Below are 268,553 nucleotides of genomic sequence, written 5' to 3' on the forward strand. Positions count from 1 at the left end.
AATACCTACTATGTGTCAGTCACTGTGTTATGTGTTGGGGACACAAAGAAAGGCAAAAACAGGATCTCGTCCCTCAAAGAGCTCTTATTCGAATGGGAGAGATAACACACAAAAAACTGTGTACATACTGCATATATAGATATGTGTGTATGTATATATATATATATACATATACATATGCATACATGCATTATATATATATACACACACACATATATACGTGTATTTGTATACAGTGTAAATGGGAGGTAATCTCAAACACACTAATATTAAAGTGGGATTTTAGCTGAAACTTGAAGAAGGCCAGGGTATGTAGCAGGCACAGATGAGGAGGAAGATAGTTCCAGGCATGGGGGAAAGCAAATGAAAATGTCATTACTTTTGTCTATTTCCATTTTATGGGGGCCATAGTTCACTTAAACATATTGCGTTGGAGGAGCTGCAATAGTAATATACAGCATCTTTTTTCTTCTTTCTCTTAATTTCTGTTGATTGTGACCTTTAATGAAGCCAAAGTTTTAACTGGGAACTTTCCCCCTTCCCCTTCTATTTTCTGTTTAAAACTTATTTGATTAGATTGGCAAGTGTCTATGTAAAGAGATTTTTTTCCCTAGGCCTCGTGAATATTTCATCACTTGCCAAAAACCTATTGTTAGCTTTCAGAAAAACAGATCCTATTCTTTACCACATTTTCTGTAACCAGATGTTCTCTACCTATATCCTCCTCCTCCTTCTAATTTTTCAAACTTCAGGTGAAAAAGATGAAAACTCACATGCGTGTACCCCCCAAGACCTTTCAGTTACCTTCCTAGTACTTCATATTCACTTTTCAGCTTTCTTTTGAAGGTATCATTAATCTCCATGTAAATTGCCAGAAAGGGGTGGTGATTGGTGATTTTGATGCTCTCCATCACAACTCAGATACGTGTCCCATAAATATTGCATGCCTCCCACACGGTTATGTCAAGTTTATATATGGCCAGCTCCATACCTCTCAACAAATTGTCACCATCTACCAACATCTGTCTTCTTGACAGCTGATGTCTTTTATTATTTTGTTCAATTCAGTATAATGCTTCTTCAGAAAGGTTGAGGACTGAACTCTCAATTTTTGGTTTAATAATAACTCCACCTCCCAATTTCATGAATTTACATTAGACGTCCCTCATGGCTAGAATGTACTTTCCCTTCACCTATGTCTCCTAGCCTCCCTGGCTTCCTTCAAGACTCAGCTCATATCCTACATCCTGCAGGTTCCTCTCACTCCCCAGTCTTTTTCCTACAAGATTGCTTTCCATTTACCATATACTCAATAAATATTGGTGGACTCCTCTTACCTCTAAGATCAAGTATAAAATGCTCTGTTTGGTCTTTAAAGACAGAGAGACAGGAGATCTAATGTTGTGGATGGAGAGCAATTGGTAGGTCACTTTGGTCGGAATAGAGAGTACATGAGGGGGAATAATAATCAGTCTGGAAAGATAGAATAAAGTCAGATTATAAAGAGATTTAAAAACCAAACAGCTTTTATTTTATCCTAGAGGCAACAAGGAGCCACCAAAATTTCTTGAACAGGGGAGTGACATGATCAGATCTGTGTTTAGTTAGACTGTATCTATATGAATTAATTAATCTTACCATGTCCCAAACAACATGAATTCACATATAATAAATATATCATGAAAGACAGAGTAATGCGCTGGGTAAAGAGCAAGACCTAGATGTGGAAACATGGGTCATTCACTTAATGTCTCTGAATTTTAGGTCCTTTGTGTATAAAATAGAGATAATAATGCTTGTACTACCCATCTCCCAAGGTTATTTTGAAAACAAATCCCTTCGTGAATCTTAAAGTACTGCACAAATGTAAGTTATCATTATGTTTACTGAAAGTGTCCATTGGATTTAATGTATCTGTTATATCCCTCTGAGATCTTTGACAAAGAAGGACCTTTAAGGATTCAAGCCAAGGAAGACTCATTGTCAGACTAGTGGAAACAAATTTGTTGATTTCTTCTTGGCTTAATGCAACCATGGAAAGGACTGAAATAGTAGGTGCTCAATAAATAATTGCAGGCTTGTCTCCCTACCCCACCACCTTCCATTATGAACATTTAAAAACAAACGGACCCAGCCTGAAGGCACTGCATTAGGGCAAGGGAAACTTTTATGACACAATGATAAGAGAGAAAGTTGATATAATATGATAGAATCAAGATTCAAAATAATCTCAACAGGCTAGAGCATTAGGCCATAACCAACAAGATGAATTTATAGGGATAAATGTAAAGTTCTTGACTTAGGTTCAAGATAGAAATTGCCCAAGTAAAGTCAGGGCACTTGAGAGCAACGTATTCATAAAATAGCAAGGGGTTTTGTCTGACCAAAAGCCCAGCTTGAGCCACCATCCTGACATGGATGCTAAGCCAGTTAATACAATCTCGTGCTGCAGTAATAAAAGTGTAGTATGTAGACAAAGGAACATAATAGTTCTATTGTACACAGGGTTGGTCATACTAAATGTAATGTTCAGTTCTGGGAACCATATTTTAAGAGTGAAATTGACAAGTTAGTATATGTTCAGAGAAGAATGACCAGTGTGTTTAGGGATCTAAAAATATAAGGAATATTTTAAGGAACTGGGGGTTTTTAGTTTAGAGAAGATTAAGGATCAGTGGCTGAGTAAAATTTAGTCATCTTCAAACATTTTACAGATCGGTGCGTAGAAGAGGACACAGAAATACTCTCTGTTGCTTCAGAGGACAGAAGTCCATCAATAGGTGGTAGTTACAAAAAAACATTGTTTGGCTTAATATGAGGAAGAGCTTTCTAACAATTTGGTGTGTTCAACAATGGAATGAGTTCCCACGCAACAAAGTCAGATCTCTGTCACTGGAATTTCTCATTGGAGGATGTGGAACTGTCAGAGATATTGTAGAAAAGAATCATGTAGAGGGTGGGAAGTTGAACTGTCTGATTTCTAAGGACCATTAAATCTAGGGAGTTATTAATCTAGGAAATATGTAGTCACAGTAATGACTGTTCATTCAAGAAAAAAAATCAACAATCTTGTATCTTTTTATTGCATTCTTTTTACTTGTATCTTTTAAGGGAAAATTGGACTACATTAAAGCATTCATACCTTTAGCCTGTGAAATGGCCTACAAGCCCAAAGAGTTTGTAGATCACTGATGTAGAGAAAGTATACTTTGCTGCTTTCTTTATTCAGGCACACATAGACTACTGCATTCTGCGTAACTTGTAACTTTCTGTAAGCCTTCTTTATTAAGACTTAAGAAAATAACACATTTATGTGCCACTTAGAGAGGCGGTAATAGTATTCACTTTGGTGCCTAAGCAGTAGTGAAGTAATTGAAGATGTATTTGCCCTCCCTACACTCCTATACAAAGTTGAGAAGAAAAAAACTTTAAGGAATTTGGACTGCCTCCTACACAATGCCTATCCTGATCTCCACTGTTGCTAATACCCTCCTTGTTGGAAATTACTTTGTATTTTTAGATAGATAGATAGATAGATAGATAGATAGATAGATAGATAGATAGATAGATAGATAGATAGATAGATAGATAGATAGATAGATAGATAGATAGATAGGAAGGAAGGGAGGAAGGAAGGGAGGAAGGAAGGAAGGAAGGAAGGAAGGAAAGAAGGAAGGAAGGAGAGAAGAAAGAAAGAAAGTATTATACATACATATATACACACACAAAGTATGCATATTGCTGAGATGATGACATGTAGTTAGATGGAGTTACCTGATGTAATACATACACATACAACAGTCTGGAAAAAATTCTAGCATATACACATACATACATATACATATGTGTGTATGTCTATTCATATATAGGATATATATATATACACACACGTATATGTATATATGTGTGTATGTATATATATAGTCATTCAAAAAAGTTTTTTTCCAAATCGATATACTAATATATGTGTGTATATGTTATATATATATATATATATATATATATATTACATTAGTTAGCCCCAACTAACTACATGTCATCATCTGGCCAATATACATTCTTCATATACTATTTTTTACATTATATGAATGTGTGCATATATATGTATAGGTATTATTAAATTCAAAGTAATTCTAGAGTTCTAGGAGCAGCTAACTCTGAGCAGCTGAAGTTTTAATACTGCTGCTCCTGACCCCCACTAGTGTGTTCTCCAACAACCATCACCCAGTTGACTCCATTAGCTTTTAGGAAAGGCATTAACTGAGTAAGTACAGCAAAAATCTGGCCTCAGCCACTTGACACTTACTAGCTGTGTGACCTTGGGCAAGTCACTTAACCCTGATTGCCTTGCCTTCCCCCCTCCAAAAAGAAAATACCTACAACATCTTTAAGATGAAGGAGAAAAGTGGTCACAAGCTTACAACACAAAGATTGTGAAGCTGATGTGCAGAGAACACCTATGGCAAATGGGCATCTCAGGCTCTTTGTGCCGGGTGTGGGGTATACTGACCCATAAATATATATACACAGGATTCAATGGAGTACTAGGTTTAAAGTATGATGGCAGTGATACATACATGTAGAGAATGTGTGTTGCAGAGAATACCTCCTGGAAGTCCTTCCTTACCTTCACTGAGCTGTCATGGAACTCCCCTTAGTTGTAGCGTAGCTCACACCTGGGCTCTGAGGCTCAGTGCATTTCTAGAGCCCACAGTCAGCACTTTGCTCTTCCATGAGAGGCCATACCCTTTGAAGCTGTTGTCATCCTTGAGTGGGACTATCTTTGACATCCCTCTGCATCTGTCACCCTGCTGGGTACTAATACCTCTCATAGGACCTTTGAATCTCTCCAAATCATAAGGTCAGTAGCTGATCTGTTTAGTCACTTACTCAGGGAAGCAAAAACACAGAGACAGAGGAGGCCATGTGCTCACAGCTGCCATTAGCCAAGTGGGTGACAGGGAAATAACTCATCCCCACTGGGCTCTTGGGAAGCTACTCACACTAGTGCTCCCTCAACTTGTAGCTTCTCTTGTTTACCTACTCAGTTTCTGCTTAGCAGCACCTGAGTGACCTGTTCTTCCATCTCCATAGCTAATTAGACAGCTTTTTGTCATCACACAGCATAAGGCTCTCAGTCATGCATGGCCAAAAATCAGTTCCCCAAAGTTTCTACAGGGTCATTTGGACTGAAACCAGGCAGGGAATATCTGTACATGTTCCAAAGACTGGCCCCACTATAGACTACAAATGAATGCAGAATGCAGAATGCAGAATGCGTGTTTCTGCTAGTGGCTGACTTGCTTTTCAGTCTGAGGTTGACGGAAGCGCCCTTATTGACTTATCAAAATGCCTGACCTGAAGGAGACACCATCTATGTGCTGCTGTTCAGGCAGAGGCAGTTCAAATTTTAATGGCAAGAGGGCATGCTGACTCCTGTGATCTTCTAGGCATAGTAAAAGATGATTATAACTCCTGAGGTTGTGTGGGTGTCATGAAGCAATGAGAAGATTATAGCTTCCTTTGACAGGTGGCCATCATATTTCATTAGTCAAAAAAGAGATTCTTGCTGAATCATCAAAATAGTTCTCCTTTGGGTTAAAATCATACCTATGTTTGAGGTCAAGTCTTAGGATAGTAGCATCATAGATTTAGAGATGGAATGGTCCTTTGAAGTTATTGACTCTTGCCTCCTCATTTTCAGATAAAGAAACAGAGGCCCAGGGAGGTTAAATAATTTGCCTGGGGTCACATAGCTAGTAAACATCTGGAATGGGATTTGAACCCAGATATTCCTGACTCTAACTCCAGTGCGCTATCCACTACACCATGCTGTCTCTCATAATGTCTTCCCCAACTGAAGATACAGATTTAGTCTCACAATTCTAAAATGAGATACTTTTTCTAAAGAGGAAACAGCTAGAAATCACCCATACACATTGTTTTTGTATGTTTGTTCTTTCTTATCCTCTGCTCCCTTCTCCCCCCACATTTTCATATAAATATTATGAGACATAATAAATAATAATAAATATATCTCAGGAAATTTAGACCTAGTTGGTCTGTCAAAACGTATTTACAAGTCAGTCCTTAAACATTTATTAAGCACTTACGATGTGCCAAGAACTGTGCTAAGCACTGGGGATACAACTACACATAAAAACATAGTCCCCGCCCTCAAAGAGATTACAATATAATGAGGGAGAACAACACACCAAAGGAAGCTAAAGAGGGATGGGAAGTAATGAAGAGTTCTAACATAGCTGGTGAAACTGTGCTGAGCCCCCTCTTTAAATCGAAGCCCTGGAGCCTTGTGGACATACTCTCCAATCAGAAAATCCAGTCAGAGGGACTGAGGGTACTGATGAGCTGAGAATGAGATACTAGTAAAGAAACATTTCTCCCCCTTCATTGCAGGTATTTTACTTACATGACTTCCTATTGCCTAGAAGAGGTTTTAAAAAAAATATCGTTGAAGGCTTAACTCTTACCTCTGGGGTCCATCTTGTAATATTCATCAAACATTTGCTGTGCTACTAATTAGTAATGGAGATTAGCATGTAATTGAGTTTCGGGTTAAAGGACTATGTTAAATCAAACGCTTTTCTTTAGTTGCCCTCAGATTTCCTGTACAAAAGCGAGCAGTAGAGTACATGTAGGCCTTCCTATTATAATTAATTACATTCCTTGAAACTACATCATCAGGTGGCATATCAAAAACTGGACTGAGGATGTGTCGAGATGTTCTGTGCAAATATATCATATCACGGGTGGAATCAATTAAATGAGCAGAGGAAGGTGGCAAGAAATGAGGCGAAGGATTTCATTAGTCCAATATTCCAATGATCTATGACCGCACTGATGTCAGTTTTCCCCTCAGTGCCATATGGAGATAGCATCCTATATGATTCCTGTCTATATTCCCCACTTTCACAATCATCATTCAGCAAGAATTTATGAAATGCCCAATATGTGCAGGAGATACAAAGTCCTGGGGATACAAAGAGAGGCAAAAACCATTCCTTCTCTCAAAGTGTTCACAGTCTGATGGAGGAGACCATACGCAACAGCCATGTGTAAACAGGATAAATACAGGATAGTTGGGGATAATCTCAGGGGGGAGGTATTGGCACCAAAGGAGAAAAGCTTCTTTCCGAAGGTGGAACTTCAGAAGAGACTTGACAAGCCAGGAGGTGGAGGTGAGGAGAGGGAGCATTCTAGGAATGCGGGACAGCCAATGAAAATGAATGGAATCAATGGATGGAGTGTTGGTGTGAGGAACATTGAGGAGGTGCAGATAGGCAGTGCAGGGAATACAACACCAGCCTTGGAGTCAGGAGGACCTAAGTTCAAATCTGACCTCAGACACTTACTAGCTGTGTGACCCTGGGCAAGTCACTTAACCCCAACTGCCTAAAAAAAAATTAAAGAACAGTAAGGAGACCAGTGTCACCGAATTAGAGTGTGTTGAGAGGAATAAAGTATAAGGAGATTGGAAAGGTAGAATACAGAGGGTCCAGTCAATCTGTATAGGGCTTTCTTTGCTTTCTCTTCCAGTCATATGGATACCAAAAAAGCATGCTGGCTGTCTACCGGTTATCCCTTGCTCTCGTTATATAACCATCCCAACTTCTTTTTACCCAGTCACACATTTATTTATCCTTTACATTATGTCAAGTGGACAAAGTAGCAAACTGCATGACTCTAACAGAGATGCTAAATGAATATTGTCACTGTCAACAACCTTATTTCCATGGTGATTAATTTATAGATAATAATCTCTCCAGGTTTTTGGACCCTCACACTTAAACATCCAAAACATTCTTTTTGAAACACTGCTCTATTTGGTATTTAAGTAAAGATGTGTTCCTCCCTTGTCACTCTTATTGACCTTTTTTTAAACAGCTATGCCTTAAAGAGCAATGGTCCACAATACATGGAGTTTTCCATGAGACATTACTTATGGGTTCCTTGAAAGACAGATCAGTCCCACTGGACAGGAGCCATTTTTGTCTGTTATATAGACTCTACCCCCAAACTGCCTACAGATCTGGGTTTCAAGGCTTGGATGGAAACCATGCAAAAAGATGTCTGTCACCCTAAAAAGCATGAAAACCATTGTTAAAGAATCTCAAGTACAGAATTCAATGAGTTGTTTCTGCTAAAAAAAAAAAGTAAATCTTCTAGAAGAACAAGATCTCTTTAAACAATTGTTAATATGACACTGACCAAAATGAAGTGGTTCTTTCAATCCAATCTGATAATCATTTATTAAGCTCTTCAAATATACAAGGCACAATTGCTCTAGGTGCTCAGGATAAAAAGACAAGTGAAAATTTCTGTCCTCAAGGACTTTACATTGTATTGGAGAATACAATAGATAAGTACATGACATGCCATATAATTTAAAGAGGAAGGAAAAAGTATTAATAAATTCAATGGAAGACCTCCAGAAGAGCCCTCAAGAAAACTGAGAGAAATCCAGTTGTTTCCAGACAGAGTTGATATCATGGCCAAATTCTGAGGAAATATACTTCTACTTGGAAATAAGGTAATAGAAAGGAAATTAAAGGCAAAAAAATATGTTATTATTTTTGTCTTCATGGAAGGAAATAAATAACAAAGTTTAATAGCAGATACTTAAAAAAAAGAAAGAAAAAGTGATTCAAGAAAACATAATGTCAGAGGCTGATACTGGCTAGGATCTTGGATTTGGAATCCAGAAGGCCTAGGTTCAAAAATCCTGCCTCAGACACTTACTAGCTGTGTGACCTTTGGCAAGTCATTTAGCCTGTCTGTGCTTTGGCTTCCTTATCTGTAGAATGAGGGGGTTGGACTCAGTGGCTTCTAAGGTCCCTTCCAGCTCAAAACCTATATCCAGTGACATAGAGGTCCATATTGTAAATGTCACTCTGACTCTTTATGACCCCTTTTGGGGTTTTCTTGGCAAAGATACTGGAATGGTTTGCTATTTCCTTCTTTAGCTCATTTTACAGACAAGGACTGAGGCAAATAGGGTTAAGTGACTTGCCCAGGGTCACACAGCTAGTAAGTGTCTGAGCCAAATTTGAACTCAGGTCTTCCTGAGTCTAGCCCTGACACTTTATATACTATACCATCTAGTTGTTCTAATGTTGCTAATACACTATTCAAAGATTCCCGTTAGCTTAAAAAAAAAGACAGGGCAAGAACAAGGTTCTAAGTCAAGCAAAAGCATTTTTTAAATGTCTACTGTGTGCCTAGCACTATGTTAAGTGTGGGGGAGCCAAGCAAAAACCTGTTCTGAATGTCATGCTCAGTGCCAATTGGCCAGCATGCTACCGGCTGTTTGCTCAAATCTGCATATAATCCTATTGGTTGACAAACTGAAGACCATTACTTACCAAGGAAAAGTGATGGAATCAAAATTGGGTTTAACCAGCTAAAATATTTCTCGTGTTTTTTTTTTCCCATTTTCCTCATTTGTCAGACCATTCTTTAGGTGTTACTAATTTCTCCTATTAAATGTGGACCAACAAATGCCTACAAAACATTATTCGGATTTCACTTTCAAGGGCTGTGTTTTCCTTTTTACATGGTAAAAAAGATAGTATGATTCTCGTCAGGTGATAAGCTATGGATGAGACAGTTTAGGCCAGTGATTTACTCATTTTGAAAGTAAGCGTTCCCACTTACTATAATGGGCTAATTTCTTTAGGAATTACTTTATTTCAAAAAGCTAACTGGCATTTTAGCTCTGTGGCATCCCAGACTGCCTCCCGATGATCACCTGCCATTTACGTGGATTCGACTGTAAAAAGTACATATGGTATTGTCATTACAGCCTGCTAGGAGAGACTCCTCTTTAGTTTGGCAAATACATTTGCTGCCTTCAGCAGAGAGCATAGCAATAAAACCAGGGAAATTCTCTTAATCAGCTAATTCGACTTACAGCTGGGATGCCTGATAATATGACTGGGTAGCAAATACCCAGTGTGTAAAGAAAGTGGTTCATGTTTGCTAAAAATTACCTCCACACTCTTCAGGAACAGCAGCTTTTGCAATTTTCATTTTGGCAGGCCCTCCTGGACGCTGCGTCTGGATTCAAACTTCGAAAACTTCAAGCCTTCCCATGCCAGTCTAACATGTTATTCGCTGTGTGGTAGAACTGGAATGACAACGTCTATTCTAACATTTCCCGTATGTAAATGCAGTAATATAATATACGTTAACTTGATTTTATTATTTGATATAATTATGGCCTCCCGGGGTGTTTATTATTCTTAAACATTAATAAAACTGAGCTCAGCTGAGTTGACAGCATCGAGCTTTATAAGGCCAGTTTATAAAGCAAACCAAGGGACTACTTCCTTATAGCACCATGCTGACCTTTTACTCTTACCATGGATTTCCACTAAAATGATCATGCGCCAAGTTTATTTATAATCTATCTGCATGTGTGTGTGTGAGTGTGCATCTGTGTATGCGTCTATGACTACAGAGTCCATCCCAGCTAAGTAGACAGGCTAATCTGTCTGCTTCAGGATCACAGGTTTCAGAGCCAGAAGGGACCTGAGGCACCATCTACTCCAACCCTCTCATTTTACACATGAGGTAACTGAAGTCCAGTGAGGGAAAGTAACTTAACTTGTTCAGCTTTCCAGTAAACATCAATGAAAACCCCAAAGACAAATATGTCTATGTAAATAATATATACAATATATAAATACACATAAATATATAAATAATAAACAAATTTATTATAAACAAACAATTCCATATCCATTGCCTTTGCAAGTGACGTGTAAAATGCAAGTAAACAGCATTTAAAATAACATCTGATTTGTAGGTGGTTTCTCTGGTACAGTAAGTAGGCAGCATAACAGGGTAGGAAGAGTCTTTGTCTTAGAGTGAAAAGACCTGGGTTCAAATCCTAGCTATGGAATTTATTAATTTTGTGAACCTGGACAAATGACTTATTCTCTCTGTTCAATCACATCCGACTCTTCATGACCCTATTTGGGGTTTTTGTGGCAAAGATACTGGAGTGGTTTGCCATTTCCTTCTTCAGCTCATTTGACAGATGAGGCAAACAGTGAAGTGACTTACCCAGGGTCACATAGTATCTAAGGCCAGATTTAAACTCTTCCTGACTCCAGGCCTGGCATTCTATCCACTGAGCCATCTAGCTGCCCTGTCCTCCACTATAAAATGACAGCGATAATATTCGTAAATAACTCAGTTTCATTGTGAGGAGACCATTTTTTTGATCTTAAAGCATTATTGGGACTTTTGAAAGATCTTAGACGAGCCCGGCTCCTCTATACAAACACACCAGCAACAACTACAAAGGTGCAGATGAGATGATGAATGGTCAAGTAAACCAAAGAGAAAGAACAGTAAGTGCTTCCATCTCAGTTCGGGGCCAAGAGGGCCAGAAGCTGGGGGACCCTTAGAGAAGGGTCATGTCAGAGAAGGCAGAAGCCATTACAAGTTCCAGTAAATATGGACTGCAGCATGTGGGAATTGCAACAAAGATGTCCTCAGACAGTCATAAGTCAGCCTAATGTCAGGTAAACAGGACCTGAAGACTGCAGGAATTCTGAGAGGGATGTATCAGAGGGCTGTGGAACCAACTGAATCAAGTAGGATCTTCACCCTGACCCTGCTGGTCAGAGTGGGGCTGGGGGTTTGAGTCAATTACTGATAGGTCAATGAAGGGGGAGACCAGGCCAGGAAGTGCATGCTCTTTGAGATCCCAGACTTCTTTTTTTTTTGGCTTTTCTTTATATCCCAGTGCTTAGCACAATTCACACAATGAATGCTAGTTGACTAGGGCAGGGAAAAGGGACAATTCAACATCTAAGAAAATGTTGGGGTCTTGCAGGAAGGAGTTCTGAGATCAGTTTGATGGTCAACATTTGATTTCGATTAAGCAGGGCCACCAGAAGGGATGGACCTTTCTATGGTTCCCCTAGGAACTCCTTAGGTGGGGGTTGTGCAAGGAGAGTTTAATGGAGACAGGGTCAAGGGCAATACTCCCAATGGGCCATTGGAAGGAGACAGAAACTAGGGGTTATAGCAGGTGGTTGGACCTTGTACTAGCTGCCTCATCCTGAATGGGAGGACATATGCATTGAGACTACCCAGGGGAAAAGTCTAACTAAACAAACTCTGTCTACCCCACCCAAGTGTGAGGGAGGCAGTGGAGCCTGTCCTAGTCACAAAATCCCAAGGACTTAGGCTGGAGTAAACAGAAAAAAAATAGTTTGAACACAAAGTAAAAATGCTCAGGAGATGTCTAAGGGGATAAATCCAGAAGGAGAGTAATTCCTTACCAAGTACAAATAGAATTTCAGAAAAATGAATGTTTTGGACACAGGTACTCCAAGAGTGACTCGAATTAATGAAGGAATAAAAAAAATTACAAATGAAATTAGAGCTCTGGAGGAAAAAAAAATTAGAAGGAAAATAAGTAGCTTAGAAAGGGAGGGGGAAAACACATTCCCAAGTAGTGGATTCCCCGGGGAGAAAAGAAAGAAGAGACCAAACAGAACTCAATGATTCCAATGACTTCAGGAAATACTAGAACAAAGACAAAAATCTGAAAAAAAATGAAGAAGATGTAAGGTATATCCTACCAAAAACAACTGACCTAGAAAACAGATTGAGGAGAGATCATGAAGCATAAGACTCTCTGAAAACCATGAACAAAACAAAAAGCTTAATATAACTGATTCCATTTCATTTTAAACTTCTACTTAAGATAGATTGAGTTGTCTTGAGTAAGCTGTTAAAGAGCTTTTCAAAACCTTAAAGTATTATATGAATGCTAGCTATTATTATAATAAGGCCTAGATCTTTGTAGACTGTAAGTCAGTTGAGGGTGCATTCTTTTATTTTTTTGGAGGATGGAAAGGGAAGCCAATTGGGGTTAAGTGACTTGCTCAAGGTCACACAGCTAGTAAGTGTATCAAGTGTCTGAGGCTGGATTTGAACTTAGGTCTTCCTGACTCCAGGGCTGGTGCTCTACTCACTGTGCCTCCTACCTGCCCCAGGAATGCATTCTTAAAAACATTGAATTCAATTCAATCAAAATTAACTAAAAACTTCTTATGTTTAAGACACCATGCACTGTGTTAAGTTCTGGGAATAAAAAAAAAAACAGTCCATTTACTCAAAGAGCTTACATGGGGAGGTAGGGGTGGGGTGGGTAGGGAGAGAATAGGGAGAGAATTGAATCTAAAATTTATACAGATAAATAAATACTAGCTTATATAAGGAATGAGAAAGCCCTAACCATTTCCTTTCTTTTCTTCTTTCTTTTTTCTTCATTCATTCATTCTTTCCTTCCTTCCTTCTTTCCTTTCTTTCTTTCTTTCTTTTTTCTTTCTTTGTTTCTTCCTTCCTTCCTTCCTTCCTTCCTTCCTTTCTTTCTTTCTTTCTTTCTTTCTTTCTTTCTTTCTTTCTTTCTTTCTTTCTTTCTTTCTTTCTTTCTTTCTTTCTTTCTTTCTTTCTTTCTTTCTTTCTTCCTTTCTTCCTTCCTTCCTTCCCTTCTTTTCTTTCTTTCTTTCTTTCCTTCCTTCCTCCTTCCTTCCTTCTTTCCTTCCTTCCTTTCTTCTTTCCTTCCTTCCTTCCTTCCTTCCTTCCTTCCTTCCTTCCTTCCTTCCTTCCTTCCTTCCTTCCTTCCTTTCTTTCTTTCTTTCTTTCTTTCTTTCTTTCTTTCTTTCTTTCTTTCTTTCTTTCTTGTCTTCAACATTCATTTGTATAAAATTTTGAGTTCTAAATTTTCCCCTTCCTTCCCCTCCCCTCCCCTCCCCCCTCCCCAGGATCCCCTGCAATCTGATATAGGCTATACATGTACAATTATATTACACATATTTCCACATCAGTCATGTTGTGAAAGAAGCATCAGAACAAAAGGGAAAAGCCATGAGGAAGAAAAAAAAGAGAAACTAGTATGCTTCAATCTGCAGTCAGACTCCATAGTTCTTTCTCTGGATGTGCGTATCATTTTCTGTTATGAGTCTTTTGAAATTGTCTTAGATCATTGCATTGCTGAGAAGAGCTAAGCCTATCAAAGCTGGTCATCTCGCAGTGTTGTGGTTACTGTGGACAGTGTTCTCCTGTTTCTGCTCACTTTACTCAGCATCAATTCATGTAAGTGAAAACCCTAACAATTAAGAGAGATCTGGGAAGGCTTTTGTGTAAGACCTAGCACCTAAACTGAGCCTTGATAGAAGCTACACATTCTAAGGAGGGACTTCATTCCAGGCATGGGAAATAGCTTCTGTAGACGCATGGACATGAGAATGATGAGTTCAGGGAAACAGTTAATAGGGCAATTTGTTTGGAACATAGAGTACACAAAGGAAAGTGATGTGAAACAAGTACGGGAAGGTGGGTGGGAGCCAGATTTTGGAAGGCTTTGAACGCCATTAGTGCAGCTATCGGGCAGTCTTCCTTATAGCCAGAATATGTCTTTCTGATCTTAGGTCACCTGGCATTTTGATTTTTTGAGTTTATGAACACTATAACATGATTTGCAGCAACTGCTGGTGATGCTATATAGTTGTACATCTTGGAGCATCACATTTTCAGAAGAAACAAAACCACAGGTGACCCGAACAGCAACAGAAAGACATAACAAAGTATAAATAGATGATGGTACATTACCAATGACAATTTGCACGCAAGTTTCCTTTTGTATGATTGCACAGGTGTCAGGAGCTCCTGGGGAGGAATTTTCTCTACCAAAGTAGATTAGCACCTTCTCTGCAATTGATAGTCCTAGAGAACAACCTGGACACCGAAGGCAAATGACTTGCCCAAAGTGACTCAGCCGATACGTATCTGAGATGGGACTTTGAATCAATGCATCTCTGATTCCAAAGTCAGCTCTTCAGCCATTACTCTGCACGGTCTCCCAGTTGAAGGGGTAAACCTTTAAAAAAAAGTTTATGTGTTATTTTCAGGGAAAAGGAAAAATGACAATGTAATTTCCTATAACCTAAATTTGGTGACAGGGGATGTGGAAAATAGGAGAGATGATGGTAGCAGGGGAAACAGAGCCAGGCACTATAAATCCTGATTGGTTGATAGTTGGTTGATCGATAAATCCTACATTAGCTTTGCCCAGGGGGCTGCTTTGAAGTAGAAATGGGCAAATGGTGAATACGATCCCTTGATTTTATTGGTTGCTTATATTTTGTTGTATTGATAGTGTTTCTGGCTCATACCCGACCCTGTGTCGGCTAATGTCAGACTGTGTGGTTGACTTGCAAGGGTCTTCTGGTGTTCTGTAATTCTGATTCTGTGACCCCTGGAAATCCTGGCTAGTAATCTGCCATCATGAGAATTTGCCTAGTTGCCTTCTTGAATGTAGCTCAACCCTGCCTGCAGACACTTTTTTCTTGGGGTGGTTGGGGGAGGGGATGGAAAATTCTTTCCAAGAACAGCTCCAGTTGCTTCCTCTTCCCTCCCCTCCCCACCCCCTTTTGCACTCATCCCTTCCCAGTTTAGTCTAGCTACTTCCAAGATAAACAAAAGTCCAACTGGGGTAGGTACATTTGCTTGTTTTTGTTGTGTTTTGGTAGCCTACAGTTATAGCTTATAATGTCAGTTATTCAAAACACGCAGCCTGGGGAAATAAATACCACTTTCTAGAATGCTGCAGGAGTCAGTATTTCATGTCACAGAGACCTTTACTGGTGCCAATGTAGGTTATTATTTAGACTAGCTAAAACATAAGTTTGGGGATTATTGTACCCTTCCTATCATATCATTAATACTGACCAAGTATGTGGTAATGCACTTGGACAGCGAGTCTTTTGTTCACTGGTGACTGTTGTTAGACAGGATTTTTATTTACTCCAGATGTCATGATTCTAACAGGTCATTTCCCCTTGTTGTAACCACAAAGAGGTTCTTGAAATGAGGCGATTCCTCTGCATTTCCAGTACCTGACTGATATTTTCCTGGCCTCTACTCTTGGGTTCTTGGCAGCAGTGTGAACTATGGTAGAAATAGCCACTGAATGTGCCTTTTGGCATATAGACCTGTCCCAATGTTACAGGATGCTTTTCCCTTCTCTAACAGTTGGTAAGAGTGGAGGATCTGAAAATGTCTGTTATACAAAGTTTATTCTCCAAGTTTTCATCACCAATCCCTGTTTGGACCGCTGCTTGAGTCTTTAGATGCTGAAGGGAACTGACTCTGGCAATTTAGAATTGACATCTTTAGATGGATGGACCATGTGAAATTGACTCTTGTGACCTGGTATTTTGGTTATGAGTCTCACACTTTCAGACCTAAATATTTGCCTTGCATTCTAGCATAAGAAAACTTTAATTGTCCTTCTCTCGCAAGGTCTAATGGATTTCTTATTTGTGTGTGTATGTGTGTGTGTGTGTGTGTGTGCGCGAGTGTATGTTATACCTAAAATTCTAAGATCCCCTTTTCTTCCCTCACACACTCCATGTCATAGCCTACTTTGAAGATGATGAAGTTGACTCATTGCTGGAATAGCATGAATTTTGGACAGCCTTGATGGTTTTGCATTTACCCATTCGTACTCTTTCACTCAGGTCCTCTTGTGACTCACAGTGTGCATTTATTCATTTATTTGCAAGTTGGTTGGCCAGCATTCAGGTACGGCTTGGACTAGAGGTGCCTTCCAACTTGGAGAGTCTATGATTTTGTGATTAGAGGCTTAATCTATTTTTTATGAAAGCAACAAATCTCCAGGATGGACATCATAGGATTTCATGCTAATGGGACTGTGGAGGCCAGCTTGTCCAACCCTTCCATCATGAAACTGAGGCCCAGAGAGGAGATGCAGCCAGGGCCACATAAGTAGAACATAACAGAGCCAGTACACCAAATCAGTACTCACATACTCATCACATCTGCCTGGTTAACACTACTCTCCAGCAAACTGAGTTAACAAAAATATTCACTATAGGAATGCTAAGGGGGTGGAGCCAAGATGGCAGCTGAAAAGCAGGGACTAGCATGAGCTCCCCACCGAGTCCCTCCAAAAACCTACAAAAAAAGGCTCTGACAACAGTCATAGAGCCTACAACAAAAGCCTAAAAAAGGAGGAAGAAGAAGATAAAAAAAGGGGGGATGATAGAAGGGAGGGAAGATGGGGGTGGAGGTAATCAAAAACAAACACTTTCGAAAAGGGACAGGGTCAAGGGAGAAAATTCACTAAAGGGGGATAGGTTAGGAAGGAGCAAAATATAGTGAGTCTTTCACAACATGAGTATTGTGGAAGGGTTATACATAATGATACGCATGTGGCCTATGTTGAATTGCTTGACTTCTCAGGGAGGGTGGGTGGGAAGGGAAGAGGGGAGAGAATTTGGAACTCAAAGTTTTGAAAACAGATGTTCAAAAACAAAAAAAAAAGTTTTTGCATGCAACTAGAAAATAAGATACACAGGCAATGGGGTGTAGAAATTTATCTTGCCCTACTGGAAAGAAAGGGAAGGGGGGATGGGATGGGAGTGGGGTGACAGAAGGGAGGGCTGACTGGGGAACAGGGCAACCAGAATATATGCCATCTTGGAATGGGGGGGAGGGTAGAAATGGGGAGAAAATTTGTAATTCAAACTCTTGTGAAAATCAATGCTGAAAACTAAATATATTAAATAAAAAAAAAGGAATGCTAAGATTTAGAGCAGTGGGAACCTTAGAGATCACTTAGAATCACGGAATTATATCCAGTAGAATTTAAACCCCTTAAGGACAATTTTGCAATTTTTGTGCTTGAATCCCTAGCATCTAGCATTTAATAGATTTTTCTTGAGTGAATGAATAGAACTGAAGAGTTGGAAGAAGCCTCAGAGGTTGCCTAAACTATCTTTGACCTGTTTATTATTTGGCCTAATGTGGTCATCTAAACCATACTATTTCTGAAAATAATGAACCAGAAGAAGGTCTTTGAACGGCAACAAAATAAATATAATGGACGATGAACTCAGCTAGTAAGCGGCAAGAATAGAAATGTGGTATTGTGACTAGGCTTTGGGATGGAATAGGCTTGCATGCTGACCACTACTGAGGAATCAATCAGTCAGTCAGCAAGTGTTTGTGAATGCAGGCTCTGGACCTGGTATTATGCCAGATGTTAGAGGACAGCCCCTGCCTTCAGAGAGATTACATTCTATAGACAGTATATACATATATATGTATGTATGTATGTATATATATATATGTATGCACACATATATACAATATATATGTATATTCTTGTAGGAAACAGGGTATTTTAAGGGGTGGAGGTGAGGAGGAGAGACATTTCAAACAGGAGGGATAGCCAAGGTAATGGCTCAAAGGTGGGAGATGAGAGATGGAGTGTTGTAACTGAGAAAGGGTAGGTATCCATTTTGACTGGACCATCCTAATGCACAATGAAGCAGGAAATATAGTTTGGGGATGGGTCATTAAGGTCTTGGAAAACCAAACAGAGGAGTTAATAATATGATCCTAGAGGCAATGGGGAGCCACTAGAGTTTATTGAGGAGGGGAATGACACAGTCAGACCTGTGTTTTAGGAACATCACTTTGGGACTTAATTCTGATGAATATAACCACACTTCCAGAGGACTGATAATGAAACACACTCTCCATTTACTGAGGAAGAGGCGATAGATCCAATAAATAAAACATGTTTTTGAATGTGGCCAATGCAGGAATTTGTTTTGCTTGATTATAATTATTTGTAACAGATTTTTTTCTTTTTTTTCCAATGGGAAGGGAGGGTAGGAGGAAGAGGGAAATAGGGATACGCTGAAATGACTAAACAACAACAAATGGGCAGCGAGGTGGCACAATGGACAGAATGCAAGCCCTGGACCTAGGAGGACATAAGTTCAAATCTGGCCTCAGACACTTACTAGCTATGTGAACCTGGGCAAGTCACTTAACTCTGTTTGCCTCAGTTTCCTCATCTGTCAAATGAGCTAGAGAAGGAAATGGCAAACCACTGCAGTATCTTTGCCGAGAAAGCCCCAAATAAATGGGGGTCACCAAGAGTCAGACAGGACTGAAATGACTAAAAAACAACAAATAGCAAAGAAAAAAAAAGAAAAGAGGGTCATTGATATATCTTTTTTTTTTTTAAATACCCAGAAGAAAACAGAAGGAAGAAGGCTGGAAAAAATCATAGACGAGTTTGGCAGCTTTCAAAATTACATGAACTTATACACATTTAAAAGAAAAGCAAACTATACAAAGTAGAGATCTGCAGTTTCATGGAGAGCTCTCTCCTAATATTCTATGTATATGGAAAAGCCCTAATTTAAAAAATAAAGTGGTGGGGGGAAGAGGATGTCACGATGTCACTTTGGCAGATGGATTAGAGAAGAAAGACACTAGATTCAGGGAGACCAGTTAGGAGGCTGTTGCAACTGTCCAGGCAGAGTGACAAGGGCCTGACCTAGAATGGTGGCTGTGTCTGTGGAGAGGAGTAGAGAGGAAGTCTCGAAAGCTCATGCAAAGACTCCAACTGGTTTCAGGTTTAGGTTTCCACTGTGCCAATGCAGAACACTAAGAGACTGTTTGTATTCTAAGTATTCTTAGCAAGAGCCAGCTTCAGCAAAGAGCACCAGGGAGTTATTTTCAGTGGAGCAGAGGAAGTTAGAGACACCTGCCAACCGAGTGATGACTGTCTGGGAGGGAGGAGGGGCTGAAGGCCTGGTCTCTGGGTACCCTCTCAGGCATGGGAAATGAAGTAAAGCCCAGAAAAGAGCCTCAGGTTCTTAAGCATTATGTTCCATCAACTGAGGAGTGTGAAAAAGTTAACCCTTGCCTTGTCTTTTTCTGGTTCCAAAATGAGGCTGGGCTGTGTCATTACTAACTAGAACAGGGGTGGGGAACCTTTAGCCTCAGCCTCAAGGCCACTTGTGACCCTCTTGGTCCTCAAGTGTGGCCCTTTGAAAACTTGGATTCCATCAAAGGGCTGCACTTGAGGACCTAGAGGGTCACAAGTGGCCTTGAGGCTGCAGGTTCCCCACCCCTGAGCTGGAAACTGGCAATCAATCCTTCAGGGTAAACTGGCAACCTTAAATTTCAGATACTGACCATTTTGTCAATTGACCATTTGCCAATATTGCAAACCTAATACAACTTTAGTACAAATTAGGGTCTCTATTTACCTTTTAGTGAGCCTGGCACACTTCCCAAGAGCCCACTGCCCCAAACTGGGTGATGGTGGTGGTATAGGATTCAAGAATGAATTCCTTTTCTTGCTTGACTATGGAGAGAAGCTCCTAGGAAATGTACCTACTATGAGTTAGGCTGGGAGTGGGGGGATAGAGCTGGGGAGACAGAGCATTTTCATTTAATTTCCTAACTCTCACTTTAAAACTTTTGGAATTTATTATTTTTATTTTAAAACAATTTATTTAACATTTACGGAATTTATTCACAAGAAAATGAGGCAGTTGGTGGCTCAGTGGATAAAGCACTGAGCCTGGAACAAAGAAGACCTGAGTTTAAATCTGGCCCCAGACACCTACTGGCTCTGTGATCCATGTCACTTAACCTCTGAATGCCTCCGTTTCCTAAACTCTAAAATGTGGATAGTAACAGCACCTACCTCAAAGGATTATCATGAGTATCAAATGAGATAACGTTTGCAAAAAACGCTTAGTACAGTGCCTGGCACACATAGTAGGTGCTATATTAATACTTGTTCCCTTCCCTTCCCTTCCCCATTGTAGAGGGGAAAGAACACTAGATATCGAGATGGGAGAGGTAAGTTCATGGCCCAACTATGATACTGACTAGTTATGTGACCATGGGCAAATCATTTAGTTTCTCTGAGCTAAAGTCAACCATCTGTAAAATGGAGGTAGAAATATTTTTACTGCCTACATAAGAATTTTTTCTGATGAAAGCATTTTGGAAAACTTAGAGTACTAAGGCATGTGTCATAACAGTTATTGGTTTTCTCTCCTGTTTCTGTCACTCATGATTCACAATTTATTCCTTTTAATGAATCCTTGAGAGACAATGTGGTCTAAGGGATAGAGAGCCATCCTCAGAGTTGGGAAGACCTTGACTCAAGTGCTTTCCCTTCTAATAAATGAAAATCTTGAGAGACAGAGTTCCTGGGTAATTAATTTATTAATTAAGCTAGTTAATAATCAATAAATTGATGATCATTGGTCTCTGTCAATAACCAAAGACAAAGACCATAGAGATCATCAAATGCTTAAATGTCTTTGGAAAAGTGGGTGCCCCTGCAGGAGGAGATCAGCCTTGATTGGTGAGCAATCAATGAAAGGTTGGACACGGAGGTGGGCTGAAAGCCTTCAGCTCCTCCTGCTGAGAACACGTCTGGATCCTGAGACTCAGTTGCCTCCAGCTCTCTGGAGCTATCTCCACCCAGACCACTCACATAGAACAGTGGGTGGTAGTGGTGGTGGTAGTTCAGGGGTGTGAGTCTAATGCTTTTAGGGCTAGAATTCACCTAGATTAGATTCTATTTATACTCCAATCAAAAGTAAGCTCTCTTGGTTGGGTGAGGTCCCACCCAAGATTGAGGAGAATGTCTCAGAGGGTTTGTCCAGTCTCATCATCAGTCCTGTCCTTCAGAGACTGTCTATCCTACTAGGACTCTTCTTTGAAAGAGGAAGTAAAATGAGAAAAACTCTGCATCCCAATACCAATAATTAGTTATTAATAAAATAGGAAAATAATCACCTCTCTCACCCTGACACATACTGACTGTGTGATAGCGGGCAAGTCATTTGACTTCTCAGCGTGCTGGACAATTCTCTAAGATGAAAGTTTCAGAGCACTTTCTAAGTGCCTTGATAGAGGCAATTTCCTTATTCTCTATATCAGTGAAATTATAGGTCTGGTCTAAAAACAAAAGACAACAACAAGATCCTTAGCAGAGGGTATTAAGAATCAATTGAAATGGTTTGCATTATTTAAGAATCAGGAATCTGTGTGTAGTCAGGTTATTGACTAGTTAAAGCAGAGGTAAAAATATATACAAAATGAGAAGAAACAATAAAAACAAGAATATATACAATACAAAGCTATAAGCCAGCCTATTTAAACAAGCTCTTGATTCTGAAAAATGGCAAGCAGGTAAAATTAAAGACATTGGCTCTTATTATGGTTATTTCTTGAAGAAGCTGAACTGATATAAAGTAATAGTGTTTACAATAAAGCCAAAGGAATTCAGAAATGACGTAATTTGGCAAACTCCTCATCTCCTTGTGGTCAAGGACTTGTGACATAAAGCTGGATAGGTGCACCATTGAGTTAGTTCATTGCTTTGTATCTTGGATGGACAATGAACTGGTTCCAGAATTGAATATGAGGAAGGGACCAGGTTGCAATTCATCTGGGAGATAAGCTGCAGCCAAGGACAATATACATTAATTTGTAAAACATTATATTAGTTGAAGGTTATTTGCAGTATTATCTTATGGAACAAAGAAAATCTTCTACTTATCTACTTATCCAGCCATAACCTCCCTTCTAACTTTCAGACTCTCATCACCAACTGTCTATTGAACATTTCAAAGTGGATGTTCTATAGACATTTTAAACACAATATTTACAAAATTGAAGTCATTATCTTTCCCCCAAACCTTCCTCTCTTCCAAACTTCCTTGTTATTGTTGGTAACACCATCCTGCCAGTGACCCAGATGTCATCTTCAACTCCTCACTCTCTAACCATCCATATGCTATGTGTGGCCAAGGTCTGTTGACTTAACCTTTGTAACATCTCTCATATTTGCTCGCTCACTCCTCTCCCACTGCTGCCGTATGGGTACAAGTCCTCATTGCTTCATGCCTGGTTTACTGTAATAGCCTGCTGGTTGGTCTCCCAATCTCAAGGGTCTCACTGTTTCAGTCCATCATCCACTCAGCAGTCAAATTAATCTTCCTAAAGTGCAGTTCTCACAATGTTAACTCCCCTATTCAATAGCTTCCAGTGGCTCCCCAACACTCCCACATTCAAATATTAAATTCTCTTGTTTGGCTTTCAAAGCCCCTCATAACCTGTTCCCCCTTTCCATTCTTCTTGGACCTTATTCATCCTCACATATTCTGTGATCCAGGGATACTGGCCACCTTCTTGTTCTGAGTGCAAGACAATGCATATGTCAATCCTGGACATTTTCACTGGCAATCTTGCCTAGAATTCCCTCCCTCCCTATCTCTACTTTCAGATTTCCCTGACTTCCTTCAAATTCTACCGAAATCACTACTGATTAAAGAAATGCAAATCAAAACAACTCTTAGATACCACATCTCTCCTGTCAGATTGGCTAAAATAACAAAACAGGAAAATGATAAATGCTGGAGAGGATGTGGGAAAATTGGAACATTGTTGCATTGCTGGTGGAGTTGTGAGATGATCCAGCCATTTTGGAGAGCAATTTTGAACTATGCCCAAAGGGCTATAAAAATGTTCATACCCTTTGACCCAGCAATACCACTTCTAGGGTTGTATCCAAAAGAAATCACACAAGTGGGAAAAGGACCCATATGTACAAGGATATTTATAGCGGCTCTCTTTGTGGTAGCCAAGAATTGGAAATCAAAGAGATGCCCATCAATTGAGGAATGGCTGAACAAGCTGTGGTATATGAAGGTAATGGAATACTATTGTGCCATAAGAAATGGGGATGATACGGACTTCGTAACAACCTGGAAAAACCTACACGACATAATGCTGAGTGAGCGGAGCAGAGCCAGGAGAACATTATACACAACCACAGATATATGGATTCCGTGAGGACCAACCCTGACAGACTTCGCTCTTCTCAGCAACACAAGGTGCAGGCACAACTCCAAAGGACTCACGATGGAGAACGCTATCTACATCCAGAGAAAGAACTATGAAGTTTGAATGCAGATTGAGGCCCACTTCATGCTCGCCTTTTTCTCTTCCCTTTTGTTTTTGTTTTTGTATTGTTCTTTTTTTTTTTGGTTCTATTTCTTCTTTCTCATTATTCATTCCATTGGTCGTAATTCTTCTCCGCAACTTGACTAGTGTATAAATTAATTCAATGCAAAGTCATTCGTGGTAGTTCTATGAGATTCCATGCCGTCTTGGGGAGGGAGGGGAGAAAATCTGGAACTCAAATTGTGTAGAACCGTCTGTTGTAAACTAAAAATAAAAATAAATTTTAAAAAAATTCTACCTAAAATTCTACTTTTTACAAGAAGTTTTTCCTGATCTTCCTTAATGCTAGTGTGTACCCTCTATGATTATCTCTAATTTATCCTGTATATATTTTTGCTCGTACATAGTTGTTTTCATCTTGTTTCCCCCATTAGACTGTGGGTTTCTTTAGAGAACTGACTTCTTTTTGCATTTCTTTGTATCCCATAGTAGGCGCTTAATAAATTCTTGTTGACGGACTTACTGACAAACCTTCAAAAAGCTTGAGATTGGACCCAAGTAAACCAGATCATCTCAAAACTCATCTCAAATCATACTGGAAGGAGGACAATAAATATGTGTAAAGAGGAACAGATCTGCCATCATCTCTACAGCAATCTTCTCATCATCAACGTCAACGCAGTCAGCACTTTTGGAATCTAACACCTCACTATTGATTGAAATCAATGATGAGTTAGATCCAGAACCAGACTAACTTATATGACCATTCAAAAGAGACTAGCCTAGAAATGCATACCGAAAAACTCCAAAGTGCATATTGCATGGTTCATGATGATATACAGGTGGGTAGGCAATAAATTAAGTTTGCTTAGTAGTACATATACGTGTCTTGGGCAGGCACAGCAGATGGACAGTGAACTGAGCTCTAGGAGGAAGCAGAAATAATAGTCAAAAAACGAAGTCTGGAACAGCAGCCAGACCTGACCAAATGTTTACTGAGGAAATCTGTGTTGGAAGTGATACAATTTTAAAGAAACTCAGCGATAAATTTTTAAGATACCTGAAAGAGAGGATATTTTTCAAAGGAATTTTTAAAAATCACCAATTTTTTAAGTGATTATGAAGACATTAGTAATTACTGAACTTTTCTGTGTCATGGACCCCTTTGCATTCTCATAAAGCCTAATACTGCTGTGATTTGTTGCCTACATTTATAATTGAAAAGCAGCTTGGTGGCACAGTAGATAGAACACTGGGCTTGAAATCAGGAAAAAAAATCATCTTCCTGAGTTCAAATCTGGCCTCAGCCACCTACTCGCTATGTGACTCTGGGTAAGTCACTTAACTCTGCCTTAGTTCCTCATCTGTATAATGAGCTGGAGAAGGAAATGGCAAATCACTCCAGTATCTTTGCCAAGAAAACCTTAATTGGGGTTGTGAAGAGTCAGACACGATTGAACAACAACAACATAATTAAAGGAAATGACAAATTTGAGTTAGAGGTTTATGACATACCAATGCATTTTTTTTTCCTACCCAAGTTCACCCATGGACACACAGTTCCCAAGTTAGTGTCCCCTGCTATAGAATATGATCTATGCACATATCAAAAAATGTAGAATAGAGATTGCTTCATTAATTGTATTTATATTCCCAATAAATAGTATAGTACCTGGCACATAGTAGGTGTTTAATAAATACTTATTGACTGATTGAAAACAGACTGAGTTTCACAAATGACTCTCTATAGCTAGTCACATCTTCACGGTTACACAATTGACTGAGAAGTGTAGAAAATACAAGGTCCTACTATATTTATTGTGTGCTGAGTATGAAAAAGAAATTTGATTCAATAGAACAAGGCTCTCCTCCAACAAGTATATTCAATGTATATGTTATGGTTTTATAAGATGGCTATACAGATGCAAAGAGATAATTCTCTTCAAGGATCTTCTGATTATCAATTTTGTTTTTTTGGGGGGGCAGGGCAATTGGGGTTAAGTGACTTGCCCAAGGTCACACAGCTAGTACATGTGTCAACTGTCTGAGGCTGGATTTGAATTCAAGTCCTCCTGACTCCAGGGCCTGTGCTCTATTCACTGTGCCACTTAGCTGCCCCTGATTATCAGTTTCAACCAAGCATAAAACATGCAATCATCAAAGGTGTTCATCACTATTATGGTGGTGACAGTCTTACACAAAATGGAAGAGGGATGAGGTCCTCCAGATGTTATAATGAGCTGATTGCATGGAGCTCTGGAGCAAGATAGATCTTATTAATATCATTAATGTTGAGTTAGATCTGGATCTGGACTAACTCATATGACCATTCAAAAGAGACTAGCCTAGAAATTCGTAGGAAAAAACTCAAAAATTCATGCTACATTATTCATGATGATATACAGATGGGTGGGCAATAAATTAAGTTAGCTTAGTAGTACACATAAGTACCTTAGACGGGCACAGGAGATGGACAGTGAGTTGGGCTCTAGGATAAGGAGAGTGGATTGAATCACTTTTGGGGAGATTGTACAGTGCTTATAGACAAGGAGATCCGAAGCCCAGAGTTAAGCAACTTGCTGAGAGTCAGAGAACTGGGAAATATCTAAAGCAGAATTGGAAACTTTGTTTTCCTGCTTCTAAGGCCTGCTCTGTATTCATTTCATCACACTGACTTTAATTGTCTATTTACACAAACCTATATAATACCAAATGTTAGACACAGAAAATATTGTCATTTTCATAATATTTGTGAAGTATTGGAGTGCTTTTGGACTCCCATTGCTCTTCTTTGGTATCTTTATATTCTCAGCTGTTTCCTTGTCATTCTATGATGGGGGTGGAGATGTTGATGTGATAACCCAAAGACAGCCTCAATCTGGTAAATTGAGTGATTAGTGTCGGGTAATCTGTTTTACAGATAGGGTATATTTTTGTTTGTTTTCACATGAAGTCGGGGACTGGTTTTGTTTATTCCTATTTGTTGCATGTCCTCATGACTAATGAGTGAATTCTAAGAATGAGGGGTCAAAATGATATAAGGGAATTTGGAATCAGGAAATCAAGAGACCTTGGTTTTGCCATGTATTAGTCATGAGACCCTGGGCAAGTCACTGAACATGTCTAGGCCTCAGTTACCTTCCAGAAATACTTTCTCCCCATGGCCACTTCCAGACTATTCCTCTATCACTATCAATCACTTAATCTCTCCTCTTTCAGATTCCACTCTATTCAGATTTATCACTCAATCCAGATTCTCTTGGTTTTATCTATCACCCCCCAGGACATTTTCTTTCTTTACTCAATGAGTTCAGAGCATGTCTCAAGAATCTCTCTCCACCACAACTCCTCTATCTATCTGTACTGGTGACTTCAATGTACACATTAAAGCTCCTTCAAATATCCTAACCTAACAGGTCATTAATCTACTCAATTCTCATGACCTGCTACTCTCCCAATCCTCCTCAGTTATACACAAATAGTGATACTCTAGATCTTGCCATCATCTACAAGTGCTCCACTTAGATATATATGAACTCTGAAATACCCTTATCTAATCATAGCCTTTTTTTTCATTCTTTTAAAAATTTTATTTCCCAATTACATGTAACATTTTAAAACAATCTTTTTTTTTTTAAATTTTGAGTTCTAAATTCTTTCCTTCCTTGCTGCACCTCACACCTCAAACCTCGCTGAAAGGGCAACCAATTTTATTTCTTTTTTTTTTAATTTTATTTTTTTAAAATTTTAGTTAATTTATTTAATATATTTAGTTTTCAGCATTGATTTTCACAAGAGTTTGAATTACAAATTTTCTCCCCATTTCTACCCTCCCGCCTACTCCAAGATGGCATATATTCTGGTTGCCCTGTTCCCCAGTCAGTCCTCCCTTCTGTCATCCCACTCCCCTCCCATCCCCCCTTCCCTTCTTCTCTTGTAGGGCAAGATAAATTTCTATGCCTCATTGCCCGTGTGTCTTATTTCCTAGTTGCATGCAAAAACTTCTTTTTTTTGTTTTTGAACGTCTGTTTTTAAAACTTTGAGTTCCAAATTCTCTCCCCTCTTCCCTCCCCAACCACCCTCCCTAAGAAAGCAAGCAATTCAACATAGGCCACATGCATATCATTAAGTAAAACCCTTCCTCAATACTCATGTTGTGAAAGATTGACTATGTTTTGCTCCTTCCTAACCTATCCCCCTTTATTGAATTTGCTCCCTTGACCCTGTCCCTTTTCGAAAGTGTTTGTTTTTGATTACCTTCTCCCCCGTCTGCCCTCCCTTCTATCGTCCCCTCTTTTTCATCTTCTTCCTCCTTCTTTCCTGTGGGGTAATATACCCAATTGAGTGTGTATGGTATTCCCTCCTCAGGTCAAATCCAATGAGAGCAAGATTTACTCATTCTTCCTCACCTGCCCCCTCTTCCTTTCCTACAGAACCATTTTTTCTTGCCACTTTTATGCGAGATAATTTACCCCATTCTATCTCTCCCTTTCTCCCTCTCTCAATATATTCCTCTTATTCCTTAATTTGATTTTATTTTTTTTTAGATATCATCCCTTCATATTCAACTCACCCTGTGCCCTCTGTCTGTCTGTCTGTGTCTCTCCCTCTCCCTCTCTCTCTCTCTCTCTCTCTCTCTCTCTCTCTCTCTCTATATATATATATATGTATATATATATACACATATATATACACCTACATATATACATACATAGACATACACATATGCATATATATAATACACATATATATGCATATTCCTTTCAGCTACTATGATACTGAGGTCTCGTGAATCATATACATCATCTTTCCATGTAGGAATGTAAACAAAACAGTTCAACTTTAGTAAGTCCCTTATGATTTCTCTTTCTTGTTTACCTTTTCATGCTTCTCTTGATTCTTGTGTTTGAAAGTAAAATTTTCTATTCAGCTCTGGTCTTTTCACTGAGAAAGCTTGAAAGTCCTCTATTTTGTTGAAAATCCATATTTTGTCATGGAGCACGATACTCAGTATTGCTGGGTAGGTGATTCTTGGTTTTAATCTAACTCCATTAACCTCCAGAATATCGTATCCCAAGCCCTTTGGTCCCTTAATGTGGAAGCTGCTAGATCCTGTATTATCCTGATTGTTTTTCCACAATACACAAATTGATTCTGGCTGCTTGCTGTATTTTCTCCTTGACCTGGGAGCTCTGGAATTTGGCGACAATATTCCTAGGAGTTTTCTTTTTGGGATCTTTTTGAGGAGGTGATCTGTGGATTCTTTCAATTTCTATTTTACCCTCTGGCTGTAGAATATCAGGGCAGTTCTCCTTGATAATTTCCTGAAAGATGATATCTAGGCTCTTTTTTTGATCATGGCTTTCAGGTAGTCCAATAATTTTTACATTATCTCTCCTGGACCTATTTTCTGGGTCAGTGGTTTTTCCAATGAGATATTTCACATTGTCTTCCACTTTTTCATTCCTTTGGTTCTGTTTGATAATATCTTGATTTCTCATAAAGTCACTAGCTTCCACTTGCTCCAATCTCATTTTTAAGGTAGTATTTTCTTCAGTGGTCTTTTGGACCTCCTTTTCCATTTGGCTAATTCTGCCTTTCAAGGCATTCTTCTCCTCATTGGCTTTTTGGAGCTCTTTTTCCATTTGAGTTAGTCTTTCTTTTAAGGTGTTGTTTTCTTCAATATATTTTTCAGTATTTTTTGGGTCTCCTTTAGCAAGTCCTTGACTTGTTTTTCATGGTTTTCTCGCATCCTTCTCATTTCTCTTCCCAATTTTTCCTCTAATTCTCTAACTTCCAAATCCTTTTTGAGCTTTCCATGACCTGAGACCAATTCATGTTTTTCTTGGAGGCTTTTGCTGTAGGCTCTTTGACTTTGTTGACTTCTTCTGGCTGTATGTTTTGGTCTTCTTTGTCACCAAAGAAAGATTCCAAAGTCTGAGACTGAATCTGAGTACATTTTCGCTGCCTAGCCATGTTCCCAGACAACTTACTTGACCCTTGAGTTTTTCAGCAGGGTATGACTACTTGTAGAGTAAAGAGTACTTTGTTCCAAGTTTCAGGGATGCACCATTGATTTCAGAGCTATTTCTATACAGCCAGCTCTGCCACACCAGCACTCCTCCTTCCTCAAGAACCCCCAACCTGGACCTGATGCAAATCTTAAGCAGGCTCTGCACTCCTGCTCTGATCCACCACTTAATTCCTCCCACCAGGTGGGCCTGGGGCCAGAAGCAACTGCAGCTCTAGTTCTGTAGCTGCACACCCCCCCCCCCCCCAGCTGGTGCCTGAACTGCAAACTCTTTTCACTCTGTTCCCCACAGCTTTTCCCACTAACCTTCTCTGTTGTCTTTGGTGTTTGTGGGTTGAGAAGTCTGGTAACTGCCATAGCTCACTGATTCAGGGCGCTAGGGCCTGTTTCCCCTGGCTCCTGGTCTGGTTGGTCCTGCCGCCGCCCATGTTGGGCTCCACCCCCCCCCTCCACTCTGTGCGCAATAGACCTCATCCAGCCACCATCCAGGCTGTCCTGGGCTGGATCTCTGCTTCCCTCTGCTATTTTGTGGGTTCTGCAGTTCTAGAATTTGTTCAGAGCCATTTTTTATAGGTTTTTGGAGGGACCTGGCAGGGATCTCGCACAAGTCCCTGCTTTCCAGGTGCCATCTTGGCTCACTTTTCCTAATCATAACCTTTTATCATTTCACCATTTCCACTGCCTTACAACCCCTTATCCTGTTCTTGGTCCTCAGCATGACTTCCAATCCTTATTTCTCATGCCATCACCTCTGCACTGGCCTCCCTTCTTAGGTTTAATTAGCGTTTATGTGCAGATAACTCCCAGATCTATATATGCAACCTTCATATCACTCCTGAGTTTCAGCTGTACAACAGCAATTACCTTTTAGGCATCTCAAACCGAGTGTCTTGAAGACATTTGGAACTCAACATGTCCAAATCAGAACTCATTATCTTTTCCCCCAAACCTTTCCCCTTCTCAACTTTCCTTTACTTTCAAAAGGACACCACTGTCCTCCCACTCAGGCTCTCAGTCACTTTTCACTCACTCCCTAAATATCCAGTCTATTGGCAAGTTTTGTAATTTCTGTCTCCACAACATCTCTTGTGTCTCTTGCTTTCCACTCACAAAGCTGCAATCTTGATATAGACCCTCATCACCTCATGCCTGGATTATGGAAATCCTACAGCCTTCTGGTTAGTCTCTTTGCTTCAAACTCCCCAAACTCTGCTTCTTTCTCTACTCAGCTGCTAAAGTGATTTTCCTAAAGCACAAGTCTGACCATGTTGACCTCTATTCAGTAAATTCTAAAGGGTCCCAATAACTTGAGGATCAAATATAAAATGATCTCTTTGGCATTTAAAGCTCTGCACAACCTGATCCCTTCCTATTTTTCCAGTCTTCTTACACTTTACTCCCTCCCACAATTCAGCTACATTGCATATTTGCTACTCCTTACATGCCACACTCCATCTGTCTCCTGACTCGGTGTTATCTCCCAGCCCCAAGCCTTTTCATGTCCATCTCTCGTTCCTGGCATGTTTTCCCTCCTCACCAGTGCTTTCTGGCTTCTCTGACCTCTTTCAAGACACAGCTCAAATCCTACCTTCTTCAAAAGGCCTTTTCTGGTCATTCCTCCCCTCTTCTCTAAGCTTTCACCTGAGATGACCTTCCATTCATACTGTACAGATCTTGCATGTACATAATCATCTGCATGTGTGTCCCCCATTAGAATGTTGTTGTTTCTTCCTTTCTTTATACTCTGTAGTCTCCAGTGCTCAGTACACTAGCTGGCACATAGAAAGTTTTTATTAAATACTTGTTGACTAACTGACTCATACCCTAAAGAGATCAAAGAAAGAGGAAAAGGGACCCCTATGTACAAAAATATTTCTAGCGGCTCTTTTTGTTATAGAAAAGAACTGGCAACTAAGGGACAGCCCATCAGTTGGGAAATGACTAAACAAAATGTGGTTTATGAATGTAATGTCATGTCTTAAGAAATGACAAAAGGGACCATTTCAGAGAAACCTAGGAAGACTTGTATGAAGTGATGCAGAGTAAAATGAATAGACCAAGAAGAAAAATTTGTACAACACTATAAAGAAAACCTTGAAAGATCAATGCATGATCCATCATGATTTTAAAAGACTGATGATGAAGCATGTTTACCTGAAAACAAGGTGATGGACTCAAGGTACAGAATGAGACATAAATTTTGTTTTCACGACCAACGTGGAAATTTATTTTGCTCGATTATGTGTAAAGGTTGATTGTTGTAAGGGTTTTCTTTTTTCAATTTGGGGGGTAAGAAGTAGAAGGGAGAAGTAGACTAACAGTAGGCTTGCAAAACAATAAAGAAATTTGGAGAGTCTTTAAAGCATTTATTTTTTTAACGTACAAAAAATAACAGGCAGAAGACCAAGAAAAAAAAAAACAACAAAACAGGCAAACAAGACAGATTTGAAAGTTATGTGTTGAATTGATTTCCATCAAAAGGAGAGCAAACGATACATAATAATCACAGTTTTATGTGCTATCTTCTTTTTCTGACTACTTTGTATATGGAAATGCTCTTTTTATTTTGTGTTTGTCTTCAGGATAAAAAAAAAATTAGATGAAAACAGTTGACTTCTGTCCATGTGACCGTTTTATTTTAAACTACATATTATTTGGCATTTCACTAGTTGCCCACCTAGACCCCAGTAAACCTGACAGGTTTTCATGATTCTAACCAACAAAACTCTACTTTCCCCCTCCCAAAAAGTAGTGATAATTGTGGAAAGAGCTGCCAGGTAAAGCTGTAGGAACAACTTTATTAAGGTTGCCTGTATCTTCTCATGATTTCCAAGACGTGTGCTATCTTTTAGGATAACATAAACTGCCAACAGAGTGTTCTTGGCAAGGTCCAGCTGTTAGAGCTCGCTGTCTGTCTCTGAAGGGAATGTTCTACTATTGTACAAACCCAGCAACTCACCAGCTGAGCATATTCAAATGTACTAATACCTGTGTCTTGCAATTTTCCCCTAGGATCTTTCCCTTTTCTTTTTCTTTGGCACCTCACCCACCCCATCCCCACTAACAAAACAGGCTCTTGCTCTCCATGGCAGTTACAACTCCTAAAGATTACATATTAAACCATTATGTATAATTAGCTTGCAATAACTCACTTCTCTTAATTGCTCTAGAGCATCTGAGGAATTTAAGGGTGCCAATGGTAAAGTTAGCATTTTGCTTTATCTGAATACACTATTAGCCAGATGAAGTAAGCCTAAACTGAATGTATTAGAAATGCCAAGGTTCAAACATGAAGTCATCATAAGAGGCCTTTTCATTTGCATTTTAAAGCTATGACTCTTGGCTGTCCCTACCGGAGATTTAAAATAAATAAATTTTAAAAAAACAGTCCTTCGCCTTGGGCTAGGGCATGGTTAAGATGAAAATTGAAGTTATATTATCTTGGCTTCTCTTGGGAATTCAACCAGGTTCATATGTCACCCTTGACTCCTCACTTTTTCTCACCATCCCCCATCCAGTCTGTTGTCAAGTCCTATCACATACATTTGTGACATCTCTTATATGTGTCCTCTTTTCTCGTCTTACCCTGGTGAGGGCCCCCATCACCTCATGCCTGGACTATCATAATAATCTGATTGGTCTCCCTGCCTCAAGGCTCTCCCTACTCCACTCCAACTTTCATTCAGGTTATCAAAGTCATCTTCCTAAGGTGCTAATCTTACTATGTCACTCCCTATCCCATTCCCATTCTATAAATTCCAGTGGCTCCCTATTACCTCTAAGATAAAATTAAAAATGCATAATTCCGTTTGGCTTTTAAAGCCCTTCATAAACTGGCCCCTTTCTACCTTTCCAGTTTTCTTATACTTTATTGACCATTACAGATTCTGGTCCTCACACAAGACCCTCCATCTCCTCACTGGGCATGTTCACTGACTATCATCCCCCATACCTGAAATGTTCTTTCTTCTCATCTCCACCTCCTCACCTCCTTCAAGTCTTGGCTAAAGCCCCAGCTCCGGCAAGCCATCCTCAGTGCCCCTTCTGCTAGAATTTTCCCTGTGATTATCTCCAATTCATCCTGTATATATTTCATTAGTATATAGTTGTTTGTTTACTGTCTCTCCCACTAGACTGTAAGTTTTCTGAGGGCAGGGGCTGTCTTTTTCCTTTCTTTGTATCCCCAGAGCTTAGCACAGTTCTTAGTACATAGTAAGTGACTAATAAATGTCTTTGACTTGATTTGACTTGTATATGTTGCATCCTTGTAGGCTCATGAGGGTCATCCCATTCCTTTAATAGTATGGAGAAAAAAAACCAAAAATTTTACATAGAATCACCCAGTAATAATTTAAAACGTTCTGACCTGAGAGCTAGCTGGCAGAGGCAACTGCTTATCAATTAATCATAAGCATTTATTAAATTCCCACTCTGTGGCAAGTCTTGGAAAACAACCTCTATTCTCAAGATGCTAACATTCTATCAGATATTAAAAATGCATCTGGGAAGGAAGGGAGGAAATAATCACTTATTAAGCACCTACTATATGCCAGGGCAGCTAGGTGGCACAGTAGATAGAGTGCTAGGCCTAGAGTTAGGAAGACTCATCTTCCTAAATTCAAATTTGGCCTCAGACACATAATAGCTGTGTCACTCTGGGCAAGTCACTTCACCCTGTTTGCCTCAGTTTCCTCATCTGTAAAATAAGCTGGAGAAGGAAATGGCAAACCACTCCAGTATCTTTGCCAAGAAAACCCCAAATGGAGTCACAAAGAGTCAGACATGGGGCAGCTAGGTGGCACAGTGAGTAGAGCACTGGCCCTGGAGTCAGGAGGAGCTGAGTTCAAATCCGGCCTCAGACACTTGACATACTTATTAGCTGGGTGACCTTGGGCAAATCACTTAACCCCAATTGCCCTGCCTTTCCCACTCCAAAAACAACCCTAAAAAACCAAAAAGTCAGACATGACTGAAAATGAAACTACAACAACAACAATACATGCCCGGCTCTATGCTAAGCACTTAATCCTCATAAAACCCCCCAGAACGTAAGTGTTATTATTATCCCCATTTTATGGACTTGCCCAGGGTCACACAGCCGGTAAATGTCTGAGGTCAAATATGGATTGAGGAAGACGAGTCTTCCTGACTCTAGGAGAGGCGCTCTATCCTCTGTGCCACCTAGGTGCCTAAAATCAAAATCCTGGCTCTATCACTTAGTACCTTTTTGTAACCTTGGGGCTGTCACTCTATTTCTCTGTGCTTCGGTATCCTCAACTGTAAAATGAGAAGTTTGGACTACGTGACCTCTTAATGTCTCTTTCAGCTCTTAATTCTCTGATCCTGTGATCTGGATTGTAATTCTAGGTCTGACACCACTTTAGAAGTTACGAGGTCTGAATTATCTATGTTGATTGAAATATTCTATAGGGATGTCTCAGAAGCAAAAGACCTCAGTAACATGAAGCCTGATTGAAATCTCATGAGATTTTCCTCTTCCATAGACAGGATGAGAACCTCAAATCCCTGGAGAATTTCTAGAGACATTCCCTTCATTTTTTGAGATGTGATGCAGACAGCGTATATCACATAACATCTTCTATACAAACAAACAACTATAGAGTTTAAACATTCCTGCTGCTGGCGCCAGGTAGAAAGTTATTCTGTAGCTCTGTAATGTCTTTCGGCCCTGATGAACCAATGCAAACATGCTAGAACCTCACGTAATACTATTTACTGAATGACAGGATTTGGTATGACAGGCCTACCTTGGATTTCATCCAAAGAGCTAAGTCACTGAGGTATCCAAAGAACCTTGAAGAATCTCACCTGTATAGCCACCCCACTGCACAAATTCCAAGAAGCGTTGTAGAAATGCTTTTTAGAGGCATTTCTTTAGAGGCAATTTAAAGTAATTCGATTCAGAGGCAGTTGGTGTAAAATGGAGGGAGAGTGCTGGGCCTGGAGTCAGGAGACCTGAGCTCAAACCTGGCCTTGGACACTTATTAATTGTGATGCTGGGCAAATCACGTGATCCCCGACTGCCTTAGTTTCCTCAATTACAAACTTGAGCTCATAATAGCACCTACCTCCCAGGGGGGTTCTAAGGATAAAATGAGATAGTACTTGTAAAATGCTTAGCACAGTGCCTGGCGTGTGTTGGACACAATAGATGTTTCTCTGTCTTTTTCACCATCTGCAAACCATATCTACCCAGGACAGTAGAAATGATGTACAGCCTAGACCAGGAAGAGAGTTGCCCAGTGCTGAAAAACCTTTGGCTGCCTATCTCCCCTTTCACTCTCCCTTCACCTAACTAGATTAATTTGGGTCTTGAATGAGGGCTTTGATCAGAAAAAAGGGCCATGAGACCACTTGACCTAAAAGGACTCTGGAGGACCAGTTTGGTTTCAGGTCTAATCTTAAAAATGGTCCCTATGGCCTAATTGTCTCAGAGTGGTTCTAAATCCTTGGATAGACTCCTTGGATAGCTCTGACTTCCCAAGGGAGCCTCCAGACTAATTCAATTTCCTAAACTGAACAAGGCACGATATGTGATGCTTTGCTGAATACCTATTCCATATTGCATTAAAGTGTGATAAATTATCACTCTGTTGAACCAAGCTATGTCTACATATATGTAAACAACACACACACATATATGCGCATATACATGTATATGTGTATATCTCTGTGTATGTCTGTCTATCTATCTAGCTAGCTAGCTAATCTGTCTGTAAACTCTAGGTAATGCCGTGTATCTTTTTGTTTTCTAACACCCATGCTGTTTAAATTAAACCTTTAGATCAGGGCTTCTTAAACTTTTTCTGCTCAAGACCCCTTTTTGGGTTTTTTGGCAGCATTCATTGATGTTGCATGGCCTGAGAGCACACACAGTGCAAAGTACCTATGCTTTGTGTTCTGAACCAAGGCTACGGTGAAATTGCTCACCTGCGTAAGCACTGCCAGAAACACCTCAGATTCATTAGGCATTTGGTTTTGAATTAATTTTTGGTTGTTGCACATTCAGAAACATTTTACTGTTGCCAAATTTTTCACAACCCCATATGGGGTCACAACTCATAGTCTAAGAAGCACTGCTCCATATGATTTTTGAAAAGAAATCCCTCCTTCTCATGTTTGTGTAAGATAGTAAATATAGTAACACATTATTTCCAAGTACCCATTAAGGAGAGCAGCAATACAGACCTGCCTTTGTGGTATGGTCTTCTTAGCCTTATTCTCCTGTAAACTTCTGAAGTCTATTTTAATAGAACAAGTTGAGAAATTTCCTTAGGGACGGTTATTTTCCCTCCCTCCCCTTTTGGTTCCCCACTTCCAAATTTAATTACAGAGGCTGGAGACATCCTTGATTTACTTCTGAATCTGCCTGTCAAGACTCTTGTTTCCTGAAAAATCCTGTTCTCATCAGCATTTAAAATCTGGAATTAATTTGTGGTTTTACTCTTGGAGGCTTCAGTGAGGAAGCAGTCTTTGTTAGCAATGGGTGGGGAAAAGGTCTCCTTCAAATCAAAGCACATTGGTCCTTCTTTAGTCCATGAATTGTTCCTTTTTTTTTTTTTTCAAAAAAAAGGCCTCTCCTAGGAAAGTCAGAAGAAATGATGGAGGGACCTTACATGTATTTATATATAGCATTTTATTGATGACTCCATCTGACTGATTTAAGGTTTCAAGTAATAGAGCTGCTTGAATTCACTCCAGATGTTGGTCTTTTCCCAGTTCTTGTCATTTGTTTGAAAATATATTCACAAAGAGCAAAGATCCTTTGTAAATGCAATTCTCCTAATATAAATTTCACTATGACCCTACCAATACAGTGCTCTTCCCCCATCCTTTTTCTGGCATTCATTGAACTTCCTCTATCTGGCAAACCACTTCAGTTTAAATGGCATTCTGAATCACATGCACACAAATATACATGTGTATGTATGTATATATATATATATATATATATATATATATTTATATGGATGTAATTTATGCACCAGACAGCGTGGTATAGTAGATAGAGTTTTGCACTTGGAGTCAGGCAGGCATTGGTTTTGTATCCCACTTCAGACACATTAGCTGTGTGACTTTGGGGTAATTTTGTCGTTGTTCAGTCATTTTTCAGTTGTGTCTGACTCTTCATGACCCCATTTGGTCATGGTCTTGGTAAAGATAATGGAGTGGTAAAGATAATTCACCGGCTCAATTGACAGATGAGGAAACTGAGGCAAACAGGGTTAAGTCACTTGCTCAGGGTCACACAACTAGTAAGTGTCTGAGGCTGGATTTGAATGCAGGTCTTCCTGACTTCAGGTCTGATACTCTTATCTACTGCCCTTTAGGGAAATTACTTAAGCTCTACAAGACTGAGTTTTCTCCTCCAGAAAATACAAGCAATAATATCCTTTGCAAGTTGATAACAAGATCAAATGAGATAATGTGAATGAAGTCTTTTGTAAAGCTTAAATATGTATATAATATAAATATATGTATATTTATATATAAATATATAAATGGCAGCTATTATGCTGTCTCTACAAACAAAAACTATCCGCAAAAGTTGTCTTCAAAGCAAAACTGAGCAGCTGCTGATTCTCAGAGCTGACTTTAGCACCCCCTCCACATTTCATGTAAGTTGTAAGACTATTTGCTCAAATTAGTTCTTTTAATTTGTTGGCTTTTTTTGGAGTGTGTCAAATCTGCCAAGTCAGCAACGGGAAATTTAGTACAGGTTGACTTCCAAAGTAGGACAAAACAGCTCCAGGGAAGTTTCAATATTCAGTCATTTTGCCAGTCTTTGGAGTGATTTTTCTCCCGTCCAGCTTTCTGACAAATGTTTTCAATGCTTTTTAAAAATAACGCTCATTTTCCTGTTTAACCTGTGAATGATCATAAAGCACTGAGGCAAAAAGGGTTAAGTGACTTGCCCAGGGTCACACAGCTAGTTTCTGAAGTCGGATTTGAACTCAGAAACCTGAGTCTTCCTGACTTCAGGCCTAGCACTCTGTCCGCTGGGACATCTAGCAGGCCAGAAATGAGCAAACAAATCAGGACTTGATTTATTGCTATGCAGATAATCTAGGCTTAAGAAAGTGTGGGAGAAAACGTTAACAATGCTGATTAAACTTAAAAGAGTACATTTTTTTCCCCAGCAGAGTTTGTAGTTAAACATTTACCAATATCCCTCCCCCCCCACCTTTATTTTATAAATGAATAGATTGAGACACAGGAAGGTAAAGGTCTTGCTGCAAGTTAGAAGGACAGAGGAGAGGAGGACTCAAGTCTCCTGCCATTCAAATCCAGGGCTCTTTCCAGTATAACGTAGGGAGGAGAGGGAAGAGATAGAAAATGAATATAATCTATTTCGCAATTTTCCCATGTGCCAACCGGAAAGGTAAAGCCAGGTAAACATAATAATTTAATTCAATTCAAAGCTAGGTGGTGGTAGTGGATAGAGAGAGTGCTTGCTGGGCCTAGAGTCTGGAAGACCTGAATTCAAATCCAGCTTCACACACTTACTAGCTGGGTAATCCTGGACAAGTCACTTAATATCTGTGTGCCTCAGTTTCCTTATCTGTACCTAGCTGTCAGGGTTGTTGCAAAGATAAAATGAGATAATGCCTGTTAAGTGGTTGACACATAGTAAGTTCTGTATAATGCTAGCTATTATTATTATGAAATGCGTACTATCTGCCAGGCATTGTGCTAAGCACTGGGAATCCGAAGAGAAGCAAAAAGAAAGCTAGTTCTTGAGAAGTTTAAATTCTAATGGCCTAAAACAACATATAAAAAGAAGCTGAAAGGATGGAGGGAAGAGGGATGTATATCCCAGGGTGAAAAGAAAGGAGGAGAGAGCTGTCCAGAGGGGAGTCTGGAGTGGGCTGCAGACCAATGTAGGGCTAATGGAGGGAGGGGTATGGAGGAACCCTCCAGCATGAGAAGACTGAAGTTCTAGAATGAGAACGTGGCTTGGAACGTGATGGAGAAGATCTTAGCTTCCATGGTGAGAAGGTTGCTGGAGCATTGGTGTTAGCAGTAAAAGAAAGTAAGGTTTGCATTGTTAGGTATCAGACTTGCCAAACCTGCAAACTTGAGTTGATGCAGCTAAGACTTTTTAATCGAGGATTTTTTTTTTGTTTTTTGCTTAGAACATAAAGATCATTCAATTCAATAAACAGTGTTTATTAAGCACCCCCCACGTGCCAGTCACAGTCATAGGTGCTGAGAATACAGAAAAACAATAATCCTGCCCTGAAGGAATTCACTTTCTATTGGAGAGATGGACAATATAAACAGATAAATAAATTCATAGGATATACAAAATAATTTCCAAATGTAAGCTGAATTAATAGCTGGAGATCTGGAAAGACTTTGTGTAAGAGTGGGCATCTCAGCTGTGTTTTGAAGGAAGCTAGGAATTCTGAGTGGAAGCAGGGAGGATGTGCATTCTAAACCTGGCAGATCACTTGTACAAGGGCATATGAGTGAGAGATAGAATGTCATAAACAAGAAAAAACAAGGAGGTCAGTTTGAATGGAATGGAGAGTGCGTGGAGGGAAGTAATACAAAACAAAGCTAGAAGTAATATGCAATAAGCCTGCAAGGATAAGCGATAGCCAGACTGTAGAAGGCCCTAAATGCCAAGCTAAAGATTTCACATTTTCGCCCAGTGGCAATAGTGGGGGGAAGGAGGAAGGGGTCCCTGAACATTCTTAGGCATGTAAATAACATGGTCAGATGAATGTTTTAAGAATATCATTTTGGCAGTAGTGTGGATGATGAATTGGGGAAGAGAGAGACTAAAATCTGGGAGAAGAATTAATAATCCAGATTCATAGGATCAAGAGATGGAAGGACACGCAGACATCATTTAGTTTTAAACTGCTTTGCAATGAAGAAGCTGAAATCTAGAGGAGGAAGTGACTTGGACAGGGTCATGCAGAACTGGGATGTGACTTCAGACCTTCTGACTCCAAATTTGATTATCTTTTTCATTGCTCCATGCTGCTTTATTGAACCACTTTTTTGAAGTGAAACCTAGAAATTATTTTTAATGTTAATTGAAAATTCTGTATCGCTAAAAGTTGCAGGAACATCTGGACCAATTTTTAATTTCTCTAAATTGTTTTGGCTCTTCATTAGTAGAGCATTGGGGTTGGAAGAGCAGAATGAAACTAAGGTTCTTGACATTACCTCTGGTTGGCCAGTTGGAAGACTGAGTAAATGATTTAACCTTCACTCTCCATGGAGATTACTGCTTCACTGACTTCATAGGTTTTGGAAGAGAGAACTACTGATGACAAAACTCTTTGAGATCTTCAGATGAAAGACAACCAGAGTTATTCCAAGTGTTATTATTACCATTAACAAAGGCCACATATGTTGTTGGAAGATGGATACAAGAGATTCTCCATATCTGGAAAAATGAGAACCTGGAAGAACTGGACCTTGTGTTTTATGAGCTTTGCTCTGCTGCCTTCTCATGGAAGCCAATCTCAAAATAAATCTTATTTATTTAAATCGAAATCAGTGGGAGTTCCCCTCGAGGGGAAAAAAAAGAATCAAGATCAAAGCCCTGGGTAGAAAGACATGAAACCAGGATTTTATGTAACCAGCATCTAAAGAATTCTCTAGCTAAGAATTTGTCAGCTAGGTTTTATTGATGTTCATTTTGAGTTAAGATGGAAGGAAGCCATAGTTTTATTCCCACATTATTATGGTCTTGATTCTCCAACACAGAAGCATTTGATGGCTTTACTTGTGTTAACAGCAATGCCTTAATTATTGCAAACCAACCCACAAAAACCCAAACAACACTCTATAAAGAAGACTAAATTGCTATTTCTGGTTCTATTTCAAATCCATGTCTTTCAGGGTGACAACATGTGTTTGGTGGTATTCATTGGCATGGATATTTATGGTAATATGATCTATATTATAAATCAGCCACATTATCAAAGAAGATAACACTTAAGAAAATGATTCTAAACTGTAAAATGAGGCAGCCAGGTACAGGGGCTCAAGTCACCCTCATAGCCCAGGAATAAATGGGTTCAAATCCACTTATTTATATATATATATGTATATATATTTATATATACATATTTACACAAACTGGCCTGAAACCTTGAGCAAGTTGCTAAGCCTCTCAGTATCCCCAGGGAATTCTCTAAGAGGAATTCTTAACCCCTTTGGGTGTCACAGACCCCTTTGGCAGTCTGATGAAGCTTTTAGACTCCATCTAGGAATGTTTTAATATGCATAAAATAAAATTCACAGGATTACAAAGGAAACCAATTACGTTGAAAATTAATTATCAAAAAAATTTTAAACCTCCAGTTTATGTATCCAGGTTAAGAACTCTAATGTAGAACCACAAATTTCCAAACAGTCAGACATATTTTGAAGGGGCATGGTGGAGAACATTTCATTCTTTGTTAGAGGGAGTTTTCTCTAAGGAGGGGACAGCTAGGTGGCACTGTGGATAGAGTAGCAGACCTGGAGTCAGGAAGACTCATCTTCCTGAGTTCAAATCTGGCTTCAGACACTTATTAGCTGTGTGACCCTGGGCAAGTCACTTAACCCTGTTTGCCTCAGTTTCCTCATCTGTCAAATGAGCTAGAGAAGGAAATGGCAAGCCACTCCAGCATCTTTGCCAAGAAAACCCCAAATGGGGTCACAAAAAGTTGGACACAACTGAAATAACGGAACAACAACTCTAAGGAGAGTTCCTTATACTAATGAAATCACAGGTCCAGACCTCCCCCTGCAAAATAGGGGTAGGGTGTTAGAGGACATGCAAATCTAAGATATCATTATTACAATAACACATAACTGCTAAATGTCTTTTAAGGAAAGGTGATTATTGCATGGACACAATTATTGCTTACCACAGGCTATTTGTGCTATTTCACATTTTAAAATCAATATTCCAGGAGCTTGAAAATGTGTCTTTTAAGGCTTAAAAGTAGTTTTTAAGCTCAAGAAGTCTCAGAAAGAATAAATTCCATCAATCTCTGAGGATATAGCTAGTGTCAATTTTCTTCTTGCCAATATTTTAAAATAATCAATTAAAATAGGAAATGTCTGACTATTTAGATTATATTAGTGTACTCTTGAAAAAAAAAAGGTACCACAAGGAAAGAAAGTGAAACTTCATTCCTAAATTATCCAAGTTTTTTTTTTAAATAAATTTTCAAGGCCTATTCATATTACAACCTCTATAAATTATACCTGCTGGCCAAAGGATTTAGTGTTTTCTCTTGTTTTTCACTGAAACAGCATGGAGGAAGACATATGATGAAGGAGCTTGCAATGAAAAATAGCCTAATTGATCATCTAAAGACCATCTGGAAAACTTGCCTCCAACCAAATTGCTAAAGAATATCTGGGGCTTTAAATACTTGGACACAATTCAATTCATTTCAAGACACAATGCCACACCATTGTCCATGGAATCCCAGGGAAAGGAGCACAGTGGTCTGATCATGTGTCTTGTATTACTGCTTAACCAAGGACCTATTAATTAGGATTCATTTTTTAAACTTCTGCTAATTAACTTGAATTAGAATGGAAAATATTAAGAAATTAACAAAATAGTCAAGGCTTTTTTGTGTTACTTTTGTTAGATGCTTTTTCTCCCATTTGGAGAAGAAAACAGAATAATGAAGAAAAGAAATGTTCCTATAATGGAGCTAAACAGGTTAGGAAAGCATTAAAAAAAGATAAAAGCCATACAGTAAATATGAATGGGATGATAACTACTAAAATAAATTATATTTTCTAGATAATTGTTAGCAGCTAGCTACAGATCATAACTCTTTTTAAAAACCTACCATCACATCTTATCTCTCATTCATCAATCAGTTATTTTATATGGCACTCAAACACACTTGCAGACTCATTGATTACTAACTTATCTAAACTGAAACATGAATTGTTTCTACACAGCACTAAAACTTGAATGATAACACAGCTATTTTGGCAATTTTCCAGTATAATAGGAGCTGAAGCAAGATCTTTGGACTTTCAATGGAAACCGTTCTTGGCTGTCCTAGCTTCCTTAGGTGGAGGTTAACAGAGCAATAATATTATTATCAGATCTTATTCTCTAAGAAACACATAAACAATATAGTAAATAAACAGAACTTAGCTATGGCATCATTCTTAATAATACGTAATGCTTATTGTATCCTCATTAAAAATGCCTTGTGATATTGAAACTAGTAAGAAAAAAGATACTTTTAAAAATGTTATTACTCTTTGGCTGCTATTAAAACACTCAATTTATTCTTCAAAATGTAATTATCGTGTGTGAGAAGTTATTTAAACTTGGTCTACTTTTAGTTCCCTTCTAAAGACAATATACTTTAATAGAGGGGACAGAGGGAAGAAATAAGGATAAGAAAATCAAACCACATTTTAAAAAATTAGTAAGGTCATGACCATGCAACTTGACAACATGCTCAGTTGGGATTGTGGTTTTTTTTTAATGACTTCCATTGATCGACCTAAATTATCAGTCTTTTGGACAAGGACCCTACGTTTTGATGTATATTTTGTGATATTCCATATGGTTGTGCTACAAAGTAGGTAGAGAATCAGTACTGGTTAACAATATCCCCATGAATTTCTTTTAATTGTGAACCAGTGAATATACTATAGGAACAACAAAGTATGAAACCTGAACCCAAGTATAATGCTTACTATTGGAATCAAAACCTGGAACAAATTTACTCTTGTCCAGTTAAGTAAAAGCTTCTTGTTTGATTTGGGGTTTTGTGTCCACAGTATCTGTCACAGTATCTGGCAGAGAGTAAGCACTTAATCAATGCTTATTGAATTTGAGTACATAAAATAATTATTGAGGTAAGTGATTATTAGGAATGCAGTTTAAATAATTTATCATAACTGTGATTACTTTTTCACAATCGGAAATAATGGAACCAACCAAAAAAACTAAGTTTTTTTTCTTGTTTTGTTAGTTCTTCAGTATCTAAAATCAATATATCAAAAGTTTGCTAGGATATTCTCCACAACTAAATCGTCATCACCATCATCATCTTGTATATTTTTAGTGTCATTATCAGCTGTTCCTCTTGTTGTACTTATCCTAGTAGAGTGGGGTTCTCTGAAGACTGAGAGCCAAGCCCTAGTGGATTTACTGACTTGCTAGTTCCTTTGCTCAAGGAAGATAGCATCCCAAGGGCATCCCAAGCCTGCCAACCAGCATGGATTAGCAGGGTTCCACAACTGGACCCAATTCTTTAGGGAACACAGACAACTTGGACTTGAACTAACAGCTGAGACCCCTGACTAGTACCTGAGACTCACAAAATGAGGTGAAGAGGATTTGGTCAGTAGAGATGCAGAAATGGTCTCCTTTCAGATGCTATAGTCTTACTAGATAATCAGGCTGCAAGGGCAGTCTAGATTTAATTCTTATATACTTAGCAACATTAATAAGTTGAGGCAACCAGGTATGCAAAGATGGTCAACAGCAACAGGTGGAACTCATACTCTGGTTTAGTATCTGCTGTCCTAGAATGTGCCGATAGAAGAGCTACCCTGCCCTGAGATTTCCCTTCCTTGGCATTTAACACCAAAAGCTACAACTACTCTCATGGCAGTGGCACATCTAGCTCTCTCTTCTCTCTAGATTTTTGGGACATCACTCCTTCCTTGTTCTCCTTCTACCTAACTATTCCTTCTCATTCTCTTGCTGGATCTTCATCTAGGTCATAACCATGGTGTCTCATAAGACTCTATCCTGGGCCCTCTTCCCTTCTCACTCACTACTTCACTTGGGGATCTCATTAGGTCCCATGGGTGTAATTATTATCTCTTAGTTGATGATTCTGTAGCCCTAACTTTTATGCTGACCTCCAGTTTTGTACCTCCAACTACCTTTCAGACATCTTGAACTAGATATTTTAAATTGACCATGTCAAAAACTGAATTCATATTCTTTCCCCCTAAAACATACCTCTCTTTCAAAATTCTCTGTTACTGTCAAAGGCAGTACCATCAAAAAAAATAAAAAATAAAAAAAAATTTTAAAAAAATTTAAAAAAACTTAAAAGGCAGTACCATCATCTTCCCAGTCCCCAAGGCTCACAACTTATCTTTCTTCCTCAATTTCTCACTATCGCTCACTCCCATATCCAATCTGTTGCCTAACCCTGTTGATTTCACCTTTGCAGTATCTCTCAAATACACCTTCTTCTCTCTTCTGATAGTACCACCACCCTGGTTCACTCCCTCATTACCTCAGCCTGGACTACTACAAAATAGTCCTTTCTACTGGCAGGTCAGTCTGCCACAAGTCTCTCTCCACTCTAATCTACTCTGTATTCAAATACCATAGTGATTTTCTTAAAGTACTGGTATGCCACCCTCCTACTTAATAAACTACACTGGCTCCCTATCTCCTCTAGGATCAAATTCAAAATTTTTCTGTTTGGCATTCAAAGCCCTTTATAATCTAGCCAATCCATAGCCTTTCCAATCTTCTTAGATCTTACTCCGCAACACGCACTCTTCTACTCAGTGACACTGAACGCTTTGCTGTTTCAAGAACAAGACACTCTCCCCATCTCCTGACTTTGGGCATATTCTTTGGCTGTTCCCCCATGGCTAGAATGTTTTCCCTCCTCATCTGTGCCTCTCAGCTGCTGGCTTCCTTCAAGTCCAACTAAAATCTTACATTCTACAGGAAGTCTTTCCCAATCCCTCTTAATTCTTCCCTCTGTTAATAATCTCTTTATCCTATATATAGCTTGTATATATTTGTTTGCTTGGTGCCACTCCCATTGGAGCAGCTAGGTGACACAGTGGCTAGAGCACTGGGCCTGGAGGCACAAAAACTCATCTTCCTGAGTTCAAATCCAGCTTCAGAAACATACTAGCTGTGTGACCCTGGGCAAGTCACTTACCCCGTTTGTCTCAGTTCTTCATCTGTAAAATGAGCTGGAGAAGGAAATGACAACCTATTCTAGTATCTTTGCCAAGAAAATCCCAAATGGGTCACAGATACAACTGAAAAATGACTTAACAACAACTCCCATTAGATTGTGAGCCCCTTGAGAGCAGAAACTGTGTCTTTTGCCTTAATTCATATCCCCAGGGTTTAGCACAGGGCCTGACACGTAGTTGGTGCTAATAAGTGCTTATTGACTCAACTGACAAAATAGGCATACACGGATGCCTGTGGCACAAAATACAGGAAGATTCATATTTGTAACTTGTGGTTCACTGTGCCAAGTTCTGGGCTTATAAGTATTAGGCTCAGTCATGAGGACTATTCTGGACCAGTCCCAATTCAGGCCATTCAGATTTCATTCAGGTGATTCAGATTTTGGCTTAGAAGGTAAGGAGGCTTTCCTGGACTTAAAAAAAATCAAATAAAAACAACAATAAGACTGAAAAGGATATAATTCAGATAAAACGTTATTCCCAATCACCTCCGCATTCCCCACAGCCATGGCATACAAAGGTATTGCTTCAGGGTAGTGGGAATCCTACTAAAGTTCCTATAGCAATTCCTCATGTTCTGGATCTTTTATGTCTCAAGTGGCAAGAAAACCAAATAAATGGTAATCTGAGAATGGCCTCCCTGCCTCCTTAAAGGGAACTCATACCAGTTTACATTAAACAGTTACCGCTTCTATCACAGGGCCTCATGCCCTAAAAGCATTCTTTCTTTGGCTCATTTTATGTCCATTCAACAAGGTCTCTGGGCCTAAATTGATATTTGAGGTGAAAGTGAGACCCCTGAGTGGGATCCTAAAAGTGGGACACAATGTCATGGAGTTATCTCTCTAGAAACCCCAACTTCATTTTCCTTTCCCTTGGAGTATAAACTACAGGGTAGTACTATGAGTCTGGGAGACTGGATGGGCCCTGGGGAAAGGTGGGACTAACCAGAGAAAAACTGTATTGATTGCTTATGGGATACTATGAATGCTTTATATTTTCTGCATTTTCTTGGAGGTGGAATAAAGGGAGCTTTATTTGAATTCATCCTGTATTATTAGCATTGCTACCTTGAGAACCAGGGGTCATATTAGAGCTAGGAGTCCTTTTACCCAGATCTTTCAGGACCTCCCAGGTGCTCATGCTTCCCCTAAGAAATTACATTATATTTATTTGATATATATTTCTATTTCCTCTGACAGACTATAAGTTCCTTGAGGGCAGGAACTATTTCATTTTTTTTCACTTTGTATCACAGCATCTCCTACAATGTCTGGCAAATAGTAGACACTTAAAAAATGCCAGTTGATTGATTAGTTGATCTGGAGAGTCCTAGGTATGAGCTATATTCAAACTATAGCTATATTTCTCAGACGCCATGATGAATGGAGATAAATGGAGATAATAAAGTATATATATATATATATATATATATATATATATATATACATATATATTTTAAGAACAAAAGAAAAAGACAAGGAAAAAATCAATATAACTGATCAATAAACTGAAAAATTCTGAAAACAATATGCAATGTGCAACACTTGTGTACAGACCTCCCACCTCCTTGAAGGGTTGGTTTGGGAGGGTCTTCTCATATCTTTTCTTTCAAGCCATGCTTGTTCTTTTTTTTTTAATAAAGTGTATTTTTAAAAAAAGATAAAATGAGTTACTTTGAGAGCCTAATCTCTGCCTAGAAGGAAAGTGAATGTAGTGTGGTAATAGTAGAGATGACTCCCTCATATCATGGCTTTAGTCCCTTGCTGTTCTTCGAACTCTTGACTGGGACACAAATATAGTACAATCTTCTTGTCCCCATGAGGTATCACCCAGGAACTCCCCATTCTCTCAGCAAAAGGCTGAATTATGGAACCTTCAGTCTGGTAATTCTCTTTTCTGGCCTCATAGATAAAAGAATTCCCATATGGCCACTCCAAGGCAGCCATAAATAGATACCAGGTCTGCTCCTAGCTTTACTAACTCTTTGGTTCTTTCTGAAAAGGGTGAAAAGGGCAACTCTGTAGTTGACCCCCTTTTTTATAGGCCTGCACAAAAGGGTAGCTTATTCCACAATAGTCAATTCATCTTCTAAAAGAAGAGATACAATTAAAGTCCCAAACAAAGGCTCACCATCCTGTAAGGTCATCAAGTCTATCAGGAAGTCTCTTGATCTACTCTCTATACTTGTAAGAAGGCCTCTAGAGGCCACCAATCTGCCCCAGGGCTTAGGTTCCTAGGTCTCTAACCAAGAACTCCTTTTCCATGTTTCATTTCAATCTGAGAGGACCCTGTTCCCATTCTGGATATCATAGATACTGGGGAACTTGAGGCAGTAGAAAATTTTGACTTCAAGGTTGAAAATTAATTTTCTGTAGGATGACAGAATAATTACTGTGCTGTAAGAGGAAGGCAGGGAAATGTGAGTGAGAGATGGATAATTGGAAATATTTACATAGATCACATAACAAATAGATAAATACAAAAGTATTCATTTCATTTCTCACTTGGGTGTACATGAGTAGGAACTGTGGGGATAAGTTACTTATCTTGAAAAGAATACTGAATTTGGAAAAAACCCAAAGAGAATTCCATTTTCCTTAATCTACATCCCCAAGTCTTGATTTGGATCTAAATTCGCTAAACAATTTCAAAGGACCATCTGCATGTTTTGGTTGCATGGGCTGTCAAATATTTCTCCAGTAAAGGGACCATCACTTGTAATCTTTTTGTTATATGGATCGGAGTTTTGATGATATTTCTTATGTTTGTTCTTTACCTCTTGATAACCTGCCATAGAAAAAATTATTTGTATTTCTTGCTACTTCAGTTTTATCTTCTAACATTATGAAAAAGGAAAATAATCCACTCAATATTTTAGTGATAATAATAGCTAGCATTTTTAGAGTGCTTTAAGGTTCACAAAGCACTTGACAAAGTTTATCTCATTGAAACCCACAACAACCCTGTCAGGTGGGTCCTATTATTATCCTCATTTTACAGATGAGGAAGCTGAGCTGAGATATAAGTGACTTGCCCAGGGTCACACAGCTGATAAAGTAGTGAAGGCAGGATTCAAACTCAGGTTTTGCTGATTCCAGTCCAACAGTTGATCCACTGCACCACCTACCAGCCTGTTGTATGTTTCTTTTTTTAAAGAATTTAACTTAATGTGGAATGGTAAATCTTATAGTTATAGAAAATAAAATCCTTCTGGCTCTTTCTTGACCAGAGATAAGAGTATGTATTGCTTCTTGAGGGTCTTCCATAGCCTATCAATCTTGGTCTGTGCTTTCCACACAGCCTCTTTTTCCGTTAAGAGCCTGGATTTTGTTATTTATTATGCAGCAAGGTGGACTATTGAACTTTACAGATAAGCCTGAAACTGGCCCATCTGGAAGTCATCTGCCATAGGCAAGACTCAATGTAAAGCGGTCCAGAACATACACATGAACAACAAGTGTATTAATTGACTATATACACTGTCTGTGTTGCTGAATAGATACATTCAAACAAATTGTTATACTTTCAATCATATTTCAAATACACCACGGGAGTTTACTACCTTTAAAAAAATCTTATGATACTTTGTGACATTCCTATGCATTTATCATATTCTAATCTTTCTTAAAACCATTTACATACTTTCTTTATCTCTCATACTAAAGGGTAAGTTCTTTGGGTCTTACTCATCTTGAACACCCAGTGCCTAGCACAGTTCCTTGAAGGTACTAGTTATTTAATAAATTTTTATAGAACTGAATTCAATGAAACATTCTGTAAGAGAAATATTCCCTTGGTAAACTGAATAATCATCCTATATATAGATTTTTAATCTAGCTTTTCATATATTGGTTTTGTTTAAATGGTTTTATTTAATTAAAATGGTTTTATTTAAATATTGATTTATTTCAATGGTGTGCAACTGTTTTCTATTCCTTTTTCCCTTTATAAAATCTCAGATCTTGATTTAGAAGGAAACATGGAGGCCATTTAGTTCAACTCATTCACTTTTATGGATGAGGAAACTGAGGCCCAGAGACTTTAAGTAATTTGGCAAGGTCATATAGGCAGTAAGCGGCAAAGCAAGGTCTTGAACCTAGGTCTTCTCCCTCTAAATTTAGTGAATATCCCATCATACAACACTGCTAACAATTGTTTTCCTTTGTCATCATACCTGCTATTAGCACTGTTTTGTAACACACTGAGGTACTTATGTAATAGGAGCATTATATTTGCTTGTGCTTATCTTATTATTATCATCTCTCTAGTAGGCTAAAACTTCCTTAGTGTCCTATTATCCAAACTTGAAGTCTTTTCCATTCCCATGGCATTTTGTAATTGCTTGTAGCATTTTATGGCATTGATTCTTTAAGGTCATTAAAGAATCTTACACATTCTACCAGTTCTCTCCCTGTTAGGGTCTTCTTCATCCCCTAGCCTTGGTCCTTGTCTAGGCTTCTTGCTCTCTGCTGTCCCTCTGGCTCCCTCTCTGGGGCACGTGGATGTCGAGTCAAGGCCTCCTATGACAGATAGCAAAAGCCCCGAAGACCTCACTGGCTCAATATCAGCCTATATATTGGTATTGTGTGTGGTCTCATGATGCTAATTGTGGCCTTTTGTCTCTTTCCCCTGCCATCTTTCCTTCTTACAGCTGGAAAAGTGATATTCCTAAAGCACAAGCCTGGTCGGGTCACTCCTCTGCTCAGTCAACTCTAATGACTCCCTACTATCTCTAGGATAAAATGAAAATTCCTCTCTTTGGTATTTAAAGCTCTTTGTAATCTAACTCCTAGCTATCTATCCAGGCTTATTGTACATTCTTCTTCTTCACACGATGAGTATATGGTTCAGCCAAGTGGAATATTTATTGTTGTTCACCCTTGACGTTGCCTCTTTGAGCCTCTGTGCTTATGTATTTCCTGGCCTCCCTGCCTCAAGTGCACGCCCTCTTTACCTTCACCTCTTAGACTCTGTAGGAAGCAATGTGGTACAATGGCAAGAGCTTTGAATTTAGATTCAGAGAATGTGAGTTCAAATCCTGTCTTGACTCTGCCTCCAACTCTAACCCTAACCCTAAATGTGTCTCTGACTCTAACCCTAAATGCCTACCACTTATGATGCGTGTGGCCCTCAGCAAATTACTTAATCTTTCTGAGCATATAGTAAGGGCTTAATAAATACTTGTTTATGCATTGGTCGGCTGATTAGCTCTGAGTCTCCTGGTCTTGACCCTGGTCATACTCTTCAATAGTATTAATCACCCAGATCAACTTTACCTTTTATTTTGCTACTGGCTCTTCCCTTTGACCACGTGAAGAAGTAACATAAAATAAATTTGGAAAGGTTGGTTAGAGTCAAATTATGGAGGGCCTTCTATCCCAGGTCAAAGTGTTTGGATTTTATCTGGTAGCCAGTAGTAAGCCACTAAGCAAAAGAGTGACACAATCACAGCTATTCTTTGCCTTCAACAAAATTCAGACGCAGAAATCCTTTACTGAATGCCTACTATGCTTAAAACACTATATGAAAATAAGTAAGGCACAGACTTTGTCTGCCTTTGAAAAGTTTACAATAGGGATAGTAAAATATGTACATATAAAATGTAACATAGCAAAGGGCACACTACAAAGTGTTACAGCAATTTTAAAGATGAAGAGGTCATTTTTTTACTGGAAGGAAAAAGGAAGGTGGTACAATGGACTTAGTGTTAAACCAGGGTTGATGAGCTATTATGAGTGAGGGTGGAGCTGAACAAGACCCAAAGATGTAAAAATCTGATACATACCGGAAGGATATGGGGAAGTTATGGGGATTGTTCTGACTAATAGAACTTGAGACGTAATTTTAGGACTAGAGGGGACTTTAAGGCATGTGCAGTTATCTCTTCCACATTGCAGAGTTTAGGGACCCAACACACCCAAGACCTGGAAAATCCTCATAAAATTTTTGGCCCTCATACCAGAGAAGAAGTCTGAATTATAATGGTATTAAAAGATAAAATATGCTGATATTATATAATACTATACATATATTTTATATGTATATTTTATATTATATATTTACATATATTTCTGAGTTTCTAAACCTTTTCTGTCATCTGTTGGCCTTTGTGCATTGTCTGAGGCTTCCACAAAATTCCTAAATAATTCCCATTTAATTTCTTATGCCAACCCCACAATATATTGAAAACACGATGAGGAAAGTCAAGATAGGAAGGGGTAGCTATCGTCAAATGCCCTCATTTTACAAATAGAGAAACTGAGGCCTAGAGAGGTTTAAGTAAAGTGCTCAAGGTTATACATTAAGTAAATAGCATAGCCAGGATTTGGACGTAGGTCATACAATTCCAAATCTAGCTCTTTTTCCATTGTACCAGATGGCTTCTGCTCCCTTTTGTCTCTCATCACTTTACTGCTAAGTCCTACAACCATTTCACAGACCTCATCATCCTAACAACCTCCCTTCAGCTTTTGACAATGCTGACCAAATCCTCCTCCTGGATAAGCTCTCCTCCCTTGGCTTCCAATACACTATTGTCTCCTGATTCCTCTCCAACTTGTCTAGCTACTCCTTAGTCACCTTTGCCGAATCATCATAAATTTCCCATCAGGGCCCTACCCACTTCTTTATACAAGGGAAAGCACTAAGTGAGGATGGGAAAGGCTTTTGGGGGATTCTAGCTCAGTCCTGACAGAAGTCAGGGAAACTAGGAGGTAGAGATGAGGAGGGGGAGCATTCCAGACTTAGTAAGACAGCCAACAAAAATGCACAGATTTGGGAGATGGAGCATTTTGTGTCAGGAAGGTGAAAGAGACCGATGTACAGCGGGCAGTAAAGTATAAGAAGATTGGAGAGGTAGAGAGGGGCCAGGTTGGGAAAGGCTTTACAGGCCAAGCAGAAGATTTTATATTCTATCTTGGAGGTAATAGGAACCACTGGAATTTATGGAGTGAGGGTGAGGGTGGGGAGAGGCTGACATGATGAGATGTAAGCTTTAGAAAGATGAACTTAACATCTGATTGGAGGATGGATTAGAGACCTGAGGCAAAGAGCCCAATGAAGACTGTTACAATAGTCTATTGTTCAACCATTTCTGACCCTTTGTGACCCTGTGGACCATAGCATGCCAATACTGTCCATGGGGTTTTCTTGGCAAAGACACTGTAAGGATTTGCCATTTCCTTCTCTGGAGGATTAAAGGCAAACAGAGGTTAAGGCAAACAGACTTGCCCAGGGTCCCACAGCTAGTCAGTGTCTGAGGCCAGATTTGAACTCAGGACTTTTTGACTCCAGACCCAGTGCTCTATCCATTGAGCTATCTAGATGCTTCCATTATAATAGTTTAGATGTGAGGTAATAAGAACCTGCCAGGGTTGTGACAGTGTCTAAGAAGAGAATGGGGCACCGATGAAAAAATGTTATGGATTGACAGGATTTGCCAACTAATTAGCTATATGGGAGTGAGAGGGAAAAGTCAGGAATGACACTTGGATTATGAGCCTGGTAATTGGGAGGATAGTGGTACCCTTAACAGTAATAGGAAAGTTAGGAAGAGGGAAAGGTTTGGGGGAAAGAGAATAAGTATATTGGTATTCAATTCCCTCCTATTAGATTATCTGACATTCTAGGCTGTCAATATCTTTTTTTTTGTCAATATCTTTTTGATACTTGCTTCTCTCATCAGACTTGTAGTCACTATGTGCTATAAAGGGAAGTTAGGCTCCAGAGGATGGGGAGCCACAGTATAATCCCTACTTCACACAGGGCAGTTATTAAACAATCCACAGGTATAGTAGGTTTCTGGGAAGAGATTCAAGCATAGTAAAGTAGAACTAACCCAATGCTCTCCACATGAAATTTAAACTCATTTCCACTTTTCCAAGTTCTCTGAAGTAAAGAATAATTGATCACAGTTATCCTAGTAAAAATCTTTTATGTAGAATGTATTGTAATGACAAGCAAAGTGGGACTTTTTGCTGAAATGACTTGCCCAGGGTCACACAGCTAGTAAATGTCTGAGGCCAGATTTGAACTCAGGAAGATTCCTGACTCCAGGCCTGGTGCTCTATGCACTACGGCGCCAGCTAGCTGCCCTAAGGGTAGCATTCAAAGTAAGAACATGTACTACATTTGCTACAGAGTGAGCCCTCTCATCCCTCATCCCCATTCTTTTGCCCTTGCCATGCTAGAGCCCAAAGTTCCCAAACTCTGGAAAGCAGAATAGCAAAAATATCTGTGAAACATTCACCAAATGGAAATAGGTCAGCGTTATTTCAGGATTAATGATCCTAACTCAGGAGGATACCAGGAATGACTGTAGGGACAACCTTTTTACAGAGTTAGTGGCATGAGTCGACTAAAATCCCATGAGTTTCCAGATCTATACTAGTGAAAATCTACACAAGTACGAACATTGATGATAATGTAGATTCATCAAAATATGAACTGATGACCATCATAGAGCTTGAAATGCCTTCTAAATATGGAATTATTAACTTAATTAACTAATTGGCTCGGAATATCTTTAATGCGAAATTCATTTTGTTATATTCCAATTCTCAAAAAAAGGAATCCATATTTTAGAAGCAGCATGGCATAATGGATGTCTGGTAGAAGGTCTAGTAGTCCCAAAGACCATGGTTCCAGTCGTGCTTCCTTTGACATTTACTGGATCTTACCTTAACATCTCAATGCCCTCAGGTGACTTTCTGGGACTAAAAGTCAAAGAGAAGGCACCATTCTACATCGGTAGAAGAAAGTCCTCATAGGGAACTAATTCCCTACACTGTTGAAATCACAGGTCTTTTCCAAAAAGAAAATCCACATATGATATATTCCATATGATAACCTGATATTAAGGAGAGTATGTGATTAATCTCAATACTCTAATCACCACTTGTATAAGATAGCATTTTCCCCTGTATTATGGTGAAATGGTGTGAGCATTTAATAAATACTCTTATTCATTGTGTCATTCAATTACTCCAACAACCTGAATGAAAGCTCCTATCTCAACTGGTTAGACACCGAGCATATCTTAGAATTGTGCAATTAGTATCAGTGAGTAGTGGTGATGATGACACATTTTGGGAAGACTAACAAAGAAATCAACAAAGACAGGGGTGGTGATGAGAAAGAGAATACATCTATATTCAGTAAGAAAGAAATATGAAAGAAACTTCACAGGAAAAAATATAATTTATATATTTTTATATTTATGATTTATATTTTATAATTTATATAATTATTTTTAAATATTAAATTGTTACATATTTTTGTTTCTTTTTAAAGAGTTCAAATTTTAAGAGTACAGACTATATTTTAGGTGTGGTCTATGTTTATACCAATAAAGACTTTTTTTTAAAGTGAATTTACTACTGGTGAAAGCATAGTCAGGAAGAAAGTATGGACATTACCACAGGCTGAGGCCCCTAGGGGGCTGGGTTTGATTGAGTTTCCTGGTATTGTGTGGCCTGGAGCCAGGGAAAAACCAATGTGGTACATTAAAGAGAGCAGTCCTACACAACCTTAGGGGAAAGTTATAAGGGACTACTGTGACAAAGATATTTCTATTTGCATGCAACTAATTTAAGCTGGTTTAAGATTTTGCCAAGTGCTTTCTGTAGCATGATCTCATCTTAGTGTCATAACCGTCCTGTGAGGTAGATGCTAAAGATTTTATCCTGATTTTATACATGTTGAAACAAAGGCTCAGGGAGATTAAGTAACTTCTTCATGATCACCCAGCTTGGGTCAGAAATAGGATTCAAACTCAGTTCTTCCTGACTCCCAGGCCAGGACTCTCTCATTTGACCATGTTTCTTCTCAGTATCTTACAAGAGGCATGGAAAAAACTGTGCAATCACAATAATAAAGCATTAGATCGAAATGGTTAGAAAAGAGAACTTGGTCAGAAAGTTGAAAAAAATTGAGGTTAGTCTAGAGAAGAGTCAGCTATTTAATTATATAAAGAGAGGTCCTCCAAAGGTTAATGCAGGGCAGGAAATGTTTCTCTCTCCTTTGACGAGAGCAGCTGAAATAAAGTTTTCTGCCTTCTGTAGTTCATGAAGGAGAGCTATGTGGTGCAGTAAGCAGAGTGCTGGGCCTGCAGTTGGGAAGACTCATCTTCCTGAGTTCAAATATGGCCTCAGACACTTATTAGCTGCATGACCCTGGGCAAGTCACGTAACTGTTTGCCTCAGTTTCTCCATCTGTAAAATGAGCCGGAGAAGGAAATGGCAAACCCCTCCAGCATCTTTGTTATGACAACCACCAAAGGGCTGAAACAACTGGACAGCAATGGTTCATGAGGATGAACCATTGCACCGTTGAGGGATCCAAAGGACATGGGCAACATGGCTTCTGAGGCTGAGGTAATTTGCTTTTTTTTAAAAATAGCAATTTGTTTTTTCTCTGACATGTAAAGACAAATTTTAACATTCATTTGAAAATTTCAAGTTCCAAATTTTCTCCCTTTCTCCCTCTTTCTCTAAGACAGAAAACAATATGATATAGGTTATATATGTGCAATTGTGTGAAACATTTCCATATTAGTCATGTTGCAAAAGAAGAAACAGACAAAAGAAAAAAAAACATGAAAAAAATAGGGTGATTGATCTGTTTTCGGACTCCATCAGTTCTTTATTTGGATGTGAATAGCAATTTTCCTCATGAGAGTTTTGGAATTTTCTTGGATCGCTGTATTGCTGGGAATAGCTAAGTCATTCAGAGATGATCATTGTACAACGTTGCTGTTATTATGTACAATGTTCTCCAGGTTCTGCTCACGTCACTTGCTATCAGTTCATGTAAGTCTTTCCAGATTTTTTGGAATTCACCTGCTCATCAATAGTATTGCATTACATTCATATACCACAACTTGTTCAGCCACTCCCCAATGTTATTTACTTTTGACAAACCATCGCTTTCATAACCCTGACCTATCCTGTGCCTACCCGCAATTTGAATCTTTCAGTGTTTATCCTGTGCACAAATTATAGTGTTCAATTACTCTGTTACAACTGACCAAGTCTTAATTATTACCTAAGATTTGTTGCATTGCAGTGTCTGATTCCTATTGGACATTCTTTAATGCTATAGGTTGATTGGGTCTATCCGGTGTGCTAGAGACCTTCCTCTGGTTCAGGGCCTCTTAAACTGTTTTGTGTCCTGGACCTCCTTTGGGAGTCTGGGGAAGCCTCTATTTCAGAATAATATTTTAAGTAATTGAAGGAAAAGCTAAATTTTTTTGTGAAGAATTAGTGAAAATAAAGATGTAATTTTTTTTCCCATCTAAGTTCACAGACTCCTTAAAATCTTAACTCCCCAAGTTAAGAAACTTTCCTTCCTCTAGACTTCTTGATCAAGCTTGAGTGGAGTGCATGAGCTGTCCATCTTATCCTTTGTCTCTCAGCGTTCCGTGGGTAGATTTCAGGGAGTTTGTAAACTTGGATGGGGAATCTATCTGTCTGTCTATCTATCTATCTATCTATCTATCTATCTATCTATCTATCTATATCTACATATATGTTTGTATGCATATTTATCTTTATTTTCACAACTTCTAACTGAAACTTGCCCTTCATTGAATTATGAATTTAGGCAACAACCCATTATTCTGAGGAATCCATAGGCTTCACCAGATTGACAAAGGGGTCCAAAACACACAAAAAGGTTAAAAACTGTCCTAAATCATGCCCCGATATCACTTTTGTCAGTTGGTCAATAAACATTTATTAAGTACCAGGCACTGGACTATGATACAGATATAAATAAAAAGCAAGGGTAGTCCCCACCCTGAAGGAATTGCCAGCCCGAGGGGGGTGGGAAGGGAAGAGAGAGAAAGTACCTGAATGGGGGCATTCTGGAGAGTTCAAAAGAAGTCCCAAAAGAGTGTAGCTGATGGGAAACGGAGAAAAAAAAAACCGTGCTGAACCCAGCACTTTGGGCCTTTTAATTGAAAGACAAAGCTTTTTTTGTCTTTTGTGTGAAGCTTACTTTTTCTATAAGGAAACTCTTTTAAGTTGCTACTGTTTAATTAGTAACTAGAGATGTAACTGTGTCCTGAATTGGTGCCATGCTTAATTCAAGTAAGATGGTAGTGAGGAGTATAAAAATGAATAAGAACAGTAACATAAAAAAACTAGTCATTAACTATACATTAGGGTTTTAAAGTTGCTGAATTCTCATATGTTTATTTCTGGAACCTGATCTATTAGGAGTATATCTGATTTGCCAACAAGAGTAACACCTCTTTGTCAGCTATGTGAAGAATTTCCACACCTAAAGCCCTTAATGGAAAAAGCTGGTGGTGCCATAGAATTATCCAGGAGAAAGGGAGAAGTGATGGGTCATTCTGATAGGGTGTTATGGGAGAGACCTGGCTGTAGGCCTTGGCAGATTGAGGAACAGGAAGGCTGGTAAATGAAGAATGACAGTAGCTACTCGAGGTTGAAGGTGCCTTTAGATTGGAGGCTGATAAGTCTAACTATATAAATATCAAATATTGACTCAGAAGAAGTTAAAGAGAAGGTCATTGTTAATGTGGAACCCAGAAATAGATTTTTCATGAGGGCAGATTTTTTCCTGGGAGAAAATCTGCTGCAGCTAAGGATTGGGGTCCAGAGAAACTAATTGACTTGTTTGGGACCCTTAAAATATATTATTTCTTACATTATAATATTCACATGTTTTGATTTGTCATGTTCTTTTGGAAGACCTATGATCCCAATTTTGGGTTTCTTTTTTTTTTTTTGGTGAATTCCATCAGCTGCGGCTTGTTTAGAATTCACATGTTCTTTTAATATTGTTACCTTTTGTTTCTGTTCTACAAAATTTTCCTTCATTCAGCGTTTTTGTTTTCGAAACCTGTTATTCTCTCTCTCAATTTTCTACTTCTTTAGAGAAGATTCTTGCCACATCCACTAATGCAAAGACTCCTCAGACTGGGCTGCTTAGTGGCCTCAGTCTCCTTGAATTGGGGGAATGTGAGGACTGGTTGGGCCACGGTCCCTTCCCTGAGTAACTTCCAGGAAGAAGAGTACTGGCCCCATATATGTTGCCATTCCCCTTTCCCTTAGGCCTGATGCTGTATTCCATCTAGTATGTGGCTCTGAGGGTTATGCCCAGAGTATCTTCTGTCCTGTTCAAGTCTTTTGTCTTCCCTCTTTTTTTCCTTCCAGTTGCTGGAGAGTAATGTCTTCCATTTCTAGTAAGGCTGAGGGAGGTGGGATGGGGATGGGCCATTTCATGAACAGTCAAAGACTTGGGGTAGGTAGAGGGCTATAACTACACTCTTGGGTTATAGGCCTAGGTACTTGTTTGTACTCACTGCAGTGGGCCTGTAGAGCTGGTTAGGGTTGTAACCCTGAGTGATACCTCTAAGTTTTAAAGTTATCTGGCATTAATTGATGAGGTTTCTATCTTCTGTGGGGATTCTGTCTTATCTTGTGGACTGAGCTGTAATTACTCCCTATCTAGCTCATAATTCCTATCTTTGGCTTTTTTCTAAGGATGGAGAAATTTGTAGAAATCAACTCTCCAGCAATCTTGTTGATTTTTTTTCGGTTGTTTTTCAGTCATGTCTGACTCTGTGATCCCCTTTGGGGTTTTCTTGGCAAAGACACTGGTGTGATTTGCCATTTCCTTCTCCAGCTCATTTTACAGATGAGCAAACTGAGGCAAACTGAGGGTTAAGTGACTTGCCCAGGGTCATATAACGTCTGAGGCCAAATTTGAACTCAGGAAGATGAGTCTTCCTGACTAAAAAGGCCCAGCACTCTATCCACTACACCCCCTACATGCCCTATTTTGCTGATTGTGTGATCCTAATTTTAAAGAATTGGAATACACTACAATATACTTAGTATTTAAAATATTCTGATCCTATTTTCATCATTCTTTGATTCAGAGGGCACTTTAGGATTTATTATCTCATCCTCTGGATAAGCTGCCAAAGAGCCATTAAGTGACTTACGTAATGAAAAGAATTTCTTATGAAGATTCTACTAAGATAACTTTCAGCAATGACAGCTTGGAAGAGAAGCCACCCAAGGAAACAAGGAAATTCAGGAAATAACAAATTTAGGTTAGATATCTAGACCAAATTGTCTCCAAAACAACTGGATTCAGAAAGAGTTACAAACTTTTGAAAGAGACCCAGGAATACTTGTCGAGCTGATGATGAGGGTAATCACATGTTTATTAGAGCCCCTTTTGGCTTGATTGATAAGCTACATCAGAGCAGTTTAACAAACCCTTATTGAGTGCCTCCTAAGCACATATCCCAGTACCAGGCACTAGGGGAGGAAACAAAGAAAGAAAAAGACTTTCTTCCTACCCTCCAAGAAAGGAGCTCAGAGGAAGAGGCATGGCGTGAATAAGGGGCAATTCAATGGTAAGTGGGTCAGCTGCGTTTGGATTGAAAAATGACCAGTCTAATTGAACAAGAAGAAAATAGCTAAAACAAGGTCTGTCTGGCTCCATCATCTATATGAAGAAATTCAGAACTTTTTCAAGCTATAAGAGTGAAATACTACAGTTGTTTTGATACTTGGAAGTCATCCTGCCTTGCTCAATTTGCAGTCATAAGATCATAGATTGGGAGGACATCTGATCCAACCCTTTCATTTTACAAATGAGGTAATTAAAGCCCAAAGGTGAAGTGATTTGCTCAAGGTAGTCCCTCAACTTCCAGGTTATACACACAAACACACACACACACACACACACACACAAACACGTACATATATACATGCGTATATATGTGTATGTATGTATGTGTATATTTACATATATATGTGTATATATATGTACACACACACACATATATATATATATACATATATATATGTATAAATACACACATACATATGCCTTTTCAATTAATCTTCACCTACCAGATCTGGTACTTTCGATCAAAGTGTACTTTTTGCCTCATACTTTAGCAAATGTGTTTCATTTATGGGTAGAATATCTAGCTATAAAAGAATTATTTTAATATGACTTTCGTCATATACTCTTAAGCATTTAACCCTGTTTTCTAAAGCCAGTTAGTTTGGCTTACAGCTGATGAAATGGTTTATTGAAATGTCAGCCACAAATGATGATGATGGTGGTGTCGACACACCAATAACAAATATAATTCTTATTTTTTCTGATTGTCTGAAATCTGGAGAGAAAACTTCGTAATTTTTTCCATTTCTGAAAAGTACTCTGTTATATCTCAAAATCTGTCAAATATTGCTTCAAATGTCCTCTGCTTTTCCCTTAACTACCCTTATGTCTTACATTTTCATCTCTCCAAAGACCAGACTATCACAGGTTTAGAGCAGGATCCTTGAGACCATTTAGTTCTGGTCCAACTCACTTCATTTTACAAATGAGGAAACTCAGGTCTCAAGAGGTTCTGTCACTTTTAAGATGGCCATAGATTCTGGGAAATTTTCCTTCCCCTTTCCCCTTCCCCCTTCCCCTTTCTTCTTTCCCTTCCCCCTTCCCCTTTTTTCTTTCCCTTCCCCCTTCCCCCTTCCCCTCCCTTCTCTCCCCTCCCCTCCCTTCTCTCCTTTCCCCTTTCCTCTCCCTTTCCCCCTTCATTATTTTCTTCTTGTTTTGGTTGCTTCTCAACTAGGTTGCCATTGCTTAAAGTTACCTTAACAGAAACTTGTAAGGAATGTGTTTCATCAGGAAGCTCACTTAAATGGCCTTTCGAAGCTGAAAAGGATTTCATGAATGGGCAGGATAGTTATTTTCCAAGATGGCTAAACTATGGCAGCAGAACGAAATGCCTGCTTATAAAATACAGTGGCTTCTGGTCACTGAGTAGATTATCCTGTTTATAAAACTATTCTTCTGGAAATATTTTGTTCCCAACCTCCACCTTTAGATCACACATATGATTGTTTGTTTTTCTTTAAAGAAACAATGTCCTAAGGCTGAACTCAACCAGGATTCCTTGTGCTTAAAGGCTTCAAGATCAGGATGCGTGGCATTTTTACCTAGTAATCAGAGTAATTGTTCACAGTTAATTTGATTTCCATCCCTTTGGAAATCAAGCGTGCCTTCCATGTTTAAGGCAGGCCTTCTTTCAAAGTTAAAGGGAACTCAGCATATAGGGTACAGGGAGGCCTGGCTTACATGGGGGATAAGAAACAAGGCATCTTATATAGTATATGTGTATATTATATATAATGTATATAATAGGGGTGTATGGATTGTTCAGGGAGGACTAACATTTCTGGTGTGAGGGCTTGCCTAGTCCTTCTCCTGGCTGCTCATCCACCTTTGGTGTCCACCTAGCACTCAGCTCTTACCTCTGGCTCCAAGAAGCAGTAGCATGCTGAACCATGGTAAACTGTCTCAGCAGATGAGCTAACCCAGGTCGAAGGTAAGCAACAGGCCTCAGCCCCCTCAGTGAGTTAGGTGGGTATCTACCCTAAACATGTGAAGACTTTCCCCAGTTTAATGGGCAAATGAGAACAATTTGTTCCAACCGTCATGAAGGTGGCTGAAGTAGGTGCTATGGAGTGCTTAGAGCTTGGTCAGACATCAAAGAAGCCAAGGTCCTCCACATCATTCCCAGTCGTCGCCAGTCATCCTGACTTTTGTCTTGCCACTGGACTTCAACGATTCAGGAAGAGAGAATGAGGCTGATGACCCTGTGTAACTCAGCCTCACTTAAATCCAATTCACAGGAACCCCATGATGTCATTGGTCCTCTTCCAATACCGAGGACAAACGACAACACAATAACGTATGCCTACGTATACGTATATGTGTATATATGGAAATGTGTATGTGTGTGAACCACCTGTCTGTGTTTGAAACAAGCCACTTCTTTCTCCTCTGTGGCCCTACAACAGTATTGGCAGGTAGCTGAGACACTGTAAGGTTTATCTCCTTGCTTGAAATGGCAAATTTAGAATTCTGCATGCTCTATTTTCTTTCCTTCTGTTGGGAATCTCTTCTTGGATCATTCTACCACATGGAGACTTCAAGGAGTCTCTCAAGTATAGAAAATCTACTGGTGACTGACATAGGTTTAGCCTCTGGCCTTTGGAAGACAAAGATCTCTTGTCTTCTTTGTGAAGAGTCCTTTTTCCATAAGGCAACTCTTTTAAGTTTTTTAACTACTTAATTAGTAAGTGAAGATGTAACCATGTTCCAATCTGGTACCCTCCTCACATTTGTAAGATAGTAGTAAGGAGTACAAGAACCAATAATAATAGAAATAATCGTAAACAAAGGCTAATCACCAGCCAAATATCAGGAGCTATAAAGTTGTTGAATTCTCACACAGTTTATGTACTATTAGTATGTCTGACTTGCCAATAACATACAAGCCCTTTGCTAGCTACATGTAGAAGAGTTCCTTCAACCCTAAACTCTGTCCCACTTGAACGGGAGAAGCTGGTGAAGCTGCTGGATTTTCTGAAGGAAAGGGAGAGGGGAAGAGCTCATTTTGCCTCCAGTTGAGGGGTATTATGCACTGAACTTTTGAGAGAGATGTGGGGGTAGGTTGTGGCAGGCTGAGAAAGAGGAAAACTGGTAGGCTCAAAAAGGAAATCACAGTAGTTACACAAGGTCCAGCTGCCTTGTCCAGTGGAAATCCATAAAATTAGTATTTCAACATCAAAGGGAAAGAAGGTTCTTGTTACTCTGGACCTAAGAATTAGCTTTCTATGAGGAGGAAATCCTCAAATGTATTTCTATAGGTTTAAAAAAGGCCATCAGAGTTCATAGAGGTGAAAGTCTATCAGTCAGTAAGCTAAATAAATTAAATGACCTGGGTTTAAATCTGGCTTTAGATACTTATTAGCTGTGTGACCTTGGACAAGTCACTTAACCTCAGTTTCCTCAACTGTAAAATGGGGATAATCATAGCACCCACCTCATGGAGTTGTTAGGATCAAATGAGATGATATTTGTAAAGTGTCTGGCACATAGTAGGTGCTTAATAAGTGCTTGTTAAACATTTTTTCTTTACTCCTTTTATAACACTTTCACATTGTGTTTTGTACTGCATTGTATTTGTGACTCTCTTTCCCTTCCTATTAAACTGAGTTGGACCACATCTTACTCCTCATTATTTTCCCATACCTCCCAGTCCAGTGCTTTGCAAAGAGAAGGTGCTCAGTACACATTTGTGGAATCAAACTGAACTCTACTTACAGTGTGCCTGGAATTCAGTAGATATCACCTCTTCTGTTCTAGACTCTAAGAATTGGAAGGGAGCTCAGAAGTCATCTAGTCCCTTCTAGAACATCCCTGACCAGTGGTCAGTCGTCCAGTCTCCACTTAGTAAGCACTTAATAAATGTGTTGCTTCTTTGTCTATCCATCTACCTACACATCTATGTGTCTCTTTCTTTCATCTTTAAAATATTTAAAAACTGGGATCTTGTTCCCTCAACTTTTTTTTCTAGAAGCCAAACATCCCCAGTTTCTTCAATCAATTAGTGGCACATCCTGGATCACTGTGGAGGTAGGCCTAAGGACCTACTTCCTCAATACTAGGTCTTAACCCCTTCCATCTACTTGGAGGCAGCTTGTGATGAAGCGGAGAGAGTGTTGGGGTCTGGAGTCAAGCAACCGGAGTTCAAATGTGACCTTGGAAACTTAGTGACCTAAGTGAGTCACTTAACCTCTGTCTGACTCAGTTTCCCAAACTGTAAAATGTGACATAATAATAGCACCTATCTCCCAGGGTTGTTGTGAGGATCAAATGATATAACGGTTGTAAAAGATACTTAACATGGTACCTGGCAAACAGTAAGTGCCATAGAAATGCTTATTCCCTCCCTGTCTCCCCTGTGGTAGGGATAAACAATAGGTACATTTAGAAGGGGGGTTTTCTACCAGTTTCCAGGTCAAACATCAAGGAGATCTCTGGAATGCAGACTGCTTGTTTGCCAGGCTTAATCCTAGGGAAACACGGCGGAAGAACATGGAGAGAGGATGCCGTCTTTCACTAGACCTCTGTAGTGTGAGTTTTCTAATATGGAAGCAGAAACATGAATTGGAAGCTTCTTCCAATAGTAAAAATACACTGTATAACAATTACTGTTACTATGAAGGTAAAATATTTGTGAACTAGTTGAGGTTTTTAACTTCTACCTTGTTGGCTTTTTCTGGGCAGAAAGTGTGAATTGTCCTGTTCATTTTTACCCTTGAGGTTACTCTTAAAATCACATGGAGCCTGGTTACAGGAAAACATTGATTCATATATTTTGTTCTTTTCCTTTTTTTTTAAGGTTTACATAGACTAAAAACTTCCTGCCCTTGTAGTGTACTTCTGTTTCTTCCCACCTTTCCATGGCCTAAATGATTCTTGTTATTTGCACGTTTCCTTTTGCAGGTAGGGAAGACTCAGGACTCTAATCTTGCCACTGGCTCATGTACTTAGGTGCTCCCACCTTTGCAGGATGGGAATGTTTTTCAGGTAGATCTGGTTATATTTCTGACTAGTTATGACTTGTAGATTTAAATATCTCTTATGGCGTACGACTACATGGACCAATTTCTCCCCTTTTGTCTTTATAGCTACACGTGTTTGGTTATATAAACCTGAAGCTTCTGAAAATGATCTCTGACTCATAGGATTATAGATTGAGAGTATACAGGAAACTCTGAAGTCATCTAATTCATCTCTTTAATTTTACAGATGAAGAAAGAAAGCTCAGAGAGATTAGGTGACTTAGATCACACAGGTGGTAAGTGGAAGAATAAGGATTTGAACTCAGATCTTTTGACTCCAAATCCAAATCTTTCTACTGACTGTGATATGTCAGAGTTCTGTGGAATAACATATTGCATTTATAACTTTTTTCTTATTTTATTTGAAGTGTGACACTGAAGAATTAATGCTGATTAGCCAGAATCAAAATGCTGTTGTTGTTCAATTGTGTCTGACTCTTTGTGACCCCATTGGAGGTTTTCTTGGCAAAGATGCTGGAGTGGTTTGCCATTTCCTTCTCCAGCTCATTTGACAGATGAGGAAACTGAGGCAAACAAGGGTAAGTGACTTTCTCTGGGTAATATAGCTGGTAAGTATCTGAGGCCAGATTTGAAACCAGATATTCCTAACTGTAGGCCTGGTGCTTTACCACTTTACCACCTTTGGATCAAAATAGATAAACCTAAAAGATTAATAAAAATTCATTTTAATTCTTGCTTTTTAAAGTCCCTAATATTTAGCTATTTTAAGGGAAAACCGATTTTAGAGTTTTGTTTATATTTTCTTTTCAATTATAAGGTTTGGTTCTCATTTTAAGAGTTCAGTTGGTCAAATTAAAATACACACATCTGTGTGTGTGTGTGTGTGTGTGTGTGTGTGTGTGTGTGTGCGTGTGTATAACTTCTTGTGGGGCTTTCAGATAATGATCTCAAGGAGTTTTGTGTCTAATAATTAAATCACCCTACAATGTGCGATGTGTGCCTGTTATTTATCAATACGGAATTTCTGTTTGAAGCAAAAGGGAATGTCTTAGGAACTTGGAAATACACTTATGCATCGAGATGATATTCCAGAAAGTTAAGTTGAAACTGCAAAAGCAAGTGGCAAGAAATATATCTGGTTCTGTTTGAACACTTAGGAACTTGATAGTAGAGAAGAGAACAACCAGCATAAATCAGAGGAGAAAACCATGGCCCTCTTTGTCTATGGGAAGTCCTTTTATTAGCTGATTCAGCTGTCAAGGGCAAGGCTGTTCAGGTCTTTTGTGGGTATTTTTTCTGCACACTACCCTTTAAAAAAATGTAACTTGAATTTCTTGGGAAAAGGATTTGAGTGTCAATGGCCTTTTTTTTTTTAAAGTAATAAGTGTTTTAAAAGGTTTAATTTGATCAACTTGTTCCAGGAACTATAAAAATAGAGAAGATTTCCAGGAGCCCACCTATAGAACACAGCCTTTGAGACCCACAGACAAGGCTCAGTGAAAGCAAGCTAGACACCAGCTTCCCCCAGTAAGGATGGCTTCACTAACACACCTGCCTGCAGAGATCAAAGGAAGGTGAATTTGTTGGGCCTTACTTACTTCTATGATAAGAACCCTTTGAGACCTTGTTGCTCTGATAGGGAGGTAAGTACTTTTTGTCTGACAGATGGGGAAGGGCTGACCCGAGAACTGGCCCTTCTGCAGCCTGAGGTCTTTAACTAATCAATTTCTTTATAATGAAATAGTATCATAGATAAACATGGTATACCTGACTTCAAGAAATTTGTTTATTAGCCTTGCATGGTCCCCACCCCACCCCACCCCCACCCCATTATTGATAATACTGCTTTGAATTGAGGAACAGGCAAGGAGTTTAAATTGGGATCTTTGGTTTGGAGATGAAAAATAGTTTTATTCAACAAGATCTTGGCCAGGTTCAAGTGCACACAATGAATTCTGTTTTGAGAACTGATTTTTTTTCTTTAAATAGCAAAGAAAGAACCTCCTTCCCTGCAACCTGGCAAAAACAGGATAAATAGGAGGGGGGTAATCTCAGAGGGAAGGCACTAAGATTATGGAGGACTGGGAAGGCTTCTTGTAGAAGTCAAGACTTTCTTGAGATTTGAAGGAAGTCAGGGAAATCAGGAGGCAAGGAGGAGGATGGAGAGAGTTCCAGGTGTGGGCATGGTCAGTGAAAATGTCCAGAGTCAGGAAGTGAAGTGTTCTGTTCAAAGAACAGCAAGGAGGCCAGTGTCACTGGATGATAGAGGACATGGACAGGAGTAAGATGTAAGAAGACTGGAAAAGGTAGAAAGGGGCTAGGTTATAAAGGACTCACGCCCTGGCAAGCCAACAGTAGTCCTTGGGGATGACTGGATCGGAGTGGCAGCTTCTGGAGCTCAGCCCACAGATGGTAAGGAGGTAAAACAACTGGTCAGGAAGAGATTACAGGGAACCCTTTGCTGGCACGGGGTGCAAGATTCTGCTGCATTGCCCATGCAAGGTTCTTGGTTGCAGTTCCAGGGTGAGGAAGAGCACTAGCATACTAGAGCATGTGGTCTCTCACAGACCAGAGCACAGGCCAGGAGAGCAGTGACTATACCTCTCCTCAGATTACACCACTTTGGAGGAACTGAAAACTTATAGACCCCAGAACTAGCTCTGAAAATATCAGCACGAAAAACCTGAAGCTTGAGACAGTGGCCTCTCTACTCAGGGAGTACAGCCCAACTTTAGCATAAAGAAGTTAAAAGTCAAGAAATAGGCTGGAACAATGAGCAAACGACAACAAAAGAACCAGACCATAGAAAGTTGCTGTGGTGATAGGGAGGGTTAAAACATAAACTCAGAAGACAACAAAGTCAAAACAGCTACATGCAAAGCCTCAAGGAAAATGTGAATTGGTTTCAGGAGGGAAAATGGATATTTAAAGACATAGAGGACTTTCAAGAATTTTTTTGTTTTTGGAGGGGGAAGGCAAGGCAATTGGGGTTAAGTGACTTGCCCAAGGTTACACAGCTAGTAAGTGTCAAGTGTCTGAGATCAAATTTGAACTCAGGTCCTCCTGACTCCAGGGCCGGTGCTGTATCTATTGCACCACCTAGCTGTCCCTACTTTCAAATATCCTTGATGAAAAGATCAGAGCTGAATAGAAAATTTGACTTTCAAACATAAGACTCAAGAGAAGCATGAAAAGGTAAATAGGAAAGAGAAATAATAAGAGACTCAGTAAGGTTAAATTGTTTATATTCCTACATAGGAAGATGATACTTCTAAGTTTCGTGAGAACTTTCTCATTATTAGGGCAATTGGAAGGAGTGTACATAGACCAAGGGTGTGATTGTGAGTCAACTATGATGGGATATAAAAAAAATTAAGGGTGAGAAAGAGGGATGCATTGGGAGAAGGGAGAATGGGGCACACTGTCTCACATAAAAGATGCACAAAAGAATTTCTTCAGTGCGGGGAAGATGGGTGGGGTGTGGCAGACAGTGTTTGAACCTTATTTTCATTAGAACTGGCTCAAATAGAGTGTAACATACACATTTGGTTGGGTATAGAAGTTTATCTTACCCTACAGAAAAGTAGGAGGGGAATGGGATTAAGAGAAGGTAGGGGAGGGGCTGATAGAATGGAGGACACATTGGGGGAGGCAGAGGTCAAAAGCAAAACACTGTTGAGGAGGGACAGGGTGAAAGGAGGGAGGGAGGGAGGGAGGGAGAGAGGGAGAGAGAGAGAGGGAGAGAGAGAGAGAAAGAGAGAGAGAGAAAGAGAGAGAGAGAGAGAGAGAGAGAGAGAGAGAGAGAGAGAGAGAGAGAGAGAGGGAAGGATAAATGGGGAAAATAGGATGGAGGGAATATACAGTAATCATAACTGTGAAAAAATTTTATAGCAAGTTTCTCTGATAAAGGCATAATTTCTCAAATATACAGAGGACTGAGTCAAATTTATAAGAATACAAGTCATTCCTCAATTGATATGTAGTCAAAAGATATAAACAGGCAGTTTCGAAACAAAGAAATCAAAGCTGTCTATAGTCATATAAAAATACTATAAATCACTATTGATTAGAGAAATACAAACTAAAACAACACTGAGGCAGTACCCCACACCTAATAGATTGCCTAATATGACAGAAAATGAAAATGACAAATTTTGGAGGGCATGTGGAAAAATTGGGACACTAAAGCAGAGTTGGTATAGTTGTGAACTGATCCAACCATTCTGGGGAGCAATTTGGAACTATGCCCAAAGGCCTATAAAATCGTGCATACACTTTGACCCCAGCAATAACATTACTAGGTCTGTATCCCAAAGAGATTTTTTTTTAAAAGGAAAAGGACCTATATATACGAAAATATTTATAGCTGATATTTTTGTGGTGGCAAGGAGTTGGAAATTGAGGGGATGCTCATCAATTGAGGAATGGCTGAACAAGTTGTGGTATATGATTGAGATGGAATACTAATGTGGTATAAGAAATGATGAGCAGGACATTTTCAGAAAAAAAGCCTGCAAAGATGTAAATGAACTGACGCAAAGTGAAGTAAGCAGCACCAGGAGAACACTGCACACACTAACAGAAATATTGTATGATCAACGACTGTGAATGACTTAGCTGTTCTCAGCAATACAGTGATCCAAGGCAGTTCCAAAGGACTCACAATGAAAAATGCTATCCATCACCAGAGAAGGAACTGATGAAGTCTGAATGTAGATTGAAGCATACTTTTTTACTTTATTTTTTTTCTTTTTAGTCTGTGTTTTTTTCAAAATACGACTAAGATGAAAAATGTTTTGTATGACTGCACGTGTATCAAATTGCTTGCCTTCTCAATGAGGGGGGAGAGGAAAGAGAGAGGATCTGGAACTCAAAATTTTAAAAAATGAATGTTAAAAGTTGTTTTATATATTAAAAAAAGAAAAAAAGAGAGATGTGACACTCCCTCCCACCCCTCCCTCCAAACCCTCAAGCAGGGAGTATTTTGGGACAATAAACAAAGATGTGCTGACGGTGGGGCAGTTTGATTATGTCTATGTTGCATACTCAGAGAAGCCAAAAGATAAAACTCTGGAACTACAGCCCCTGAAGATTGCAGAGAGAACTGGAGGGCAGAGTATTCAAGGTCTTGGCTTGAATTCACTGTGCAAGGGCTTGGGGGAATACAGTAAGTTTCAGTACCTTAGGACTTGGAGATTACAGTAGGGAAGATAAGATTCTATTCACAAATAATAATAATGCAAAGTTGAAGGTGAAAGGACACAAAAGACATGCTAACAAAGTGTTAGAAGCTTTTAGTTGGGGGGAGGGGAAGGATTTTTTTTTTTTAATGCCTAACGATGCAACCCAGACTAGTGTCCTAGGAAAAGAGAATTAGCAAATTCACGAATTATCCTTTTGTTTATACTTCAATTAAAAAAAAAACCCAACCACACGTTTACCTAAGAGGTTCTGATTTGATTAAAAGCTATTAGTATCCATTAAGAAGTGAAACTGTGTTTGGATTTCACAAGTCTGCATTTTCCACCAGGAAGTCAGGTTTAGTTATCTTTCCTACCAACAAACACCTGCAATTAAAGGCAGAAAGGCTTATATTTACATAACAATTAGCTTTCTGGGCAGGAAGTATAAACAGAAAAAAATAATTCATTAATTGTCTAATTATTCTGAGCTGTTGCAGACAATAACTTGACTTTTATAATAACAACTGACATTTTTGTAGCCTTTAAAGTTTGGAAAGAGGTCTGTATTCATTATCTCATTTGAGCCTCACAACCTCTTGGTCAGATAAATACTACAGGCATTTTTACACAAATAAAACAGCTGAGGAAAACTGAAGCTCAGAGAGGTTGTGACTTGTACAGCGGCTCACAGTAAGTGTCTGAAGCTGGATTTGAACCCAAGTCTTCAAGACTCCAGGCCTAGAGCTTTAACCATTAGCTCTGGCTTCCTCTTTTTTTTTTTAAATTTAAATTTTTATCCAAGACAAAATTGTAGTTTGGCATAGGATGCATATAATATTAATAATGATAATTAGCATTCATGCAGAGATTAAAGGCTTGCAAAGTACTTTACCTATGTTATCTCATTTGACCTTGTAAAGTTGTTACTATTATTAATCCCATTTTAAGATGACAAAAATGAGGCTGAGAGGTTAAGTGACTTGCTCAGGGTAACATAGCTTCAAGGCTGGATTTGAGTCTTGGTTAAAAATTTAATGATATTTCTAAGAAAATAAATTATTTTGTTGTTGTTTTCATTTTGTAAAAGCAATATGCATTGCCAAGCCATATAGTCTGACTGGGTACATGAACTGGGGACTACAAACAAAAGACCAGCAGCCTTTATCAAGGCTTGCATAGGCTGCAACTGAAATTTGCAACTGACAGATAAAATTTCAATTTGCCCGTAAATCTCATCGTTTACTCAGCATTTTTATTTTTAAAATCTCCATCTGATTCCTCCAAATTACTCCATCTTATTCCTTCATAGAAGGCAGAAGTCTGTGTATATGCTGCTTGCTCAATTTTATAGCTAGATTACATTCATGTCCAAATTGTATCTGCACCTCACCGTACAAATACTTTGGTGTGGGTCCCTCTGCTGTGCCCAGTTGAGCAGAGCTGTATAACTGCCTTGATGCAGGTTTGTTTGAATTCTGAAATTTCCACTTAGGACTGTATATTCTGAAGCACCTGGAAGAATGATTCGCTTCTTCATATTAAGTGGCCAGGGCAACGTTTAGAGGCTCAAAGAATTAAGAGAGGGTCCTCCATGAGTACATGCGAACAATGGACTCTTGCTGTTCAGTCATGTCTGACTCTTGGTGACCCCATTTGGGATTTTCTTGGCAAAGATGCTGGAGTGGTTTGCCTATTTCCTTCTCCAGCTCATTTGACAGACGAGGAAACTGAGGCCTACATGGTTGGTCACACAGCTAAGGAAGTACCTGAGGCCATATGGGAACTCATGAAAATAAGTCTTCCTGACTCCAGGCTCAGTACTCCAACCACTGCACCACCTAGCTGCCCTAACAATGGGTTAAAACTGCAAAATCTTGTTTGGTGATTTTAGATTTTCAGCTCCTTATATTAATGACCAAACCAGGAGGCAGGGGGAGACTTTACTGAGAACTTACTGCTACTTAGGATGATTGCTCCAGGACTGGAAGGGACCTCAGAGGCCATCTAGTCTATCCCTCATATTTTACAAGAGAGGAAATTGAGGCCCAGAGAGGTTATGTCACCTGCCCAAGGTTGTTCGGGCTGCAAGCATCAGAGGCAGGAAGTGAATTCAGATTCTTTGACTGAAAATTCCTCTTTCCACTGACTCTTGGTTGGGGAAAGGTGTACAGAGCAGATTGCCTTTACAAAACTTCTGTTCCAATTGTTCTTTAAAAACTTTTGCTAATTTAAATATCTAAATACTGCTGTATTGCTTGGAGTCCCCTAGGGTTTCCATAGCTGGTCGCTCAAAGGTCAGTGGAGAGGTGCACGGATGGGAGGAGGATGCAAATTGTTCAGGGAAGCTGCCGTAAGATAGCTGGAATGGGTGGAATCATCTCTAGGAAGAGCTAGAGATAGCCTGTGTCCAATCCCTGCTCTCTTTTCTCAAGTTTACAATTTAGTGTGGGTCTAGAACACTTAGAAGTAACTATGATCTAAATTAACAATAGTTCATTGTGTTGTTTGCTTGTATTTACATACCCTGTGCTTAGCCCAGGGCTTGGCATATAGTAGGTGCTTAATAAATGCTTTGGCTTGACAGTTTGGACCCTTGGTCGCCTGACTTCCAATCCAACGCTATTTTCAGCAACTTTAGGTCTCCTGTTTATAAAAGGTACAAAATGAGAGAGAGAGAGAAAGAGAGGGAGGAGGAGGACACAGAGACAGGCAAGATCTTAGTTGAGCCATTCAATTAAGCCTTCGTGGAAGAGGTGGCATATGATCTCGGCGGAGAAAGAAGGCTAAGATTTCAGCCAGGAAAGATGAGGTGGTGGAGGTGGCTAAGGAATGGGAGGCACGGGCAGCACGTGAACCAAGGTACAGGGGTGGAAATATTTCATGGAACGACTTGAAAGCCAAGAAGTCCATTTTGGCTGGAATACTTTTAAATTAAGAAAATATCCATCACAACGCAATGGTTTCTAAGTGACCTGAAAAAAAAGCAGCGCGTGTGTATACGTGTAGGTGGTTTGTTTCTCAAACCCTGATAGGCAAGCGCTGTTCTACTTTTCCAAGGCCATTAAAACAAGGACACACGGACCTAGCATAACCGAGCATACTGTCCTGGATGTATGCACATTGTACAAAAAGCCAGCCCGGGATGGAGCTGGGTTTTTTTTTTTTTTGAAAGTTTGAAAGTAAAGGGACGGCCACTTGGGGTGTGAGAAAGACTTAAAAGGGGGAAAGTAAGTAGAGAGCTGGGTGGTTTAAGACCCGCCCTCCCCCCTCTCACGGGTTTCACTCAAACCACCCCCTCCCCCGCCCCCGCTCCCTTATCCTGTTGGCAACTGAAAGAGTAGAAGCTGTGTAACCCGAGAACAGCCGTTCTCCCCTCCTCCTCTTTTCCATGTGCGCACCGGGGAGATTAAGGGGTTGGAACCTGCTGGCGGGAAGGCTACGGAGAGATCTCCTCCTCTCACCCGGGCTCAGGAGAGCAGGAATAAATGCCCTACACACACATACACACTAGAGCGCAGTGGCAGCAGGAATAATCTTCCACTTTATAAAGCCGAGCCGCAGGGGCCGGGGGAAGTGCGCGTCGTGACAACTTCGGAAACAAGCGGTGCTGGACGGTGGGGCACGGGCGTGGAAAGGAGGGTCAGGGGCTGCCGCAGGAAGGCTTGCGGGCGAGCTGTGGCCGGAGCTGTAAGCAGCGGATCGGCTCGGGCAGCCGGGGAGGAGGAGGAGGAGGAGGAGGAGAAGAGGAAAAGGAGGAGGAGGAGGAGGAGGAGTTGCCGCAGCTGGCTTGTTGGCAGCTGGAGGAGGAGCTCCACAGCTGTGTCTGTGTGTGTTGGGGAAGAGGCCGGGCTTGCCAGCCCTGGGAGTCGGAGGAACGTTGCTAAGAGGGTTGGTTGTGCGGTACAGGACGGTACCTGCTGATACTGTATCTTCTAGCCACTGCTATGGACGGTCGGGAGCGAGGTCTTTAGTCCGGAAAAAAAAGAATCAGAGGGTTCAACCCTGCCTGAAGGAGGGTGGTATTAGCGGGACTCGGGCACCGGGCGCCTTCGAGCGGACCTTTTAACCTAGTCGGGTACTGAGTGGCTGTCTCACCATGGAACCCGTGACCAAATGGAGCCCCAAGCAAGTGGTGGATTGGACTAAAGGTGAGAACAACTTTTGGGGGGCGCTAGCGTTGTGTCGGAAGCGGGATTGGGGAGGCGATGGAATGCAATGCATGGTAAGAAGCAGGCTCCCCTTTTCCTTTTTGGAGGGGCTGGGGGAAGGCTCCCACCTCAGCCTGAGAGGCAGAAGGGACACAGCTGCCCAGAGCTGAAAAGCAAAAGTTGGCTTCAGGCTACTTGGTTCGCCAAACCTCTCCCAAGTCCCTTCCCCCTCTTCCCAGCTGCTTTTTTTTGGGGGGGGGGGTGGGGGGGTTGGGGACTGGACAGGAGTGGTGGCAAGCCTTGTAGCTTCGGGTGCATTTAGCAACAGAAAGTTTGCCGAGTGCTTGGGAACCCTTGTTTTGCAATTTGGGGGGCGGCCAGTGGTAGGACGTGCGCCCAGGTCCAGAGTTCGGCAAAACTTTTTTTGTGTGCCGGCCTTCCTTGGCTGGCCAGGGCTCGGGCTGGCTGCTCTTAGACTCGGCAGCCCTCCGCTGAGCAGCCCCTGTTGGTTTAGTCCTGGCCTTTAGAGGCACAACGCACCTTTTGTGTGGGTGGCTCGGGTCGCTCCTCTTAACAGGCATCCTGTCTAGAACAACCCAGAGGAACGAGAAGAGGTTGTGTTTACAAAGGTAAAGAAAGCATGATTCTGGCCAGCTGCTTTATTCACTTTTCTCGGCGAAAACTTGTGAGCTGCGCTACGTAACTTTGTAACATTTCGCCTCGCTAGTAACCCTGACCCCAGGAATTCGGAGCACTAGCTGTCTTTTGTCTTTTGCTTTGGGAGGGTGTTGTTGCCGGGAGAAAGTTGCATTCCTAGGCTGTGGTTGCGAATTGAAAATGAAAAGAAAGAACTTTCCATCTCTTTTAAGACCGGGGGAAAAATCTATTTGTCGCCTATTGAAACCGCCTTAGAGGGTAGGAGTGTGTGTCTGTTTGGCTAGGACCTCGGCAATTCATCTGGAGCCCGTGTTAGTCACTTTCACTCTGGGTTGACCTGCCGCCTATTCTGCATCTCCCTGGGGTTCCTAGGGAGACGAGAATGAAGGCTACTTTAAGCCTCTTTGGTAGAGTGGGCGGGCTCTATCCGAAAGAACTGGGCTGCTCCCTTTACCCCAAGGATGCTTCGCTCTGGTCTCCCGGGTGTCCTTTCTCATGACAGGATCAAACTTTGCATAAGCTTTTAAGACTCTGTCTCTCCCGTGGGTGTGACCACAATTAAAACTATTAACCTCTTCTTGTAATTGCTGTGAATGCATCCATTGGTATACCTAAGTAAGGCTTGGAACCATAGATTATTAGAACTGGGATTGGAAATCCCTCCCTCCTGTTTTACAGATGAAGAAACCGAGACTGCCACCACGAGAAGCCTTCCTTGGTTGTTTCCATAGAATGTAGTAAGCTTCTTGAAGATAGACAGGTTTTAGTTCAGTTTGTTTTAGTTTGTTGTTGTTGATTTTTAACTTTAGAGGAGGCAGCCAAGGGCAGGGGAATGAGTGTTGTTGGATTTCAAATCTAAGGGCCAGCGTTCAAATCCGATAGCTCACCCAGAACTGGTGACTCAGAACTGGAACCCAGTAAGACTTTGGTTCAAATCTCAGTTCACATTATTTACTAGCTTCATAACCCTGGGCACGTCACTTAGCCTTATGCAGCCTTAGTTTATTAATCTGTAAAATGGGGGTAAGAATAGTCCTTACTTGTGGTTGTGATGGTTAAATGAGATAATATATGTAGAGTGCTGTACAAATCTTAAAGCCTCTATAAAGGTTAGCTATTAGGATTGACTCATTTGTAAAAGGAGGTGGTTGGATTAGTTCCAAATCTGTAATCCTATGACTATCCACAGTAGCTCCTTAATAAATAAATAGCTGTTATTAACATACATAGTGTAGGATTAGTTTTAGGGTTAAGACGTGGGTTCAGGTTCTAAGTGCGTGATTCATGCTGGCGCTTAGGCTCTCAGTGTCCATAGGCAACTTTCTAAGACTGTGTTAAAAAGTTTGCATTAGTGGAGGGAGTTTCCACCTCAGGAAATTCCCTCCATAGATGGAATTGTAGATCTAAGGGAAAATGTACAAGGTGATAGGGGTACAAAGGCAAAAATGAAGCAATGTTTATCCTCAAGAAGCTTATTATCTACTGGAGGAGTGTCTTCAAAACTCTAACTGGATTCCATATCTCTTTAATCCAGATTTGTAGGATATGAAACACTAAAAATACTATTTTTTTAACAGTTTCAGAAGCTGTATTGCTATAGATAGTTTTTGCAATTCTTGGTTTTGTAGTTATTACTAACATTCTGTCCACTTAGAAGGAAATTGCCTTATATAAACACCAGTTAAAGGGTTAGGGCAATTAGGTGGTGAAGTGGATAGAGCACTTGACCCTGGAGCCAGAAAGACCTGAGTTCAAATTTGGCCTCAGACACTTACTAGCTGTGTGACCCTGGGCAAGTAACTTCACTCCTTTTGCCTTAGTTTCCTTATCTGTAAAACAAGCTAGAGAAAGAAATGGCAAACCACTCCAGTATTTTTGCCAAGAAAACCCCTCAGTGGGGTCACAAAGAGTCAGACACAACTGAACAACAAATTAAAGGAGTGACTCTCATTGAGTAGCCACTGACTTTACTCTTTCTAGTTGCATGTCCCATCACCAGGTACAGGCATGAAGTGAGATAATCCTCTATTACAGGAATGTACCACAATTTGTTTAGCCAATCGATGGACATCTACTTTGTTTCCAGCTGTGCTAAAACAAAAAGTGCTATTTTGGAATATATGGAGCCTTTCTTTTTGTTAGTGACCTCCTTAGGGGATATGCCTAACCGTGTAGTACCCAGGTCAAAGGCGATGTACATTTTAACCACTTTGTTTGCATAATTCCAAATTGCTTGCCAGGCTGGTTCTACTATTTCATAGCCCCACCAACAATATACTGGTGTCCCCTATCTTTCCCATAACGCCTCCAGCATTGATCATTCCCATCTTTTCTGACCCTTGGTCTTGACTTTAACCGGGGAAATTTATCACGTCCTGTAGGACATGTGTATGTGTATGTTTGTTTTCCCCTTGGGACTGGGGTGGTGTTGGTGGGTGTGGGTGTTGTGACGTGGGATGTGTGTGTAAATTTGCATCCTGTTATGTTTGTTCAGTGTGATCAGTTAAAAAGGAAGAGCAGATTAAAATATTTTTGGCATCAGGTTGCCTTGACATTATGACAAACCAAGATTTCCCTCTGAAGAAAGTTCCTTGCTGACCTGAAAGAGCATTTATTTGTAGCACAATACTTCTGTGTCATGAGGCCTGAGCGCTGATTAGGTTGCATACCTGTGGTCAGCACTTGGCAACTTTTCAAAATAATACCGCTTCTTTGGACTACAAGTACAGTGACACAGAGTGACCTGGATTATTTCAGTGTTTAAGCCTAGAAGGCCATAGAAGAGCAGCTCCTCTTTTTCACCTACCCTCTGCAGCTTTCATGTCCTTTCTTTGTCTCCTTTCCCCCAATATAACTTTAAACTTCCTTTTGTCATCCCTAGATTTTTATTTTATTATTATCATTATTAGTCTCAACCCCTTCTAAATTTTAGCATTCTTAGCAAATCTTGCAGGGCTTTACCAAGCTCTTATATTTATAGTCCGTTACTAGCTTGTACATCTACTTTCTGTACAAGTCCTTTTGAAGTCCAAGCTTTGCTTACACACTCTTTAAAAAATATGTATATATGTATACATATATGTACATATATAAACATATACATATTTATTCTGAGCTCACAAACAGCAGAAAAAGAACACTTCCAAAGCATACAAAGCAAAACAGATTATATGTGAAATTATGATACTCTGCTATGTATAGCTTGCATACAATAAATTCAACATTCTGTTTTCAAAGCTGACCTGTTTTGTGTTCCCTTCTGTGAATTTAAAAAAAAAGCTTCAATGACCCTTTTCTTTCCTCTTAGCAATGCTATCACTAGTTCTCTTTCCCCTCCAAATCATCTCTCAATAGAAAAAAAAGTAAAACACACCTTGTGATAAATATGCATAGTTAAGCAAAACAGACCCACACTTTCGCCATGTCTAAAAATGTATGTCTCATTCTGCACTTCAGTTCCATCTATTTATCTCCAAAGAACTAGGTAGCATGGGGCATACTCCTTGGGGAATTCCCCACCTTTTTTTCCACATGGAAATTTTCCCTTTGAACTTCAGAATTTTCTTGAGAACTTCTCATATATTTCCTCTCTTGAGTTTCAGACCATTGGCTCCTTCCTCTGACCTTTTGAAAGCTGCCGATTCCAAATTTAAGGTGCATGTCAGACAAGCCTGGCTTTCTTCTCTCTTTCTAACACATTTTGAGATGCAGTGTTCAGCTCCCACTAGGAAGTCCCATCACTTCTAACCCCAATAGTCAGCTCCTCCTTGTTGATAAGAATCAGATCCAGAATAGCACTTCCCATAACGGGAACTTCACATTTTGAAGGATGATCTGACTATGCTCATTAAGGCCAGTCAGGAATATTAGGTGCTCTGCTTTTCGCAGTGAGAACTCCGGCCAATGACTAGATAATTGAAGTGTATTATGATGTGATTCCATGTCAGGCTTGAAACTTGTTTCCTAAACTCCTTGTTTATCTCTTCTGTCTATTTAGGTGGTCTGTAGTTTATTTCCATGACTGTTTTTGCCTTTGGTTTTCAACTAAATACCCTCTACCAGTGCTTTTTGAGATTTTTCTTAAAATACAATGCCATTGACCACTCCCAACCCCCTTTCACCTCCATTCCCCTTCCCTACCTGTTTAGAGGTAACTGGAGGTGCAGTAGAATATAGTCTGGAGCCCGATTGCCCTGCCAAAAAAAGCAAAAAAAAAAAAAAAAAGAATATAGTCTGGAAGACTTGAGATCAAATCTGGCTTCAGGCACATATTAGTTGTGTGACCCTGGACTAGTCACTTAACTTCTATTTACCTCAGTTTCCTCAGTTGTAGTTTTTTGTGGTCAAATGAGATAATATTTGTTTTTTTTAAAAGTTTCATAGCTCAGTGCCTGATACATAGTAAGAATTATATAAATGCTTCTTCCCCCTTCTTGTTCCTTTTGAATAAGTATTACCATTCCTAGCATCATATTTGCACAAAATGGGTTTCACCCCACCAGTATAATGATGCCTATGATGTCAGATTTGCCTCTTGCATTTGTCTCGAGCTCTCCATGGTTTTTATTACTCGTTTCTTTCTTGGATTTTTGTTTCCTGTGACGCTCTTCTTAAATTATGGTTACTCTGGAGAAGGTGGGGTGGGGTAACAATACTAGCTGACATTCAACTAGCATTGTGAATTTTGTAAAGCTTTTTAGATACATTCTTTTTTCACCCTCACAAAAACTCCATGAAGTAGGTGATGTTACTATCCCCATTTCTAGATTTATGTATGTGTGTTGCCGTTTCTTCCCTTTCTTTCTTTTGTTTAAAGCCTCTTTGACTCAGTTTGTATGATTCCAGGCAAATACATCCTCATCAATCTTTGTTAGTTTTTATTCTCTCAATGGGGAGAGAACTGGTTATTCTCAGAGTTCCAAACTGTAGTCCACAAATCCAAATCCCATTCTCAGATGCCCTCATCTTAGCCAGCTGTTCTCTTAAAAAGCTACCTTTGTTCTTCTGAAGTCCTTGTTTTTAAAAGGCCACTTGTATCCCCAAGTTCTTCTATTTCTTGTCCCAGACTTCATAATGTCCCAGACTTAAAAGCTTTCTAGATTCCTACTGGCAATATCCTTGGTGCCCAAAGTGAATCACCAGAAGTAGGTAATATTCATCTGGTTTGACAAGAATCTCTATCAAGCCTTGGATACATGCCCTGGGAAAACAGCAGATTTCTCTATTGTTCTGAGAGTCACCAGCCTTCACTCCTAAGATGGCACTACAAATCCTTTTCTTCCCTCGAATTAAGCCTCCTGTTTGTTAATTAGTTCCACCTTTCCAGTGGTGGTGCTTTCCTTGCTCATCTTTGGTATTATTCTGTCTTCCACAGGTCAGGATTCTCTTCCTACTCTTTCTGTGCCTTTCCCTCTGGGTTTTCACATTGAAATCCTTTAATTTTTTTTTCCTCCCTCAAAGATGACTTCGTTTTCTCTGATGGGTTGGAGATGCTTTCCTTGAGTCCGTTCCCCAGATTTTCTAGGAGGAAGCCCAGCTTTGGAGGCTAGATAGCAGTAACTTGGCCCATTGTAGAAATACAACCATGGTGCCCTCTGTGCAAGTCACTTCAAAAATCATTCTGCTTTTCATACTTGCTGGAAGTGAGATTCTCAGTCTTTCTTACTGTTGTTGGTTTTGGCGAATAGAACCCTTGGAGAATTACTGTGGCAAATTGCTTGCTTGGTGGGGAAGTGGGGTAGAGTAGGTTTCTATGGAGTTACGTTCTTCTCCTCTTCTAAGGGCCTTGACAATCCCAACCTCTCCCTCCTCTTTCTAACCTTATTTTACCAACAACTTCCTTTCCCCCTCTTCTTCCTCTTAACCTTTTTCTTTTTCTTTTTTATCCTCTTTTCCCAGACTTTCTGCTTGAGTTCCTCTTGGATTTTCCTCCATCAGCTTCTCCATAAATCTTGCCAAATTTCCCCTGCCCAATTTAAATTTCTATTTTTTTCATAATTAATTTGATAAGCATTTAAGTACCTTCCATATTCCAGAGCAAAGACAACAAACCTGCAAGGTGGGTACTTTTATTATACCCGTTTTACAGTTGGGGAAACTGAGGTAAACAGGTTAAGTGACTTTCTCAGTGTCACAAGGTAGCAAATATCCACATTCCCATCTGAACTCCAGTCTGGCTGACTCCAGGCCCAGCACTCTGTCCACTGCATCTGCTAGCTGTTGAGGTATCAGGCTATGAGGGGAGTTAAAGATAGGATGAAAAGTTTCTGCTGTCAAGGTTATTGCCATTTAAAGGGAGAAGGTGGGGGCACAGTGGAGTAACAATACTAACTGACATTCATGTAGCACTTTAAAGTTGGTAAGTTTTTTTTAGATCCATTATTTTTTGACCTTCACAATAACTCTCTGTAGTAGGTACTGCTATTATCTTCATTTTACAGATGAGGAAACCGAGTGACTTGCTGTTAAATGTTTGAGGTAGGATGGGAACCCAGGCCTTTCTGACCCCCCCAAACCCGCACTCTGTTAATTATACCATACTGCTTTTTACTAGCATTGTAATGAGGTTCTGATACATTTAGAAGTGGTACTTATACCCTGGGTTCTGGAATGTCTTTAAAAACTCATCTGGGGGTTTTGATCTTGAACTTGGGAGAGATTTTTTTTTTCAGACCTTTCTTTGATTTTAAAGTTGAAGTTCAAAGTGGACTGATACATTGGTATGGGCTTCAAAGTTTTGTTAGACCTGTGGGTTTTTTTTTTTTTTTTGCCTTTAAAGAGGTTTTTTGTATTCACGCGCTTCGTTTGGGTCATCATTCTTTTCTGGAGCTTTCTGCTCTGTGCTGTGCTTTCTGAAGCTGCTCTCATCTGCCTGTGAATGGGGCTTTTGTGAAAGTGGGACAGAACCCAGTTTGTTTGCTTTTGACATCGAGTAGCTGATGAAATAATTTTTGCTCTGCAATCAGAAGGTCAAACGTGTTCTTAAAACTAAAGTTTTCTTTTAAATGTTAATTAGCCAGTTTTCAAAATTAGAATATGGGGCCAGCCCCCCCAAATTCTTCCAAATCCTAATGCAGAAATGTTCTGGCTGTGTAGGATTTGAACCTTTGTCTAATGGAATCACATTGTTTTCATTACTGTTTGAGGGAAACCCCTCTGTGTTACGCAACGGAAAAACGTGCAAATTGTGGATCTGAATCATACTTTCCTGAGGAAAAACCTCTTGAAAGAAAACATTCCATTTCCTTATTTTCAGTGGCTTGGAGGTGGGGAGGTATCTATTTCTGTGTCCTTTTAAGGAAAGAGGGCTTAAATTTCTTCAGATATGCATTAATTGAACTCTTTATTTTTTTACTTGGCTTAGCATAAAGTACTTAATAAATGCTTTTTACATTCATTTCATTTGTTCCTGGACTTGGTCATTTTACATTACTGTGATTTGAGACAATCAAGCATATATGACTTTCTGGGATTTGCTTTCCAACAGACTTTTAATGTACAGTGGCCCAAACTTCATGAAACACCTGTTAAAAGTTGTCAGCACCATGTTAATATAGATTCCAAATGGAGCCTTAGACTAACCGTTAGCAGATGACACTCGTATTGGTAACATTTCTAAAAGAAATGCTTAAAATTGCCAGGGACAAGTATTAAGGATAAATATTAGTTACTATTAAGACTTTCAGGCATGTAATTATAAAATAGCTTGATGTTATCTCTTTTTAGGCCTGGTTGGAGTCTATTTTCTCTAGGAAAAAAGCTCATTTATTGAAGGGGAAAGCTATTAAAGAATGGTCTTTTAGAGGTAAGGAGATCATTATCTCTGCTGCAGAGACCTGAATCAAGATACTGGCAACATATAAGAGAGGGACCTCAACTTAAATATTGGACTTTTTAAAAACTGGACCTGTGTATAGATCTAGAAATGCCCTCTACTGAGAGAATGTATCTTCAGTGCAACTTAATGTATCTCCTGGTGTCGTTGAGAGTTTAAGTGACTTACCCAGGGTCACACAGCCAGTATGTGTCAGAGGCTGGATTTGAACCCGTGTTTTTTGACTCCCAAGGCCAGCATGATGCTTCTCATTATCATTTTACTTAGCTTTACACGCTTTTTTAAAATTTGGAATTAAAACCATTTTTTGATAAGTGGACACATCTATAGGAAGGGAGATTTTTTTCTCAGTTGAAGTTTTCTGGGGTGATTTTGATTACCGTTTTCTCTAAGAATATAAATTTTGTTCTCTTTCTGGGTTCATTTGTGGGGTCTTGCCTGGAGAAAGGGCTTTGATCATCTGCTCAGTACTGAAGGTCTATTCTAGGTGTATGTTTTTTTTTTTCAAAGAAAAGTCACTCTTTATCAAGCCTTTTTACCTATCCCCAAAACCCAAAATGCAAAAGACCCATCCAACCAACCTATCCAACCAAATAAACCTACCGAACCCCCAAACCCCAAACCGAACCAAAGAACCCTCAAACCCAGCAAACAAAAAGTGTGAACCAGTTTTCTTGAAGTAAATCAGTTGATTTTGCATAAATGAGCCATATGCTAGAAGTATTCATTAAAGCCCTTCTATACTTCAACTTAAATTTTTTTATCTTTTCCCTCCCTGTCTATTAATTCCTTTCAGTAAGTTTAGCAAGAAAGAGAAACCACAGGTAAATGAAAAAAATTTGAAAGTAAAGTCAGATTTATTTAATTGTTCAACATTACTAACCTTTGATTATACTAAATTCCTCCCCCAATTAAAATTTTTTTTGTTATAGGGATCAGGCAGGTGAAAGGAATCTGGAGCTTTACTTTTTAAGCTTTCCAGGGCACTTAGAACAGAAATGCAATATTTTTTTCTTAATATTAATCTTTTGCAATTTGATCTTTATAGTGGAGGGGCATACATGCAGCTCAGCTCTTTTATTCATACCCCTTTTCAGATTTGGATTTACTATACAAGTCACTCAGGAATAATATTGGTTTTGGGTACTTGAAGATTACAAGAAAAAAAGAGAAAGAAATCCAGCATGTATTTAGATTTTTTGGAGCCATAACACCCTGGGCTAATATCTCCATTAAAAATTTTCAGAAGGAATGTGAAGCACTTAACACCTAGTATTATTTTCATTCATAATATATATACATATGCATAGATATACACACATATGCACATATGTGTGTATATATATGCATACATACATACATTCATATGTTTATTATATATACATAGAGGTATATATGTATGTGTGTATATCTATATATTTATATGTATATATATCTATATCTTGAGTTATATTTTGTGAGCCATATAAGACTTCAAGAATGATAAGAGAAACTGAAGAATGGATTTCTAGAGCAAATGAAACATTCTGTTCTAGAGTCTTAAAACTCTTCACTTTAATTGTATTGCCAAAATCTTTTTCCAGTTTGTCCCAACAGCACCGTGAGCACGTATTCTTGTATGTTTATCATGGGGTTAGGCTCATGAGAATAGATTTTCTCATATTGTTTATTTTTATATTTATAGATTATATATATTTTAATATATGTTTATGTTATTTATTTGTCTTAGTTGATGACCCTAAATCAACTTTTCTTGAAACACACTTTAAAAAATTTCTCTCAGATCTAGGTAATAGAGGGCCTTGAAAGGTTAACAGAGCACTTTGTTGACAGCAATTTTGTGATGTTGGAGAAATACTGTTTTTTCCTTGTTTTACAGATGATGGCACTGAAACTCAGAAAGGTTAAATCATTTGCCCACAGTCAGCTAGCATAAGATTCAAGGACTTGTATGCCAGTGTGACCAATGGGAAGTTATGTTTGTAATCACAATTGATGAGCAGGGGGGGAAGACATCCAAAACATATAACCATAGTTCCCTATAGTACCTAGTTTTAGGCTGACATTTAGTTCCAGAAATTTCATGAGACCATTGGCTTGGGACTCAGGATACATGTCATTAAAAACAAAACAGAAAATCCCACCATGCTCTTGTGCAGGGGGCTATGCTAGAAGATGGGGGAGAAGCAGAGAGAAGTGAAGGACTCAGTACTTGATTTTAAGGAGTTTGTAATAGGGATTAAAAGAGAAAAACATAAATAACCGTAAGAAAGGGTAAAACATGATAAACGAAAGCTCTGAGAGTTCAGAGGAAGGCAGGATCAGCAGGTGGCAGGGAGAAGTAGTAACATTTGAACTGGACCTTGAAGGATGGACAAAATTTTCTTCCTTTTGTACAATCAAAATGGGAAAATATTAGGTCAGTTGATCTCTAATTTGTTCTTTGATATCCTCAGTTTTTCTGTTTCCCTGGGGAAGATGAGCAGGGTCTTAGCCCAGCTGGAATAGGCTGATTTCTGGGTGCTGTTGGTTAATCCTCTGGTTTCCTTGATCTCCTAGAACTATACTGCCCTAGCCCAGATCTTTCTGGGAGCCCTAATTCCTCCCAGCCCTCATGTATTTCTTTCCTTTTTTTTCCTGCTTATTGCTTTATATTGATTATCACAAACTTAAATCCAACTCTTTCCTCTGTTCCAAGACTTTCAGATGCATATTTTGCTTTCTAGCTTATTTTTAAGGTGTTTATTCTCAAATTAGAAATAGTTTATTCTGATATTGGAAAAGTATTTGATATTTGTGCAAACTTCAGTTGAGAGGTTGTTAAGATTTACAAATTGTGTGAAAAGTTTCTGTACTCAGTTCCCTCAAAGTTATCCCAACGAGGAAGCAGAATGTAGAGATAACTAGGTCACTGCTTCCAGCACACAGAGTAAGCTTGTGGTTATATGTAGGATAGTGTAGCGAGAGGTCACTGGAAGGCATCCAAGAACTAAGGGCAGGTACAGAAGACAGAATGGAGGCCATCCAGAATGGCTCACCTGGCCACGGTTGTGGTTCAGGTTGGGATGTGGTTTCTAGAAGTTAAGGTACTTAATTTAGAGGGACTGAGTAAAGTTAACACTATTTGAAGACCTCTGAGCAAGTGCATGGAGAGTAACATTCATGAGCCCCCAGGGTCTTAGAAATTAGAGCTGGAAGGTACCTCAGTCATCTCTTCTAACCCCATTCACTTTACAGATTGGGAAACTGAGGCCTAGAGAGTTTAAATGACTTGCCCAAAGTCACACAGATAATGAGTTTTAAAGGTTTTCAAACCAAGTCTTTTGTCCTGAAAGTCAGCAATCTTTCCATTGCATTTTCTTGCTTTGTCTCCAGTTCAGTAAGTTGAAAAAGAAATCAGCATTTTCTTAGTACTTGCTTTGTGCAGAGCACTGTGCTAAGGGAGATGCAAAATTGAGGTTCCTTATAGAAGGAGCTAAAGCCAGATCCTGGGGCAATGTCCAAAGGTTAGGATATCAGAGTCAAATAACAGGGAAGGGAACATCCATGCTGCTGTATTGTTACAGTAAGCTGTCAAATGCCATGACATTGCCCCCCATTTCGTCCCCCCTCCTTTTTTGTGGTGGCCAGGAATTAAAAGTCCCTTCCCTTAAAGAATTGTCTGGTGAATTAAAAACTCAATACAAAAGGTTTCCTTTAGGATCAAGCCTGTCCTAAAGTCAAGTTAACAAATTCTTAAAAGAGGTCATGGTTAAATTTTGAGATCTGACAACCAACTTTAACTAATCAGTCCTCAATAGTGATAGCTGGTCTTCAGTGTTTTAAGATTTTCAAAATGCTTTATGTTCTCATTTGTTCCTCTGCAACAGTTGTGGAGGTAGGTAGTACAAGTAACAACATCCCTGTTTTTGCAGATGAGGAAATTGGGGCTCAGAGGTCATACAGCCAGTAAATATTGAAGGCAGGATTCAAACCTAGGCTTTTTCTGACCCCAAATCTAGCATTCTATTAATACACCAAGCTACCTTGCTCTTAAAAGGGACCAGCCAGAAGGTGACAGCTTCCTTGTGATTTGTACAATCCCCAAATACTCTGGCTTATAATTTCTGTTAAGAATTCCAAGTCAGCAATGATATTTAGACATCACACTTGTTTCTAATAATCTTCTCTGTGGTCCTAGAATGTACCTCTTTATCTTATCATTTTGGCTTCAGGTCGTGGACGTGAGGACAATGAAGCATGCCATTGAAATATTCTCTTCATTAATGGAGGTCTTACAATAATAATTCTTAGCTATGAGTTTTATTTTTAAATATTTAAAAGAGAATATTAAAGTGTTTTAAACAGAATATACTATGAACCTGCAGTTCTTTGCATTGGTAGAACAATGATGTTTATAATGGCATTATCTTCATGTGCCCTCTGAATTCTTTAAAGAAGATTGTTGTATATTTATTACAATTTTGTTATTTATTGTGTATTGTATTTCAGTTATTTCTCCCGGAAAACAGTTAGCTAGTTATGTTGTTTTGTTGTCGTTCGGTTGTTTCAGTTGTATCTGACTCTTCATGACCCCTTTTCGGGGTTTCTTGGCGAAGATACTAGAGTGGTTTGCCATTTCCTCCTCCAGCTCATTTGACAGATGGAGTAACTAAGACAGACAGGGTTAAGTGACTTGCCCAGGGTAACACAGCCAGTAAGTATCTGAGGCCAGATTTGATCTCAGGAATGTAAGTCTTCCTGATGCTGGGCCCAGTGCTCTATTCACTGTGCCACCAAGCTGCTCTGGGGAAACAGCGTGTATGTATAAAAGGAGCTTGAGTAAAGGGCTGGAGAGTCATCCCTATAATTTGTGGTGGAAAAGAGTACAAGGTTTCAAGCACTATCACATAATAAGACAATAATGATGTATAAAACTAGTTTAAAGAAAGTTTAGGGAAAAATCTAAATAGTCAACTTTGGGGCAATTAAGGATGAAGTTAGGAGCAAAAATTTTTATAACAAACTATTCATCATCAGTAAAAAGAGAGGCACATTTGAGTTTGAATATAACATTGCCAGATGTGCTTTCAGAAATGGTATATGGGGAGTCACTGTTGTACTTGCCCTTGCCTCCTATATACCAGATTTTCTGGAAGACTCTAAGAAAGCAAACTATAATTTTAATGGGGTTTTGTAAAAGGAATGCTTTAATTTGTTGGTGATGGGTGGTAGAAAATATGGGAAATAAAATAAATTTTTAAAAAATATGGGTCTGGGAAGATTGATGACAAGTATGGGATCTGATTTTTTTTTCCTTTAAAGACCACAGGAAAAATCCATTAGGAAATAAGTATAAGACTTGTTAAATGTACTTATTTTACGTGTTCTTATGCATATGAAACACTTGTTTTGGGGTATCCTTTTTGTCCTTTGAGAAACGGACGACAATAACCTCACGTCCATTGTTGTTAAGAACAGTAAACATTAATTATAGTCAGTAACTGCAAATATTTAAAAATATGCTCTAGTTCAATATTATAGCCAACTCTTAGGAGATAAGGGGAGATTGAGGCTAGTGGAGGAAGACAGAAGGAAAAGGAGAGAGGGAGCAAATAGCATAGGAGAATGAACTTTAGCCTGAAAGTGGGATCTAGGCTCTGCCCTGCTTCTTAGCATGTGGGCTTGGCTAAATTGCTTCTCTGGTCATTAGTTTCCTCTTCTCTAAAATGAAGAGGTTGGACTTGGGTGGGGAGGCCATATGTGGCCCTTAAGCTTCAACTTTGGATTTAGTGAAAGGGCCACACTTGAGGACCTAGAGGGTGGCCTCAAGGCCAAAAAGTTCCCATCCCTGGACTGGGTGACATTTTCAAGTTTTAACATGATGAGCTTACGAAATAAGGAAAAGGGGAAAGAGTATTGAACTTGGAGCCTGTGGCCTTAGGTTTAAATCCTGACTCTTCACTCTATTGGTACCAGGGCGACTTTGTCATTCAGTTTCTGGAGGCTTCCCTTTCTTTACCCATTAAATGAGAGCGTTTGATGAGATGACCTATAAGGATTTTTCAGCCCCTAAATCTGCAGCCCTATGAGAGGAAGAGGGAGAGAGGAGATCGATGGGTGTTGAGATCTTTCATTGTGTTATTCCAGTGGAATGTAAGCTTCTCAAGGACTGTCACTCTTGTTTGTCTTACTGCCCCCTTGCCAAGGCCTAGGATGGTACTTAGCACAGAGAAGATGCTTCATCACCGCTTGTTGAGTTGAAATGGTCTTTTGGACTTTGTAAACATAGGTTCTCATAGTCTTGAGTTTCTTTAGTCCTTAGATCTTTGGAGAGTGTTCTGAATGCAGTAATCAAAGATACCAACAGGGGTTGGGGAGAAGAAGGTTATTCTGCACAGTAGATCCTTGTTTTTATTTTTTTAAATAAAAACTTTATTTTTTAAAAAAAAGATAGCCCAACTTTAGTGGCTTTTCTTTTTTCTTCTGGCTATCGAAGCTTTAGATTGGTGGGTTACTTGTCAACCAAACCTCAAAATCATCTTGTCTGAGAATCTCATCACCTTTACCGAGAGATATATGAGTCACATACCTGATATACTGGCTACAGAAACCTTTCCCATTTGTATTCCCTTGTCTGGTGTTGAGTATCTGCTAAGAGCATACAGGTTACATATACTTAAAAACTAATAAGGCTTGGTTATGACCTGGGAAAAAAAAGACACCAAAAAATTTAATGGGCATGTCTCTCTCTCTCTCTCTCTCTCTCTCTCTCTCTCTCTAAAGCACCTCTTTGTTTTGCTAGGATTTCCCATATTATAAGGGGATGCTATCATTACCAGGACTAAACAGATAGACAGGTTATGAAGACTCAATAGTTTTATCTGATAAAGACAAAGCTGTAGGATAGTGGGTTGTGGTTTAAAAAAAATCCCAGCCCTCTCATATAATGTGTTAGCACCTAACATTCATCTTTGAAAACTAGCATTTTCTCATGCATGTTTTCTCAGTGATATTTAGTGGAGGGAAAGGGATGGGAACAAGCATTTATTAAGTTTGCCAGACACCATGCTAAGCACTTTACCAATATCCTCTCATCTGGTCCTCACAACAGCCCTGGGAGGTAGGTGCTAATATTATCTCCATTTTACGGTTGAGGACACTGAGTCAGCAGTTAAGTGATTTGCTCAAGATCACGCAGCTAGTAAATGTCTTAGCCTGGTTTTGAACTCAGGTCTTCCTGGTTCTGGGTGAGGCACTCTATTCACTTTACTCCCCAACTGCTACTTTTTGAAGAATTTGATATCTTGGAAAACACTAATTTTGATGCAGATTCTCATACTTTTGGAGGTTACTTCAAGCCATCTAATGCCTTTGAGTGTCTGTATACTTTAGCAACTAGAGAGCTGTTTTTTTTTTATTTTTAAAATCTAGCTCTGTGTGTGTGTGTGTGTGTGTGTGTGTGTGTGTGTGTGTGTGTGAGAGAGAGAGAGAGTATGTGAGAATGTGCTTGTCTCGCAAACCTTGAGGCTGTGTTCTGCTAGATGAGAAGTGGCTTTTGCAAAGCATTTTATTCCAGCAATGTTGATGTTAGGTGATTTTTGTAATCTTGTAACATGTGCAAGTTGGTAATTTTCTCACATTTTTTGAATTTTTCCCTTATTTTAAAAGTTCTGAACTTAACAAGTTAAATAAAACAAGCACTAACGTATACATAGTAGAACAAATAGTCCAGTTATACGTGAAACTGTGAATCTCTGTTAGGTGGAGCTTGCTTTTCTTTGTAAATAATAATAAATTCAGCGTGTTGCTTTCTACATTGCCCTGTTTATAGTGACTACATTTTCCGAATTTTAGGTTTAGTTGAACTTGATGGGAGAGACATCGTGGCAACGTGGATAGAGAGTTGTTCTTGAAGTCAGAATGACCTGGGTTCAAATTTGGCCTCTGACACATACTGGCTGGGTAATCCTGGGCAAAGCACTAGGCCATAGGTATCAAAATCAAGTAGAAATGGGGCCACTAAACCATATATAAATTTCCCCTCATATTGACTTAGAAAACCACATATTAATATTATGTTTTATTGTATTTTTATTCATTTTGTTAAATATTTTCAATTCTATTTTAATTTGGTTCAGGCCGCCCCCTAGAGTGTTGTGGGCCACATCTGGTGTGTGACAACCTTTGCTCCGGTCAACTCTAAGATGATAAATTGCAGGGAAAAGGCTAACCTGCCTTGGTGGAGGGTGTTTCCTTACCTGGGAGTTCCCCATACCAGGGAAATCACAGGTACAGTCCCTATTCCTATCTTTGATAAGGTAGAACACTTAGAGAATGCTAGACTAGGAAACCTGGCCTTTAAAAATCAGTCTATCAAGAGGATGTTAAGTATTTTTTAAACCACTAAAAAAAAAAACCCGAGCGTTGAAAGAGTAAATACCATTAGAATTCAGGGAGAACACTTGAGAAGAAACAGTTATCTCCTTACATTTTAATTTGTGCAGACTTCTTGGAAAGGGTAAGTTTGAGATGAATGATACATTAAGTAAATTTAATTTATGATCTCTTAGAGTTGGGGCACTCATAGGGTCTTTTTCATCAAAGGATCTCAGCATTTTTATGAGTTAAACAGGAAATGAGGGTTAACTGAGAGTGTAGCTAAAAGTCCTTCTCCAAACCTTAAAAATGCTGTAAAATGTCTGGAGGTTTGTTTTTTCTCCGTACAGTATCATGTTAACATTTATTAATTGCCCACTATATACAAGGCACTGTGCTAAATGCTGGAGATGCCAAAAGAGGACAAAGACAACTCTTGCCCTCAAGGAGCCCACAATCTAATGGGAAAGACTATGAGGAAACAAACAGGTACAAATGAGCTATATCTAGGATAAGCAGGAGATTGCTGCTGCTGCTTTCTGCTGTTTGTTCTTTGTTCTCGAAGAGGACCATGACATCAAGGAGGTGATGCCATGGCATGCAAGTGAATTGGATTTAAGTGAGGGAGGGTTGTGCAAAGTCCCAGGTCTCACTTTCTCCTCCAGAGTCTAGGATAAATAGGAGATCATCAAAAGAGGGAAGGTACTAAAATTAAGAGCAGGTAGGGAAGGCTTCCTGCAGAAGGTGGGATTTTTGTTGGGACTTAAGAGAAGCCAGGAAAGGTAGTAGGTAGAGTGGAGGAGGGAGAAAGAGTGTTCCAGGCATGGAGGACAGCCAGAGAGAGTGTTTGGAGCCAAGAGATGAAGTGTCTTGTTCCCTGAATGGCCAGGAAGAGAGCTGGTAAGGTAGGGACAGGCTAGGTTATGTAGGGCTTCCAGCGCCTAACAGGATTTTGTATTTGGTGGTATTGGGGCTTTTAACAAAGGATTGATAATGATGAAGGTTAAAACTGATGATCATTTTTACCATTGGATGAAATGAGCCTTTTAAGTCACTTCATTTATTGGAGTGTAGATGAAGATATACATGCTTGCTGTATAATGGGAGGATGTGGTTTTTTTTTCTTTTTGCATGAAGGAAGAATATAAAATTTTGGGGGGAGAGGGAACCATATTCATTGTTTGGTAAACAGGCTTATAACTGTTAACAGATTCTAAGAGTTCTGGGCACAGAGATTCACATTTCCAAGGACATAACTTTTAATGTCAAATGGAATCCAAATACATTTAGCCTTGTTTTATTTGATAAGTTTCAGATGTCTCCCATCCCCCAGTTGCTAATACTTTCTTCTTCCTCAGTTGATCTTACATTATACTTTCTTTTACCCATGTCATCTCCTTCCCTGGCCCCTTCCCCCAATAACCTCTAAGCCTTAGCAGGGCAGGGCTGTCTTCACCCACCACCTCATATTTTCTTCTGTGTAGCAAATGCTTAATAAATGTTTGTTGAAATTGAGTTTGAAATCTGAGCAAGAATGTTCGGGGCAGGGGGTGGTGGTGGATATAGCTTCTTTAAGGTGTCTGTTTTTAAGGAAATGGCAGCCTTAGTCTTAGAAAACAACTTACAGAGAACATGTTGTGTTTACTGAGCATGCTGACCTTGACCTGCTTGAGGCTAGATGATGGGGTGCTATTAATAATAGCAGTAGCAATAGGTAGCAGGTATATAGCACTTTGAGGTTTATAAAGCACTTTTCATATTTTAGGTTATTTAGTATTCACAACAGCCCTGCGAAGTAAGGTTACTATCATGCCTCCTTTACAGATGATGAAACTGGATATTAAATGAATTTCACTTCCTTGAAGTTTCACTGTGTCACCAGGCTAGACAGCTGCTGGTGGTGATTTCTGGTACAACAACTAAATTGAACTAGGGGCAGGTGCTCCGAGTCTATTTTTTGCTTGTTTTATTACAACTCAAAAGGTTTATTCCATTTACTCCTTTACTATGAATTGTTTCTTTTGACTAGGCCAATGGGTGTGACAGTTCGCGGGTACCTACATGCACACACCGGTGAGTAATAGTCCTAGTCATCATCTGGCCCCAACAGTTGCACATGGCAGGATCCGGAGTCCAGCCAAGCCCCATTAAGGAAATCAGCCGGTTTTGCCAAGAAGTGTTGTTTCACAAGACCTGCTGTTGCTAGAAGCCCTGTGGGAAATAGGTATCAATGTTAAGTATCGACTTTCGTTAGTCACCAGAACCACTTCCCTCTTATTTCCAAGCCACAGAAATCCACAGGCTTCTGAATGGAGGGGTACTCTTAGATACTTATCAAGAAGAAAGGATGGTGGCTCACACTTAACCACAGTTATGAGCTCCATAAAACCTCCCACGTGAGAAACATAAACAAGTAATAGGCAGCATGCTATTACTGTTTTAAAAATAAACTGAGGTTTGAGATGGGTAATCCTTCTACTTCTCATTTTTGTGTGTGAGGGAGAGTTGGTGGGTTTATATATTAAATAAAAAGCTTAAAGTATTACCTGATAAGCCTGTCTATAGATAAAGTGAGCTTCTAGTAAGATATCCTACTACAAAAGGGAATGGTGTTTTCCTTTTCTGTTTAGTGTGTTTATGCTTACGGGATATGCTTTCTGCCAAGATGAACATTTTACTATTTCTATGATCACAGACCTCCTCAACCAAGGCACCACTTACATGCAGTAAACCAATCCTGCATATAGCTATTTGCATGTTATCTTTTCCATTAGATTGTTAGCTCCTTGAAGATACAGAATGTCTTTTGCCTTTTTTTTTTGTATCCTTACCTCTTAGCAAAGTGCCTGGCACATAGTAGATGCTTAATAAATGTTTATTCACTGATATGTAAATTTTTATTGATTTAAACAAATAGCCCTGGAGACAGCAGTTAAGTTTTATTTATTAAACAGTCCTTTTTTTTCTTAATTTCTATAAAGCGTACTCTATTGAGCTTTGTGTAGCCAGATGACCTTGGGGAGTAGTAGGATCTCTGTTAATCTAGGGTAGATCTTCATCTTTGGATTTGAAGGTCCTGTTAGATCTTCATTTTCAGACTTGAAGTTGAGACAAATCAAAGGAAACTACAGAATTCTTTCTCTCTCAACTTTTTGAAATGGCCAGTTGAAATCTAAGCTAACGAATGGGTCGTGATCATTGAATCTTGATACTTATTGAGTATCAGAAATTTTTGTTGTTGTTCAATCATGTCTGACTCTTCATGACCCCGTGGACCATAGCATACAATACTGGCCATGGGGTTTTCTTGGAGTGGTTTGCCCTTTCATTCCCCAGTAGATTAAGGCTAACATAAGTTGTGAGTTGCCACGGTCACGAAGCTAGTAAGTATCTTGAAGCCGGATTTGAACTTGGGTTTTCCTGACTCCAGGCCCAACACTCTATCCACTGAGCCACCTAGCTTCCTATCAGAAATTTTAGTTCTCTCTAATAATTTATGAGTCTCAGTCTTGAGGAAAGCAGGAATTTGAGTCACTAGGCTAAAGGAGAACCTCTAACTTGATGAAATAATAATAATTATATATAAATATATCATTCAGCATGGTATAGTGGATAGAGGGCCAGAATCAGGGAGGTCTTGGATTCAAGTTCTGCCTCCAGTATACTGGGGGGGAAGCCCTTTGTCTGTGTTAGAGTCAAGACTTAAACATGCTCTTCCTGACGCTGGGCTGCCCCCAGTCACTCTGCTCCTATGCCTCTCAAAAGTAATAGTTAATATAATTGCATTATTATATTATAATTACATAAATGCTAATAATATCTGGCGCTTGCCATGCTGAGTAGAAATCATCTCGTTTGATATGTAGAGTCAGAAGAAGTGGCTAGACCTGTATATCTAGGCTCATACTTGGATATCTGGGAGAGAACGGGTAATTTCTTAATATGAAAAAAACGAGTGCTTGGGAGACTGAAGTCTCAATCTGGTGTCTCACTTTCTCTGGAGGTGAGCTGGGAGCAAGGTTATATTTTGAGAGAACTGGGAGTTGAGTGATTCCTGTTGGTTATTGGTGAGGGAGCGATAGGGAGAGGTTCATTTTAAGGTTTTGAAGTGTGTTTGGTTTTTAACATCACATTCCCACATGATGCCGGTGTTGTTCATGGCATTATCCATCTAGATATGAAAGGGACGTTACAGATCATCCTGCATAGTCTCTACATTTTATGGATGAGGAAATCAGTGAAGCCTGGGGAGGCTGTGATTTTCCCAAGGTCACACAGTAATTGTCAGAGGAGGGATTTGAATCTAGGTCCTCTGACTCCTTAGCCAATGAATGTTCTTTCCATTCATTCATTGGTCCATCCTTCCTCCTAGCTGATGTTTGTGTAATCTTTAAGTTTCGCAAAGTGCATTATATATATATTTGAGCCTCAGAACAACCCTGTGAGGCTATTATTACCACATTTTACAGATTAAGAAATTGAGCTCAGATAATTTAAATGTCTTCCTTGGGGTCATATAGCTAGGAGGTATTTGAGTCCAGGTTTTCCTGATTCTGAGTTAGGGGTTATTGCATTTGATCCTCATCAAGTGGTCTCACTTCCTCCCTTTATCTGAGGTTTTATTAGCAAGTTCACATTGCAACTGTTTTCATTTTAAAGATGTGGGAATTGAGGCAAAGAGGGGGTGAAGTGACTTACCCATAGTGGAAGAGCCTGGACCAGAAATCAGGTTTCCTGGCTTGCATTTCAGTGCATTTTCTTTTCTTTTTTTTTTTTTTTTGGAGGGGGGAAGGCAGGGCAATTGGGGTTAAATGAAGTGCATTTTCTACTGTATTAATCTGATTGTTTTGCTACCACAAAAACCCAAAATACTGCAAATACACCAAAACAAAACCAACCAAACAACAACAACAAACACCCCTGACCAACCAACGAAACAGGAAGGTGGCTTGACCACTGAATTATTTTGGAGTTGGCCCCAGTCTGATTTCCCTTTTGGCAACTCAGCAGGTAATAAAACCTCAGATGGAAGGAAAATAGAAGCTATAGGAATGAAGGCAACAACTCTAGCCTTACTTTTAAGTAGGTTTTTTTTTAAGTTTCCTAGAGTCAACCAACACTGTGGATAGGTCTTATTAATATTTGGTTTCCCAAGTTTATATGGGTATATTTTTCCTGTGTAAACTGACCTTAAATCTAGGAGTACAATGCCTTTGCCCGATCAGGGTTAATTGGGATTTGGAATCAGGCCTTTGTTTGAATCTCAATTCTGTCCTTGCAACCTGTGTGACCTCGGAGAAAGTGATTCCACCTCTCCAGGTCTTATTTCCCACATTTGTGTTGTGATGAGGTTGGACTAAATGATCTCCACTGCCCTTTCCGGTTCTAAAACTATGATCCCTGTAAAATTTTGGGCTCCTTGCTTTTCTGTTGTAGCTTGGAAGGAGACATATAGACCTTAATATTTCTTGGAATTTCTTTCCTCAAACATCATGGGGAGTTCTAGGGGTTCTCAGACACTACATCAAGAAGGTTGTCATCTGTAAACTTCCAAAAAGGTGTTTGGCAATGGTAGCTGGAAACAGTGGAGCGTGTAAAAATGGCTTACCAGTCTCTTTCACTTCTTGCATTTCCATCATCGGAGGCTTTGTTAGTACATGTGAAACAACTCATTTGATGGTAGTTAATATACAAGACTGTGTTTTAGTAGCATGGTGAGGCAGGAGCTGTGTTGTAGGGTTACAAGGTAGCAGAAATGAAGGGGATGGAGGGTCATGGTAGGCCAGAAGAACGTAGTGGGATAGAGTAGGGAGTTGGAAAAGAATTGGGCCATGCTGAGAGATATTTGCATTTAGCAGTGCTGGGTTGAGTGCTAAAGGAATATGGAGAAGGGCATGTCACGAGGAGCAGCTGAAGAAACATTGGGTTCTCTAGCCAGAAGAACAGAAGACTCTGTGTATGTATGGAGGGCAGTGCTCAGAGGTGGGGCTACAACAGCTCTCTTCAAGTATCCGAAGTGCTCTCATGAGGGAAGAATGAGCAGCAAAGGGGTGAAGTTGCAAAGAGGCAAATTTAGGTTTGATGTGAGGAAAAACTAAGAACTATCTAAAAGTGGAAGAGGGTGCCCAAAGGTGACAGATTCTAATAGGTCAAAAGAGATCAAAGACAGAAATGATTCATATGTGTGTGTACCCACCCACACACCCACCCCACCTCCACCCTCCCCACAACCACACCCACACCCCAAACCCCCCCATTTATAACAGCATTTTTTGGTAGCAAAGAATTAGAAACTGCTGAAAGGGTGACCATCAATTAGTGGATGCCAGAACAAATCATGGTATATGTATGTAATGGATTAGATTGTGCCATAAGAAATAATAAAAGACATTCAGAGAAACCTTGGAAGATTTATATAAGCTAATGCATAGTGAAGTGAATACTACCAGGAAAACAATTTATAGAATGATGACAACATTGCAAAGGAAAGCAGCTGAGAAAGACCTAAGAACTCTGATCAATGCACTAACTGGTCATGACTCCAAAGAAACTCTGGACAGAGAGGTGACAGACGATAGGTTCACAATGAGACCTACCTTTTTCAGGCATGACATGTGTACGGAATTATTTTGCTTGATCATTTTGATTATAAGGGAAGGCTTTTATTTTAAAGGCATCGAGTAGAGTAACGGAGGATGTTGGGGAGGTAGCATTGGTGATACAAAAAAGAGAAAAATGTCCATGAAACATTAAAAAAATACATAGGGGCAGCTAGGTGGTGCAGTGAGTACAGCACCAGCCCTGGAGTCAGGAGGACCTGAGTTCAAATCTGGCCTCAGATACTTGACACACTAGGTGTGTGACCTTGGGCAAGTCACTTAACCCCAATTGTCTTGCCTTCCCCCCTCCAAAAAAAAACAACTTAAAAAAATACATGGAAAAGAACAAAAAGATGTTAATAAGGGACCCTTAGAAGCAGCGTGGTTTTTGATACTTCTTCTGATATATTACTAGAAAAAAAAAAACACTTTAAAAAACACAGAGATTCATGGTTTTATATACATTACTTTTTTCTGTTCTTTGTATGTGGGAATGTTCATGTTGTTGTTTGTCAGTTTCGTATTTTAAAAAATAAAGAAGCGATAGATTCCCCTCTCTTGGAAGTCTTAAAGCCAAAGGCTGGATGGCCCCCCTCAGGTATTTTATAGTGGGATTGCCTTTTGGGGCAGGTGGCTGATCAGGTCCCTTTCAACTTTACAATCCTGAGGTTCTACAGAGGGTCCTGTCACTCTCCAAAATATCCATTCAGAAGGTTTGGACACATTAGCTGCCTTTAATTTGTCATACAGTTTTGAACAAATGCTAAAGGTGCGCCTGAACGCCCACTGTGTCACATGTGATCTTTAGGAATGCTTGCCTTTCAATTTTTGTTGCCATGGAGGAAACTTGCAATGAATGATAGGAAACAGCTGTTTATAACTTAGAAAGGAATCCAACCTCATGGAGAAATTGAACATTCAAAAGAACCGTTAGTGGGGAAATCCTTTCAGATGCAACACGTCAGAGATGTGGAATGTAGTCCCTGTGGCTCCCCCATCCTTTCCCTTCTCTTACGTAGCTGTGTTTTCTTTCACAGGTCCATTTTAAGTAACTTACCAAGGTTTTCATAGTGAGTTTTGTTGTATAGACCTCAAGAAACACTTGTGAGACAGCTAGCTTCTGTTGTTGGTCTTAGAGTTAGGGAGATAGGAGTTCAAATCCTGTCTTTACTTTAAATATCTACCAGCTCTGTGACCCTAGACCGAGTCGAATAAATTTGCTGAGACTCAGTCTCAGTGAGAAAATATTTGTAAAATGTTCAATGAAATAATATTTATTAAAGTGATTATGTAGTAAGACATTATATAAATTTTAGCTATTACTCTCATTGATGTCTTATGCCATCATTTTATTGGAAAGATAACTTGTATCCAGTTGTACAAGGTATATACAAAAAGAAACATATAGACGTAGTTCTTGTCTGTCTGAGGAACCTATGGACTGAGTGAAAGGCTCAGTAAATAATAGAGCTGCGAGGGAGAGATTTTGGTCATTCAATTAAACCCCTTTATTTTGTGGATAAGGAACCCCAAACTCAGAGAGATGAAGTGACTTACATGCTAAATGTCAAATGATAGTCAAGTGGAAGGTCAGATATGTTTAAATGTATTTTAGGAATAGGGAGAAGTATACATGCAGAGATAGAAAGAGAGAGTCACTACACCCCCCCCAATATTAATATATATCCTACTGGATTTGGTGCACTTTATTCTGGTAATATTCAGTCTGTTCCTAAAATGATTTGGCCATTTCCTGCCTATCCTCCTTCTCAAACATTTTTGGATTAAGAGGAGAAGTGTTATTTCCTTAGCTGATGTTTATATTTATTTCATGAGAACTAACATGAATATACTTTTTTTTTTTTAAAAATAAGGATTCAGAATTTCCAGTATCACACTTAATAAAAGACATAAGAACAACACTATGGGAAGAATGTTATTTATCTTTGCCTTGTAGTGTCTTAAAATGTTAGCAAAATTTCATTAAAAAAACTTTTAGGTATTTCATGGAGACAGAGAGACTATGCCATCAATAGTCATATCTGTTGGCATTTGCCTCTGTCCTATTTTAGATGTTCTTACCAAAAGCTGTCCTTCTGTGCCCCTTCTAGCCAATATGTAAGAAGCAGGGGAATCTTTCAAAATTAGGCTGGTACCGAGCCAGGGTTTGCTTCATCACTTTTGCCAGAACCTGTACAAAAGGATTTGAACAATTAAGGGGCTGGAGAGTTGCGGGGAGCCGCAGGGTACCTTTGGATTTTAATGGTTGGCAGTGGTACACAGAACTCCTAATGGGAACTGTGATCCTTATCACCAGCTGTCATAGGTAGTCACCCAATGGGTGGGAGAACTATGGCCCAATTCGTTGTTTTTGTAAACTCCAGTTGGATGACAGGAAGAAAGACCATTTGACGGCCTTCTGAGCTGAAGTTTTGGCAAGCTCCAGTTCAAAACAAAAATACATCAGCATGCTGCAATCTGCATTTAGGCCCGCTCCCTGTGGTGCATTAGCGATGGTCTGTGCAGGGTGATTGCAGATGGGATGCTCTCACTATGACCTCAGAGTACATTATTTGGGCAAATGGTAAAGTGCTTTAGTCATTTGAAAATTTGCCAGCCACTTGTTGTCTTTCTTTGCTATATTGAAGGTGACTAGGGATTGGTCTTCAAGTCTATTTTTAAAGAAAACAATCTGATGTAATGGGGAAGATGCTCTGGGCTTGTAATTTCCCAACTCCTCTCTACTACTACTATGCACCATAATTACTTATATTGCTGTTAAAGATTTTATAGTGTTTTATACTGAAAGCTTTACATGCATTGTTATCTCATTGGATCCATACTTGTGAGGAAGCTGAGGGGCAAGAATTATAGCCATTTTACTGATGGGGAAACTGAGGATCTTTGGTCACTGGAGCTATGACTTAAAATTGAGATCTTTTGATTCTAATTTCAGTGCCCTTTCTATTGAAATGTGAGAACTCTAAGTAGATAGATGCTAAATATCACAAGGTGGGGCTGACCATTATGATTTGTTATTGTGATGGTTCCCTTTGCTAACCCTTTAATAATATTTTGGATTTCAGACCTTTTTTAGGAAGGTAGTAAGACTCATTTTAAATAGATTGGGCCCCCAAATTCCAACCTTTGATGTAATATAGTATGGGGGTGCAGACCTGGAGTTGATCAGACAAAAATCAACAATTTCTGCTCTAAGTGTGCTTTCATTAAGTCTTAGGGTTTTTCTTTTTAAATGCAGTAAACTGGGTCTCTAAGGAGATGTGCCTGGACTTGTCAGGAGGCCGAGGCTTAATTCTTGGCTTCACCCCTGACCAGCTGTGACTGTGGGCACATTATTTAACCTTTTTGAGCCCTAGTCTCTTTTTCTGTAAAATGAAGTCTCTTGTGAGGAAGGTTATTGCCCAACCTTTAAGGGATCTCTAAATATGAAGTTAGGGGAGAGTCCAGCCATGGGAGAATAGTTATATTTGGTGGTGGGCTGGTAAATGTTTAATAGTTAGCTCTCTGGGGAAAAACAAAACAAAACCAAAAAACCAGCGTATGCATGGCACACTTTTAAGTTTAATCTTTATTATTAACATTTTCTCCATTATTTTCTTAAGTGTAGCATTCAAAAACACAATGAATCAAACCTTGATTTGTAGCATTTGCCAATTTCCCACGTGTAAATGCTCACATTGGAAATTTATTTATTTTTTTGGATTAATTTATTTATTTTTAGTTTTCAACATTCATTTCCACAAGATTTTGAGTTACAAATTTTCTCCCCATTTCTCCCCCCGCCCTACCCCAAGATGGCATGTATTCTGCTTGCCCTTTTCCCCAGTCTGCCCTCCCTTCTATCACCCCACTCCTCTGCACCCCCTTATCTCTTTTCCTCTTACTTTCTTGTAGGGCAAGATAGATTTCTATACCACATTGCCTGTATATCTTATTTCCCAGTTACATCACATTTGAAATTTAACAATAGGGAGCTGGTGTGAGCTAGCTTCAGCACACTCTTGGTTGACTGTTTCCTTTGAGGACAGGGGACCATGTCTTAGAGAGGAGATAGGTCATTGTGTAGTGAAAGAGTGCTGGATTTGGAGTCAGGACCTTGGTTTGAATCTTAGCTCTGCTTCTTAATATTTCTGACCTGGGACAAGGCATTTAACACCTCTGGGTCGCAGTTCTTCATCTCTAAAATGAGAATGTTGGAATTGCTGACTTCTAAAGTGTCTAAGTCTATGATGCTCTGATTGTCTTCTTTTGTATCTCCTCGTAAGGAGAAAGAGCAGCCTTGAAAGGAAAGCTGGTTCAGAGAAAATCCCCCTCCCAAGATTAGGCTCCTGGAATCATAGCTTTCCCTCTATTCTGTCATTTCTGCTCCAGTGCAATACAAGAGACTCATGGCTCTTTAGGTGCTCAACTAATTGTGGGAGGGATCTTCAGGCAGCTAGGTGACCCAGTGGATAGAGCACTGAATCTGGAGTTAGAAACACTTGAATTCACATCCAGTCTCAGGTACTGTGTGACCCTGGGAAGTCATTTAACCTCTGTTTGCCTCATCTGTAAAATGGAGATGATAGTAGCACCTACCTCAAAGGGTTGTTGTAAGGATTAAATGAGATAATATTTATAAGGAGCTTTGCAAGCCTTAAAGTGTTATATTTATTATTATGGACCCAAACTATTATACATCTACCAGAAGGAAAAGGTATGCCGTGTCATGTACCAGGTGGGTACCATTTGGCACCAAGTTGTGTATTTTAGAGACTTGCTGCTAATGGTGCCCATCATTAAGTCTAAAATTCAGAAATTCCACTAATGAACTCATTATTCACAACTATCTGGAAAGACATTACATATATATATATATATATATATATATATGTATGTATGCACTTGAAAAATATGGACAGCTGTACTTTTAGTTTCATGTTGCTTATTTTCATTGGGGAATTTTTAGCAAAGGGCTCTATTTGTGTGGAGTTATCGGTCAACCATTCCTTTGACTCATACATTCCTAAATTGTAGCAGGAAGATCTATGTTTACGTGAAATATGGGGAAGACTCCTGCCCCCCCCCTTTCTTCTTTGTTAACTAAAGATGAACAGCTGAGCTATTTTTCATTCTCTTGTTTTTAAGGGGACTTCCGATTCAAAAGGAGCTCTGGCCTGAAGCAAAGCAAGAAGTTGGACCTAAAGCTCTGTTAGTAATGTGTGTTTACTTACTCACATTTGAGCAGTCACACCCTGGCTTGGAATGCAACTGTCTTCTGCAGTGAATGAAAACCCGAGGTTTTCCCGGGTTTTAATTGTTTTTAAATAATTGCCCTAACTGTAGCGCCCCTGTCAGGGGAATTTCCCTTTCAAAGCTCTGGCTCCAGGAGTCACAGCTTTCTTCACTTTATCTTTTCTGATGGCCAGTCTTGCCTTGATATCTAGGGCAATACCAGAACATTCAGTATGGAACACCAAAGGTATGGGGGTTCAGTTTCATTTGAAGGCAAAAGTTGTCCTTTGAATGAGTTTCCATTATCATTGCCTATCTCTCTTGGTTTAAAAAAGTCACAGTATTTTCCCTCTTTTTTTCCCCTTTATCCTCCTATTCCATACCCTTCAACCCTTTCGAGTGCACTGTTTTCTTGGGTATCATGAGAACAAGAGATGTTAGGTACTGAGCTGTCCAAAATGTTCCACTGAATACAAGTGGCGGATGGGAGGGACAGAAAGCTTCTTTCTCTAACACTGACCAAAAATATGAGATGCATTTTAAATGCATTTGGGACACTTGACTGTCTGAATAAATCAAGTTTAAGTCTGGCAGGCTGCAGGAAATGTACATTAAAGATGATTGCAGGCTTTTTTTTTTTCTTAAATTCATTATTAGAGTCTCATTCTGTGATATCTTTAGTTTTTTTTTTTTTAATTGCTTAGCAGGGAGCTTTTTCTTACAGCATACTTTTCAGTTCAAGAAATACTTACTAAGACTTAAGATCCTTGTTCTTCTGGAGCTTTTATCTTCTCAATCAAAACGCACTTAGTAAGTACCTCCTATGTGTCCAGGGACACGAAAACAAAATTGAAAGCAGTGTCCCTGCCCTTAAGGTGGTTACAATCTAACCACAGGAGACAGTATGTACATATCTCCAGTTAGATGGACGCTGCAGATCAACTGCTGTTCAAAGAGACTGCAGTGAGGGCGATGGTGATAAATACAGCTTCTTGGCTTTGGGGGAATCAGAGAAGACTCCCCAAGAGGTGGCATTTTAGTTAGGTTTTAAGGAGGATTGAGGATTCAGCAGTCAAAGAAATAGAGGGATGATATTCTAGGCAAGTACCCAACACTGAGGTGAAGCATGGCTGGGGTCCTTCCTATAAATGGTGATGCTGGATGCCCCAAAAGGAGAAGAGATTCCCTCCCCCTCCCTTTGGAGGTTCCCAGGGTAATTGTTGTTTTTTTATCTCAAAGAGAACCATGACATCAGGGAGATGATGCCCTGACATGTGAGTGAATGGGATTTAAGTGAGGCAGATCTGTGCAAAGTCACCAGCCTCACTTTTACTTCTGGAGCCATTGAGGTCCAGTGGCCAGATGTAGATCAGGATGACTGGAGATGGCCCCTTTAACAGGTCTCAGTTTGACTAGGGGAGAAGGAAGTGAGATTTAGTGCTGAAAGGAGATGGAGTAGAGAAGGAAGAGAGGTTTAGTCCTGGAAAGGACTTGAAAGATCATATAGTCCAAGGGTCCTTTACCAGTTTTGTGTCATGGATGCCTTCTCAGAATAGTATTTTTAAGTGCATGCAATAAAAATACATTGGGTTACAAAATATATTAGTTATTATAATAGTTACCAGCATATTTAGAACAAAACAAAACAAGTTCATAGACCTCCAGGTTAAGGCCCCTGGACCTTCTATTTTACAGAAGAAGAAACTGGGGGGTAGAGGGTTAAGGTGAATTTTTCATTCCTGAGGTTTTTCAACCATAGCATCAAAGAAGGTCAGGAGTTGTGGATGCTTCTGGATCATAACATCCCTTGGAATTTTCAGACAGTGGTTTGGATGATTTGCTGTAAGCACAGAGAAGTCCATTTAGGTTACGACTGGAGTTGGCCTACTTGGCTTATCAGGGAGGAAGATTTAAAAAGGCTTGAAGTTCTTTGGAAAGATCCCTAGGTCTGGCTTATGTATTGATGAAGAAAACATGCATATTGGCAGTAAGATAGTTATAGAGTGGGAGCCTGGTGTTTGGTTTTGCTTAATTGGTAAATATTTATCAAACATTTGTTGCATGCCAGATACTGCTAGGCAGTATCTGGAATACAAAATAGTGGAATACAAAATAGCAGTTCCTGCCCTCAGGGAGGTTATATTCTATTGATGGAGAATCTATTTCTTTTTGTTACTAGAGGGTGGGGTGGAGGTGATTATTAGAAAATGACATGTTTAAAAAACAAAACCAATGTATAAATAAATCATCACTCCCTCTCCTCCACCCCGAGTACAAGTTCCAGTCAACCATGGAATGGTAAATAAGGATGTTGATTCCTTTTGTGAGGTTGAATTACCTAATATAATGTTAAAAGATATTTAGTACACAAACCCACATAAGGCTGTCCATTTAGGAGCACAGGGACCCTTCTACCCCTTAACGCACCCCCACCCTTAACGAAAGCTACTGTCCTTTTCTTACTTTCCAGACCAGTTACTGGCATTGGCATATGCCTGATTTTCCCCATTGGAATTTATTTCCAGTTCTCCCTTTGCCTTGTCTTTTGTATCCACTTCTAAAGGCCTATTAGTTTTTCCTGGACAATATGTTTTGCACCATTCTCTTAGGCACCTGAGGCTGTCTACTTCAAATTTTCCTTGTTTTATAGTACAGTGTGGTAGAATAGGGAGAACTCTGATTGTAGAGTCAGAGGATCTGGATTCAAATCCTACCTCACTCAACTTCTTTGGGACTCAGTTTCCTTACCAACAACAGGAGTGGGGTTGGACTAGATGAACTTTAAGGTCTCCTCCATCTCTAAATTTGATGATCCTATTTAATCTCACAATTCCACAGACGTGCATGTGATGTGACTTTTCCCCCCCTTTTCCTTGTCTTCTGGTCAGTTGTTTGGCCTAACAGCAGTGCACAGCTCCCAGTGTTTAGTGTTTGTTTGGCGCTTTAGGCCCTGATAATGGAATTGCATTAGGAGTGAAAGAGGGCGGTCAGCTTGGTATGTGCTATGAATATTGTCATATATGGAAGAGGAGGAGCACACACACACATACACACATGTGTACATGTACATAGATACATACACGTGCAGATGTACACATACACGTGCATACATGCACACATATGCATATACACGTGTCTACATGTACACACATATATACACGTATGTATATACACATATACATACATATGTACACAATATACATACACACATACACACATACATACATATGTGCACACATATATATGATGGTCCTCCAAAATACTGCTAAGGTTGCCACATTCTGGAAAACAAGTGATAACTGATAACTCTGTGTAACTGATGACTGTGTCGTTCATCTGAATTGTTTTGAGGGCATGCTTGCAGATGACAAGAAAGCCTTGAGCGTATTATTGGCTGCGCTGGTATGAATTGCCTAATTAGGCCAATAGAAATGCAGCTACTGTGCTTCAATCCCACAGATGTAAGAACCTGAAGAATGGTAATGTTATCTTTTGGTGAAGTTTAAGTGCATATAGTGGCATAAAGAAAGCCCTTGGTCCATTTTATACAAATATATGTAATGTTGGTTTGTGCCACATGGGTCTAAATGAGATTGGCAGGAGGCATTGATAATTATCTCTGGAATCTTGCCAGCCTTTTTTTCCAGGAAGACTGGGATTCCTATCTTGAGGGAAACCGGAAAAGGGCCATGAGGCTGGGCACTCTGTTCTCTAGTCTCTGAGAAGAGTACTGGACTAGAATTATATCTGTCTCTCTCTTTAAATATTGATGGTGTAGGGGCACAATTTTGTTTAAGAAAAAAAAGTCAGTATCTGATCACTCTTATTACACCTGCAACCTTGACTCCTTCCCACCAAATGCTGGTTAGAGAAAAGATCATCACAAATAGTGAATAAAACTATTTATCCAAGCAAATAATAAACAGAAATTGGAGGAGTTCTGCAGTTTAGAACATACTGCAGAATACATAGGAATAATTGAGTTTTTTAAATGAGAGCATGATGAGATGTCACTCATGGAGAGACAGAGAGGCCTAGATCTCACCCAAGGGGAAATCCCACAAAGTCTTATCTCTAGGGAGGAAAGCGAAAAAATTAAGGATATGTTGCATACTTCAGCTACTTGTTTGTAGCTTCCAAACTTTCTCTCTTGCTCTTCAGTCTTCCCCCCTCCACCCATGCACTGGGCCTCAGTTTCCTCATTTGTAAAATGAGGGGTTTGGACTAGATGGCCTTTGAGGTCCCTTCCAAATATAATTTCTGATCCTATTCTTGAAGTCATGATCATAAATTATTTAACTCCGGTGGAAAACAGGAAAGCTTTGGTGACTATTGTGGTGTGCAGAACTGTTTGTCCATAGAGAAAATGTCACTAGACATCTGTGTCTGCTTTTTATCTAGTATTCCCCTCTTTTCTCTTGCAATCAGGTGCCTCTTCTTGCTGCTGTTAGTGCCCTGTCCCTAGCAGATATCTGATCTGCTTCTGATCTGTGACATCTATTCCCTTGTAGATTGGGTAATCAAACCAATATTTGTAGATTTTTAAGAATAAAAAGGTTCTAAGTAAGGGCCTGAACCTTTTACTGAGAGGTAAAACCTTTTACATCTTCTTACTGTAAACCAGCGCAGTTGGTAATTGTAAACGAGTTTCTCAGAACTCCTCTAATAGGATTGACTGGGTTCATATTGTAGGGACTCCCCCAATGATTAGTAAAGGATACAAAGAACCAAAGACACAAGTGCCTTTCTTTGCGGGGTGGGGGTGGGGGAAAGAGGGGGTGGTAGGAATGGGGGTGGTGAGGGGGTTGGAGGGTTGCAATTAATTTAATTGGGTAGTCAATCACCAAGCATTTGTTAAATGCCTACAGTATGCCAGGTACTATGCTAAGTGCTGGGGAAACTAAGAGAAACCCCTCCCACCAACAATCTATTCTCAATGAGCTCATGATCGAATGGGGGAATAACATGAAACAACTGCGTACAAACAGGGGGAGATACATACATATATATGTATATATATATCCACACACATGTATATACACACAGTATATAGACATACATATGTATATATGTCAAGCATATATATATATAACATATATATGCATACATACGTGTGTGTGTGTGTGTGTGTGTGTGTGTATACACACACACATATGCCAAGCATTCAAACTCTGCTTCAGAGAGCTCAACTCTGATGGGCTGGCCATGTTGTTTGAATGCAAAACGTACACTTGCCAAAAAGACTATTTTATGGAGAACTCACCCAGGGCAAGTGCTCACATGGTGGTCAGAAGAAGCAATACAAGGACACTTTCAAGGTCTCTCTTAAGAACTTTGGAATTGATTGTGTGATATGGGAGACACTGGCACAGGACCACTCAGCACAGGGTGCCCACATCAGAGAAGGTGCTGTGCTCTATGAGCAAAGCGGAATTGAAACAGCTCAAAGGAAACGCAGGATGCATACGTTTGGAGTATCCACCCCAAATGTTCACCTGGACTATTTGTGCTCTCCCAAGTTCATATTGGCCTGATCAGCCACAGTAGGACACTGAGGCATAGTGATGCCATTTTGGTCCTCTTGAAGGAAAACAACCAACCTATACATATATACGTGTGTGTGTGTGTGTGTGTGTGTGTATACGTATATATGTGTATATATCCATTCAATCCATATATATGTATATATAAAATATCTCAAAGGGAAGGCCCTCAGATTAAGGAGGGCTGGCAAAGATTACTTACAGAAAGGAAACTTTGGATAAGATTTGAAGAAATGTAGGAGTCAGAAGAAGGGAGGCAGTGGGGGTCAGCCTGTGAAAATGCCTAAAGTCTGGAGTTGGAGTGTCTTGTCATTTTCTCTCTAGAAACCTCTTCATATACTGAAAGTCCCCTCTGCCTCTGCAGCCTTTCCTTCTAATTGGCTGGTTATTCCAGGAGCCTCCGTTTCGTGTAGAACACCCAGATCAGTCAGGACTTACTCTTTTCCAGGCTGCCCTTCTGCTACTGGTAACCTTTTTCTACAGTACTCTTTTGTTGCATACCTTCCTCTCTTCTGTCCCCTCCCACCCCTTTTTTTAGAATGTAAGCTCCTGCTTTGATTAACTGCCTACTATGGGCGAAGCACTGGGGATATGAAAAGAGACAAAAGACCATCCCTGCCTTCAAAGAGCTTACACTCTAATGGGAGAGACAGAATGCAAACGAATATGTACAAAGCAAGCTCTATACAGGATAAATAGGAAATAATTAAAAGAGAGCAGTAACTGTCCATCTTTCTAATTTTATTTTTATTCCCAGGACTTAGTTGATTCTGTTTGACTCTTGTTGGGAGGAACAACAAGGAGACTGGTGTCACCGAATCATAGAGTACCTGGTGGGAGTGGGCTAGAGTGTAAGGTATAAAGTCTAAAAGGAAATAAGTTAAAAGGGAGTACATACAAAAAATGCCTGTGATAACAAGGGGTCTTTCATAAGTGCCAAATGAATGACTGGGGAAACTCAAAGGAAAGAGCACTTTGAGTATTAGTTGCCATTAAATAGGTGGGATGTTATCTGGGCTAAAGGATGGAGGAGGATTTTGGCAGGTGGAGAAAGTAAGTGAAGGCATTCTGAAAAGGAGAGCTGGATGGTTAGCACAGTGTCTTGGACATAATAGACCTTAATAAATGCTTATTGGATTGGATGGAGGTGGGATAAAGTCAAGATATCTGAGATGAAGTGTTGAATCATAACATGTTATGGGCCCCTGGAGAGCTCAACCATTTTCCTGGCTTTAACTGTAACCTTTATACTCAGAACTTCCAAATATGTATTCCTCTTTGCCTTTCAGACATGTCCACTTGACTGTCCCATCACTTCCTGTGTCTCCTATGTTCCCACATCAGCTAATCCACTCCTCAGTTTTCTTATCTCTTTCAGTGTTCATTTTCTCAATTATTCACACTAATCCTTGGAGTAATTTTTGGACACCTTGTCTACCTTTTCTATTCAGTGAACAGATTCTTTTAATTTGTTCTGTCTGTCTCCATGTCTTTCTGCATGTCTGTCTCTTGCCTAAGCATTCTTTTATTTCTACCTCCACAGAGACCACCCAAGTCCAGGCTTTCTTTTCCTTACTCCTCAACCGCTGTGACAGCTTCCTGTTAGCAGTTCTTTCTGATTCCCCCTTTCAGTCCATGCATGCGTACTTAATCTTCTTTAAACACCTCTTTCATCAAATCATTCTTGCTCAAGCTCCAGTTTAGCTTTTAAAACCCCCTGTAATCTACTCCAGTCAATGGATCTGATGTTATTTTCCTCTGCACTGCAAGATGAATTCCCCATTTCAGTCGAGATGTCTGCTTAATGGCCTCTGTATGCACCATACTCAATCCTTCCTACCTGTATGACCTTTGCTTCGGGTTTTATTCTTAGGAGAATGTTTCTCTACATATTCAGGTTGTAACATCCTCTGATTCAAGTCTTACACCCTCTATGAAGCCTGCCTTGACTATTCCATTTTATAGTGATCTTCCATTGCCTTCTTGAGCTTAGAGGGAACCAGGTGGTACAGTGGATAGCGTGCTGAGCCTGGGGTCAAGAAGGCAGGAGTTCCTATTTGGCCTCACTCTTACTATCTATGTGACCCTGGGCAAGTGACTTAACACTTGTCCACCTCACTTTCTTCATTGGTAAAATAGAAATAATAATAACAGGGTTGTTTTGAGGCTCAAATGAGATAATATTTGGAAAGCATTTCTCGATCAACAAGCATTTATTAAGTGCTTAATATGTGACGGGCATTGGCACAGATGATAGACCAAAATCAAATGATCCCTGTTCATAAGAAGTTTATATTCTATTGGAAGAGATAACTATTGATCGATTAATTTGATACATGTAAAAATTGTGTGTATACATTTTTGTGTATGTATATTTTTATATGTATTATATGTGTGTGTTTGTGTGTGCGCACGTGCGTGCATGCATATAGAAAGCTGTGTGCACATGTAGTTTGTGTACACCCACAGAATGAATACAAGGTGACTTATGGAGGAAGAGCACTAGCAGTTGAAGGGCTGGGGGCTGGGTCAGGAAGGGCTTCATTTAAAAGGTGGTGCTTGAGTTGAGTCTTGAAGAAAGTAAGGGATTCTGTATGTGGAGATTGGGATGGAAAGGTTCATTCTAGTGCAAAGATTCAGAGATGAGAGATGGAGTCCCAGGTATGAGAAAAAGTAAGAAGGCCAGTTTGACTGGACTATGGAGGATGGGGAAGGGAGTAACATATGATAAATCTGGAGAGGTTGGTAGAAGTTAAGCCAGCCACAGCAGCTGGTATTATATCGTAAGGTATAGTAGAAAGATCATTGTCTCTGAAGTCAGTAGACCTGGGTTCAAATCCCACTTCTGCTCATTTATTGGTTGCGACCTTGGGTCACTTAACCTCCCTCTGACCCAGTTTTCTCATCTGTTAAAATGAGGGCATTGAAATAGACCTGACATCCCTTCCAGATGTAGCCAACAGTAAGCCGCTGGAGTCCATTGAACAAAGATGCTGTCAGACCTGTGCATTTTGACAGATGTCTAGAGAGACTTGAGGCAGGGAGATTCAAATTTAGAATACATTTGCACAGAGTTATATGTGGGCTTTGGCTTCTAAAAGAAGAAGGTGGGTTTTATTGGATTCAAGGAGAAGAGAGCAGCTTACCTGTACAAGTTATATAGTCAAAGTGATGTCATGCTTTTTTGATTTGTAACGTGTTCTTCGTGTTGGCGTTATTCGTGCTATGCTTTGCTATAAAATGCAGTTTGGATGGCCCCTTATCTCCAGAGGTAAGACTCACCTATATTTTAAAATGTAGTATAGGGCTTAATGTTTTATTAAGCTTAGATGATGTAAGCCAGATAATAACTATCCTTAAAATCTAGAAATGCCTAACTATGCTGTCACTGACTTTTTAATCTATCTTGTTAATAATAGATGTTTTGGATTGGGTAGGGGATGCTGAGTTGCATTTAAGCACAAATAGATGATTTTGTTTTTACTACAGTTGGGGCCACTGCTTTCACCAATGCCCATCTAGGCACTTTGTCCCATTAGGGATCGAGCTGTCTGTACTTGCCCAGGCTGTGCAGGTGCTCTTTATTTTAATGTGCATCACATCTATTTGCTCAGGGAAATTGGCCTTTGAAAGTGTTTTTCGTTGAAACTTGAAGAGCCAGGTGCCTCCAGCAAGAACGAGGACAGGCTCTGGTTTTAGTAGGCTTCATTGGAAATTTGCTAAACACAATTTGTTAACATGAAGATGGGCTATGTCCCGGCCAAGTGCAGTAGATTATTAGGTTATTCAAGCTGTTCCATGAGCTGCCTTTTGAATGTTTCAGTACAGAGTAAGCCTGAGTATAGCCCTAGTATTATTGCTGTACACCTGACTTGGAGCATCTCCCTTTCAGGAGATGTCTTTATTCTTTTGCAGATTAGCATGGTTTGTGGCCTAGTATTTGGCATCTGCTTCTTCTGACTCAAACTGTAGTCAACTGATCATAACTTAAGAAGCCAATGATGTTAACAAGCCATTAGAAAAGAACTTCTCCTAGAATGTAAGCTCTTTAAAGGGGCGGAGGGCAGGGAAGAGACTAATGCATAATAAATCTGGAAAGGTTGGTAGAGGGAGGGACTGCTTCACTTTGGGGTCTGTATCCACAGATCTTAGCACATGCCTGACAGGCAGTCATTATACATTTGTTAAGCATCTACTAAGTGCTAGGCACTGTACTAAGTAGTGGGGATACAAAAAGAAGCAAAAGATAGTCTCTCTCCTGAAAGAGCTCAAATTTAATGCGGGAGACAACAAGGAGATATGCACAAACAAGCTATATACAGGACACATAGTAAACATTTAATAAATGCTATTTTGGGAATAGCCCCCCTGAAACTAGTCAAGGAAGAAGATCTCATAATGGCTGTCTCAGGAGATGATTTTAATACAAAAGTGATGCTATGATATACTACATAGACTTGGTCATTCACTCAGCGACTATTAAATGCTTCCCCTCTGCCAACTGCTTTTTAGTGAAAATTTAAAGTACTACAAAAAAGTTAGCCATTTGTTACTGACTCACCATCAAAAAGATACATGTTTTGAGTATTTTTCCAATAATATGTCCATGGTTTTCGCTGAGTCATCCACACCATTGTGGTCAATACCTCCTTATAACCATTGGCACATAATTGTGAGCCTGTTGACTGATGGTGAAACGAATTTCATTTTCTCCAAAACCAACTGACTCATTTAGGGATTCAAGCTCTGAACTACGGCCTTGTTATCATTAACTCTGTGCTTAGCCCAAACCCACCACCCTTGGCAACGTCTTGAGTTGGAATTCAGTAAGTCATGTTTTTCTATAGGAAACTTGTTTTCCATATGTGTGAATTGGTTATTTTAACAAGACAAAATACCCTTTCCCACGGCCCCTTAACTATTAGTATGGCTAGCTGAATGCATTTCAGGGGTCAAGGCTTAGGAATCTGACCTATGGGTTTTAAGCAAGTTGTCTTGTGGTGGGAAGAACAGGGTAATTTCTCTAGTTGTGTACTCTCTTCTAGAAACACCTGTTGAACATTTTCTTTTTGAATCCCAAAGCATATTCTTTTTCTTTTTTGGGGTGGGGGAGACTCCCCTTTTGCCAAGATTAGAGTACTGCAGCCACTCATAGGTATGATCCTACTCCGGATTTGCACACAAGGTTTGGCCTGTTTCATTTTGACCTGGGCCTATTTGCCTTTTGTTCCAAGGGATCCACCATAATGGTATTGAATTTAGTGTGGATGTTCAATCAGCCTGACATACTGTAGCTCAGAACTCCTGAGCCCAAGTGCCCCACCACTCTCAGCTTCCCTAATAGCAGTGACGATAGGTATGTGCCACCATTCCTGGCCCATAGCATACTCTTAACAGGTCTATACAATGACATGGATGTAGTTGACGTTTATATTTTTAGAAATGCTTCCTTTTCTCCAAAGTATGAGAGAGATGTTTTGCTTTTGGTAGCAAATTATTAAATGTGTTACTAGGTTCTAGAGCAGCCACGGGCAGAAATGGAGAAGGTAATAAGCATTACATGGAGAAGGGATCCATAAGCTTCACCAGACTTCCCAGAGGGGGCCAACACACAAAGAAAGGAGACGAATCCTTGCCCTTGACTGTACTCCATCACATACCAGCACCAGTCAGATTTGGGAAGAGTAGTTTAATGTTACTTGTTCTGTGCCTTAAGACTCACCACCCCTCATTACACTTATTTACAGCATTTACATTTCAGTCCACTTTATTACTTTTGCATGTGTGTGTCTCTACTGCAATACAGGTGTTTCCTTTGTTTTTATGCTAAGAAGCAGGCCAGTACATGACAGAGTGAACAGGGATGTTCTATGTGCAGTAAATATACCACAGACAGATATTTTTGTTTCTGAAGCCCTGGGGGCATGCGGGTCTGTACTGACCTGCATTGAAGACTTACCTATCATTTTCCTTCTCAAGTTGTATTGTTTCTTTGTCTGTCTCATTTTTCAGGTTCTTATTGACACACAGGAAACTTGGAATGCCTTAATTAACTTTAGGTGTGGTTTGTAGAAACTCTAAGTTTACTTAATCTAAGAAAGTGAAAGCTTAGATTTCCCTGAAAGTATTATTTTCTTCCTAAATATTTCGATTTAAAAAGGAAGTAAGTTGGAATTCAGTGCGGAGATCCCTGTGAATGACATAAATCTTTAAAACCCGTTTAAAAAGGTTCCAGTGTCTTTGCTCCCTGACCCACCATCTACTCCTCACCCCATCAGCGATCTAGAGCTGGAAGTGACCTTAGGCTATCTAGCTTAACTCTCCTCAGTTTATAGTTGAGGAAACTGAGGCCCAGAGAGGTTAAGTGATTTGCCCAGGGCTACAAAGAGTCGGGAAGAGTTCAAACCTAGGTTCTGTGACCCACAACCAGTGATCTTCCCATTGTACGTCACTTCTTCTTATCATTAGAGCCTAATGGGGATAGATTAATTTTGTTCATAAGGGCAAGATGAAAGAGTTAAAGGAAACTTAAAGCCTAGCCCAGGGGTGGGGAACCTGTGTCCTCGAGGCCACATGTGGCCCTCTAGGTCCTCAAGTGAGACCCTTTGACTGAATCCAAACTTCACAGAACAAATCCCTTTAATTAAAAGGGTTTATTCTGTAAAACTTAGACTCAGTCAAAAGGCAGTACCTAAGGACCTAGAAGGCCACATGTGGCCTCAAGGCCAAGGACTCCCCACCTCTGGGCCTACCAGAGAATGTTTTTAGACCCAATCTCTAGCTTGGGGTCAGAGTGAAACCAGGATAGGAATTCAGCTATATAACATATTGTTTTGGATTTTGCTATCTTATAAACCTGGAAGGCACCTCAGATATCATATAGGCTAGCCTCACTTTGTTTGAAGCCCAGAATGTGCTAATTGAGTTGTCCCAGGACTCAATCAGTTCTAGGTATTTGCTGGTTTTATTCGGGTGGGGGATGGTTTTTGTCTTTTTGCTGATACCTCATTTATAATTTTAACACGAAAACAAAGTAGGAAGGGACATCAGAGATGGTTTAATTCAAGTCAGACCTGAACAATAACCTCCTTTACAACAGCCCAAGAAGCGCTTGTCCAGATTTTCCTTGTAATCTTCTAGTGAGGCTGTTCCACTACCTCCTGAGGCAGCTAATTTTACTTTTGGACAGGTTTTGCAGGAAGTTTTTCCATATGTCATATGCACAAATGGCTCTCTGACTTTTACACCATTGTTCTTAGCTCTTCCCTTTGTTACTGATCCTAACAAGCGCGATCTCTCTTCTCTCATGTCCTCTTTAAGCTTCCTCTTCTGCAAGTTAAACATTCTCAGTTCCCTTGATCTTTCCTTGAAGGGCCCAGCCTTTAGCCTTTTTACCATCTTCTTCATCCTCCTCAGAACACATTGCACGTTATCGGTGTCTTTTTGAAAACAGGACATTCAGATGACCAGGCAAAGGTCCACTATGATTACCTCATGTTCAGTATACAGTGCCTCTTATTTCAGACTAAGAACATGTTAGCATGTGGGGGGTTGTCACATTACACTTGCTGAGCTTGGAGTTCACTAAAACTATGTGTTTTTCAGACGTACTGTTGTCTAGTCACACCTCTTTCATCTTGTACTTGTGAAGTTAGGTTTTTTATTTTGGAATGCAAATATAAACTTGAGATTTAATGGATATGTAGCATAATAGAAGCTGTAGCTGTAGCAGCAGCCATACCCCAGGAAAACTGTCTCGGCTAAACCAAGTTGAGGGTAACCAACAGACTCCAAATCTGTAGGTGAGTTAGGAGGATGTCTACACCAAACATGTGAAGACATCCCCAGGTAGAATGGGTGGATGAGAATGATTTGTTCCAGTGGCCAGAAAGGCGGCTGGAACAGGCACTGTGGAGTTCTTAGAGCTTGGTCAGATGTCGAAGACACCAAAGTCATCCGCTGCATCCCGGGCCATCGCCAGTCATCTTGACTTTTGTCCTGCCACTGGACTTTGATGACTCTAGAAGAGAGAGTGAGGCTGATGACCTCGTGCAACTCTGCCTCATTTAAATCCAATTCATACGCAAGTCAAGATACTTGATTCAGGCTGTCATTCTAGTTTAAGGTTTCTTAACTTTTTTGTGTGTCACGGACACCACTCCATTGTCAATTTGATGAAACCTGTGGAGCCCTTCTCAGAATAATGTTTTTAAATGCATGAATGAAATACATACTATTACAAAAGTATTTATGTGCCTGTATAAAACATGCACACACGTACACACACACAATTGAAATAAAAAAACAAAACAAAAAACTAAGAGTTCACAGACTCCAGGTAATGGACAGCTATTTCTAGCTGGTCACAGTCTTTTTGTCTTCACTCAACTGTTCAATGTGCTAACTGCCCCTCCCAGCCTTCTATACCTCAATCATAATAATTAAAATATTGGTCATCACAGGGCCAACAACAGATCCCAGGAGCACTCCCTTGGAGAACGCCTTCTAACTCAGCATGGAGCTATTAGTGACTGTCTCTAAGAAGTTTGTTATGTTTTTGGGTGCATATTTGAAAATATGAAATAGTAAAAGTCATTGTAAGTATTATTGCTTGTGTATTTCTTGTCTTGCAAGTAGCTCTTCATTCACCAATCATTTATTGAACTCCTTTTTTATGCAAGGCAATGTACTAGGAACTGGGGTCACAACGACGAAACATAGCCCCTGCCTTCAAAGAGCTTCCTTTCTACTGGAATGCAGTTCTAGGTTTCCTTAAGGATTAGGTAGATAGGAAGGTATGCTTGCTTACTTCATAGATGGGGGAAATAAACCATAAGGAAAATGATTTGGTCTGAGTCAGGATGAGAAGCTGGTAGCTGAGCCAAGCATAGGATCCAGATTTCTTGAATTTCCACTCTAGCCATACTGAAGACACAGTGTTCACTTCTCTACAATGGATCTTTTGATATTTTCCAAGTTATACCCTATTGTCACACTTTGCTAATTGTTACCATTTGTATGTCAGTTGATTGGGAGGTCAAACTTTATACTGATATCCATTGAACCATTAAAAAAAAACAGTTTTCTAAATACCTCATCAATCAAGAAAGCATGAAAAAACAGAATTTCAAATACTTTGCCTGATACTGGAGCTAATGTCCACAGTCAGCCAGAGTTGATAATGAAGCTTTGAAAGACTTACGCCTCCCTTTCTGGCTGTTGGTGAAGAACCCAGTGGAGTCTCAATTGCCCATGGATGCTGTGCTTCCGTGAGGCACAGTTCAAGTGGAAACACCTGAGCATTTTGTTCTTTTTTTTCATCACTTCTACCATTGTGGCTCTTGTGATGTCTTTTCAGGTAGAGGAGAAACAAGTCTTTTCTTAAAGAGGTTCAAGCCATACAGAAGGGTGCAAAAAGTAAAAAAGCGCAACCACTTTGGCAGCCACAGCTTCCTGGTTGAAGTTTCAGCTGGGATGCATTACTTAGAAATTCAGAAACTTCTTGGGAGGGCCAAACTTCATCTGATTTTTATTTTTTATTTTTTTGGTTATTTGAGTCCTTGAGCTGTTTGTAGTATCTCTACTATTTTTACTTCCTTGAGTTAAATTATCCCGGCCGGAGAACATCTTGCAGATCTGCTGTTTTGAAGTATATTTCAAGTTATGTGTGGTTCACTAATGCAGTGCTAGAAAAAAAACTATACAAACAATAAACCAGCTTGGAAGATGGCGTCCAACAAGGAATTGTCCCTTTTTAGAGGATACCTCCCCAGAAGTTGAATATTGGCTAATTTCTGAAGTCCAGTATAGTTCAGGTCACAGAAACCATTGATGATAAGAGGAATACTAGCTGACATTTGTGGGCAAATCATGTAACTCCTGTTTGCCTCAGTTCCTCATCTGTAAAGTGGGAACACACTGGAGAAGGAAATGGCAAACCACTCCAGTATCTTTGCCGAGAAAACCTCATGGACTTGTCAGTGGAGTCACATTGATTCGGACACGACCAAATGACAGAAAAGCAATGATTGTTCTGAGGAAAGAGGAAACCTTTCTGGTTTTTGCTCACTGTCATGCCACTACTAAGAAATTTTAACCTTAAATCTGTTGTTTATGATTTTGTTAGCCATTCAAGACTAGATCTGTTTCTTTAAGCATGTGAGCTTCAGTTCAGTTTCCATTTACTGTAGCCTCTTCTACAGTATTTAAAAGAGCATCTCCCCTCACTGTACTGTAGTTGGGTTAACTTCTTATAGAGAAGCAAGATTAAAGTTTTTCTATAATGGTTTATTTTTTTTGTTTGTTTGTTTGTTGGTTTGTTTTTTTGGTCTTGATCTGGAAATTCTATCCCCAGAATGTTGGGAGGCCCTGAATCCAAGGATGAATGAATAAGTTTGATAATTATCAATTATCTTGCTTTTGCCCCAATGTGGTTAGATATAGTCTTGTCTCACAGGCACAGTTGTGTTAGGTACCCTGGGAATATTGACACCTCACTTTTTGCATTCTTGATTGGAGAAGTGTTCTGTGTGCCCAGATCTCTTTGACTTTGGGATTCATATTAGAAATATTAAAATAGTCAATGGTTATGTAATTTTGGTTGTGTGGGTGTGAGGGGAAGGAGCAGTGAAGATAGCAGCGAGCTAAGTGTATATAAGCAATTTCTGAATTTCTGGTATGGGGATTATTTGTATTTTGGGGGAGATACTATGGCAGAAAGTACTTCAACATCTGGTTTTGTGGCCATGGCTATACTTTCTGTTTACTTGGGAAAATAACTAGAAAGAAATGGAGTAACATAAAACCAACTGGAACACCAGAAACCTTGCCCCAGGAAACAGTAAGAATACATTCATTTATGTTCCGTATCTTTGTTGATTTGGAATATTTCTGTACCTTATCAGAAGCATTCTGAATAGCTGTGATCATTGTATGGCACTGTAGAGGAAGGTGTAGGCGGTTGGAGTGAAAGCTACCTCTCCTAGGACATGCCCTAGAAGGACATTGTTCTTAATCCAAATACAGATTTGGTTTCTTGGCTGTTGCCTATTAGAGAAAAATCTCGGTAAACCGAGATGAAGTTAATGGGTTATAAAAATTCAAACATAGTAAAATTGCAAGGAATTAGCCTTTACTTCCTATAAGGGAGTATCAGGTTCAGCCAACATCCTCACCTGTTCACAGCTGTAATCAAGAAAGGTCTTACTTTGATATATAATGAGCCTTGAAACTATAAATGTCAGTGAAGTCACAGCTAATTAATTTCATAATTGTTCTTACCTGTGTGATCTGTCCAAGGGTGAGCTTTTTAGGTAAGATATAAGATAGTAGGTTGTTGCTTTGTTTTTACATCCAATAGTTGACATGAAAAGATTGGTTATACTGCATTCATGTGGGGGTTAAACTGTCTTTGGCCTCAAAAAAGCTAGAGAAGATAGGATTCTATAGTCAACTCAGCAGTGCTACTTTTAGAAGGTCAAAAAAGGAATTAATTAAATTTACTTTTAAAAGGTAAACTGAACATTACCATAATAAAAACAAAGTGTGTGTAGAAAATAAAGATTACTGTTGCCCAGCCAGTTCACTCTTAGCAATTAAGTATTATAAGTTAGCAGGTATTGAATACCACTTTGACCTTTCCTTGGTACTCACTGGAATCACACCCGGCTCAATTCATCTTTTGTCTCTTGTCTTCCACAATGATAATCAGGTTCTGTGAAGTTTTCGGGTCTCACTGAGTTCTTCTCTATCTTCAAAACAAGCTTCTTGACCACTTTTTACGTTGTAGGCATGCAGTGTCACTGTATTTGCTCAGAGACATTCCTAATGTTCTTTCTGAGTAAATGATACAATATTCTTTTGTAACCTGCGTTCTCAACCGAAGTAGGCATTTTACAAGCAAAACATAAATTTATCATGGCATACGATCACTTAACACAATGCCTGACACATAGTAAGTGATTAATAAGTTTCTTGACTGACTGATCCAATAGGTACCATACTAAGTTAGAGCTCAAGCCATTTTAGCATTGCGTACCCAACATATAGCATGGTCGGTTAGAGCGTAAGCTATTTTTTTCATAGCTACAAGTTGTATATAAAATAAAATATATGTTTTATATATAAATAAAATATATAAGTTGTACATAAAATAAAAAGTGTACGGGTTAGAGTCCACAACCACCCTCCCATGTAGGAAAGAAAAGCAGCATTATGTACTTTTTCCAGATGGAGAAGAAAATTGAGGCTTAAAGAGTTGAAATGATTTTTCCACAGTCATTCACACACCTCGGATATCCCAGCTGGAAGGCAGGCTTGCTCATTTCAAGTCTAGCCAATGTTCACTTTTTTGTTACATCAAACTTATTTTGAGATAAACAAAATTAAAACTCAATAATCAAGGGAAATGCCCTGATTGGAATAAATCTTGTTTTCCTTTTCTTAAATTAGCTTCTACTCTGAATAATTGAGCTCCTTAATATACATATCCAGTTACTTCTATTTATTTTTACTTACGCATATAGATTGCTATGGATTGCTAAGGGAAGAGTCTCAATATCAGAGATAATCCTGTTCATTCCAAGCGTGGAGGGGGTCACAGGGAGCTTATGGGAGGTGAGGGGAAGAGTTGGCAAAGCTTTCTTCTTCCGTTATCTCTTTACAATGTGGCTTGATTATATGGTTCTAAATATTATGATTTTCCATAACAACTGATATGTTTGAGCAATAATGAAATAAAACACACCCAAAAGGCAAATATCACTGAATTTTGAGTTTTATCTCCGCCTTTGCAGGCCACGCTTTGGCATAGAGAATCAAGAATTGACTTTACTTGTGTGACTGTCAGAGGCTTCTAAAAATAGAAAACAATGCTCTAAAGTCTTAAAAATTCAAAGGGATTCAATGAGACAGATGTCTAGAGGGAGTCATTTACTTCTATTTGTTGTTGCCACATTGGTTTGTCAAATATCTAAGTTGGGCAGGAGGAGTACTCTCAGTTAAAAAACATTCAGTCAAAAGTTTTCTATGGAGTGGTGGGAAAATAGATAAGGCTTTGACATTCAGGTACAAGATGTGAAACAGGATCCCAAGGCTGTGTGCCTCCTCTGTGGGTAATAGAAGAATAGACTTTAAAGAACATCTGATAGGCTGAGGCTTAGCTATGTCATCGTTCTATGCACTTCACATACCAGACAATTGAAGGTTGAAGAAGTGGAGTCTAGATACTAGTTTCCAGTTAGTTAAGGGGCAGATCTGTTGTCTGGTTGTAGCCTAGTTAGTTATCTGATGTCAGCCTTATATTTGAGGGAATAAGAAAAACTCCAGGTATTTCACATTCGTACATTTACGGTGACTTCCTCCTAATTTTCCTGTAAGCTAGCCTTTTATTTTTTGTTTGCTTATTAATAACCAATTTGAAACTGGATTTCAATAAAGGGTAAGAATGCCAGAGAGCTGTTTGAAAAAAAAAACAAACACAACTACTCACATTTTTGCTTATCATTTAACTTGAGTTTCACTTTGTGTGGAAATGACCTGCTTTAATCTTGAGACTGGAAAGTAACTGAACATCAAAGGGTTGATATCACCATCTTTTGTTAGCTCGTTTTGTCGCTGGCCACTCAAGTGGGAAACCATATCAGGTGATTTGTCCAGAGGTGTATAATTTATAAACTACACAGAGCCCTTTTCCTGAGTCATGTAAGTTTTACTAAAGAAGTTTGTGTGGGTGATATTGCAGGCCCCCGCATATGTCATTCCACTGGGTTGGAAATTATGTATGATTACAGGGATGTGATGATTTGTTGTGTCCTTCAGTCGAGTATGCTTCCCAAGGGTGAGCGCTAAGACCTTGCAAGTGCATCATGACCCTGGAGCCATTAAACTGTCCCGAGTGCCAATTTTGTACCATGCATTGTACCAACATATCTACTATGCCTGACAAGGTATACAGCAAAGAGAAGGGTGTGTGTGTGTGTGTGTGTGTGTGTGTGTGTGTGTTTTCAAGTCTTTTCTGAGGCCAAATTTGGTCGTTATACTTAACACAACATTCAGATTCAGTTTCATTTTCCCTTGTTTTTCTTTACATTGTTGTAGTCATTGCGCATATTGTTTTCCTGGTTCTGCTTTTTAAACTGCATTTGTTAGCTGGTATAAGTCTTCCCACGCTTTTCTGAGTTCTTCCTTTCCATTGTTATTATGAGGCAGAAATATTCCATTATGTTCATGTGCCACAATTTGTCTTGCCATTACTCAGTGAATGGGGAATGCAAGATTGGGAATGTGGTTGGTTTTAATTCACTAGTTTTCAGACTTAGCTGACTCGTGTAAATTGTAGCCAAATTGATTTTTTTCCTCCAAAAAATTTTAAAGGTATTTCCATTTTGGTGTAAAACTGACCCTGTATCTTTAGCTAAAGAACTATAAGGATTAAGTCATTTCCTCTCATTTAGTAAAATTTTATGTTTTAAAATAACACTATATACTATTAAAATTAACCAGACCCTTTAAAAGTAAGCACTTACAAAATGCTTATTGGTTTTGTACCTCTATGATGCATAAAGTTCACGCTGATTTTTTTGTTGGTTGGTTTGTTTTTTTAAAAAGAGGCTGTGCAGTACCATTATAAAGGCATTGAACAAGATAGTAATTTGGAAACTTTGATTCTTTTGTCTGTCATTAACTAACCTATGTGATTTTGGGCAAAACAGCGCCCCTCCTTATAACTTGGTTTTTTCTTCTACAAAATCGTTGTCGTTGGGTTATTTCTGACCCTTCGTGACCCCATTTGGAGTTTTCTTGGCAGAGATGCTGGAGTGGTTTGCCATTTCCTTTTCCATTCTACAAAATTAGGCAGTTGGAATTGATCTTCTCCAAGGTTACTTCAAACTGATTCTAATCACATCTGATAATGTAGGTATAAGAGAAACCTGTATTGTTTCTATTACCAATTAGTTAATCCATATGCTTGTTCTGAACTAATCAAAAAATTTATCATGTGACATTTCTTGTCATAGGAAAATTTCTTTAACTCCAGACTCAATTCCTCGTCTGTCATAGAAGTTAGAGCATATAACTCTCTAAGGGTTTCTGCTAAAGTTACACTTTATAATTCTCCTTTGACATCTATTTTTCTTGGAAAGAATTATATAAGTGACGGGCTACTTAGGAAGATAATACAAGACTTTTTATAGATTCCTTCCACGTTGGTGATAAGCTTATAAGACCCAGTGCTATTGAGGACATATTTATTTTGTACGTACAATATTTTGCCTTGTTTAAGTCAAGTGATTCTTGGTCAAAACTTATTTCAACGAGTATATTTGGAGACCATCCAACACATCTTGTCTAACAAGAAGATTCCTAAGTCATCCTAGTCAGGTTATGTGTTGCAAGAAATACATGAGTTGTAATATTCTTGTACAACAAGGAAAACGGACAGTTCCTTGGGATTTTTTTTTCTTCTTCTTAAGGACTGTTATAGGAGTTAGACCTAGAAATAATTTGAGAGATTATCTACTCCACCCCCACCCCCAACCTTTATTTTTCAGTTGAGGAAAGAGGGCCAAATAATCACATTTCACATTTATATTGTTAACTGGACGGAACCAGCCTCTAACCTGTAGGTCGCCAGAGCTGAACATAGAGACAGGAGTGTAAGGAATCAAACAGAAGTTTAATTTCAAAGTGAGGAAAATGACTTGCAAGCAAGAAGGCTGATTAGATAAATGTGCCAGAACCCCACCCCTAGTGGGGGGGACCCGAGACAGCATGGGGAGATCTTAATACTTATACCAATGGCTCCACAGTGAGCTGTAGCCCCGACAGTGAGGGGTATTAGTAACAGTGGGACAAGTTTGATTCATAGCAGGACTTCATGACCAGAACATGGGTGCTTATCTGAGCTCAGAACACCTGGTGCTGGTTAAAGCACTACAGTAATTATATGATTTTGCTGGGGCTGAGGTTATCCAGAGGGTGAGAGCAAAGGATTGTTGTTATGCCCAGCTCAGTGCACAGCTTGCTTCCTGGGCCTTAGCTCCTAATATCTTGATAATACTGTGCTTGCTTTGAAGTTTGTAAAGTACTTTCTTCACAAACACGAGAGGAGGGTTTGGGAAGCAAAGTGTCTTTTTTCTGCTTATAACACTAGTCGGTGACTCAAGTAGGATTTGAAATCAGGTCTTTTGACTCCAAGGACAGATCCCTATTCACTGTGCTGCTCTGTCTTGTGCTAGAGTTAAAATTCCCCTTAAGTTAATAATATTAACTTAAATAATGCTGCTTTATAAGCAGCTGGTGCTGGGAATATGCTTGTTGTTATTACCTCTGGGAGGCTTATACTTTGCTTTTTCAGATTTTACCAAGATTCTACCTTCTACAAGAAACCTTTCTTGATCTCTCTGAATGCCAGTGCCTTCCCTCTGTGATCATCTCTGATTTATGAAATATATATCTTGTTTGTATATAACTGCCTGTTATCTCCCCCATTAGATGGCAAGTTCCTTGAGAACAGGGTCTTTTGCCTTTCTTTGTATCACATTGTAGGTACTTAATAAATTCTTGGTGACTTGTTCCTTACTATCGATGTCTTATTTAGCATGAGATTGTGGGAGAGGGAAAGAGTTACTGATTGGGGTTAGGGGACCTGGATTCAAATCCTCTCCTTAATAAGGATAATAATAATAGTTAGCAATGACGTAGAGTAGATTTGCAAAATCCTTTCCAAATATTATTATAATATAATTATAATAATATTATTTGATCTCTACAGCCACCCTGGGAAGTAGGTGCTATTATTATTCGCATTTTACATCCGAGGAAGCTGAAGCAGCAGGTTAAGTGACCTGCCCAGGGTAACACAACCAGTAAGTGTGAGAAGGTGGATTTGAACTCAGGTCCTCCTGACCCTGGGTCCAGTGCTTTTTCCACTGTACTACCTAGCTGCCTCTGCCATTTACTACCTAGAGATGACCCTTGGACAGGTCTCCTAATCTCCCTGACCCCCAGCTTCATTTTCTATTGAAAACAGGAGTTGGTGGGATGAGCTGGGAATTTATTTAGATAATCTTTGAGGTCCTTTTCCTGCTCTATAGCTAAGATTCAAATGATCTGTCTCAGCTCTGCGGGGCTTAGAATTCTTAAAATCGATTTTAAAAAGCCAAATTCCGGGGCAGCTAGGTGGCACAGTGCATAAAGCATCAGCCTTGGAGTCAGGAGGGCCTCAGTTCAAATCCGGCCTCAGACACTTGACGCTTACTAGCCGTGTGACCTCGGGTGAGTCACTTGATCCTGATTGCCTCTCCTCCCCCCTCCATCCCCCCCCAAAAGAAGCCAACTTCCAAATCCCTGCTCTTGAACAAGATGTTTTTCAAAAAATTCCAGAGAGTGAGTATGGCAAACAGGTAAAAATTTAGAATGGCACCGATGTGATTAGTGGTCATTGGCTTGACTTGTAGTATGGAAAAGTGAATGAAGACACCTCTAATGACTCTCTGTTTCTTTTGATAGGGTTGGATGATTGCCTCCAGCAGTATGTCCATAAATTTGAACGGGAGAAAATAAATGGTGAACAGCTCTTGCAGATTTCCCACCAGGATCTCGAGGAACTGGGTGTCACCCGAATTGGGCACCAGGAACTCGTATTGGAGGCTGTGGATCTTCTGTGTGCATTGGTTAGTGATGTTGTTTAACACACACACACACACACACACACACACACACATCTACAAATAGAAATATTCTGGGGAAAAAAAACCTTAGGATTCTAATTTTTTTTTTCCATTCAAAACCAAATCTGCCATCTTTTCCCTATTTGAAGCTTGGCTTATGCCAAGGAAACCATTTATAAAGGGAGCAGGGGAAGGGAGAGAAGGGAATAAGAATTTATATAGTGCCTACTATGTGCCAGGCCCTGTGCTAAGTGCTTTTTACAAATATTTCATTTGATCCTCATGGCAACTTGGGGAGGGAGATGCTGTTATAATATCTATTTTTCCAGTTGAGGAAACTGAAATCGAGACTCACCTAGGGTCACATAGCTGGTAAATGTCTGAGGCTAGATTTGAACCCAGGACTTTGAGACTGCAGTCCCAGTTCTCTGTCCACTGCAAATGAATTGTTTTTCGGTGTTAAGTTCATATTTTCTAGACCAACATATAATAGAGTAGAAAAGTTATCCTGAATGGAAATAGAAGCTGGGGTTTAAATTAATAGTAACAGTGGGTCTTTATTTTTGTGTAGGCATCTCTGTTGTGTGGATATTTAATGGAATAGCAGATAATAGTTGCTGTTTGATATTTTATAGTTTCCTACTGGAAAGGGACCATGGAAATCACTCCCTTCCTGTCCCCCCATTTTATAAATGTAGAAATTGGGGCCGAAAAATATGTAAGTCACCTCACGCCAGTCACCAAGGTTGGTAGTTAGTCAGAGCTGAGACTTGAGCCCTTTTCTTCTGACTTCAACTCCAGTGATCTATGAAGAGCCCCAAACTTAAGCTCTTTGAAGTGGCCATATTTTTAATGTGTCGTATGGGGAATCCTTGAGACTTGGACTTCATTAGTCTGGGGAGACTACCACCACTGTTACTAATGGACAGTTTATAATCTTAGTTACCTGGGGCAAGATTAAATGATCTGGTCACACAGCTAGCATGTGTCAGAGGTAACGTTCGATCTCAGGTCTAACTGACTCTATGGCTGGCTTTCAATCAGTCAACCAGCATTTATTAAGCATCTGCTATGTGTCAGGCACTGTGCTAAGAGCTGGGGATACAAAAAGAGGCAAAAGATAGTCCCTGCCTTCAAGGAGCTTACAGTCTAACGGGAGAAACGACACGTCAACAAATATGTACAAAGCAAGGTGTATACAGGATAAATAGGAAATAATTAAGAGAGGGAAGGCACTGGAATTAAGATGGATTAGGGAAGGCTTCCTGTGGAAGGTGGGATTTTAGTTGGAACTTAAAGGAAGCCAGGGAAGTCAGTGGTTGGAGTGGAGGAAAGTGAGCATTGGGGACAGCCAGAGAAAATGCTGAGAGCCAGAAGATGGAGTATCTTGTTGGTAGAATAGCCAGGAGGCCAGTGTCACTATGTCATGCTGCTTTTTGAAGATGAGACAATAGCATCAAAAACTTTATATAATCTGCAAAAATGCTCAGAATAGTGAATTTAGAAATACCTAACACTACAAACATCAAAGTAATTTACTTTTTAAAAAGATTTTCTTTTTGATATTAACAGAAATTTAACAATAATATTAGGCAGCTTGGTGACTCAATGGATAAGATGCTGGGCCTGGAGTCAAGAAGACCCGAGTTCAGTTCTTACCTCAGATGCTTCCTAGCTGTGCGACCTTGGGCAAGTCACTTAAATCTGTTTGCCTCAGTTTCCTCATCTGTAAAATGAGCTGGAGAAGGAAATGGCAAACCACTCCAGTATCATTGCCAAGAAAACCCCACATGGGGTCATGAAGAGGCAGACCAACAAAAAGAATAATATTATAGGCACTTAATAATAATTTCTTGTTACTCGATTTGCTTTTGCATCTCTTAATCACTGAAGTGGTAGAAAGTGAAGAACTATCAACCTTACCTTCATATGACCTGATTTTGTCCAGTCCTAAAGCTAGTGAATTAAAACTAACTACATTCTTGTTCTCACACTAAATTTGTAGCTACATCTGTGAGGGGGCATTTAAATTTTTTTTTATTACCAGCTTCAAAAAACACAATCAAATAAACATGTCAAAAAAAAGACTCCTTGGCCTTTAAGAGGATAGAGTCAAATGAATTTATAAGCAAAGAAAGTACTTTTTGACCCTTCCTGTCCTGATTGAAATTCCATCTTTGTCTCTGCTTTTCCTTCCTTCGAAGACAAGTCAGCAAGCGGTTTTAGACACCTACTACATGCCAGGCACTGTGCTAAACATTGGGAAAGGAAACGAGCATTTAGTAAGCTCCTAATGTGTGCCAGGTACTCCACTAAGTGGTTTATATATCTTAATTAACTCATCTGATCCTTACAAGGACCTTGGGAGGTAGGTACTATTATCACTTCCATTTTACAGTTTAAGAAACTGAGGCAGATGAAGTTTAAGTGATGTACTAACCCAAAGTCACACAGCTAGTAAGTGTCAGAGGCCAGATTTAATTCTGGTCATCTTGACTCCAGGTCTAGCACTCCATCCTCTGTGCCACCTAGCTTCCCTCCTAGATAGCCAAGGATGCAAAGAAAAGCAAAAGGAGTCTGCTCCTGAGGAGTTCACAATCAGGTATTTTAAGAGATAGCTGGTGTTCATTTGATACAAACTACAGCTCTGATTCTTTGGATTTTTGCCCAGCATCACCTTGTGCATGTTCCTGCATTTCCTTGTATACTTCACAGCTGTGAAATCAAATATTCCATTACATTAATAGACTTAGGAGTATTTTACTTTATAAATGGTTCTGCTGAGTGCGGAATCAAAGTTGCCTTTGACAGTGTCATATCATGGATGCGATTTCTTTAAAAGTCCGGGTTTGGACACATTTGAGGGCATTCAGACTGTGTTTGTAATGCTAGGAAATGGTGCCAGAAGTGTATACGGTTACATCGCGGAGAATGGTGGGAAAGAGTGCTCTCTCGATTATTTTGCCATGGCTAGTCTAAGTTCCATTGATTATATAACACTTGCTGCATTGTCTGTATTCTTAAAATGGACAGAGCCCTGTCTTCCTCTCTGCAACGCACTGCCCTTGTTTAGAAGAAAAAAATGGGGAATTTATTTGTAGTTGATAAATGAGATGCCATGGGGGAGAGACTGTAGCCAAGTGGTCTAAGTGTTGGCTTGGGAGTCAAAATCTTTGAATTTTAATCCTGACTGCCAATGATTCACTTTGTGACCTTCGGGGGATGTTATGGGGGTCTGTTTTCTCTATCTATACTGTAACACTCACCTTAGGCATGGTTGTGTGTCTGAATGTTTAAATGCTTTGCACTCCTGGGTGGGGGTGAGGGTGAGGGTGAGGGTAGTATAGGAATTCTGCCAGTTATCACACATTCAAATCAGATGCTATCATTTCAAAGAAGGGATTTTACTTTAGCTGGGGTATGGGAAGGATTAAAAAAAATACATACTGGAAAAATTACCTTGTAATGTAATTTACTAAAATTTTAATTTTAATTTCTTAAATTTCCGTTATCTTTTTAATTTGTGGTGTTAATTGAAGGACAGATAAATTAGCCTGGAATATACCATTTGTCTGATGCACCAAGAAATGAAGGGAAGGAGTGGGCAATCACGTGAGCACGCAGTATGTACATTAAGTGAAATAATGGACATGACAGCTACCTCAGGGCATTCCTTTTTCTTCTCCTTTTTCCTGCCTCTTAAAATATTAGAATAGAGTGAACAACGCTGGAGACATGCCAGATCCCAAAGCTATGCTTTATCTCCTACAATTTCCTCCTAATTTCCTTAGTAGACAAAGTTTTGACCTCAGACCCATTTCTGGAAATGCTTTCTGCAGCAGAGTTCCAGTTAATGCATTAGACAGAAACTTCATGTGAAGTAGTTGGAATGAAGTGCTTGGAGGGGTGGGGGTGGGCTGGTCTAAGGGGGTGGTGAGACTGTTTGGTGTCTTTGGTTTCAAATTAAATTGGACTTTTGTAAGAATAATTGTTCCATTTTTAATCTGTGATGCAGTGCCTTTTTTTTGTCATGGCATTCATCTTTTTTTTTTTTTAATATTCTTAATTCAGTCCCAACTTGAATAGCATTTCCTCCCTTTTGTGTTAGGAGCCCTTTTAGCTCTGTTGGTACATCAATGGCAACATGGTGTAGCGGAGAGTGGGCAGAACATGGGTGGAACTCAGGAAGGCTTAGGTTTGAATCCTGCCCCAGATGCTTAGGAGCTTTGCAACTCTAGGCTAGTCACTTAACCTGCTCTGGGCCTCAGTTTCCTCATCTATAAAATACGAAAGCTGGACTCACTGGCCTCTTCACTCCCTTCCATCTCTAAGATTATGTCGTGATTCAGTAAATTGCGACTCATATATCTTATTTAATGCTTCTTGAAACTCTGAATTCTTGAGGGTTATGCCGGCTAACCAGAAAGACTTCCAGGATATGGGTCTGCTGAGGACCAGCTTAGCTAAATTTGCAGAATCACTTCATTATTCAAAGGCTGTTTTCTGGGTGATGAATGTTTTTTGTCCACCAGGAATTCATGAACTGTCTTTTAGTGTGTGGAAGATTTGTTGTTTCTGTTGATGAGGGAATAACCACACAGAAATCCTTCTGCCTCTCTCCCTCTCTTTTTCCCTCTCTCCCTCTCTCTCTCCCTCCCTTTCCTCCTCTCTCCCTCCCTCTCCTCCTCTCTCCCTCCCTCTTTTTCTTCTTCCTTCTTCTTTCTCTTTCCCTCCTCCTTCTCTTTCCCTCCCCCCCTCTCTCTTTCTCCCATATCTCCCTTCCCCATCTCCCCCTTTCTCCTTCCCTCCCCCTCTCTCTTTTCCCCTCCCCCCCCAGCTGACCGTTACTGACTCTTGGCCACCACATATCCTTTCAGGGGTTTAGCTATCATCTTTATGTAGATGACTCATAGATATGTATATCTCCAGCACCAACTACTCCCCTGAGCTTTGTCCCATATTACTGATTGCCTATTGGACATTTCAAAACTGGATGTCTTGGAAACATTTCGAACTTCACAAGTTGAAAACTGAAGGTAATATTCTCCCTCCCCACCTTCCCACCCCCAACCTTCCACCTTCCCAGTTGTATTGAAGGCACTACTTACATTATCCACGACTCCTTTCTCTCTCATACCTCACGTAGCCAATCAGTTGCCAGGCCTTTTTGGTTTCCCTAGTACAACTTCTCTTGTATCCGACCCCTTCCCTTTATTCCTACAGCTGCCACCTTAGTTCAGGCCCTCATCACTTCCTACCTAGACTATTTCAGGTTTCCTAGTTCATCACCCTGCCTCAAGTCTTCCCAACAATCTCTTCTACACATTGCTGCGAAAGCCGTGCAGATCAGACCTTGGGACTCTTCTATTCAGCCAACTTCAGTGTTTCTCTGTTACCTCTAGGATCGAATGCAAATGTCTCTTTAGCTCTTAAAGCCCAACACACCTGGAATCCAACCTTTCTTTACAATCTCGATGTACATTTCTCTCCTCCCAGCATTCTGTTCTTTGTTCCTCACACCCAAAACGCCATTCCCCATCCCTGGGTCCCCCATGCCTGGAATCCACTCGCTCCTTACCTCTTTCTCATAGAATCACTTTCTTCCTTAAATATATAGCCCAAGCACCATTTTCTGCATGAATACCTTTCTTGATCTACGTAAATGCTAGTGGCTTCCATCCCCCAGCTACCTTATGTTTAACTACTTTGTATATGTTTGCATTTATTCACTTTATTCATTTATCCACTTTCGTTGTATGTATATATTTTTATCTGTAATTATTGTCTTTCTCATTAGAACGTAAGCACATTGTGAATAGAGATGGTTTCAGTCTTTGTACTTTAGGCAGCTGGGTGGTGAAATGGATGGAACGCCAGGCCTGGGATCAGGAAGACCTTTGTTTACCTCAGTTTCCTCATCTGTGAAATGGAGATGATAATAGCACCCGCCTCCCAGGATGAGTGTGAGGATCAGATGAAATAACCATTGTAAAGTACTTAGCACAGTGCTGGGCACATAGTAAGTGCTATATAAATGTTACCTATTATTATTATTATTATTATCATTATTATTATTAGTGGTAGTAGTAATAATGGTGGTGGTGGTGGTACTCTCTCCAGCACCTAACTCAGTGCCTGGCGCATAATAAATAATAAACACTGGACTGAGTCTTCTCGATCTTTAAAATGAAGCCTTTCTTGAGCCAGCCAATGGTTAGCGCTCTCCCTCCCAAACTATTTTTCATTTGTATTCACTTTATGCTTTCTGTGTTTTCATGCGTACTTGTTGTCTTCCTCGTTAGAAAGCAAAATCTTTTTGAGTAGGGAATGTTTTTTTTTCCCCTCAAAAAACTTGCTGGCACATAGTAGACACTTAATAAAGGCTTGTTGATCAATTGATTTGGCTCTGTGATTCCATTCACGTAGAGACTTGCTCGATGAGGAAACTTATTCCTCTAATACAGAGGAGCCTCTCCTCTGCAACTTAAAGTTTTAGGAGAGTCCCTCAGAGCATTTCTTGACCCTTGGCACACAAGCAGTATATGTCAGAGGTGCCACTTGTCCCAGGTGTTAACCTGGTGCTGAGGCCGGTTCTCCGTTTTGCCGTATCTGCCTCTGTAGTACACTGAAGTAACATAGACTGGTCATTTTATGGCTGTTATACACACTTAGAAGTTTTATGGACGTGAATTTTATAATTCCTTGGAAATGTTTAGGGTTAAAACAAGTAACTAATTGGATGGCCAGTGAAGAAAAGAAGTTTTATGGTGGGTTGCCAAGAGTAAAATCATTTATAGAGACTTTAGAAAGGGAGATTAAAGGAGCCCTTAAAAATCTGTTGAAACTCAAGAAAGGCTGGAGAAAAAGGAAAGGTGAAATCTCTTGTGATCTAGCCAGGAAAGATCTACAAAAAGGGCCTTGATGAAGGGTTGTTAGGGCAGAATCCAGGGGGACGCAGATTCAAAAGCTCACGTTTGACTTAAAAATGCAGTTTTGATTTGTTATTAGATGCTGTGCCTGAAGCTCCCCTAGGAAGGTTTCCTTAGGACTTGGGCTAAGAGGTAGCTGGTTAATCTGGGAACGAAACATATTAGAACTGATGAAGACAGACTTAACCCTGTTTATTGAACTGCGGGATTCCTGTAATTTATCATCTTGTACTTTGAAATTCCTTACACTGTACTAAGGTAAATTTATGTTCATCAACTTAATTACTAAGAAAAGCTTGTCTTGAGGAGGGGACTTTGATAGGTGCTGGGAATACAAAGACCCAAACAAGATGGCCCTTGCACTCAAGGAGCTTAGTTGCTATTAAGGAGATACAATATGCGCCCATAATCATAAGTAAATGGCGATATGAGTAGGGAGAGTAAGCTGAAATAAGATCAGGAAAAGCTTTATGGAGACTGTAGCAGGTGAGCTAAGCTTTCAACATAAGGGTTTCTTAGGAGGCGGAACATTCCAGGCATGAGGATTTATCCTATGCAAATGCACAGAGGCAGAAGAGGAAATTTGAGTTTGGAGGAGTACTTCGGAGTTGTTCACTCTATCTGGAATATAGTACATGGGGCAGGGGTTGGGTAGTGTGTAATAAATCTAGAAAGGTATATTGGAGTTGGATTTTAGAAACTTTTAAGCCAATCTGACAAGTTTGTATTTTATTATAGAATCAATAGGCATTGAAGGATTTTTTTTTTTTAGGGGACAAAGGACATGGACAGCCATGTGCCTTATTTTGTCAGATGCATAGAGGGTGTATGGGAGATGGCAGAGATTAGGAGCAAGGATATTAGTTCAGATGCAACTGTAACACTAATGGGGCAGCTTGGTGGCACAGTGCTTCAAACACTTGGCTTGGAATCAAGAGGGCTCAACTTTATGAGTTCAAATCTAGCTGTGTGACCCTGGGCAAGTCACTTAACCTTGTTTGCCTCAGTTCCTCATCTGTAAAATGAGCTGGATAAGGAAATGGCAAACCACTCCAGTATCTTTACCAAGAAAACCCCACATGAGGTCATGAGTAGTCAGACACGATGAACAACAACGTAATACTAATAGTAATATAATACCAATATAGACAAAGGAGATGCTGAAGACCCATGCTAAGGTATTGGCTTTGTGAGTAGAGAAGGGTCAAAACTGAGATAAATAATGGGAGGTAGAATTGATAAGACTTAACAATCAATGTAAGAGGTGAAGGAAAAAGTCAAAGATGACTGAGGCAGAAAACCTGGGTGAAAGGGAAGATGACTCTTTGTATAAATAGAGAAGAATTAGATGGGCTTTAGTAGGGATAGGATGGGATGTGTGGGGGGTGGAGGAGGGAGGAGTTAAGGGAGAAAATGTAAGAGAGAGATGAAGAAAATGTGAGCGGGACAGGGAGAGAAAAACAAGTATTGGATTCAGAGGGAGCGTATCAACTCAGCAAGGGAGCAGGCATAGAAAAGAAGGTAGACATGTACCCTAAAAGTAAAACACATGAATAATCCCCCAAAGGATACTAAAAAGGAACATTTGGTTGGGAGAAGAATCAGGAGAGAACGGTTTCACAGATATAGAAAAGAAAGAGTAGGGAGAAGAAGAGATGATAGTATCTTCAGCAGAGAAATCAGAGGGGTTGAGGACAGAGAAAGAAGGTCATTTGACTTAGAAGTTAAGAAATCAATGTGTTCAGTAGAGTGGTGCCTTCTGAAGTCAGATTCTAGGGAGTTTAGGAGTGGAAGATGAAGAAGTGAGTAGGAGAAGAGTATATATATATATATATATATATATATTTTTTTTTTTAAAGAAACTTAGAAATCAAAGGAAGGGAAGACACAAGTTTATAGCTTGAGAGGATTACAGAGCCAGGCTAAGGCTTTTTTTTAATCTTAATTTTTAAAGAATGGGGAGAGTTGGGCAGTGAGTTTAGGAGCTTGTAGATAAAGTGAGATTGAGATTGATTAGACAGGTGATGATTGATGGGACAAGCTCCTGGAGATTAAAGTGGAAGGCAGAAGTTGTTTGGCAAAGTGGAGGACCAACCCTTCCTCAGACACTGGAGCCAAGGCCAGGGTGAGTAATTATCGGGGTGTGGAATGGGAAGAGGACAGAGTTAAGTAAAGTAGGAGGCAAACTCATCTCCTGAAAGAGGTGTGAAGGTGCTTTAAAAGGGGGGAATAGCATGATAGAGAATAAGTAGAGGATTGCCGGTTAAGGTTTGTGTTAGGGGTAGGCTGGCGCGCTGTTGTGATGAATTCAACATGGGGACCAGATGAGGCACTCATAGGTCATTAATTAACAAAAGGAGGATACAGCAGCACAGCTTTTATAGACTGAGGACCTCTCATCTCTACATGGAAATCGGTTTGGTCAGCAGGGTGAGATGACTCCGGTGGCCTTCATCTCTTCACCCAGTCAGAATGGCCCCAACCCATGTGGATCAGACCTTTGATAACTCTAAGTGACTAGGAAGCCATGTCAGTACAACCACAGGCCACCAAGGCACAGATTGAGCCTTGCCGCAGCCTGGACCAGTCAAATCTTGGTGTTGTCATCTTTTCCTAACCCGTGTTGGGGGTGGTCCTATGACAGCTAGGTAATACAGATTTATAATGAGATGACTGGGCTTTCCATGTGTCTGCCTACTGTGGAATGTGTCTGACTATGGCACAGCTGAAGTTCCGACTTCAAAATTCAAAGAAGATAATTTCCCAAGTCTGTTTGCATAGTGATAATAGAAGTGGGCCATCTCAAATGAGCAGGCCCTTCTGTTGGAGGGAATAATATGTGGTCTTAGAGTTATCCTGCTATTAAATTTGCTTTATGTTTAAAAGGAAAGGTATCTTTTGTCTTAAGGAATTAACTTTCAAGCTGAGTGATGTTAGAATAAGAGATGATAATGTAAACTTACTTCAAAAAATGAAAAACTGTGGAAATGCAAATTTAAAAAAAAATAAGGCTCCTTTAAGCAAGCCTGTTTCAATCTCTTTAATTTTTGTGCTCCAGATTTTTCTCTACCTCACCTTTATAGTAGAATTTAATTAGGGTAAGATAAAATTGGGGATAGAGATTATAGTGTTCTCCCAACAGGGTGATTTAAATTTTTTTAAACAATTTGCCTAAATAGACAAGTCATTAGCCTTCCTTTCAAGAGTTCTTGATCCCATTAAATAAGGGCCTTATTGGACCCATAGGATGATGGATTTCAAGCTGGAAAGGACTTGAGGGTTCATCTAGTCCAGCCTCTTTGTGTTATAGATATGGAGACCAGGGTCCAAGAAGATTAAGTTATTTGGCTAAGGTCACACAAGTAGATAGATGTTCGAAGTAGGATTTAATTCTAGGTCCTCTGAGTCCAGTATCAATGCCTTTTCTCCACTATTTTAGATTTTTTTTTCATTCAAGTACAATGTAAGACTCCAGGCTTTTGTATTTTTTACTTTGGTGTCACTTTACACCTTATTCTGGTCCACAGTTCACTTATAGTTTAACGTTCATTTATTGTTTACGGAATAGGAAAAAAAACCATGAAAGTCATTCACCCACTCAAGAAAAAGATTCTGCCCTTCAGTTTAGGGGGAAGTGAAAAGCATTTGTTAAATACCTTCCGTGTTCTAGGAAGGTTGCTTTACAGATACCTCATTTGATCTCACAACAATCCTGAGAGGTAGATGCTATCATTATCCCCATTTCACAGTTGAAGAAACTGAGGCAGATAGGGGCTAAATGACTTGTCCAAGGTTGCAGAGCTAGACAGTGTCTGAGTCTGGATTTGAACTCAGGTCATCCTGACTCCAGACCCAACACTCTATCCATTGAGCCACCTACCTGTTTCTCAAACAACTGCTATCTTCAGAGAACTTTGCTGAGATGGAACAGGTCCTTGCTCTCATGGAATGTAAAAGATCATAGAAAGTAGATTTAGAGATGGATGGGACCTTGGAGGTCATAAAGTCTGACTCCCTCACTTTTGATTGAGGAAACTGAAGCTCAGAAAGAAGTTACTTACCCAAGGTTACAAAACTAATAAATATCTGAGGCAGGATTTGGACCCAAATCTTCCTGACTATAGCTTCCTCTCCATTGGTTGGGGATATAACATTCACAAATAGTTCATGAGATTTGTACAACAGAAGAGGCAGTGTAGAATACCGTTAGACTAAATTGCACAAAGGTTGCTCATCTTAGGGTGGTTTCCTCAAAAGGAGTTTCCTATATTCGTAAAATTGGTAAAATCACTTCCTCTCTTCTCCCCCCAAATAACCTATGGGTTATCCAAAATGGGGTACTGGCTATCAAAAATTATGGAAAAGCTAGAGGTGCTAATTTACTTCCCTGTGGAAAAAATTCTGAAAAAAACCTTTTCATTTTCAGGAACATAGAAATGTTTGAGATAATGATAATTATTAAGTACAAATTTAAGATGTAGAATGGTTTCTGGTAACAGTCATGGAAGATTTTATATGATTCCATAATTCATCTTGAAACTGAGTTGTCCTTAGCCTTCTCTTAATGCTCTTTAATTGATTTTTTAAAGTAATTGACTAGTCCCTGTAGCTTTATTAATATCTTTGTTGGTTCAGTTTCATTGCTTCCCGCCCTCATGTTCTGGACAAATTTAAATTGCTTGACAACTTGCACTTGGTTGGATTGTGCTTTGAATATAATAAACTTAGCATGTATTTTGTGGGAAAGATCTAGAACTCCATCACTAACATTTGAATCAGTGAAACTTAACAATGTCTGTTTCTGGGAGTTTCTTGTTCCTTCCATTTAGATCAGTAGCAAATATTTAGTGAAAACATGGGGGGAAAATGGAAGTGTGGGATGGAATAGAGTCAATCCACTTAGCTCTTTTAAGCCAAAATTTGCAAGGTAGTATAGTGGTTACCAGATTTTAGGAGACAGATTTGGAGTCTAGATCTCTCTAGACCACTAACTGGTTGAGTGACCTTGAGTAAGTTACATGAAGAAGTTCCCAAGAACTTTATTTGTAAAATGGAGATGAGGGGGAGAATAAAAGATCTTTAAGGTCGTTTTCATCTCTAACATTCTATAATTCTAAAAGTATTCAAGATGTTGTCTATTAAAGCCCCATTGGGGCTTCTTAAACTTTTCCACTTGGGACCACTTTTTTTGTTTTGGCAGCATTCCTTGGTGTTATGTGGTGTGAAAAGTGAGAGCTCAAGAAAGTGCTCGTGCTGTGTGTTCAGAACCAAGGACTCAGTGAACTTGCATGGTGCAACACGAGCAAACGCTGCCAGAAACACCTCGGATTCTTTACTCCTTGGATTTTTCATTAATTTTTGGTTGTTTCGAGTTCATAAATCTTTAATCATTGCCAAATTTTTGAGATCCCCGTATGGGGTTGAGACCCACAGTTTAAGAAGCCCTGCAGAAGATTCACTTCATTGTGTTTCTCAGGGTTACCAAGGACCTTCTTAAAATCCAATCTGCACACTTTCCCTCTCTGCATACTGTCTCCAACTGATTTCCGTGGTATTTTTTCCTCTTTTTCCTTATACTTCTCTAACCACACCTTGGTTGGCTTTTCTGCTCAACCACTGCATCCCTAACCTTCCACTCCCTTCGCTTTAACTAACACCTGTACGATATTCCCAAATCTGTACCTTCAGCTCCAACCAGATTCTTTCCAGAGCTTCAGATCTGTATCCCTAACTTCTAACCAGACATCCCTTCTAAAGTCCCGCTAGTTCCACAAACTCAAAATGTTCAAAACCAAATGACAAAGACGCTAGAGTCCAAACTATCTTTGCCCTAAATGTGACCTTCCCAGGGGTGGGGAACCTGTGGCCTTTTAGGTCCTTTGGTGCAGCCTTTTGGCTGAGTCCAGGTTTCACAGAACAGATCTTTTTATTAAGGGGATTTGTTCTGTGAAGTTTGAATTCATCAAAGGGTTGAGCTTGAGGACCTAGAGGGCCACATGTGGCCTTGAGGCCACAGGTTCCCTACCCCTATATCTAGGCCCTATTCTGACTATTTCTGCCTGTGTGGTCAGTCACTCCTATTCTTTTCCATCATCTGGCCTTGGCTTGAAGACCTTTTTGAAGGGAAACCCATTACCTCCCAAGCCTGTTCATTCTCACCAAGCCTAAATCTATCTGTTTGAAACATGTTCCTAGCTTTGCATTTTATTATACCTGCAGAAGTTATATTCCTTCTCTAAATTGCAAACTTGAGGGCAGAAACTAAATGTCAGTTAAGCTCAGCTCTGCATAGAATAGGATCTTTCACTGTCCATTCCTTATCCCTGGAATGTTCTCCTTCCTCATCTCTGACTCGTAATTTCACTTTTCAGTCAAAGTCCTATTTTCTGCAAGAAGCTTTCCCCAGTACTCCTTCACCCTAGTACCTAACCCTTCCCTCTGAGAGTATCTCCTAGGTTACCCTGAATATAGGCCTGTTTTTATATAGTTGTTTGCATGTTGTCCTTCCCCCTTAGACGGTTGTCTTCTTGAGAGCAGGGTCCATGTTTTGCCTTTCTGTCCTCAGTGCCTGGCTAGTAACAGGTGCTTACTGAATGCTAGTTGACTCCTTGATAAATGGATCTTTTATATATGGTAGGAGAGGCTGTGGTATCATATAGTGACATTACTCTAATGTAGCCATAGTATTTATAGCCGAATGTGACACCAGCTGGATTAGGACTTCCTCGTTTTACAGATGAAAAAACTGAGGTCCTTGAATAGTTAAGTGACAAGATTATATAGCTTTTAAGTATGAGAACTGGGACTCATCCCTAGGTCCTCTGCATCTTAAACCCTGTGGCCCTTTCGCTTTTTTGAAGTTAAGTCATTTGAAGTTGCCATGATTTACAGGTTAGTTTTTGCAGTAATAAAAGTACAAACATCATGTTGAAGGCCTCCTCCACCCCCTTCCCCATTTACTGTTTAAACAGACAAATCCAATTTGAGAGCCTGTTCTTTTTCTGTGTTTCTTTGCATCAGGCTCTTAAATCAATAATCCTTTCCTGATTATATTTGTACAGTAGGTGGTACTTACCAAGCCAGTACAATCCATTTGTTATTATCACCAGGTTACAAGGGGTGAGGTAGGGTGTGGAGAGAGAGAGAGGGGAAGAGGAACCTCCATATGTGGAGAGTCAGGAGCAGGATGAGGGTAATTAAAAGCCTCTTTCCCTCCTCTTCTCCCCCCTCCCCAATTCTTTCAGGGCCATACCTGGCACTGGTATAATGGTTGAGAATAAATGTGAATCAGGAAAAGGTGAGAGAAGGATTGTATTGTTTTAGCCAGATGTTGAAAGTTTTTTGATCCCCTTCTTTGCATTTTCACTTCCCTCTCTCCAAAAGTCAAACCAACTAACATTAATTAATTGCTTATTGTGTGCCAGACAAAGTGGAGACCAGCAGAGATACAAAGAAAGGCAAAAACCGGTTCTTGTTCTAAGGAGCTCATGATCTAATGGGAGAGGCAGCAGCTATGTACAGTTTCTATTTGGGTAAATTAGAGATAATTTTAGTGAGATCGAAGGAGGACTGGGAAAGGATTCCTGTGAAAGATAGGACTTAGCTGAGACTTGAAAGAAGCCAGGGAGGTCAAGAGGCATATAGATGAGGAGGGAAGAGCGTTCCAGGCCAGTGAAAATGTACAGATGGGGAGATTGTTCTATATGAGTAACAGCAAGGAACAGCATGGTGGGGATCACAGAGCATGGGGAAGGGAGGGGGAGTAAAGTGTAAGAAGGTTAGAAAAGTAGGAAGGGGCCAGATTATGAAGGGCCTTAAAAACCAAACAGAAGATTTCCTTATTTGACTCTGGAGGTAAGGGGGAGCCACTGGCATTTATTGAAATAAAAGAGTTTATTCAAATAAAAATGTATTTGAAAGATAAGATTAAAGCTTTTCCAAGAAATTTTTTTTTTTAAAAATCCATCAGCAAGCATTTATTAAGCACTTACTGTGTGCCAGGTACTGGGCTACTCTTGTGATATAAAGATGAAATTGCCTGCCTTCAAGGAGAATTCTCTTGCAGGGGTGATATACATGAATGTGGAGAGTAGACAGGAATAAGGAGAAGGAGCAAGTAACTTATCCTGGCGATGCTGTGAGCTGACTACATGGGGAAAGAGGTTCCTTTGTATTCCTGTAGCTCAAAGCAGTGATTTGAAAGGGCAAATGATTTTTGACCAAAAGGGAATAGAGACCCAGGTATAATCACAGATCTTTTTATGCCAAACTGTGTGTAGGATGGTTTTTTAAAATACATTTTGTTTTATATCATCAGTCAGCTTAAAAAAATCTCTGACGAACATCCAGCTTTATTTGTCATTTTCTAGGAAAGAAGCTTGTCAACGATACCATTTCCTGATGTCTGGGAAATAACGGTTTAAGGATGAATGCACATTCAGGCATTGTTGATATAGAACATTCATTTTTTGTTATAACATTTGCAGTATTTTTTAAAAATCCAGCAGAAAGCTTAGTTTTATTTGTATGTAACTGGACAAAACCACTTATGTCCATTTGTATCTGAGTAGCTTAAGAAAAAACAAAAAAACCCCACAAAGTAATAATTATTATTTAATAGCTATGGAAAACCACTAAATTTAAAACTTAGCTCCAAAATATGTGGCAGTGAAGTCAGAGGGAGAATTAGAGACCTGGCTAGCAGGAGTAGTTAAAAAAAATAAACTTTTCACTTTCTGTGACTTGTGGTTGGGGAAACTTATGGGATAGTTCACAAAACTACAGTCAGATGTGAGTTAAATGCTCTCAGAAGGAAAGGAACATATAGTTTTTTGGATGAATTGGGTTAGGTGTGCTTATAATCAGGACTTTTTTGGAGAACAGTAGTATACAAAGTCAGAAGATGGTCTATGGTGTCAGGTGAGAAAGGTCAAGGCTGAAGAGAAAGAGGTGAAAAGAATTTAGGCTTTGTTTAGGAAGGAATGGGCTAGGCCAATAAAACACCTTATAGCTTAAGAGATCTATTATGACTGACTCATTTTAGAGCTGAGAAAGATGGCCAGAATCACACAGGGAGTTAGTAAACCAACTAGAAATTGAGGTTGCCTCAATTTAAATCCAGATCTCCATAGCCTTTATGGGGGTTGGAATGGGGCAGCAAGCAATACTCAAATCCTGTTTCTTCGTCTCTTACTCCCAGCCTCCTCTACTTTATGTCTCACTCCAATCCTTCCCACTTCATCCATGGTACCCTCCGAAATTCCTGTTCATAGTGAATAAAGTTTCCCTTCATTCTGGACCTCTTCCTCTAAATCTCTTTTTGACTAATTACCTTCACGAGGCCTGGTTTCCCCCGGTCTGTCTCTGGCCATCCTTACCAGCATTGGCTGTACTTTCACCCAGACCCCTTCCCATCCCTCCCCTACCCCTCAGGTTCTGGAGGAGGATGTTGGAATATTCTTTTTTCCATATTGCTGCTTCTAGATTCTTCCTTTGCCACAATCACTCATCAACCATTTGTTCTTTGAAGCAAATTCTTTTATACTTTTTCACTCAAATCATGTCAAGGTGGCCTTTGAGTACTACTGCGCAATAACACTCTTCCTCCATTTACATGGAGTTTAACAGCTAGCTCACCATCTTTTTCTCATTTTTCAATTTATGCTCTTATACCAGGGGACTTACACAAATTCATATTGACGCTTCCTCAGACTCCTTAACATAATCTCCTTAAATCTCATTTCCTATTCTTTTATTCTCTCTCAGCCAACACAGGAATTCTGGATCTCAGTTTTACCCACAGGTATTCCAATTCCTTAGTGGAGAACTTTTACATTCCTCTGTCTGACTATAGCCTCCTCTCGTTCTGTCTCTCTGTACATGCCTCTCTTAAAGCTATGCTTCACCTTTACTGAAACCTTTAATACCTAAATCCCTCAGAGCTTTCTCAGGACATGATCTGACTTCATGATCTGACTTCACTTCCCTCTTTTCCTAATCTCAACCTTATAGTTAATTCAATCCTCTCTGTCTCTCTCTCTCTTTCTGTGTGTGTGTGTATGTGTATATATATCTATATATATGTATACACATACATACACACACACACATATATATACACACACACACATATATATATGTATATACATATATATATTTAAATTTTTAGTCCTTCACTCCTTGATCTGGATAATTTTCTCTTTTTTTTTAAATACTGGAAAATTTTTTATTGTAGGTGGAGTGGGATAGCTGGACACAGTTCAGATGATTCCAATTTTGTTGGCAACATCTAAAGCATCATAGTCTGGAGCATGTGGGATGTTGCCTTCTTCTCTCCATCAGGCCAGATCAGTGTGTTGACCTTGGCCACGTCGATGTCTTTGTAAAGCTTCTTTGCTGCCTGCTTGATCTGATGCCTGTTGGCCTTGACGTCCACAATGAAGACTAGGGTGTTGTTGTCCTCAATCATCTTCATAGGAGATTCAGTGGTCAAGGGGAACTTAATGATGTCATAGTGATCAAGCCTGTTTCTCCAAGGAGCACTTTTCCAAGGGTATTTGGGCTGCCTTCGAAATCTTAGTGTCTTGGGTCACTGGAAGGTGGGGGATGTTCAGATCTTCTTTTTGTGGACACCCTTCAACGCAGCCTTCTTGGCCTTCAAGGCCTTGGACTTGGCTTCTGTCTTGGCAAGGGGAGGGGCAACGGCTTCCTTCTTCACCTTTGGCGCCGTCTTGGGGGAAAGTTCATCTGGATAATTTTCATTCTTTTTCAGATTCTGAATGGAACTAGAGGAAGCAAAAACGTGTTGACTAGGAACACTCTAAATTCATATCATTTGACTTCAATCGGGGCCCCTACAGAAGCAATTCCAAATCTTTTCCTCTCAGGCCTCCCATATTTCCTCTTCCTCCACCCCTACTCTTACCTGAGGACCTCCTCTTTTATTTTATTGACAATAGTGAGGCCACTTGCCATGAGCTTCCTCTTCATTTCAAAAGTCCTTGACATCAAGTCATCCCCACCCCCATTTTCCAGTCCATCTTCTACACATATGTCCAAGTGACTTTCTGTAAGTACACATGTGGACATATCACTCCTTATTGACTCTAGGATAAAATTAGGAACTCCTTTCTTTAGCTTCTAAAGCCAATTACAGTCTGGCCTCAACCTATCTTTCCAACCTCAATGTACACTACTTTTCTTCCTACACTCCATAATCCACCCAACTGACTTTCTCTCTATTTTTCGCACATCTCACCCAATCCTCCATCTCGATACCTTTGCTTGCACTGGAAGTCTCCTGTTTTTGGAATGTATTCCCTTCTCACTTCTGCCTCAGAGAATCCTCTTCCTTCAAGATGCAGCTTAAACATCACTGTCTACATCCCTTATGGCTAGCCGGCTTCCTCCACAACTGCCTGATATTTTTTCTATTTCTATTTACTCTACATATGCTTATTGTCTTCCCAGCTAGAATAAAAACTCCTTGTGCATTACCAGCACTTGCCTACATGTTAGGCACTTAAATGTGTGATTCATTGAATCAAATTTCAAGATTTCTTTAAAGCACAACTTGGCTTCCTCACGGAGGCATTTCATGGTTTTTCTTTCTGCTCTTCTTAACCACCCCCTCCAGCCTAATTAGAGCTTTCTCCATCTTGAAATTACTTCTTCTTGTTTTGTATATACATTATATTTAATTACATAGATAGATGCGTTAATGATAATAATCATGATGATGATAGCTAACATATCTGTAGTACTACTATGTGCCAGGCACTGTGGTATTCTTACAAATATTATTTCATTTGATTCTCACAACAAATCTGGGTGGTAGTAACAGAGTGGGAATTAGAACTCAGATCCCATGACTCAAAGTTCAGTACTTTGAACCCTGGGCCAGTACTGCCTCTAGGGGTTATCTCCCCCCTCTGAATTGGTACAGCACTTAACTGTCTGCACAGCCCATGGATCACCTAGGCACCTCTTGTCTTATACTTCTCCTATTTTGTTCATAAGTTGTGACTTCCCTATTACGTGATAAGCTCTCTGAAAGCAGGGCCTGTTTCTTATACTTTTGTTTAAACTTGTGATACAATAGCTTCTCAACAAATGTTGATTTGGTTTGTTCTGGCTTGAAATTGAATATTTGTTGGGAACTCGAGCATTGTGATGGACAGTAGCCACACACGAACACACGTAAAGTATCATGTAAATTATCTTGTATGTACTTTACATGTAAAGTATCATGTAGTATGTAAAGTAGAAAAGATATGGAGTAAGAACAAAGAAATATAGGACAAAAAACTTTGAGGTAAATTATCAAGAGGTAATTAACTTGTTCTGTGAAGTGCAGTGAAATAAGGTCTTTGCTGGGTCTCAAAGGGACCCAGAAGGGATCTTGGCAGCTTAGGAAAGCTGTTCTGTTTCCAGGTGATCTGAGGTTCAGTTAGCAAAGTCTTGACTTCCTATGCCCACATTTGAAGGTTCTTCTTGCCTCCCAGCAGTGATTGTTATTGTTATTGTAGCACAATCTTTTTTGGTTGTGTCTGACTCTTCATGACCCCATTTGGAATTTTCTTGGCAAAGAGAGTGGAGTGGTTTGCCATCTTCTCCAGCTCACTTTACCGATAGGGAAACTGAGACAAACTGGGTTAAGTGACTTGTCAAGGGTCACAGAGTGTCTGAGGCCAGATATGAAATGAAGATGAGTGTTTCTGACTCCAGACCCAGCACTCTATTCACTGTACCACCTAGTTGCCCATTGATCCCTTTGGGGATAATTCATTCAGGGTTTGCAAGCGTTTGATGACTTGCTAAAATTGTCATTGGCCTTTTGGAGTGCTATTGATAGAGATTGGTAATGTAGAGTTTAATTTGCTTTTTTTGGTTTTATTTTGTTTTCCACAGAATTATGGCCTCGAAACAGATAATATGAAGAACTTGGTTCTGAAACTACGGGCCTCTTCCAATAACTTACAGAATTATATCAGTAGCCGACGGAAAAGTGCCTCTTATGATGGAAATTCCTCCCGTAAACCTCCTAATGAATTCCTGACCTCAGTGGTGGAGCTCATTGGTGCTGCTAAAGCTCTGCTAGCTTGGCTGGATAGGTAACTTTACTAATCTTCCTTTTCTTTTCCTGTGAGGTCAGGATATGGGACGCCTAGTTGACTTCCTTTTGCTACAGAAACATGAATGATTTATTCTCACATGGACACTCCCCAGGGGGTTATGGGTCAGTGACAGACTTCAGAGTTCCCTTGGAAAGCCTTTAAAAGTGTCCTAGCAGGAAGAGATACATCTCAGTTCTTTTTCAAGACTGAAATTATTTTAAAGATTGTGTTGAAAATTTAGTTGGCATGAGGGCTGTTGAATTCCAGCAGTATACTAACTCCCTGGTTCATTTTTGCTTTCTTTTTATTCAGCAGTCGATTGCCTCCAGTGCTAGTGCTAGTTTGGATAAAGTTTTACTGTGTTATTGATAGGAAAGGGTTAAATATAACAAAGAGATTTAACTATATAACCTGTGCACTCATACATGTGTGTCATGCCCACTAGCTGACAGGGTTGGGAGCCTAGTACATTTCTTGTCTCAAGGAAAGATTTTTTCTTTTTCTTTTTCCAGGACTCCATTTACAGGGATCACTGACTTCTCAGTGACAAAGACTAAAATCATTCAGCTCTGCTTGGATCTGACCACCTCAGTTCAGAAGGTCAGTTAATTCTTTGCTCTGACATTCCTTCTCCTTTTGCCTTCCCGTCCTCACCCTTTCTCTCCTCCTTCTCCTATCATGCAAATCTTTCCTTTTTTTTAAACAGGAGAGAAACATCTTTAACATGACTTGAGATGCGCAAGTAAAATGTAAAAAAAAAAATCAGTGACCTCCTAATCAAATATTTTGCCTAATTTCTTTCTTAAAAAAAATGTGACAGAATAGCTTCCATTCAAGACAGAAATTTTAACATTTTTCTGTAGAAATAGGATAAGTGTAATTTGATACTCTTTTTGCTCACTTTGATGTGTGGCATTTCCTGATTTTGGCCCCTTATGTCCGGCCCAGTCCTTAAATTTTCTTCTGTTCTAAGGCCCTTCAGAAAGGCTAGAGAAATGTTAAAATTCATCCCTCTCATAACCTGACTATCTTTAAGCTCTTTGGGCCCAATTTCCTCATATGTTAAGTAAGGGGGTTGTACTAGGTCGTAGAATCATATACAGGGTATCTGTGATAATCTCTATTTAGAGATGGAAAGGACCTTGGAGGCCATTTACTCCTCATTTGCCGATAGGGAAACTGAAGCCATCACACATGGTTTTTGAGTAGGGAAGTAGACTGTTAAGAGCTGATTCCAACTACTGGGGAGGCTGAGGTGGAAGATTTCTTGAGATCTTGCCCAATTGGGGATCAGTCTACGTCAGGCCCCTTGGGAGCCAGTGGGGTGGGAAATGGAGACAGGTTGCCTACGGAGGAGGCTCTGGTTGATATTAGTGCCAGTCAGTAGTGGGAATGGGCCTGGGAGTAGTCTTCGCACTTCCAGCCTGGGGGAGACTCAATGGTGACTGGCACAAGATCATGCCAGGTTGTAGGTAACAGAGCCAGCACTTTAATGACCTCTTAGGGATCTATCAGTCCTACTGTTCTACAATTCTGTCCATTCTATAGTCCGTCCACACTCATTTGCGAAACAGAGTTTGGCAGTAGGTCCTATGACCAAACTGGAAAGGAATATGGAATATGACTATACCCTCTGTACCCACTGTGGGGCCCAGGTAGGTATGATCCTGAATGACTGTTGATTTCATTGATTTTTCTTCTAGACACTAAAATGTTGAGTTTTGAACGTGCCAATCCTGGTTCTTGTGACATGGACCTGCTAACCATCTCAAAGTTTCCTTAATGCTTGGTGCTTTTGAGGCTGTGTTTTTGGAAAGGTGCTCAAAGGACCAAATTTCCTCAGATAGGCAGCTGTCTTTCGATAAAGGATGCCTGATGCTTTGTATTAAAAATACAGCCAGAAGGCCCTGGTGTCCTCTCTGCAGTTTCCTTCCTCCACTCCTACCCCAACCAAAGAATAACACAACCTGGTTTTCCCCTTTCCATAGCCCCATTTTGCTGCAGCTGCTGCTGCTTGTCACAGTTGATTTGTAAAGCATTCTGTTTAAAAATTAACTTGAGTATAGTTAAAGGATTTTTTTTAACCAGCTCTGTGATTTCATTGGTATAGGGAATTCCTGGTGAGGTGCTCCCTCTACCAATGCAGATGGGCATTTTTTTTTGCAAATTGTGGTCTTAGAGTATTACCTGGAAGCATAGAGAAATTTAGTGACTAGCCTGGCACATGTTAGAGGCAAGATTGGAACCCGGGTCTTTCTGGCTCAAGACCACCTCCCTGTGTTTTATGCCAAGCTGCTTCTCTTCAGTAACTAGTGCTCTGAATAGAACAAGCAAGTCTGCTTATAAGACAAAGCTGTTTTTGTTGTGGAGGATTTTTTTTCAGGGTTGGCCTTATTCAAATGGCTTTTTTTGGTGTGGCAGCATGATGTGTATTTAGCATAGTTTGAAATATAAGTAATGACAGTAGTTATGCTGTTACACTTAAGAGGAATTTAATTGAGTATTATACGTGGCTAGATATCTGCTTCAAGGCAGGTAGGTTGTTTCTTGCCCACCTAGACTGTATTTAGGTGAACTGGCACAGCTATTGGCATGGCTCAGGCAGTTGGGTCTTTTATCTCCAGTGGACAACCACGAACCTGAAGATTTCTTACTGCATGATTCCAAGCCTGCATTAAAGATACTCTTTTCTTTTTTAAAAAAATTTATTTTATTTTTAATTTATGGAATAAAGTAAGCATTTCCATAACACAGTATAATGAAAAAACATGATTGCATAGAATAATAACAAAAGAAATGGTAAATCTGTTATGTACAACTTGCTATTTTTAAGTATATAATAAAATTATCATGTGAATTTTTTTCTTCTCCTCCCCTCCTCCCTCAATGGCTGAACAAGTTGTGCCATATGATTGTGATGGAATACTACTATCCTGTAAGAATTGATGAGCTCAGTGATCTTAGAAAAACATAGAAAGACTTGTATGAAATAAAGATACTTCTTTCTTGCAGGTGTAATGGGATTTGTCATCTGATAACTTTAACAAAATAGTTCATATGTTTTGAGTCAGACCTAAAAATGAAATTTTACTGTCAGGATTTTGACCTGTCATAAGAAGCTGAATGATGGCTTGGCATTTTACACTGAGTAGCAATAATTCAATCCATAGTAGCTGATAATAGGTGGCATAGTTGATAGAGTACCTGGAGATAGGAGGACCTGAGTTTAAAGACAGCCTTAGACACCTACTAGCTTTGTGACCGGGATTGCCTTAAAAAGAAGAAGAAGGGGCAGCTGGGTGGCTCAGTGAGTAAGAGTCAGGAGGACCTGAGTTCAAATCTGGCCTCAGACACTTGACATACTTACTAGTTGTGTGACCTTGGGCAAGTCACTTAACCCCAATTGCCCTGCCTCCCCCCCGAAAAAAGAAAGGAAAAATAAAAAGAACTCCATCCATATTAATCCTTATTAATAGTAGGTTTCCTCCGAAGGCTCCTTCTTTCTCCTCTAGTGGTTCTTTTTGTCTTATCCCTTAAAGTAGGTGTCATCCAAGGCTCTGTTTTTGACCTTTTCTTCTCTCTCTTCAGTCTCCTCCTTGGTGACATCATCTACCACCACAGCTTCAGCTATCTCTTCTGTCTATATAGCTTTCAAATATTTCTCTTAAATTCCTTGAGTTCTTGGCTTGTATTACCAATTGCCCATTAGATATTGCCATTTAGAAGTCTGTACTGGTGTCCCAAGCTCAATTGGTCCAAAATCAAAATTAATTGTCTCCCTCAAACCTACTCAGATTTTCATATTTCTGCTAATGGCACCACCCTTCTGTTACTTCATCATCTCCTATGCCTCCTTTTCCTTCCCTGTTTCCACGTCCATAGATTCTCCTTTCAAACTCCCACGTCCGTTCTTTCCTTTCCGTTCCCGTAGCCATCACAGAAGTTTGTGACTTCTTCACCTGGACCTGCTACATTAGCTTTGTAAACATTCTTCCTGTCTTAAGTTTCTCTACTTTCTAATCCATGTTGCCACGGCCAGATTAATCTTTCTAATGCATAGTTCTTATCCAGCTACGTCTCTACGTAAAAACTTGCCAAATACAAAGTCCAAACCCCTTAGCTCCGCATTCAAGATCTTCTCCAATTTGGTCCCAGTCAAGTTTTCCAGTTTTATTTTAAGCTATGTCCCAATCCTTGCTATTCCCAGTAGACATCCCATGTTTTCATAGTTCTCTGCTTACTAATCATTATCCTAGAAATACTCTTCCTTCCTGATCTCCAAGTGCTGAAATTGTATCCATCCATCAAGGCTCTACTCAAATATTACTCTGTTCATGAATGATACCAGAGAAATGCATTTTTTGCAGCATTTTACAAATTCTTGTTAAATTGAATTGAGTTACCTAAGTAACCTTCAAAGTAAATCTTCCTTATCTGAATTTAGAAACCCTTGGACTATTACTTTCTCCTTAATTACTTTTTCTTTTTCCCTGCTTTTCTTTTCTTCTACTTAATGAGAATGGTTTGTATTTTCTTCTTTGGGTATTAGCAAATATGTTTCACTTGCCATTTTTTTTCATGAAGGGGGTGTGCCAAAATGATTAGATTCCCATATTAAGTGTAAAGTTAGATTAGATCAGGAGAGAGGGAAATAAGGAGGATAGGAGCAAAAATGTAGCAGCATCCAGACAACTTGGGTTCTGGATTCAGCTCTGTTACTTACTAGCCCTAATCTAGTCATGTCCTCTCTCAGGGACTTGGTTTCCTCATTTGTAAAATGAGCAGATTATACTAGGTGACCTCTGGGGTTATTTCTATCTCTCAGTGCTGTGATCCTAGGATGATGAGAGGTCCTGGGGAGACACTAAAAGAAAAACGAGGGGATAGGGAAAGGGAGATAATATGTCACACCTGTACCTTCCCTTCCCAACCTAGCTTTACAGGTTAGACTAAACTGCCTCTGCCAAACCTAGGAGACTGAAATGATGCAATGAGGTTTTAGCATGCACTTTTCCTGTTTGTAATGTCAGCTTCACCATTTACCTGACTGTGACAGTAACTTTTTCCCAGGTTTTTTTTTTTTTGGAGGTGGGGTGAAGAGGGGAGGACAATCCCTCTGGTTTCCTGCCAGAAACTCTGAAGCCACACCTGCAACCACTTCCTCTAGTCCTTACAAGAATTGATCGTGGGAACCCATGCTCACTGGTGGCATAAGGGTAGGGAGTGTCCCTTCTCTAAAGCTGGCTGGTGCAGTTTCGGGTGGCAGAAAGGTCGTTGGTAGTCACTTGGTATTGTCTATACATGAGTAAATCCTTGTAGGTAGCAGTCTATGGGTTGGCCATGAAACTGGGAATTGCCAGCTCTGAGGTCAAATATCTGTTCTGTCATTGACTTGAGTTTTTATTACAAGCCTTCTGAATTAATCTGTATGTCAGAGAATGATCTGGCTCACAGGGATGACGTATCTATAAATTAATGCTTGTAAAGCATTGGGAGATTTCGTAACAAAAGGCTAGAAATACAAACCATTACTTTTATGATAGCATATGGTCCTGTAAGCAGGCAGATTTTTAAAACTGATTGTTAATAATTCCTACCATGACAGTCAGAGTATGTCATTAAGTGATAAGCCATCTTGACAGATTGGCTCTTTGGGTCGCATTTACCAAATGAGGAAGGCATTAGAGTTCACCCCAACTCTTTAGTATTCCAATTCCAAAAGGGTCTGTAGGTTCTACTTAGACAGTCTCTCGAATCTGTCTCTGCCCCATTCACTCCCCTCCCTTGCCTCTTCCACTGCCAACACCTCCTTTGAGACCCTTCCTACCTCTTGTCTAGACTATTTATAGTTGGCATTTGCTCCCTCTATTCTCTCCCATTCTTCATACTGCTGTCAAAGTAATCTTTCTAATGCACGGGCTTGATCGTGTTACTCCCCTGCTTAAAAGCCTTTGGTACCTCCCCATTGCCTACAGAGTAAAAAATAAACTACTTAACCTGATGTTCAACTCCCTTCATCTGGCTCAAACCTACCCTTCTAGCCTTTTAAAAATTTCTTCATGCATTCCCCTTTGTGCCCCTAGCCAAACGGGACCTATAATCTATTTCCCCATCTCTTCCCGTCCTCCTTTGCCTAGGTGCCTTTGTTCATACCATCTCATATATACCTTTCGACATTCCTCCTCTTCTTCAAAGTCCTCTTTAGATGCTATCCCTAAAATTGTGCAAGATTTGCCTTTCATCTTTTCTCCCAGCTCGCTCCTTTCCTCCTGGAATTTCTCAGGGCCATTGTGGCCTACTTGCTTTGTATTTAATCGTTATCCAAGCTATTGGAATAGGTACTGGACCTGTAATTTTACTGAAGAAAGTTCCTCTACCAGTGTGGGTAAGCCTCTTCTCTGAAGCTCCCGATGCCTTGGAACCCTGAGAGGTTAAGTGATTTGCCCAGGGTTACACAGCCAGTGTGTGTCAGAGGTGGAACGTGACCTCAGGTTCCTGGCCTCTGGGGTAGTTCTCCATCCATTATGTGAAGCTGCCTCACTAACCTGTTCCAGTTATTTGTGTGCATCCCTCTTAGTAGATCATGTGCTAGTACCTAGCACATGATAATTGCTTAGTTGGGCTAGATTAGATTTACTCAATATAGCCCTGGAACTTTGTTTTAACAAATGGCATTTGTAGTTCTGAATGTGTACCATGTAGCACAACAGATTGTATGCATATAACAATGCATTGTCTATTGATAAAGCAATTCAGTTTTTCCTGGGGTACTGATAAGCTCCTTCAGGGCAGGGACTGTCTTTTGCCTTTTTTTTTTGGTAGTATCCCTAGTGCTTAGCATGGTGCCAGGCACATAGTAGGCGCTTAATAAATGTTTATTGATTGATTGATTTCTGAATCTCTTCTTTGTGTTCAACACATTCTACTTCCCATTATACTTATTAACATGTCATAATACTCTCTGATACATTGTGCCTTCGCCTAAGGTTTATTTTGTCATTTTTCATCTTTTTATCCTCCATGCCTTAGGCTCAAACTCTATGTTTAATAAGTATTTATTGAATTTAATTAATCAAATTTAGTAATATTCTCCCAGCAAGAAACACCTTTCCCCTCCCTGCGCCACAATAAGTGTAGGGAGTTTTAAAAAACAAACCATTGCTGCTTTTTGTAATTTCTTGCTACTCTTTTACCACCCCCCTTCCCAGTAGGCTTCTCCATTATAACAAATAAAAACCTAAGTAAAATAGTCACATCTGACACCACATGCAACCTTCTGTCCCAAAGTCCCTTGCTTTCCTACTGAGAGGAAAGAAGCAGTTCATTTGTCTGCCCCTTGGGAGCAAAATCAGTCTGTATTTAGTGAGATCAGCTACCATTTCGTGTTACCGGATAACATATAAAATGCTTTCTTTGTAAATTTACTTTGAGTGAAATATAAATGCTGGCTGTTCTTATTCTCATTTACTTTATTGTAGTCCTTGGGTATATCCTTCTGTTTCTCCTTCCTTCTGTTGTCATGGAATAGATTTTCTTTTACAAGGGACCCAGAAAAAAGAAAAAAAATGGTAGGAAAACCTTAGAAATTGGAATTGGAATTATTGGAAAATTAGTTATTTTGGAGAGATTGTGTTAACTACCCAAGTTTTTTAACCTCTGCTACAGCAGCTCCATTTGTAAGAGTTGACTGCACTTTTCACATTAAAGTTAGGAGTTTCTTGGAAGGAAGACTTCCTACAAATCCCAATTCTTCTATTCCCTGTCTCCTTTTCGCCCACTACTAGGGCACTCTGATTCTGTCTGCTGTAAGTCTCTGTCTAGACTTCAGTGAAATCCATCCTTTAGTCATCCAAAAGCTGTTTGTTCGTTTTACTTATGTACTGTGAAATAATATTCATCTTTGGAGATTGAACCCATTGAGTTCTACAGTGCTGAATAAAGTTGAACTTTAGGCTTTAGGTAAGGCTTACTTCATTTCTCTGAAAAACCTTCAATTTGAATTGAAATCCTCTGTGGCATTCAAAGTCGAGATGGCTGACAGTTAAAAGTTGTGCTTATGTAGAACATGTGTTCAAGCATTTTCAGTCTGGCTGCTTTTAAAGAGAACAATGGTGATTTCTGTAATTTGACAACTGGGATCATTCAGTGTACAAAGTTTTCTGTACCTAAGCTGGGTAAATAATGCTTTACATTCCAGTCCTTCCTTTATTTATTGTCATCAATAACATGCTCTTAAGGGGATTTTTTTTGGCAGCGTATTAATGAATGTTTTGTTGGGACTTTTTCCATCCACGAAGCACTGTAATATCTGATTTAATCTGGACATTGCTTAAAATAACCTGGTATGGTTTAGTTTACCAACGCCCATTACTTGGAAGATATTCTTAGAGACAAGCACAAAGCACAAGAAACTTCTGGTGGCTTTGTTAATACCCTGGCTGCCAGAAGAAACTCAGGATGCCCGTGAGTTTTTGGCCACTGGCTGCCATTTAGATTGTCCTTTGCCTCCGGCCCACTCTTCTTCAAGCATGTACAGAGAATAGAAGAAATGATTAGTTAACTATAATCCCCTTGAGAATTAAGGTGATTTTATTCAGTAGATTCCTAGTGAATGGTGAACAGGAATCATGTGGTAAGCCAGGTCGTACTCCTCTCTCATTTCAATTGCTAGTTTATTTGCCTTGACCCTGACATCACCACTAAATACCCTTCGAGATTAAGTTTTCTTTGACTCTTGAGAATCAATCATCCTTCTTCATGTCTGTCTAGATCCAAATACTAAAGAATGGGCATATAAGCATATATTTTATGAATGTATGTTCTCAGTTCTTATTTGTAAAAATACTTGGTATGTGACCCATTGTTGGGGTCCCAAATCAATATATTGGAACCTATTGGAAGAAAGATGCTGCTACTTTAAGATCTTGAAGTCAGGTGCTTTTTCTATGACCATTTATTTCACTTTTCTCATAGTCAAAGAATGTATATTCTGTGTCATCCCCACCTTCCCCAATTCCCTGATGATTTTATTAAAGAAATGAAAAAACATGTTGAGGACCCTGGTAGTATTTGATACTAGAGTGACTTAAGATAAAAATCTTTTTTTGGAGGGAAGGAAGAAAAAATTCCCATCAAGTAAAAGTTCAAGGTAGAGTTTGCTTGCAGTTAACTTTTTAAAAAAGGTTTTTATTTCTTAGGTTTAACTATTTTAAACTTTTTTCTGTTCTTTCTTTAGGACTGTCCTGTGGCTGAGATGGAGGATAAAGTTGTAAATGTTGTAAGTATACATGCTTATTATTCTTATTCCAAATTTAAAAAATAAATAGAACTAGGAAGACAGAGGGAAGGAGTAAGCATTTATTAAGAGCCTGATATGTGCCAGAAACTATGATAAGCTCCTTAGAGATATCTCAGCAGCCCAAATACTGCCTCAACAGAGGTAACTGGTGGTGCAGTGAATAGAGTACTGGGCCTGGAATTAGGAAAAGCAGAGTTCAAATCTGACCTCACGCACTTACCAGCTGTGTGACCCTGGGCAAGTCATTTAACCTTTTTGCCTCAGTTTCCTCAGTTCTAGGATAGGGATAATAATAGCATCTACTTCATAGAATTGTTTTGAGGATCAAATGAAATAATATTGGTAGACAAGCACTTTGCTCAGTGCCTGGGAAATAGTAGATACTATGTGTGTTTATTTCCTTCGTGTTTCTTTCCTTTCATTTGATAGGTAAGGATCACGTTAATTGAAGTAAGGTAATTAGGAATCACATTAGGATTGAAGTGAAGTATAAATGGGGTTTAAGAAAAGCAAAATAGGGTCAGCTAGGTGACACAGTAGATAGAACAATGGCCCTGGAGTCAGGAGGACCTGAGTTCAAATCCAGTGTCAGGCACTTGACACTTAGTATCTGTGTGACCCTCGGCAAGTCACTTAACCCCAGTTGACTCGTGGTGGGGGGAGGGAGAGACAGAGAGAGAAGCAAAATAACAGCGGTAACCAAAAAAACCCCAAACCTACAGCCAATATAATTTTGAATAGTGAGGTGTAGCATTTTCACTATTTTATGACTATCTCACCTAGATGTAGTAATTCTGAGTAGCTGTCTTTTAACGGCAATGAAACATTGAATCAATGAATTTGGTCTAATGTACTCTTTTAGTTTTAGGGGAAAATATGTTGGCAGAAATCTTGTGACCAAGGAAAAGTACCATAAAAACTTTTTTTTTGAACATTTAGTAACTATTCATCATCACTTCCTCCTTTTGACATAAGCCAGGCCAGGCTCTTTGATAAGGCCTTCCTTCTGCTGATGAAGAATTTAGCAGGGCTGTTGCTATAAATATATTTTTCATAAATAGGGAGGCTAAACAAATAGGAAGAATTTTTAAAGTTCTCTCTCTTCTCCTTCTTAAAAGAAAAATTAATCTTTGGAACACCTTCATCCTGCAAGGTGTGTGTTTAGTAATGTGAGTGTTATATTAATGATGCGATGAGAGGCAGCCTGATGCTTTGGCTGGAGGGCTGGCCTTGGAGGGAGGAGGATCTGCAATTAAATCCTGCCTCTAATTATTTTGGGCTGTGTGACCACATCAAGTCATTTAACCCTCTGTGCTCCCAGATAAGTTATGGAGACTGTAGTTGCCAATCTGCATCATTAGAGAGAGTTTTCAAACTGGGAGTTTTCCACAAGAATGAATAACAAGTCCAAACCTAAAAATAATGTTAATAGAGCTGAAGCTTACTTAATTAAGAAAACCCAACAACCTTAATATATTACTTTTATGAGGAGCCCATTTGGTTTGGTAACTTTTAAGGGGTTCAGTATGCTATCAAAGTAGAAATTATAAACATCTGGTGAGAATGAGGTGGGGAAGGAGACATTAACAAAATCCCCAAAACTTTGCTAATGTGTTTGGTCATTCCCAATGGCTAGTGCTTAGAGAATGGAAAACCTCTACCCAGGAGAATTTCTATTGATGATTTATTGAGCCTCTCCCCAGTGGAAGATAAGACACATTCATGCCCTTTAATGGCAGCAAAATGGGTTAATAAAGAGACTTCTGTAAACTGTTAGATAAGTCATTCCTCAGTCCAGCTCCTTCCCCAGGCACGCTGTATCATTACTGAGATATGAAGTTACTTCTTTTTTAAGGAGTAAAGCACAATAAGACACTTGCCAGGCATTATCGCCTAAATGTCAGCTAAAACTGAAGATTATAATTGGATCATGTGTTTGTTTGTAAGTAGGCTTTAGAAATTAATTTATTAATTCAGCCATTCTTGACTCATTTCTTTCCCCTGTAATTTTAGTCCAAGGTCCTGAATAGCATTTGTGATAAGACCATTAGATCAACTACTGATCCAGTTATGAGCCAGTGTGCATGCCTGGAGGAAGTTCATTTACCCAATGTTAAACCTGGAGAAGGCCTGGTAAGTATTCCAGTATTGTTTCTAAGTAAAATGTCATCTTGTTTGGCAGATAATAATTATGTTAATGATTGTTCAACTTAACCACAGTTTTCAAAATGAACCTACATTATATTCACTCACACTCCTTTTTCACATATATGTCTCTGAACTTGAACTATACTGAGGTTTATTTTGCATCTGTTAATTGTAGAATGAAAAATGGACTTGAATGAAATTGGCACATCAAGGACAGGAGTGCTTTCTTTATCAGTTGTGTTGGGGGGGATTTATAGCAATATCTGTCACTCTGATGAGAAAATTACATAAACAAAAGATGAACTTTTGGGGCAGGAAAAAAAATAGGAGCTCAGTTGATCAGGGCCCAAGAGGTGCAGAGGAGGTCTTGACTGGAGTAGCATAGGAGAAAGGAGCTAAAGAAAAGGTTCAACCTGCGCAAAGACTTGAGAAAGGTTCCATTTATTATTTCAGGAGTTTCTTAAAAGGAGTTACAGACGGTGAAGGTACATCAATAGAATCTGCCAGATCCCTGCTAGAGGACAGGGTCCATGATTAGTTAAATGTTGAGGACACAGTTGGCAATTGATATAGGAGAGATAGTGGAGATCAAGTCTTAGTTTTTAAAGGAGACAAGACAACAACTAATTACTTTCAGAGCAAGTAGAAATGAATGCCTCATTCATTAAGAACATTAGGGATATAGTGATTCAGAGCAAAAGGTGGTCAGTCAGTCAACAAATAATCAGGTGAATTTAATGGGGGAGGCTTCCTGGAGGGAGATGGTTTTGAAAATCAGGTTTTGAAGTCAGTGAGAGACCTGCACTGTCAGAGTATTGGAGGTCTCGACGTGTGAAGAGAATTATATATGCAAAAGGCACAAAGAACCCAAGTCTGAACATGTGCTTCTCTGTGTGTAGGGAAAGTGATCTGTATAGAAAAAAATATCATTGATGAGCTTTGTAGAAAAGTAGAGGGAAAGGCAGCCTTTAAGGACATAGTGAGGCATTTAGTATTTGCTATGATAGGTAATCTAGAGAGTCCTTGTAGGTTTCTTAGCAGGGGAGTGACAAGGTGATTGAAATCTTTTTCTGAGGGTGATTCAGTGTAGGCTGGATTGGGGAAGGGTGAGATAGGGACTGAGCGGGGGAATTGGAGGCTTTCTGTGGAGTTAAACATGGTTTCAAAGGAAAGATAGACAAGAATCTAGTGCTATATGCTTCTAAAAAATCTTCTTTGTCTAGTTGGGTTGGTGTCTGAACTCTCCAAAGAACCTGGTAGACCTCAAAGAATGGTGTGACAATGCTTTTTGTAGAGGGATATCTATTTATTATATTCTGCTTGATGGTGGTGGTCTCCATAGCACTCAACTATTGCTGTTTACTAACCAGCCTTGTGCTCCAAGGAACAGAAAAGAAAGCCTCTTAAAAACCTTCCTTAAGTTTTCCATGAATTTAGAAAAATGAGATTGTCATGCATGAGTTGACCTACTTATTAGGTACAGAAGAAACAGTACAACTTGAATTTACCAAAACAAAGATTGAAGAGAAAGGAGGTAGCTTTGAGTCTAGGTTATATATCTTATTAGTGAAAAGGATCATTTGTTGTTTTTAATTAACCTCAGGCAAGAAAAATGAATGAGCTTGATACCTTATGAATCCTTATCAGACATCTCTAATTCCGTATTGATTAGATCTAGGTTAATTCATGCATTCCTTAGAACTGGTTTTATTCACTTGTTCCATATTTCCATGTGAAGTTTGACTGTCACAGGTATACGTGGGATATGTTTTTGTTTTTGGTCTAGACGAGGAATTTCATCATTGGAGTGATATGATAGTGAGGCGCTTCCCTGATGGTGCATGTTTGTTGTTGTTAAGTCTTTTGTTGTATCTGACTCTTTGTGACCCCATTTGGGATTTTCTTGGCAAAGATACTGGAGTGGTTTTGCCATTTCCTTCTCCAGCTCATTTTACAGATGAGGAAACTGAGGCAAATAGGCATAAGTGACTTGCCCAGGGGCACACAGCTAGCAAGTTTCTAAGGCTAGGTTTGAACTCAGGAAGATGAGTCTTCCTGACTCTTGGACCAGCACTCCATCCACTGTGCTACCTAGCTGCTCCAATCTATATAGGCTAGATCTCTATCTACTGAGCCACATGCCTCAAAAAAAGCATTTGAGAGTAATTACAGATGTGATGGACAGAATCTTCTTGTTATCTTCTGGAAGACCCGAAATGTCATTTCTTACACTTAATACATAGCCTTCCCACCCCGAGTTTAGGAGAGTACAAATTTTAAGCTCCCAAATCTTTTCATATTTGTTTAGAAACAAAACCATAATAATAAAAGAAACTACATGAACATTCCCCCATCTTCCAAATATAAAACTTGCCTTCTGGGCGAATGTCTGCCTTTCTTTTCATAAAGCGTAGGAGTTCAGTTAAAGTATTTTATGTATCAGATTGTAGGATGTTTCTTAGATAATATCGAATTCCTCACTTAGCTTGTCTGCCGATCTTCTTACTCTGAATACTTTGACCCACTTGGTCTATGGTAAACTTGGGGAAAGGCTAATGTTCGCCCCACTATAATGAGACGCTGCCCCCAGAGTCTGGGAGGTACCAGTGATGTTAGCTGTTTCTGGGGGATCCATACTGCAGCTTTCCCACTGAAAAGCTTCTGAGATATACCTCTGGCCTTGCTGTTAAATCCTGGTGTGCATTAATAATATCTCTTTGAAAAAAGCAGCCTATACTAAATTCAGTGCTGAGGCCAAATTTAATATCCTTTAAAAAATAAGCTCAGCTGAGCTCAAGATTTATTTGCTTTAAAAATAGCCCTTAAAGCCTGAATATCAAGGGTATGAAAGAAAGAACACAGTTGTTTTGTTTCTAGGCAAAGAAGTAGTCAGGGAAGAACTGAGATTGTTCGTTGGATACTTGAATTATCTATGGCCTGGCTTTCTTAGAAGAGCTGGCTCTAGGTATTCATCTGATAAGTCTCCAGGGATGTGACAATCCTGCATTCCTAGTACATAAGTGGTAAATCAAAGAGAAGATTGCTTTCTGGTTGTTTCCTTAGTCTTTCCATATGTTTGAGGTTTCTGTTCTTCCTCAGGTTTCTTTGGCTGGAGCCAGAGGCTTTCACATTTGTTTTACTGGTCCTAAATATAGCTGTTGTTCTAAAGGAACTGTGTTAATATGTTTTTCTAAGGTTAAGTCCAACCTAGTATTGGAGCATGGAGTTGGTTAATACATTTGTTTATGGATTACCCTAGGGCATGTACATCAAATCGACGTATGATGGACTACATGTGATTACTGGGACAACAGAAAATGTAAGTGCATGTTACTTAAATTTCAGAAGTATTTTTAAAAGAAATGTCAAAAATCTAACATGTTTATTTTGATTATTATATTTTAAAATGGAGCATTTATTCTTTCTTTCTCCTACCTTCTCCCCCCACTCAAAACAAAACTGTTCTAACAAACATGCATAATCAAGCAAAACAAATTCCTTTATTGGCCGTGTCTGAAACTGTAAGTCTTTTCCTGGATCTCGAGTCCATCACCTCTCTGTCAGAAGGTTATCCTGTAATTTCAGTAGGTACCCTTTGCTATTGAGGGCTGAATACCATTTGCAAGAACAGACATTTTTATTGTTGGTTTCTGCTAGTAAAACTCAGCTTCAAGGCATGTTTTTTTTTCTTCTATGTGATCTGTATTTACTTTTCACCGTTTTGTACTCTGCCCATTTTTCATTCGCATGCCAAATAGCATCATTTTTACCTCTGTGAGTAGTGATTTTTACACGAACAAGGATTGGTGAGCACAGTTGTTTTGCAGAAATTTTTACTTAAAAGCTTGTCACCATATTAGTAGATTGCTATATTGGATCAACTACCTGGACTTGAAAATACCTTCCACTTACAGAGCTGGATTTTGTAATGATATTCTTAAGTTAAATTTGGCATATATTCATTAAGTGACTTGCTAGATGCCAAGCATTATGCCAGATGCTGGAGATACAGAGACAAAACAACTTTTGCCTTCATGGATCTTTCATTTTACTGAGTAAAATGATATTACACAGTTATAACACAAGGATTTGAATGAATGGGGCAGAGGAGAGATTGGAATATCAAACAAAAGAGTATCCTAGGAATATTTGAGGGGTAGCATAGGGGATCTGGAAAGACTTCATCTTCTTCTCCCCCCCCCCAATGGCACCTGAACTTGGAGTCTTGAAGGAAGACAAGAAATCTGAAAAGCGGAAGGGAGCATATTCTAGGTATGGAGTGGGAGGTCCTTCACAATTCCTTAGATGTGGGAGAGTTTGCATATAGATGCCAAGGAATAGCTAGTAGCCCTGTTTGGCATGAATGTAGAGTGTGTGGATGGTATTCATGGAAAATAAAGTTGGAAAAGTAGTCTGGAGTCAAATTGTAGGGAACCTAAAATATTCCAGGCTAGGTTGTTATTTTCTACTCAAAGACATTAGAAAACTTACTCACTCAGTAGTGGGTGATTGGCATGTCCATACCTGTGCTTTGAGGAGGATTATTTTGGTAGCTGGTATCAGTGGATAGGAGAGGGAGAAATGAGAGATGAGAAGGTGGTATAGAAGGTTATTAGCATTAGGTTTATTTATCAACTAGTGCTGAAGTTCTAAACTAGGCTGTGAAAGGGGAGAAGAAAAAAAAGATGTGAGAGATCTTGTAGAAATAGACTTCATCAAACATGACAACTGATTATATTTGGGAGAGGCAAGGGAGGCGTCTAGGAAGATTCCAAAGTTAGGAACCTGTGTGACTGGAAGGATGCTGATGCCTTCAACATTAAATGAATGAATGAATGAATAAATAGGGAAATTTGGAGGATAGGTAGATTTGGGGTAGGAGAGGAAGGTAATGAGTTCTATTTTGGTCATGTTGAGTTTGAGATGTTTATAGGATACTCAGGTATCTGCGGGTGCACAGTAATCACTTAGCGATTCAGTACCAGACTGTGGGAGAGATATTAGAGCTGGATATCTAGATTTGGGTCATTTGCATAGAGACGATAATCAGACTAGTTGGAACTAATGAGATGACTAAACTAGAGCATCTATATAGAGAAGTTCTGGATTAGAGACTGGTGATAGTGATAGGGTCTCACCCACAGGGGTCAGAATATAGGAAATGATAGAGCAAAGGAGACTGAAGAAGAGCTGTCACTTGGATAGGAGGGAGAAAGTAGTATCACAGAAACCAGAGGAGAAGGAAATTATGCAGAAAGAGTGTGAGTGGGAGGGATGTTTAATAAGAGAAGGTATATCCTCGATGACACAGTGGAACGGGAGATCATAGGAATCTAGGGAGGAGAGTTCAGGGAAAAAGGAATTTTTCACTGAGCATATGGTGACACTGAATAACAATATTGATATTTATCTAGTGCTTTCAAGTTTTTTAAGGGTTTTATAGATGTTATTTCATTTGAGCTTCCACAACTCTCTGGGATAGATATTTTGGGATGTCAACTCCATTTTTCAGATGAGGAATTCTCAGTGAAGTTAAGTGATTTGCCCTAGTAGGTGTCAGAAGTAGGATATGAACTCTGGTCTGTTGTAACTGGAAGTAGATTTGCTAGCTAAAGGACCAAGGGAAGGATCAGTTAATCCAAGTAGAGCATAGTAGAAGTGAATGGTAATGGAAGCCAAGATGATCTAAAGAAAGCCATTAATCCTGTGTAGCCATTTCACTGTTCCATTTCTTTCCTTTAAGGACCTACTTTGTAACAAGTATTGTGCTAAGCTCTGGAAGTAGAAAATTAAAAAACGAAGCAGTTCCTGCCCTCAAGGAGCTTATGTGTTATCAAAGGGAGACAACATGTATACATAGTAGCATATACCAAATGAATAAATTAGTGAGTAGGGATAGTGATACAAAAAAAAGAAAAGAAAGAAAAAAAATCAATGAAATACCTAAAAAATACATAGAACACAGAAAGACATTCAAATAGGAAAACGGACACCACACTGATACCACTGTGTTAAATTTAGTATATACTTAAAAAAGTAAGCTTTTCACAACTTGGAGGGAAAAAGTGGAATAGTAAGAGGAAACCTGACCTAACCAGTGGAAAAAGCCGGGCATTCACCATTTAAGTGCTTTTGAATGCTACCTCTCTTATCAACCACTTGCGTGATTAGGGCAGATTACTCGGTGTCTCTGGCCTCGGTTTCCTCATCTGTAAAATGGGAGGGTTGGGCCATATCTTCTCTAAGGGCCCTTTCCACTCCAAACTTTATAATTCTTGTACTTCCTGACTGTAGTAAGAATTGTTGTGAGGAAAATGCTTTGTAAGCCTTAAAGTGAATCTCTTCAATTATTATTTTAAAAATGTTTGTTTATATCATTCATCTCATTGCAGCTAGGTGACATAATGGATAGAGCATTGGGCCTCAGTTCAGGAAGTCATGAGTTCAAATTTGGCCTTGCCACTGTGTGGCAAGTCATTTAACCTCTGCCTCAGTTTCCTCAACCTGTAAAGTGGGGATAATAATAAATAATAATGCCTGCCTTCCAGGGTTGTAAGGATAAAATGAAATGATATTTATAAAGCATTTTTCAACCCTTAAGGAACTATATAAAGGCTATTATCATTATTATTATTTTCAAATATATGCCTCAGTTGTAACAGAATAAAAAAGAGAGGGGAAAAACAGTTCAACAAAACTAAATGAATGAATGAATTAAAAAGCATTCACTAAGTACTTACTATACAAAACACTGGGCTAAGAAGTTCTGGTTATAAATGGAAAAGCCAGATAGTGCTTGCTTTCAAGGAGCTTGCCACCCCTTCTGAAAAGAGGGCGGTAGCACGTAGGAGGTATCACCAACACATCTAGCTTCTAGACAGCATCTACAGCCAGGAAGTACAAGAATCATAAAGTTTGGAGCGGAAAGGGCCCTTAGAGAAGATCTGGCCCTACCCTCTTGTTTTACAGACGAGGAAACTGAGGCCAGAGACACCAAGTAATCTGCCCTAATCACACAAGTAGTTAATAAGAGAGGCAGCATTTAAAAGCGCTTAAAGGGTAGCTTCATCTAACAATACATGTAGTGTTTCATACCTATAGTCCCCCACCCCTGCAAAGAAGGAAAAGGAGTACAATTCTGTCCTCTTTCCTTTGGGGCTACATTTGATTAATTATACACCTTTGAGTTTCATTTTGTTGTCGCTCTTCCCATTTCATCATTGTAATTCTTGTGTTTATTTTTCCCCTTTGGTTCTGCTTATTTTATTTTATCTCTCATAAATCTTTGGGCTTTGCTATTATGATGTGAGGTTATATTATAAGGCATATTTCACCATGCTGTTATATGAAGATTTAATTTCAACAAATCTCTTTTAACAAGAAAATAGCAATATGATTTAAGATAGCGATTTTCTAGAATCTAGTGAACACAAGCTTTAGAAGGTGTATAAGATGGTGTCTTTCACCTTTCCTCAACTAAATACCAACCTAAGATTTGCTGGTCTTTATATCAAATCTTGCTATATTGGTTTTATTTGGATTAGTGTTGGCCATCCCCATGCAAATCACATCTCCTGTCACCATTGGAGTGACACCTCAAAGGATGTACTTCGCACAAAGGTGTTGAAATGGTTCTTGAACCCATCCCCTAGAAACTGGCACATATTCCAGATGACCCAGGTCTTTTGTTCCTATTGACTCCGTCCTCTATAGCACCTAGTGAGTAGAGTGAGAATCACACAGGCTCTCAATTGGTTTTGATCAGTTGAACAGAAAGAGGATTCTTCTATTCTGTTTTTCCCAGAGTTGGAATTTTTCATCTATCAGTTCTGTAACTGATCATATTGGATTACTTGAACAGAACTGTTTAGTCCCAGATCTCTATCAGGCCTACTTGGCAGCAGTTTCTATCTCTGATAAACATGTGGAACATTATAACCTTACTACCGAGAGGCCCAGAGTCATCTTTTTATTGTGTGTGGTTTAAAGGATAAAATATGAGACTCTAAACAAAGCTCCCTTTGAGTCTGAATGAATTTCCAGTGGAAAAATCCCATTCCCCTAAAACTGCTTTCTGAATCCTAAGAGAGTGAACGTGGCATAATGGATAAAGAGCTGGACTCAGTTTCTTAAGCAAGTCACTTATCCTATCTGACCCTCGTTCTCCCCATCTATAGATTGAGAGGGTAGACGCCAGCCTCTCAAATCTATTCTGCACCCTAAGCTGTGTTCTTATGAATTTCCCTTCACATTTAAAAAAACAAACAAACAGGGAGACTGCGGATTTGCTTGAAATGTTCCAGATTTGGCTTGGAAATACAGATCCAAGGATGGGGAAATACAGGAGAGTAAAGATAAGTAGACAGATTTCAAAAAATGCCTCTGGAGAAAAGAGGCTTTCCAAGGGCTTATGTCCTGTTGAGTAATGCACTTGGTAGGAGGTTCCTTGTTGGCTGGCATTGCTGGGCCCTGCATGTATTACTAGTCTTTCAGGTGAGCCATGCCTGGTTGTCATAGTATCGGGGTGAATGTTTTCAAAAATAGCTGTCACTGTCATGCATACCTTAATATTGGACCTAAACACATCAGTGAAGATTTCTACTCTTCAATGTCATTGCTACTTGTTGGGTGCCACACCTTTTGGGTGAGAGAGAAGCCTATGTCTGGGATATTAATCCATAAATATTTATTAAGCACCTATGGGCTACTCAATGGAGATAAAAAGATGAACACAGAACATCCTCTGCTCTCAAGCAGCTTGCATTCTAGCAAGGGAGAAACATGTACTCATCTAAAATATACGATACGTACAAAATAAATCCCAGTTAAGTCACTTAACCATGTTTACCTCAGTTTCCTCATCTGTAAAATGAGCTGGAGAAGGAAATGGCAAACCACTCTGGTATCTTTGCCAAGAAAACTCTTAATGGGGTCAGAGAGTCAGACACAACTTAAAAAATGGCTGAACAACAAACAAAAGCAATCAGTAAAATGACTTTAGTACACCTAGGTGGTGCAGTGGATAGAGTTCTGAGTCTGGAGTCAGGAAGACCTGAGTTCAGATCAGGCATTAGACGCTAGCTGTGGGACCCTGGGCAAATTACTTAACTCTCTTTGCCTCAGTTTCTTTTTTGGTAATAAGAAATTGCCAGTGCTCTTTTCAAATTCTTAGTTTATCGGGCCGGAGCCAAGATGGCGGCCGGAAAGTGGGGACCCGTGTGAGCTCCCTGCTGAGTCCCTCCAAAAACCTATGAAAAATGGCTCTGAGCCAATTCTAGAACTGCAGAACCCACAAAACAGCAGAGGGAAGCAGGGCTCCAGCCCAGGACAGCCTGGATGGTCTCTGGATGAGGTCTATCCCACACGGAGCTGGGAGCTGGGAACGGAGTGGAGCAGAGCCCAGCCTGAGAGGCGTGGACCAACCAGACCAGGAGCCAGGCGCAGCGGGCCTTAGCACCCTGAATCAGTGAGCTGCGGTGGTTACCAGACTTCTCAACCCACAAACACCAAAGACAGCGGAGAAGGTCAGTGGGAAAAGCTGCGGGAGTGGAAGGAGTTCGTGGTTCAGCTTCTAGCCCCGGGGGCAGCTACAGCTGCTGCTGCTTCTGGCCCCAGGCCCACCTGGTGGGAGGAATTAAGTGGTGGATCAGAGCAGGAGTGCACAGCCTGCTGAAGATCTAAGCCCAGTCCGGGTTGGGGGTTCTTGGGGAAGGAGGAGTGCTGGTGTGACAGAGCTGGCACCTCCCCCCCAAACGTGGAACATAGAACTCGCTAGTCTACAAGCAGTCACACCCCACTAAAAAACTCAAGGGTCAAGTTAGTTGGTTGGGAATATGGCCAGGCAGCGAAAACACACCCAGATTCAGTCTCAGACTTTGGATTCTTTCTTTGGTGACAAAGAAGACCAAAACATACAGCCAGAAGAAGTTAACAAAGTCAAAGAGCCTACAACAGAAACCTCCAAGAAAAACATGAACTGGTCCCAGGCCATGGAAGAGCTCGAAAAGGATTTGGAAAAGCAAGTTAGAGAAGTAGAGGAAAAATTGGGAAGAGAAATGAGAAGGATGCGAGAAAACCATGAAAAACAAGTCAATGACTTGCTAAAGGAGACCCAAAAAAAATACTGGAAAATACAACACCTTAAAAAATAAACTAACTCAAATGGCAAAAGAGCTCCAAAAAGCCAATGAAGAGAAAAATGCCTTGAAAGGCAGAATTAGCCAAATGGAAAAGGAGGTCCAAAAGACCACTGAAGAAAATACTACTTTAAAAATTAGATTGGAGCAAGTGGAAGCTAGTGACTTTATGAGAAATCAAGATATTATAAAACAGAACCAAAGGAATGAAAAAGTGGAAGACAATGTGAACCATCTCATTGGAAAAACCACTGACCTGGAAGATAGATCCAGGAGAGGTAATTTAAAAATTATTGGACTACCTGAAAGCCATGATCAAAAAAAGAGCCTAGATATCATCTTTCAAGAAATTATCATGGAGAACTGCCCTGATATTCTAAAGCCACAGGGCAAAATAGAAATTGAAAGAATCCATCGATTGCCTCCTCAAATAGATCCCAAAAAGAAATCTCCTAGGAATATTGTTGCCAAATTCCAGAGCTCCCAGATCAAGGAGAAAATACTGCAAGCAGCCAGAAAGAAACAGTTTGAGTATTGTGGAAACCCAATCAGAATAATCCAAGATCTGGCAGCTTCTACATTAAGAGATCAAAGGGCTTGGAATACGATATTCTGGAGGTCAATGGAGCTAGGATTAAAACCTAGAATCACCTACCCAGCAAAACTGAGTATCATGCTCCAAGGCAAAATATGGATTTTCAATAAAATAGAAGACTTTCAAGCTTTCTCAGTGAAAAGACCAGAACTGAATAGAAAATTTGACTTTCAAACACAAGAATCAAGAGAAGCATGAAAAGGTAATCAAGAAACAGAAATTGCAAGGGACTTACTAAAATTGAACTGTTGTGTTTACATTCCTACATGGAAAGATGACAAGTATGATTCATGAGACCTCAGTATTAGGGTAGTTGAAGGGAATATGCATATATATATGTGTATGTATATATATATAAGTGAATGGGTATGTATGTATATATCTGTCGGCGGCCGGACGGGTGTGCCCCACAATAGCACCCCGTTCTCCCCGACTACCGCCTCACACTCACCCTGCCCACGGGTCTTCGGACGTCTCCGGTTCCTCCCCCCGGGGGACGCGAGAGGAGAATCACCAGGCAGCTACCGGAAGCGACAAGCAGCTTTATTGCAATGGCGTACCAGAAATCTTACAAAAGTCCCACTGACCCTCTCTGGGGTGCTCCTTATATTGGGTGTTTCGGGTTAGCTCCTCCCCAGTTCCTCCCCGAAGGTGGAGCCCTTCCAGTTGGAGCCGCCCCGGTACTGACGTGACAGAAGCCACACAGGCACTGCTGCGTCAGCAGGTCCAGACTCCCTGGCGTCTCACTACCCTTTCAGGAGGCCCAGGTCCAGAGCGCCCCTAACAACTCCCCCTTTTTGTTTAATGACATCGGCTTTCACAGCCTCTAAGGAGCGGCGCAAAACCCTAATCATACAGGAAATCAAGCAGGGCAGGCACAAACAGATGAGAAAGGCTAGTATGAGAACAAGCCCCCCAATGGAGGCCCATTGGAGCAACTGGTGGACACTGAGAGTGTCCCACCAGGCCTTAGCGTTGTTATAGTTCTCTTCCCAGTCGCCATTGAATTGTATAGTGGCATTCTGTATGGCCGCAATGACCTCATCTAACATGTGCAGTTCAGTGGTGAAAGTAGTGGCAGTGCTAGAAGTCTTTCTAATTGTGCATACTGGGAAACATGGTAGGGAATAGGGGTTACACAGACAGGATGGGCTGCAGGTCACCAACTGGAACATCGGGAGATTTGGGGTAAGGGCCCAATGCGTGGGAGTCACTGCCAGGGGTGGCAAGACGGCAGGAGCAGCTGTGGATGGGGTCGCCAACTGGATCATGGCAAGCAGGCAGCTAAGGGCGTTGTTCAAGGCAGCCCTCTTTCTCTGGACGGTCCTGTTCTTCCCTGGGCGTCTACGGGGGCGCAACCTCACGGACCCGGCGGAGGGGCACCCAGATTTGTTCTCCCGTGGCGTCATCTGTAGAGACACAAAGATACCCTCTCCCTCTGATTACAACCCTTCCCGGCCTGTGCCACACCCCTTTCTCGTCTTTCCACCAGACCGTGCTGCCCTGAAGGCACGCAGTTGGTGGTGTTTCCTTCTGGCCTGGTTTCTGTTTTTCACACCGGTCCCCAGCATAGTACTTTAATGCGGGCGTGAGGCCATCGTCACGAATTTGTAAAAAATTGGCATTAAAAGTAGCAGTAAAGGTATCTGTAGCAAGCTGCGCATGGGTCAGTCTACCCACTACTCCCCCTTTTTGTTTTATGACAATAGGACTCACATACATAAGGGATTTAATTAAACATCTTTCATTCTCTACGTGAAACTTGTCCCGGTGTAAAGGCTAAATATTAGAATCCTTTCTATCTATTGTACATTCAGTTCCTCAGCAAGTCAAGTTCATTGTTTAGGACCTACATAACTCAAACAAGTTCTTTTTCTGGGCTGATGACCTTGCCCGTGCAGAGAGTGCAGAGAGTTTCCAAGGGCCTTGGGAATGTTACAAAATAAGGAGAAGCAACATGGTCTCTAGGAAGGGGTTACATAGAGAACTCTGTGTGCTATCTGTTGCTGTGCCCCTGAGCAAACTTATTCAAGGTCGAGTCTTACCAAAAATTATGCAAAGGAGTGCACAAAACTTTCCTTCATAAAAAATCTCTCTTTCTCAGACAGCTTATAATTTATCCTGATATTATTAATTACCACCTTCTCCACATAATTAAAAAAAAAGGAAAACTAAACTCACCATAGTAAATACTATCTCTAAGCAACAACATCAATAGCTTAATTAATGATCTCACAAATTTCCCAAATGATAGCAAAACAATTAAAGACAAAATTTGGTAATTTAAGATTTCTCAAATTACAATTCGGAACCGAATAACAGTTAGATTATAAAAGAAATTGCGTTTCTAACAACACAGATGATATAGCTGAAAAATTTGAGACGTATAACAAAATATCAAAAAAACCATAATTACCATCCATTAAAACTTGAAAACCAAGACCAATTAATTTCCATTTTGGTGGCTTTACCGCAGTCAGATAGGACCCCAAATTGCTTAATACAGAGAATCATTCATTTCATTACCAAAACTTCACATTGAAGAAAATCCACATAAAGTTAATGTAAAGCAATTATTTTTAACTTAAAACAGGTTACATGTAAATAGCATGTATCTTATATCAAGTAGTGTGCCAAGCACGTTTACAATCATGCGATCTTTGTAATATCCCTGGGAATGGATTCCACCACCATTCCCTTATTGAACAGTAAACTACAGTAAACAGAATTTTCTCAGGGTTATACAGTTAATAAATTTCTCAATGCCAAATAACAATGTGCACCTTTTAAATTATTCAAATATGAATTTCTAAGTTCCATTCACATTTTTCTTGGGAAAGTTTTACAAATAGTTTGCAATCACATATTATAATTAGCTCGGTTTAAAATGTGCTGGGCCAGTATTCTGGGTAAAAAGGAGACCTAAGAAATTTGAATCATTGCGAAGAAGGTATAGACGGTTTCCCTTCCAGGCAGAGGGGGTTGATAATTAATGGAACAGCAATCATAATAACTCATAATAAGCAACATCTTTACTCTAATCAATATTCGTATAAAATTTAATAGAACCCACCCACAAATGGTTTTTAACACTAAAACAGTAATCCCAAATAACCTAGTTAACAATCTTACAAGTTTCCTAAGTGCTGGCAGAAGTGTTTTAGCTGTGATCTTAACAAGGTAGGGTTAGCAAGGCTGAGAAAGTAACTTAACCAGTTTTACACAATTGTTTTCATTTTGTAGTTTCACCAAAATTCAAATTAAAGATCACTTTGTCTAATCTCATATCTGGTCACTTAAATTTTACAATGTAGGAGAATTTTACTACAATTCAGAAGTACAATAAAAGTACAAACAGAAAAATTTCAGATGACATTAACTGCATTCCCAAATCATTACATACATTAGGCTTACCAAGCATAGAGGCTTTTCTTCTCCTCATAGTTGCAGAGCCTGGCTGTGGACTGAAAGGGGGAAAGGTGCTGGGAAGCTGCAGAGTCCAGCACCTGAATTAAAGGTCTAAGGAATCATTGAGGGGTCCCTGAGAGATCTTTACCTTCTTATAGGGGTTGTCAGGTTTGGAAGACTAGGAGCAAAAATCGTAAGTTCTGGTGGTGTGGGAGCAAGGACTTGGGGGACAGGGAGGAGAGGTTCCTCTGTTTACCTATTGCCTAGAAGTGTGGGCTTCAGGGGTCCAGGGCTATAGTCAGCGGGGTACGAGAGGGCAACAAAGTAGCAAAGTCAAGAACAGGGAATAGAGCCTTTGTTGCCACATGTATTTTAATTTCTACAGTTTCTATGTATTATGATTAATTTATTTGAGGACTTTTAGGGGAAAGGCACATCAGAATAAAAGGGCCTAAATAAGAAAAAGCAGCTTGTACACAGGGCAATTATTTTGAAAAGAAGCCAACTCTCTATTGTATATTTGCAAATCACTTTCTAAACTTTCCAAGTAGCAAACGTAGGAAAATCACAGCGAGCTAGAAATGTTTTCACCCAGGCGGACTGGGTTATATCTATGGAGATAATTCCTATCTGAAGAAGTATTTTTGTTTCTCAGGACTACAGTAACAGTCTTTTGGGTACACTATGTTCAGATTGGCTTTCACGTTTAGCTTTCATTTCTCTGTTTTGGAAGCTTTAAACCACTTGTTTCAAATTCAAACAGGAATGAGGGTCACTAAATTGCACATAAGGATCTCTGTAGTTGTATATTGAAAACTACTTATTAACTCTATAGATTTAATACCGTTATGTCATTAAATATTTTCCAACTTTTCTATCTATACTAGTCTCATGGTGATTCTCATTCACCACACAGGAATTAAAACATCTTTGTATATACTTCTGACATAGAGCTGGAATTCTTAACCCCCCAAGGAGTCTACGGATCGGAGGGGGATACAGAATATCTTTTGTCATATAAACTGATTTTTCTTCACATTCATACGTGTATTATTATGTTGAAAAGGGTTTCATATACTTCACCAGATTATCTGTGGTTAACAGAATCTGCTAAATCAAAATCTTAATGGTTCTAATTTTTTCTCGAGTAAATTTTACTTCTGTGTTCACTCCTTAGAAACTTTTTGGAAGTGAGAACTTTGAATTTGCCAGTCTAAGGTGAGTGGGACTCTGGAAAAGATCCAGTGGTACCATGTCCCTTTCTCCTCATACCGGGGAGCTCAAAGTGTCTCTTTAGTAGAGATTCATGCATTTTCCGAATTTGCATTTCCGAATTTGCCTTAGTGCCAAATGGTATGAGAAATTCTGACTTTATCTTAAGCATCAAATCAGGAGTAACACATTTGAATTTCAGGGAAAAGGTCCCCGCCTCCTTTCTTATCTCTCCTCACATCCCAAATTGGCCAGATTTGGGATGAAGGGAGAAAGAAAGAGCATTATTTCCAACAACTATAAACCGTTAAACAAGAAGACATTTTCCTCTCTCCTTCTCCCCCCCCCCCCCCACCCTCCCGCTCCTCTGAAGAGACTGGAGTCAGGGAGGGAGAGAAAGAGATAGTGGACATTACAGGGTGTCAGATTACATACACAGAAACACCACACACAGAAACACAGACACAGAGACAAAAAACACAGAGAGGATTTTTTGAATCCTATGCACAAATTGCTTGGCCCTCTGATGTAAGGGAGGCCAGGTGCCGTGCTTTATTGGGGTCTTGGAGACCCTGCTTTTAAGATGATCAGAGGCAGATCGCTGGCTGGTCTCTTCCAGTTGTTTAGGAGACAGCTTTCTCTTACTAACTTCTTCAAAACTTTCATATAATGTGAGGAGTTGGGGGAGGGGCTAAAGGAGACTTCATTCTTTCCTCCAGATCATATTCTAAGTTGCCTTTTTCTGGTATCTTGTCCTTGGAGTCTACCGAGTGTGCAAATTCCTCCTCTTGCTCTGTTCCGGGAGCCACATCTGTAATTCGGGGAGTGATTGTACACCCCTGATCTTGGCCATCTCGTATATTTCTTATGAATGTGGCCTGATCTGTGGCAGTTCCTAAGCACTCCGCCTGCCGCGGAGATGGGCAGATCCACCCCGGTGTGCTCCAGCCACGGGCTGACCACCCGGATCTTCTCCACCCACTCTCTACATGTCCTTATATAAATTCTAACGCCTTGCTCCTTACAGACCTTGTAGATCTGGCAGGCGAGTACGCCTTTGTCCTCCGGCTCAACACGGGCTTTACAGACCTTCGGTCCCATCCCAAGGGCTCAACCTGTCTCCTTGGGTTCTGCCTGGTCTTCCGCTCCCCTTATCTAATGGGAGCAGGAGCGGCCTCACTGGTCAAGCCCCACGTTGGGCGCCAGGTGTCGGCGGCCGGACGGGTGTGCCCCACAATAGCACCCCGTTCTCCCCGACTACCGCCTCACACTCACCCTGCCCACGGGTCTTCGGACGTCTCCGGTTCCTCCCCCCGGGGGACGCGAGAGGAGAATCACCAGGCAGCTACCGGAAGCGACAAGCAGCTTTATTGCAATGGCGTACCAGAAATCTTACAAAAGTCCCACTGACCCTCTCTGGGGTGCTCCTTATATTGGGTGTTTCGGGTTAGCTCCTCCCCAGTTCCTCCCCGAAGGTGGAGCCCTTCCAGTTGGAGCCGCCCCGGTACTGACGTGACAGAAGCCACACAGGCACTGCTGCGTCAGCAGGTCCAGACTCCCTGGCGTCTCACTACCCTTTCAGGAGGCCCAGGTCCAGAGCGCCCCTAACATATATCTATGTGTATATCTGTGTGTGTGTGTGTGTGTGTATATATATACATATATATATATATACACACATATATATATATATACACATATATATATAAAAGAGAGAGAGAGAGAGCAGACAGGGTGAGTTGAAGATGAAGGGAAGATATCTAAAAGAAATAAAATCAAATTAAGGGATGAGAGAGGAACATACTGAGAGAGGGAGATAGGGAGAGATAGAATGGGGTGGATTATCTCACATAAAGGTGGCAAGAGGAAGCAGTTTTGTGGGAGGAGGGGAGAGGGCAGGTGAGGGGGGAATGAGTGAACCTTGCTCTCATCAGATTTGGCCTGAGGAGGGAATACCATACATACCCAGTTGGGTATCTTACCCCACAGGAAAGAAGAGGAAGGGAGATAAAAAAGGGGGGGGACGATGGAGGGGAGGGCAGATGGGGGTGGAGGTAATCAAAAACAAACACTCTCAAAAGGGGACAGGGTCAAGGGAGAAAATTCAATAAAGGGGGATGGGTTGGGAAGGGGCAAAATATAGTTAGTCTTTCACAGCATGAGTATTGTGGAAGGGTTATACGTAGTGATACACATGTGGCCTATGTTGAATTGCTTGACTTCTTAGGGAGGGTGGGTGGGAAGGGAAGAGGGGAGAGAATTTGGAACTCAAAGTTTTAAAAACAAATGTTCAAAAACAAAAAAAAAGTTTTTGCATGCAACTAGAAAATAAGATACACAGGCAATGGGGTGTAGAAATTTATCTTGCCCTACAAGAAAGGAAGGGAAAAGGGGATGGAAGGGGAGTGGGGTGATAGAAGGGAGGGCTGACTGGGGAACAGGGCAACCAGAATATATGCCATCTTGGAGTGGGGGGGAGGGTAGAAATGGGGAGAAAATTTGTAATTCAAACTCTTGTGAAAATCAATGCTGAAAACTAAATATGTTAAATAAATAAATCTAAATTAAAAAAAATTCTTAGTTTATCAGGGCAAAACATTATGGTATCCAGGTGTTAGGGAAGCTGGGTTGCACAGGGTAGAGTGCTGGACCTGGAGTCAGGAAGACTCATCTTACTGAGTTCAAATCTGGCCTCAGACAGTGACCCTGGGCAAGTCACTTAACCCTGTTTGTCTCAGTTTCCTCACCTGTAAAATGAGCTGGAAAAGGAAATGGCAAACTTCTCCTGTATCTTTGCCAAGAAAACCCCAAACGGGGCCATGAAGAATCAGACACGACTGAGACAACAGAACAGTATCCAGGTGTCAACCTGTAAGGTCTAGCCTCTGAAATTCATCTAAACAAGGCATTTCCATACAATAGTCTTGTCATATTCCATCCTCCCTGACCTCCTCCTCTTCTCTAGGCTAAACACCCCAGCTTTCTTCATAGGGCATGGTTTCCCATCGTAATAGCCTGTTAAAATAAATAGAATTTTTGATCAATCGGCTTTATAATGTCTTTCAGCAAGGCCAATAAGAATTTATAGGAAGTCAGGAGTAAAGATGATTATTTTTTAAAGGATTGTATGATCCATTGGGCAAGTCACTTAACCCCTTACTGCCCCAGACAACTTGTTAAGACTCTAAATTGCACTGGTAAAATATACCAGGAATACTCTATACCAATGAAATCATAGGACCCAGACCATCTGAAAACAACGTGGTCCTTGGGTTGGATAGATATTAACATGTTTGTGGATCTGTCTGTATGACTGTTTCTATCTGTGTGTATATTTCATATGGATAGATAACAAGCAGATACACACACACACATACACACATATACACACACACATACATGCACACACACACACATATATATCTATATATATATCTATATATAGTTAGCTATAGTTATTTCTCTGTAAACCTAGCCTGTGAGTAAGGGATAGAGTTACTGTGTGTTCCTCAGACATATACTGCATGGATAACAATATGCATGTGTCAGTAGAATCTCACACACATAGATACTCTGACTATAGCTAGATAAAGTGTCTTGTTTGTTCTTATCCAGTCTCCTGCTGATAAATCTCAGAGGATTCATGCTGGTGATGAGGTGATTCAAGTTAATAAGCAGACAGTGGTAAGTCTTAACAACGCTTTTAATGTTGTTTTGTTTTGAGCATCTTGCTACGTCCCCCTAGAATCTTAATTGGGTCTGAGGCAGTTTCCTTGTTGTTGCCTCTGTTGTTGACTTCTCCTTAAAGGAGTGATTTGTCAGACATAGGCTATATTAAAAGCAGATGTTCTAGATCCTTCTTTAGTTTTTGAAGTTACTTTTGGGCAGAATCTTCTTGTAGCCTTTTATAGTTATGACTTGCCAGCTTCTAGAGGAAGAAAATCATTTGGTTGTTTCAAAGAATTATTCCGGGACAATATTAGAACTTTTAATTGTTTTTACTTGCCTCTGTGCTTTGAAACCCCAAGGCACCAGATTTTGGGGTGTTAAAAGTTGTAGCTGAGGCATTTTTCACCTTTCTTGAGGTTCCCACTGATCTTGGTGGTTAGACCTGCTAACCTTCTAGTATGGTAAATTGTTACATGTCCTTTAAAGTGCCCACGTGTATGTAGTGTATATGGACTGTCATTGAGAATTTTCAGGTTTATTTTGTTTTGTCACTTCAACATCTTGTAATTTGACATTTTAAAAAGTATATATGTATACATAGATATATGCAGATTTCTCCTTCAAATAGTGATTCTGAATTTTGATTACCTGTTGAAATACTTTCCCCTTCCCCTCCACTTCCCTTTTGAAGGTGGGATGGCAATTAAAAAATCTGGTTCGGAAGTTACGAGAGAATCCTACGGGAGTGGTGCTCCTCCTCAAGAAACGCCCCACAGGTTCTTTCAACTTTACCCCTGCTCCGCTGAAAAACCTACGATGGAAGCCACCTGTTGTTCAGGTACCAAGAGCTAGTCTGAAGCTTGCGAACAAGCTAAATGGGCAACGGGTTCTTTTTCTTGGAGGTTGCAAGATTCCTGCTTTCCACCCTCTCCCCCTTCTCCAATATTCATTTTCTTTCATTTTTTGGCTACTAGTTTTCTTAATGATTTTTCTACATTAAGCTTATGAATTATGAATCTTTGGCTTCATTCTGTATAATTTTCAAGTAACATTCTTTTGAGCTTCTTTTTTAGAAAGCAGGTCCTTGTCTTTCACTACAGTCTTACCCCGCACCCCACCCCCCAAGAAACAAACGAGATAAACTCAGAAATTGTACACATATATGAAGGACAGACTTCCTTGGACGCTAGTCTCAGAACTCTTAGAATTGAAACATTAATGATTACTTTCTAAACATGGGAATAACACTAACATAATAGGAGACAGAATTTTGAGGGATTTAGAAATGGTTGGATGGACAGATACAGAGTGGTTGTAAATGGTCCAGTGCATTAGGGAGTCTTCAGAGGAGTAATAATACGTAGTTAGCCCTATGTAGCCTTCCTATTTTTAATCAATGAATTGAATAAAAGCATAGATAGTATCCACATCAGATCTGCAGATGACACAAAGCTCAGAGGCACAGCTGCCACACTGGATGACAGGATCCAAAAAGAGCTCAACAGACTAAAGCTTTGGGCTTGCTTTAATGAGATGAAGTTCGATAATGTAAATGTAAATATAAAATGTCAATGTAAAGTCTTACACTTGGTTGCCAAAAATCAACTTCACAAGTACAAAATGGGGAGGGGGCATGGTTAGATAGCATCTGAGTCAGCAGTTTAATGTGTTAGCAAAAAAGCTAATGCAGTTGCTTGCAGGAATAGGGAGGTGGTATTGCCATTCTACATACTTCCCTGGTCAGACCTCATTTGGATTTTTCACTTCTTATAGTTTAAGAACTATCTTTTTATAGGTAAGTATCCTCATAGATGAGCTGAGATCATTCAAAGGAAGGCAACCAGGTATAGATGCAGGCCCTTGAGCCTGTCATATCAAGATCTTCACTTAATAATTATTTATTTCCCCCACAGTATCTGCTCCTTGTGTTTGGTGATCCATAGACTTTTTTTCACCACGTGTGTACTTTAAAAAATTGATAATTAAATAATGAAGGGAAAATTTGACTCTCAATATAATTTTAAGATTTTGTGTTTAAATGATTGAAAAACAATTCATTTTATGCCTACTTTTCTCTGAAAATATGGAAACAGGTAAAATGAAAGTCACTATAAAGTTTATTTTTCATTTTCAGTAATGGTAGCTAACTTTTTTACGTGAAAAAAGATTCATTAGTATTTTGCACTTGAACGTAAATTTTTAAAATTGAGAGCGGGATGTTTTTAGAACAGAGTGTACTATAACACAGTGGCCCTTCATAGTTAATGGGATTGGGAATAGAACATTGTTTTCCTTCTCTGAATTCTTATACTCTGCTCTTAAAATACAGACCTTCACCATCAAGATGGGAAGAGGGGAGGAATTATGAGAGTAAATAAATTTGTTAATTAAAAAAAGAAATTTAGAAGAGAACTTCATAGGACTGAAAATTTTAGAGGTCACGTAGTCCAACCTTCTCATTTCATAGATGAGGAAATTCAGGCCCCGAGAGATTGCATGACTTGCCTGAGCTCACACAGGAGAATGAGCTAGGGTTTGGACCTAGAGTCCACATTCTAATTTCTGAACCATTCAGAACTTCTTTAATATAGCATTCAGCTCAGCAGTAACAGCTAATAACTAATAGTTATGTAGAAGTCCTTCAGGGTATCTATATGCCATCTCATTTGGTCCTCACAGCAAACTCTGTTATTGTTCCCATGAGAGAGGCTCATTTGGTCCTCACAGCAAACTCTGTAATTGTCCCCATGAGAGAGGCTAAGAAGCTTGTCTGGGCTCCCGTAGGTAGTAAGAATCTGAGGCAGGATTTGAACTTAGATCTCCCAGACTTTAAATGCAAAGTTTGGCTGGACCACACTGCTACTCAATGTAGGACTGAAGCAGTGTCTCAAAGGAGACACGCAAATGACTACTTGTCTTTTCAGGGTCTTTATCTCTAAAGAATATATCTTCCTTTCTTGGCTGTGGAGGTTGGAAACTTGTTATTGCTGTTTTAATTTTTGCCCAGTCAATTTCCTGACTTACCTCCCCTTATGATTCTAAAACTTATCCCTTATATCACATTTAATCATCTTTTGCTTCCCATGAGAGCCAACATGCCATAGTGGATAGAGGGCTGATCTTAGTGCAGATAGATACTGATTTTGCACTGATAGAGTGAATTCTGCTCCACAGCTTCCTATATTCATGAAAGCATAGGCCTCATTAAAAAAAAAGTGCTCCCCATTATGTATGTGTTCCCTTTACCTTAAGCCATGAAATTCCATTTTTGACTTTCTAGGATCCAAAAGTTCTCTTCTGAAATTATATTAGGAACAAAATAAGGGAGTATCTGTTTCTTAGTCTTATACTTGGTTAATGAAAAGTCACAGAGATGTAGGTAACTATTAAATGTGCTTGCCTTTCCAGTGAGTTATACTGTTAGGGGAATTTTTACTGAGGGGGAGTTGTTCAGTGACAGCCTTCTCATTTATGCTACTTAGGGTCTCAAGCTTGAAGCACGGTAGTAAGATAACTCCCAGTTAACTCAATGTTCCAGCAAATCAAAAAGATACTCAATAGTTATAAAACAATTGTAGACATTGAATTTGTCAAAGGTGAACAGACATTTAGAGATAGCCTGCTGTGGTCGAATAGTTTGGGTGGGGTGGGTAGGAAAATGTCATTTTCTATGCCTCTGTTTCATCCTTGAAAAGGGGGGACCTGAGATTAGCTAATTCTCTCAGTAAATACTTTTGGCCCCTTGGAAGATGGGACTATGTAACTACCTATCCTCGCCTTTTTTCTCTCTGTTCAACACTCACCCATCCTTTAGGACCCAGCTCAAGTTCTACTCCACCATAAAGTTTTTCCTTATATTACTCCAGTTCTTTCTCTTTTTTTTGGAGAAATCTTAGAGAAGTTATTGTCTGTTTAATTAATTTGACATTTAGTGCAAAATTTTTATTTATATTTAAATCTCTTATCAGTTTAAATTAATCTTCAATAGGCCTTTCACATATTTGCCTTGTCTCCTCCATTAGACTATACGCTCAAAGACTATAAGCTAGAGGATGTCTAGCACAATGCCTTACACATTATAAACACTTGAATGTTTGTTAATTTCATTTACCACTGACATCAACCACCTGGCTCTTCTCTCCTCATTCACAAAAAGGTGCTGTTAAATTCCAAACAGGCAAAGTTGCTGATTTCATTGAACTAGTGCAATTTTTTAGTGTTCTTTGAGTTCATACTAATTTCAAAATAATAAAACTAAAAATACACCATGGTTCAACATTTCAGGTTGGACATTGATGAGCTAGAGATCATTCAGAGAAGGAAAATTATGTCACATGTTGATGGAAGAACCTGGCAATCTTTTAGCAAGGAAAAGAGAACAGAGGACATAAAAGATGTATTCAAATAATTGAAGGATTGTTGCTCAGAACTGGACTTGCTCTGATTGGTACCAGAGGGTATAATGAGGAACAATGGAGTGGACATTGAAAAAGAAATAAATTTAGGCATGAGGTCAGGAAAAACTTAAATCAGTTGGAGAAATCCATAAGTGGAATGATCTACTTTGGGAGGCAGGGAGTTCTTTCCTTCTGGAAGCAAAAACGAGGATGACTATTTGTTGAATATGTTGTATTAGATGAAGTTCTTGTTCATGTATGAGTTGGTCTAGATTTTCTTGAAGGTCTCTTCAATTCTGAGATTAAAAGTCTTAATATTTGTTTGCTGAATTGTAGAGGGACTCTTTTGAATCAACAGTGACATTTAAAGATGGTCATATCTTTTTAAAAATGCCGCAGTGCCACATACAGTTGCAAGTTTTAGGTTATTGTAGGAAAACATGCCAGCTGACCCTATCCTCTCCCCTTTGAGAATGTTGGGGAATGGCAGGACCAAACATTTGCAGGGAGGAGGAAGTAGAAATGATTGCTAAGGGAACCAGTACTCTCCCTATATTATCTGCATCACTGGAATGTTTTTTTTTCAGACCTCTCCTCCACCTACTACTACCCAGTCCCCAGAAAGTACCATGGACACATCACTGAAGAAAGAGAAATCAGCTATTCTGGATCTTTATATCCCTCCACCACCAGCTGTCCCCTATTCTCCCCGGTATGCAAGTAATCATGTTTTGGATACACAAAGCTCCTTTTCACTGTGGATTTTTAATGGCACATATTGAATAGCACATATTACATGTATTTTTGTAGGAGTGAATTTTGAAAGCATTATTGCATAAATAATTGAAATTTTTAGTTGGAGAAAGAAAGGTAATATTCTATTCATAAATTTCTTAATGTTCCCTCTTCCCTCATGGCTAGTATAGAAAATTTCAAATTGGTAATGAGTATGGGTCTGACCAAACATATTTTGAAGTTTGAGGATTTGAGATAAGGTATAAAATCTGTGCATAATCAGATATGTTCAGTTCTTCATCTTTGATGATAAAATTTATCTTAATTATTCCTAAACGGACAGAGAAATGAGGTAGTAATAGAGTACAGTGCATACTCTAATAAGAAGACAATGTTAAATTTGGGTCAGCAGTGACATTCTGTACTTTTTGAAAGTCTGATATTTCAAGGAGAAAATAAACTCAACTGTAGTGTTCACTGCCTAATCATAGAAAAGAAAGAACTGCTCTCCTAACTTTTCTTCTAGGTTCTTATGAGCTATTTAGAGAAAAGAAATGGTAAGGATTAGAAGATACCTCCATTACTCTCTGTATATCACAGAAATATAGCAATGACATAGAATTACATAGAAAAACAAAATCCAATCTGCCATGTATTTAAAATCTCATATTAGCCATGGTTTGTCCACATCCTCAACTCCATTATTGGAACTTAGGTGGCTTTCAAAAACCATCATCCCCACATGGTAATAGAGGTGGGAAGATGCAAGAGTAGGGAGTGAAATCTGCTGATATGGAGGAAGAAGTCAAAGAAAATGGAATTTTCAAACTAGTTGGAGAAACCATACAAACTCAACCAAAGGAGCCCTTTTCAGAGCAACATGGCAGCCAACTTCAGAAGGGGGCATAGATTAGCAAGGAAAAATAATGTTAGCTGGGGTTGTTCATAGAAGATTTTTCAGATAGGTGAGTTCCAGTTTATACTTTAAAAGAGGTAAGGGACATGGATTCACAGGAGGTAGGGAAGGTAGAGGGTATTCCTAGTGCACAGAGGAACACTCAAGTGGGTTATTTATACATATCAAAACTTCTCAAGTGATTCAGGCAGATCAGTTATTTGTTTCAGTACTTTTTGCATTTGTCTAATAGGCTTTGTTAATAGAAATCACTTAATACAAATTTAGCTACAGAAGCTATACAGCCTTTTATAAGATAGCTTAGACAATTTGACCTTTATCATTGTCTGTACTGACTTCTGAAAATAGTCAAACACTTTCTCTTATTAGAATAAAGAGTTCTTTGTGCTGCCTGGCATGTGTACATATAGTTAGATTTTAATTAATGTATTTATGTGTCTATATAGGTATACATATATATGCATACATGCATATATACATAATATATACACACATACATATGCACATATAAGTATATACATATATATATACACACACACACATATATATATATATACACATAAACACACACATATGCACAAATCTATCATGCACGAAGAATATTCTCTCCCCCTTGAATCTTGGCAGGAATCTTTCTCTTGGCATGGGAGAAGTGATTTAAAAGATTACATTCTTAACTCCTGGCCTGATGGGATTCTTGTTATTAGCCAACTTTTCCAGCACAGCAGAGACTCTGTAGTTTAAGTTGCCACTGTGACCTCTTTAGAGCAGTATATTTGTATAATTCTGAAACATAACAAAAATATTTCATTTTACATTTCTTTGAAAGGGACTTATGATAACAGAGATCTGAGGGGATTTGTATTTATTTTCAGAGGCACTGTTGGTATGGAATAGTTGTTTTATTCAATTCATTTCAGTAAGCATTTATTTTAAGTGCCTGCTGTATCCCAGGCACTGTACTAGGCACTGGCATTGCAAAGACCAAAATGATGTACTTCCTGCTTTTAAGGAGCTTTTTATGTGCTCCTAGGAAACAGGATGAATTGCTTAAATATGTGAGGACAAACTTCAGTGGACACACCTCAAAATCTAATTGGATCATAGATTAAGAGGTGGGAGGACAGTTAGACATTATCAGTCATTTTACAGACAAGGAAACTGAAACCCAAAGAGACTGAGTGACCTGCCTAAAGACACACAAACAGTAAGTGCCAGAGCCAGGATTCAGATCCAGGGCTTTAGATTCAAAAATCAGAACTTTCATCTATAGATGAATAGTAACTGTATGCTGCAATTCCTCTTCAAAGTAACGCAAGATACAATGATTATTTCACTTCAATGTCATGTTAAGGGACCTTTTTGAATTAACGTAATTGTTGGATGTGAATTTTCAGGGATGAGAAGGGGAGTTTTGTTTATGGAGGCCTCAGTAAATGTAAACAGCCACTGCCAGGTTCGAAGGGTTCGGAGTCCCCGAATTCCTTCTTAGACCAGGAAAGTCGAAGGCGAAGATTTACTATCGCTGATTCAGATCAGTTGCCTGGCTATTCGGTGGAAGCTAATGTTCTGCCCACAAAGATGAGAGAGAAAACACAGTCTTATGGTGAGTTTATGGATGTTTTCTTTTGTTTGGTCTTTTACTTCTTCCTCTTCCCCTCCCCCTTCCTTATTTGGAAGTGCTGGTTGAACTTGGCACACTCTTAGGGTAATCTGAGGAAAACGTAAACTTCAATGAAAATCTAAGTATGAAACCATGTATTCATCTCTCTAAAGTGAAACCTTGTTCTGTCATTACTCTATCAAAGCCCAGCTGGATGAGATCAGATTACGCTTTTAGCTTTTGGTACATGCCTTTTAAAATTTTGGGTCACTATGTTCTGTAGACATGTAGCCTGTCATTCTTTAGGCCCTTTGTCTAATTGCTTGCCTTATAAACAGAATGCTTTGGAATACTTTCCATATTCTTCAAGTGTTACTGCTACTGCTTAAATACTTGTGGCATTATGAGTGGAATGACTTCTTGGTGTTCCGGAAAATTTCTGTTAAGTGTTAACGTTCATGCCTTGTCATCTTCTTTCTCTTGTCTATATAGGGAAGCCTCGGCCTTTGTCAATGCCTGCAGATGGGAGCTGGATGGGAATTGTGGACCCATATGCCAGACCTCGAGGACATGGAAGAAAAGGCAAGTTGTATTTTATTTTCAGACAAACCCAAGGAGTTCTCAGCCCTTATCTGAGAGGATTAGCCAATAGGAGTTCATTTAAACATGGAGCACAGTTTATTTGAGAGTGAGTGAAGAGATTTCGGTTCTACTCCCCAGCTCTTTTTTTTTTGGAGGGGGGAAGGCAGGGCAATTGGGGTTAAGTGATGCACCCAAGGTCACACAGCTAGTAAGTGTGTCAAGTGTCTGAGGCCAGATTTGAACTCAGGTCCTCCTGACTCCAGGGCCGGTGCTCTATTCACTGCACCACTTACCTGCCCCTTCTACTCCCCAGTTCTGCCAAAATCTCAGTACTGGGTTTTTATTCACATTTTGGCATCCTCCATGCTCCCTGGGAAGCCTTGAAATATTTTGGTGTCACCAATAATGTAGAACCAAGAAATAGTTGGCTAATGGGTTGAATTTGACTCTGCGCCATTTGTCCTTTCTAACCCCATGGGATATGAGCACGCTAATCCTGGCCTCTTTATTCAGATGTGGGCCTGTCTGTGAGGTCTTACAGCCACTTTTTATAACCTGTGTGATGTTAAGCAAATCAGCTATAAGATCAGAGAGCATGATTCTGAGATCCCTACCAGCTCTGGATCTGTGATCCGTTGGGTTGGAGTTGGGGGATAGACATGCAGTGAATTGGTATTCCACAGTCCTTCTAATGAATTTCTTGAAAATAGTCAACGTGTGGTATTATGCCTTGTAGTGTCAGGGTACTACAATTTTGTCCTCATTTCCCCTGATTTTGTCTTTTTGTTAAATAATGGGTCTTTCCGTATAATATTGAAATAAATCCCTAGCCTTCTTTGACTTTTAGTGATTGTAGTTATCATTTCTGTATAAAATTCAGAAGTGTTATACAGATAAAATAAGGTGAAGTATGAAGATAATATATATGCAAAATTCCAATTTACTGTATCTGTCTGAATAAAAGCCTTACTGCCCTCCGCTCCCTCCCCAAATCATATCTGTATCAAATCTGAGACAAGTATATGTGTAGATGTTTAAAATAATCCATTAATAAACTCGTTAAGTTTAATTTCATTTGGGGGATACAGCCTATATGTGGCTTGATATGACACATTAAAATCTTCTAGGGTTGATCAGCAGTTTTAAGGATTTCTTGCCAACTTGGCAAAGGTTGTCTCCTTTATTTAGCTGCTGGTTAGCATACATATCAGGAGTATAGCATATAATAAAGAGAAGAGTGGAGAGAAGAACCCAGATCTCATTAATGTTCCCTGTCACCATTTTGCAAATTGTTATCATTGGAAAATCAAAATAAAACCAATAGATATTATTGAGTGCCTATGATGTGCTAGATGCTGGTAAAAGAAATAGGCCATTAAGGATCTGATAGACTTGTTGATAACATACATGAAGGGTAGAACATTGAAAAAGTAAAAAGAGTAAAATAATTGAAGACAGTAAGACGTCAGAAGACCATATGGACAAGTGAGTACTTACAAGAATTTTGAGGTGGGTTTTGAGTGGTCGGTTTGGATATTCATCCAAATTATTCTGACTATATTAAAACAGGTGAAGATGCCCTATGCAGGTATTTCAGTAACGAGAGGATACCCCCAATCATCGAAGAAAGCTCCTCCTCCCGGCATCGTTTTTCCCGACCTACGACCGACAGACATCTAGTCCGGGGTGCAGACTACATACGAGGCAGCAGGTGCTACATCAATTCAGATCTTCACAACAGTGCCACCATTCCCTTTCAAGAGGAAGGGAGCAAAAAGAACTCCGTTTCATCATCCAAAAAATCTTCTTCCACAGAACCATCACTACTGGTCAGCTGGATCACAAGGCTTAAGTTGTTGACTCACTGAGATTTGCCTTTGTCCTGAACTCTGTCACCATCTTCTGTTACTTAAGTGCCTTTGTTCCTCAGCTGACCTCTTTGTACTTTGACCTACAGTATTATGTAGTGACCTTCTTGTTCATTTTTATTTTATTTTATTTTATTTTGAAAGCAAGGTTTGGAGTAATTGGACAGGAATGAATTTGGTAGGTGTAATGGTGGTGGGCAGAAGAGGAGGAGAAAACAAAATTCAGAAGTATATCATCGTCGAACAAGAAGATTTTGGTTAGCAGCTGGAGACAACTCTGAACTGAAAGTCAGCGTGATAATTTGATACAGGAACAGATAAGGGGACTGTTTTGGTGTGTGGCAGCACTTGTACTTATTTTTTTTTGTAATTATAATGATGGGAGACCCTGTGGTCGTGGAGATATTATTTTGGGTGGGGGGCTTAGCTCCATGGCTTCAAAGAGCCAGTGGGGAAAACACCATGTTCTTTGTGGAAAAAAGCTGTGTGTTCTACAGCTGAATAATATAGCAGCTTTGACTTGGAAACTTCAAGTCTGGGAAATGTTTTTTGTTTTCTTTGAAAGCAGAGAATAATGTTGGGGAATTTGTTACACTTGGTCATTCCCCTTTTGGTGGAAATTTCATTGCAGGTCATTTAATTCTGGAGCATACAAGCACCCATTAGCTATGGTTTACTACACATGCAAGAAATACATCCTCCTTCAGTGGTTATTTGTGCAGTTTTTGGTCATGTTAGTACGTACTGTCTTTAAAGGGAGAAAAAAGCTATAAGATTGATTTGCTGGTAACCAAAGCATCTTTCAGAAAAATAAAGCAATTGGTCTTTAGGCTTATGAGTGACTCAGCAGTTTGTGTTTTCAACTGTTAAGTGTCTTTATCCTAGGAAAGAACCTTTTATCAAAATTTTGCTATTCAAAGATACCTTGGAAATTCTAATGGTCAATAATTTTCAAGTAGACCTGGTATTTGGGGGGAAAAAAGTCATAAAAGTGTTAGGATATAAATTGTGTTTCAATGAATGTATGATATTTTATTAGAAGAAGAAAAGTCTTATTGTGTTAATTTAAGTGTTTAAATATAGTTGTATATTTTTCTTACTCTTATCAAATTTGTAGTTGTTATGTTTCTGTTACTGCGCCATGTATAAATTAGACAAAGCCAGGGGCAAAACTTCTTTAATAAAGGCAGATTTTCTGACTCCCAAGATTTCTCACAGCATTCCATTTATGTGAGAGTTCTTGGTGGAGCTTCGGATGGGGAGGGGTAATCAACATGGAGTGGAGTATTGATAAAAAAACAAACAAACATGGATTCAGAAGGGAAAAAGACCCTGCAGAAAAAAGGGACTGTTTAGGAGAGCTGACCCCAGGCAGCGCTAGCCTGTTTATGGAAGCTATTTCTGTCAAAGGTTCTCTCTCCACATTTCCCCACCTCAATGCTTGGAAGTTTCTCATTTTATTATTATCCAGCCTGAAGTTAGTCATTTGAATCTCTAATAAAAAGCAACTCTTTTTTAAAAATTGCAAAAAATCTTTAGAAGAGCCATTTCCCAATTTATGGGCACTTATCTGTTTCCAGGCCTTTTTCACAACCAAAAACGATGCTAAAATGCTTGTACTTAAGTCTTTTCCCTTTATTTAACCTCTTTGGGGTATGTGGGTGTATGCATGTGCATGTATATGCGTGTGTGTGTGTGCACGCACGCACATGCATGTGCTTACATGCATACTGCCCAATAGTATTACTGAGTCAAAGGGTATGTATGCCCAGTTCAGCACTTGTTGGGTATATGTTGGAGTAGGTCTGACTCAGTCCAGTTCAGATTCAGAGTTGGAACAAGATGAAACACTAGTATGTCATTCGAACAATTAACCAAAAAAAGGTGTACTTTTCCACAGCATAGAAAGGATACTTTATCACTTACCCACTCAGTTTGGGTAGATGAGACTTCTTACCTCATCCTCTGCCATCTTCATGAAAATATATTTGGACAGCAGGGTAGGCAGTGGTAACTTGTGGTGTCAGGATATTCAGCAAGTCTGAAGGATTCTAACTCCACATGGGATGGCTTTTTTTAATATACTTAGATGTCCAGAAAGTTATGCCTTGCCAATACGGCCAGAGGTTACCAAGAAAGTTCATTAAAAGGATATGTGCCGCCCAAATCTTAGCTCCCTGGGTTAGTCAAATCTTGGGGCAGCTTTATTGCTTACAGCAGAATAGTTCTAAATTTCTGTCCAGAAGAGCTGGATTGATTGACCGCTTCACCAATAGGGTATTAGTGTACTTGTCTTATCACATTCCCTCCAACAAATGTCATTTTCCTTTTTGGGGGCTTCTTTGGCAGTCTAATGGGCAGAACTAATTTTGTAATTCTCTTATTAATTGACTTGGAACATTTTTTCACATAGTTGTATGATAACTTACTTTTTTTCTTTTAAGACGTACCTGTTCATATCTTTTGATCATTATCTGTTGAATAATGCTCTATTCTCAGGTATTTATAAAGATCGTTAATTCTTAGATACCAGGCCTTTATTTTTTACTATAATATTTTATTTTCCCCGCTTACATTTTAAAACATTTTTTAAAACATTTTTTAAAAAGTTTTGAGTTTCAAATTATATCCCTCCCTTCCTACCCTCCCTGCTCCCTGAGATGGCAAGCAATCTGATATAGTTTATACATGTGCAATCATGTAAAACATTTTCATATTAGTAATTTTGTACAAGAAGACTTGATTAAAGGAAAAGGAATGCATGAAAGAAAGACGTTAAGAAAGAAAGTGAAAAACAGCATGCTTCAGTCTGTATTCAGATAGTATCAGTTTTTTCACTGGAGGTGGGTAGTATGCTTCAGCCTTAGTCTTTTGGGATCGTCTTGCATCATCGTATTGCTGAGAACAGCTGAGTCATTCACAGTTCTTCATTGTACAATATTGCTGTTACTATGTACGTTGTTCTGCTTCTGTTTGCTTCACTTTGTATCAGTTCATGCAAGTCTTCCCTGTCCGAAATCATTCTGTTTGTCATTCCTTATAGCACAATAACATTCTGTCACAATCATATACCACAGCTAGTTTAGCGATTTCCCAATTCTAGGGCATTCTCTCAATTTCCAGTCCTTAGCCACCACAAAAGGAAGCTGCTATAAATAGTTTTGTGCAAATAGATCCTTTATCTTGATGTCTTTGGGATATAGACTGGGATACCACGCCTTTATAGAGAAGTTTGTTGCAATTTTTTTCAGTGAATATGTTCCCTTCTAATTTTAACTGCATTGATTTTATTTGCATGGAAACTTTTCAATGTTATGTAATCAGAATTTACCACTTTATTTTCTGTCATCCTCTCTATTCTTTGTTTCATAAAACTGCTCTCATTTTCCGTAGTCTTGAAAGGACTCTTCTTCCTTGTTACTCTGTTTATGATATGACCTATGATAGTTATATATTAGATCTCTCTGGAGTTAATTATGGTACAAGATAAGAGAAGGTCCCAATGTAATTTCCGCCGGACTGCTTTCCCGCTTTCTCAACATTTTTGTCGAATAGTTCTTATCCCTTTAGTTGAATTTTTTGGATTTGTGGAACTTACACGTGCTAATACGCTGATGTGTTTTATTACATCAAGATCTCAAGTACCTGCTCAGTTCTACTGACTGACTTTCTGGCTTTTAATCTTTAGCAGATAATTTGGATGATTAAGGTTTTGTAGTGTACTTTGAGATTTGGTACCATTCACTTTATTTCTAGATTTCTGTTACTGTAAAGAGCAATATTACGACTGTTTTGGAATACATCGGACTCTCACTTTTGTCTTCGACTGCCTTTCGATGTGTGCCCAAGAAAGGGATCATCGGGTCAAACGCTTCTGGACATGAGTGCAAAATTCCAAATTGATTTCCTAAACTATTGGATGAACTCATGGCTTACTAATAGCAGTGTATTTCTGGGCCTGTCTTCTGACAACCCCTACACCATTGACTTCTCAGTTTTTGTCATCTTTGGTAACTTCCTGGGTATTAGGTAAAGCCTCAGAATTGTTTTAATTTGCTTATTCTTAGTGATTTGGAATATGTTTTCCTAGGGTCATAGGTAATTCACTATTCTTTTGAAAACTTTTTGTTCATATATTTTGGCTACCTGCCAATTATTGAATGACTTGACCATTCCTTTTTGTCACCCCAAACATAGAAAAAAATATAGAATGGAAAATGCTAGGTTCCAGTTTTCCCTCTGTAAAATGAGGTTATTGGATTGGATGACCTGTAATACTCTTTCCTGCTCCAAACTCTCTGTGCTCATGTACTGCTAGATGGAAGAATTGCCAGGGACCTCTTTTATTGAACTTTTAGAGACTTGCCACATCAATGAGTTAGAGAATGTTCTGAATAGATGGAGACAGAGCTCATATTATATTGAGCTTGTGTGTTTTGGGCTGAGAATAATTTAAACTTTGTGTTGAAGGAAGTCTACAAATTCTTTTCCCTGAAGAAATGTCCTATGTTAGTTTTCTCATTAAAAAAATACTTTCAGTGGAAAGCAAGGAAGGGTCCAGAGTCCAGGCCCCCCACCCCCTCCAAAGCAGTGCTCACTTTTTATGAAAAGTGCTATGACTCCATTTCTTCCAAAATAATTTGTTGCTTCCAGAACAGACACAGCTGCAGTAAAAATGTAACAAAAATATTTTCCAAAATTGGTTAAAGATACCAACTATATCTGAGGCACTAGTTTAAGTGCTGGAAAAGTTAAGTGCATATTCTTCAGCCAAGTAAACTATAGCCATTAGTCACTTTGCATCAGAACAGGGGGAAACTTTTTCTATTGAGGACCACAAAACCACAAAGTTAAATGGAGGGCTGTCCACTAGTATCATAATATATCACATGTATTAAAAATAAAAAATAGTATATCTAAATTTTACATTTTTCCCAGACTGTGCACACAGTAGGTACTTAATAACACATTCCTTGAATTGAATACATAGTACTTTTTGGTCATTATGTATTTTCACATGTGCTCTCATAAAGTAAGTAGTTCACCTACCCATTTTGCAGTTCAGAAAACTGACCTCAGAGATTGACTTGCTCAGAGTCATATACCTAAGGTAGAATATAGCTTAGCTGGGAAGTCCAACTTGCCCTCAATCTCGAAGACACAGCCTTAGCCCACTAATGGATATTGCCTCAGTAGAAGGAAATTTTAATGGAAAAAATCCCACATATCCATTTCTAAATTAAGACTAGTAAGCACAAAGTTTATTCAATAAATAAGATGAATACTACAGAAATGTAGTTCAATTTTATAGTGTGGTCAGTTGGAGTGAAATAAGGCTAGAAGAGGGAAGGTGGAGAAAGAGAAAAGCTTACTTGAAATTCAAAAACCTATTTTATTTATTAGCAACTCATGTTTTCATAGCATTTTATTCATATCATCTCATTTGACGCTCCCATTATCCCTGTGAAGTAGGTAGTGCAATTATCATAATCCCCATTTTACAGACAAGGAAACAGTCTCTGTGAAGTTAAATTATTTGCCATCATCACCAGCTGGAATTTCAAGCCCGGTCTCCTGACTTTAAATCCAGGACTCATCGACTGTATCATACTTACTTTATTTCAGTGGAGGAAGGGTGGGAGGATATTTGCCCCTTTACATGAAATAATGTGAAAATATTGTCAGGATATGTTGTAAAAAAAAGATTTTAACTCCTACTTAAATTTGGAAGAAATGTTTTGTCTTTGATGATTCTCTCCATTTTTAACAGAGAAATGTTAACTTGAAAATGGAACAATTGTTACATCTTATTTTACAGGGGAAATATTAACTCCCCTCTTGTGCTGTCTTAGAATATCACTACTTAAGGACTTAGAGTCATGTTTTTTTGTAATGATAGACATAAATATGGTGGATCATGTAAATAAAGCCAAGGGCTATGTGTAATGTTGGTTTGGAGATCCTCCCCATCTCCACTCGTGCTTTATAAGATCATTTCTCAGTAATAGTAAATTCATATTTTTGTCCCCATCTTCACTTATGTTTCCTAGAATACTTTTTTTTTGAATGACCCCAGCATAGATTGCTCCTTTGGAGATTATTTGGGACCCAGACTTTTGAGAAATGGAATGAGCTGGTTGAGGTATGGTGCTACCACCTGGCCTAGTCAATGATTGGTTTAATTGCTTTTCAGAAATACTTAGAATATCTGATAATGTATGCTTTCCAACTTGATGGGAAAGGAAGAGTCTGAAGAAAAATAACCAGGAGTGGGTTAAAAGGCAACCAGGGATTTTTTTGTTTCCCAAAATAGATACCTTAAAAAATATTAGTTCATGCTGACGAGGATGATATCTGAAAACTATGATAATTTAAAACCATGTAAGATCTAGAATTGGTACCAGATGGAATTTTAAACGTCCTAAAATGCAGCAGTTGTCCAATAAATATTTGCAACTCTTCTAGCTGCCAAGTACAGCCCGGGTGTGTGTGGGGGGGTTGTTCTATTTATCCTTGGCAAATGCTGGAGCTGGAAACATTCTGCTGTGGCAAGGGCAAATTGAACCTGGAGTTTCCAGAAAAATAAGAAAAAAAATGGTTGCACCAAATTCAGGTTAGTCTTACTCAGGGATAAGAAGATAGTAAAATTATGTTGACCAGAAATGAGTCCCAGGTATCTATCTCCTGTAAGGAGTCTTAAGAATGAGCAAAATCTGAGGGTTTTTTTAATATCTGGTGAATATTATTGTCCATGATAATAATACTAACTACCATTTATGTAGTGCTATAAGGTTTTGAATATCATTTGAAATGAAATACTATTTCATTTCACCTTTAACTCTGAGATGTAGTGCTAGTCTCATCCCCATTTGACAGATGAGGAAACTGAGGCAAACAGAGGTTAAGTCACTTGCCCAGGGTCCCATGGCTAGTAAGTGTCTGAGGTCAAATCTGAACTCAGGTCTTTCCGACCCCAGGTCCAGTGATGTATCTACTGTGCCACCCAGCTGCTTTGAGGGAGATGGTGTTGTGTAATAGAATAAGCATCAGATTAAGAATGAGAAGCTATCGGTTCTGTTCCCAGTGTCAGCAATTATTAGTTGTGTGGATGAAGGTGTGTGGTCACTTTGCATCTGTGGGTCTCAGTTTCCTCATCTCTAAACTGAGAGGAGAATTAGATCATCTTAAAGGTACCTAGTAATGATTTTGTGAAATTCTCAATTTACATACCAGTCATTAACCTAGGCTGTATGTTGTATACTGTTGGTGCATCGATTTATTTATGAAGACTTCATAGATTTCAAGATTTCAGGCTTTGATGATCAACGAACAGGTTACGTCTTCAGCCTGCTAGACACTTGTCATCCAAGGCTTTTTGATTTCTGCCCAATAAAGACAAATGGAAAGGTTGCAATCATAATGATCTCCTGGCCACAATCATGCTGTTCTCTCACCAACCCTGTATGATACCACTTCACTTTGTTTCAAATTCATTTGCAACTTGTAAAAAAATAAAACCTCTGGAAATGAAATTAGAATTAAAATTTAAAGACATGAGAAAGTTGGTCTTTGAAGCCATAAAAATCTGGGTGTGATATATTTTTGCTATGTGACCTCAGACAAGTCTCATAACCTCTCAGGGCTCTCTGAAACCCTCTAAGATTGTAAGTTTCAGGGAAGACGCAAATCTGAATTGGTGGAGGTACCCTAAAGCAGACCTTCAGTTGGGAGTTTCCTGTGCCCAGAAGTCACAGGTCCAGCCTCTATCCATATCAAGGGAAAGGAAGAATAATGACTGATAGTGGGATTATTTTCATCAGGTATTTTCCCCTCTCCAATAAAAATAGGTAAGATTGTATTCACATAAATATGTTCATACATATCATATGTTTATACCTACATGTGTCTCCATCTCAAATAGTTTAATATTTCCATTTATAAGTGTTTCTACAGTACTTTAAGATTTGCCAATGTACTTACAAATATCTTAGTTCATCCTCACAACAACCTTAGGAGGTAAAGGTTACTATCTACATTTAAAAGATGAGAAAACAGACAGGCAGTGACTGGGTCACACAGTAAGTCCCTGGAGACTAGATTTGAAAGCAGCTTTTCCTGACTCCTGGTCCAACATTCACTTCATCGTGTGGTTACTTCTTTTGCCCCAGATGGATAAACTAAATAAGATTTGCTAATGGAACTGTGCTGAGATGCAGGTTGGATTCTTCAGTTAGAAGGTGTTTTACTGTAGCTCTTTTGACATATCAGATTCTCAATATTTTGTCGAAAGAAAATGAAATACAGGAAGGACCCCCAAATGTACCTTTTGCTAAACTAGTCCATCTCTGAAGTTGGATATTGTCCTTTAGTTCTGAGGATTATGGGCTTTTCTTTTGATCTCTTGCTACTTGCTAACACCCACATTCTGCCTTTTAATTCTCATCATCCAACTTAGGTCACCCTCTTCTGTCGGAGTTCTTAGATTAAAACAATGTAACAGATGTCTGAGACTGAATTCTAATTAAGCCATTCTGCTACATTTGGGAATCAAGAAATTCGAGATGCATTAGCAGGTTTTTTTTTGGGGGGGGGAAGAGGGTTTAGCTTATTTAAAAAAATATTTGATAACTTTTAATTTAATTGTTTTTCTTTGTGACCGTATGTATCTTATGCATTTAAAAACATTTGGAAAAGGGATCTATCAGCTTCGCTAGACTTGCAAAAGGGCCCATGACAAAAAAAAGATTAATTTTTTTGCACTATAGTAATGAACTTGTGTCCTAATTTAGAGTAATCAGACCCTAAAGTAGATTTTAGCTGTCAAACAATTTGCTTGTTCAATTGACCAGTCGCTAAGTTCCCACCACTTTGTCAGGAGGTTGCTCATGGAAGGGGTGACTTTGACGATGATGGAATGCCCTGCTGTAGTTTTTGCTGGGAGAATACTTCCTGACTCAGATGTTTCTGCTAACTCAGAGTTCAATAGCTCTTGACAGAGCTGTGCCTCTGATTTACCAAACTCACAGAACTGTAAGATAACCATGATTTAATTTCTCTACCAACTTTTCTTTCAACAGCCCTCAAAATAAGCACTTTTTTTTTTAGCGACTAAAGGGGCAGACAACTGGAAAATCTGGCCATCTGGATGGCTCAGTGACCTTTGCTTCTTTCTAATGTGCAGTGAAGTATCACACAATTTCTAGTGATTTTTGCTACCATGTTGGAGCAAAAAGCACAAAAATGAGAAGTAGCAATTGTGAAATTATACCAGATGATCCACTTTCCTTAACAAGTGTTGAATTTGTAGCTGGCTCAATAGAAAAGTAAGAGCACATGGCCCTTTGTCTCTCAGATACTATGATGTCTAGAAATGGAAAGAGAATTTAAAAAGTTGACTCCCATCACTAATTGCTTTTTCCCAACCCTTAGAATTATAGATTATTAAAGCTAGAAGGAACATGAAAGGCTATGTAGTCCAATCCCTTCATTTGACAGCCGAGGATAGCTGAAGCTCAGAAAAGTTACATGACTAGTGACATGACTAATTAATATCAAAACTAGGACTTGAACCCACCCAGGTGTCCTAGTTGAACATTTTTTCAATTGGACCAGAAGTTGGGTGTGACCAAGAAGAGTTGAATGGAGATTGTAGGTGGAACATGAGAAACCAGAAATGAGCCATTGGGATTCTGAATTTGTTTGCTCCTATATATATCATATGTATATATTTTTTCAAGAAATGAAATGAATGAAATTTTCAACAACATTTTATTTAATTGGAATATTAAGAAATAGTATCTTCGATATGATTTGCATCATTTGTGATGCAAAAGTTGGTGCACTTTGCAAGATTCACGTGAACTCAATTCAATAACTCCCCATTGCCGTCAGTTTTAGCACATTCACTCTTTATGCATTCAATCAAGTGTTGCATCTGTGATTTTCATTGAGCACGCCTTCTTCTTTAGCATACCCCAGAAAAAGAGTCAAGGGGGCTAAGGTCTGTTAATATTCCAAATATTTCAAAACATGCATTTTTCCTATGTGTCCAGACTTTAGGGATACCATATATGTATATATATATAGATATAGATATATATAGATATATAGATATATATGTATACACACATACATATACATACATATATATGTATATACACATATATCTCCTTGCTCCTATATATCATCTATCCAAGTTAGGAATTCCATCCAACTGAACACATGTATTGTGTGGGCCCTCCTTAGACACAACCCTAATTAGAAAAAAAAACCCAAATGTTTAGCTAACAAAGAGATGCAATCATAGGACACAAGAATCTCTGATTATCATGTGCACTCAGACACTCTTGATGGAAAAGATATAATACCTGTAATTCAGTGTACAGTATTGAAGATGTCCCAGCTTGGCTCTGCTTCTTAATACCTATGTGATCTTGGACAAATTGTGTAACCTTCCTGGGGCTGAATTTCCTTGTCTTTAAAATGAGTTCAACTAGATGACCCCTAAGTCAAACAAGGAGTATTTATTAAGAACTTGTTTATAATAAATAACTGTTCTAGGTGCTAGGGATATACTTTTTAGGAATTATCTTTTAATAGAAGAAGCAACAAGTACATATAGCAAATGTATACAGCATAAAGTGAATAAATGCAAATACAGAGATATATTTATACATTATATTTATATATGATAAAAATAAATATATATTTCACTACTTGTGTACATGATATATCTATACTCATGTGTATATATTTATAGAGTGGTATATATTTATGTGTTACATATCTACATATATGTGTATGTATGTATATGTGTGTGTATATACTCAAAAACACACACACACAAGTAGTGAAATACAAGGTAGTAGGAGAGGTAGTGCATTAGCAATGGAGATGGGTTGGGGGAGATCTGGAAAGGCTTCATACAGAAGATGGTGCATGAGGTGTATTGTAAAGGAAGAGAGGGACTCTATGAAGTGGAGGTAAGGAGGGATTGCAATCCAGGCATGATTATGGGAGATGGAGTATCCTGAATGAGGAAAAGAGAGAATTCCAATTTGGCTGGATTGTAGTGTGAGATGAGAGTAACATCCAGTGAGGCTGATAAGGAAGGTTGGGGCCAGGTTGTGCAGGAATTTCAACACTAAACAGAGAAGTTCACATTTTATTCTAGAGGCAATAGGAAATAACTGGAGTTGGCTGAAGAAGTCCTTTCTAGTTCCAAACCTCACTTATTGGGGTGTATTTCTTTGTGCGTTTAGATTCAACTGGATTATACTTCAGCTCTGTATATCCAAAATTCCCTTCCCCAAGCTTACTATAAAACAAGGGGAGCAGGGAGTGGGGAGCTATGGCCCCCCTCCCATCAGCAGAATCTTACTGTTTTTTCCTCTCTACTACTTCCCAAACTACTAGGCCTATGACAGTCTCTCTCCATCCATGTATCTGTCTCTCTATTTCTAATCTATCTAATCTATCGTTTGTTCTGCTGGGTTTTAAGTTCACTAAGGATAGAGACTATATCTATTGCTGGAGTGGAAAGAATGCTGGTTTCAGAGAACCTGGCTTTGAATCTTGTTTCTGACGATCACTACCTTTGGGACTTTGAGCAAATCAGTTAACATTGTTGAGTCTCTGTTTCCTCATCAGCAAAATAGGGAGATTGTATTATCTCTGATGTCCCTTTTCTTCCATCTCTCAAACCCCATGATCTATGTGTGACTGGCACCTCAGCCCTTCCTGCTCATGTCTTCTCCACCTCCCCTGCCCTGTACACTGTCTTTCCCCGTGGAAGGGTTCTTAACCTTTTTTGTGTCATAGACCACATTGGAGGTCTAATGAAGCACATGGACTCCTTTTCAGAATAATATTTTTAAGTGCACAAAATAAAATATGTAGTATTACAAAGGAAATCAACTATATTGAAATAGTTATAAAATATTTTTAAATATCAAGTTCATGGTCCCCAAGGTAAGAACCCCTGCCTTATGCCTAGGCCAGTGTCATGCACACAAATGCTCAATTGTTTCCTGGGGATATATAATGACTACAACTACCTGAAAGAAAAGAAATGTGCATAGAAATGCAAAGCTGAATGAATAAATGGAGTGGGAAAAGATAAGAGCAGCTAAAGAAGCTATTATGGATATGTTGTACATAAAAATTAATTTTAAAATATAAATAAATATTACATATGTTTATATGATGGTGGTGGTGGTGAAATACTGGATGAATTATTTTAAAATGAATTTGCATAAGAGGGAAGGAAAAGACAATTGTCTTTTATATTATCTGTGTTAATGGAATTACTGTTTCTATGGATAATCAAAACTTGGCTGTATACATTTATATCATGATGCTATAGCAGACTAAATCCAAGGTTAGATGCTACATTAGAGGAAGAATGTAGGTAAATAAAAACAAACAAGTATCTTTCTAGGCGCAGTGGAAAGATCCATTTTAACCTTTGAGTTATAGAATCTGAATTCAAATTCTAGCTTGGCCAGAATTTACTACTTGTGAGACCTTGTGTCACTTAACTTCTACGATCCTTACTTTCCTCATCTGTAAAAGAGGAGGTTGTCTTAGATGGCTTCTTGAGCTATTAGCATGATCATTTTAGAGTTAGAAATGAGCTCAGGGACCATCTGGTTACCACAGTTATAGACTTGGTACTTGAAGAGACCTTGGAAATCATCTAATGTAGAGGTGTCAAACTCATGGCCTTTTAGTCTCATCACCCACAAAACTCCAGAGTGCAACCTGAACCCAATTAAAGTGTAATTGAGAAATGTTGAACAAAATTAAAATCCAACTTAACATAGACAATGTTAATTTGTATTTGTCTAAGTCAATATTAGGCGCGCAGAGATCTGTTTCTACTGGAGTTTGACACTACTGATTTAGTCCAATCCACTCATTTGTAGATGAGCAAACTGAGATCTGGGTGGGTAGGTAGCACAGTAGATAGAGTGCCTGGCCTGAAGTTAGAAAGATTCATCTTCCTGAGTTCAAATTTGACCTCAGACACTCACTGTGTGACTTTGGGCAAATTGTTTAACCCTGTTTGCCTCAGTTCCTCATCTGTAAAATGAGCTGGAGAACAAAATGGCAAACCACTCTAGTCTCTTTGCCAAAAAACAAACAAAACAACCAAATAGGCTCAAGAGGAGTCAGACATGAGTGGAAATTAACTCACAACAACAATAACAAATTGAGGTCTATACTCGAGGACTCCATTGCTTTTATGAAAGCATAAAATTTTGTTTTCTGAAAAAAAATATTTTTTTGCTTCTTCTTTAAACAATGGAGATATTTAATAGGAAATATACCTCCATATACTTGTAGGGTATGAAATGGAAAACTCCATGACTTTATTACACACACGGCAAATCCCACGGCTCCGAACTCAGGTGGAATCAAGTTACAGGGCCTTCTTAGGAAAATCACTTCAGTTCTTTCTCTCTGTCTAAGAAATAGAAGGCATGCTGAATCCAAAACTTTTTTTCCCTTTAAAGTATTCACAGTCTACCACATGCCTTGGATTTCATTAAATTGGCTCTCATCCTGAAGAATAACATTTCACCAGGTGTCAGGGCTTGCTCATTTTTATAGGGAAAATAAAATCTGGCAGTCAACAGCGACTGCTTTGGTTATAGGACTGCCCTGAGAATGTGAGCACTTTCAGGAGTCCTACAAAGGGATCATTTAAGGCATGTGCAGCATGTCTCACATAAGCCCTAGAAAACTTAATGGGGTCTATCCTGATTGCGTAGCTTCCTCCGAAGGGTTTAGGGGAAATGGGGAGTATTTTTAGTGGCATGATGATTGGTTAAAGGTGGGGGCAGTATTTTGTGTCTTACTGGAGCCAAGTATTTTTAACATGAAATGGTGCAATATAACCAAGCATGTTTGTCCTGAGGGAAGTGACTGGATCCTTTGGGAATATTGATGTAATGGTTAAGAGACAACTGCGGTTTGGGGACAATCAAATCTAATGATTACCTCAGATGTGAATATGGCTGTTAAGTCATTCTGTTCACAAAATGACCATTTTGGTTTTGTTTATGGTATAGTGTGCCCATCTAAATTGTTGGTGAACCCCTTTTCTTTCATATAGGAATGTGGAGAAGTCATAAAAAAGAGAATAGAAGCTATTAGGGAAAAGAAAACTTCAATCAAGGTACTATTCAGCAAAGACGCAAGCTTATTAAGACAGACTTGACTGAAGAAAGGTAATCTGTTGCTGGAAGGAAGCATTCTGATACCACCATCTGTCCAGGGTGAGACAGTGGGGCTTATAGTCCAAGACCAAAGAAGAAAGAAGAAAAACAGGATTTTGCTTATTGTGTATACCATGTATTTCCAGTTTCCTGAAGCAAAATCCAGTCACATTTCCTATGAAGAAAAATACAGTATTCTTTTAATGAAATTCTTCAGTTATGTCTCTGTGTACACCACAGCCCGGGATTTAATGAGACTGACTACAGAAATCATTCTTTGCCTTGACATTTATCTCATCCAGGGTGTCATTTAGGAACATTAAAATATGACTTGTGTCTTGGTCTCTGCAGCAAAAGTAAATGGCCCTTCAGCATCTCTGAAACTCACTCAGGCTCACAACACCCCAAATGCAGAATGGGGATTGACAGAAAAAACCTACAGCCAAGCCCAAAGTAACCAAATAAATTCCCCCTCCTTCTCTAGGGGCTTGTACTTCTGTCAGGGACTACTATCCTAGGGTTAATGCCCCATCCTTGACCACCCAAAAGAAGACAGCATTTGGAGTTGCTAGAGAACTGAACCATCAGTTTCGATGTTTTTTTGTTTCCCCAATTCCTCAATTAATTAATTGTTGTGGGTTTGCATTTCTGCAGCCCCATTACTTGCCCTAGGAAATCTTTACATCTTAATTCTTCTCCTGGACCAGATGGTTTCCCGAAGGGGCCTCACATGTCAGCAACTGAGGCAGAGTCATCTATTTTCATGTTCAGCTCGGGCTCTCTTGATGTCTCCTATTCCCTCTTTCAAAGTACTGGCTCAAAGATGTAGCCCAGATATCCTGAAACTAGTTTTGAAACAATTATTCTCATCCTTAATGTTGCATAAATGGGCTGAGTCAGGGAAGTATATCATCAAAGCCAGAACTCAGTCTCAAATAAGACGTAAATGGGGATATTGATGCCACATATAGGGAAACTTCAATGCCAGAATAAAAACTTTCTTGGTTAACTCTGTTAAGTTTGATTCTTGTGGACATCATCTCCATATCACAGTGCATTTGGATCAGCGACGTAAAGATTCATGGGGAAAAGAAAAACAGAGGTAGTGGGGAGAACAGTTAGGTTAATCACTAATTTTCTATCTTTAAAACTCAGACTTCATTTCTCATTCTCTTTCTTGACTTGATTTCTGAATTTGGTAGAGGCCAAATTTTCTTTTCTCCTGGTGCTTTCGCTCCTTCTTTTGTTCTGATTCCATCTCTATTCTTCCATGTCCCAGAGATTCTTTGACCTTTTCTTTGGTTGTTGGGACTAAAGGATAGGTCAAAGAAAACACAGTAAATAAATGAAAGTGAAAATGAAAGAAAGTATTGAGCTAGGTATAGTGGTACACAGCTCTAATCCTTGTAGCTAACCAGATGTCTACTCTAAATCTGGCACCATATGGGGAACTCCTGAGAGGGAGGGTGAGAGACAGCACCATGCTGCCCAAGGAGTCCAAGTGGGAAACAGAGATGGCCAAAACTTCCAAGCCAATCAGTAGTGGGATTGGGCCTGCGAGTGGCCACTACACTTTCTGCCTGAGACAGAAGGCCCAATCTCAAAAAATTAATTGATTGAAAATTTAAAATAAAAATAAAAATGGTGGACTCTGGTTCTAGTAGTGCATTCCATTCAGTTTTGTCAAGCTTGATCTTGAATCTGGTAAGGCATGGACGGATGTGGACACCTTTATCTGGGAGCACTAGCAGAAGAATTATACATAGACTTGAGAGTTAACAAAGGGAAAAGCCTTTCTTCAGGCATTGAAGAAATCTCATGGGATAAAATACCTTTTACCTGGCTCTGAGAATAAAAGCAGTAATGCCTTTTTATCACTTTCTTCTTAATAGTCTGGCATGCCTCAGATTTTCAGGTTACCTTCAAAGAGATTAGTTTGACCCTATTTGGAGGGAGATAAACAACAGGTCTAATTGCCTTTTTATAAAATTTTAAATTATTAAAGACCTCACCAGTTTTAGTCATAAGATCCTATGTTCAGAAATTACAAACAGAATGGAGAAAAGAAATGAATTTCAGAAGACTCATCATGTGCCCATTTACTGATTTTTAATGAATTCCAACTTTTAATAGAAAGGGAAGAGACACGATCTCTTACATAGCAGTGTGGATTATTTGTCTTAAAAGAGCATAGTACACTTCAGGGGTTGACGCACTACTGAATTCAACAAAATTCTTTGTTTCTCTGCATTGTTACCCGTTTCCCTCTTACTCAGATATCCCTGCTATATTCTAAAGGTAATCTGCCAGTGATATGGTGTTCACTGATCATATTATCCTCCCCATTGTCAGGGCTGGTTCTGGAGATATGATGGGAAAAGTAGTTTGAATGCAAGCAAAGCACCAGGGAAATATAGTCCAGTGACTCAGTACAACTATCTCATGATTTTAGACAGCATGGCGAGACTATGAGGCCTAGGAAGGTTGAACTAGGGTCTGCAGTTTTGTGAAATGTTGAAAGGACACTGTAGTGATGAGAGCCAAGAAGGGGAGGTGGACTGCAGTAGCAGTAGTTGATGGCATTGGGTGTACCCAGGTTCCACTGCAGTGACTAGAATCTTTGTCCACTAGAGGCAGAGATTACAGAAATAATTAGAATGGAAAAATATGCTTGATCATTACAGAACTCTCTGTTGGCTGAGAATCTAGGTGTCCTTTTCCTTTCTGTCCCCAGAGATTGAGATTTAAATCCAAAGTTTCCTGATTCTATTTTAAACTGTTCTTTACTGTTTCAATGACATTTTAAAGCCTGGTTTCTCTAGAACAAAAGAAGAGATCGATCTAAATTGTTTTGAGAGGATGTGTTTAATTGGGGGTAGAGCACATGGGTGTGGCAAGGTCCAGAATAAAGGTGTCAAATACATGATCAGTTGGCCTCGTGTGTCCACAAACCAGATTAAAATATAATCTTGAAATATTTAAGAAAATAATTAAAGATACAATAAAACATGAATAACATATGTTATAACTCAGTCAATATGTGGCTGTGAGGGATCCTTGTGTATGGATTAGTGGCCCTCATTTCTATTTGAGTTTGATATCATTGCTTTACAATTTACACGTACTTCACAGAATATCATTGGCTGAATAGGATCCTTTCCAGTTTGTAATTTGCATGCTGCCTGGGGGGATAATGAACTTTTAGGGGGCATTTTATTAATAATTTGGACAACTCCATGAACTCTGCAGCACTTTCTCCCTTTTCTCCCCCGACAGTGTTCCTCTCAATTGGTTCCTTTCAATATGCCTACAAATATGCTCAGGTCTTCCCAAATCTAAGAACAATAAAAAACAAACAAACAAACAAACTAAAAGCCCTAATCATATTTCTCTCCTCACTATCAAACATCTTAAGTAAGTAATTTATACCCAAAGTTCTTTACCAAACACTCTCTCCTCTATCCCTTGTTTCATCACTCTGATGAAACAGCTCACTCAGAGTTCACCAGTGTTCTCCTAATTGCCCCTTTTAAATTCTTGTATTCCTTCACTTCTCTGCAACATTCAACACTGTAACCTATTATTTACTTCCTTGGCTTCACACAGTCTACACTTTCCTGTACTAGGTGCTTTTCTTCTTCTTAATTCCTATTACTGGGTCTTCCCAAGGCCCTATCTTTGACCCTCCTTTTCTCCATTCTTTCTTTCTTTCTTTCTTTCTTTCTTTCTTTCTTTCTTTCTTTCTTTCTTTCTTTCTTTCTTTCTTTCTTTCTTTCTTTCTTTCTTTCTCTTCTCTTTCTTTCCTTCCTTCCTTCCTTCCTTCCTTCCTTCCTTCCTTCCTTCCTTCCTTTCTTTCTTTCTTTCTCTCCTTCCTTCCTCCCTTCGTCCTTCCTTTCTTTCCTGCTTCCTTCCCTCCCTCCTTCCTTCCTTCCGTCCTTTCTTCCTTCCTTCCTTCCTTCCTTCCTTCCTTCCTTCCCTCCTTCCTTCCTTCCTTCCTTCCTTTCTCTCTCTTCCTTCCTTCCTTCCTTTCTCTCTCTTTCTTTCCTTCTCTCTCTCTCTCTCTCTTTCTTTCTTTCTCTCTTTCTCTTTCTTTCCTTCCTTCCTTTCTTTCTTTCTTTCTTTCTTTCTTTCTTTCTTTCTTTCTTTCTTTCTTTCTTTCTTTCTTTCTTTCTTTCTTCTTCTTTCCTGCTCTTCTCTTCTTTTCTTTCTTTCTTTCTTCTTTCTGCTTCTTTCTTCCTTCCTTCCTTCTTCTTTCTCCTTCTTCCTCCTTCCTCCTTCTTTCCTTCCTCCTTCCTTCCTTCTTCCTTCCTTCTTCCTTCCTGCCTTTCTCTCTCTTCCTTCCTTCCTTCTCCTCTTCTTCTTTCTTTCTTTCTTCTTTCTTCTTCTTTCTTTCTTTCTTTCTTCTTCTTTTCTCTTCCTTCCCTCCTCCCTCCTTTCTACCTTTCTTTCTTCTTTCCTTCCTTCCTACCTCTCTCCTGTTTTCTCTCCTTCCCCAGACCTTTCTCATGCATGAACTTCAGACAATACCTTTCTAAAAGGATGTCCCGGTGCCACCTCAAACCCAACATATTAAAAATGAATCTTTCTCCTTAAACCTGTTCCTCCTTCTGACTGTGTTATTTCTGTCAGTGGCACCACCATTCACAAAGTCTCCACTGAGTGTGGATATTATTTTTGACCCCTACCCAACCCTCACCTTTCATATCCGCAGAACAAGCCGTGTAAATTCTGCTTCCATGGCATTTTCCACATATGTTCCCTCCTCTTTGTTTCCCACTGCTTCCACCTCTTTGAGGCAGCCAGGTAGCACAGAGGACAGCTTACATTTACATACATAAACAAAGCAGCTTAGGTGGCACAGTGGATAGAGTGCTGAACTAAGAAAATTCTAGTTCAAATTCAGGCTCAGACGTGCACTAGCTGTGTGATCCTGGGCAAGTCACTTAACCTCACCTGCCTCAGTTTCCTCAACTGTAACATGAGGCTAATAAAGTGTGCATAACTCCCAGTGTGTTGTGAAGATCAGAAGAGATATCTGCAAAGCACTTAGCATAGTGCCTGGTACACAGTAGGTACTTAATAAATGCTTGTTTCCTTCCTTCCTTCTTTGGATAATCTTAAAGACCAGGATTCCATTGGAAATTCTTTCAGTCACTGAGCAGTAGCTGATTAAAATTTTTACAAAGTTCAAAAATCTGCTAGAATAATATATAGCCCAAGATGGTGGTGGTGTTGAAATTTAATAAGGAACATATAATATTTTAAAATTGAATAATTAACCTTTTGATTTTTTAAAGTTTGTAGCATTTATTCTTCTGAACTTATTAAAGCTTAAAGCACATCATTAAGACTTTTAGGACACTCTGTATATCTCATATCCTGCCATCCAGGACAGAGAGATCCCTTTTTCTCCATATTTTAGTAATGTTACAGTGGTGTGGTGTTTTTGGTTTTTTAAAAAAAAACATACAAATTTGATAGCTTGTATTCTAATCTCATTTCAACAGTCTGTAATGCTCAGGTAAAAACATGCCATAGGTTTCCTGGGGGCAACTTCACTGTCATTTTTTTAAAGCCTTGTAAATGACAGGTGGATGGGTGGAGTGGTATATGAACTCACCGTATTAGGGAAGACAGACAAAGGAGGGCGGATCACAATTAATTTTGTATGATCCTCACTGCTTAGGCAATTTAGAAATGACTTCATTTACTTTTAAGTGGCTATGGGGGGGAGGGGGACTGTAAATTTACAATAAAGCAGGATGCCTGTAGGTAATTTTAGGAATTTTAAGGTGTGTACTAAATCGCTTTGCTTAGTAAATATAATTCCATCTTGTATGTGCCATATTCTCCTCCATGAATACTGTTGAGTGATTTGGGGGCCAGGAAAGTAGTTTGGGAAAATTAATACTTGTGAAAAAAAATGAAAATAGTGAGAAATGAAGTATTGCTTTGAATGATGGGAACTCCTCCTCCACCCCTGGCTAAGTCAGAAAAAGAATCACAGAATTTCAGAGCTTAAAACAATCTTGAAGGTTACCTCTCTAGTGAATTCAACCCCTTTCCCAATGGTTGAATGCCTTCTACCTAACGCACCACAGACCAGTGGCTGTCTGGTTTCTAAACACGTCCAATAAAGGGGAAGCCTCAGCTTAGTTGCCTAAATGACTCCCTCTTCTTTTTTTCTGGGAAGCTGGATCACAACTTTCAAAGATTGGGTGCAATATAGGGTCCACTCCTCTTACCCAGCCTCCTCAAACTGGCTTTATTCGCCCGGGGAGACTCCAAATTTTAGAAGTGGAAAGTGAGCAGGTTTGAAAATCTGGAGGGCCCCTGTCCGAGCAGCTTAAATGGAACATATGGTAACAGACAGATGCTCTGAGTAGGTCAGCTTGGGATGGGAAGGGGGTTGGGGCAGAAAGGGGATATCCCTGCCACGGACCTACATAGATTTTAGCTGAAATGACATTAAAGAAAGGGCATTAACATCTGCTTTGCCACTGAACTCTAGGGACCATGAGAATCTTTCATCTAACTTGTCGCTGAAAACTTCCATATGTGTTGTCTCTTCCGTTAGAACGTGAGCTTTCCTTGAGAGGAGGAACTGTCTTAAATTTCTATTTGTTTCCCCAGTGCTTGGATAGCGTTTTTCAAGGGGTAAATGCTTAGTAAATATTTTATTCATTTATTTATTCATAGAGAGTAGCAAGATATATGTTCCAGGAATAATGACACTGATGTTCACTGACATTTCTACGATACTGTGGTTACTAAGTGCCTGTCACACATTATCATCTGTTGAAGAAAATGGAGATGCTTAGCCTAGAGAAGACAGGATAGCTATCTTCAAATATTTTGAAAGGCTGTCATGTAAAAGAGGAAGCAATACTTCAGGCCCTCCTTACCTCCTGCCTGGACTCTTGCAATAACCTCCTAAATAGTCTTTCTGCCTGCCTCGTCCATTCATCTTCACAGCTGCCAAAAGGATATTCCTAAATTCCAGGAATTTTGACCACGTCCCTCCCCTGCTCAACAAACTCCAATGGGTCCTTTTTGCTTCTAGATTAAAATACAGATTACTCTGTTTGGCATTTTAAGTCCTTTACTACCTGCTTCCAACATAATTTTCCAGGCTTATAATACATGAATCTTCTTCATATACTCTTAGGTCCAACCAAACTGACATCTTTACTGTTCCCCATACATGATTTTCCATCTCCCATCTCCACGCTTTTGCTCAGGCTATTTCCATTACTAGCATGTACCCTGTTCACACTCTTAGAATCCCTAGTCTGCTTTAAAGCCCAGATCAGATCCCATCTCCTACCTGAAGTTTTTCCTGATCCTCCAAACTGTGAATTGTCTCCCTTAAAAATCACCTTATATATTTATATACATCATTACCCCCAATAGAATGTAAGCTCCTCGAGGGCAGGGTCTATTTCGTTTTTGTCTTTGTACCCCAAGCATCTAGCATTGTGCTTGGGATGTAGTAGGTGTTTAATAAATACTTATTGATTTTGCTTATTGATTGATTAGTTTGCTAGGTCCCAGAGGGCAGAGCGAGGAGCAGTACCTCCTAGGTACAAGTAGGGAGATTTTGGCTCAGTGTAAGGAAAAAACCTCCTAGAAATTCTGCCTTCCAGAAATGCGTATTGGGATGGGCCCAAGAGGACATCAAGCAGAAGATGAATGCCTACCAGTCAGGGGCTAAATAAGTGTTTTATGGATAGTCAAGCCATGTTGTGAAAGGGATTCCAACATTGGGTAGGGGATTACTTCTGGTCCATTATAATTGTAACAAATTATAATAATAATAAATATTATTATCCACATTTTCTAGAAGATGGTCATTGCAATGGTCCAGACAGGAGGTAAGGAGCACCTGAAGTAGTCTATTTCCTCTTTCATGTGATAGAAGAAAGAAGGTCAGAGAACTGAACAAGAACACATAGCTACTAAGTGGCAGAGCTTTGACTCAAACTGTTGTTGTCTTTCACCATAGAAAGAAATGGAGAGGAATAGAATTTTTTTGGGGGGGGGAAGGGTTTAATTACTATTCAGATTTAAGTGAGCATAGGCATTGACCACATTTTTTAAGTTTAATTTTTTTCAATTAATAAGCATTTGTTTTCCTTCTTTCCTTCCTACTTCTTCCCTCTCTCAACAATCAAATAACAACAAACTCCTCATAACAAATAGTCATAATCAAGCAAAGTGAATTCCCACAATGGTTGGGTCCAAAAATGTTATGTGTCATTCTGCATTTTGAATCTATCAGTTCTCTGACAAAAAGGTGGTTAGCATAATTCATTTTCAGTCTTCTGGAACCGTGGTTTGCAATGGCATGGATTAGAATCCTCAAGTTTTTCGAAGTTGTGTTTCTTTTGCATAAATCATTCTGGCTCTGTTCAGCTGAGTTCATACAAGTCTTCCCAATTTCTCTGAAACTATCCATTTCTTATGGTGCAATAATATTCTATTACATTTGCATGCCATACCTTTAGCTATTTTGTGTTAGGTGGCCACATCTCCATCCCCTTAGTTTCTAGGGTTTTTTTGCTACTATAAATAGATCTACTAATAATATACTCATACATATCGGTTCCTTCCCTCTTTCATTGATCTCTTGGGAGTATAGGCCTAGTAGTGGTATGGTTGGGTCAAAGGGTGTTCACGGATTACTAACTTAAAGGGCACAGTTCCAAATCACTCTTCAGAAAGGGTAGATCAAATTACAGCTCCATCAATAGCACATCTGTGTGCCTGTTTTCCTATAGCTACTCCAACAATTGTCATTTTCCCTTTTTGTCATCTTATTGGGTATGAGATAGGACCTCTGAGTTACTTTAATTTGCATTTCTCTAGTGATTTGAAGCATTTATCTCATTGGTATGACTATTGATAGCTAAGATGTCTTCCTTTGAAAACTTCCTGTTTATATCTTTTAACCATTTCTCTCTTGAGGTATGCCTGGTCATGTCTTTGTGAAAGGCCAAGCACCCAATAAAATCATTTCTTCAGGTCTATATATCTAGATTACGCCAAGTGAAGCACAAAACAATAGTCATGAGGTAGAGGCTTAGCTATCACTTGTCAATGAATTATTGCACTTTGCACAAACTTTGTTGATTCATTCAGAAGTTTAGCAACTGAACTAATTTGAAAGGGACGTTTTCCTGTTTGTAACTTGCTCTACTTAAGCAAGCCATTGAATTGACTTTTCTGGCCTGTGGACTCAGCAGCAATGGGGGTAAAGTGTTTTATGGTTAGACTTTGATCTATAGCCTCTCTTTTAAAAAAATGGGGAAAGTGCATCAAATCAGTGGCTTTTTTTTTCAGACATTCCTGAAAGCAAGACAAAACAAAGTGGAGCCTGGTGTGATTACATGGTGACGGTTAGAAAGGCAGAGGGGCTTGTGTGTTGTTTATTGAATGAAAAGTTAATGTTTAGTAGAAAATGACCAAACTAGAGTGATATCTGGAGGCAGCCCTAAAAGTCTGATGTTGAAGCTTTCTGCTATCTTCTGCTCATCATCAGGCATGAGATTTTTTTTTTTTTTTAGAAATTAACATTTCACTAAGAATGATTTCTTCTCCCCCACTTTAAAAAGATGGGGAATTATGGGTGTGGAATATTACATGCACTGTCAGACACAATTGATGGGTTGATTGATTTTTACTGAACTTCTCTCTTTGTTCTTGTTATAAGGGATGGCTTTCTGGATAGAGGAAAAGGGAGAGATATATTTAGAAATGAATGTGATGTGATATAAAAAAATGACAGAATTTTTTAAAAGAAAAAGTAAAATTTAGTTTTTAAAAGAATAGTAAAAAATACATGACCCAACACTGAAATTTATCTTAGGAATCCAAGCACATTTACTTCTTTGAACCCAGTGGATAGGAACAGTGAAGGCAGATTTGTATATTATCAGACTTGAAGCCGTCAGGACCTCAGGACTGCGTTTCCCTTTCTCAGTGGAAAACAGATACCAAGGTATGGATTAGGAATCAGTAGATAAAGTTAGACAGACTGGAATCATCAGAGTATTAGTACAATAGGAAAGCAGGATGGAGGAAACTCAAGATACAGGAAGTAGCCAGGGTACTTGCATCCAGAGGTCCCCAGCTGCTCTCACTTTGCCAGAAGGTTGTAATCAGATGGTACATAAAGGCCACAGAGCAATCAACCCCATTGGTGTCAGTTCCTTTGATCTTTAGGTTGGCCATGTAAGGAGAGTGAGCAATATTTTATGAAGGTAACAAAGGTCTGGAGAACTAATCAGTTCTCTCTTCCTCTCACCTCTCGCTCTTCCCTCTCCCCACCCCCCTCTAACCCCCGCCCCAACAAACACACACGTTTGGGAATTTCCAAAGTTTTCTTTTCTTTTTTTTTTTCCTTTTGTGTTATTATTATGCCTTGTATCAAAGCATCTCCCCTGAAGGACTCTGGGAGAGCATGTACTATGTGTATCCTTTGTTTTTCTCTCTCCACCCAACACACAGCTGGTCTAGTGTATCTACTATCTCATCAAGTAACTTGGGCTTTGAGTATGGAAAATACTCCTACCCCCAAATGATCTTGGCTGTTATGAATCTATATTTTAAGATCAGAGAAAAGCTATGACCTAGGCAACTTTTTCTGAGCCACTCCCTTCCTTATGGGGTGTGCTAATGTCAGAAATCAGTGATCAGACTAGATGGGAGTCAAAAACATAGGAAAAACAGATTATGACTGGGAACGCAGTTGGTCTTAAATTCTCCAACTACTCTTCCTCCCTCTCTCTCCTTGTTGGTGGTCAATAATCAGGACTTGCTTTGACCTAGGTCATCAAGCCAGCAGAGAAGTACTCGCTAACCAAGGACTCACACCTAGTCGAAGAGACAGAGTAAGGGACCAAGATATCATCACTATGTTCCCTGTTTCCAAAGATACCAGAACTTGATCTGTTGTATTATGATGATGATGATGATGATGTCTGAGGCAGAATTTGAACTCAGGTCTTTCTGACTCTGAGTCCAGTGTTCCATACACTATACTCACCCAACTGCCTATGCTGCAGAGAGGGAGATTGCTTCAAGGTTGCTGGTTACTGGGATTCAATAAGGGAAGGACAAATTAGAATCTGGGTACAGGGATAGCAGAGTAAATTCGATCTCTCTAAGCTCATGGCTATCAAACTTCCTTCCCTGTATTGCTTTTCTAGGGAGAAAAAAAAATCCTAGGGTTAGAGAAAAAGTTGGAGATTGAAGTTAGTCATCCAAAGCCCCACCCATACCTGCTCTAGGGATCAAGGTCAAAAGACAAGGGCGAGAAACCAGAAAAACTCAATATAATCCATTGGGGGCTAGAGGCGTTTCAGCACGTGATTGCATGGTATTAGAGCCAGGTCTACATGCCTAGCCTTTGTTCAAACAAGACCCATGGGGCCAGATTATTTTAGACACACATGATTGGTTGCATTGACAAACTTACTTCTGTTCTGTGTGGCTGAACTCCTGGATATGCAGCTTTATACACATTGTGCAGTGGAGATTAGAATCTGGTCTGTAGTGATACTTTAACCTACTTTTGTGTGGGAATTCTGCTTTGAGGTTTCTTTGGAAAGGTTCCCTTCATACAATGTCTTAATACTCTTGCTAGTCTGATGTCAAGGTGATATAAGGTTATTCTCTAATACTTGACATATTGATAAGGGCTTATTTCATTGTTTTGGAAGAAAATCTTGGTTAGGTTCACAGAAAAATCACAGGGTTAAGAGTCAGGACACTTGGATGGTAGCCATGCTTTACTATTAACCAGTTGTATATCCTGTGGCTGATTTAGCAGTCAGGTGGCGCAGTGGATAGAATGCTGGCCCTAGAGTTAGGAAAACCTGAGTTCAAATCCAGCTTTAGACACTACTAGCTGTGTGTGATTATGGGAAAGCCTCTTAACCTCTGTCTGCCTCAGTTTCCCTAACTGTAAAATGATGATAATAATAGTGCCTACCTTCTAGGGTTGTTGTGAAGATCAAGTGAGGTAATATTTATAAAGAGTCTGGAATATATAACTACTTAATAATGCTTCCTTCATTTAACTCCACTGGGCCTATTTCCTCATTTGTAAAGTAAAAGGTTTGAACTTTATAATCTCTCAGGTCCCTCTCAATTCTAGCACTCTATGACAGTCAACATTGCATAGTGGTTAGAAAGGTGACTTTGGAGCCAGGAAGGTCCAAGTATTGTCTCTGACTCATGGGTCAACCTGAGCACATCTCTTAACTCTTCAGTGTTCTAGACCAGTGTGTCAAACCCAACTAGAAATGGGGTCACTACTCTATACCTAAGGATTTCTGTGGACCCTACATGTTGACTTATTTTTAAAATGCAATGTTATCTATGTTTTTATTCTATTTTTAAATTTATTTTGTTACATTTTAATCTGGTTCATGCCACCCTCAGAAGTGTTGTGGGCTTCAATCAGGCTACATGTTTATCACCTGTGCCTAGACAACTCTTTAAGACCTTGAGTTGCAGAGATGGTGCCAACCTGCCTCCATAGAGGGCATTTCCTAACAAGGGATGAAATCACAGATCCAGTCTTGTCTCTGTTCCACACAGAAGAATTAGGCGAGGCAGTCAGTGATGAAAGCAACAGGCCCTTTTTATTTGGCTTAAGGGAAGACATCCCTGCCCCGCCCTGCCACAAACCCACCCACCTAGGACTGAATAGAAACTACCCAAATAAACACCAGAGGGGAGACCAGGAAAGCAAAAGAAGAGTACTAGGGCAGCCTAAGGGATTTGGGACTAAAACCTCTAAATAAAGGCTGAGGTCTAAACCTTCTCCCACCTTCTCCAGGCATGCTAAGGCCAGGAAAGACAGCTCCACCCAAGGCAGCTCTCTAACCAGCCCTATCCCAATCATGACCAAATACATACCTATACACACGGGGGCCAGAACTAAAGCTATATCCATATTGATATCTATTATATCTATATTTATATCTACTATATCTATTATATCTATCTGTATCTATTATATCTATATATCTACTATATCTATATTATATCTATCTGTATCTATTATATCTATATTTATATCTACTATATCTATATCTATTATATCTATCTGTATCTATTATATCTATATTTATATCTACTATATCTATATCTATTATAGCTATATCTACTATATCTATCTATAGCTAATCTACTATATCTATAATATCTATATTTATATCTACTATATCTGTATCTCTATACCTATATATGCATACACATATGTATGTATGTATGTATGTATGTGTATATATGTATACACACACACACGCACACATACACACATATATATAGACTATAAGGAGCACCATTAGAGAGTCTTGGGAATGGAATTCTTCATGATAGGAGAAGAGAGACCATGCTGGTCTGGAAAGCAGCTGTTCCCAGGGCATGTTGCTCATGGTGACACCAAGTTCTTGCTATTCATACTCACTATGTGCTTCAGGGTAAGTGCTTTATTGAAAGTTACTCAGGAATCAGAGCCTTAAGTATTCTATGGGGTAGGGGAAGTGGGCCTCCTGATCAGGAGCATCTGATTGGTTTCCCCCTCTCTAATAGGAAATTACTGGTTTTGCAATCTGAGGTCTGGAGTTCAAAGCCCAACTTACTGCTGACTACCCTGCTTACTACCTGCATCACTTAGGACAAGTCATTTAGCCTCTCTGGGTTTCAGTTTCCTTATCTGTAAAATGAGGGGGTTGGAGTAGATGACCACTTGTCTTCCTTCCAGCCCCAAATCTATGACTTTATCTTGTTATGAAGTCATAGACTGGGAGGGAGGTACCAACTGATTAGAAAAATTGGAAGTTTCTAACTTGGAAGAATCCAAGTGGGATCAAGGCAGGGAAGAGGAAGAACAGAAGAAGAAGGAGAGAAATAGAGCCTGAGAAGGTAGAAAGTCAAGGAGAAAACTCTTGCTTTTCCCCTTGATGGAGTGGAACTGGGGCTTCCTCTTACCTATGGGCCTAGTCTCCGCTTGGCCATCTAGAGGAAGATTTTGTATTCGAGTTCACATGGGATCTTGTAGAGATGCTCCTCATACCTTGCTATGGAATCAATCAGTTATTAAACATTTAGCAAGTGTCTGCTATGCTAAGCCCTGGGGATACAAAGAAAGGCAAGAGACAGCCCCTGCCCTCAAGGAGCTTACAGTCTAATGGGGGAGATAACATAGCAAACAAGAGTAGAAAAGTGCAGAAGGTATCTGGTAAAGGAGAGCATAATGAAGTCCACAGGAGTATAGGTAGGTAAGAAATGAAAAGATGGCTAACTTATGTTTCTTCCTTAAATGGAGGTTCTGGAAGGAGGGGTTTCTGCTCTCCAGTGGGGGAGGGGAAACAGCAGCAAAAGTAAGGTTAGCCCTAGGGAAAAAAAAAACAAACATTTCTTCATCTGTAAAATAAGGATACTGATACATCTAAAAACTACTTCAGTCTTCCCAGGATGCTTTGAGTGAAGAGAAAGAAATGCTGTGGGTATCTGGGTGGAAAAGGTAGCGACAGAAACTACTCTATCTCCCCAAGGCCACCTGGTTGGCATGTGGCCAGGAACATATGGTGTCCCTGCGTCATTTGTTTCTTTGTGTTTATTCATTTCTGATGTTAGGTAGATAAGCATTGGAGACAAAATGGACCAAGTTCCAACCTTATGTTCTTTAAAAAGCTGGAAAAGGGATTTCTGGGTTATGTGACCAATAAGATGGAGAACTAGACTTCTCTGGTCCCCATAACCTCTCAAACTTCTTAAAACAAAAATAATGTGCCAAAGGTAAAGCGTTTTCAATTGTTTCCATACAGGAGCAGGAAACCTGAGACCTTGGGGCCACATGTGGCCTTCTAGGTCCTCAAGTGTGTCCCTTTGATTGAATCCAAGAAAGATTTGTTCTGTGAAATTTGGATTCTGTCAAAAGGCCTAGAGGGCTACATGTGGCCTTGAGGCAGCAGGTTCCCCACCCCCTAGGACACATAGAATGAAAAAAACCAACAAGCTCATGAACTGACACCTACCCTAAGCATCTCCTCCACTGTTCACCAAGCTTAGGAGGCTACACTAGTCAATTTAAAGACCTGATACATGGGCTTGCAACAAAGCCCATTCTCACACTCAGGCCTCCCTCTCTCTTTCCATTGCCATGGAGGTCTAGGCTCCAAGGTGTTGAAGTTTGCCCAGGCCTCTGCTCAGGCTTCAACAGCCAGACAGCCCTGGGTTATTTTGTGCTTCAAAAGATCTCTGCAGGAGAGTGGAGGAACAGGGGAAAAGGGACAGGCCATGTTTCTGGCTTAAAATAGAGCTCAGCCCTATACCCCACAGCCTCCTTCCTCCCAGAACATGAGATACCCAAACTACAGAAATCATTTCATGCCTATACATACAAACACTGCATGCTTGAATGTGACTGACTCTATTTTACCATGATTACTGCGATGAAAATACATTCAGATAGGAGATCCAGAAGGAAGTGGAAATTTTCTGGTGGTCAGGGTACTTCAGAGCAATCTCATAGGATAAATCCGTACTGACCACACCCTTTTAGACTAAGGACAAAATTGAGGACTCCCAGAAGGTAGCCAGCTGTCTGAGAACCACAGAGAGCTTGGCACTTACCTGGTGCTCCCTCTGGGGTTGGGTGGAACATTTAACTTGAGAGTGGGTGCAAGACTTCATTGTACTTGATTCTTATGGTGAATAAAATCAGGTTAGTATCTAGCAACTCTTGGTACCCAAAGAGAAACCACGCCTTATACCATCTATGAATTGTCTTGTTTGATTTTTGTTTGTTTTAGCTTGAAGTCAGTTTGTAACTCAAACTCATTCATGATCAACAAGCATTTATTAAGTACCTACTGAGTGCCAGGCATCTAACCTTAGGGGCTTAAGATTTCGTATCCTTGCTCTGGGTGTCTAAACTGTTGCCTGTTTAAAAGAAGTTAAAATTTCAGGAAATCTCTTTCCGATATGGAATCCCCAATGGTCCATATGCTCATTATATCTGAGTCATTCCCTTAGCATTTCAGGTTTTAAGATATGTCCTACAGAATGCCTTTCCTAGTCAATGCCTTTACTGCTGGTTTTTGCTAATATCTCTTGTAGTGGAAACTATCAGAGACAGACTTTAGATGGGGATTGTTTTAGGCGTGAAAAACTGAGACCACTAAGGAAACGCTTCCTCAATCTCCCTAGGCTTTATAGAAAGAATGATATATTATTATTATTTATAATAACAAAACAGAAATTAGCTAATTTACCTTTGAAAATGAAATAACCCAAGCAATAATAATCAGGGAAGAGGAAAAGGAAGGAAACAAGCATTTATTAAGTGTCTATCATGTGCCGGGCACTGTGCTAAGACCTTTACAAATATTATCTCATTGGATCCTCACAAAAAATCTAGGAGGTAGGTGCTATTATTATTCCTATTTGACAGTTTAGGAAACTGAGGCACACAGAAGTTAAGTGACTTGCCCGGGGTCATACATCTGGTAAGTATCTGAGGCTGGATTTGAACTCAGGCCTTCCAGACTCCAGACACAGTAGTCTATCCACTGTCGTGAGCAAGAATACTAAATAGAGAAAAATGTTTTTTTTCCCCCAAAACTTTTTAACTTGCTTGGGATACCTCTGCTTCGTCCTTTATCTGAGTTTTTCAGCTCTTTCAGTTAACAAAGACTTAGTTGTATTATCACCGTTCTTTACTCTTTAAAGAGCGAAGCCAGCTCAGTCTGCATCCTTGAATTCACCCGATGTGGCTAAAGAACCACCATATCTGCAAACAGAAGACTTAGGCTGGAGTCCTCCTTACTCTTCTCATTAACTCTGTGACTGTGGGCAAACTGTTTAATGTCTAAGGGTCTCATTTTTCTCATCTGCAAAATAGGGAAGCAAAACCCAGCCCATGTTTCCTCTTAGAGTAGTTATGAGAATCACAAAAGATAATGCATATTAAAAAATATTAGAGGTGGAGAGGAATGGAGATGTCATGTAGTTTAGGGTTATCTAATAGAGCTAATGTTTTACAGTTGAGAAAACTGAGGCCCAGCATAGACAGATAAATAAACTGGTATTCAAACTGAAGTCTTTCGATTCCTGGTCTGGATCTCTTTCCATCACCCATCATACAGCTTTCATGAAAGTGCTTTGTAATGGTGAGTTTTTGTTATTGATTCTCAGAGCAACCTGCTGATGCAAAAACATGTTTTGTCCTCTAAATACATTTTTTTTTTCTTCTGGAATAGCGTTCCTTTCCTAGGCTTCCCCTCTGCCTTATAAAGTAGAGGCATTTGTCCCCAGTTCTGTCTAATTAATCCTTTGTAGGCTGTCTCTCAACTTACTCAGCAAATTGATTTTTTTTAAAAGAAAATATTTTCTATCACAAATAATATTTGGTGAACAAAGTTAATCTGATCTGCAATAGAACTGTAAGACGAACTATTTCCTTCCTAACTTGTGCACTTGCCAAAACGACTGTCAGTCACTCAACAAACATTTATTAAATGCCTACCAGGCACTGTGCTAAGTGACAAAGTAGAAGACAGTCCCTGCCCTCAACAAGCTCACCAGTTAATGGAGGAGGCAACACGCAAACAGCTGCAAGATAGATACAGGATAATCTGGAGATAAATCAATAAAGGGAAGGCACAGGCATTGAAGGAATGAGGACAGATTTTTTGTAGAAGGTGGGATTTAGTTGGGCCTTGAAGGAAGCCAGGAAAGCCAGGAGGTGGAGATGAGGAGACAATATTCCAGGCATGGGAGGACAGGCAGTGAAAATTCATGCAGTGGGGAGATGGTACCTACAGGGATGATAAAAGTCTCATCCAGGTTATTTTGCCCCTAGCACTGTTAGAGCATGGTCCCTCACCTTTTTCTCACATTTATACTGCGGTTATGTGACAGCTGCCTTTGCACCCACCTCCCCGATTGACTGATAGCTTTCAGTCTTACATTTGCTTCTCTCCAAATACTCTATGATCTTAGTACACTGGACCTAAGTGCTATTCATTTCACAAGCCACCCGGGTCTCTTGAATCATTGCCCTTGCACTGGCTGGCCTCACCTCATCTTGGGAACGCTCTTCTTCCACCTCTGCCTCCTGACTTCCCAGGGCTCCTTTAAGGCTCAGCTGAATCATTATTGGTTAGAGAAATACAAATTAAAATAACCTTGAGATATCATTCTACACTTATCAGGTTGGCTGAGATGATTGGAGAGGAAAGTGACAAATGTTGGAAGGAATGTGGAAAAATTGGGACACTAACTCATTGCTGGTGGATCTGTGAGCTGGTCTAACCATTTTTGAGAGCAATCTGGAATTATTCCCAAAGATTTACTAAGCTGCCTATATTCTTTGACCCAACGACAACACTACTAAGCCTATTTCCAAAAGGAAAAAGGAAAAGAACCTATATGTTCTCAAATATTTATAGCAGCTCTCTTTGTGGTGGCAAAGAACTGGAAACTACTGTCAACTGGGAAATGGCTGAACAAATGATATATGATTGTGATGGAATACTGCTGTGCTACAAGAAACGATGAGCTTGATGATCTTAGAAAAACATGCAATGACTTTCACAAAGTAACAAAGAATGAAATCAGAAGAACCAAGAGAGTGTTGTATGCAGTAATATCAATATTGTTTTAAGAACAATGTAAGGTACGTGAGTCATTTTGACTATTATAAATATCTAAATTAACCACAAAAGACATATGAAGGAAGACTCTCTCTGCCTCAGGAGAAAGAAATGATAAATAGAAGTCTGTATACAATGGTTTTATATATCTATACATACTTCTGTCTAATGATAGCCATGTCTAGGGTGGAGGAAGGGAGGAGAAGAAAAAAAGGAAATTCACTTGATAACTTTTTTCTATATTTAAAAGGAATAGCAAATTGTACATAATAGATTTGTAGCTTCATGTTCAGTCATCTTTCTTGTCTATACTATGTTTTGGAAAAGCTTGTTTTATTCCATAAATTAAAAATTAAATAAATAAATAAAATTTTAAAAAGACCTAGCTGAAATCCTTCTGCAAGAAGCCTTTCGGGTCCTCCTTCTCTCTTTCCTTTCCTCCTTTCCCCCAGCTGCTAATGCCTTCCCTCTGAGATTACCTTCCATTTGTACTGTATATATCTTGTATATACTTAGTTGGTTTTTTTTTTTTACGTGTTGCCTCCACCATTAGAATGTGAGCTGCTTGATAGCAGGAATTCTATTCTTGCCTTTCTTTGTACCCTGGCACTTAATATACCACCTGGCCCAGAGTAAGCACTTAAATGTTTGTTGACCAAGTAAAGGAAACAAAAATAAATGCCAGTATTGCATAAATATATTTACTTTTACTTAAGGGCCTTCTCACTTTCTCTTGATTCTGTTTCCTGAATCACCATTTGCATAACCCTGTGCATCCCCTGTCTCCTGCTGTTTCTACTTTCCAACTCTGGGCATCTCCCTGTAGCTTTCTTTCTGAGAAATTCCTGCAGAATAGAGGTTTCTTCAGTTTGGAAGCTAAAAACTGGCTTAAACAGTTCTATTTATTTTTGAAGAAAATACAGTATGTGGCACAGGTCTTATCTAAAGGTGCCATGTAGATTACAGAAAGTAATTTCAGATTTGGAGAAATCTATTGTACAATGAATGGGATGTAGAATTGGATCCCTAGGTAACTTTTGTGAATACAAGATTGTTTTCTATAATCTGGGAAAGGACACAGGTGAGACACTTGGGTTTTGAGTATAATACATACCTCTTATCCTGGCTTAAGCAGTGATTAAACCAAAGCCTACTATTTACTTCCTTTTGGGAGAACAAAAATAGAGTTGAGAAGGAAGTTAAAATGCCCGAGGCTGTAGAGTATGAACACTAGGCCTCAGGCAATTAGGCCTTCCTTCAGCTAGAGCTTTTACAAGATGGAGGGACTGGTTGTGTGTATTAAACATGGCTGCTACAGTAATGACACTTGTGAAATGAAATATAGTGCAGATACTTAGACCAATTCCCATAAAAAGGATCATTAGTGCTTAAAATTGGTGTAATAAATTAAATTAATTTTCAATAACAAAACAAAACGCATCCTTCTGTCCCCCTTTTCCCCCCACCACCCTAATTCCAAACACTGCCCTGGAACTTATTACGCAAATAGGCATAACCTTAGATCCTGCATTTAAATTTATGGTAATTATTCTTAAATGTACTTTAATGCCTGGACAAATTTCAGGCATGCCTTTTAGCTGTAAGATGAGCCTCGCTTCAGACAGCATTTCAGACGGAGCCAACATCTTTGGCATTTGTTTTGGTTTCTCCCATTCCTTTAATAGTCTCTTCATAAACTTCTGTCAGCATTACAGCTCTCTGACTCCAACAAAGAAGAGTTGGACCACCCCAGAGTACAGTGTAGTCTGCCTACAATTGTAGATAACTTTGAAGTTTAGAAATTATATCGTGTGGAGAAAAATGCAGTTTCCTCCTTGGCAGTGATGCTTCTGGTGGGGTGGGAAAAATTTTTTCTTCTCGTTGAAAGGCAGCTTTGACATGGCGATAGATGGCTGGTCTCGGAATTAGGAAGCCCTAGGTTCAAGTCCTATTTCTACCAAAACTGGCTTTGTGACCCTGGGTAAATCACTTAACCTCCCAGTGCCCCTGAGCAACCTTCTAAGATGATAAATTGCAGAGCAGGTGCTGATTTTACTGGTAGAGGAAGTTCTTTCACTTACAGGTCCAGTCCTCTCCCCACCCCCACTCCCTAAATACCCCCAAACTAAACCTAAACCCACTGAGGAATGGAGCACAATGGAGGTTAGGTAGGGACAAGAGTAGTGAGTTACTAGCTTTGTACTGTTTTTTCCCTTTACAGATGGAAAACTTGGAGATGCAGGACAAACCATCAATCAAAGAGTTTTTCTAGAGGTTCAGATTACCTCATATTAAAAACAGTAAGGAGAAGGAGAGAGAGAGGTTTTTCCCAAGAGAGTTTTATGTATAGATATTAATCAATCAATCACTGTCAGTCAACAAGCCTTTCTTAAGCAGTTACCAAGTACAAAGTATTGTGCTAAGGCTGGAAAGGCGAAGAAAAGAAAAACATGGCATCTGCCCTCAAGGAGTTCACATTCTAATGGGAGGAGATAACACGCAAGTAATTACGTATATGCAAGATATATGTTGCAGATATAAAGCAAAGTAAATTAAATTCATCTAAAGTAATGTAAATTAAATTAATCCAAAGTAAATTAAGTTAATTTCAGAGGGAGGGTGCTAATGGAGGGGGTGGTGGGGTTAGGGTTAGCAGGCAGATTGGGAAAAGCCTCCAGAAGAAAGTGGGATTTGAGCTGAATCTTAAAGGATGCCAGGAAAGCTAGGAGGCAGAAATGAGGAGAGAGAGCATTCCAGGAATGAGGGACAGCCAGGGCAAATGCACAGAGGGTGGGGATGGAGTGTTGCAGGAGAGGAATAGCAAGTATGCCAATACAGCTGGATTCAAGAATGTACGGAGAGGAATAAATTATAAAAAGACTCTCAAAGAAAGGATTCAAGGTGTGAAGGGCATTAAAATGCCAAATGGAGGATTTTATATTTAATCCTAGAGGCAATAGGAAAACCCTGGAGTTTATTGGGTGGAGTGGGGTGGGGATGGGGAGGTATGTATGTGTATGAAATGGTCAGACCTACTGTTTAGGAAGATCACTGAGGCAGGTGAGGAAAGGACAGACTGGAAAGGGGAAAGGAGGCAAGGAGTCCAGTTAGAAGATTATTTCATTAGTCCAGGTAAGAAATGATGAAAGCCTGAACGGGGTAATGGCTATGTGAGTGGAGAGAAGGGGATGAATAGGAGAGGGACGATGACAGTAGACATGACAAAATTTAACAACAGATTGGGTGGGGTAGTGGTGGATGAGAATGAGGAGTTGAGGATGACACCAAGATTGCCTGCCTCAGTGACTGGGAGAATGGTGGTGCCCTCAACAGGAATGGCAATGTAAGTAAAAGGAGAGAGTTTGGGGGTAAAGGTGACTTTTCCCTTTAGGATAGTCAATCAACAGTTATTTATTAAGTGTTGATTATATGCAAGACAAAGGGATTACAAAGATACAAACGAAATGGTCTCTACACTCAAGGAGTCTGTATCTATTCATAAATTATGGATGATCACCTTAAATAGCCTGAGACTTTAAGTCTTGGGCATTCTTTTTTCTTTTGGTCATTTTTCTGACTAAAATGAGTCCTGGTTACTGAACGTCCAAACCTAGGGGCTAGGTAGTCCAATGTTCCCCTTGTTCTGGTGTGGTTCTCTTTTCCTAGCTCTTCTCTCTAGCTAGTTGATTGGCTGATTTCAGGTATAATGTGCCACCTGGTCTGGTTTTGTTCTGAATTTTTTCCCCCGATACTTCTGTAGATCTGTGATTTTACCATCATGGGTACTCTCTCCAGTGCAGAAAATAACCCAAACCTCTTCCTCTTATGCCATCTTTTTGGCCATGTCTTCCTGTGAATCCTTCATAAAGAATCCATCCATTGTGCTGGACAATTTCTGCTAGTTTTTACTATCTCAGGGATACCAATACTGCAGTAAATCTGTCCCATTTCATTGACTCATCTGTTACCTTGGTTTCTAAACCCAGCTCTGTCTTTAAGTACCTGTGTGACCCTGGTCAAGTCCCTTCACCTTTCTGGGCTTCATTTTTCTCCTCTGTAAAATGAGGTGACCAGACTGAATGATATCTGAGGTGCCCTCCAATTCTAATAATTTATTATTATCTCTATAACCTATTATGTTCATAGTATCCTTAAGGTTGAAACTCAAGTAATATGATGAACTCTGCTGAGTGGGATTAAAATTGCCCAGGTGAATTCCCAATGGAGGATAATTATCCCTCTAGGAAAAAACAAACCCATAGATTCTTTTTTCACAGTACTCTAGAGACATAATAATTCAAATAAATCAGAAAAGGGATGATAGGATGTTGCCCCAAAGATACATTTTAGGTCCTATGAGCTACCTGAGAAAATTAATATTACATAGGATTCCCACATCAATTTTTTTAAAAAAAATTATTTTTATTTTTAACTTATGGAATAAAAGCATTTCCATAACATAGTATAATAAGATGATTGCACATGAAACTTCAAATCTATTATGTACCACTTGCTTTTCCTTTTAAATATATAATAAAGCTATCATGTAAAATTTCTTTTTTCCTTTTTTAATTCTCTTTCCCTTCCTTCCCCACCCTTGAGATGGCTACCATTAGATACAAATATATATGTATATGTAAAATCATTCTCTATATATTTCTATTTATCAGTTCTTTCTCTGGATGCAGATAGCATCCTCCTTCATAGATCCTTTGTAGTTAATTTGGGTATTTATAATAGTTAAAATGACGTAGTCACTTTAAGTTGCTCTTCTGTGCCCTCTAGGAAAGTAGATTATGATCTAACCACTGGAGAAGATGACCAGAAAATGTAAAGGATCAGGAATTTCAAGTCCTCAGCAACTGTGTTTTGTTTTGTTTTTTCCTGATGACCCAAAAGAAACATAATGACCAGAAACTGAGTGCTGGAGTTCGTCAAAGTTTTGAGTGTGAGACTAATGCCTCATGGTCATGTTAGAATGTTCTCTCAGGTTCAAAGATGAGACAACACAGAGAGGGATAAGGACTGGGCAAATGAGAAAAATTAGCTCTATTTCTGTTGTGAAACAGTGCTTATTAGGTCAGGCAGCATGAGCCAAGTATTAGCAACTGTTTACATCTGGCGTATGGAGATATGATAAGTGTTATTGGCTGGATTAGGGAAATGTAGACAGACTATAGCTGTGTCCTAAGAGGGGATGTTTTGCCATTTTAAATGTGAAAAGAGTTGGTCTCTGCTGAGTAAATTCAATCAGAATATGGGAAACCAGAGTCATCTCAAAATTTGTTTTGCATCCAAGAGACCTAAACCTCTTAAATAACAATGAGCCCATTTTTATAAGGGGAGACATAGTCCTTAAGAGATGCATTATTTCAAACTTGGTTCTGTGGGAAATAGTTTAACTATAGAATAAGCTTGCCGTAAACTTCTAAGACATCTAGTGGTATAGTGGATAGAGTTCTGGGCTTGGAGAATAAGACTAATCTTCCTGAATTCAATTCTAGCCTTAGACACTTACTGTCTGTGTGACCCTGAGCCAGTCACTTAGTGCTGTTTACCTCAGTTTTCTCATCTGTAAAAAAAAAAAATGAACTGGAGAAGGAAACGGTAAACCACTCCGGTATCTTTGCCAAGAACACCCCAAATGTGGTCACAAAGAGTCAGACAGGACTAAAATGACTCAACAACAACAAACTTCTAAGATGCTTATAGAGATGAGATAGGAAACAGAATATTAAGAAAGATTTTCTGAAACTTAAGGACTAAAGAATCCCTACCCAGCTACTTTCTACTCATGTTACCTTGGAGAAGTCACAACCTGTCTGGGACTGTTTCCTCATTTGCAAAATGGAAGGTGAGGGATAGACTAAATGATCTCTAATATTTAAAATCTGCTCTGAATCCTATGATCTCGTAAAGCCTTTGTTTTGGCTCCTATCTCTTGGTAGCCAAATATACACCTTTCTGCCCATATCCCCCGAGCACAGCATTGGGTGTGAAGAGAATCAGATTCTAGTCTGACCCAGTGGCTTTGACACTAGTTATGGAACTAGGAAAGTCACACGACCTGCATGTGCTTGAATTTTCCTCTCTGTTAAAGAAAGATAAAAAGAGCTGCTTTATTTACACTAAAAGGTTGTTGTGAGGATAAAATGAAAACAGGCATATGAAAGTTCTTTGGAAAATTAAAAGCATAAATATAATTATTTTTATTATTATACTAATGACCTTACTTATCTGGAGGTCAGTCATTGGACTGAGTAGCTAAGTCTTTCACAGTTGACCATTGTTAGAATATTGCTGCTACTGTGTATGATATTCTCCTGTTTCTTCTCTGCTTACTTCACTCCGCATAAGTTCATCTAAGTCTTCCCAGGTATTAGCCTTCTAATATTAGAGAGATTAAAGGTAGAGATCAACTAGTCTAACAACATAATTTTTCAGATGAGGAAGAAAATGAGTCCTAGGTGCTAGGACATTCACCCTTCAAAATGTATGCTTGTCTTCCCTGGTATAGAATGTGAAATCCTTGAGTGTAGGGACTTCTGTATTTCTATTCCTAGAGCCTAGCTCAGTAATTGACATGTAATTAGCACTTAATAAATGTTTATTGGTCAATTTGTAGTGACCTCCGATATAAGTACTAAATAGCACAGCCAAGATTCAAACCCAGGTCCTCTAACTCCCTTATTCTCCCTCTTACTTCTGTGTTTTCATATATGTAGCAACATGGTCAAGGACTAAGTGGGGAAAGGCCTTTTCTCTGAGCTGTTGAACTAGCACTTTCCTTATGGGGCCTTCATTGAGACCTTACCCTTAAAGAGGCCTATTCACTGAATGGGCGTTACCTCACTCTAAGTGAGTACCTGAAAAGGCCTTAGCCTGAAAGGGCCAGGGTCTCCCAATGCATCCTGGGTCATCTCCAGTCATCTTGATGAATATCTGGTCACCGGATCCAGATGACTCCAGAGGAGAAAGTGAGGCTGGTGACCTTGCACAGTCCTCCTTCACTCAAATCAAAGTCAAGTGCAAGTCGTATCATCATTTCCCTGACGTCACAGTCCTCTTTGAAAATGAAGGACAAACACAACAACAACAACAACTTACCCTATCATGTGAGAGTCTAAGAAGTTTAATTTTATAGTCTCTCCACAAACAGAGGATTAGAAGCATCAAATTAGAAAGTGACCACTGCTGACAAACAGACCACTGTCACATTTTTCTGACAAGAGTCAGAAGAGACAGCAAGGAAAAAGACCACAAAAACCCTATAAAAATAGAAACAACAGTCATTGGGAGCCATTTCGTGCAGGGCCAAGCGATCCTACACACCTTAATTCCCATAAGAGTATTACTATATTAGAGTATAATACATAATTAATGTTCATTATGACAACCTTGAGTCATAAATAATTCCACTGAGTTCAACAAATATGTATTTTTGAATGTTCATTATGATGGATTTGAATGAACAAGGAAAAGATTTAATTACATTTTGTTGCGCCATTTTTTCAGTTGTGTCTGACTCTTCATAACCCCATTTGGGGTTTTCTTGGCAAAGATACTAGTGCGATTTTCCATTTCCTTCTCCAGCTCATTTTATATGTAAGGAAACTAAGGCAAACAGAATTAAATGCCTTTCCTAGGATCGTGCAGCTAGTAAGTGCCTGAAGCCAGATTTGAACTCAGGAAGATGAGTCTTCCTAACTCCAGGTCTGGCACTCTATCCACTACATGACTTAGCTGTCCCTTAATTACATATGTATTGCTTTACATATTTACATATATATTGCTTATATATATGAACATTACAAATATATATATATATTACATTTATATTGCTTAATCACATTTAAGAATCCCAGGATGGTATAATGCATTTCATTATTTGTTTTCCTTTTTAAAAAAAGTTATTGATGCATTTTGTTTTGACCCAATGGTTACTTCCTAACAAACACATGAAGTATGTTCATAAAAATTAAATGATTAATTGTGGAAAAAAAAAAGGAGGAATGCATCCCTTTTTTAGCTTTGACAACATAGTGCTAAAATAAGTAACCAGAGTTTTGTTGCTTCTCTATGTGACTTCATTTACATGATCGGAGTCACTTTATATATTGTTCTTTTGGTTCTGCTTTCTTACTTTAGCATCATTTCATATAAGCCTTTCTGGGTCCCTCTAAATTCATTGTATTTGCCATTCCTTAGAGCTCAATAATGTTCCATTACATTCCTATACCATATTGTTCAGCTATTCCCCAATCTCTACACACATGCAGGGGTCCCAAAGTCTTAGACTAAGACTGGTACCCCCCAAAGTAGATTTTGAGGTTACCCTATATTTTCTTCCTGCCATATCTTTTTATGCTCTATTTAGCATTTATTTTTTAAAATCTTGAGTTCCAAATTCTCCTTCTCCCTAAGTTCCTCTCCCACCCTTTGAGAAGGCAAACAATATACTAATTATACATGGGAAGTCTTGCAAAATGTATTTCCATATTAGCCATGTTGCAAAAAAAAATGCCAGAAAAATAAAGTAAATGAAAAAAGTTTGTTTCAATCTGAACTCAGAGTTCATCAGTTCTCTATCTAGAGGCAGATAACATTTTGTATCATGAGTCCTTTGGAATTATCTTGGATCATTGGATCGATTAGAGTAGCTAAGTCTTTCACAGTTGACCATTGTTAGAATATTGCTGCTAGTGTGTATGATATTCTCCTGTTTCTTCTTTGCTTACTTCACTCCGCATAAGTTCATCTAAGTCTTCCCAGGTTTTTCTTGTAACAGTAGCATTCCAGCACAATCGTGTACCACAGCTTGGTAAGCCATTCCCCAGTTGGTGGGCATCTCTTCAATTTCCAGTTCTTTGCTACCACAAAAATTGCTGCTATAAATATTTTTGTACATACAAGTCATTTTCCTTTTTATTTGATCTCTTTGGGATACAGACCTAGTAATGGTATTGCTGAGTCAAAGGGTACGTACAGTTTTGGAACCCTTGGGCATAGGCCCAAATCATTCTCCACCAACCACAGCCATATCTTCTAAAAATAATTTTATAGATATTTTGTTTTTATGTCACCTACATTTCAAAATTCATTCTCTCATCCTGCACCAAGCCATCCCTTATGACAAACTAGTTTTTTCTCATGATAAATAGTGCTCCTAAGAACACATTGGTACATATGGGTTTTTTTCCCCTCATCAATCACCTTCTTAGGATATAGCCCCAGTAACAAGATATCTGTATAACACATTTGGGATTTTCACAAAAACTCAGTTAAAGTAGAAAAAAGTTTCAATATTAAGGGGTAAGATTCCATTATGGAAAATTTGCTCATTCAAAATAATTTAGGTTGTGCTCTGTAAATAATAGATATTTCAATAGTGCTTTAAAGTTTGTATAGAATTTTACATAACATTATCTTATTTTATCCCAACAACAATCCTGTGAGGTAGCAACTATTCTGATATTCATTTTTACAGATGAGGAAACTGAGGCTGATACTAAGTGACTTGTCTAGAGTCACACAACTAGTGTCTGAGGTAGGGTTTGAATTCAGGTCTTCCTGAGTCCAAATCTAGCACTTTATCCCTTAAACTTTATCTAGTTGCACTGTATTTTCCAGAAAAAAACAGCATTGTGATCACAAGGAAAATTGAAATAAAAAAATAATGAATTCTAATTGTGAGTCTCAGCCGGTCTCCTCCACGTTCATCTCTTCGTCTCGACCCACAAGGTTTTTTCTAATATCAGTCTCGTCAGTTCCCTCACCCAGAGCTAATCTAGGGCTCTCTATCTTATTCAGTGAGGACAGTGCCTTGTCAATCTCAAGACACAAGGTAAATCTGATTTATTGTCATTAGTCATCTGAGATGCAGCTGAGACTGAAGTAGATTGAGCCTGCTGTGTCCCCAGTTTTATTCCAGCTACAAAATGTGCCACTTGGTGGCAGTAGCCAGTTCTGACCAGGTGTGACAGGCATTAATGTCTCAGTATTTTTTTCATCTGTAAAACTCATTCTTCTCTTCTGTGACTTATAATTTCATTGATTTCCTTTAAGTTCCAGTAAGGAAACTCCCTCTAAGCAATACTGTACAAAAACATGTTACTCTACAGCAGAATCAGTCCATTTCACTCATGACACAAGAGTGCAGAGTCCCTTGGGCAAATTGTGAGATAACTAGGTTGGATATAGTACAGGAACAGTAAATAAACCCTACTTCCTCAATGTTTCAGGGATCGGTGATTGTGTTCCTTTTGTGTGGGCTCTCTGTTCATTGATGTGGATTGTGAACCCTCTAGAACAGGGAGGGATTCTTAGCCTTGTTTGTGTCATGGACCCCTTCGGCATTCTGGTGAAGCCTGTAGAACCCTTCTTGGAATGATGTTTTTGAATGTTCAAATTAGTGCTCAGGAAATGCAGTTTTTAGGTGTAGCATGTATTTTAACTTAAGTTCTGGATGAGTGCTAAGTAAAATATGTTATATTACAAATGAAATAATTTACACTGAAATAGTTATAAAAATATTTTTAAAAATCGAGTTAAAGGTAATGATAATTTTAATCTTGACCATGGTTAAGACTGTGCTTTAGACTGAATAGAACTGGCTTTTGAGAGTCACTGTGGCCACAACATACCCAATCACCTTGAAGTCAACTTGGTGCTAAGCTTCCCGTGATTGTTCTTGGTTCCTCATATAACAGACATACAAGCCCATTCCTGGGTTCTGTTTGAAGAAGTCTCACTTTGGTGCGACCTGCCAGAACTTGCTCTCCACTGGCTTTTGAAACCCAGGGTCACTTGCATGTCACAATGAGGGCTCAGAAAAGAACTTTAGTGGAGGAAAACTTTGCTACTAAGGGGTAATTGATGGGTGGGAAGAAGAAAGGAGCATAGATTACCAAGTCAGTATTAAGATTAAGCATAATACGTATTTTAACTTAAGTTCTGAATAAGTGCTGATGAATAAATGAAAGAAAAAAATGAAAAAAATGACAAACCATGATGGCAATCACATATGTATCCCACATATCATAATATATCACATAGTGGAAAATTCACTCATTCAGAACACCTGAGAGAATGCTTCACTTTGTATTAGGAGTCAGCTGACTTGAGTTCCTATTCTAGCTCCATGGCATACTATGTATGACTTAATTAAGAGTCTCAGTTTCCTTATTTATTAAAGAGAGATAAGCCTGAATCACTCACAGGGTCTTTGTGGGAATAAAAATGAAAAATGAATTTGAAAGTGTTTGGAAAACCTGAAAGTACAAGACAAACAAAAAGGATTATTATAAACATGAAAACATAAGAGCCCTTCAACATACACCTGATTCCCTTGGACTCAGAAGCTGAAGGGCCAATGAAACAAGGTTTGATTTCAAATATTACAAATATTTACTGAGACCTTGCTTGAGGAAAACTATTGACTGAACTCAATGTAATTACTACTAAGACCCTGAAAATTCCCCCAGAATTTCACTGGAAATCCTACCAGATCTATTTTAGGAAATGTTTTTATCATCAATTCCTGGTCATTCTCTCCTGTCATTCCTTGAGTATTTTAATAATTTATCCCAATAATTTATCTCTATTGGGATTATTTTTCAGTTACTACTTGGTGGTTTTGAAATAGCTTCAAGGTCACTGAAAAGCTGTGGTAGGAGTACCAGCTCAGGAGATGCTTGCCTATAGCATTTCAATCTTTGTTTCAGGCTTATACACAGTTTCACTGGAACTAAAGATAAATGACATCATTGTACCTGGTTAGGTTGAGCTACATGTAAGTCTTCAATAGTGCTCGCTTCACTGAGAAGTTTTAAAAGCAAGGTTCAAGACAACTGGAATTTTGAAGACTATTAAGGTATATTAAGCAGTAGGTAATAGGTAACCAGTGAGAAAATACCTTGCCCTAATATTGCCTCATTTTCCCTCATCCTTATATCGTACTGACAAAAGAGGTGGGCTATATAAACCTATGCATTCTAGGAAATGAGGGTCAGATGCAACTGATAGAAGATACACAGCCCACTATCTGAAATTCACTGAAGCACCTTTGCTCCAGGTCAAAGGCTAGTTGGATGTAGGACACCACTAGGAGGCAGCATGGAGTCATCAATTTATTGATAAGTCTTAAATGGGCTTCTAATCTGTGTAAAATAGATGGAATTTCTTTATAGGAAGCTCTTGCCTAACAAAAGGAGGAACTTCACAAGAAAAGTGGCAGAACATTTGAAAGGTAATAAGTAAAAATGCTTGTGATCTGACAATTATTTGACTGTAAAAGGCAAATCATTTATCCTCACTTGGCCTCAGTTTCCTCATCTGTAAAACAGAAATGAAATAATATACTACTTACACCACAGGGTTGCTATGAGACTCAAATGAAGTTAAAAACCATAGAACACTTAAAACCCCCACACACATGTATATATACACATGTAGGTTATTAGTACTCTTGTCTTTGATGTCAGAGGATACTGAGAGGACCAAAGGCATTGAATGGGAAAATGAGAGGGACCACTTAATGCTGAGAGCAACAGACTCTTTTATTTGGCTTGTTTAAGGGAAAGTTCGGAAGAGGAGGCTCCATGTTTTAAGGGGAGACACTGAAAAGAATAGGAGGCAGGGACAACAAGGGAAGGAAACTAGGGCAGCCCAGTGAACGCCCCTGCACTAGAGCCAAGACCAAGACCTCTAAAGTTGGGTAGCCCACCAACTTCTCTCATGCTGGTGCCAGCGTAGAGACTTAACCCTTTCAAAATGGAAATGAGAAGGGCCAAGAGGAAGAGTTACAACCAGGTGTAACCACAATGGGTCAAAATGTTCTTCCTCTTGGGCTGTGGCTTTCTCTATAGCTGCTTCCTTGGCTTCTCCCCCTCTAGAGGAGTGTTTTTTGTTTCAAAAATAGGCTGAGGGAATGACAGATGCTTGCTTCAAAACCTGTGACCTCAGAGATGGGAAACTAATCTGATTCAGCTGAGACAGACCTTGTCCTTCCTATGAAACGTCTGAGTAGCTCTGATCGTGTAGCTTGATTACCAAGAGCTGAACCACTTGTCCTGAAGCACAGGCCAAGGAGTCCTATATCATCATGGAATCCCAGGTCACAGGACTCTGACTTCCTGTTACGTCCTGAAGAACATTTCCAAGGCTCTCTGGCAGCATCTTTGTGTATTCTCTCAGTCATGTTTATTGTAGGGTCTTTGGTCTCTCCAATAGCTTCAGGCACTTCTGGTTTCCAGCTTTGAGAGAGAAGTTGGATGATGCCACACACTGCTTCAGGAAAAGACTCCAGGAAGAAGCTGACATAAGAGGAGCTAGCAGTTTCCATCAAGTCCCTGTCCCATCTTGTTATACTAGAGATGTCAGGGTATTTTCCCCTTGGGTAAGATCTGGGACACTGTTTTTCATTTGAGTTGCCTTGCTCTCAATAGGAAAGCTCCTTCACTTTGTATTGTCTGGTATATATATTTCCTACGTATACCTTCTCTGATATCTGTTTTGCCATAGACTTGGATAAATGAGTTTCTTTGTTACTTCTTACGTGTGTTCATCGTGGCACTAGCATTTGGTTGGAAAGGAGTCCAGCATTGGATAAAAAGCTTGGGTCCTCTTTTCCCCCAATTAATGAGCAGCAATCAGAACTTTAGCTTGAACTTGAAACCCACATCCCGTAGAGCAGTGCTTCTTAAACTGTGGGTTGAGATCCCATATGGGGTCGAGAAAATTTTGGCAACAGTAAAAGGTTTCTGAATGTGCAACGACCAAAAACTAATTAAAAATCAAATGCATAATGAATCCAAGGTGTTTCTGGCAGCACTTGCCCATGTTGCAGGGAGCAACTTCACTACAGCCTTGGTGCTGCCATGCAATGCCAACAAAAGCTGCCAAAATGCACAAAGGGGTCCTGAGTAGAAAAAGTTTAAGGCCTTACCCTAGACTAATAATATTTAAGAGAGGAGATAGATCTAACTCTAGCTTGGTACCTCTTCTCTTTGAGGAAAGCAGAATGGCCAACCTTTTGGCCTCAACTGCCTGTTTCTCCTCTTGGCAGGAAATAAAGGCTCCCTTGGAGAAGGGTGGGTGAAAGAGAAGTTAGAGATGTCTATTCTGTCTCCCTTTGAGACCCACAATGACACCTCCCTGCTGCGTGTGGGGGATAGCCCTTGCTACATATAATGTAAGAAATGATGAAAGGGATGATTTCAGATGCACCTGAGAAGACTTGTATGAATTTCTGCAGAGAAAAGTGAGCAAAATTTAGAGAACAAGTTATACAATCATTGTAAAGAAAAGCCATCAAAGGACTTCAGAAGTTTGTCAATGCAATGACCACTAGAGATTAGATACATTATAAAGCATGCTACTCACCTGCTGACAAAGAGGTGATGGACTCATGGTGCAAAATGAGACCACACATTGTTGGACATGGCCAATGTGGGGATTTGTCTTCCTTCACTACGCATATTTATTATGAGTCTTTTTTTCTTTAATTTTTTTGAGGGGGGATTTGGGAAAGGGGACTGTGAGCAATAGAATTGTCAAAAAGAAAAGAGGGTAAATGAAATATTTTTAAAAAACGTACATAAGAGAATAGAAGGAAGGACAAAAGGAAACACAGACCAACAAAACAGCCTTGAAAGTTATATGTTTAATTTTTATGTATAAAGCAAATTGCACATAATAGAGATTTGTGGCTTTATATACAGTCCTTTTTTTCTGTTCTATTTTGTGTATGGAAATGGTCATTTTATTTCTTGTTCGTTGACTTCAGAATTTTAAGGGTGGAGGAAAGCAGACAATGGAAAATGCAATTTGTGTTACTGGTATTTCTTCTCATTCTCTGCATCTCACAGAACCCTTACATCACCTCTATGTAAAGCAAGAATGGGGCTGAGTTCAGGAGAAGCTGAAGAAGGATTGTCCCTCACAAATGGATGTTCACCCAAATTAGGTGTTCCCAGAAATCATATTGTTTTGTTGTCAGTCCATATTTATGATATCTTCACAAATCTTTTTTCACTTCTCCATGAATTTACCTTTCTTGTGAAATAAATGTCCCGAGACAGAGACTAGAGTCCATAAATACCAGTGAGGTTCAATCATTACCTAAAGGCAATAGGAATGACCAGAGAGCAATTTAATTTACATTTTAAATTCTTCTTCTGCCCATTACTTTTTTTTAAAGCAACTTTCCTGTAACATTTAGCTTTTCTTAGGGGTGAGGGGGACGTCTGCAAGGTAAGAGTGATGACTGATGTGTGAGTTGCTTAAAACCTTTTATCTATGTGCATCAAAAATATAGACACAGACCAAAGAGCACAATGCCTGTTTGCTTCTCCTGAAATCTCCTGCCAGTTGAAGTAAAAATCAAGTCAGTGATGAGTTTCTTCCCGTGATGCCAGCTGCTTCTAAGGCTTCATTTTATTAGGAAGAACCCTTGGATTATTTATCTCTGTGCACAGAACTAGCCTTTTCCTCTTACACCCCACTGTCTCCAGGCCAGGACACATAATTTTGCACTGCTGTCCCAGGGCTGAGTGAACCTGTGGCCTTGAGGCCACATATGGCCCTCTAGGTGCTCAAGTATGACCCTTTGGCCGAATCCAAACTTCACAGAGCTAATGCCCTTAATAAAAGGATATGTTCCATAAAACTTGGACTCAGTCAAAAGGCCACACCCAAGGACCCAGAAGGCCACATGTGCCCTAGAGGCTGCAGGTTCCCCACCCCTGGCTAGTCTAAGCAAACCTCCTAATGAGAAAGAAGTAGCTATCTACTTTTAGGCCTTTCGAGGTTGGTGGATGTTGCAGATGTGGAGAATTGCTTGTATACCATAGGCACACAACCAAAGGAGGGATCAGAGAGCAGGAAACTTTCAGGGAAAAAGCTCAGGTTTGGGAGACCATGGCTCATAGTTGTGACCATTCTTGTACTGAATGTTATGATAACGTGGAGATCTTTTCACATGAAGTGCTATTTGAGGCAACTCAGAAACCTTCATATATTTGTAGATGTTAAGGCCCCGATTTCTTCTTACTGAAATCCAGTTGGTCATATTCCAACTTGCTGGCCATGGTTGCTTTGAAGGGGGAGCAGAGAGGGCTGCTTGGGGTTTTTATGTTGGCCCAGTAAAGAATGGTAAGGACTGGGGTAGACTAAATGCTGAGTGAAAGACTCTCAGACTTATTCCTGGTGTCTTTATATTTCTAATTAAGCCATTGAAAGAGCCTTCACTAATGTCAACAATTTGTTTGGCAGGTGTAGAATTAAATAAAGTGTAGCTACCTGTCCAAGTAGGGCTCTGGTCTTAACTGTTGTTTGGCTTAATTTTTAAAATTTGAAACCATTGAGTAGAAACATGAGATGGTGTTTTTTTTTTTTTCCTAAGAAGGTGCAAACCAGTGAACCCAGATGGGAGTGCTAAGCGGGTGGGGCTCAATTGAAATGAGAGAGCCCTTGCATGGGTGGTTAAAGGGATGGATCTGTCCATTTTTAACTTGCCACTTGTCATTTTTCCTGCCCTTGTGGGTGAAAGAAATGAATTATAGTTGGAAGATGTCTTGGTGAGTGTTGCTAAAGATAGGCAGAAAAAGGATTATTTTAGTCTAGAATCCATCCATTGTTTATCAGCCTGTAGTTACGTTATTTGGTAGCCCATTATGAATTCTTGAGAAATGGGGGCAAAGGAAGGAAATTAATAAAATAATCTGAACCTGGGAGGGGTAGCTTACTGAAAACAGACAACTCTGATGGAAGTAGGAGAGTTAGGCAGAGGAGCTCTCCCTACATGTCTGTAAATAGAGAGCCTTTGCCTCCAAAACAGGAAACCAGAGCAGCCCAATGTTTTGTACATGTGTCCTGGAAATGAGTATACCGGGCAGTGTTTAGAATAAATGGAATGAGACAGATAGGACTTGCCTTCCCAAAATAGCTATGCCTGGGGTATTGGAATCAGAGAAGGGTTTAGTAACCATCAGAAGGAAGAACGATGAATTTAGGGAAGTACAGTAAGACTTCCTCTTCTTTCAAAAGAGCTTCATTCTCTGGTCTGCTTGTGAAGGGAACTCTGTTGTTGAGTGAGCCCTCCCAGTAGCGTCTGCTTAATTGGAATGAAAACCTCAGCTGTTGCCCTCTATGTTATGAGTTTTCTCAATTTTGGGGACACCTGAGTCAGCTCTCGGATTTCTCCCCCTTTTACTCCATGTAAGTAACATGACTCCTTGGTCTATGTATGGGAAGCAATTGCTGGGTGTATATATTAAGGTTGCAAAGCTGAGGGCAGCCCAGGGATAGTCTTGATTTTAGTGGGGTGTCTTGTAAAGTGTGAGTCTTGGGAAAGCAGATCTTCAGCTTGGCTCTTCGTAAACCTGCTATTTCAGCGACAGAATAAAATGTGGTATTGAAGGTGTCCTTAAATTGGGGGCTTGTCCGCAGGCAGTAACTTGAAAGGGCAGTGCTGTGTACTCAGGGTGTCTCTCTCCTGCTCTGAAATGGATGGAGTATTGATAGCTGTTTGGACCATCCACTGTGGGGCTGATTCAGACCAGCACAATGCTGCGTTTGTGTGTGTTGTGTAAAGTTCATTTGGGGGAAGTCTTGCAGTGGCATCCCTATCTGAGGGAGTGTGTGCTCTTTGTCCCTGATTTGCTGTCCATACTCCATCCCCCTCCCTTGCCCCTGCAGTTAAAATTCCCCTCCCTACCCTGATGCCTACAGTTGGTGGGGATTTCACTTCAAGCAAAATCAACATGCTGAAGAACTATAGTAGGGTTTGAAAGGAGAGCCAGGCACAGGCAAGGTGCTGTTTGTTTGGTGGGCTTTCATCCTGGGGGTTTGGGGAGCCCCTCTTTTGCTTGTATCTGTGTGGAGGACATTTAATTATTAGAGTAAACATTAGTTGTGACCTTTCACATAACGTCTTTGACTTTAGTAGTATTTATAATGATTATTATTAATTAGCCACTTCCCTTGCTGTTCTCAGGACACTACCACTTTCCCAATAGCCCAAGTCTTCAACTTCAGAGCCATCTTTGACTGTTCTTTTCCTCTCTTCCCTCCCCATTTAACATCCCCTCAGCTGTCCAATCTTCTCGATGATATCTTTGAAGTGTCTCTGGAATCTGTCTCCTTTTCACTCCTAGTTCACACCCTTGATATGTCTTTCTGTCCCATTCTAAGAACCTCCTGATTGGTCTTCCTATCATCGGTGACTTCTCTTTCTATCATGTACTTCAGATTCATGACAGAATAATCTTCCTAGTGCATAAGTCTGATCACATCACTGTCCTGCTCAAAAATTTTCAGTGACTCCCCTGTTGGCTGTAAATCTGGCTCCAACCTACCTTTAAGGCCTAATTGCATGACCCTCCCCTTTAGGAACTCTGTTCCAGGCAAGCTGGAATATTATCTTTCCCCATCCTGTCTTGATTTCACCTGCTTCTGCCTTTCCTCATTCTTGGAGCAGCTTCTTTCCACATCTCCACGTGGTGGAATCACAATTTGATCTCTAAGGTACCTGTAAGAGCAACTAATGCTTTCCTATTTTATAGATGAGGCCCCTGAGGCCCCAGGGGTCAAGTGGCTTGCCTGAAGTCATATAAATAGTAAGTAGAGCTGGAATTTCAAGTTCAAGCCACTTGACTCCAAATTCAGTGCTCATCTCTCTACACCACTCTGTTTTCTTCCTTCACAAAACTATTTCCTCGTGAAGCCTTCTTAAATTTTGTTAGAACATTCCGGACTGCTTCTTTACCTTAATCATATTCTACTGTGTCATATCCTTTTATGGACAGGTCTGTCAACCTTGTTAGATTATAAACTCCTGAGGGGCATTCCATGCTGGGTTTTTTTTAATTTGTCCTGTATCCCTATATTTTATGAAATATATCAATTGCTTAATAAGTGTTTGGGTTGAATTGACTTGAATGCCTTGTATTTGCATAGCATTTTTTTCATGTTAGAAGGTGAATTTGCAGTGGAGAGCTCACTGGGTCATCCCAATAGCCCTCTGATACTATCTAGTATCCCCATCTTATGGATGTTGAAACTGAGGCTCAGAAAAATTAAATGGCTTTCCCCAACTCCACAGGGTCAGTTAAATGGAAAAGGCAGGACTTAAACTCAAATACTGTGATTTCCAATTTAGTTGTTTCTATAATACCAGAAAATTACAGAATTTGGGGTCTAGGAGGAATCTTATAGATAAATTCTCTAGTCCAGTCCCTTGCTTTTACAAATGAGCAAGCTAAGGCTCACAGAGCATAAATGACTCACCAAATGCCATACACATATTCATTACCTGTCCAGTGCTTATCACTTGTAAGCACCGTCCAGATGCTTAGTGTACATAGGTAATGCATATATATTTAAATGTCAAAAAAGGCCTAATGCTTGCCCTCTAGGAGTTTCTAATATGGCAGATATAGAGCAAGATTTGAAAATAAAATTGTTCCTTTCCAATTCAAGTGAGGGAGGAAGGAGTTGGAGTTTAGGATTTTAGCTTTCTCTCTCTGTCTTTCCTTCTTTCCCAGTCTTTGTGTTCTGTTAAATGACAAGAACTGAAGCTTGCCTTCTCTGCAGGAGTTGCGTATTTCAGGTATCTACTGCATGAAGCAAGCACCCATTGTGCAGAGTGGAAATAGGAAGTTTTCTGCAGCAGCATGCTGGAGCAATAAGAGATAAGCAATTACTTCATGACTCTCTTGCCTTGGTCTGCTTTCCTTTTGACTCCTCCTGGCCCCTGTTTGTAAAGCTCACTTCTGCTTTTGCAGACATTTTGGAGCCAAGGGAGTGTTCTTGTTACACTCATCGGAGAGCAGCGCACAGAATGGGACCTGAATTTACTTGGCTTTTCCCCTTTTTGTTATTGAAAAAAAAAAACTACTGAGGTAGTACTGCCATCAGAGCTCACAGACAATTAAGAGAGCAAGGTGGCTCTTGCATTATCTCCCTGCTAATCTATGGTGGTCTTTCTCTGGTGTCGGCGGAGAGTGGTAGTGGAGGAGGATCATAGGATGTTGTTGGGAGAAGGAAGGGGGGTCACTCAACAGTTAGTTAATCATAGCTCCTAGACCAGGCAAAGTGGAAAGAACAGTCGCTGCTGTTTAAGCCAAATGACTTTGATGTCCATAAAGATTGGGATTTGTTGTGATGTGACTTATTTTCTTGTCCAGACTTTTAATTCCTTGGTTCAACATGTTCCAAGTGGGTGTCAGTTGCAAGACTTAAACCTGGACCTTTGAGTTGACTTATCTATCCTCTGATACTTACTAGCTACGTGACCCTGGGCAAGTCACTTTGCTCTGTTTGCCTCAGTCTCCTCATCTGTAAAATGAGCTAGGGAAGGAAATAGCAAAGCCCTCCAGTATCTTTGCCAAGAAAACCCCAAATGGGGTCACAAAGAGTCTGATGCAACTGAAATGACTGAAGGACAGCAACAATCTAATTACTATATCACAACCTTAAATTTCAGTTTTGTAAGACAGCATAGGCGGGTGATTTCTTTAGGGTCGGCAGCGTGGTAAAAAGAGGAAGCAATCCTACTGAGAGAAGCCTCAGGTCCAACCCCTAGATGAGTACACTTAGTTTAACAGAGACAGTGGGTGGTTCACAGAGCAGTGACTTTGGAGTCAGGGGGCCTGCCTTTGCATCCCAGGTCTGTAATTTACTAATTGTGTGGATAAATCACATAACCTTTCTGGGGCTCAGCTTTCTTAGCTGCAAGATGAGAGCGTTAGACTATCAGGGGTGAGGAACCTGTGATCTCGAGGCCACATGTGGCCCTCTAGGTCCTCAAGTGCAGCCTTTTGATTGAATCCAAGCTTCACAGAACAAATCCCCCTAATAAAAGGATTTGTTCTGTAAGACTTGGACTCAGGCAAAAGGCTGTACCCAAGGACCTAGAAGGCCACATGTGGCCTTGAGGCTGCAGGTTCCCACCCCTGGACTAGATGGTCTTTAAGAATACTTTCTGAATCTAAATCCTGTGATTTAGTGGCTCTCACTGGTGGATCCCTGAAATTGCCTGCCAGGACTTATAGACAGAACTGGAGTTCTGAAGATGAATTTCATCAACATTTGGTAGAGATGGGAAAGCAGAGATATAGACTAATAGTTCCTGATAGCTTCTCTGTCACCCTTCTTATAACCATAATCATAATAATGACAAAATGGCTAACACTTTTATATCAATTTAAGATTTTTGGTAAGTGCTTTACACACTGTGACTTTTACAACAACTCTGAGATAGGTGCTATTATTATCCCCCATTTTACAGATGAGGAAGTTGAGGCTGAAGTGAATTGTCGCCATTCATGTCTGAGGTAGACACTTAATTGAATTTGAATTCGGGCCATCATGATTGTAAGCCCAGGACTCTACTATGCCTCCTAGGGTTTGCGATATTTTGCAAGTGTTTGTATATTATGAGACTTGGTTGCTTACCAACACAGCTGTATCCCTTCCAGGATGAAAATCACCTTTTGATACTTCGTCTAGTCTGGATGCTTTGCCCATCCTTCTTTTCTTTAGGGTCAGTTCCTTCTAGTTCATAGCTGAATACTCCTGAGATAATCTGACTTTGTGGGTTTTTCACCCCCTTTCTATAGTTTTTTTCTCTTCACTGACTTTCATCGTATTATGAAGCAATTTAATCTTCTACCATTCTCCTCCCATAGATTTATAAATAAATTTGTATTCTAAACCAGTGTTGCTCTTGGCTGCCATATTTCTCCTCTCGACAAAGAGATCAAGAATACTTCGATATGAGGTGACCAAGTGTTTCATCAGATTTTTTTGTTGTCATTGGATGCATGATAAACCTCATGCAACCTCACCAAGTCAAGTCAGCAAGCATCTATGAAGTACCTCCTATGTGCCAGGCACTGTGCTAAGCACTAGGGATGCAAAGAAAGGCAAAAGATAGTCCCTGCTCTCAAGGAGTTCACAGTCTAATGGTGGAGATGACATGCAAACGACTATGTACAAACAAGGTATATACAGGACAAATTGGACATAACCTCAGAAGGAAGGTACTAAGGTTAAAGAAGACTTGGAAAGGCTTCTTGTAGGAGGTGGGGCTTTTCGTTGTAAGTCATTTTTTTAAAGTCATGTCCAACTCTTTGTGATTCTGTTTGGGGTTTTCTTGGCAAAGATACTGGAGTGGTTTGCCATTTCCTTCTCCAGCTCATTTTACAGATGAGGAAACTGAGGCAAACAGGGTTAAATGACTTGCCCAAGGTCATACAGCTAGTAAGTGATGGGAGGCTGGATTTGAATTTGGGAAGATGAGTCTTCCTGACTCCAGGCTGGGTACTTAGTGCTCCAGCTGAGACTTTAAGGAAACAAGGGAAGCTGGGAGGTAGGAATGAAGAGTGAGAGAGAGTTCCAGGTATGAGGGACAACCAGTGAAAATGCCCAGAGTTGGGAGATGGAGTATTTTGTCTGAGGAATAGCAAGGTGGTCAAGTGTCATTGGGTCACAAAAAATGTGGGGTAGGGAAAAATGGGAGGTTGGGAGAGAGAGCAAAGTATATGAGTCCTAAAAGCTTAGGATGGGGCCAGGTTATGAAAGGACCCAACAACTCCTTTATCAACCATCTTTGGATTATCTGCTACACTTTCCATATTCTTCTCGTTTCACTTAGAATGAGAAATCAAGATTACCGTGATTTTCTTCCTCCAGCATGGTGGTTCTGAAATGCTTTGGTCTTGGGATCCTTTTACACTTCTATAAATTAATGTTTATTTGGTTTTATCTATCAATATTTAGTGTCTTAGAAATTAAAACTAATTAAATTTAAAAATTAAAAATAACAATGAACTCATTAAATTTTAACATTTTTATGAAAAAAATGGCCATATTTTCCAAAACAAAAATAAGTTATTTAGCAAAGTGGTGTTGTGTTACATATTTTTGCAAGTCTCTTTAATGTCTGGGTTAATCAAAGACAGCTGCATTGTCATATATGCCTCTGCATTTAATCTATTGTGACATGTTTTTTGGTTGAAGCATTTAAAATAATCTGGCCTCAGACAGATATATAGTTGGGAAAAGGAGGAGTATTTTTATGGGCAAATTATGTTTCAGTAATACTACGAAAACAATTTTGACCTCACACACCCTCTGAAAGGAATATGGATTCCTCAGGCGCCCAGAGACCACATTTTGAGAACTGATGTTCTGACTGTATGTCCACTTCTTTTTTTTTTTGGAGGGGGGAAGGCAGGGCAATTGGGGTTAAGTGACTTGCCCAAGGTCACACAGCAGTACGTCTGCTTCTATTAGACAAGGATAAAAACAACAGTGATGATGATGATGATGATGAGAGGCAGCTTAGCACAGCGGATAAAGGGTCAGTCTCAGAATGAAGATCTTGATTCATGTCTTGGGAGGAGAAAGCAATAAGCATTTATATAGCTATGTGCCGACTATGTGCCAGGCACTGTGTGCTAAGTGCTTTGCAAATATTATGCCACTTGATCTTCACAACAACCCTGGGAGATAGGTGCTATCATTATCTCCAACTTACAGTTGAGAACACCAAGGCAAACAGGGATAAGTGACTTGCCCAGGGTCACACAGCTAGTGAGTGTCTGAAACTGGATTTGAACTCAGATTTCCCTGACTCCAGGCCCAGTGGTCTCTACATTGCACCCCCTAGTTGTCTTAGACATACACTCTGTGACCCTGGGCAAGTCCCCCAACCTCTCAGTGCCTTAGGCAAATTTCTGACTGTTGGAGAATAGTTGTCGATTTCCATTGGCAAAAGGAATTTCCTCACTGGGAGTTCTCTATACTGTAATAGTAGGTCCATACCCCCCAAAAGATAATAGTAACAAAAGCTTTAATAATAATAATAGCATTATTTTAGTGATAGTAATAGTAGCTATATAATGCTTTAAGGTTACATGTTTATCTCATTGGAGAATGCTCAAATATCACTTACATCATGAAATTTTCTGAGAAGTAGTTGCTTCTTCCTTTGAATTCCTAAAAGTACATATTGTGTCTCTCGTTTGATTCTTATAAATGCTCTGTCTTAACAATAGCTCTGGGGTCACAGGGGCTAGAAGCCTGTAGCTCTAGGTAAAGCAGGCTATTCTTTGGCTCATTTCTTACCTAGCCTGAGTCACTGAATGCTAGTTGCCTCAGTCAAACTGAGACCTGGAAAAGATCTTAGCTTAAAAGACCAAGGTCTTCTACTGCATCTGGGGCCATCTCCAGTCATCCTGATCTATATCTGACCATTGGGCTCAGATGGATCTGGAAGAGAAAGTGAAGCTGGTGACTTTGCACAGCCCTGCCTCACTTAAATCCAATTCACTTGCAAGTCACGGCATCGCCTTCCTGATGTCATGATCCTCTTTGAGAATGGACAAACAACAGGACAAAATACAGTTGGGTGGAGGTCTCCTCTAAAGAGAAGGGTTAGGTTCTTTCTTATTGATCTGGATCTTTGTCTCTACCATAGAACCCTGGGGAAAAATCACTTAAAACTTAGATTGGCTCCTATCTAAGGTCTCCCTAATACAGAGTAGAAATGTATTCAGTGCACAGTATGGATTGGGAACAGGATAGCTATTTATCCACATAAAAGACTTTCTTAAACACAATTGATTCACAAGTGCACATGACAAAGACTTAAAACTCAATGTAATAACATATAATCTATACTCTCCCAGGAGGTTAGTACTAAAAACACAAGCTGTTTTGTGACATCTTGGAAGAGGCATTTCACTTTCACCTCAGCTCTGTAGTGTCTGAACAACTCTTAAGGTCTATGTCTTCTGGTAAGCCAGGCAAGCCTTGAGTTCATTCTCCTGTCTGTGGCCACCTTTTCTTCTGAGAATCATGATATAGCAGGCACTAATAGAGGGACTCAGAATCTCCTGACTTCATGGACTTTATAAGATTGCTTCCTAGGGCAGTAACATCCATCTTGGGATTGCTGTTTGATCACCCATGCTCAGGGAAAGAAATACAAAGCAGAAGAAACATTTAAGGACCTGTGGCCTAGCCTTAGGCTTATACAGGCAAGTGAATACTCCATCTGCTGTGTGTAAGCATTGGAATAGGGAGATAAGAGGAACCCTTCTCTTCTGATGATGGGAAGTCCCAGAGAAAATGTTCCATACCACATGTTCTGGAGAGAAGAAGAAGATTGGGAGATCGCCAGAGGTGAAGCTTTTCATCCATCCCCTTTCCTCCTTTTACCTTTGGGAGAACAAGGGATTGGTGTGTTATCCCAAAGTGCCAAGTCTTTCAGCATTGATCCAGAGCCCATATGTCCCATCAGAAGCGGCCCAGGACCCCCTAGATCAGGGGGCTTCCCCCATTCCATTAGCTATTTTTGTGGTGCATGTTTCAGATCCTTATGAAGTTGCAAATTCCTTAAAGGCAGAGACCATACGTACAGTATACATATTTGTTGAAGGGCATAATGCCATACCTTATGCAAAGTAGTCACTCTATAAATATTTGCTAAAATACTGGAAGTAGCCATCTTTTCTACTATAATTTGTGCTGTAGAACATAGTATAATGTCTAGGATGGAAAAAGAAATAAGAGGAAAAAATCTGCCTGACTTCCTAACATTACGGTGACATTTATCATAGACATTAGAACAGTTGGTAAATAGACTAGAAGCTGATTTTTGAAAGCTTTCCATAACAGTGGAAGCCATCTATGGAAACTAGATTTTAAAAAATCCTATTATCTAACACAGGGGTTCTAAATGTCTTGTATCATGGAGCCCTTTGGCAGTGCAACCTGTGGATCTTTTTTCAGAATGTTTTTAAATGCATAACATAAAATATGTAGGATTACACAGGAAACCAATTCTATTGAGATACAGCTGTCTATATCTGTCTATCTATCTATCTATCTATCTATCTATCTATCTATCTATCTATCTATCTGTTTGCTAAGTTCATTGATCCTAGGTTAAGGACTCCTGATTTAATGAGACTAACTCACATTATTTCACCTTGCTAGTATTCTCTAGAAACTTCCCTCTATTTCTGCCAAAGCTAGTCCAAGTTCCATATTTTACAGAAAATTATTCACACTCATAAAAACTAATGGTTCGTCCATTGCATTTAACTCTGAGGAACATTTTCCTCTCTGCCGGTATCTCTTTAGTTGACCATCATTGTAGTGTAGGCCATTTTCACCAGGTGCCTGGACTACTGGAATAGTGTTTTCTTCATCAATCCATCCTCCACAGAGCTACTGGAGTGATTTTTTTTTCTATTTACCATTTACTTTAAAAGGCTTGCAGGGTTGGTTTTAGACACCATTGTAAAGTAAATGTACCTTCAGCCCCACCTTTAAACCTTTGTGCCTTCCATCTCTACTTTTGACCTCTGTACCCTCAGCTTCCTCTTTCCTTCCTTGGGGGCACTGTCTTTCCATCATCAAAAACATAGTGCTCTAATCTCTCTATCTTCCCTCAGCAAAACTAAGCTAGAGGAAAAGGATCTGAAACTCATTTACAGTAAAGTGTAATATTTTTCAGGGAGATTTGCATTTTAGAAAAAGATAAAACACCAATTCAAAGAAATGAATCTTTTCTACATAAAATGCTTTGTAAATCTTTAAATAATAATAATTGTGGAATTTCAGACATCAACAAACTGGTAGGAAAGGATTGAGTAGAGGGAGTCCTCCCAATATTTTTGAAGCTATCCCACCTAAGGGACCCCGTGTTTGCTACCAGTGGTGCCCTGTGAAGTGTCTTGGAATTGGAATAAAAGGATTTCAGTATTGTGAGACCTTAGGCAATTCAATTTAATTCACCTACAAGAAGGTCAGTTTGACTGGAACCTAGGATGAGGGAGGATGAATGATGTGAAGTAAGTCTAGAAAGAGTCTGGAGCAGATTAGAAATTATTAATTTTATATATTTATTTATATTTTGTCTCAGAGGCAATAGTCACTAAAGCTTTTCCAGTGGAGGAGCAATTCAATTGCCAGTCCTGTGCTTTAGGAAGATGAGACTGAAAAAGTGAGACCAGAAGCATGAAGGCCAATTAGGAGATGATCGTGACATGCCAGATGAGAAGTTATGTGGGCCTGAACAAGGGTGGTGTCCATATGAGTAGAGAGGACAGGAGAGGTGTGAAAGATGTTGTAGAGGTAGAATTGACAAGCATTGGCAATTTATTGACTATGAGGGATAAATAAGAGTCACAAAATCATCAAAAGTCTCATAGTTAGAATAGACCTTTTACTTTATTTGGTCCAATCCATATCTGATCAGGAATTTCCTCTCTAACGTCTCTGGCAAGCAATCATCTCGGCTCCATCTGAACTTCTTTACTTACTGCTTCCTCCAGGGTAGCTTATTTCACTTTTGGATGGTTGTGATTTTGAAGACGTTATCCTTACTTTGAACTAAAATCTGTTTTTGCCTCTGGGACCAAGAAGAACAAGCCTAATCCCCATTCTAGATGACATCACTTCAAATGTTTGAAGTCAGGTATTATATGTTCCTTAAATCTTCTCTTCTCTAGGTTAAACGTTTTAATTCTTTCATGTGATTGTTGTGGAACATTTTTAGGTCTCCTCACCATCTTGATTGTCTTCCTTTGGACAAGTTCTTGATTGTGCATTTCCCTCCTAAAATATTATGCTAAGAAATATGGGATTGAACTTAAATACACACTTTGGCCACAGTTGAGTACGAGACGACTATCACCTCCCTTGCTTTGAAAATTACATGTCTCTTGATATAGCCTAAGATCCTTGTTGGTTCATATTAAGTTTACGAACCATTAAAATCTCCTCCTAGAACTCTTGCCTATGTAGAGGCAGCTAGCTGGTTCAGTGGATAGAGGATTGGGCCTGGAGTCAGGAAGCCTCCATAGAATTATGGAACATTATGTTCAAAACATATTATTTTGTTTCCTTAGGTGTAAAATGAGGATAATAACACCTATCTCCAGGATGAAATGAGATAATATTGGTAAAGCATTTAACACAGTTTATGGCACATGGTAGGTGATTAATAAATGCCTATTTCCTTCCTTCCCTCCTCTTGTTCTTCCTCCTTCTTCTTCCTCCTTCCTTCATAGCTGTTGTTGCTGTTTTAAGAACCTGGCATTATTTGTGATTCTGCTTTTTTTGGATTGTAAGTCAACTGGAAGTAATTACTTTGGGAATGACCTATTAGCTCTCATCTAATTAGACTAGGAAGAGTCCTTATAGGATCAAAGATGATGATGATGATAATAATAACATTTATATAGCACTTCAAAGTTTACAAAGTCATATAATTATCTCATTTGATCTTCACAACAAGTTTAAATGATTTGGCCAAGGTCACACTACCAGTAAGTGGAGGAACTAGGTATGCATACAAGTGTCTCCAAACTCCTAATTCATTGTTATTCATGTCACACCACAGTGGAACACGGACTGATAAGGTCTCTCAGGAAGTAGTTTCTGAGCTTCTCCTTAAATATGCCCATTAATAGGTACTCCACTACAGCTGATTCCATTTTGGGATGCTCTAATTCAGAGGTTCTGAAACTTTTTTTGGCATCATGGGACCCATTTAGTAATTTGGTGGCTATTCAGAATCACATTTTAAAATAATTGGTGGAAATGTATTTCAGTTAAAGGTTGGTGAAAATAAAAATAAAGGGATATTTCCCCCCCATCCAAGTTCCCAGATCCCATGAGGTCTATCCATGGATCTCAGGTTAAGAGCCCCTGTTCTAATTTTTAGGAAGTTCCTCCTCTTGGAATCTGTCTCCCTGTAGCTTTCATCCATCACCTGTTTTGCTGTTGTAGCCACAGAGAGTGAGACTCATCTGTTTTACACAGCTGCTTTTTCAGGAGTTGCAAAACGGCATCTTTTCCTTCCTTTACTCTTCTGCATCTTTGTACATCCGTGCATCAATAGTCAGTGTAATACCTTACTGTGCAGGGCAGAATGAAAAGAAATGTGGTGGTCTGAAAATGAATGAGTTGCCTTGTGAAGCCATAAGAATTCTGTTTTGATAGAGGAGTAGCTTTAAGTAAAAGGCAAATGACTGTCAGAAATGCTGTCATTGGGAATTCATAATCCTCTTGAAATGATAAAGGATTGAACTAGATGACTCCTAACTTCCAACTCTAAGATTTTGTAATTCTACAGTCATTAAACATAATCTTCATGACCTTCTTTTCTCAACTGGATCTTAGATTTAGAGCTGGAAGTCATTTTATAAGTTTTCTAATTCATCAAGGTAAGAAAACTAAGATAGTTCTCTAGAGGGTAAGTGACAGATATTAAATTTCTGGTTGGGTCACCTGGCTCCAAATCCAGTACTCATTCCATTGTGGCTTTCTTTTTCTCACCCTCTGTTTTCATCCCATTTGAAGACATATTTGGATCCAGTGGACCTTTTCTGGCAAGAAACTTAGCTCTGAAGTGGTTTCTAATGAAGAGCAATCCCCTTAAGTGGTCTCACAATAAAGAAATCCATCTACATCACTGGCAAAAACTTTCAGGGAACAAATCCAGTATGAGTCACTTCAGTGACTTTAACCTGTGGCACTGAGCCTTAAATAGTAAAGAGTCATTTCATCATAGGATGGAAATAAAGTGTAATGCCAAACAATGGAACACATTTAGGAAATGGGGGAAAAAAGCTCATTGTGAAGTCTATGAAAAAGATGTCTTTTCATGAAGGGTTTAGTTGAATTACTATGCAAGTGAGGGCATTTGCCAGATATGGGCACTTCAGTCTAGAAGGATGCTCTTTTTCCAAAACCATATGGCCAAAGAAAAGTTCAAGCACTCAGACTTGGAAAGTGATGCAATGGGATGACACATTAGTCCAAAGAGCTAAACAAAGGGTCCAATCTAAGTAGCGCTAAAAGAGGAAATATCCTAATGGCTGCACCAAATCTCATCCTTTTGGTGTTTTCATTTGGACTCAGGTTGTTGCTCTGTGAGGTATACATGATTTCTGTGTACCTGCTTAACCACCTAGCACAAACGGCCTGGATTTCAGACATTCTGGCCTCGACCACACAACATTAGACTCTCGTAAATGAGTGGCACAATGGTTTTCAATTACACTAATACATAATATTGTGATTATTCCTCTGCAAAGTAACAAAAATGGGAAAATATCATAGTCCAAGTTTGCATTTACTTTGCTGGGGGCACAAGTTAGAATCTTAGCACTTTCTCCCTCCCCTCCCTCTATTTCACTTGTTTAGTACTTATTTAGGGGTTTAAACAGCTTTTAAAGACCTGCTCTATAGTAGTTAATAGTTAAATATGACAGTTTCTCCTGCACAACAAAGGGAAGGAAATATATTCTCAAGAGGATTATAAACTAGTCCCTAAATTTGGAGAGGGGGTACCAACTTATTCATTTATAAACATTTGTGAAATCAGCTCCTTTCAAAAGACCAGGAGGTATAGTATGGAAGAACACTGACTTTGAAGGCAAAAGACTTAGCTGCTGGATTCAAGTCCATTTTTCTTCCCTTATTTGTTATAGGACCTTGGCTAAGTCATTAGTTCCCTCTTCTGTAAAATGGAGGTAATAATACGTGTCCTATCTACCTCACAAAGTTGTTAGGCAAAATGTTTTATATTAAAGCAAGCTATCAATGTTAATCATACATTCTTAGAACTTTAAAATCACGATAATGACAACAACCTTGGGAAGTAGGAGCTAGTACTACCCCCATTTTACAGACAAAAAAAATGAGGCAAACAGAGGTTAAGTGACTTGCTCAGGATTACACAGCTAATATGCATCTGAGGCAGGATTTGAACTCAGGTCTTCCTGATTGGGTGTAGGTCTACCACTCTATACATTGTTCCACTATAGGAATCATCTAGTCCAGTGCTTGTTAAACTATGGGTTGTGACCCCGATATGAGGTCGAGAAAAATTTGGCAACGGCAAAAGGTTTCTGAACTCAAAATGACCAAAAATTAATTAAAAATCAAACATGTAATGAATCCGAGGTATTTCTGGCAGCACTTACCGGTGTTGCATCACACAACTTCACTGCAGTATTGGTTCTGAAAACAAAGCATGGGCACTTTGCACTGCACATGGCCTCAGGCCATGCAATGCCAAGGAACACTGGTGAAATGCAAAAAGGGGTGACTGGTGGAAAAAAGTTTAAGAAGCCCTGATCTAGTCTAGGGATTCTTAACCTGGAATATAAGAGACCTGTGCCTTAATTAAAAAAAATACATATTTTTGAATGTGTCATTTGGGATTTGTATGTTTGATTCGATAAGTAAAACAGCAAATCTCTCAGGATTGTGAGGCATTTGTTAGGCTTACTTAATGCATTTTAATGTGCTTTGAAAACAAATATTACCTTGTTAAAAAACAAGATGTAAAAATATTTAGGTTATAGAAGATCTAAGTGGTTTTTTTAGTCAAATCCACTTTTAAAAAATTACATAGTTTCCCACTTAAAATATATTTTTTACAATTATATTTCAATATAATTGGTTTCCTTTGTAATCTGGTATATTTTATACATTTAAAAACATTATTTTGAGAGGGGGTCCATAGGCTTTACCAGACTGCCAAAGAAGTCATGTCAGGAGGTTGAGTTACTTAAGAAATCAAATCTCTTTTCCTACTTTCATTCTTGTATCTATCAATTTACTTGATTTATATCCTCAAGTAGGATGTAAGCTCTCTTATTGTTTTTTTTAATTTCTGTATTTGTATCAACAATGCCTTATACAAAATAGACCCTTAAGCTTGCTGATATGAATGAATAGAATTAAATAGAATGTAATCTGGGAGGTGAGGTAGGGTAGTTTTCATCTAAACCTAATACCTAGTAGAGTACTTTGAATGCAGTAGGCACTTAGCGAATGTGTATTTAATTTGAAAGGAGGTATCCAGAGCCCCATAGTACAATCGAAGTGATCTCATTTATAAAGAAACCCCAGAGAATGGAATTTAATTTGTTAACCTCTTGCCTACATGTTTGGCAGACAGACTATTTTAGAAGATAGTTGTCTACAGCGTTTCACCTGGTCAAAGGCCAATCTTAGTAACCTCAGTTTAGGCTGGAGGATGAGTACTTTTCATAAGAAAAGAAAAAAAAAATCCCTAGCACTGAATAACTATTACAATGTTATTACAAAATACTTTCATTTACGTTAACCCATTTGAGCCTCATAACAATCCTGTGAGGTAGACAGGGCAGGTATTCTTAGCCTCATTTTACAGATGAAGAAATGAAGTCCTGGAGGGACTTCTGATATAAAATTCAATGCTCTTTCCAATGTATCTCAATAAGTTTCCAAATATCAACATGTTCACACTGATGAAGCATTTAGGTGTCACAACAGGTAGAGTGTGGTGCCTGGAGTTAGGAAGACCTGAATCCAAAACTTGCTTTAGTTAGGCACTTGTTGGCTGGCTGTGTGACTTTTGGGAAGTCACTTAACCTTCTCTAGCTTCAATTCCTAATCGTTATAATCACAGTGACGTTGAACTCCTAGGTCCCTAGCAGTTCTGAATCTGTACTCCCAAGATCCCACACTTAGGCCATTGTGTTTATTCCACAGTGATTCAGCAAGACTACCTCCCTAACTAGCATGAGAAAACTTGGTGGAAAGGTGGGAAGGGATCCATTGATTATCCCGACCCACTTAAAAGAAGGTTATTAATTGAATCAATCAACTGGAACTGATGTGAACAAAGCCTATACACTTCCTTGAATCAATCAGTCATTTCTGAGAGACTTGGTCATGCCTCAAGGACTTTTTATGAAAGGAAGGGGTTGTCTCAGAAACAAATTACATGCCTGGAAGTAGAGAGGAAGGAATGGAGTCATATAAAGCTGAGCTGAGAACCAGCAGCCCTGGGGCAACCAGTGAAAGGAGAAAATGAAGGTAGGATTAACCTATGACAGAGAAGGGAGATATTGAAGAGGGACATCAGCTCATTGTACATCTTGGAGCAGATGTACTCTAGGCTGACTATTACCAGCGTACCCATCGACTCAAAGACTGAAGAAAGTACTGAGAAAACGTCTGCTCTGTTCCCAATTTCCATACCAACTGACACTATAAAATTATGTCTTGTTGCCCAAACGTTTCTAGTAACCTGGATTTTGCCTCAATCACAGAAGAGGCCCCTGGAGTTAAATAGGAATAGATATAGATGTAAGTTTAGGCAGAGAGCCAACCTCTGCTTAAAAAGTTAGGAATTTCTTAAATCTTGGGGATGGGTGAGGAATAAATGCTGTTGAAGTCATAATGTTTTTTTTTTTTTGTCTAAACAACCTATAGCTGCAGAGGAGTGACCCGTGCTGACTTTTGGGGGTCATTATATTAACGGTAGATTTTAAATGAATTAATTACTGTAACAACAGGGCAGCTGGGTGGCACAGTGGATAGAGTACTGGGCTAGCAGTCAGGAAGATTCAGCTTCATGAGTTCAAATCTGGCCTCAGCGATGTGACCCTGCCTTTTTGCCTCGGTTTCCTCATCTGTAAAATGAGCTGGAGAAGAGGGCAAATGACTCCAGTATCTCTGTCAAGAAAACCCCAAATGGGGTCACAAAGAGTCAGGCACGACTGAAAAGAGACAGAACAACAACTATAACAAGGTGTTACTTAGGGAAGAATTCCGTGGTTGGATTGTGAGAAGCTGTGTGATATAACAGAATGAATATAGGGGCCTGAGTTCTGGATCTGCTATCGACTAGCTCTGTAACTTCATGTGAGTAGTGGTTCACTCAGGGTGATTATCAGTTTCCACATGTAATAATAATTGCTAACGTTTACATAGCACCTACTATCCAGCCACAATACCAAGCCCTTCACGATGATCTCATTTGATTCTCACAAGGATCCTGGGAAGTAGATATTCTCGTTAATCTCATTTTACAGATTAAGAAATTGAGGCAAACAAGGTTGTTAACACTAGAATGTAAGTTTTTTTGGGGGGTAGGAGCTGTTTCATTTTTTATATCAAATCCCTAGAACTTAGCACAGTGCTTGATACATAGTAGGTGTTTAATAAATGCTTGCTTTCCTATTGGTAAGCTAGATGACCTTTTAAATTCCCTCTCAGGCCTACACATTTAAATCCCTTTGTAATGACTTGAAGGAACACATGACCTGTTTTCTCTTGATGAGAGCCAATTACTGGGAGTTTGGTGAAGAGGCCTGGGTTTCTCTTCTCTTAGTCCTCCGTAATGCTTTTCTGGCTAGAACTGGATTTCTCTGTACAATCCAAACTGCCAGTACTTTCTGCAGTCCGATTTTCAACTTGATTAACCAACTAGACCAGCTTTTATGTAGGTGATGGGAAATTAAGAGAGAGTGTGTACTCTGAAGGTTCAGGGAGGAATTGGAGCCCTGTTGTGTTTCATCTCTTGAGCACTGACTAACATTCCAGGCCTGTGTACAAATCAACCCCCTCAACTGGAACGCAAACTCTTCAGCTATTTTGGACTAAGATGTCAGCACAGGAGCATGAAAGAAAAAAAGATTGCATCTGTCAAATAATATGGGTAAGTGAATCAAAGGGGGTGGAAGTCCAGTGATTTTTAACAGTGACTGGACTACTTGCTTCATTCAGAAACTCTGTCTAGAATAACCATCTATACCTGGTCTGCAATGCTACCTGTATACTCTAGACTGGCTGCCCAATCTTAAGAGATACTTGCATGGAATCATAGACTGTCTGAAATGGTGATGTTCCCTCTAAGGAGTGCACAGTATCTTTGGAACTCAACACTAAAGTGTTTATGAGCATAGGTGTCTTACATAGCATATGCCAATAAATGAAAGGCCACGGCTAGGCTGTTATCTACAATGTCAGCTGGAGCTTTCCACACCAAAATAAGTATCTTTTACAATGGCCTCTGAGGCCCTGCTTTAGGGGATGGAAAGCCAAAAGGGCTCAGGGATTTCTACCATAGAACCATGATATTTCAGAACTAATACAGACCTTGGAGATCATCTAACTAACTCAAATCTTCCTGACTCCAGGCCTGGTGCTCTATTCCCTGCAGTACCTACCTGCCCAAATGAGGATTAAATGGCATTTTAGGTAACTCTAACATTTTATTAGTCTTCTTATGGTTCTTAAATTGATTTTTAAAAATATCTATAAAAGCCACTGTTGTGTGAAATGAAAGGACACCTTTTGTATCTTAACATATGTGTGGGTTTGTGTGAGTGTGTACGTGTGTGTGTATGTATGTTGAATCCTTACAGCAGTCTGGTGAAGCCTATAGACTCCTCCTCAGCATAATGTTTTTATCTACATTTGTAACTGAAAGAAGCGGTAAATTTTAGAGATTAGTGAAAATAAAGACGTAAATTTTTTTTCTTATCCAAGTTCATAGACTTCTTGAAATCTATGGATAAGAACACCTAGGTTAAGAATCCCTGATCTAATGCAACATCCTCAAGGGAGGCCTGAGGATGTCAGAGGTCAAAAGAGATTTAAATGATTTGCTTTTGGCTACCCACAGCTAAGTTAGTGAGAGAGTCAGTTCTTCTGATTTTCAGTGTTCATTCCTCTACACCAAACTTTGTTCAACATTCTTACGAGTATTTTACTAGTTGAAGATATTTAAAAGCAAGACTTTGTGTTAGTAAAGGTCTCAGGTCTTTTCTTTGTTTCTAGCTGAATTATCTCACACACAACCCTAGTCCTCAGCACCCCCTTTTTCTTGGTTACTGGATGTGAGGGTCTGTGATACCCAATCCCCTTAGATGGATTGATAATGAGAAGCTTTATATTTGATGGCCAACCATTTACCTGTAAATTTGAGGAAAATTTTCAAAGGCATTCCTAGATCCAAAGAAAGCAATCAGATAACTTCAGTGGGGGTAGGAATAGGGATGAGAAGTGACCCATATATCCAAATGAAGATACCATTTATTTTTGAAATTTTAAAAGGAATTTGAAAGAAAAAAAAGAAAAGTATTAAGAGGCAAGTGGAATGTTGGGAGGGAACTCTTGGATAGTTTCCATTTATTTCTTCTTCTCCTTTGGGAGGTTAAGTCTGAGGAAATTGAAAAATGCTTTAACTTTACCCCACTGTCTGAAAATGGAAGCCCAAGATACTGTTCTCAGTCTGCATACAACTACATAATCACCCTTGCTCCTCCTCACTAAATGAATTAACTGTTTTTGTTCAGTTATTTCAGTCATGTTTGACTCTTCATGACCTATGTTCATGACCTGAACTAACCTATAGCTGATGTAAATGCTTCACTATTGCTTCCATAATGATCTGATGATACTTATTCTCATTTGCATATTTTCAGTAAATTCATGCCTTTGTTAGTATTGTTCATCTTGGCATTATCTGGGACAGCTTTTCCCTTTACTTGGAGTCTCCTTCCACCTACACTCACCTGTCCAAATCCTATTCTATGCTCAGTTCAAATTTTATTCTCTTCATGAAGTCCTCTTTTGTCTTCTTTGTCCTTTCAACTCATATAGCACTTGGTTTCTGAATTATTCATACTGTCATGTAATCATATGGCGTCATCTTGTTTTTAAAATATTTTATCAGTGATCTTCCTAAAGTCCAGGTCTGACCACATCATACTGCTACTCGATAAACTCCAGCCCTTTATAACCTGGCCTGTTTCTGCCTTTCCAGTCTCCCAACGTACTCTGAAGATCCAGTAACTCTGGTCTCCTTGTTCTTCCTCACGCATGACATTCCTCCTAACTCCTTGCATTTTTACTGGCTATTCCCCATGCCTGAAATGCTTTCCCTTATCATTTCCATCTCATGGCTTCCCTGGACTGGGGAGATGGAGTGCCTTGTCTGAGGAGCTGTGAGGAAACCTGCGTCACTGGATTATTTAGGGGTGGAGCATAAAGTTTAGAAACCAGGAAAGGTAGGAGGGGGCCAGGTTTTGAAGGGCTTTGAATGTCAAACGAAGAATTTTGTTACTGAGGTGATAGGGAACCATTGAGTGGGTTTGTTTAATGGTGTGTGTGTGTGTGTATGTGTGTGTATGTGTGAGATGCAGACAGACGTGGTCAGGCATGCACTTTAGAAGATCAATTCAACAGCTGAGCAGAGGAGAGACTGGAGTGTAGAGAGACTGGAGGTAGGGAGACCAATCAGCAGGCTCTTTGAATAGTCTAGGTGAGAGGTGATGAAGGCCTACCCCAGAGAGGTTGGTAGAATCAGAGGAGAGTAGTGGGCATATTTGAGATCTGTTGCGAAGGCAAAATCAACAGGACTTGGAAATAGTGGATGAGTGAGAGGATGACACCTAGGTCTAGCCTGGTTTATTCCAAGGGTGGTAGAGCCCCTTGATTTAATAGGGAAGTTAGGAAGAGGCAGAGGTGGGGGGGTGGGGATAATGAATTCAGTTTTGGTCATGTTAAGTTTAAGATGTCTACTCAACATCCAGTTGGAGATTCAAATGAAATGTTCGTTCACCCACCCATTCATCCCTTCATCCCTCCATCCCTCCAACCCTCCATCCATCCATCCCTCCATCCATCCATTCATTCATTCATTTTATGAGTCTATGACCTTCATCTAATGAAAGAAGGCAGCACAGAAGTCAGGAAGACTTAGGTTTCAATCTTGCTTCTCCTACTTCCTAAATGACCATAGGAAAGTCACTTAGAATCTTCCTGATCCTCAAACTAAAATTGGGATAATATAACAATTGTAATACCCATCTTACAATGTCATTATGAGGCTTGAAAGTTTAAATTAGAGCTAAAGAAGCACCAACGTTCAGACATTATGAAATCCAATAGAATTTAATTCTTGGGGTGCAGAGATTATTTCATTTTTGTCTTTATATTGCTAAAGATTTGAAACACATTCAACTGTCCTGAGCCTCAGTTCTCTCTTCTATGAAGTGGGGACAGCGATCCCTTTTGTTGGGCTGTTGTATGGATTAAATGAGGATAAACAATGCAGTGTAGTCCTTTGCAAATTTGATAAGGCTATGCAAATTTCAGTTGTTATCATTAATAATCCTAAACCTCAGCATTGGCCTAGCTCCAGAGCAGTTTGTGCCCCTTCAACTTTGTGCCTTTGTTTGCATTGTTCATACCCATACAAATCCTAATCATGTCAAGCTACAGTTTAGATCCCACTCCTCCATGAGGCCTTTCCTGAGCATTCCAGTTATCAGCTATCTTCCCTTGCTTTATTTTTTCCCTTTTAAATTTATTTATTTTTAGTTTACAACACTCAGTTCCACAAGTTTTTGAATTCCAAATTTTCTCCCCCTCTGTCTCTTCCTCCCTCCCCACCTAAGATGGCATGTAATCCGATAGAGGTTCTACATATACCTTCAATTAAACATATTTTCACAATAGTCGTGTTGTAAAGAAGAATTCTAAGTGAAGGAATGAACCACAAGAAAGAAGGAACAAAACAAAACAAAAAAGAGGGAGCAAATAGTTTGTTTCCATATGCATTCAGACTGCGTAAATCTTTCTCTCTCCCCTTTCTTTGAATTCCTGTATCACTTAAGATCTGGCTTATCCTTTTCGACATTTAATCAAATGTCGTCATTGTCATTGTTCAGTTGTGTCTGACTCTTTGTGACTCCCATTTGGAGTTTTCTTGGCAAAGGTACTGCAGTGGTTTGCCATTTCTGTCTCCAGCTCATTTGACAGATGAGGAAACTGAGACAGACAGGGTAAAGTGACTTGCCCAGGGTCACAGAGCTAAGTAAGTGTCTGAGGTTCAGGAAGATGAATTTTCCTGATTGCAGGTCTAGCCCTCTATCCACTGTGCTACCTAGCCACCTCTGTTTAATCAACACTTTATGGTATTGTGACTTAACTGTTTTTTGTGTGCATATTTTATTCCCTCAGTTAAACAGTGAGCTTTTCAAGGGCAGGTGGTACATTTCTGTATTAAGTATGATTTTGGTCCTCAATGAGTCCTATTGAATGAATGAATGAATTAGTGAATGAATAGACCCTTCAGTTCTTACCTACTGGAAGGCTTCCCAGTGACTCTGAAATAAAGGCTCTGAAGACAGCTTTGGTTCAAACCTTAATGCCTCTATCTTCTGTATGTAGCAACAGTACTTTCCTCTAGGGATAGGGAGTAGACCTCTGATTTCCTTGGTTGAAGAAACTTATGAGTGACGTAACTTCCATCAATAATCTGTGATTTGGTCTTAAAAGAGTTGCCTTGAACTCTGAGATTTTAAGTGACTAGTCCAGGGTCATAGACTCAGACCTCATAAAGGTCAGACCCGTCTTCCTAACTCTGTGGCTAGGTCTCTACCCACTGGACCACACTTCCTCTTCTCTTCTTCTTCCATGATATCTAGCTAAAATATATCAAACTTAGAAACAAAAAATGACCACAGAAACCTCTCTACATTTAAACAAAAGAAATAAGTAGGGGAGATACAAAAAAACAAACCCACTGACAAACTAAAGCCCACTCGTGGCCTTGGATAAGTCATTTGATCTTATTGGGTCTTGGTTTCTTCATTTATAAAATGAGGGGTTTGGACGCTATTTCTCATACATGTCCTGTTCATTCACACAGTCCCTATTCCAGTTCAAGCCCTTATTACCTCTCAGTGCTTTTCTAATTAGTCTCCTAACTGGTCCCTTTGCCTCAAGATACTCCCTACTCTCATCCATCTTCTAAACAGTCACCCAAGTGATTTTCCTGTAGTTCAGATCTGACCATGTCACCCTTCCTCCACCCCTCCCCCATTCAGTAAACAACAATAGTCCTCTGTTACTTCTTGGGTCACAGTTAAACCCCTTTGTCTGGCATTTAAACCTCTTCACAGCCTGGCCCCAATTCTCTCGTTATTATATTATATATTACTTCCCTCTGCATTCTGTACAATTCAGTCAGACTGGCCTACTTGATATTTCTGATGAGAATTCAATTTCTCATCTCTAGATCATTACACTGGTTGTCCTCTATGACTGGAATGTTCTTCCCCCTTAGTATTTCACCCGTTGGAGTCCTTGTCTTTCTGCAAAACTTGGCTCAATCACCAATTTTTGCATAAGATTGTTCCTGGGCACCCCACAAGGTTACTTTGCATGCATGTGTTATATTCATACACTATATTGGTATACGTTGTCTCCCTTTTAGAATGTAATTTCTTACAAGCAGGACAGGGCTGTTTTTGCTTTTGTCTTTTCATCCCTAGGTCCCAGAACATAGCGGGCACTTGATAAATGGTTGATGATTGATCAGCTAAGGTTTCTTCCACCTCTAATATACTCTGATTATAAATTCACCCTTAAATGCTACCAAATATAGTTTTATTTGTTCTGCAGACACACCTTGTCCTAAGTTAATGCAGGTGATCATTTGGGAAGCCAAAGGAAAATTAAATTAGAGCTAGACATGTGGGCCAAGTTTAAATCCTCTTGAGCCTTACTTTCTCTCCTGTATTCAACCCCACTCATTACTTAATATGACTGACTTGTCGGTAGCACCTTGTACGGGCACTTAAAACTTCTGTCTGGGCCCTGGTGGCATGATTTCATCATGCTTTCCATCCAGGCTCACTCAGTCATTGTGATTAGAAACAACTTCCTTTCCTCTCTACTCCCGATTTAGCTACCAGGGAGGCTGGTATGGCCCACTTGGTTGGTAAGACTCTTCTCACTTTCACGCATTACCTTGGCCTTTCCAGCTTCTGTCTCTGTGTTGAACTCTACTCTCTAAGTGTCCCACTTAGAGTCCAGGAGGTGCTCCAAAATTATTTTGTTTGCTGTAGTGTTGAGGGATTAAACATTGCTTTGAATAGATGGGATGATGGCCTGGGCCTGGAAATCTTTTCCTTTTTGGAAAATTTTCATTAAGTATGTAAGAAAACATTTATTAAGCACTTACTATGCTCCAGGCATGCGAGACAGTCAATGCCATCAAGGAATTTATATTCTGTTTTGTGGAGACTAGATATAGGAGAGTGGTAACCAGGGAGTGGTGTTTTGGCCTGGGAAATCACTGGGATAGTGAGTGAAACAAAAGGGCAGTGGATTGAACCAATTTTTCGTGAAACAAAGGGTTTGGATTTGATTATAATTCCCAGAGAAAGAAGTAAAAGGGTAGGGAACTGTGTGGCAGCAGAGCTGGAGGTGACTGGGATAAAGAAAAATGGCCCTGGGGAGTTCAGAGCTGAGAAACTTACTTCTTTCCGGACATGGTTTGTAGAAGTCTGGTTGGAGGTTGGAGTGGCAGTAGAAGCAGGTAGGATGGAAGTAACCAGGCCCAGGGGCAGAGGGTTAGGACATCTTTTTCTTATGCAGAAATGTTTACTGTACACATCTCTTCCTTTTGTAGGATTGGAAAAATTTGGGGAAGTTGGCCCTTACCTTGGTAAATTTAGAAGTTTAGTGAAGGAATCCAACTCACTTAAGGCTTTTAAGCAACTGAGATTTTGTAGATTACAACTTCAAGACCAGTTTAGACTAGCCGGCCTCTGAGGTCACTTCTAACCAAAGACCTATTATAGGGATAACTTGGACAGTAGTACAGGCATATGTCACTTAATTGTGCTTCAGAGATATTGGGCTTTTTTTTAAACTAAGGTTTGTGGCAATCCTGCATTCAACAAGTCCATTGGTGCCATCTTTCCAACAGCATACGCTCACATCATGTCTCTGTGACACATTTTGGTAATTCTCATATTATTTCAAACTTCGTTATTATATCTATTACAGTTATCTGTGATCAGAGATCTTTGATGTTACTATTATAATTATTTTGGGGTGCCACAAATCATGCCCATGTAAGATGGTGAACTTAAATTGATAAATGATGTATGTTCTAACTACTCCATACAACGATATTAAAATTAGACCAATTAACAAATAACCCTGCAATGGCCTCTAAGTGTTCAAATGAAAGGAAAACTCAATTGATGAGGCAAACTTCATCACTATCTTATTTTAAGAAATGGCCACAGCCACTTCAGCCTTCAGCAATTGCCACCCTGGTCAGTCAGCAGCCATCAATATTGAGGCAAGACCCTTTACCAGCAAAAAAAAAAATTATGACTGGCTCAAGGCTCAGATGATAGAATTTTTTTAGCAATAAATTAAGGTATAGACATTTTTAAAGACATAATACTATTGCATACTTAATAGAATACAAAATAGCCTAAATATAACTTTCATATGCACTGGGAAACCAAAAAATTCATGTGACTCATTTTATTATGATATTTGTTTTATTGCTGTGGTCTATAACTGAACCCACAATATCTCCAAGGTATTCTTATAATGGGTTCAGGACAAGGGAAGAAATTTGCCAAGCTAAGTGGAAGTTCTCCAGGTCTCAGCAGCAACCCAGAAATCAAGGGATATTTGCAATGAACATTTCTGCATAATGAAAAGATTTCTAAGCTCCAGCTGTCGTCCCACCAAGCTAAGTGAAATGTCTCTAGGTCTGAGCAGTGGAGCAGCAGGGAATGCTGACATTCCAATCTATAGTATTTCTAGCAGTGGAGCAAGTGGAAAATTATGTCACTGGCAGTTTTTGCCTTTATTGCTCTGCTCCTGGAGGTGACGGTGACCCCATTAATTAATCCACTTCACAAATATTTATTATATTTGATTGCCTAAGTAGAGGAGACAGTTTGTGGTCCGGTCATTTTTCGGTCGTGTCCGACTCTTTGTGACCCCATTTGGGGTTTTCTTGGCAAAGATGCTGGAGTGGTTCGCCATTGCCTTCTCCAGCTCATTTTACAGATGAGGAAACTGAGGCAAACAGGGTTAAGTGACTTGCCCAGGGTCAGACAGCTAGTAGTCATCCGAGGCCAGATTTGAACTCATGAAGATGAGACTTCCTAACTCTAGGTCCAGTACTCTAGCTGCCCCAAGGAGAGAAAGTAGGATTGGACTAAAAAAGTAAGACACAGCTCCTACTCTCAAGGCTCTTGTGTGGTAATTAGTTATACAAATAAGTATAACTTAATAGTAGTTATTGCTTATATAGCATAAGGTTTGCAAAGCACTCTACAAATATCTCATTTGATCCTCACAACAGCCTTGCCAGGGAGGTGCTATTTTTATCCCCATTTGACAGATCAGAAAACTGAGGCAGGCAAGGTTAAAATGACTCGCCCAGAGTCACACAGCAAGAAAGTGTCTGAGGGTGGATTTGAGCCCAGGTCTTGACTCGGTGTCCAACTCTCTATCTGCTGTGTCACCTAAGTACAATTTAAAAGAAGTTCTAAACTGTCTAAAAAGGCTATGAAATTAGATAAGGAAGAAAGTAATTTCCATCTCAGGGCAGCAAAGGACACTTTTTGGAGGGGTGGCATTTTGACCCATGAAGTCTACAGTGTAACGTGCAGAGGTGTAGCTTGGACAATAGTGATGCTCAGAGGAAAAGGGAAGAAATTTGCCAAGCTAAGTGGAACTTCACAACATTTCTGAAGGGGTAGTGAGGTAAGGAATATTTGAACAATTATATTTTGGCATAATCAGAAATGGGAATTTCAAAACTCTGGTCACCATCCAGCCAAGTTCCCAGTAACCAATAACAGAGAGGAATGGAATGTGAGAGCTGAAAGGGATCTCAGAAGCAAGCTAATCCAATACCCTCATTTTAGGGAAGAGGAAACTGAGGCTGGGATAAGTATATTTCCCAATTCTTAATTATCTATATGGAGAAAATTCTCTCTATGAAGGGTTCTTAATCTAGGGACTGTGAATTTGGTTTCATTTTGTTTTTCCATATTTTGATTGTATAGGAGGCCAGTCCTGGAATCAGGAAATTAAAGACAAACCCCAAATGGGGTCATGAAGATTCAGACATGAGCAATTGACCAAAAACCAATATATTTCAAATAATTGCTTTCTTTTGTAATCCTATGTATTTCGCTTTATGCATTTATAAAGGCATTATTTTGAGAAGGGGTCCCTAGGCATCATCAGGTTGCAAATGGGGTCCTTATGAGATGCCAAAAAGATAAAAGAACTGTTACTCTAGGGCTTTGTTTCTCCAGACTGACTATTTCTTTTGCTACTCAGTATCTTCCTGGGCCTTCCAGCATCTTCCTGTGTCATGAATCCTGTGTATGCATCACTGGCTCTTATGAAAATGTGATCATTGTGATTTGAGGGCTAACTATTCCCTAAATACCTCCTTCTTTGACACTTGCTGAAGCTTGAAGGTTTGTCTTCAGTGCTCCATTGCTTTGGGTTAAATTCTTGCTTAATTCTTGCTTAAATTCAAATATCCCTGCAGTTACATACCCTGGAATCTCACTAAGAACTAGTCAGTCAGGTTCTTTCAAATTATACAGTTGACTGAAGACTAACCAGGTGCTGAAAGCAAAGTAGATGCAGACCACAGGGAAGGAGGTCTGGGTGGGGAGCCCAGGATGTCAAGAGAGGCATAGCGGGAGAATGTATCCCAGAGGGAAAGAGAGGCTCACAATGGAGATGAAGGAGGGCAAAGAACATAGATGCCTTCTACCTCAGTTTTATGGAGGGTAGGCCTTGGCTATATGTTCAGTTAGTGCAAACACGTTTTAATATTAACTAACCGAGACAGTTTGAGAGGGAAATTAGCTCCTGTTGAGGGGAGAAAAGATGCCTAAAGATACCTAGAAAAGATACTTAAGGTTAAACATAGGATTAAAATCTTATTTTTATTATCTGGTGGTTTTGGATTATTTGTGTTACAGGTGTTATTTCTTTTTATCAGGAATTCAACAAATATCTATAAACATGGCCATTTCAACACACAAAGAACAGGAAAAAAGGATTATGTCTGAAACTGTGAGCTTTTGTTAGACAGTTTGTTTTATAAAGCTTATATATTAAATTTAAGCTTTAGTAATTAATCTGCCTTGTTTGTTTCCCCATCTGAACTTCTGCTTTCCTCTCTCTTTTTGAAAGTCATTACTACTCTTTTCTTCTGTTTATTTTCATCTCTACCACTCCTTACCAATGACACCTCCTCCCCCAACTAGAAGCTCACTCTAAGTATAGTCAAAACAAAACAGATCTTTCCTATCCTTAGTTAGATAACGGAAAACCAACTCCGTTTCCAAGTGAGTAATCCAATTTAAAAAGATATTATAAGAGGAAGGGGCCATGCAAATTGGGATGGAGAGGTGTCATCTCAGATTTAATTGTATTAACCTTAGTTCAGACCTTAGTGGGATTTTAAGAACCCCTGCTTTCCGCCAGGCCTTTAGAATGGCCAAATCATAAATTCTGAAGGTCATCTGGCCCAGTTTCTTAAATGTGGGCAGATGAGTGACTAAATTAACCGCCCCCCCCCCTCGTTTAAGGATGGTGATTATAAAATCTTTCTTGTTAACTCCTATTAGTTTTTAACGGAAACGTTTTTTTTTAAATACAGAACCTTCGTATATGATGAAGTTTCACCCTTTGTCAAACAAAGATAACGGACACTACTTGTTAAACATTAGTATGCCCTCCTAGTGGTGGTGATGGATTGGGCACCTCCAGTCACTCTATCTGACCAATGATTTGAATTTACAATAGAATTGAATAGGGTGAGTGTAGTCTCTAGCTGGGAATAGTTCAGAACTGATTGATCCGTGTGAGAAATGAACACATGTCCTTAGCCTCATTAGGAATGAGTTTTGATAAACTAAACAGATTATCGTTCTTCTTTACCCTATGCCTACCCAGATTTTTTTTTTAAATCACAGAAAGAGATTAAGTTTGTCTGACACTCAGGGCCTGAGGTGAGAGAGTTCCTTGTCTTTTGCAGGGTACGTCTGTAGCAATAACAGCAATATGTCTCATCCTTTCTACTTCTTAATCATGCATTTCTCAAGACAGGCTGCCTTAAGATTAGTTGAGAATTGCTTTAGAAATACCACTCCTAACAACAGCCAGCATTTATAAATCACTTTAAGGTTTGCAAAGCACTATATATGTTATCTCATTTGAACCTCAGAACCTTGAACCTTATTATGCCTATCTTACAGATGTGAAAAAAACTGAGGCTTGCCCAGTGTTCTGTACAGCTAGTCAGTATTTGAGGCAGGATTTGAGTTCAGAGTTTTACATCTGAAGCTCTTACATACTGTACCACCTTGCTGCCTTGATTACGAGACATCATCATGGAGCCCTGTGCAGCTGGTGCTCCCAGCCCAAGAACCTAAGCTTCTGGTCTTCCATTAGATTGGTTTTTGCTACTCATCTTTTGTAATTCAGGCCCTCTTGTCTGTAGATCCTTCTCTCTTTCTGACTAGATCCTATTTGATATAAGCAACAGATGTTGCTTTCTGGATCAGAAATCTGATTTTTTTGCCCGAGAGTATTTGTTCTGACTATACCTATAGTGTCTCCCAGGAAATTAGAAATCATGGATAAACTTATTATTTGAGACCAGTAAGATGACGCAGTGAATAGAGTGCTGAGCCTGGAGTCAGGCAGACTCATCTTCCTGAGTTCAAATCTGGCCTCAGACTCGTATTAGCTGTGTGACCCTGGGCAAGTCACATCATGCTGTTGGCCTCAGTTTCCTCATCTGTAAAATAAGGTGGAGAAGGAAATGGCAAATGATTCCAGGCTCTTTCCTAAGCAAACCCCAAATAGGGTCATGGAAAGTCAGGTATGACTGAAAATTACTGAATAAAATGTATGATTTCAAGCAGAATCTTTGCAAAACATTTTGTTCTCCAACTTAACATAATTATGAGAGAACAACAGGGAAATCTTTTCAGTCTCTTAAGGATATTGTTGAGTGTAAATGTTTTTCCAAAAAATGAAAAGGGGGAGAGCTGATGAAGCTACCTCTCTCTTGATTATGCCTATGTGGCTAACTATTTTATCCAGTTAGCTATCATTATTTATAAAAACAAAACATACTGTATCATGCAATAAAGGTTTTAATGTATTTTTTTTTAGACTGTCACTTCTTAATGTGTGAAATGCTTTGGTATGCAATTAGACCAAAGGAAACTCTCGAAATTCAAGATTATTTCTGCTCCTTGTGATTTTGCAGCTAAGGTGGCATAATCAAAGTTTATAAGACAACACTAGTTTTTGAGACCTTGGGCAAGTCACTTAGCCCTGTTTGCCTCAGTTTCCTCATCTTATAAAATGAGCTGGAGAATATCTTTGCCAAGAAAACCCCAAATGGGGTCACAAATGACCAAACAGCAACAACAAAAAGTTTGTGAGAGATTCAGAAACACAACTTTTTAAAAAATCCACCTATCTGTAGTACTAGAGAAAAGCATTTTTTTACAACTTTACACACTAAAACTGGGAAATGTTAGTTGGAACAGCTGAATTGGAAGAGACACGTCTTTTGTTTCAGAAGTCCTGTTTGGTTCTTGTTAAGAGGAAGGGTCTTTGGATGAGTTTGTTCTCTGAATCTATTTTTTTAAGTTAGATTTTAAATGGACTTTGGTTGTTTTGGTAGTGCTCTGAAGGTATCAGGAAGGATTATCTTAGATGAGGAAGTGATCAAATGGGATAATATTGAATTTCTTTCTAAATCCACACATTCATTGTTCAGGCCTTTCTTTTATTCCTTTTAAGACGACATGG

At 39.5% G+C, this 268,553-nt stretch overlaps 2 protein-coding genes across 2 annotated transcripts; one reads left to right on the forward strand and one right to left on the reverse strand.

The window, feature by feature from the left end:
• Positions 1-75,311: 75,311 nt before the first annotated feature.
• CNKSR3 (CNKSR family member 3) lies at positions 75,312-189,265 on the forward strand. The gene is made up of 13 exons (XM_036766660.1): positions 75,312-75,646; positions 127,384-127,547; positions 147,383-147,585; positions 148,101-148,188; positions 156,824-156,865; positions 158,900-159,019; positions 162,294-162,353; positions 178,001-178,069; positions 178,746-178,892; positions 183,039-183,163; positions 185,500-185,708; positions 186,198-186,287; positions 187,857-189,265. The coding sequence occupies exons 1-13, from the start codon at positions 75,595-75,597 to the stop codon at positions 188,153-188,155; spliced, it is 1,668 nt and encodes a 555-aa protein (XP_036622555.1). The 5' UTR covers positions 75,312-75,594; the 3' UTR covers positions 188,156-189,265.
• Positions 170,497-173,219, reverse strand: LOC118856377. Its single transcript, XM_036766665.1, has 2 exons — positions 173,180-173,219; positions 170,497-171,174 (listed from the first exon to the last, which is right to left on the reverse strand). The coding sequence occupies exon 2, from the start codon at positions 171,172-171,174 to the stop codon at positions 170,512-170,514; it is 663 nt and encodes a 220-aa protein (XP_036622560.1). The 5' UTR covers positions 173,180-173,219; the 3' UTR covers positions 170,497-170,511.
• Positions 189,266-268,553: the final 79,288 nt, after the last annotated feature.

Source organism: Trichosurus vulpecula, chromosome 7, assembly GCF_011100635.1.
Source record: "Trichosurus vulpecula isolate mTriVul1 chromosome 7, mTriVul1.pri, whole genome shotgun sequence".
Taxonomy (NCBI): domain Eukaryota; kingdom Metazoa; phylum Chordata; class Mammalia; order Diprotodontia; family Phalangeridae; genus Trichosurus; species Trichosurus vulpecula.

Excerpts from the sequence above, each read along its gene's own strand:
- CNKSR3 (XM_036766660.1), top strand. The coding sequence starts at position 75,595 with ATGGAACCCGTGACCAAATGGAGCCCCAAGCAAGTGGTGGATTGGACT. Across the intron at positions 178,070-178,745 it reads AAGTTAATAAGCAGACAGTG|GTGGGATGGCAATTAAAAAA; the intron begins GTAAGTCTTAAC and ends TCCCTTTTGAAG. Across the intron at positions 178,893-183,038 it reads GGAAGCCACCTGTTGTTCAG|ACCTCTCCTCCACCTACTAC; the intron begins GTACCAAGAGCT and ends TTTTTTTTTCAG.
- LOC118856377 (XM_036766665.1), bottom strand. The coding sequence starts at position 171,174 with ATGACGCCACGGGAGAACAAATCTGGGTGCCCCTCCGCCGGGTCCGTG.